The sequence below is a fragment of the Talpa europaea genome (assembly GCF_964194135.1).
Source record: "Talpa europaea genome assembly, chromosome: 10".
Taxonomy (NCBI): Eukaryota; Metazoa; Chordata; class Mammalia; order Eulipotyphla; family Talpidae; genus Talpa; species Talpa europaea.
Window position 1 is genome coordinate 79,853,756 of NC_140077.1, and position 243,308 is coordinate 80,097,063.

The 243,308-nt window shown below is 36.0% G+C and overlaps 6 protein-coding genes across 6 annotated transcripts; 3 read left to right on the forward strand and 3 right to left on the reverse strand.

The window, feature by feature from the left end:
- Positions 1-4,731: 4,731 nt before the first annotated feature.
- Positions 4,732-28,526, forward strand: LOC311178816 (coagulation factor XIII B chain-like; the record flags this gene model as incomplete). The annotated part of the gene is given in 9 exon segments (XM_084245547.1): positions 4,732-4,804; positions 9,803-10,018; positions 12,965-13,144; positions 13,236-13,418; positions 21,238-21,420; positions 24,834-24,938; positions 24,941-25,033; positions 25,702-25,884; positions 28,309-28,526. Coding segments are annotated over 9 exon segments (1,434 nt in total).
- Positions 28,527-37,941: 9,415 nt separating this feature from the next.
- Positions 37,942-58,786, reverse strand: LOC311178817 (complement factor H-like; the record flags this gene model as incomplete). The annotated part of the gene is made up of 14 exons (XM_084245548.1): positions 37,942-38,000; positions 40,234-40,416; positions 41,823-41,996; positions 43,014-43,190; positions 43,806-43,979; positions 44,577-44,786; positions 45,264-45,452; positions 47,910-48,086; positions 49,100-49,279; positions 49,380-49,562; positions 50,172-50,348; positions 54,507-54,683; positions 56,314-56,433; positions 58,543-58,786. The coding sequence occupies 14 exons, from the start codon at positions 58,784-58,786 to the stop codon at positions 37,942-37,944; spliced, it is 2,424 nt and encodes an 807-aa protein (XP_084101674.1).
- Positions 58,787-60,319: 1,533 nt separating this feature from the next.
- LOC311178818 (coagulation factor XIII B chain-like) lies at positions 60,320-78,490 on the forward strand (the record flags this gene model as incomplete). The annotated part of the gene is given in 9 exon segments (XM_084245549.1): positions 60,320-60,422; positions 63,357-63,536; positions 63,634-63,810; positions 71,985-72,167; positions 75,583-75,690; positions 75,693-75,782; positions 76,450-76,632; positions 78,273-78,304; positions 78,308-78,490. Coding segments are annotated over 9 exon segments (1,239 nt in total), but the record flags the coding sequence as incomplete, so codon positions are not given.
- Positions 78,491-81,263: 2,773 nt separating this feature from the next.
- Positions 81,264-129,854, reverse strand: LOC311178819 (complement factor H-like; the record flags this gene model as incomplete). Its single annotated transcript, XM_084245550.1, has 19 exons — positions 81,264-81,765; positions 87,825-87,954; positions 90,435-90,617; positions 92,046-92,219; positions 93,235-93,411; positions 94,040-94,213; positions 94,813-95,022; positions 95,497-95,682; positions 98,145-98,321; positions 99,333-99,512; positions 99,612-99,794; positions 100,544-100,720; positions 105,187-105,363; positions 115,051-115,176; positions 117,097-117,525; positions 118,132-118,308; positions 118,727-118,921; positions 124,732-124,893; positions 129,725-129,854. 19 exons carry the CDS (start codon positions 129,852-129,854, stop codon positions 81,264-81,266), a joined length of 3,849 nt encoding a protein of 1,282 aa, XP_084101676.1.
- A 1,419-nt stretch (positions 129,855-131,273) lies between these two features.
- LOC311178820 (coagulation factor XIII B chain-like) lies at positions 131,274-183,700 on the forward strand (the record flags this gene model as incomplete). The annotated part of the gene is given in 10 exon segments (XM_084245551.1): positions 131,274-131,351; positions 139,708-139,945; positions 139,948-139,962; positions 176,448-176,627; positions 176,716-176,901; positions 177,593-177,775; positions 180,922-180,944; positions 180,948-181,122; positions 181,788-181,970; positions 183,591-183,700. Coding segments are annotated over 10 exon segments (1,371 nt in total).
- Positions 183,701-196,240: 12,540 nt separating this feature from the next.
- CFH (complement factor H) lies at positions 196,241-242,209 on the reverse strand (the record flags this gene model as incomplete). Its single annotated transcript, XM_084245552.1, has 22 exons — positions 196,241-196,314; positions 196,687-196,869; positions 198,297-198,470; positions 199,491-199,667; positions 200,294-200,467; positions 200,985-201,194; positions 201,668-201,856; positions 204,322-204,498; positions 205,508-205,687; positions 205,787-205,969; positions 206,697-206,873; positions 211,315-211,491; positions 213,083-213,265; positions 216,252-216,376; positions 216,841-217,039; positions 221,964-222,137; positions 224,233-224,403; positions 226,607-226,798; positions 229,056-229,132; positions 231,768-231,873; positions 232,194-232,379; positions 242,152-242,209. The coding sequence occupies 22 exons, from the start codon at positions 242,207-242,209 to the stop codon at positions 196,241-196,243; spliced, it is 3,546 nt and encodes a 1,181-aa protein (XP_084101678.1).
- Positions 242,210-243,308: the final 1,099 nt, after the last annotated feature.

Consider the following 243,308-nt stretch of genomic DNA (forward strand, 5'->3'; position numbering starts at 1 on the left):
AAAATCAAGAGCATATGTTTTTTTTTTTTTTTTTTTTTTTGGCTCCTAGCATTCATCGCTTAGCCTTATTTTTGTCAGAGAAGCCTTAAGTGTACACTCTTTTTTGTCTCCATCTTTTGAAAGATTTATGAACACAATTTTAAAGATGTTTACTTACTGAGGCATGGCAGTGCTGGCTCCCATCCTTCTGGTTTGCAAGTAATTGTACCCCAAAATTGTTGTGAAGGGGTCACAAAATTTTCATCACAGCCATAGTAGTAATAACGTCCTATGGATACTGGAAAGTATGGTCTATAATATGCTTCATTATGTAGATGTCCATGTTTAATTTCTGGAAAATTACAGGGCTTCACTTGCAATAAGAAAAAAGAAACATAAATCATGTTTTACCCAAATAAAAAATTAGAAATTGTTTTCTCTATGAATTTTCTTATTTGCATAATTACACTTATTGCATTGGGACTGTAGGTCAAAAGTGTTCAAAATGATTGAGGTGAATGTGGAGGCCCTTGGTGGTAATGATAAAATTATGTTTGTATGTCTTATGATGTATAAACTCATATAAAATCTCTTCGGGAAGAACTCTGTACAGAACTTTTTAATGTAATCTCCGTAAGAGCATATATAGTAGTGTTGTTTGATTGAATAAGCACCTTGGTTGGGAAATGAAGATACTGATTTTATCACTCATTATATTTATTTCCTTAATTAACTTTTAATTGAATTGATATTTGAATACCCCTATCTGGCTTTGCCACTGTAGTACACCCACCACCAAATCACTAAAATAGTCCATTGAGCTCCCTTCCCTCTATCTTCACTTCCCCCCAGCCCTCTCCTACCGTTGCTCCCCCCATGAATGTTTCCATTTTATAGTCAGCTTTCAAGGGTTAGTTTTTAAGGTTGTCTTTACCTGACCCTTGATTTAGTTACTATTATTCCACATATTAGTGACACCATCCTGTATTTATCTTTCTCGTATTGACTTATTTTACGAAGCACTATCCCTTCTAGTTCTATCTATATTGTCGCAAATGGCATGAGTTTAACTGTTTTGATCACTGAGTAATATTCCATTGTGTGTACACATATATACATGTATATATATGTATTTATAAACCATATCTCCTTGATTCAGTCATCTGTTTTTTGGGCACTTAGTTTGATTCCATAATTTGGCAATGGTAAATAGTGCTGCAATAAACACGAGTGCATGTTTCCTTTTGAAGTAGTGTGTTTGAATTTTTTTCAGTAGATACCTCAACGTGGAATTACTGGGCGGTATAACAGATCCATTTTTAATGTTTTGACACACTCCCACACTGCTTTCCATAACGGCTGGACTGGTCTGCATTCCCAGCACCAGTGCAAGAGAGTTCCCTTTTCTACACATTCTCACCAGCACTGTTTCGATATTTTCAATTTGGGTCCTACTCACAGGTGCAAGATGGTATCTCACTGTGGTCTTGAATTGCATAGAGAACCATCAAGATGCCACAGAATAAAACGAATCAAAACAATCAGTTTAGCAAAGTGGCAGGGTATAAAATGAACACACAAAAATCAGTTGCCCTCCTATATACAAACAATGAGATAGAGAAGTTAAGAAAGTGACCCTATTTACAATCATAACAAAAAAAATTAAATACCTAGGGGTAACCTAACACAAGAGCTAAAAGATTTATACAAAGAAAACTCTTATACATTGTTAAAAGAAATAGAAGACGCAAAGAAATGGAAAAATATTCCCTGCTCATGGATTTGAAGAATCAATAGTGTCAAAATGGTCATCCTACCCAAAGCAATATACAGATTCAGTGCAATCCCAATGAAAATATTAATAACATTGTTCAAATAACTGGAAGAAACACTACTGAAATTCATATGGAATTACAAAGACCCTGAATAACAGAAGCAATTCTGACAAAAAAGAAATAATGGAGTTATCATATTTATAGAGTTCAATATATATTATTAAACCATAATAATTAAAACAGTCTAGTACTAAACAAGAAGCAGACACACAGACCAATGGGATAGAATTGAGAGCCCTGAAATAAACCCCACCGCCATATGGGCAGTTAATCTGTGATGATGGAGCCAAGAACATGCACTCGTTTTATCTTCATTTCCATTCCCATTAGAATCAGATCCCTGAATTTTTTCCCCTGGATCAAGTCAATATAGGGAGATAGTGAGGTCTTGCTTGATCAACATTCATTATTTTTCTATTTATCAAAAACAATTTTAAAATACAGAAAAGCATATTTTCCATTGATCACATCATAGAGAAAAATACTATTATTCATACTTCAAAGCAGCTATTGCGGGAAGTTTTGCTATAGTTAACCAGAGAAAAGGACATGAAATATTTCTTATTAAGCATATCGTTAAGATTTTCATAGGCATTGACTACTTAAAAATTTAATTGGAGATGAGGTATTTTTAATGTCATAAATATTTGTAAAGAGGTACAATACCTATCATTTTGAGTATTTGCTATATATTGAATAATTTGTATTGTATATTTAAGTGATGTACTGTATGAACAACTTTACATGTATTTTCAGAAATATTTGCCTTTTCATGGTATGATTTATTTATACTTCAGCAATTTTAATATCAGTGTAGTGTTAGTGTTTCTATGAAAGATGTTATGAGAAACTATACAATGCATTAGAAATGTTTCCACACATAGACACAAAGTGCTCCCTATCATCTTCATTCCTTAAATTCACTTCTCTATTTTTTTTTTGTTTGAATCAAGAAAATTTTCAGGTAATTTCTACCTACTTTTCATCTGGATTATAAACTTTGAATCCTTGCATATACTGATGCCTTTCTTTAACAAAGATTTGTTTATGATGCTGTTTTTGTATATAGATTTTTGGCTAGTGGTCCATAACTCTCATTCTTGATACTTTTCCTCACTTTTTGAAACTTCAAGTGTTGAGATTAAAATGTTCACTTAGTCTCATTCCTTTTGAGTAACATTCGAATTTTTTTTTGCCTCGCTTTTTTGAGATTGAGGTTATTTTCTCTTCATCCTCAATTTACCAATATTTATCTTGGCCATGTTTAAATATTTGGATTTACAGGAACCTATTCTTAAGGAACTCAATAAAATTTGCATGAAACTGTGAAGGAGGTATTTGAACTCTGGAGGTCTGATTTCAGAACAAGTAAGGCTACCCACTTCCAGTGGTGATTCATAGGATATGAATAAAATAAAGAAGACCCCTGAGATTTCTTTTAAAAGGTGCAGGAAGGGGCCATCATTTAAAGTATTATCATTGCAAAATGAATCACTGCTATTTTTCTCTTTCTTTTGGTACATTCAAATCTTTATTCCTCTAGTGAGATCAGCCCTGAGGCAAATATAGCATTTCATATGTGGTCAGAATAACACTGAGCTTAGCAAGATTTAAAACAGCCACATTCTCCCTAGGCTTGTGGTCTCATTAGCAGTTCTGGAGCTCCATCAATGTTTTAACTCAATTTGATCACAAAATTGATTAAAATATTTACTAGATTTTGAAGCTGTTTCTAGTACTTGTGTAATTGATTCCTCAAATGCAAGCCCAGGATCTTATGGTTACCACTGCTAAATGTCATATTGCTAGATTCAGCCTTAAACTCAAGATTCTATTTGAATGATGAATCTGTCCTACTGAAGATTCACTATCATCACCTCCTGTAACATTTTGTTTGTATGGCATTTCCTCTAAACTCTAAAACTGTTTGGTGACACAAATGAATAATAGAGTTGGTCTGAGAACATCGTCCTGCATCTGAGAACAACATCAGTTTATTTAATTTTTATTCTAAACTATGTGATCAACCATCTGACTTGTCAATTTCCCAACTAAAATGCAAGAACTTCATCAGTTCCTTGTGGAATAATTTGGCTGAGATGGAAATACCACTGGGCTCATCTACCATTTTCATAAATTAACAATAAATCATAAATATTTATTTTATATTTTTTAGCTCATTGAAGTCTTATTTCATGCTGATATCAGTTTTCTTTTTGAGGGAACTTGTGCTTTGAAAATTCCTTTTGGACTTTAACTCTGGAATTAACTTTGAAGTCATTAACCTGTTATATGTAGCATCACATTTTCCGTCATGGGATATCCATTTTAATTGTGGTGCAACTTCACAACAAACTGTGTAATATAAAGATAAGGAATATGATTGCAGAGGTGGAAAATATTTGAAAAAAGACAAGGGAAGCATACCCCCAAATCAAATATTCTGTCAAATTATATGGATTTTGTTGAAAATGATAGTTTTAGGAAATTTTGCAACCTCTTCAGCACTCTTTCTTCAAAAAAATGGAGCTTAATTCCCCTCCTCTGTTTGTGTCTAGACTTAGTGAGTCACTTTTAAAGAACAAATATGCTGGGGCCTCCCTAGTGGCACAGGGGTTAACTCTTAGCGCAATCAATCTAGCATCAGCCACTGTGGCATGAGTTCCATCCCTGGCCAGGGAGCTAACCCACATGGCACAGCAGATCTTTCCTGTCTTGCCAGCTGCTCCCCTCAGCAACGTATTTCAGTAGATCTGCCTGTTTTGCTCCCTACTCTGTCTCTGGTGAGTCCTGTTACTTCCCACATCTCTGGCCTACACCTCAGTTCTTGTTTACATAAATAAATAAAAATTAATCTTTGAAAAAAAGAAAGAACAAATATGACTGAACCACCAATGTGTGTCCAGGTATAGATGGTATGGAGGCTTCCTACTCTGAGATCACTAGGTCTGGAGAGTCAGTGCCCTTTAAGCAACCTGTGGAGAGTCCAGGTGGGCAAGTACTGATGATTTCTTTTATGTCATGTAACCTCCAGAGCAGGCCCTAGGCTGGGCTGACTCTAGCCTAGCTAACATCCTGACTGCAAGACGGAGACTGATTCAGAGCTAGCCTGCTCAGCCACTCCCAAATTCCTGAACTTTAGAAGCTCAGAGATGATAATGGTTTATCTTTTTAAGTCAATAGGCTTTGGAAAAAAATTGTTATATAGCAGTAAATAACAAGTGTCTAGATTGTAGATGCTACTACTATTACCTGGTGTTTAGCTCAGATATTAGAATTGTATTAGTTTGAGAACTATGTATTTATATACATATATTTAACATTGACTAGCCAAAAAAATAAAAAGATTTACATTTATAAAGTATTTTTGATCCTATATAGAATTGGTTACTTTGAAAATCAAAGAAGCTTCTTGTTATATATACAATATGACAAATATTTTGATTAATTGTATCCACATTTCTGTGCTTAATTGAATTAAGATGTAAATCAGGCTATGAATGGAACCCACAGTTACACCTTGGAGCAGGTACCCGCCTGTAACAGTGCATTTTACTTTATTTTCCCAGGTTGCATGATAAAAGCCAACTTTACATTCATATGTGATTTCATCTTCAGTTCTGTATTTGGTCTTTACAGGTTTGTAGACAGCATTTGGAATATAAGGCTTATTAAATGTTACTCCTGAAAAAAAAATGTGTGGATAATGTAGGAATGACTACCCATTAAAATAACCAAGTACATGAAAACAAGAGAGTGGGTATTATTTTTCTTTCCGATCACAGCACAAAATGGGAATAAAATGAGCATAACATCATATTCTTTTTTTCTTTTCTTTTACTCCATTGTTCATTTTGAAACAATATTTGTTTCCCACTCCCCCATCAGGTGTAGTCCCCCATAGACTTTCCTCCACCAGTCCACCCGTGCACCATCAGCACAGTCCCCTGTGCTCCTCCCTCCCTCCCTCTGAACATCATATTCTCACTGTATCACTCATATCCCCACATATCTCTCATCTAATATATTTATGTCCCCTGGACTCTTGATTTCTCCAAAGTCATCACCTATTTCATGATACTCCACTTGGGGCCTATGAGTTCAGTGTATATTATGTTAGCATTCTTTCCACTTTAAGCTTCTTGGCTTCTGAAGTTCTCATGTAGATTTTTATAAATATTCTGATTTTTTTCCTTCCAGACTCTTGGTAGGATTGCTTGTCCCTGGCAAATTGAAGTAGGCATGCCATAGACCCAGTGAAATTGCTATCTCCACTCTCCCATCTGTTAGTTATTCTTCAGTCTACTGCTAACTGGCTTCTAATATCTACTCTGTGTTGGCACTGCTCTGACTAAAGACCCCCAGTTTCCAAATCCCCAAATTCCTTGTATTTGATATATTGCAGTGACTGGTGTCTATTATGGGCTTCTTCATTATGTGTTGTACTGGACAGATAAAACCCTCTGTCATCTTCAACATTGTTGGCCACTGGCTTTTTCAAGTTCTCCTGTGCCTTACATGCTATAATAAAATGATTATATAACAGCATTCATTTCAGTTATTTCTGTCCAGGAGGAAGTTAGAGGTAACCACGTGGCCATCATTAGAAGATTGGATAAGTAAAACATATGCACACTATGCAGTCCTTAAACAACAGCAAACTAGATTCAGCAACATGGAGCTGAATAGCGATAAGGCAGTAAAATCTCTGGTCATCTTTCATCTATGAAAAACATGTAAATGAGACATAATTAACAGAAGGGTTTAAATATTTAAAAAAATATCAAATGCACATCCCAGTTTGGTTTAGGGGAACATAATCCAGAATCCCCTTTATCAGGGATAAAGTGGTAAATATATACGTAAAGGAAAAGTAGCACCCTTCATAGGCCAATCCTCTGACGTGACAAGTACAATTGACTTCATTGTTGCCCAAGACACCCAGTAGGGGTGGGCAAAAGCATATGAGATCATAGCCTCTGTCTTTAAGCAACTGAATATTTTTGTGGACCAAACTTACAACCATATAATTAGAAAATTAAGTTGATTATTTCAGTGTCTTCATGAGATACAATAATTATATCAGGTGGTTTCCCCCTATTTAGATAGAAAAAGAAAACCAAAAAAACTATGTAAATATTACCTTATTGTATAATTAGATGCATTAAATAAAGTGAATTCATGTATCTCACTTTCATCACTTCAATTATAGCTTATCTTTTTTTTTTTTCAGTAGAAAATTTGTAGTAAACTGTCAGCTAAAAGTCAAGTATAATCTGGAGGATATTTTTTTTGAACAAATTCCCGAAGGTGTCTATTTTTCCAAGTAATTTTGCTTTGTTTCCGACATCTATGGACATTTCATAACCTGACTGGTTTCTTGTCCCTATAAATTAATAATGCTCATCACTGTCCTCCCATACTCATCAACTGTCTGCCTCATGTTCACAGTAACTCACACTCGAGGCTGTGTGGTTATGAATATTTTTTTAAGAGTCCGCAGGTTTTGGTTTGTCTGGACAGTCCTGCTTAAATGTGTTGGACACATATTTATTAATAGAGCCTCCTTTCACTCCCAAAGTGTCCTCATTTGCGTAGTCAATTATATAGTCCTCCTACTTATTACAACTTCATGACTTCAATCAATGAATAAAGCATTAGGATAAAAATCAAATTTTTTTTTGACAGTTGATAATCTTGCTGAAAATTTACAGTTACTTCTTATTTTTCAAATTTTCCACTTTAAGTTCTTACTTTATGTAAACAGAATTAAAATTGCACAACTTTTTCGTGCTAGGAGTGGCTTCCAGTGAGCAATTGGAATTAAGGTTAACGCATTAATTCCAAAGAACACCTGCGCCCGTATGTTTATAGCAGCATTATTTACAATAGCTAAGCTTTGGAAACAACCCAAATGCCCAAAAATAGATGACTGGATCAAGAAGATGTGATACATATACGTAATGGAATATTACTCAGCATTCAAAAAAGATAAACACATGCAATTTGCAGCAATATGGCTGGAGCTGGAAGGGATCATGCTCAGCGAAATAAGCCAGAGAGAAAATGAAAAATACCAGATGGTCTCACTCATAGCAGGAATCTAGAAAACCTAAATAAGGGACCAGGAAAAAGAATAGCTACAAGAAAGAAAAAATCAAAATCAACAAACAACTATGAACAGAGACACACGGGAGGGGGGGAGCGGGGGGGGGGGGAAGGGGGCGAGGCGGGCGGGGAAAGTAGGGATGGGGTCAAAATAAGGTGGTTGCAATTGCATGTGGAATGTAAAAATAAAATTTAAAAAACAATGAAGATTAACATATAACTTCTAAATGATCATACCCTTAAGGTATTTAGATACTGTTCTTCTATCCCCCCAAATCTAGATATGCAAAGGGTGTATTGTCGTATGTTACTAGAAGAATACTTTGCTAGTTTTGCCCAAAGGGAAATATCTAAGTATTAAAATTATAAGAAATATTTTTTAGTAAAATTGATGTTCCCAACTGAAAGCATATATTAAAAATCCAAATTCAATTAATTTTAGGATTTCCTTTATATTTTTTAGATAATAAATAAGAGAATTATTTTTACCTTCTGCATTGAGTTCTCCTGATATGATTAACAAGATGATAAAAGCCAAGTCTTTTGACCTCATCTTCAATGGCATGCTTAATAAAGACTAACAATTTTAAAGCAGTAGGGGTTCCTCATTAATTACAGAACACTTCTCTTGAATAAAAAGTTAATTATTTACAACCTCTGTCTAAGTCTCTTTGTCACAAGCTGTATATTTCATTCAAAATATTTTTGAATAGTTTTAATTTAACAAAACTATGTTAACTTACAATATTGATCATGCCAGAGGTAAATAGGAATTGATAACCCATAAGGGCAGAAGCATAATAATTAACTCAAACTACATGAAAGGAGTAACATTTTAACTCTAATTTTCAATTGTAAGTCCATAGAGTAAAGTTCACTTGTGGTCATTGATTTCTTTACCACTATTGATCAAATGAAATGATGAACTTGGGAACATGAGATAATGGATAACTGTTGTTAAAATAAGACCAGGTCCATTAAATCAAACCTCTTGATTCTGACAACAGGATGGTGGTTACCAAAAGGGAAGGAGATGGGGGAAAATGAATAAAGGGGGCTCAACTGTATGGTGGTGGAGATTTTTGATGGGTTTACAATGTAGCATATACAGACGTCACATTACAATGTTGTACACCTGAAAACTATATAATGATATGAACCAATATCATATATACATATGTTTAGATATATATGTATATGGTGCTGTGTAGGTTGTACAAATTAAAGAGGACAACGAGCTTAAATGTCTCGAGTAATGACAGGATATCAGTAGTTATGTCTAACATTTAGTAGGTGCTCACTTGGAAGACAACCTACTCCCACTCAATAAACTTCTTTTCATATATAAACCCATAAAATTGTCATTCTAACTATGTTGCATTTTACATAGTTCTTTTTTGCTTCTGGTTTTAATTATGTAGGTAGCAGGCTTTCATCATTTAAAGCTCTTAAAGAGCCAAATTCCTTTTAGTTCAGATAATGCAATAAGACTAATGTTATTTAATTACTATACAAATTAACATACTTTTCTTGTTCATAACAAAATATGGTAAATCTATCAATTTTATTGTTTATAAAAAAGCAAATAAGTAGTAGATGAATATTGTTCTAGTAGGAAGAATAACACCTCTTTGTTTTCCCATTTTAGAGTTAAGATGCTCCTTTTTTTTTTTTGGTTTATTTATTTATTTATACAATCACTGGGTACAGTCAGAAGTGCAGGAGGGTGAGAGAATTCACCAGAGCCATAGGGGGGAGCAGAAGAAGCAGACTGAGGAAGTACACTGCTGAGGGGAGCAGCAGGCGGCAGGAGAGGTCTGCGCTCCATGTCGGATCCTCGCCCTGTGGCCGAGGATCAAACCGGCCATGGTTGCGGGCAGCTTTGCAACCCAGCGCTCAACCGCGGTGCCACTGGGGAGGCCCAAGATGCTCTTCTTTAAGACTAATAGAAAATGGTTATTTTCATCCTATTAAGGAAACCTATGAAGAAGGAGATGTAGTTCAATTTTTCTGCCATGAAAATTATTATGTAATTGCATCAGATTTAATTCAGTGCTATAACTTTGGTTGGTACCCAGAATATCCTGTAGGTGAAGGTAAATTTTAAAATTTCTGAGACATAGAAAGAGATACCATGTTTTAATCTCTTTGAACTTAGAAAATGTCTGTGGTGATATCTAATTCCTGTCTTCAGTACTATCTTTTAAAATAAATAACTATTTTCTTTTATATCAGTGCTTTTTTCAGTAATATATCTTTTAAACTTATTTTTAAACTTTTTACATGAAATTTAAAACTCATTGTAATGAATAACTTTTTAATTGGAGATTAATAGATTCAGCTATCTGCCAGCTATCTGCCAGCTTTGTTGAGGTGCTATCTTATTTGGTCATACATTTTCCTTTTCCCTTTTTTTTTAAAGATTAATTTTATTTATACACGAGCCAGATGCATGGGAGGGTGAGAGGATTCACCAGAGACAGAGTGGGGAACAGAACATGCAGAATGATGAAACACACTGCTGAGAGGAACAGCTGGAGAGACAAGAGAGGTCTGCTCGCCTGGCCATACATTTTCTAATGAGAACGTAGTCTCCAAAATAATGGGGTAGAGAGCAGAAAATGCAGCTCAATATGAATGAAAATGAATCAAAATGCAAAGCAAGTTTATCTAATTAGAGCTATCCTAAAATGCAATGGCTATTTATGGTCAAGTTTCTTCTTCTGCAATTTTTAAGATTACCTCTTCGAAGACATCAGTTTAACAGTCATTCAAACATACCACAGTGTAATATGAAGGGGAACTTAGTGTAGCTATTAGACAGATGTTAAAAAATTAATTGGGGCAAGGGGTTCAGCAAGGGGCGCAAGGGGTTCAGCACTATGAAGCTATCCACAGCTACTGCAGCACGAGTTTGATCCCAGGACAGAGAGTTACCCACATGGCGCAGCAGACCTCTCCTGTCTTGCGCACTGCTCCACTTAGCAGTGAATTTCAGTCAGTGTGTCAGTGTGCCTGTTCTGTTCCCTCCTTTATCTCTAGTGAATCGTCTCACCCCCGCATTTCTGGTCTGTACACCAGTTCTTGTATGCATAAATAAATAAATCTTTAAAAAAATAATTGGTAACTATGTGACATAAATACATATATACTGTGATAAAGTTAGATGCAAAGTGTATGAACAAAGATTGATGTTCTAATTGGTATGGTGAGAGATAGCATTTACAGAGGTGATGGTTAATATGTGAACTGAGCCTGAAAAGAGAAATAGAAATTTAAAAATTGGAAGGGTTGGGAGTGGTAAAGGACTTGATAGCTTCTATTGTCTACGGCCATACCACCCTGAACGCACCCAATCTCATCTCTGTATGATAATTCATGTCATTATAGATAGAAGGGAGAAGGACAGCAAGGTCGAACTTGAAAGAGAGTGGGGAGATTTGAAATAGGTGCTAGGAGGAATAAGAACAGGAATTGGACGAAGAACATGAATGGGAGTGCCCAAAACTATCCCAATTCATTAAATGCACCAAACAATAACTTTGTTTTTAAATTTTCTGTTGTGCTCGATAGTTTTGTTCTAACTGAAGAGAGGAAGATTGTTAGCTTAGAGTCTGTAGCATGTTATTTAAAACATCTGTGGAAGACCTACTTAACTTCTATTTTGTTCCCATCCCCACTCAGATTAGTCAGCATGCCAATGACTTGCTATTTTCTCCAGTAAACAGTCACCAGGTGTAGGACAGGCAGTGTAGTAAGCTGAATAAAGTTCCTCTCTGCCATCCCTTCCCTCTAGCAAAGATAGCCATATCCTTATCCTTGGAATGAGCCTATTTGGCAAAAGGGACTTTTCAGATGTGATTAACTGAAGGATTTTGAAGTAGAAATACTACCTGGGAAAATCCTGATGAATAATCACAAGTGTCCTTATAGAAGGGAGATTTGATGATAGAAGCAAGAGACTGGAGTAGTAGGAGAAACGGCCATGTGCAAGCAATGCAGGCAGCTTCCAGAAGTTTGACAAGGCAGCGTAGCTGATTCTCTCATCAAACTCCAGGACTGCAGCATCCCTAATACCTTGGCTTTAGCCCCAGTGAAACTATTCTGGACATTGGCTTCCAGAGATGCCAGAATAAATTTGTGCTGTTTTAAACCAATAAATTATGGTAATTTTTCATACCAGTAAAGGAAAACTAACATAGTCAATGTTGTAGCTAAAGAGCAGTAGATTTTAATTCAGATTGACATCCATTCAAGAGCAGATCCTCCAATTACTAATTTACTTCATATGTTTTAGTTCATTTATAATATGGGAGACATGCATGATAGTCCCCACTTAATAGTTATTTTAGGAATAAAGGAGATATGCATGTAAAGTGTTTGCTATTTCTGTTTTTTGTTGGAGCATAGCGATATTACTAAATGTTTAGAGCTTAAAATGAGACATTTTACAGTAGGAACAGGAACTCCTGTTCCTGTGAGTCAGGATTCTGGACCATAGCAGCAATGGGTCCTTTGTATTTGTGTCTATTAAAATTACAGTCTAGGTGTTGGCTGGGACTGCAGCCTTATCTGAAGCTCAACTGGGGACCAAATCTGCTTCCAAACTCTCTGGTTGTAGGTAGCATTCAGAGCTTTGCAGATTGCTGAATGGAAGAGCCCCCTGCCCTTTGTCACATGGTTTTCCCTGTTTGGAAGCACACATGGGGAAGTTGTCTTCTTTTTAAAATCAGCAGTGAGAAAGAGTCACTCAGTATGAATGGGGTTACAATATTTTGTTGCATAACCACACTCAGATAATCACATATATCTCATAACCTTTGCTGCATCCTATTGGTTAAATGCATATGGCCGTCTCTGCTCCTGGAGATATTTACCACCTGAGACGGTGAACCTAAGTTGCGGGGTACCAAGGAGGTGACCCCGCAGTCTGACTGCCATACTTCCTGTGCCACTTGGCATGATGAACATGCTAATTAAACCTTACTTTCCATTTGGGGGTAATTTTATGACCAAATATACTGGATTTCTCTTTTCATTAGGAAGAAGAAGTCGATGTCCTCCTCCCCTTCTGCCTCTAAACTCCAAGATTCAGAAGTATTCAACAATTTATCGTCATGGAGAAATAGTTCGTGTAGAATGTGAACTTAATTTTGAGATACAAGGATCAGAAGAAATACGTTGTGAGAATGGAAAATGGACAGATCCTCCAAAATGTGTTGGTTAGCAATGCCTCAGATAAGCTTTCCCTCAAATCAGATCTGCCGGTATTGATAACTACTCTCTTCTTTTTAAATTGTCCCTTTCCTGAAGAAACAGAGAATATAGCTTGTGAAGAAACACCCTTCATTAGGAATGGGGCAGCAAACCTAAACTCTAAGATTTACTACAGTGGGGATAAAGTGACATATGGATGTGAACGTGGCTATTATCTCCGTGGATCAAAAGAAATCACTTGTACATGTGGAAAATGGACACTTGCCCCTCAGTGTGTTGGTGTGTTGCTGCATTTGACATCAATAGCTTATCCCGTTGTGTAAAAATTTCCTTTATCCACATTTAATCTATAGAGTGGTGACTGTTTAGAAGATTTAGGAACACGTCGAAACTATACCTACTTTGTTGTATTTTCTGTGTCTTTGGAGCCATCTATAGAATGTAAGCCTATAAAAATAATTAGGAAACAAAAAACCGAAGGGCACAACCAGGTTGTGCCACCCTGCCTGAGTACTGTCTTCCTATCATCCTTCTCACTGCTGGATCAGATCCCGGAGAGCACTCCATAAATGTGCTTACCTGGGATATTTGTTGTGTAACAAAGAAGCTATTAAGGTTGTTAAGAAATTAGCAGAGTTAGATAAAGACTTTTAAAAGACAGAAAAGCATGGAACATTTAATCCAAAGATTGAGATCCAAGATGAAAGGGAATGAGAATGAAAAGTGTAAAAGTGGATAGTGACAAAAGAGAGTTTCAGGACTGAGTAAAATCTTTTTTTTTTTTTTTTTGTAGTTTTTACATTGGGTACTTTATTTTATTTTTATTTTTTTATAATAAATTTTATTTTTATTTTCCCCAAACAATTGCAACCCCCCCATTCTGACCCCAATCCCTCCCCTCCCGCACCCCAACCCCCACAAAGTGTCTCTGGTTCATAGTTTTTTGTTGATTTTGATTTTCACTTTCTTATAGTTATTCATTTTCCTGGTCCCTTATTTAAGTATTCTAGATTCCTGCTATGAGTGAGACCATCCGGTATTTTTCTTTTTCTTTCTGGCTTATTTCACTGATCATGATCCCTTCCAGCGCCATCCATGTTGCTGCAAATTGCATGTGTTTATCTTTTTTGAATGCTGAGTAATATTCCATGGGGTATATGTACCACATCTTCTTGATCCAGTCATCTATTTTTTGGCATTTTGGCTGTTTCCAAAGCTTAGCTATTGTAAACAGTGCTGCTATAAACATAGGTGTGCAGGTGCTCTTGGAATTGATGTTTCTGTGCCCTTTGGGTAAATACCTAGGAGTGGAATTGCTGGATCATATGGAAGCTCTATGTTTAGTAGGTCAAGAAATCTCCACACAGCTCTCCATAGTGGTTGGACCAGTTTGCACTCCCACCGACAGTGCTGGAGAGTTCCTTTTTCTCCACAACCTCGCCAACATTTGTTCTTGCTAGTTTTTTTAATATTTGCCATTCTCACTGGTGTAAGATGGTATCTCATGGTAGTTTTGATTTGCATTTCCCTGATTACAAGTGATGTTGAACACTTTTTCATATGCCTGTTGGCCATTTGCATTTCCTCTTCAGAGAAGTTTCTTTTTAGCTCTTCTGCCCATTTTTTTACTGGGTTATTTTCTTTGTTGTTGTTGAGTCTCATCAGCTCTTTGCAGATTTTTGTGATCAGTCCTTTATGATTAGTGTTGGGTGCAAAAATGTTCTCCCAGTCAGTGGGGTTTCTCTTTGTTTTTGTTATTGTCTCTTTTGCTGTGCAGAAGCTCTTTAATTTGATGTAGTCCCAGCTGTTTATCTTTGCCTTCACTATCACTGCTTTGGGTGATGTATCTGTAATGATGTCTTTGATGTGCAAATCACATATTGTTTCGCCTATATTTCCTTCTATATATTTTATGGTTTCAGGTCTTATGTCTAGTTCTTTAATCCATTTTGAGTTGATTTTTGTGTATGGTTTGAGGTAGTGGTCAAGCTTCATTCTTTTGCATGTAGCAACCCAGTTTTCCCAGCACCATTTATTGAACAAACTTTCTTTGCTCCAATGCATAGTCTTTGCTCCTTTGTCAAAGACTAGTTGACCATAAATCTGTGGGTTTATATCTGGATTTTCTATTCGATTCCATTTGTCTGTATGTCTGTTCTTGTTCCAATACCATGCAGTTTTGATGATTATGGCTTTGTAGTATAGCCTGAAATCTGGGAGTGTGATGCCTCCATTCCCTTCTTTCTTTTTCAGGAGAGCTTTGGCAATTCGGGGTTTTTTGTGATTCCATAAGAATTTCATCAATAATTGTTCTATTTCTTTGAAGAATGACATTGAAATTTTTATTGGAATAGCATTGAATCTGTATATTGCTTTTGGTAGGATGGCCATTTTAATAATGTTTATTCTTCCAATCCATGAGCAGGGGATGTCTTTCCATTTCTTTGTGTCTTCGCTATTTCTTTTAACAGTGTTTTATAGTTTTCTTTGTATAGGTCCTTTACCTCTTTTGTTAGATTGATTCCCAAATATTTGATTTTTTTGTTTCGATAATAAAAGGGATGGTTTTTTTTTATTTATTCTTCTTCAGATTTATTGTTTGTGTATAGGAAGGCTACTGACTTTTGCGTGTGGATTTTGTATCCTGACACTTTACTGAACTGATTGATGAGTTGAATTAGTTTTTCTGTGGAGTTTTTGGGGTTCTCTATGTATTTTATCATATCATCTGCAAATAGTGATAGTTTGACTTCTTCTTTTCCTATTTGGATTCCTTGGATGTCTTTCTCTTGTCTTATTGCTCTGTCTAGGACTTCCAGTATTATATTGAAAAGCAGTGGTGAGAGTGGGCATCCTTGTCTTGTTCCAGATCTTAATGGAATTGCTTTCAGCTTTTCACCATTGAGAATGATACTGGCTGTGGGCTTCTCATAGATGGCCTTTATAATGTTGAGGTATGTTCCTTGTATCCCAAGAATTTCAAGGGCTTTTATCATGAATGGGTGTTGCACTTTGTCGAAAGCTTTCTCATCATCTATTGATATTATCATATGGTTTTTATATTTCTTTTTGTTGATGTGTTGGATAACGTTGATTGATTTTTGGATGTTAAACCATCCTTGTGTCCCTGGAATGAATCCTATTTGGTCATGGTGAATTATCTTATGGATACATTGTTGGATTCTGTTAGCTAAAATTTTGTTGAGGATTTTTGCATCAGTGTTCATTAGGGAGATTGGCCTGTAGTTTTCTTTTTTTGTGTTGTCCTTATTCAGTTTTGGTATTAGTGTAATGTTGGCTTCATAGAACGTGTTTGGTATTGTCCCTTCCTTCTCAATTTTTTGGAAGAGTTTGTGAAGGATAGGCACCAATTCATCTCTGAATGTTTGGTAGAATTCGTTTGTAAATCCATCAGGTCCTGGGCTTTTGTTTTTGGGGAGGTTTTTGATTACCATTTCAATTTCGCTGCTTGTAATTGGTCTGTTTAGGTGTTCTATTTCTTCTTTATCTAGCTTTGGGTGATTGTACAGTTGTAGGAATTTGTCCATCTCCTCTAGATTGTTGAACTTGTTTCCATACAACTCTTCATAGTAGTTACTGATTATTCTTTTGATTTCTGCTGTGTCCGTTGTGATTTCTCCTCTTTCATTTCTGATCCTGTTTATTTGTGCTTTCTCCCTTTTTTCCTTTGTGAGCCTGGCTAGGGGTTTGTCTATTTTATTGATTTTTTTGAAGAACCAGCTCTTGGTTTCATTAATCTTTTGGATTGATTTTTTAGTTTCGATTTCATTTATTTCTGCTTTGGTTTTTATTATTTCTTTTCTTCTACTGGTTTTGGGGTTTTGTTGTTGTTCTTTTTCTAGATATTTGAGCTTCAAGATTAGGTTGATTCTTTGCGTTCTTTCTTGTTTCTTGATGTGAGCTTCTATTGCTATATATTTTCCTCTTATTACTGCTTTTGCTGTGTCCCATACATTTAGGATATTGGTGTCCTCCTTGTCATTCAATTCAAAGAATTTTTTAATTTCCTCTTTGATCTCCTCATTAGTCCAGTGGTCTTCCAGTAGTGTGGTTTTTAGTCTCCATGTGGTAGGAAAGTTCCTTGCCTTCTTTTTATGGTTTATTTCTAGTTTGATGCCTTCATGGTCAGAAAAGATGGTTGATATGATTTCAATCTTGGTGTATCTGTTGATGTTTGTCTTGTGCCCCAGTATCTGATCGATCATGTAGAATGATCCGTGTGCGCTTGAGAAAAATGTGTACTCTGTTTTTTGGGGGTTTAGTGTTCTATAGATGTCTGTTAAGCCCAAATGCTCTAGGTCCTTATTTAGAGCTTTAGTTTCTTTACTTATTTTTTGTCTTGTTGATCTATCCATTGTTGATAGTGGTGTGTTGAAGTCTCCCACTACGTATGTGTTTTCTCTGATGTCTGTTTTCAGAGATGACAACAGTTGTCTGATATATTTTGGTGCTCCTTCGTTTGGTGAGTATATGTTAATTAGTGTTATTTCTTCTTGAAGTATTGTCCCTTTGATCATAATGTAGTGACCGTTGGGATCCCTTTTTATTTTTTTGAGTTTGAAATCTGTTTTATCTGATATAAGTATAGCTGTTCCTGCTTTCTTTTTTGGTCCATTTGCTTGTAGGATTGTTTTCCATCCTTTAACTTTGAGTGTATTTTTATCTTTTGTAGCTAAATGTGTTTCCTGGAGACAGCAAAAGGTTGGGTTTTGTTTCTTAATCCAGGCTGCAACTCTGTGTCTTTTTATTGAAGAGTTTAGTCCATTTACATTTAGGGTTAATATTGATATGTTAGCATCTGTATTTGCCATTGTGTTTGTCTTTCCTTTGATTTTATTTATTCTGTTAATATCTTTTTTTTTTTCCTTGCCTTCTTTCATTGTTATTTGTCCTTCTGAGGTTCTGGCTTTAGGATTCCTTGTAGTATTTTTTGGAGTGGGGGTTTATTGGTAATGAAGTTCCATAGTTTCTGTTTGTCTGGGAAGGTCCTTATTCTTTCTTCATAGAGGAAGGAAAGCTTTGCGGGATAGAGTATTCTTGGTTGACATCTGTTTTCTTAGAGTCTGTTGACTATGTCCTTCCACTCTCTCCTTGCCCGTAGTGTTTCTTCAGAAAGTCTGATGTCAGCCTGATTGGTTTTCCTTTGAATGTTATCTGTTTCTTCCCTCTTGTCAGCTTCATTATTTTTTCCTTGTCCTGGATTCTTCGGAGCTTCACTATTATGTGTCTTGCTGTATTTTTCCTTTCGTCATGGAAGTTTGGTGTTCTTCTTACTTCTTGTATATCAATTTTCAGGTCCTTCTTCACATTTGGGAAGTTCTCTTCAATTATCTCCTGGAATATTTTCTCTGTTCCTACATCTCTCTCCTCTCCTTCTGGTATTCCTATAACTCTTATATTTCCTTTCCTCATGGTGTCCGATATTTCCACTTTTTTCTTCGTTCTTTTTCCTTCGTACTTCTCTTTCCTTTTCTGTTTTGGTTCTTTTTATTTCTGGGTCTTCAAGAGAACTTATTCGTTCTTCCATTTCATCTATTCTGCTTTCATTGCTTTTCCCAGAATTCTTTAGTTCTTCCATTAATTCTTTGATCTCCTGCATTTCTTTTACTTCCCTCTTTAAGGACTCAATTTCATTCTTCTGATCGTTGATTATTTTTCCCTTTTCATTGTTTTCCTTTATGAGTTCTGTCATTTTTTTAATCATGGCAATTTTAAATTCTCTTTCTGGAAGGCTCAGAAGTTCTTCCAAGTTACTGTCGTTGCAATCTGGGGGCCGGTTTTCTTTTTGTGGTGTGCTTCTTCCCTGAGGAGTTGCTTTGTTGCGTGTGGTTCTTCTACTCCCTACTGTCTGTTTTCTAATTTGCTGTATGCGTTGGGACACTGTGTTGCTGGGACTGGCCGGCATCTTGGGTGAGCTTCTCTGCTCCCCTCTGGCTCCTCCGGGAGCCATCTGTCAGTTTCAAGCTGTCTTTACTGAAGAAAGGTCCCTGTTCTAAAATGCCGATGTGGGGACACACTCCCCTGTGCTCCTGGTCTGCCCCGGCGGTGGGTTCCCTCTCCCCTTCTGGGCTTGGACTGCATGCCAGAGGTGTTCTGGTGTGGGCGAACTTCCCCGGCTCACCTCTGGCTCCTGAGGGAGCCTTCTGCAGGCAGTCTTTACTGAGGAAATGTCCCTGTTCTAAAATGGTGATGCGGGGCACACTCCCTGTGTGTCCAGTCTCAGGCACACTCTTCTGCACGCCTGGTCTGCCCCGGCTTTGGGTACTCGCTCCCCCTGTGGGCTCAGACTACTGGTCGACAGGGGCCCGGCGTGGGCTAACTTCCCAGCCGGCCACTGGCTCCTCCAGGAGCCTCTGCTGGTTTGAAGTCGCTATTTGGCGCCCGAGATCTCTCCTAGAGCCCTTGGGGAGCTGTTTTTTTTTTTTTCACACCGTGGGACAGGAAACAGAGTGGGAATGGTAGGGTAAACCTCAACGGCTTTGGGGTGCTGTGTCTGCCTTGTGCCCTACCATCGTGGAGAACCCACACCCCGAATTTTGTGCCCCGGATCTCAGTTCCAAAGCCCTCAGGTCCAGAACGCGGGCTGTAGCCCAGTTCAGTGTCCACAGAATGGCGTCTTTTGCACCCCGCTCCCGTGCCTGGGTGCCTGGTTCCTGGATACTCAGTGAGGGACTTTCACCTCAATGAGGGTCTTCGCGCGCGTCTCCCTGCAAGCCTAGGTCGAAGGCGTGGGGACCTGGGCAGCCGTGATCCCAATCAGCATTTGCTTTTCAACCAAGCTGCTTTTCCACGCGCGATCCCGATCCGGATCCGCGTTTGCTTTTCCAGTGCACTGTTTTTCTGAGCAAGCTTACAATGGCGGCCTGGGGCTGTGTGCTGGTACTGGCCTCCTCCAGGGGGGCGGGGTCTCTGTTTAATGGCGCCTGGAGCTCACCTCCTCACGAATCCTGCAGGGTTTTCCTCATCTCCTGTTCATGGGGTGTGGTGGCTGAAATAGTCCCTTTCCACTCACAGTCCCGCTTGCTGCGTAATTTGTTCTTATTGGTCATTTTGGTTTGTTTTTTCCCTTCCTCTCTGCCAGTGGGAGAGTGCCGACTCTGTGGGCTGGGAGCGGAGCAGGGTTCTGCGCTTTCCTCCCTTCTAGTCCTCTTTTATGGCAACTTTCTTCTTCGGGTAGTTTGCTGGAATCACCCATTTATCTTCCGTGTCCCAGTTCTCACTGGGACCTGCCACTTTCCCTCCCTATTAACTTTTTTTAATGGGAGAGCTTACTCGCAGCATCTCCTCGCCGCCATGTTGCTCCGCCCTCCCGAGTAAAATCTTTATGCTAAAGAGCACTGTTTCTGTTATAGAGCAACTTCCTGCTGTGGGTCCTCACCCGCGCGCTTTAAAGGGACTTCTGAATACTCTAGCACACACACACACAAAAGGTTAATAAAAGGTTTATTTAGAAGAGAAAAGAAAATAAGGAAAATGTACAACTCAGGGAAAAAATAGGGAAATAAAGTCTTTAATGCGTCCTACCCGATCTGACGACCTGGAAACCCAAAGTCACTCTCCGACCTGGCTGGACGCTGCGAGCTGGCGGAGAGCCAAAACGGCGTCCCCAAAGCCCACGTGTCTGCCTTTTGTATCCACCTGGCTGCTTAACCCCACCCTCAGGTCCCAGCCACCTTCCCTTTGGTGGTGATGGGATTTGGAGTTCCCAGTGTCTTTGGCTTTGACCTGGGGTGGGGGTGGAGTCCACAAAGCCTATATGGAATTTGCATTGGGACATCCTTTTCCCCCTAACAATTCTCTTTCTATCAATTTTAAGAACATCTACGTTCTAATTTGTTCACAATCAAGAAAAGTGTAAAATATAAAAATTTGCTCTTACAAAAAGTATTTGCTTTCCATTCTTCCCTAGTTTATTATTTTTTAAATATTTCATTTGAATCATTTCTCTCATTTCTGGTGAATTTAGGAATTGTCTGATATTATACAGTACAAATATTGAGGTATTATAGTGTAGGTGACAATATATGATTCTATTGTAATGAGTTCATGTAATTTTAAAATAACTTTTTTTCTATAGAAAACAATGAAAATTGTAATCCTCCACCTGCTGTAATAAATGGGGCTGTGGTTGATGGATTATTGCCAAGCTACATGTCAGGATCTTCAGTGGAATATAGATGCAACGAATATTACTTATTGAAGGGAGCAAAAATTTCTCATTGTGAACAAGGAAAATGGTCATCCCCACCTATTTGTTTAGGTAAGATACTATAAAAGTCTTTCCCAGCTTTTTGAGATGTAACTGACATGTAATATTGCTTTAAGGTGTCCCATGTAATGATTTGATTCATGCCTGTATAGCAAAATGTTCAACAAGATCAAGTTAGGAAACACATACTCTGCCTCACGTACTTACTAACATTTTTGCTGTTTTAATCGGGAGATTTAAAATCTACTCTTAGCAACTTTTAAGTAGAAAAATTAATATTGTTTATTGTATTTACCATGCTGTCCATATTAGGTCCTCAGGACTGATTCCTCTTATACCAAAATACATTGAATTTCTTTTGCCATTATGTTTGTGTTTTTATTTAATCTTAATTTTAATGTAATGTTTTATAGCATGGAAATGATAATTGTTTAAGAGATTTTTTTTTTTTTATCTTATGTATGCAAGACCTGAGGTGTAGGCCAGAGGTGCACGGGGTGGGGTGGTGGGGGAAGGAGATTGGTGAGAGGATTCACCAGAGACAGAGTAGGGAGCAGAACAGGCAGATTGACTGAAATACACTGTTGAGGGGAATAGCAGGGGAGATAGGAGAGGACTACTGCACCCTGTGGGTTATCACCCTGCCTCGGGGATTGAACTCATGCTGCAGTGGTTGCAAATAATTTCACTGTGCTGAGATTTAACTCCTTGCACCACCAGGAAGGCCCCAGAAATGATGACTTTTAAATGTCTTTTTTCTCCTCAAGTGTTTCTCCTTCTCATTTTTGTAAGCAGAAAACCCTTACTGTCCTAGAGCCAGGAATACATTGATTCTGAACACACCACTATTTTAAAAACTCTGATGAAATGTGAATACCAAAACTCTACCATTTTCAGTGTGCATTTCAGTGGTGGTAAACATATTCACATTCTCATTCATGACTGATTGATTTTGGTGTTGTCTTTCTTCTAAATGAAACTTCCCTTACTATCATCCTCAAAGTCTCTGTATTATTTGCAGAATGTCATTGGGAGAGAAGAATAATTAATTCTGTTCTGTCATTAGCATATTGTTGATCTCTTTCTTTAACACTGCTTCCTCATGTCATTATCACCTTTGAAAATCTTGTTGAGCAAATAAAAATAAACTTGTAGCTACTCAAAATATATTTTGGATTAAAGAATGATTGTAATAAACATTTAGTTTCAAGTGGAAAATTGCAGCAGCTGCCTAAATAACTGCCAAAATTGAGATAAATTTGAAAAAAATGACATTCACTTCAAACTTCAATCCCGTAGATTTACTTCATTTTTAACTTTGCTAGTAAGAGTTATATATAAAAGTAATGCCACTGATGATTATAGTTACAATGAACTTGTTACATCATAACTTTCAGAGAGGCAATGATATGATGAACATCTTATAAAAAGTCATTTAATTAAAATACTAGCCTTTTAAACTACAAAATCGTTCATTGTTATTTACCAAATAAGTGTATAGAAGAAACAACTAGAAGAAAACAGAAAATATCAGCAACCTTAAAAAAAATGCCTTAAATAAAAGACTCAGATAATGTCTCCTAACCTTTCTCACACACACACACACACACACACACACACACTCACTCACAAAACATGCTATTGTGAAATCCTACCCCTTTTTTTCACTTAAACTATATTATGAACATGATTTGCTATTCTTCAACAATATATATTTTAATGATTATATACTGTTACATAGTGAAGTATTACATGGTTAAATTTATCACTTTTTATGGATGTTTCATCTGTTTTCAAAATTTTATATTCCAAACAGTTCATTTAGTACCAATATTTGTACATTAAAAAAATTTTGTTTTTTAATGTTTAAAATCATTTATCTTTATTTCACTTTTTTCCCACATAGGCTGAATAGGAATTTATGGGTCAAATAGATCTGGAATTTTAATTATGTTTCTAAGTACCCATTTGTCCTCAGAGAGTTTATTCTGCTTTACATCACCATGTTCACTGAATTAAAGTAGTTTCCATAAACTTTGTCAATAAATATTTTAATATTCATATGTTATTAACAATTTCAATTATTTAACTTGTTTTAACTAATTACTAATCCATTGGGAATTTTTCCAGTTTTCTAATGGCTGCTTTTTTCAATGAACTGACTGGTTGCAATTCAGCCGTTTTTCCATACTCAGAATAAGAGTTGTATCTATATAAATTATTTTATCCCTTTAACAACCATGTATATTACAACTATTTCTTATGTTTCTTTTACTTTTATTGATAGTGTTTTTAAGCCCATAAGTTGAAGTTTTACATCTGAAGCTCTTTCAACATCTCCTTAGTGCTTTGTGTCTTACAGATCATTCTTAGACTACTGTTCCCATTCACATTCTGATAGATTTTCACATATTATTTTAATTGCTATCCTGTTTTTACAAATGTTTTTGATAATGTGATTGGTATTTTCACTGAGTAGAAGTACAGTCCTCTCTGAGGACAGAGACTGGATTGAAATTGTAATGGACGAGCTAGTAATGGGACAACCTCATAAAGAATACAGTTTGAAGAAATTGATCATTTTATATATGGAACAACTGTCTCAAGACTAGATGAGGTGGTAATGAACCAACTCAAATACTGACTGAAGACAATTCATTGTCATCAGGGTAGGAAGAGTTTTTCTTAATCACCTTTGCAACTAAATGTACTCTCACTACAAATGGCAAAAACAGAGTGATGAGGAACAGAATTTTCCAACTGTGAAATGTTCTTCCAGGCATTAGGAACCTTCTAATTTTCTTCTTCCTGGTCTTTCCTGCTTTCATTCTTCTACAGCCACTTACTCTTCTTATACCAAGTGTGCTATCACCTCAGCTCCCTCTGCCTGAAATGTCTTCTCTCAGATAACAACTTAGTTTAGTTCATGCCTTAACCTTCTTCTTGCGCAAACATCACTTCTTATTTAGGCTTATCCCAGCCACCTTCTTTAAAGGAACGACCTCATTCACCCCAGTCGTTTTGATAGCCTCTCCTCTCCACTGCTCACTTTCGTAATTCATCCTGTATGGCTTAAAGATGATCTCAGATTATAAAATCCATGTATTTATTGCTTACTATGTATGTTTCTTCTGATTGGAAGCTAAACTCTATGAAGTCAGAGATCTTCATTTTCTCTTTGGTGTAGCTCTCCCACAAATAGTCACACACTAAATACATGTTCTATTTTAAGGATTTTATTCTATAGGAAGGAAATCATGATCAACTTCAGTGGTTAATAGCCCTAAGTGATGTTTTCAATGTTTCAAATTATTTGATTTTAGTTAATGAAATCAAGAAGATAGGGACCTTTGAGGATAAATATCAAATATTAATTTTGAGCCCTGTCATAATTTTTCCTTTAAATATTATCTTTCATATTTGTGAAATAAACGAAGTATTTCAAGGAGCATTTTGTATTACAGAGCCATGTACTGTTAATGTGGATTACATGAGCAGAAATAACATAGAGATGAAATGGAAATATGAAGGAAAGATCTTACATGGAGATCTAATAGATTTTGTATGTAAACAGGATATGACTTAGCTCCATTAACTTCACTGGCTGAATTGTCTGTACAGTGTAATAGAGGGGAAGTAAAATATCCTTTCTGTTTTAGAAAAGGTAAAGCAATAATGTTTTCTTACAGTTTCTTACTTGATCAATGTGGTCTCTATGGTTGAAAGTAATGATTCTAAACAATTCATCTCCATCTTTTAATGCAAACAATCAGAACTCATTTGATAAATTTCCGTTCAGTATCCAAACTTAAATAAGATGACTATGCTTTGTCTGTCAATTTTCATAAGTCCACGTTATGAAGGGAGAGATCAAATACTTTTATAAATATCACCAGACTCTCAGAAGATAGACCACCCTATTGCCATTAATCAGCAATCCTGAAAAGCATTGCTCTTTGGGGTTTATTAGACAGCAGAGTCTCAGAAGAAGGCTTGAGGTAGATTGAGAAATATTGTTCCCTTCTTGTAGTATGAATACGTACAAAAAGCAAGTCTTCACGAGGGATGTCATATACTTTCACTTTCAACTAGATAGGAAAAATAAAATTATGACTTAATCTTTGGGTTGTTTATATACTTATGTATTATAATTTGAGATTATAATTTGCAATAATAAATTTTATGGTCTGCAGTTTACTGCAGAAATTTAAAAATATTTTAGAGTCATCTTAAAAATGCTTGTACATGAAATATTCTATTTCTGGAGCCATTGTACAAACACAGGATTTTTATTACAGCGGTTCATTGTATGCTTTCCAATTATTTTTGCAGAATCTAAAGGAATGTGTGCACCTCCTCCTCTTATTAGAAATGGAGTTATTATTAGTTCAACAGTAGGCACCTATGAAAACGGTTCTTTAATAGAATACAGATGTTTTGATCACCATTTTCTACAAGGGTCTAGGGAGTCCTATTGTTTAGATGGATTGTGGACTACACCACCTTCATGTTTAGGTATGCACTACTAAATATGTCTATATTAAAATACAATTGTATTTTTCACTTTCTATCCTCATTGAGCTGATATGAGACTAAGGTAATGCTTAATTAGCTATGTTTGTGTTATTAGTGTGCCTATTTATTCACTGCTTTGTATGGTTTCCTCTAGATCACAACTAACTATGACCCAGTTTGTTCTAATAAATACTCACTAAGGGGCCTCCAATTACAGATGACACTTTCTCTAAGTTTATTTTCATCAGGGTTCACCTGTCACCTTGCAGGGTTCTTCATTGGGAATTGGTTATAAACCAAGTTTCCTCCTTCTAACTGGTTTTGATATTACTGGGAGATCAAAGGGAAAGCCATGTGGAGTATAAAGTTCATTCTACACATCGATCTCCCTAGGATCTTGACACAGCAAGTCTTTGGCTAACTCAAGCTTCCGTGTTCTATCCTCAACCCATGAGATTTTCTAAAAATCTGCTTGTTACTGACCATTTTCTACCAGACTTTCAACATGTTCCCCAAGAGGAAAATGGCACAGAAATGTTATTAAGTTCATCTGAAGGAGCTTTTACCAGAACTTTGGATCTTAAGTTATAACTGTGCCGCGGACCAGCCCAGCAGTGGCGGGAGATCGAGACAATCTCAGGGTTGAATGAGAATGAGCAAAAGGTGATCGAAGGAATTAGGGCGAGGGACAAGAAAGAATGACACACAGACACACTCAAGGGAGAGTGAAAATCTGAGTGCACTTTATTGCAAACAATCTTCTCTTTTTATACATTTTTACAGTAATTGCTTCATTGTGTTTTGCACAGAATATGGTTAATCATTTATCAAGGCATACGTGCACATTGTGTCATATATCATTACATCTTGCTTATTATTTATCAAGAAATCAAGTATAAATCAAGAACATTTCATACTCTAATCTCCATACTGGAGGTTCATTCTAGAACATCTGAATTATGATTACATTGTTATTATTACTTTAGTATTATATTTTTCATATACTATTATTTATTCTTATACCTTTGTTTGGCTATATTGTTTACTAAGTAATAGAATCTGTTTCCATAGTTGCATTCCTTTACTATGATCCTTGTTACTGGCAATGAGTAACAACATATTTTGGTGGTGCCTTAACAACGCCCAGGCCTAATTATTCCAGTTATTCTTCATGGATGAAAAGGTGGGAACCAAATTCCCCTCGGGGACTGCGCCTGTCTTAGGTTGTCAGAACTCACTTTCTGATCTTACCCGTCATTGACTGTCCAGTCCAGCGCACAGGGGCAGGGGCTGATTATGCCAAGATAGCACAGCCACCCGATATTAATGCGAAATTGTGGCAATTGTTATATTGCTCTCAGGAGCCGCCACATAACTGTTTTTGGTATTTTTTCAATTGCTTGAAATAATTGTTTTTTGGCCTATTTTCATATTTTCAACTTCTCAGTAAAAGTATTAATCTGATATGGATCAGTTTGTCATAGTCAAGAGCAGAAGGTCATGGGTTAATTTCATTTACGTACTTTCATGAATCAATTTTTTAACTTGCTTTAATTAAAAATTCATGTTGTGTAGAACAATGAGATTCTAAATCATACTACTCATTAGGAAAACAATTTTGCAGTGACTAGGCAAATCCTATTAGACTCTTTCTACTAAAACCTGTCCATTTCTATTCTAGTAATTCAAATCTATAACATCTAACATAACATCTGATCCATTAGGCATTCAATAAATAGTTGAACAGAACTGAATGAATAAGTGTGTTAATGTATTCTAGTTATATGATTCTTATTTCTATTAGCAAGTCTGGATCATTTAACCTATTTTAGAATACACTTCTTGGTCTGGGCCATCCAGAAGGTAAATAAGAACACAAGCAACCCCATTTTCTGAAATAAGTTGACATTTTGAAAACATCATTGTTTTCTTCATGGAAGAAAGTCAAAGACGTTTGTTGGGTAACCTAAACTTAAGTTTTTATTTTGTTTGTTTTGTTTTGTTTCATGTTAATATATAACGGTACGGTTACAAATAATACATTCAATGCCTAGGATTTAAAATATCTGAATCAAATATTGATATTCCTTAATAACTGTAAATTTAAAGGAAGAGCATCGTTAAACTCTTTGAATACCATCAGGTCATAAAATTGGACTCAGTTTTAAGAATAGATTTTTCCTCCAGTTCCATAAATTATTAGTCATCAAACTATCAATCTAGTTTGTCTCATGGGCATTTTACTTGAAACTTTGGAGGAAGGAAAAAGGAAAAGAATGTTATTTCAATGATTGTTAGCTACACTCAATGCTCTAAAATAGAACCTTGTTTGTTTGCTACTAATGCCTGGGAATCCTGAGTAGGAAGTACAGCACTTGATGTTAGTGTTACGATGTGTCAAGAAAATTTTCTTTTTTCTTTCAGAGCCTTGCACACTATCTTTTGATGAAATGGAAAAGAATAATTTACTCTTGAAATGGAATTTTGACAATAGACCATCTATCTTCCATGGCGAGTATATTGAGTTTCGCTGTAGGAGAGATTCTTATATAGCTCAGACATCTACTATCGGATCTGAGCTTAGAGTGCAATGTGACAGAGGGCAGTTAAAATACCCAAGATGTATTCAAAGACAAAGGTAAAAAGAGGCTTGTTGCTACAATTATTATTTTGGTCAGATTCTTATTCAAAGGATTTATTATATTTTAAATTCCAGAAATCTTAGGTGCTACAACTCCTACTTTATAGGTCATTATAAAGGAAAGGGTTAATTTTCTTTAGTGTTTTTTAAACCAGGCAAGTGCCTAGAAGTATGAATTCAATAAGCTTTCTGAGTTGTCCAAAGTCTAAGCATTACTTGCTATTTGATATTTGTGACATTTTGATAAGGAATGAAATAAGAAAATTTATGAGGTTTTGAAATGACTTACTGAAGTGTTTCCTTTTCTTCGGATTGAAAATTAAATTCTCCTTGATAAACTGAAATAACCCTAATATTTTTTAGAAATATATTAAACTAATATAATGAAACAATGTAAATAATTTCATAGGATTGGAACTTTGAAAATTTTAAAGACAGACTATAAAAAGAAAATTATAATTTATGTATGTTCAATTAAGAATATTTAAAATACATATGCAGAAATACATGTATCATTTCGACTTTGCAAATGGTGAACTATATGAACTGCTTAAGGATAGATCTTTAGAAACTTGGAACACTCCAGAAAAAGTCATTAATAAGATGCACATTGGTGGGAAACCGTTTTATTATTTGTTGTGATAAAATAGGTAGAAAAATGTTATTTAAATGTTTCAGTGCATTTTGGATTTCTCTTTTCTAAGAGGAAAAGAAGGAAATATTAATACAAAGTATAAAAGATAGCGTTAGTATAATAAATGACATTGAATTGTTAAAAAGGAATTGGTTTTGTTTTGCCAAATATGGCTATTTGTTTAAACAATGACTAATTATATGAGATGCCAAAATACTAATATTGTAATAAATGCTTGAGTAGAAATGATGCTTATTTCACTTCTCTCCCTCTCTCGTCGTCTCCCATCAAGGATGCTGTCTTTTCAGGAACCAGTAAGGCCATGAGAATGAATAACAGAAAGAAGAATAGTATTTCAATAAATCATGAAATCCTTTATAAAATCTAATATTAGAAGAAAAAAGAGTGAGGTAAAAACCTATAACTTTGCTGGAAGATTTCAGTCTAATTGTAATGCCACTTTTCAGCTTGAAGCAGCAGTTATACGTTTAATCGCTATCACAGTTCATTCATAAGCAGTGTAATGACAATACCTATGTACAGGGATACCTGTTAGGATTGGTCGTTGTTACTAGAATAGCATTTTTTTTTTTTCTGTCTAGAAACTATTCAGTACATCTAACTCAAGATCTTATTTTTTCAGTATGATGACTTTCTTCAAATCTCCAAGTTATAATTATTTACTACGGGGTTATGAGATAACTTCTGTAAACGAAGTCACAAATTTTGGATTTAAATTTAAATTTGAGTCCGTGAATTAAATATTCACTCATCAAATGTTAAGCGTGCATGTTTTAGGGCTGTGCTTGAATATGTAGTTATTAATGAATTTTTTGTAGTAGTTTTCTACAGTGGATCCCATGAAATTGAAATCTGATTGAAATTAAATATTAATAGGAAAGTATTGATCCTTTTCACTCAACCACTCAATGCATTAATGAGTGATACAGAGCAGCTGCTGTATCCCAGGAGAAGGGTATGCAGGATACAGATATGAATCAAATTCACTCCGTATTTAAAGGAAATCCCAAAGGAAGGAACTCCTTAGTTTAGTAGAAGAGAGAAAGTACTAGCAGTAGCCAACTCAAAGACCTAGGGGAACAAGCACAGGTCTGGGATGTTGAGTGTGTCAGGGCCTGTGATATTCCTGGTGGCCTGATGATGGCACGCTCTGTTTAACCCGGACAGCTGCTGCTTTGCTCAGCGTGGATGATTGTCCTGTGAGATTGAGTCCAGTATTGCTGCATATTCTGCTTTGTTTCTTGTGAAATCTGACTTTTATATGTGGAGGAGAAACGAAATAATTTTGTGAAAAACGCGATTCATAAGCTGCCACCCTGGAAAGTGCCTGCACAAAGCAGAGCGGTGGCACAGCTGAGGCAGTGCTGAACTTTTTGGGGGTGTGTGGAGGAGGGAAGGGAGGGAGTGGAAAGCTTCCTAGAAATAGTAAGTCTGGGGTCTACCAGACCAGAGGAGACATTTCAAGTGGAAGGCACAACGCAGGCAACATCAGCTATTAAGCACAAACCGCACACTGCGTATTAAACTCACTTTTCGGGATAAGAGGAGAGGTGGGACTTGCCCTCGGGACTGTGGGGAGGGGGAGCAGCCGACCGTCCTCCCGGGTGTCGCGAGGAGCCGGGCCGGCGCCCGAGGGGCGGCGGGGTGTCGAGCGGGGGAGCGGCCGTGGCGACGCGGCGAGCGGGCCGCAGCCGCTGGGAGGTGAGCCCGGGGGAGGCGCGGCGGCGCGGAGGCCCCGGGGGAGGCGGCGTCCCCGCTGGTCCTGTCCCTCAGCCATTTCTGCCGGTCGCCGTTTCTCTGCTTCGGGGACGTGCGCCCGGGCGCCTCGCGGAGGCTGGGGCTGGCCCTGGCCAACCCGAAGGAGGAGGTGGCTGTGGTGAAGATCCGGCGCTTCCCGGCCCCCGACCGCAGCTTCAGTGTCTGGCGCCGCTTTTTCGTGCGGCAGGTGAGTCCCGGGCGGCGGGCGGGGCGCGGGCGGGGCGCCTGCGCCGCCCTTGGGAGGTCGCTCGGTGGTCTCTGCTGAGGGGCGAGCGCGGCTGGGCGGGGCGCCTCAGGTCACCAGCCCCCTGGAGAATAAGTGTCTGTGCCGCCGCGCTGACTCCATCGGTCCTTGTCTCCTGTGTCACGAAGGGCCAGGGTAGGCGACCGCCGGCGTTTGGTGGCGCAGCAAGTACGCGCGCACCTGCAGTACAGAAGCGCTTTCAAGACCCCTGTTCAGTGGGGAAGCGTTTCACAGCCTTCGGGTGCTGCGACGGCTCTTGCAGTTTTAAAGTAAAAGCATTAGAACGCTAACGCCTAGTTTTCAGATGGTCAGGAGTACTTTGGTTGGAGCAACTTTTTTTTTTTTTTTTAATTGCTTCCTGTCAAGTCATCGTAGTATATGCACTTTCGTGTTCACAAGCATCAGGGAAACGACTCCCTCTGAAGCGCATCAGGGTGATTCTGCTGAAAGACTTTGGGTTCTTTGTTTTTGCTAATGTTCACAGCAGAAACCAAGATGCTTCTTCCTTGTGTTCAGCCTGCATGTATGGGGTCAATGCACACATTAGCATGAGTGTTTTAATCCTTTGTTTTCTTTTCTGTCAGTCTCTATGGCGAACCTAATTTTATGCATGTGGTTTCAGTAACTTCCCCTGCAGTTTTTTTCTGCAGTGCATTGACCAGAGTAGCATTCCCACCCCTGTCACCAAAAAGCAGAGAACATGGGTTCTTGTTATGACTACTGTGGGTTTTCCACCGCGTAAAACCTCTGCACGTATGAAGATAGACCAACCATGAGTTGAGGGCTTGTGAGCAGTTAGCTGAGTAACTGCTTCACAAGGTAGGGAGAAGCAGCTCTGTTTTGATATCCATGAACTGGTGTGTAACCAATCTGCACAGCCACATTTCAGAACCTGCCCCACCCCTATAGTCTATGACTTGTTAGTTTTTAGAGAAAGAGATGTTTGTTTTCTATCTACCTAACACTTACTTCCTTGATAGTTGGAACTAATGGGCGTGTGTGTGTATGTGTGTGTGTGTGTGTATTTATTCAAATGTACTTTTTTTATAGGAGTGCAGGTTCCCTTTCCAATTGTGTTTTTGTGTCCTTGGGTAAATTCCAAGAAGTGAAATTGCGGGATCATATGGTAGATTCATTTTTAGTGTTTTGAGAAACCTCCACACAGCTTTCCACAGTCGCTGGACCAGTTTACATTCCCACCTGTGGTGTAAGAGGGTTCCTCCTTCTCCACATCCTCATGAGCATTTGTTTACAGTTTTTTAAATATGGGCCATTCTCACTGGTCAAGGTGGTATCTTATTGTGGTTTTGATTTGCATTTCCCTGATGACAGGTAACATTGAACATTTTTTCATATGCCTGCTCCCCATTTGTGTTTCTTCTTTGGAGCAGCATCTTTTTATCTCTTCTGCCCATTTTTCCATTGGGTTGTTTTCTTTGTTTTTGTTGAGTTGTGTAAGCTCTTTGTAGATCTTTGATATCCCTGGTAAAGTGTGCAGATATTTTCTCCATTCAGTCTTTGTTTTGGTTACTGTCTCAGAAGTTTTTTAGTTTGAGCTAGTCCCTGTTTATCTTCTCCTTCATTTTCCTTGCTTCTGGAAAAGCAACCTCACAGATGTTTCTGAGGTTTATATCGTGGAGTGTTTTGTCTGTGTCCCTTTCTATATATTTCACGATTTCAGGTTTTACATTCTCTTTCCATTTTGTGTTGATTTTTGTGTATGCTGTGAGAATGTAGTTTAGTTTCATTTCCAACATCATTTATTGAAGAGGCTTTCCTTGTTCTGTGTATCTTCTTTCTTCCTTTGATATAGATGAGTTGACCACAATTGTGGTTTTACTTATGGACTTTCATTGGTCTGTGTGTCTGTTTTGGTTCCAGTACCATGCTATTTTTATTATTATGACTTTGTCATAAAGTTTGAAATCTGGGCATGTAATACCAACATTCTTCCCTCTGTTATTCAGGAGATTATGGCTATTCAGTGTTTGTGTTTGTGATTCCACCTGAGTTTCAGCAGTATATACTCCATTTCTTTAAAGAATGACATTGAGATTTTTATTGGAATTGCATTTAATCTGAAAATTGTTTTTGATATGATGGCCATTTTGTTAATATTAGTTCTTCCGATCCATATGCTGGGAATATCTATTTCTTTGTGTCTCCTATTTCTTTTAACAGTGTTTTGAATTTTCCTTGTGTAGGTATTTCACTTTCTTTCTTAGGTTTATTCCCTGGTATTTAATTTGGGAGGAGTACATTTACAAATATGATGTTTTTCTTATTTTCTTACTCCTTTTGATTTATGTGCATTCATTTTGCAATCTGCTACTTTACTGAAATTTTCTAGTTCAGTAAATTTTTCTCCACATTTTTTAGGGTTCTCTCTCTATTATTGTATCATCTACAAATAATGATATTTTTACTTCTCCTTTTTCTGCTTGGATTCCTTTTATGTCTTTCTCTTGCCTAATTATTTTAGGTAGGACTTCAATATTACATTGAAAATCAGTGGTGAAAGTGAACTTCCTTGTCTTGTTCCAGATCCTAATGGGAAGTCTATTCAGTTTTTCACCATTAAGAATATTAGGTCTCTGGTGAATCCTTTCACCCTCCGCGCATCGGGCCTGTGCCCAGGTTCTTGTCTGAATAAATAAATCGATCTTAAAAAAAAAAAGAATGCTATTAGCTGTGGTTTTGTCATATATGGCTTTTATTATGTTAAGATCTTTTCCTTTTATTCCAAGTTTTTCAGGGCCTTCATCAAAAATTATGTTTATAAAATGCTTTCTCAGCATCTATTCATATGATCATGTGATTTTTCTTTTTCTTTTTGTTGATGTGGTGACTTATGTTAATTGATATTTAAATGTTGAACCATTCTTGTGTTCCTAGAATAAACCCCACTTGGTCATGGTGTATAATACTTTTGGTGAGTTTTTGGGTTTGTTTTGCTAAGGTTTTTTTTTTTTGTTTTTTTGCCAAGTTTTTTTTTTTTTTTTAAAGATTTATTTATTTATTTATATAAGCATTGGGTACAGTCAGAAGTGCCAGAGGGTGAGAGAATTTACCAGAGCCCAAGAGGGGAGCAGAACAGGCAGAAGGACCGAAGTGCACTGCTGAGGGGAGCAGTGGACTTGGCAGGAGAGGTCTGCGCTGCCAGTGGGACCCTCTCCAGCGGCCAGGGATCAAACTGTCGCTGCAGAGGCTGCGGGCAGCTGTTTTGCTAAGATTTTATGGAGAATTTTAGCATCTGTGTTCATAAGGGAGATTGGTTTGCAATTTTCTTCTTGTATGTTATCTTTAGTTTTGGTACCAATGTAATATTGGTTTCGTAAAATGTATTTGGTAGTATTCCTTCTTTCTTGATTCTTTGAAAGAATGTTTGTAGGATATGCATTAGTTCATCTTTGAACGTTTGGTAGAACTCACTTGTGAAACCATCTGATCCTGGGCCTTTGTTTTTTGGAAGGGTTTGATTGCTATTTCAATTTTGCTGCTTCTAATCGGTTTAGCTCTTCTAGTTCTTCTTTGTTCAGCTTTGGGTGACTGTATAGTTCTCAGAATTTGTCCTTCTCATCTAGATTGTTGAACCTGTTTGTGTAAGAATATTCATAGTAATCTCTATCTTCTGTGTCTGCTGTGTCTGTTGGTATTTCTCCTCTTTTATTTGTGATCCTATGTGTGAGTTTTGTCCTTCTTTGTGAGCCTAGCTAGAAGTTTATCTATTGTATTTTATTTTTTAAAGAACCAGCTTTTGGTTTCATTGATCATTTGAATTGTCTTTTTTATTTCTATTTCATTTCTGCTGTAACTTATATTATTTTCTTTCTTCTACTTTTTTTGTCGTTTTTTTTTTTTTTGGTTCTTGGAGGAGGAAGATTAGGTTCTTTCTTGTTTCTTGATGTGGGCTGTTAGGCTATATACCTTCCTCTTACTACTGTTTTGCTGTATCTTATGATTCTGGAAATGTATGTCTTCATTTGTCATTCATCTTAAGGTATTTTTAAATGTCTTCTTTGATTTCCTCATTTACCCAGTGGTCTTTCAGTAGCCTGTTGTTTAGTCCTCATGTGGTAAGGGAGCTCCTTGCTTTCTTTTCATAGTTGATTTCCAGATTGATGCCTTTCTTATGCGAAACGGTATGATTTCAGTCTTCATGCATTTTTTATTTTATTTGTGCCTCACTAAGTGGTTGATCCTGGAGAATGATTCATATGTACTTGAGAAACTTTGTATTAGGGTTTTTGAGGTGTGAAATGTCCTATAGGTGTCTGTTAAGCCCATGTGGTCTAGATCTTTACTTAGGGCTATGTGTTCTTGTTTATTTTTTGTCTAGTTGATCTGTCCATTGGTGAAAGCGGAGAGTTGAAGTCTCTTAACCACTATGTATTTACTCCAATGTCTGTTTTCAGAGATGATAGTAATTTTCTAATATTTGGATGTTCCCTCACTTGGTGAGTATATATTGATGTGTGTTATGTCTTCCTGGTGTATTGTACCCTTGGCATAGTGCCCATCTGTGTCTCTTGTCACCTTTTTTAGCTTGAAGTCTATTTTATCTGATATAAGTATGGTTGCCCCTGTCTGAGTTTTGGGCTCATTTGCTTGTAGAGTTGTTTTCCAACCCTTTACTTTCAATCTATGTTTATCTTTAAAGTTTAGGTGTGTTTCTGGGAGGCAGCAGAAGTTTGGATTCTGTTTTCTAATACCGCATGCTCTTTTATGTCTTTTATGATGATTTTACTCTGCTAACATTTAGGGTGATTATTGATACCGGAAGTCAGCCTGTATTGTCATTTTCTTCACCATTTTGTGATTCATTTCAATTCCTTGTTCAGTTCTTCTTGTTTGTTCCTCTCTTGCTTTAGGTTTTTAGGCTTCGTATACTATTTCTCATTGGGGGCTTCATGGTAGTGAATTTCTGAAGATTTTGTTTGTCTGAAATGTTCCTTATTTTTAACTCAAATAGAAAGGAGAAATTATAGGATTGGATATTCTCTTGGCTAGCATTTTCATCTTAAAATTTTTTAGAATAAGTCATTCCATTTCTCCTCTTGGATTAGTCTTGGATTCTTGGAAGCTTTACTAATATGTGTCTTGCTGTAGATTTCCTTTCATTATGATAATTTGGCTCCTTCTAACTTCCTGTATGCCTATAATCATTCCCTGCTCAAGTTTGGGAAGTTCTCTACAATTACTTCCTTAAATAGTTTCCCCTCTTCCTTGCCTCTCTCTTCTCCTTTTGGAATTCCTGACTCTTCTATTTTCTTTCCTCATGGAGTCAGATAATTTTCAAAATGTTTCTTTATTCTTTGTGTCTCTCTTTCCTTTTCTTCCTTGTTTCTTTTCAGATCTGTGTCTTCGGGAGTATTGACTCACTCTTCCATGTATTCTATCCTGTTTATTTTCATGGCTTTTTTTCTAGAATTTTTTAGCTCTTCCATTGATCTTTTACATCTTGCAGCTCCTTAATTTTCTTATTTAAAGTTTCAGTGTTTTCTTTTGTTCATTGATTATGTTTTTCAAAGTGTTCTTTTCCTTTTTTGTATTTTCTCACATATCTCTGATTTGTTTTTCTTTTTTTTTTTTTTTTAAGAGAGGCATGTTTTATTTATTTATTTATTTTATTTGTTTGTTTGTTTTGTTTATACATGCACTGGGTACAGTCAGAAGCGCGGGAGGGTGAGAGAATTCACCAGAGCCAGAGCGGGGAGCAGAGCAGGCAGAAGGACCGAAGTACACTGCTGAGGGGAGCAGCGGGCGGCAGGAGAGGTCTGCGCACCATGTGGGACCCTCCTCTGGTGGCCGGGGAGCAGCCGGGGATCGAACCGGCGCCGCAGAGGCCGCAGGCAGCTTCGCAACCCAGCGCTCAACCGCTGCGCCACCGGGGAGGCCCTCTCTGATTTGTTTTTCTGGGTTTTGTTTGTGTTGTTTGAGTTCTTTGACTTTTTCAATTATGACAGTTTTTCCCTTGGCCACTTGTATTTTTCTTTCTTCCCATTGCTTATTTTCATTTTTTGCTCTGCTATAGATGGAGCTTCTGTTGGCTGTGGAACTGCTTCTCCCTCTACTTCTGGGTGTTCACAATGGCTTACCATGAATTATAAAGGGCAGATGGGGCTTGTGGGTGGAACCTCTGGCTACCTTACCTGGCCATGGGTTGTCCAGGTGAGTGTCTGGGATGCTGGTGCCTATCAGTGTCTCTCTGGGCAAGCTGATGGCGGGATGTCCTGGGTGGTCGTGTGGCCTGTGACAACTTTGGTTTACTCTGTCTCAGGACTGGGTTTCACCAGACTGTGTGGGTTTTTGGCAGGGATGTTTTGGGAAGTCACAGGGGCCTTAGTAGGCTGGGGCTGGTGGAGTCCGCAGAAGTTGGCAAGACCTTTGTTGTTCTGGGTAGGGCTTGTTGTCTTGTGCTGGAGATTATGAGGTGTCCAGGCACTCTGGCCCCTCCCCAAGTTGCATCCCAACTCTCACCTGACCAAGCTGGGGCTGGCAGAGTCCCCCGGAAGTTTGCGGGTGTTCTTGTTTTTTTAGACCAGCCAGCTATTTATGATATTATATGGTTTCTCCTTCAAAACAAAATTTGTGTTTTTCACTGGAAAAAAAATAGACACAGTTTTCTTGTCATGTTAGGGTTTTGCATTTGACAAATTCTGCCAGGCTGTGGGATGTTGGTGTTAAAGTCGGAACTTTGAAATCAGACTGCCTGGATTTGAATTTTTAGCAGTATGATGTTGGCAAAATACATGAAGCTTATTGGGTCTTGATTATTTCATCTGTAAAACGTGCATCTAAATTATGGTACATGCTTCCTAATGATGAGAAGATAAATGAGTTAAATAGATACCTAAAACTATGCTTGGAATGTAAGATGTACTTTGAAAATTATCAGTAATGATAATGTGGAGTTTAGAGGAGTTTTGGGGGGGGAACAAAGAAATTAGTTGGTCATCTTAACATTTCTTTTTGAAAAAAGTCTTCAAAATACAAGGTCATTATATTTACAGTACAATTACTGTGCAAATTATTTTTTTTGTGCACAAAATGCTGTACAAATGTTAAAGAAGTAAAATATGCAAGTAATGTTGAGCCAGACAACTAAAATAAAGTGATGTGGAGACTATCTGTTCTTGCTTTCATGTACATTGAATATTTTCTGTCTTTTTTTTTTTAAGATTTATTTATTTATTTATACAAGCACTGGGTACATTCAGAAGCACGGGAGGGTGAGAAACTTCACCAGAGCAGAGCAGGGAGCAGAGCAGGCAGAAGGACCGAAGCACACTGCTGAGGGGAGCAGCAGGCGGCAGGAGAGGTCTGCATGCCATGTGTAACCCTTCTCCGGTGGCCGGGGAGCAGCGGGGGATCAAACTGGCACTGCAGAGACTGCGGGCAACTTTGCAACCCAGTGCTCAACAGCTGTGCCACCAGGGAGGCCCTGAATATTTTCTATTTTTAATTTATTTTTTTTATTTATACAAGCACTGGGTACAGTCAGAAGTTCAGGAGGGTGAGAGAAATCACCAGAGACAGAGTGGACAACAGAATAGGCAGTCTGACCAAATACATTGCTGAGGGGAGCAGCGGGGGGCAGGAAAGGTGTGAATGCCTTGGGGGACCCTTGCTGGCACCTAGGTATGGAACTAGTGCTGCAGAGGCTGTGGGCAACTTCCCAGCCCAGCACTCAAAGGCTGCACCACTGGGGAGGCCCTATTTGAATTATTTTGGTAATCTCCATACTGTTTTCCATAATGGCTTACCTAATTCCTTTTTATGAATATTTCAATTACACTGTGTGGTAGATAGGCATCTTGTAGAAGACTTTAATGTTTTTTATATTAATGTATTAAGAAATAAACCGAAGTAATAACTATTTACATCTTATAACTAACAAAGGTATGATTTAGTTTGGTTTTTACATATTTGTGAGCTAATATTATTTTGAATAATATTACAAGAATATTTTTATCATTTTGTCTGAAGTAGTCTCAGAAAGTCTCAGAAGTTATAAAGAAAACTTTGAGTAAATCAGGAGAGTGATGGATGGAAAAAAGCAGGCACTAAAGGAATTGAATTTCTGCCCACTAGTATTTTCAGAATAGGACACATATTTTGGTTTATCAAGTTTTAATATAATAATTGAAAGAAGCACTTCATTGATCTCTCAGATTATAATTTTATATCCATGTTACATTTAATACAAATTCTGGTTTATTAAAGAAAATGAATCAAACAATCCTTGAAAAAATAAGTAGAGAGTGGATAACTTGAGCAACATTAAGTTCAAAATTGTATTAATAATGAATAACTGTACATATTGTAAGTTTTGACTACACTTTATGCATTTTTTCTATACAAGTGGGATATATCAGTGTTCCTTTCTGACAAGTTTTTCGTAAGGAATCTTTTGTCACTGGACGATATCCATTTTTACACACAAATTCAACAGGTTCCCCTGACAGAGAATAAAATTTGTTAGCATCTATCCATCTCAACTTTATATGATGTTCCTCCATGGCTGTTGTTGATATTATACATGGCTCTAATGGGGAGAAAAAGAATGTAAAACATTTAGCGTACAAATATTTTCACAGGACTTTAGACTTTCAAGGACAATCTACATTGGTCCAAGAATTTTCAAAACTGTTTCCTAACCAAAACATAAGTTGTACCTAGTATTAAATTAATTTTTTAAATTATTAATTTAAGTAATATATAAATATAATTAATATTTAAATTCATGATTTAAATATTAAATGATAAATGATGTAAAAATAAAGCACTGTGTTTAATGTGTGATAATTAAATGTTATAATCCCAGATTTATAGTATCAATGATCATATTAAGAAGTTTGATTGAAGGAAATTGTTGCTGTTGTTGCTTGAAGGATGTTACAATGTCTGATTTCCTCACACATTATTTTGTAGCCAACGATTCAACAGAAAAGTAGTTTCTTCATCCATGAAAATTTTAGTTTAAAGAGTAAAACATCATATACATTACAGTGATTTTCCGAGTTTTCATCAGGATATTAAAATACTTACCTAGACATTCTGGTGGTTTTGACCATTGTCCATTGCGGCATATTACATTCTGGTTTCCATCAAGTTTATAGAAAGACTTGCATCGGTACTCAACTGATGTTTCTGGAGCATATACTGGTAATAGGGGTGAGGTAATATCTCCATTGTTTATAGGTGGAGGTGGCCCGCATTTTACTTTCGAGTCTAAAAAAATATATGATTTGCTGAAATTGACCTGTTAATCTCAGGTTATTTCAATAAATTCAACACGTTAAAAATGTATATGAAATCACATAAGACCCTGAATAGGCAAGTAGTCCTTACAAAACGATGAAGAAGAGAGGTCTCATAAGCCCAGATTTCAAACTACAGCATAAAACTACAGTAATAAAAACTATATGGTACTGGAATAAAAGTAGATACAAAGACCAATGGAGTAGAATTGAGAACCCAGAAATAAGCCCAAACTTTATTGTCAGTTAATCTGCACATGGAGCCAGGATACACTGGATAAAGGAAACTCTTTAACTAATGGTGTTGGAAAAACTGGACAGTCGCAGGGAGAAAAAGAATAACATCAACAAGGGCCTGATGCAAACTCTGCAAAGAACATATGGAACTAACCAAAAAGAAAGCAAGTAACCCAATAAAAAAATGGACAGAAAAGCTAAATAGACACTTCTCCAAAGAAGACACACAGATGGACAACAGACAGAAGAAAAATAAAACCTTATTATCACTTATTCTTAGAGAAACTCAAATCTAAACCACAATGCGTTACCACTTCACCCATATGGAAATGGTCCACATCAAAAAGACCAGAAACAGCAAGTGTTGGCAGGATGTAGAGAAAAAAGAACCAGTGTACATTGTTAGTTGGAATATAGACTGGCTCAGCTCCTAAGGAAAACAGAATGAAGTTTCTCAAAATATTAAAGATAGGTCTGTCATATGATCTAGCAATTACAAACCTTGGTATCTACGTAAGGAATGCAAAGACACTAATTCAAGGGACATATGCACTCCTAAGTTCACTGTAGCACTATTTACACTCGCCAACTCATGGAACAACCCTAGTGTCAAGGAGAAATGAGTGAGTTAAGAAGCTGTGGAATGTATTCACAATGGAATACTACTTACCTATATAAAAAGAAAGATGAACTCTTTCTGTCTGTGACAATGTGGATGTACCTGGTGGGGGTTATGCTAAGTGAAATAAACCAGAAGGAGAAAGACATATCAGATGGTTTCATTCTTATGTGGAATACAACATGAAGGGTCAAAGAAAACCAAACCAAAAATATACTCTAGAATTTAAACTAAATTACCATATTTATTTCTCAAAAATCACTAAGTGTCTTAATCCTTAAGATAGGGAATTTTCCATGATTCCAATAGTTTCAGTTTGTTCAAATCTTTCATAAAATAAACCATGTTGCTTCTTCAGTCAAAAAAAATTGGATTTAAAGTACCTTCACTTTATTTAATAAGAACAACTACATATATCTTATTATTATCCTTAGATGTCATACTTGGGATAAATATGTAGATATATTGAATATATCACCAAATACATTATCTAAAATCATGTATAAAATATGATACTTTACATTTGCACTCAGGTGGTTTTGTCCATGTTCCATTTAAACATATCACTTCCATATCCCCAAATATGTCGAAAGGTTTTTTGCATTCATAATGTACTCTCTCACCAGATGAGTACCTAGGCATCTTGTTTGGTATCACAGCATTTTCCACTCTGGGTGGATCTACACAGGAAACATCTGTAGAGGAAGAGAAAAGCATCTCCTAAGTAATGATTCATGTGAGTAGCAAATCAGTAAATGGGTTCCCAAATATATGTCAAAGGGGAATCAAAATAATCTGTCATGAAAAAATACTAATTTTAATGAATTTGCATGCAAAATTAAAGAAAGAGGGATAAAGCAATCTATTTTTTGGTAATGTTGACTCCCCTGTACCTTACCCTTAAATAGAAGATTCATAGACATTTTTGAATCAGTGAAAATGAGAGTTTTACTGGACATGTCCATGGGTTTAGTAAAGTAAATATTATAAATTATAAAAATTCAAGGTGACTTTACAATCCACAAGAAATTCATAAGAAAGAGATTAATTGACATCAATTAGTGAATATGGTTTGCAGCCATCCTGTTTATGAAGTGTAAATTTAGGTCCATCGAAAAGTATACATAGTAGACACTTCTTCAGTGAATATATCTAGAGCTGTAACACTTTGAAGACCATGGTTAAAGAAAGATGATTAATCCAGTGATCCCAATAGATGTGGAGAATAAAAGGGATGTAAATGTGTCATTTATGAAAACACTTTTTTTGAGTGAATTTTTTGCAAAATTTTAAATTACTTTAATGAGTGATGCACAATTCATCAGTGAGAGTCAAGGAATATGTTAGCTAGTAGGTTACATAGTATTTATGTTTGATTCTTAAACCAAAGTGTGCACAGAATCCCCTGGGAATTGCTCAAACAGTTTCAGGGTTGAATCCCCAGAGGTTTTGATTCAGCAGGTTGAGTGAGCTTGTGAATTTGCATTTCTAGCAATTTCCAGAAGATGCTGATGCTGCTATTCCAGAGACCAAACTAAGAATTATTGGGCTTTAGGATTAGCCACTGAGTATACAATTTCATCCCATTATGTTAGGCATAAACAATCTTTGATCTGGCCTAAAATATCCTATGTCTATTTCTAATGATGCTAGATGCAATTAAATTACTTAAGACACCTTAAGAAATTAATTTTTAAAAATTATTGTAGTACCTCTACATGTTGGCCTTCCTATCCATTTTCTCTTAATACACTGTACAGTATTGGAGCCGTCTATTTGGTGATATTTTGGACATATATAAGCCACTTTTTCTCCTGACCTATATGATTCCTTTTTCTGACCTATGAGTATGGCATCACCAAAGCTGGGTAAATTATAACAATCCGTTTCTGAAAGACAAAAAAGAAAGTAATAGGACCTTGCTTAGTAAATATTTAAAAATACATAATGGTCAATAAGTATATTCAGAATAGTTCTATCAAAGCAATAAATGCTCTACTATACTTTCTTATGCATGGTAGCAGGTTTGACTTGGTTTAGTGTAACAGTGTAACAAAGAAATGAAAGCCTAAGAGATACGGATACTTACATGCTTGAGACCATATTTCTTAAATTCTTTTTTTTTTTTGCCTGTAAGGCCATAATATTATGTATTTCTCTTTCTGTTTTGGTCAAAAACTGTTACTTTTGAGTTAGAGAAATATAAAACTATATAAGGTGATAACCAACAGTATATTGAATAATGACGAGATTGACGATCTGTTGTGATATAGGAAAGAAGGTGAGAAATCTCTGAGGATGTATATCAAAAGACATTGAAAGTGCTCACAAGATAATATGAAAATAAATTAAGTTGGTTCATGTCAAACTTTAATTTCTAGGCTGATTAATTTTATATTAGAACTAGAAAATATCCACAGATACTTTGTTAAAATATATAATAACTACTTAGTTTCACATTTGAACCATTTGATGATATGAATTAGAAAGAAGATATACTATACTTATGCATTCTGGTAGAGGGGACCATTTTCCTCCTAAACATGTTATAGTTGCAGGTCCATCAATCTCAAAGCCTTCGGTACACTTGTAGGTGACAATTTCTCCATATTGGTAATTGTCTCCCTTTAGATATAGAATACCATGGGAAATCAAACCTGGAGGTTTACAAGGAAGTCCTAAAAAGAAATGAAAGTATGATTACATGTTTCACTAACTCTGGGATTTAATTAAATGTGTGGATACAGGAGCTACCATGACATTACAGCAAAGGCACACAAATGCTTCCTAGAATCACTATCCTGGTTCAGCTGTCAACTTGAGCAAGAACTTGAATTTCAAATGTCAGTATATTATTTAAGAGATTTTCAATATTTCTCTATCCAATCATGTATAATAATAGAAACTAATCATCTTAAGGAAGTAGCATATATTCAAAGATATCAGAAAAGTCATTTTTAAGATGAATATAACATTTTTTTAACAACTTGATGACATCTCAAACATACAATGCTTATATAATAGGCAGGAACAAGAAATTGTATACTTATGTGATCAAGGAGGTTTAATGTCACAACACATTTTTAACATAAAATTGTTAGAATTTCAAGTGACCTATAATGAGTCATTGAAATGAACAATAATAGGATTGATTTGATTATAGAAAAAATTTTGGGTAAAATTAAAAAATGATATATAAATCTATGTATGATTGTCTAGTTTTGAATGAATTTTACTGAAAATGGAATTTTAATTTGGATATTGTCCTTCCTCACCTACACACTGAGGTAAAGGGCTCCATTTTCCCATGTGGCATGTTATTTCATCTTCTTCAGATTTCTTGAAACCATCATCACAAATGTAACTAAGTTTGGTGCCATGTGGATAAGTCTTGGATCCTAGTGTAACTTTCCTCTCTTCTGAAGGGTTAGAAAATTGAATGGTTCCATGTTCTATGTGAGGTAGTTGTGGACATGGCTTTTTTTCTGTATAAAGAACAGAGATCAAGGGTCAGTTACAAATATAATGCTTAAATTAAAAAATTCAAACATTTCTTTGAACTTTAAAATGGGGATAATTTTAACAAACTAAATTATTTAAACTGAAAAAAGCTGAAAATGGCAAGGATGTATATCTCCATAAAATCTGGGTTACTATCCACTTATATAATATGCTCCTTTGTTCTGGTCCTGTTATTATGAGGAGCAAACTATGCATAACTGAAAATTATATATGGTATATATATAGTTACCCAAAGTTTTTGTCTGGATTTATTACACTGAAGTAAAAGAATGCTGATTGACACATGAACCTTGATTGCAGTTTAGTCTTTCAATATGAAGTGGAAAGATATAAAGAGAAATATAAAGAGAAAGACCTCCACCTTGTTCACTTATACAAAATACAGGGGATTGTTAACGTCATCTGAAAAAAATCATAAAGCAAGGTAGGCAACAACTGACCAACACATTGTGGTATTGACTGCCATCTTCCATCTTTACACATAATTTCTTCTCCGCCCTGAATTAGATAGTTTTCTTCACAGAGAAGAGATATTCTTTCCCCATCCTGGTAATTCACTGTGGTTGTCATAGCTTCAGCATGGAGAATCTGAGGTGGAGGTGGGCAAAATTGCTTTGGTACTTCTACTTCTAAAATATGAAAATTATATTTCGTGATTAAAATCGTGTTAAAAATAATCAAAGAATAATTCAATAAATGAGAATAATAATATGTGCTCAATTAATAATGCTATGTTCTATGTTTAAATCAATTCTACTTTTCAGCTTGATAGCATTTCACTAAATCATATTTGGTTTATTTTCTCTGGTTTTCCTCCCAGTTTGTTTTGTTTTTTCCTTTGATCAATTTTACATAATTTGTATGAAACCTACTTGAATTATTTCTAACAATTAGGGCATTCTAACAGAGTTATTCATGTGGTGACAGGCACTAAATAAAGAATGAAATCAGGATCTTTTTCAGATATCCATAATTAGATATATTGGGATTGGATTAAAACCTTCACAGGATAGTCTACATTTGCAGAGGAAGAATTACATTTGTTAATGATCAATTAATATGATATATGTTATTGGCAAAAAAAATAAGATTTAGATATTCAGTGGTTATTTCACTAGTTTAAGCTATACCATTTAATATTCAGACTTCTCCTGGAGATACCATTTCCTAGTTTGCCTGAAATTTTAAGGGATTGTATATAAATGAAATGCACCTGGCTTAATGGATTAGCCAGCCTGGCTTTAGTTACATAACCCTCAGTTTATAAAAGAGCCCTTGTAAGCTTGTGTCTGAGCTCCTGTAAAACTGAGATCTAACTATGAGTAATATGTGAAAATACCTGTTCAACTAAGGAATATAATTTGGAAGTTTTTGCACCTGGTATGAATCCTGTCACACTGTATCTGTATTTGATGAAAGGGAAGTCATGTAAATCCTTTCAGTTGTCCAACCTTGTATATTTGAATGATTCAGGGAAATATTTGACTGACTAAAACACTTCATTCATGCTTTCTAATATTGTCAGATTTTCTATTTCTATCTAAGTCAAAAGCAATATTTAATTTTTGATCAAAAACATTTTTTCTTATTTCTGTTTTAAATATCTTTGCAGTTTTTTCCCAACTTATTCTCAAGGATTAATTTCCTTTTATTTCTCTTATTTAACCACTTTTTCCTGAACAGTCTTAATTTGCATTCACCTTTGATAGATTTGCTAAAGTTTGGTCTAACTACAGAGTTTCTCTAAAAGCCGCGTTATATTCTGCAAATCACCTTTTATCCTCTTTCTTAGCTTATCATAATAGATGCTTCAGTTATTCTTTCCTTCTTTGTCCTTTAGAAGTATGTTCTCTTCTATTAGATTGCAAGTGCTATGGCTTCATTTTGTTCTTTGCTATTATTTTATTTTTGCTTTTTATTTAGAGAGAGTGGTTTGAGGACATTGATCACATTAACTTTGCATGTTGGGAATTCTTTTATCACATGGGAAAGATCAATTGTTTTAAATTAATTGACTATATTAGAATAAGGTAATATAGACTTCATCAGTACAAGGAGAACCACAAAAAATAAAGACAATTTTTTTTAATTACAGAAAGTTTAATTCACAATGAAAATAATTATTATAACTGTGTATGCATCTAAAAATATGTCACAGTACATGAAACAAAGGTGGGCAGAACTAAAAAAAGAAAGAGAAGTATTCACAATTCTAGTAAGCAACACTGATAGCTTTTTTACTCTGACTAGTATAACAATTAGACAAAAAAAAATTTTGAAAACATGGATAAATTTGAAAAACACCATGAACCACTTTAACCTGATCTATCAATTAGAATATAACTATGTTTCTATGTGAAAAGGTACCCACCACAAAGATAGAAGATATATTGCACAATAAAAAACAAGTAAGTTTCAAAATACTAAAATCTTACACAAAACGTTCTATGACAACAGGATATGACCAAAATTGATAGAAATAGATAATACAAGCACAGTAGTGTGTAGTATAAAGAATTAAAAGCAATAATTTTCCAATAGCAATAAACATACCTACTGTCCAGATGTTCATTTAAAACCACCACATTTCTGGGTGGCTTACTATATATCTGATTGATGCACAAAATGTAATTAGTATTTAGAAACACCATTTTGGTTAGTTTCTAAACTGCCTTCTGGCCTAAAACTTATTTTTTTTAAAAAAGATTTATTTATTTATGCATACAAGAGCTGGAATGCAGTCCAGAAGTGTAGGTTGCAGGGTCAGGGAGAGAGGATTCACCAGAGACAGAGTGGGGAGCAGAACAGGTGGATCTACTGAAACACACTGCTGAGGGGAGCTGCAGGCTAGACAGGAGAGGTCTGCTGTGCCATGTGGGTCAGCTCCCTGGCCTTGGATTGAACTGGTGCTGCAGGGGCTGCCTGTAGTTTCATAGTGTGGAGCCTTAACCACTTGTGCTACCAGGGAGGCTCCTAATACTTATTTGTAACATAAAAAAATCCCGCTCATTTTCCTTTAAGATACTATTTTACAAGTTCAGGAGATACAGAATAAAAATTTAAGAACTTTATTAACAGGAGCTTACCAGTGCAGGATATTTTAGGATCCCATTTTCCATTTATGCAGGTGGCATATTGTTTTTCTGATTTTCCTTTGCAGTCATAACTTACGTTGTAATTATGATTAAATTCAGTCATTTTTGATAGATTTGGATCATTTGCAAATGGCCTTACTGGTTTACACTTCTCAAGTGCATCTGTTGCTATAAAATGAAAAATTTCCAGGAAAGATTAATTATAAGAACCAAAGCAACCACTCCAAAAAATAGCTATAGAACCAATACTATGATGAAATTAGAATATGTCTGTAAATTCCACCAACCAGGGTACTCCAGATCATATTGCAAGAGATGAGCTATTCTGTAGGAACATATATCCTAAACCTTGTCTTAGAAATTTTAGAGAAAATGTCCATCATTAAGACATTTGCATATTGGAGACTGGAAGAGTATAAGAGGTTCACTCTTTTGTATAGTTGCCATAGCAAATGGTCATCGCATGTTTAAAATTGTTCCCATATGTGAAATCTCTGCAGATGTTCACATTCACTTGTTTCTTGATTTCAAGCATCTCCATCCTTTATTCAATCTTAAACCATTAATATAAAATACTTATCTATAAAATCAAATATATATATGTATTTTCTCTATATGTAGAATCAAGTATATAATGTTGCTAGTTTAAGTATATTTTTTCAGGCAAGGGAATGTTATATAGCAAGGAAGTATATCTGATACATATAGTATAGAATGTGACTGTTTAAGCAGATATTTTGTCTGATCACCAAACCGAAACAGATACTTAAATCAGTAATTGGGGATTTAAATTCATGAACTGTTATCTATGTATACACTTAAAATGTGAAGCTATTGGGAGGTATGAAAGTGCAGACTAGAGGCAGATATAAAATAAGCACTGGGAGGAGAAAATTGGAGTAAGACCTATTATAGCTGAAAGGGGATTACCTTAAAGTAAATATGGGTAGATTAACTCTAGGAAAGAAAACTGGAGTCAGAAGAGAATATAGTTGAGGCGAGTGTTTTGGTCTAAATTAGAGTGAAAAGAGGAAAGTTTTCATGACTGATACTACGTTGGGTTATACAAATTTGAATTTATTATAATTTGAGAATATCTCCCTATTTCAATAATGTTGCAAATCGGCACTTTCAAGAGAATATTAAATTGATACATATTAATTTTAGGAGTGTATTCTTACCAATGCACTCAGGAAGTTGGCTCCACCTTCCATTAATGCAAGTGGCTGAGCTGTGACCAATCAGAGTAAATGCTTCTCTGCAACTGACCTGTACTGAATCTCCATGGTGATAGGGAGGGGCAGCATCTTCAACAAGGCCATTAGCAAGGTCAGGTATATCTCCACATGTGCTCATCTCCTCTGAAAATTTCACAAAAATGTTTATCATTAATATGTAATTTGTTATATATGAACACACGGAAAAAGTGTAGGCTATAGTTAATTTTTTTAATTGAATTACCAATACACTTAGGCAAGTTTGTCCATTCTCCATTAACACATTGAATTTTATTGGAACCCTTCATCTGAAATCTAGGATTGCAAACATATTCCACCACTTCATTGTGTTCATATTCTTCTTTCTGTGCTTCTTTAACTTGTCCATTCAGGAGTTGTGGAGGTTTCCAACATGATTTCACTGCCCCTACTGTAGAAATACTGTATAAGTAGTGGTTAAATTGCATATTTTACAGTTTAAAAAACCCAGCAAAATAGATTTTTTCTTTAATTTGTTTTCTAGTATATAACTTATTGTAACATTCTTAACCAATGAAAAAAGAAATGTTTACACCAGTTCATGTTTCCCACTTCTATTACTTTTACTGAACTAGCTTGTTGGAAGCATATTCAAGCCTGTAAAATATTTCCTAAATATTCTAAAGATGTTTACAAATGCATTAATAAATAGTTATGTAAATAATATTCCATGAACATTTTATCAGAACTTTCAAAAAACACCATCATTTGAGATTAACATTTGATCAACATAGTTTAAATTTGATTAAGCTGTTCATGTAATTTAATTGACTATAAGCTGCTTTAATAATATTTAAACACAATGAAATGAGGTATCAGGCATGCTATATGGAATATCCAATAATAGTGTTGGAATTTAGGTAATAAGAAAAATAACAAAACTAGTCCCTCTAGTGTCACCCACCTAGTCGGTGGAAGCCAAGAGAAAATCAAGAGAAGAAAAAATATCGATGGCCAAATTCTAATTCTTGGTTCAACAATTGTAATTAATATTTACCTTTACATGTTGGAAAATTAGGGGACCATCCAAAGTGGTAGCACTGAACTGAATCTGGTCCAACTCTGAAGCGGTCCAGTCTGCAGGAAAATTTTATCACATCTCCAATTTTATACTTGTTTTTGGAAGGCCGAACAGTTAAATAATCATCTAGTTTGGGAATTTTACATTCTGTTTCTGTAAGAAAAGGTGAAGTAATTTACTGAAACTATCACTGCCCAAATAAATCTTGTATATGTCATGAAGTGCCAGGTGCTGCATATATAGAGGCACATCAGATAAATCTTCCCTGTAAATTCATGTGGAATTCTGTATGAAATATTGAAATATTGAACATCAATATATGTGTCCTGCAAATTTGTTTGTAAGTTCAACTTGCTTATAATGTGTTGATTTTATAACTGTTATTTATAATATTTAGTGTTATATTTTGGTACTCTAAAGAATACAAGTATCTTGTCATATTAAAAGATGATGATACAGGCTTTAAAATGCACACAAATAGAAATTAGTATTTGTTTCATATTATTGGGGAACTGGAAAACACCAAAGCCATTGTCAATATAGTGAGAGAAACATTAAAAATCACTTCATTAAGTGAATAATCAAATAGAAATATGAACAGAACAAAACCATGATTAAACTGAAATATAAAACAAAATGCAGAAACATTGTGTTCAAGGATGCATAAGTATATTCATAGTGTCTGAATATTTACATAGTAACCATCTATTTTTACTATATGATAATTTATAGTATATTTTAATGAATTGCTTCTTTTCCTGATTGAGTTAGCAATTGGAAACTATCCCTATAATTTGTAAAATTTGCGCAATTTGTGATATTGCTAAGTGTTATCAAAAATCATTTTTATTTGGAATCCTATCTGGAGAATAAATGTATAAAATTATTATAAAAAGAATTGGTATTCAAAATTTAAAATCATGATAAAAGGAAAATTCATGCTATATAAGAGTCAACTATTGCACATACTTACAATATTAGAAGGTAAATGTTTTTTAAAATAATGACACAAATAAAACTCAATGCTTTTGCTTTAGGTTTGATGTTGAGTTTTGAAAATTAATTGAGAAATTCACACCTTGAATGAGAAGCAGTGGGATTTCTTTCCTAAAATTCTATCCTGTGTTGGGCAAAACAGTCCGTTTATTTGTTGTGTCTTTGTTTATACATTTTGTGCTCATTTTATGTGAATTTTATATCTTATCACATTACAAAAAACTTTGCCTTAACAACAGCAACAAAGAGATCTTAGCAGTTGGTGATTTTTCAACTGTTGTATTTATATAAAGATGTCTTAGGAAATGTAATTTAAAGGAGAAATTGAATGAGCATGCCCTCACTGGGCAATATTTATCTTTATTCAGCAGTAAAAATCCCAAATCCTAATACTAATATAGTAAGTCTTCACTTAAATATCTTCAATAGATGCTAGGGAACTGTGACTTTAAGCAAAACAATGTATAACAAAAGCAGGTTTTTGAATGATCTGATTTTGATTGCTGTCAGCAAGGATTGTGTTGTTCTCATTACCTAAGGAAGGACATTGAACAAAATGAGGTATTCAAAGACCTGCTATACTTGGAAATGTTAATATGAATTTTTTTAATCCAAGTTTATGTGCATTTAAAGGTTCAGTAGACATGGTATGACCTAAAGGGTTTTTGATAACAATTCCTTGGGAAAAGTTCTAAAAACAGGAATTCTGGAGCATATGCAATAAATTCAAGTATCAGTCTGTGTGCAATTTTCTGCTACATGGTTAAGGAAGTTGTTTTTAAAAACTACTAAACTCTTATGTCGTCATTCAACTTCTAGAGTCCCACATTGTGTTGGTGAATCCTACCAATGTGCCACATGATTATAAAAATATAAAAAAATTATAATTTTAGAAAAACAAATTTGTAATAGAAAGCCATAGTGAATACATTAATCCTCCAGCTTCAATATCCTCTCCATGTTTTCCTGGAATTGCATATTAGCAGTACCATGGAAATTATATGTTCATGATTTTGTATTCTTTCTTTAAAAAGGGCCCCTCAAATTTACAAAAGCTACTGTCTCCATAATGCATGATCTGCCCAGAAAAGAAAATCATGATTATCTTAAAAGCTTCCCTTTTACTTAGAATAAAGCCCAAACTCTTCTGAACCATTCCTTGGCTATACTTGCAAATGCCAACTACCTCCCTCTCCCACTGTCAGTCCAGACTTATGATCTTTGAATTTTTAAAATAGGTGAATTTTTTTTGCTGCCTCAGATGTTGCCTTTGTCCCTATTTCTATACCAAATGCTTTTCAAGCTTTCTTTGTATAGATATCTTCCTATATAAGACTGTCCTCTCAGTCCCTTCCCCTTCACCATTTAGTATGTTCTCATAACTCCCATCTTTTTCGTTTTTCATATTCCTTTTACCCCATAATTTCCTCTAGTAATATCCTGAACTTCCTCTTCTTTCGCTTAACCAAACTTCTTGAAAGCTATACCACATGTTAAATTTTCTTAGTAAACATTTCTCTTCAGAGGGGCTGTGTAGATTCTGCTCCTTTTTTTTTTAAGTTTTATTTTTTTGATCTGTCTTCTTCATGAAAACTGTTTCTGTTGTGGCTACTGTAGGACGTTAGGTAGTCAGAGCCAACAATTTTTTTAAAAACTGTTTTCTAACATGACATATCAACTGAATTAGAAATATTTACCACTTCAACTATCATAAGATGTAATTATATTACAATTTCTTGGGTTTTGTAAGGTAGGCATGATGGCAAGAACTTTATAATGGCAAAGGAGTGTAATAACCAAAGCAATCCTTTGAATTATTAGACTTCATGAATATTAAAATATTTTACAGATAAGAAGGCATGAATAAACTCCAGATAGTCTTGGTTGTTGCCCTAACTTGTATGCTTAGTTAAGTTCTGAATTGGACTTAGAACCCATCTAGGTTGATTCCACAGGCTTTACCATTCATTATTCAGTCTCTCATGATCATTTTCCATCTAAGATTTTCTCCTTTCCATATCTGTAACAACATTCTTTCTATCTTTTTTCCTCCTGATTCTCTGGATTCTCCTTTTTCTAACTATGTTGTCGCCATTTCTCTTTTGTCTCACATCTAAATTTTAGAATGATCTTTGATCTGTCATGAATTCTCCTCTTTCTTCATTCTGCATTACTTTTCCTATTTGATGTAATTGCTTATATGATGATAACCCCAAATATATATCTCCTGGCTACACCTATATATTCAATTCTGTAATTTAAGATCCAATTTAAAATGTCTGTGGGTAACTCAACCATAATGTACCCACAGCAAAAGTAGTGATGTTCCTCCCCAAATCTTTTCTCTTCTGCCAGCACCACCTTTCAGAAAGGCATGCCTATTTAACTATTTGCTTAAAAAAAAAGTTCAAAAAAAAATTGAACATACTTGGGAGTGCTGGGACTCTTACTCTTTCTTTCACTTAAGAGTTAGTAACATCTCCTATGTTTTCTAGCACCAAAATATATCCCAAATCTGTCCTTTGTTCTGTATTTCCTCAGCAACTACCTGTGCACTTTTTATCTCTTCTTACCATAAATGGACTCCAGAATCTTCCCTTGCCAAGCATAAGCACAGGGAAAAGGTATGTTCAAAAATACAAATTCCTATTTTAAACTCCTTTATGATGTTTTACTAATCATAGCATTAATACATATACTATATTCCCTTGCCATTATTCCATTGTATTCCACCCATTCTTAGCTTAAAAAATCCCTCACATGCTGAGTACAATTGGCTCACCCTGAAATTTCCCAGATATTGTTTGGTTTTCAAAGCTTTGCTCATGCAGTTCCCTTGATTTGGAACACTACATACACTCAATTTCCACAATTCAAACCCTGTTTCTAATTCCAGAAAAAAGGTGAATGGCAAACAAAGTAGATTTGTGGTATAGTCCACAGAACATGATAAAACCAGAAAATCAAGAGCTTCTCTCAGGACCTGCAGAAACTCAGAAGCAAAACAGCTGAGAAGTTGATAAGAAGCTATAATTTTGCTTGTGAGTGGCCAGTTTTATATAATTTGAAAGCTAGCATTTAGAATGACCTAGACAATTATACTATATTCATAAATCTATCATGTATATGGCCCATAGAAAACAACATTTTAACACACACTGTTAAAGAAAATTATCTTTGGACATCAAAAAAACCTCATTTATCAGTTAATAACAATCAGCAAGTGGCACCTTGATGTTAATCATTGTCACTAAAAAATGATTCTATCAATTTTACTAATTCTGAAAAAAGGAATACACCAAAAATTGCACTTACCATGGCATGTAGGTTTATCAGACCAACCATTGTCACAACATATTATGGAGCCGGTGGTGCCTCCATCTCTGTTCTCATATCCCTTGTCACATTCATATTCCACTTTGTCATTGAGTTTAAACCATCTGCTATCATTTTTGGGTCTGGCATGCTCGAATACTGGCATATCACATGATTCTAATGCATGATAGAATTGAATATTCCATTTCTGATATTATTTAATGGTCAATCTAATTGAGTAAACCCCATCCCAAAGAAAATGATGTTATCAAAGAGTATACTAATTATATAAAAATAAGCTATGTCAATGATAAATCACTATCCTAAAGCTTACCCACGGTGAAAAAAAAACAGTTTCTGCATTTAAATTCTCTGAAAAGTTTATGTTAAGAACATTTTTATCAATTATATTTCTGCCTTTATGCCATGAGAGAACTAATAGACCATTACAGATATATTGTTCTTATTATTACTAAACAGAATAGCCTTTTGTGAATGAAGATGTCAAACTTAGTAACAGTTGTGACAACTATACCAGCGAAAAATAGATTAATTGCAAAAAGATTAATTTTCAGTAATATGAGTAAATTGTTACACATTCTATAAAGCTGTTTACTGGAAAAATATTAACTTTAAGACATAAATCTGATTTAATATTCTCAAATATTTTCCTAATGTCTTTGTATTCTTCAGTAATTACCAAGATTAAATGTAGAGTTCTATTGTTCATAACTAGATATAAGAAAAATAATGTGTTTAAACATAGTTTCAATGTTCACTAAATGCTGCACTACAATAATATTAATAAAATATTTAATATTCCCAAATTTTATAATTTCTATAGACAGCTAGCTTAAAGCTGCTAAGAAATAAAGCAAAATTATACTAATTAGGTACATAGAGATATTTTCTGTTCCATAAAAAGAGTGTTGTAATGGATAATTAATCACAATTTAATATGAGATGAGTTTGAGCTAGGGGCAACTATATCACATATCTCTTTGACTAGGATCATAAAGCATAGAAATTGTCAAAAAATGGAAATGGAAGGAAAACAGGAGAAATTTGTGTCTTAAATATCCACTACATTGAAATGACTATATTAAATGTCACTTTTAAAATGTCATTGAATGACTTTGGGGTTAATAAAAGTGAGCAAGTTCTTAGAAAAATCTTAAATGTCTAGATAGTGGAAAAGGAGAACCTTTAAGCAGAATGTATTTTGGTGCTGTCTAGAAGTATTTCTCTTTCTCCTTAACTACATAAGTACAAGGAATTTATGAAAATTTTCTAGAGGATTTTCTAAAATGGGCCTACCCTATAATATCAAACTTCTACATTATACAAGTTATTTTATTCTAAGATCATGCATTGTGCACCCATATGTTCACATAAAAGTCTACATTTTATGTCTAAAAACAGAGACTCTCATATAAGAGTTGGATTACCTAGAAAAAAGGTACAGTAGGCACTGAAATCTCAGGTAGAATAATTGAGCTTACACCTGTATACATGAGTGCCCCTAATGATATTTTAAAGTGCAAAAAACTTGATCTGAAAAAGTAGATTGGCATGATACTCTTCTGTTAATTAATCTTAATTGGCCAAATGTTATGTATTTTTTCAGTTATTTTTATTTATCTTTTCAAATAGAGCCATACAGGCAACCCCACCCCAACTAATTGTTAAACTAAACTTTCTACAGTTTCATTTTGGTGATGAGCAATAACAATTAATTACTTACTAATGCATCTAGGTTGAGCTGACCATCCGCTTTTCAAACATTTAATTGATCCTGATATTTTACCATCTTCTGTTAAATATCCTGGTTTACACTTATATTGTGTTTCCTTATGTAAGGCATATGTAGTATCAGATTCAGAAATAAAACCATTCTCAATTTCTAAATCTCTTTTTGAGCATGTTTCTAAAAGGGATAAAGCATATGGAAAAGGTAAGAATATGTTCAAAAAACATTTTCATAATGGTTCAAATAGTATTACAACATAAAAATTAAGGAGTCATTCCTGTTCCAGTCCTTGTGTTTTTAAAAAATAAGCTGAATTTCCAAGATACAAAGCCAAGATATGTTATTCATTTCTTTTTGGGGCAAAGTAAATTTCAAATATTCAGAATCACTTCTAAGAAATTATACACAGGAGCACAAAAAGATTATCAGGCATCCAAAGGCAAAGTAATGAATCTAGATATACTCCTCATACATTATATGAAAGTTGACACAAAATTGATCATGTATGCAAAAGCAAAATATAAATGTCTAGAAGAAGGGATGAAATTGGTTTAGGCAAATAGGTTTTAATGGTCACCAAAAGCCTGGCTCCTCAGAAAAAATTTTAATACAGTGACTGGTATCAAAATTAAACTTTTGCTCTGTGAAAGACTAGTGAGAAAAATGAAAAGTAAAGCTACATTGGAGGCAAATATTTGCCAATCATATACCCAATTGAAAGCCTTATAGCCAGAATATATAAATTAGTTTCAAAAATACAGTAATAATGAAACAATTTATTAAAAGGGTAGGGAAAGATTTCCAGTCCTAAAAAAAAATATGTGAAACCCGAAAATAATGCTCAACAGTATTAGCTATTGAGCAATGAAATACCACAATGTACATGTTAACATGGCAATTGAAAGACACGAGAAACTGACTCTATCCAGTCTTAGCAAGGCTGAGGAATAGTTGGAGCACTTAGACATGACATGTGTGAATGAAACATGACGATCAACCAAGACAAGTTTATCCGTTTCTTGAAAATTAAATGCATACTTAGCATCCATCTAGCAATTCCAGACCTAGATAATTACCCATGAAAAATGAATTTGTGGTCCTGCCTGGTTGCCTACAGGTTTAGTCTCAGTGCTATCACAGCTGTGGCCTGAGTTTGATCCCCAGCCAGGGAACTAACCCACATATGGAGCAGCTGACTTCTGTCCTGCCCATTGCTCCCCTTAGCAGGGTATTTCAGTAAATACACCCATCCTGCTTCCCACTCTGTCTCTCTGGTGAATCCTCTAATACCCGGCACCTCTGGCCTACACCCCTGTTCTTCTACACAAAAATAAATTTAAAAATCTTTAAAAAAAAGAAGAAAAAATGAATTTGTGTTCATACAAAAACCTATATGTGAATATTTTTCAGCAGAAACATTCACAAATGCCCAAAATTGGAAACTACCCAAATGTTTTCAATGAGTGAATGTACTTACCAAGTGTGGTACACAATACAATGGAACAAAACTCAATAGTAAAAATAATTACGATTGGTATGTAACAACATGAATTGTACTGATTCAAAAGTAGACTAACCAGGGCCTCCGTAGTGGTGCAGTGGGTTGAGCGCAGTGCTGCGAAGCTGTCCACAGCCTCCTCAGCGCCGGTTGGATTCCCGGCCACCAGGGAGAATCCCACGTGGCGTGGCAGACCTGTCCTATCTGGTCCGCTGCTCTCCTAAGCAGTGCTTTCGGTCCATCTACCTGTTCTGCTCCCTGCTCCGTCTCTGGTGAATCAACCTCCCGCGACTCTGTCCTGTACCCCAGCTCTTGTATAAATAAATAATAAATGTGTAAAAAAAAAAAAAAAAAAAACTAGGCTAACCAGATAACACAGTGTGTATTAGACCTCCATCATTTGGAATCAAATGTAAAACTATTGTGTTCTTTTGGGGACATCTTATTTCATTAACACTTCATGTTTTTTTTTTTTTAAGTTTTTAATTAGTTTCCTTGTGTTTGAAGTAGTCACTTCCTCTAGTCTTTCTGACAAACATTGGCAGAGAAATACCTCTGTGAATAATGTTAAGGATTCAAAGACTTTTTATGGGAACTTGTTTATGGATACACCTGCTCATCATGTGTTACTCTCACTAGAAAGGGAATTCTTAAATTGCCTGCCTTTTCTCACTCTTGCAGAGTCAGTCTGACAGCTGACACTTTCCTGTTTGCTTATCCTGAAACCATGCTGAATGCTGAATCCTGTGTTTTGTTCCCATTCCTGAGTCAAGTTAGCTTTCTCTTACTCACTAGCCATCTGTAAGGACAACATTTTGACATGTGCACAGCGGCCTGCCCATAGTGTGGATTGGGTGAGGTGTGCAGAGAATTGGGGTGCCTGTGGAAGAGCAGGATCTGTAGTGCAGCTCCCCCATGGCTAGTGGACAGGCTTCCTAATAATGGAAGGTTGCCCGAGGTTGGTAGGAGTTCTGACCCTTTATGAATTCGGAGGCCTGGATGCTCTGTTCCAAGTTTCTCCCACCGCTTCATGCTACTGCTGATCTCTCTATTGTGGGCTATTGTGGATGTGGTAAGAAAGAAGGGGGCCTTGTTCTAAATGTCAGCACAGCCTAGGAAGCTGGACACTCACACATTTTTCCCCCCCACTGGAGAAAGCATGGACTGAGTGCATCCTCTTGGCTGTGCCTCTTTAGGGGAGTGGTGGGGTGATACAAGTTAAGTGAAACTGTTACTGTCATCCCCTCCAGTGCAGCCAATCTGGAACCAGTTTGTTCCAACAATGTGCTGAAACTTCTTTGCTAGAGTTCCAGATTCCCACAAAGATACTCTTCTTCACAGGTAATTGTCAAAAACAGTGCCTTTTGTGGAGAAGATGGTAGAAACTCCTTTACGTCCTTCTTGCTGATATCACTCTTTTTACAAGTTTTGTCCGTGGATCTTTTACTGTCTTCTTGACTCTGTCTATCAATAGCACATTAATTTTGCTGTGTACTTATCAAGAGATTGCTGTGTCGACTCATACACACTTGAAAAGAGTAAAACCAAATAGATCCATTGGCAAAACAGAAGTTAATTGAAACTTTTTGCTGCAGTTAAGATACACAAGTCTTGGGAAATCATCAACATACTGGGTTCATAAAGAAGACCCCTGAGATTTCCTTTAAAAGGTGCAGGAAGGGGCCATCATTTAAAGTATTATCATTGCAAAATGAATCACTGCTATTTTTCTCTTTCTTTTGGTACATTCAAATCTTTATCCCTCTAGTGAGATCAGCCCTGAGGCAAATACAGCATTTCATAAGTTGTCGGAATAACACTGAGCTTAGCAAGATTTAAAACAGCCTCATTCTCCCTCTAGGCTTGTGGTCTCATTAGCAGTTATGGGGCTCCATCAATGTTTTAACTCAATTTGATCACGAAATTGATTAAAATATTTACTAGATTTTGAAGCTGTTTCTAGTACTTGTGTAATTGATTCCTCAAATGCAAGCCCAGGATCTTATGGTTACCACTGCTAAATGTCATATTGCTAGATTCAGCCTTAAACTCAAGATTCTATTTGAATGATGAATCTGTCTTACTGAAGATTCACTATCATCACCTCCTGTAACACTTAGTTTGTATGGCATTTCCTCTAAACTCTAAAACTGTTTGGTGACACAAATGAATAATAGAGTTGGTCTGAGAACATCGTCCTGCATCTGAGAACAACATCAGTTTATTTAATTTTTATTCTAAACTATGTGATCAACCATCTGACTTGTCAATTTCCCAACTAAAATGCAAGAACTTCATCAGTTCCTTGTGGAATAATTTGGCTGAGATGGAAATACCACTGGGCTCATCTACCATTTTCATAAATTAACAATAAATCATAAATATTTATTTTATAATTGTTCAGACATTGAAGTCTTATTTCATGCTGATATCAGTTTTCTCTTTGAGGGAACTTGTGCTTTGAAAATTCCTTTTGGACTTTAACTCTGGAATTAACTTTGAAGTCATTAACCTGTTATATGTAGCATCACATTTTCCGTCATGGGATATCCATTTTAATTGTGGTGCAACGTCACAACAAACTGCCATGAAAATTATTATGTAAGTGGATCAGATTTAATTCAGTGCTATAACTTTGGTTGGTACCCAGAATATCCTGTAGGTGAAGGTAAATTTTAAAATTTCTGAGACATAGAAAGAGATACCATGTTTTAATCTCTTTGAACTTAGAAAATGTCTGTGGTGATATCTAATTCCTGTCTTCAGTACTATCTTTTAAAATAAATAACTATTTTCTTTTATATCAGTGTTTTTTCAGTAATATATCTTTTAAACTTATTTTTAAACTTTTTACATGAAATTTAAAACTCATTGTAATGAATAATTTTTAATTGGAGATTAATAGATTCAGCTATCTGCCAGCTATCTGCCAGCTTTGTTGAGGTGCTATCTTATTTGGTCATACATTTTCCTTTTCCCTTTTTTTTTAAAGATTAATTTTATTTATACATGAGCCAGATGCATGGGAGGGTGAGAGGATTCACCAGAGACAGAGTGGGGAACAGAACATGCAGAATGATGAAACACACTGCTGAGAGGAACAGCTGGAGAGACAAGAGAGGTCTGCTCGCCTGGCCATACATTTTCTAATGAGAACGTAGTCTCCAAAATAATGGGGTAGAGAGCAGAAAATGCAGCTCAATATGAATGAAAATGAATCAAAATGCAAAGCAAGTTTATCTAATTAGAGCTATCCTAAAATGCAATGGCTATTTATGGTCAAGTTTCTTCTTCTGCAATTTTTAAGATTACCTCTTCGAAGACATCAGTTTAACAGTCATTCAAACATACCACAGTGTAATATGAAGGGGAACTTAGTGTAGCTATTAGACAGATGTTAAAAAATTAATTGGGGCAAGGGGTTCAGCAAGGGGCGCAAGGGGTTCAGCACTATGAAGCTATCCACAGCTACTGCAGCACGAGTTTGATCCCAGGACAGAGAGTTACCCACATGGCGCAGCAGACCTCTCCTGTCTTGCGCACTGCTCCACTTAGCAGTGAATTTCAGTCAGTGTGCCTGTTCTGTTCCCTCCTTTATCTCTAGTGAATCGTCTCACCCCGCATTTCTGGTCTGTACACCAGTTCTTGTATGCATAAATAAATAAATCTTTAAAAAATAATTGGTAACTATGTGACATAAATACATATATACTGTGATAAAGTTAGGTGCAAAGTGTATGAACAAACATTGATGTTCTAATTGGTATGGTGAGAGATAGCATTTACAGAGGTGATGGTTAATATGTGAACTGAGCCTGAAAAGAGAAATAGAAATTTGAAAATTGGAAGGGTTGGGAGTGGTAAAGGACTTGATAGCTTCTATTGTCTACGGCCATACCACCCTGAACGCACCCAATCTCATCTCTGTATGATAATTCATGTCATTATAGATAGAAGGGAGAAGGACAGCAAGGTCGAACTTGAAAGAGAGTGGGGAGATTTGAAATAGGTGCTAGGAGGAATAAGAACAGGAATTGGACCAAGAACATGAATGGGAGTGCCCAAAACTATCCCAATTCATTAAATGCACCAAACAATAACTTTGTTTTTAAATTTTCTGTTGTGCTCGATAGTTTTGTTCTAACTGAAGAGAGGAAGATTGTTAGCTTAGAGTCTGTAGCATGTTATTTAAAAAATCTGTGGCAGACCTACTTAACTTCTATTTTGTTCCCATCCCCACTCAGATTAGTCAGCATGCCAATGACTTGCTATTTTCTCCAGTAAACAGTCACCAGGTGTAGGACAGGCAGTGTAGTAAGCTGAATAAAGTTCCTCTCTGCCATCCCTTCCCTCTAGCAAAGATAGCCATATCCTTATCCTTGGAATGAGCCTATTTGGCAAAAGGGACTTTTCAGATGTGATTAACTGAAGGATTTTGAAGTAGAAATACTACCTGGGAAAATCCTGATGAATAATCACAAGTGTCCTTATAGAAGGGAGATTTGATGATAGAAGCAAGAGACTGGAGTAGTAGGAGAAAGGGCCATGTGCAAGCAATGCAGGCAGCTTCCAGAAGTTTGACAAGGCAGCGTAGCTGATTCTCTCATCAAACTCCAGGACTGCAGCATCCCTGATACCTTGGCTTTAGCCCCAGTGAAACTATTCTGGACATTGGCTTCCAGAGATGCCAGAATAAATTTGTGCTGTTTTAAAACAATAAATTATGGTAATTTTTCATACCAGTAAAGGAAAACTAACATAGTCAATGTTGTAGCTAAAGAGCAGTAGATTTTAATTCAGATTGACATCCATTCAAGAGCAGATCCTCCAATTACTAATTTACTTCATATGTTTTAGTTCATTTATAATATGGGAGACATGCATGATAGTCCCCACTTAATAGTTATTTTAGGAATAAAGGAGATATGCATGTAAAGTGTTTGCTATTTCCGTTTTTTGTTGGAGCATAGCGATATTACTAAATGTTTAGAGCTTAAAATGAGACATTTTACAGTAGGAACAGGAACTCCTGTTCCTGTGAGTCAGGATTCTGGACCATAGCAGCAATGGGTCCTTTGTATTTGTGTCTATTAAAATTACAGTCTAGGTGTTGGCTGGGACTGCAGCCTTATCTGAAGCTCAACTGGGGACCAAATCTGCTTCCAAACTCTCTGGTTGTAGGTAGCATTCAGAGCTTTGCAGATTGCTGAATGGAAGGGCCCCCTACCCTTTGTCACATGGTTTTCCCTGTTTGGAAGCACACATGGGGAAGTTGTCTTCTTTTTAAAATCAGCAGTGAGAAAGAGTCACTCAGTATGAATGGGGTTACAATATTTTGTTGCATAACCACACTCAGATAATCACATATATCTCATAACCTTTGCTGCATCCTATTGGTTAAATGCATATGGCCGTCCCTGCTCCTGGAGATATTTACCACCTGAGACGGTGAACCTAAGTTGCGGGGTACCAAGGAGGTGACCCCGCAGTCTGACTGCCATACTTCCTGTGCCACTTGGCATGATGAACATGCTAATTAAACCTTACTTTCCATTTGGGGGTAATTTTATGACCAAATATACTGGATTTCTCTTTTCATTAGGAAGAAGAAGTCGATGTCCTCCTCCCCTTCTGCCTCTAAACTCCAAGATTCAGAAGTATTCAACAATTTATCGTCATGGAGAAATAGTTCGTGTAGAATGTGAACTTAATTTTGAGATACAAGGATCAGAAGAAATACGTTGTGAGAATGGAAAATGGACAGAACCTCCAAAATGTGTTGGTTAGCAATGCCTCAGATAAGCTTTCCCTCAAATGAGATCTGCCGGTATTGATAACTACTCTCTTCTTTTTAAATTGTCCCTTTCCTGAAGAAACAGAGAATATAGCTTGTGAAGAAACACCCTTCATTAGGAATGGGGCAGCAAACCTAAACTCTAAGATTTACTACAGTGGGGATAAAGTGACATATGGATGTGAACGTGGCTATTATCTCCGTGGATCAAAAGAAATCACTTGTACATGTGGAAAATGGACACTTGCCCCTCAGTGTGTTGGTGTGTTGCTGCATTTGACATCAATAGCTTATCCCGTTGTGTAAAAATTTCCTTTATCCACATTTAATCTATAGAGTGGTGACTGTTTAGAAGATTTAGGAACACGTCGAAACTATACCTACTTTGTTGTATTTTCTGTGTCTTTGGAGCCATCTATAGAATGTAAGCCTATAAAAATAATTAGGAAACAAAAAACCGAAGGGCACAACCAGGTTGTGCCACCCTGCCTGAGTACTGTCTTCCTATCATCCTTCTCACTGCTGGATCAGATCCCGGAGAGCACTCCATAAATGTGCTTACCTGGGATATTTGTTGTGTAACAAAGAAGCTATTAAGGTTGTTAAGAAATTAGCAGAGTTAGATAAAGACTTTTAAAAGACAGAAAAGCATGGAACATTTAATCCAAAGATTGAGATCCAAGATGAAAGGGAATGAGAATGAAAAGTGTAAAAGTGGATATTGACAAAAGAGAGTTTCAGGACTGAGTAAAATCTTTTTTTTTTTTTTTTTGTAGTTTTTACATTGGGTACTTTATTTTAATTTTATTTTTTTATAATAAATTTTATTTTTATATTCCCCAAACAATTGCAACCCCCCCATTCTGACCCCAATCCCTCCCCTCCCGCACCCCAACCCCCACAAAGTGTCTCTGGTTCATAGTTTTTTGTTGATTTTGATTTTCACTTTCTTATAGTTATTCATTTTCCTGGTCCCTTATTTAAGTATTCTAGATTCCTGCTATGAGTGAGACCATCCGGTATTTTTCTTTTTCTTTCTGGCTTATTTCACTGATCATGATCCCTTCCAGCGCCATCCATGTTGCTGCAAATTGCATGTGTTTATCTTTTTTGAATGCTGAGTAATATTCCATGGTGTATATGTACCACATCTTCTTGATCCAGTCATCTATTTTTTGGCATTTGGGCTGTTTCCAAAGCTTAGCTATTGTAAACAGTGCTGCTATAAACATAGGTGTGCAGGTGCCCTTGGAATTGATGTTTCTGTGTCCTTTGGGTAAATACCTAGGAGTGGAATTGCTGGATCATATGGAAGCTCTATGTTTAGTAGGTCAAGAAATATCCACACAGCTCTCCATAGTGGTTGGACCAGTATTTTTCTTTTTCTTTCTGGCTTATTTCACTGATCATGATCCCTTCCAGCGCCATCCATGTTGCTGCAAATTGCATGTGTTTATCTTTTTTGAATGCTGAGTAATATTCCATGGTGTATATGTACCACATCTTCTTGATCCAGTCATCTATTTTTTGGCATTTGGGCTGTTTCCAAAGCTTAGCTATTGTAAACAGTGCTGCTATAAACATAGGTGTGCAGGTGCTCTTGGAATTGATGTTTCTGTGTCCTTTGGGTAAATACCTAGGAGTGGAATTGCTGGATCATATGGAAGCTCTATGTTAAGTAGGTCAAGAAATCTCCACACAGCTCTCCATAGTGGTTGGACCAGTTTGCACTCCCACCGACAGTGCTGGAGAGTTCCTTTTTCTCCACACCCTCGCCAACATTTGTTCTTGCTAGTTTTTTTAATATTTGCCATTCTCACTGGTGTAAGATGATATCTCATGGTAGTTTTGATTTGCATTTCCCTGATTACAAGTGATGTTGAACACTTTTTCATATGCCTGTTGGCCATTTGCATTTCCTCTTCAGAGAAGTTTCTTTTTAGCTCTTCTGCCCATTTTTTTACTGGGTTATTTTCTTTGTTGTTGTTGAGTCTCATCAGCTCTTTGCAGATTTTTGTGATCAGTCCTTTATGATTAGTGTTGGGTGCAAAAATGTTCTCCCAGTTGGTGGGGTTTCTCTTTGTTTTTGTTATTGTCTCTTTTGCTGTGCAGAAGCTCTTTAATTTGATGTAGTCCCAGCTGTTTATCTTTGCCTTCACTATCACTGCTTTGGGTGATGTATCTGTAATGATGTCTTTGATGTGCAAATCACATATTGTTTCGCCTATATTTCCTTCTATATATTTTATGGTTTCAGGTCTTATGTCTAGTTCTTTGATCCATTTTGAGTTGATTTTTGTGTATGGTTTGAGGTAGTGGTCAAGCTTCATTCTTTTGCATGTAGCAACCCAGTTTTCCCAGCACCATTTATTGAACAAACTTTCTTTGCTCCAATGCATAGTCTTTGCTCCTTTGTCAAAGATTAGTTGACCATAAATCTGTGGGTTTATATCTGGATTTTCTATTCGATTCCATTTGTCTGTATGTCTGTTCTTGTTCCAATACCATGCAGTATTTTTGATTATGGCTTTGTAGTATTGCCTGAAATCTGGGAGTGTGATGCCTCCATTCCCTTCTTTCTTTTTCAGGAGAGATTTGGCAATTCGGGGTTTTTTGTGATTCCATAAGAATTTCATCAATAATTGTTCTATTTCTTTGAAGAATGACATTGAAATTTTTATTGGAATAGCATTGAATCTGTATATTGCTTTTGGTAGGATGGCCATTTTAATAATGTTTATTCTTCCAATCCATGAGCAGGGGATGTCTTTCCATTTCTTTGTGTCTTCGCTATTTCTTTTAACAGTGTTTTATAGTTTTCTTTGTATAGGTCCTTTACCTCTTTTGTTAGATTGATTCCCAAATATTTGATTTTTTTGTTTCGATAATAAAAGGGATGGTTTTTTTTTATTTATTCTTCTTCAGATTTATTGTTTGTGTATAGGAAGGCTACTGACTTTTGCGTGTTGATTTTGTATCCTGACACTTTACTGAAATGATTGATGAGTTGAATTAGTTTTTCTGTGGAGTTTTTGGGGTTCTCTATGTATTTTATCATATCATCTGCAAATAGTGATAGTTTGACTTCTTCTTTTCCTATTTGGATTCCGTGGATGTCTTTCTCTTGTCTTATTGCTCTGTCTAGGACTTCCAGTATCATATTGTAAAGCAGTGGTGAGAGTGGGCATCCTTGTCTTGTTCCAGATCTTAATGGAATTGCTTTCAGCTTTTCACCATTGAGAATGATACTGGCTGTGGGCTTCTCATAGATGGCCTTTATAATGTTGAGGTATGTTCCTTGTATCCCAAGAATTTCAAGGGCTTTTATCATGAATGGGTGTTGCACTTTGTCGAAAGCTTTCTCATCATCTATTGATATTATCATATGGTTTTTATATTTCTTTTTGTTGATGTGTTGGATAACGTTGATTGATTTTTGGATGTTAAACCATCCTTGTGTCCCTGGAATGAATCCTATTTGGTCATGGTGAATTATCTTATGGATACATTGTTGGATTCTGTTAGCTAAAATTTTGTTGAGGATTTTTGCATCAGTGTTCATTAGGGAGATTGGCCTGTAGTTTTCTTTTTTTGTGTTGTCCTTATTCAGTTTTGGTATTAGTGTAATGTTGGCTTCATAGAACGTGTTTGGTATTGTCTCTTCCTTCTCAATTTTTTGGAAGAGTTTGTGAAGGATAGGCACCAATTCATCTCTGAATGTTTGGTAGAATTCGTTTGTAAATCCATCAGGTCCTGGGCTTTTGTTTTTGGGGAGGTTTTTGATTACCATTTCAATTTCGCTGCTTGTAATTGGTCTGTTTAGGTGTTCTATTTCTTCTTTATCTAGCTTTGGGTGATTGTACAGTTGTAGGAATTTGTCCATCTCCTCTAGATTGTTGAACTTGTTTCCATACAACTCTTCACAGTAGTTACTGATTATTCTTTTGATTTCTGCTGTGTCCGTTGTGATTTCTCCTCTTTCATTTCTGATCCTGTTTAATTGTGCTTTCTCCCTTTTTTCCTTTGTGAGCCTGGCTAGGGGTTTGTCTATTTTATTGATTTTTTTGAAGAACCAGCTCTTGGTTTCATTAATCTTTTGGATTGATTTTTTAGTTTCAATTTCATTTATTTCTGCTTTGGTTTTTATTATTTCTTTTCTTCTACTGGTTTTGGGGTTTTGTTGTTGTTCTTTTTCTAGATATTTGAGCTTCAAGATTAGGTTGATTCTTTGCGTTCTTTCTTGTTTCTTGATGTGAGCTTCTATTGCTATATATTTTCCTCTTATTACTGCTTTTGCTGTGTCCCATACATTTAGGATATTGGTGTCCTCCTTGTCATTCAATTCAAAGAATTTTTTAATTTCCTCTTTGATCTCCTCATTAGTCCAGTTGTCTTCCAGTAGTGTGGTTTTTAGTCTCCATGTGTTAGGAAAGTTCCTTGCCTTCTTTTTATGGTTTATTTCTAGTTTGATGCCTTCATGGTCAGAAAAGATGGTTGATATGATTTCAATCTTGGTGTATCTGTTGATGTTTGTCTTGTGCCCCAGTATCTGATCGATCGTGTAGAATGATCCGTGTGCGCTTGAGAAAAGTGTGTACTCTGTTTTTTGTGGGTTTAGTGTTCTATAGATGTCTGTTAAGCCCAAATGCTCTAGGTCCTTATTTAGTGCTTTAGTTTCTTTACTTATTTTTTGTCTTGTTGATCTATCCATTGTTGATAGTGGTGTGTTGAAGTCTCCCACTACGTATGTGTTTTCTCTGATGTCTGTTTTCAGAGATGACAACAGTTGTCTGATATATTTTGGTGCTCCTTCGTTTGGTGAGTATATGTTAATTAGTGTTATTTCTTCTTGAAGTATTGTCCCTTTGATCATAATGTAGTGACCGTTGGGATCCCTTTTTATTTTTTTGAGTTTGAAATCTGTTTTATCTGATATAAGTATAGCTGTTCCTGCTTTCTTTTTTGGTCCATTTGCTTGTAGGATTGTTTTCCATCCTTTAACTTTGAGTGTATTTTTATCTTTTGTAGCTAAATGTGTTTCCTGGAGACAGCAAAAGGTTGGGTTTTGTTTCTTAATCCAGGCTGCAACTCTGTGTCTTTTTATTGAAAAGTTTAGTCCATTTACATTTAGGGTTAATATTGATATGTTAGCATCTGTATTTGCCATTGTGTTTGTCTTTCCTTTGATTTTATTTATTCTGTTAATATCTTTTTTTTTTTTCCTTGCCTTCTTTCATTGTTATTCGTCCCTCTGAGGTTCTGGCTTTAGGATTCCTTGTAGTATTTTTTGGAGTGGGGGTTTATTGGTAATGAAGTTCCATAGTTTCTGTTTGTCTGGGAAGGTCCTTATTCTTTCTTCATAGAGGAAGGAAAGCTTTGCCGGATAGAGTATTCTTGGTTGACATCTGTTTTCTTAGAGTCTGTTGACTATGTCCTTCCACTCTCTCCTTGCCCGTAGTGTTTCTTCAGAAAGTCTGATATCAGCCTGATTTGTTTTCCTTTGAATGTTATCTGTTTCTTCCCTCTTGTCAGCTTCATTATTTTTTCCTTGTCCTGGATTCTTGGGAGCTTCACTATTATGTGTCTTGCTGTATTTTTCCTTTCGTCATGGAAGTTTGGTGTTCTTCTTGCTTCTTTTATATCAGTTTTCAGGTCCTTCTTCACATTTGGGAAGTTCTCTTCAATTATCTCCTGGAATATTTTCTCTGTTCCTACATCTCTCCCCTCTCCTTCTGGTATTCCTATTACTCTTATATTTCCTTTCCTCATGGTGTCCGATATTTCCACTTTTTTCTTCGTTCTTTTTCCTTCGTACTTCTCTTTCCTTTTCTGTTTTGGTTCTTTTTATTTCTGTGTCTTCAAGAGAACTTATTCGTTCTTCCATTTCATCTATTCTGCTTTCATTGCTTTTCCCAGAATTCTTTAGTTCTTCCATTAATTCTTTGATCTCCTGCATTTCTTTTACTTCCCTCTTTAAGGACTCAATTTCATTCTTCTGATCGTTGATTATTTTTCCCTTATCATTGTTTTCCTTTATGAGTTCTGTCATTTTTTTAATCATGGCAATTTTAAATTCTCTTTCTGGAAGGCTCAGAAGTTCTTCCAAGTTACTGTCGTTGCAATCTGGGGGCCGGTTTTCTTTTTGTGGTGTGCTTCTTCCCTGAGGAGTTGCTTTGTTGCGTGTGGTTCTTCTACTCCCTACTGTCTGTTTTCTAATTTGCTGTATGCGTTGGGACACTGTGTTGCTGGGACTGGCCGGCATCTTGGGTGAGCTTCTCTGCTCCCCTCTGGCTCCTCCGGGAGCCATCTGTCAGTTTCAAGCTGTCTTTACTGAAGAAAGGTCCCTGTTCTAAAATGCCGATGTGGGGACACACTCCCCTGTGCTCCTGGTCTGCCCCGGCGGTGGGTTCCCTCTCCCCTTCTGGGCTTGGACTGCATGCCAGAGGTGTTCTGGTGTGGGCGAACTTCCCCGGCTCACCTCTGGCTCCTGAGGGAGCCTTCTGCAGGCAGTCTTTACTGAGGAAATGTCCCTGTTCTAAAATGGTGATGCGGGGCACACTCCCTGTGTGTCCAGTCTCAGGCACACTCTTCTGCACGCCTGGTCTGCCCCGGCTTTGGGTACTCGCTCCCCCTGTGGGCTCAGACTACTGGTCGACAGGGGCCCGGCGTGGGCTAACTTCCCAGCCGGCCACTGGCTCCTCCAGGAGCCTCTGCTGGTTTGAAGTCGCTATTTGGCGCCAGAGATCTCTCCTAGAGCCCTTGGGGAGCTGTTTTTTTTTTTTTTTCACACCGTGGGACAGGAAACAGAGTGGGAATGGTAGGGTAAACCTCAACGGCTTTGGGGTGCTGTGTCTGCCTTGTGCCCTACCATCGTGGAGAACCCACACCCCGAATTTTGTGCCCCGGATCTCAGTTCCAAAGCCCTCAGGTCCAGAACGCGGGCTGTAGCCCAGTTCAGTGGCCACAGAATGGCGTCTTTTGCACCCCGCTCCCGTGCCTGGGTGCCTGGTTCCTGGATACTCAGTGAGGGACTTTCACCTCAATGAGGGTCTTCGCGCGCGTCTCCCTGCAAGCCTAGGTCGAAGGCGTGGGGACCTGGGCAGCCGTGATCCCAATCAGCATTTGCTTTTCAACCAAGCTGCTTTTCCACGCGCGATCCCGATCTGGATCCGCGTTTGCTTTTCCAGTGCACTGTTTTTCTGAGCAAGCTTACAATGGCGGCCTGGGGCTGTGTGCTGGTACTGGCCTCCTCCTGGGGGGCGGGGTCTCTGTTTAATGGCGCCTGGAGCTCACCTCCTCACGAATCCTGCAGGGTTTTCCTCATCTCCTGTTCATGGGGTGTGGTGGCTGAAATAGTCCCTTTCCACTCACAGTCCCGCTTGCTGCGTAATTTGTTCTTATTGGTCATTTTGGTTTGTTTTTTCCCTTCCTCTCTGCCAGTGGGAGATTGCCGACTCTGTGGGCGGGGAGCGGAGCAGGGTTCTGCGCTTTCCTCCCTTCTAGTCCTCTTTTATGGCAACTTTCTTCTTCGGGTAGTTTGCTGGAATCACCCATTTATCTTCCGTGTCCCAGTTCTCACTGGGACCTGCCACTTTCCCTCCCTATTAACTTTTTTTAATGGGAGAGCTTACTCGCAGCATCTCCTCGCCGCCATGTTACTCCGCCCTCCCGAGTAAAATCTTTATGCTAAAGAGCACTGTTTCTGTTATAGAGCAACTTCCTGCTGTGGGTCCTCACCTGTGCGCTTTAAAGGGACTTCTGAATACTCTAGCACACACACACACAAAAGGTTAATAAAAGGTTTATTTAGAAGAGAAAAGAAAATAAGGAAAATGTACAACTCAGGGAAAAAATAGGGAAATAAAGTCTTTAATGCGTCCTACCCGATCTGACGACCTGGAAACCCAAAGTCACTCTCCGACCTGGCTGGACGCTGCGAGCTGGCGGAGAGCCAAAACGGCGTCCCCAAAGCCCACGTGTCTGCCTTTTGTATCCACCTGGCTGCTTATCCCCACCCTCAGGTCCCAGCCACCTTCCCTTTGGTGGTGATGGGATTTGGAGTTCCCAGTGTCTTTGGCTTTGACCTGGGGTGGGGGTGGAGTCCACAAAGCCTATATGGAAATTGCATTGGGACATCCTTTTCCCCCTAACAATTCTCTTTCTATCAATTTTAAGAACATCTACGTTCTAATTTGTTCACAATCAAGAAAAGTGTAAAATATAAAAATTTGCTCTTACAAAAAGTATTTGCTTTCCATTCTTCCCTAGTTTATTATTTTTTAAATATTTCATTTGAATCATTTCTCTCATTTCTGGTGAATTTAGGAATTGTCTGAAATTATACAGTACAAATATTGAGGTATTATAGTGTAGGTGACAATATATGATTCTATTGTAATGAGTTCATGTAATTTTAAAATAACTTTTTTTCTATAGAAAACAATGAAAATTGTAATCCTCCACCTGCTGTAATAAATGGGGCTGTGGTTGATGGATTATTGCCAAGCTACATGTCAGGATCTTCAGTGGAATATAGATGCAACGAATATTACTTATTGAAGGGAGCAAAAATTTCTCATTGTGAACAAGGAAAATGGTCATCCCCACCTATTTGTTTAGGTAAGATACTATAAAAGTCTTTCCCAGCTTTTTGAGATGTAACTGACATGTAATATTGCTTTAAGGTGTCCCATGTAATGATTTGATTCATGCCTGTATAGCAAAATGTTCAACAAGATCAAGTTAGGAAACACATACTCTGCCTCACGTACTTACTAACATTTTTGCTGTTTTAATCGGGAGATTTAAAATCTACTCTTAGCAACTTTTAAGTAGAAAAATTAATATTGTTTATTGTATTTACCATGCTGTCCATATTAGGTCCTCAGGACTGATTCCTCTTATACCAAAATACATTGAATTTCTTTTGCCATTATGTTTGTGTTTTTATTTAATCTTAATTTTAATGTAATGTTTTATAGCATGGAAATGATAATTGTTTAAGAGATTTATTTTTTTTTTATCTTATGTATGCAAGACCTGAGGTGTAGGCCAGAGGTGCACGGGGTGGGGTGGTGGGGGATGGAGATTGGTGAGAGGATTCACCAGAGACAGAGTAGGGAGCAGAACAGGCAGATTGACTGAAATACACTGTTGAGGGGAATAGCAGGGGAGATAGGAGAGGACTACTGCACCCTGTGGGTTATCACCCTGCCTCAGGGATTGAACTCATGCTGCAGTGGTTGCAAATAATTTCACCATGCTGATATTTAACTCCTTGCACCACCAGGAAGGCCCCAGAAATGATGACTTTTAAATGTCTTTTTTCTCCTCAAGTGTTTCTCCTTCTCATTTTTGTAAGCAGAAAACCCTTACTGTCCTAGAGCCAGGAATACATTGATTCTGAACACACCACTATTTTAAAAACTCTGATGAAATGTGAATACCAAAACTCTACCATTTTCAGTGTGCATTTCAGTGGTGGTAAACATATTCACATTCTCATTCATGACTGATTTTGGTGTTGTCTTTCTTCTAAATGAAACTTCCCTTACTATCATCCTCAAAGTCTCTGTATTATTTGCAGAATGTCATTGGGAGAGAAGAATAATTAATTCTGTTCTGTCATTAGCATATTGATCTCTTTCTTTAACACTGCTTCCTCATGTCATTATCACCTTTGAAAATCTTGTTGAGCAAATAAAAATATACTTGTAGCTACTCAAAATATATTTTGGATTAAAGAATGATTGTAATAAACATTTAGTTTCAAGTGGAAAATTGCAGCAGCTGCCTAAATAACTGCCAAAATTGAGATCAATTTGAAAAAAATGACATTCACTTCAAACTTCAATCCCGTAGATTTACTTCATTTTTATCTTTGCTAGTAAGAGTTATATATAAAAGTAATGCCACTGATGATTATAGTTACAATGAACTTGTTACATCATAACTTTCAGAGAGGCAATGATATGATGAACATCTTATAAAAAGTCATTTAATTAAAATACTAGCCTTTTAAACTACAAAATCGTTCATTGTTATTTACCAAATAAGTGTATAGAAGAAACAACTAGAAGAAAACAGAAAATATCAGCAACCTTAAAAAAAAATGCCTTAAATAAAAGACTCAGATAATGTCTCCTAACCTTTCTCACACACACACACACACACACACACACTCACAAAACATGCTATTGTGAAATCCTACCCCTTTTTTTCACTTAAACTATATTATGAACATGATTTGCTATTCTTCAACAATATATATTTTAATGATTATATACTGTTACATAGTGAAGTATTACATGGTTAAATTTATCACTTTTTATGGATGTTTCATCTGCTTTCAAAATTTTATATTCCAAACAGTTCATTTAGTACCAATATTTGTACATTTAAAAAAATTTTGTTTTTTAATGTTTAAAATCATTTATCTTTATTTCACTTTTTTCCCAGATAGGCTGAATAGGAATTTATGGGTCAAATAGATCTGGAATTTTAATTATGTTTCTAAGTACCCATTTGTCCTCAGAGAGTTTATTCTGCTTTACATCACCATGTTCACTGAATTAAAGTAGTTTCCATAAACTTTGTCGATAAATATTTTAATATTCATATGATATTAACAATTTCAATTATTTAACTTGTTTTAACTAATTACTAATCCATTGGGAATTTTTCCAGTTTTCTAATGGCTGCTTTTTTCAATGAACTGACTGGTTGCAGTTCAGCTGTTTTTCCATACTCAGAATAAGAGTTGTATCTATATAAATTATTTTATCCCTTTAACAACCATGTATATTACAACTATTTCTTATGTTTCTTTTACTTTTATTGATAGTGTTTTTAAGCCCATAAGTTGAAGTTTTACATCTGAAGCTCTTTCAACATCTCCTTAGTGCTTTGTGTCTTACAGATCATTCTTAGACTACTGTTCCCATTCACATTCTGATAGATTTTCACATATTATTTTAATTGCTATCCTGTTTTTACAAATGTTTTTGATAATGTGATTGGTATTTTCACTGAGTAGAAGTACAGTCCTCTCTGAGGACAGAGACTGGATTGAATTGTAATGGACGAGCTAGTAATGGGACAACCTCATAAAGAATACAGTTTGAAGAAATTGATCATTTTATATATGGAACAACTGTCTCAAGACTAGATGAGGTGGTAATGAACCAACTCAAATACTGACTGAAGACAATTCATTGTCATCAGGGTAGGAAGAGTTTTTCTTAATCACCTTTGCAACTAAATGTACTCTCACTACAAATGGCAAAAACAGAGTGATGAGGAACAGAATTTTCCAACTGTGAAATGTTCTTCCAGGCATTAGGAACCTTCTAATTTTCTTCTTCCTGGTCTTTCCTGCTTTCATTCTTCTACAGCCACTTACTCTTCTTATACCAAGTGTGCTATCACCTCAGCTCCCTCTGCCTGAAATGTCTTCTCTCAGATAACAACTTAGTTTAGTTCATGCCTTAACCTTCTTCTTCTTGCGCAAACATCACTTTTTATTTAGGCTTATCCCAGCCACCTTCTTTAAAGGAACAACCTCATTCACCCCAGTCCTTTTGATAGCCTCTCCTCTCCACTGCTCACTTTCGTAATTCATCCTGTATGGTTTAAAGATGATCTCAGATTATAAAATCCATGTATTTATTGCTTACTCTGTATGTTTCTTCTGATTGGAAGCTAAACTCCATGAAGTCAGAGATCTTCATTTTCTCTTTTGTGTGTAACAAGTGGTAGCTCTCCCACAAATAGTCACACACTAAATACATGTTCTATTTTAAGGTTTTTATTCTAGAGGAAGGAAATCATGATCAACTTCAGTGGTTAATAGCCCTAAGTGATGTTTTTAATGTTTCAAATTATTTGATTTTAGTTAATGAAATCAAGAAGATAGGGACCTTTGAGGATAAATATCAAATATTAATTTTGAGCCCTGTCATAATTTTTCCTTTAAATATTATCTTTCATATTTGTGAAATAAACGAAGTATTTCAAGGAGCATTTTGTATTACAGAGCCATGTACTGTTAATGTGGATTACATGAGCAGAAATAACATAGAGATGAAATGGAAATATGAAGGAAAGATCTTACATGGAGATCTAATAGATTTTGTATGTAAACAAGATATGACTTAGCTCCATTAACTTCACTGGCTGAATTGTCTGTACCGTGTAATAGAGGGGAAGTAAAATATCCTTTCTGTTTTAGAAAAGGTAAAGCAATAATGTTTTCTTACAGTTTCTTACTTGATCAATGTGGTCTCTATGTTTGAAAGTAATGATTCTAAACAATTCATCTCCATCTTTTAATGCAAACAATCAGAACTCATTTGATAAATTTCCGTTCAGTACCTAAACTTAAATAAGATGACTATGCTTTGTCTGTCAATTTTCATAAGTCCTCGTTATGAAGGGAGAGATCAACTACTTTTATAAATATCACCAGACTCTCAGAAGATAGATCACCCTATTGCCATTAATCAGCAATCCTGAAAAGCATTGCTCTTTGGGGTTTATTAGAGAGTAGAGTCTCAGAAGAAGGCTTGAGGTAGATTGAGAAATATTGTTCCCTTCTTGTAGTATGAATACGTACAGAAAGCAAGGCTTCACGAGGGATGTCATATACTTTCACTTTCAACTAGATAGGAAAAATAAAATCATGACTTAATCTTTGGGTTGTTTATATACTTATGTATTATAATTTGAGATTATAATTTGCAATAATAAATTTTAGGGTCTGCAGTTACTGCAGAAATTTAAAAATATTTTACAGTCGTCTTAAAAATGCTTGTACATGAAATATTCTATTTCTGGAGCCATTGTACAAACACAGGATTTTTATTACAGCGGTTCATTGTATGCTTTCCAATTATTTTTGCAGAATCTAAAGGAATGTGTGCACCTCCTCCTCTTATTAAAAAAGGAGTTATTATTAGTTCAACAGTAGGCACCTATGAAAACGGTTCTTTAATAGAATACCGATGTTTTGATCACCATTTTCTACAAGGGTCTAGGGAGTCCTATTGTTTAGATGGAATGTGGACTACACCACCTTCATGTTTAGGTATGCACTACTAAATATGTCTATATTAAAATACAATTTTATTTTTCACTTTCTATCCTCATTGAGCTGATATGAGACTAAGGTAATGCTTAATTAGCTCTGTTTGTGTTATTAGTGTGCCTATTTATTCACTGCTTTGTATGGTTTCCTCTAGATCACAACTAACTATGACCCAGTTTGTTCTAATAAATACTCACTAAGGGGCCTCCAATTACAGATGACACTTTCTCTAAGTTTATTTTCATCAAGGTTCACCTGTCACCTTGCAGGGTGCTTCATTGAGAATTGGTTATAAACCAAGTTTCCTCCTTCTAACTGGTTTTGATATTACTGGGAGATCAAAGGGAAAGCCATGTGGAGTATAAAGTTCATTCTACACATCGATCTCCCTAGGATCTTGACACAGCAAGTCTTTGGCTAACTCAAGCTTCCGTGTTCTATCCTCAACCCATGAGATTTTCTAAAAATCTGCTTGTTACTGACCATTTTCTACCAGACTTTCAACATGTTCCCCAAGAGGAAAATGGCACAGAAATGTTATTAAGTTCATCTGAAGGAGCTTTTACCAGAACTTTGGATCTTAAGTTATAACTGTTTTTGGTATTTTTCCAATTGCTTGAAATAATTGTTTTTTGGCCTATTTTCATATTTTCAACTTCTCAGTAAAAGTATTAATCTGATATGGATCAGTTTGTCATAGTCAAGAGCAGAAGGTCATGGGTTAATTTCATTTACATACTTTCATGAATCAATTTTTTAACTTGCTTTAATTAAAAATTCATGTTGTGTAGAACAATGAGATTCTAAATCATACTACTCATTAGGAAAACAATTTTGCAGTGACTAGGCAAATCCTATTAGACTCTTTCTACTAAAACCTGTCCATTTCTATTCTAGTAATTCAAATCTATAACATCTAACATAACATCTGATCCATTAGGCATTCAATAAATAGTTGAACAGAACTGAATGAATAAGTGTGTTAATGTATTCTAGTTATATGATTCTTATTTCTATTAGCAAGTCTGGATCATTTAACCTATTTTAGAATACACTTCTTGGTCTGGGCCATCCAGAAGGTAAATAAGAACACAAGCAACCCCATTTTCTGAAATAAGTTGACATTTTGAAAACATCATTGTTTTCTTCATGGAAGAAAGTCCAAGATGTTTGTTGGGTAACCTAAACTTAAGTTTTTATTTTGTTTGTTTTGTTTTGTTTCATTTTAATATATAACGGTACGGTTACAAATAATACATTCAATGCCTCGGATTTAAAATATCTGAATCAAATATTGATATTCCTTAATAACTGTAAATTTAAAGGAAGAGCATCGTTAAACTCTTTGAATACCATCAGATCATAAAATTGGACTCAGTTTTAAGAATAGATTTTTCCTCCAGTTTCATAAATTATTAGTCATCAAACTATCAATCTAGTTTGTCTCATGGGCATTTTAGTTGAAACTTTGGAGGAAGGAAAAAGGAAAAGAATGTTATTTCAATGATTGTTAGCTACACTCAATGCTCTAAAATAGAACCTTGTTTGTTTGCTACTAATGCCTGGGAATCCTGAGTAGGAAGTACAGCACTTGATGTTAGTGTTACGATGTGTCAAGAAAATTTTCTTTTTTCTTTCAGAGCCTTGCACACTATCTTTTGATGAAATGGAATAGAATAATTTACTCTTGAAATGGAATTTTGACAATAGACCATATATCTTCCATGGCGAGTATATTGAGTTTCGCTGTAGGAGAGATTCTTATATAGCTCAGACATCTACTATCGGTTCTGAACTTAGACTGCAATGTGACAGAGGGCAGTTAAAATACCCAAGATGTATTCAAAGACAAAGGTAAAAAGAGGCTTGTTGCGACAATTATTATTTTGGTCAGATTCTTATTCAAAGGATTTATTATATTTTAAATTCCAGAAATCTTAGGTGCTACAACTCCTACTTTATAGGTCATTATAAAGGAAAGGGTTAATTTTCTTTAGTGTTTTTTAAACCAGGCAAGTGCCTAGAAGTATGAATTCAATAAGCTTTCTGAGTTGTCCAAAGTCTAAGCATTACTTGCTATTTGATATTTGTGACATTTTGATAATGAATGAAATAAGAAAATTTATGAGGTTTTGAAATGACTTACTGAAGTGTTTCCTTTTCTTCGGATTGAAAATTAAATTCTCCTTGATAAACTGAAATAACCCTAATATTTTTTAGAAATATATTAAACTAATATAATGAAACAATGTAAATAATTTCATAGGATTGGAACTTTGAAAATTTTAAAGACAGACTATAAAAAGAAAATTATAATTTATGTATGTTCAATTAAGAATATTTAAAATACATATGCAGAAATACATGTATCATTTCGACTTTGTAAATGGTGAACTATATGAACTGCTTAAGGATAGATCTTTAGAAACTTGGAACACTCCAGAAAAAGTCATTAATAAGATGCACATTGGTGGGAAACCGTTTTATTATTTGTTGTGATAAAATAGGTAGAAAAATGTTATTTAAATGTTTCAGTGCATTTTGGATTTCTCTTTTCTAAGAGGAAAAGAAGGAAATATTAATACAAAGTATAAAAGATAGCGTTAGTATAATAAATGACATTGAATTGTTAAAAAGGAATTGGTTTTGTTTTGCCAAATATGGCTATTTGTTTAAACAATGACTAATTATATGAGATGCCAAAATACTAATATTGTAATAAATGCTTGAGTAGAAATGATGCTTATTTCACTTCTCTCCCTCTCTCGTCGTCTCCCATCAAGGATGCTGTCTTTTCAGGAACCAGTAAGGCCATGAGAATGAATAACAGAAAGAAGAATAGTATTTCAATAAATCATGAAATCCTTTATAAAATCTAATATTAGAAGAAAAAAGAGTGAGGTAAAAACCTATAACTTTGCTGGAAGATTTCAGTCTAATTGTTTATGTTGAACATTTTTCTTTATTTTAAAATAAAAGCCAGAATATGTGTTTCATTTCTAGTTTCAGTGATTTGACATGTAACTTACTGTATGTTCTCCTCCAGCTATAAAATTAATCTGTATGTTAAAATACTTGTTTCCTAATTTCCACTTACTGGACTACATTATCTTCACTACATGCAAAAAATTCATGTTTTTCTTTATCATCTTTTATCAATAAAGGTCTTTGTTACTTCTAATTCAGTACAGATGTCAACCTTGGAAAATAAACACACAAGATAAACTGTACATTATATGAAAGAGTTCATTTAATTAAAAATAGAAGATAGTACCCTTCATACTTATAAAATGTAGAGAACTTTAAAAAATGAACTGTAATATTAGCTGAAGGTTAGTGAGCAAATATTTCGTGAGGTAGTAATCCGTCCAGATGTTCAAATATTGCCCACAAATACAGTTTAAAAGTGCTAATTATTTAGGTTAAATAATTGTTGGGATCACTCAGATTATAAAATCTGAAATCAGTGAATACTGCAAGCATTGAAAAATGGCATTATCATTATTACCAAGATAAGTGGGTGTCCTCAAAGTGCCTCAATGCCACTTTTCAGCTTGAAGCAGCAGTTATACTTTTAATCGCTATCACAGTTCATTCATAAGCAGTGTAATGACACTACCTAGGTACAGGGATACCTGTTAGGATTGGTCGTTGTTACTAGAATAGCATTTTTTTTTTCTATCTAGAAACTATTCAGTACATCTAACTCAAGATCTTATTTTTTCAGTATGATGACTTTCTTCAAATCTCCAAGTTATAATTATTTACTACGGGGTTATGAGATAACTTCTGTAAACGAAGTCACAAATTTTGGATTTAAATTTAAATTTGAGTCCGTGAATTAAATATTCACTCATCAAATGTTAAGCGTGCATGTTTTAGGGCTGTGCTTGAATACGTAGTTATTAATGAATTTTTTGTAGTAGTTTTCTACAGTGGATCCCATGAAATGGAAATCTGATTGAAATTAAATATTAATAGGAAAATATTGATCCTTTTCACTCAACCACTCAATGCATTAATGAGTGATACAGAGCAGCTGCTGTATCCCAGGAGAAGGGTATGCAGGATACAGATATGAATCAAATTCACTCCGTATTTAAAGGAAATCCCAAAGGAAGGAACTCCTTAGTTTAGTAGAAGAGAGAAAGTACTAGCAGTAGCCAACTCAAAGACCTAGGGGAACAAGCACAGGTCTGGGATGTTGAGTGTATCAGGGCCAGTGATATTCCTGGTGGCCTGATGATGGCACGCTCTGTTTAACCTGGACAGCTGCTGCTTTGCTCAGCGTGGATGATTGTCCTGTGAGATTGAGTCCAGTATTGCTGCATATTCTGCTTTGTTTCTTGTGAAATCTGACTTTTATATGTGGAGGAGAAACGAAATAATTTTGTGAAAAATGCAGTTCATAAGCTGCCACCCTGGAAAGTGCCTGCACAAAGCAGAGCGGTGGCACAACTGAGGCAGCGCTGAACTTTTTGGGGGTGTGTGGAGGAGGGAAGGGAGGGAGTGGAAAGCTTCCTAGAAATAGTAAGTCTGGGGTCTACCAGACCAGAGGAGACATTTCAAGTGGAAGGCACAACGCAGGCAACATCAGCTATTAAGCACAAACCGCACACTGCGTATTAAACTCACTTTTCGGGATAAGAGGAGAGGTGGGTCTTGCCCTCGGGACTGTGGGGAGGGGGAGCAGCCGACCGTCCTCCCGGGTCTCGCGATGAGCCGGGCCGGCGCCCGAGGGGCGGCGGGGTGTCGAGCGGGGGAGCGGCCGTGGCGACGCGGCGAGCGGGCCGCAGCCGCTGGGAGGTGAGCCCGGGGGAGGCACGGAGGCCCCGGGGGAGGCGGCGTCCCCGCCGGTCCTGTCCCTCAGCCATTTCTGCCGGTCGCTGTTTCTCTGCTTCGGGGACGTGCGCCCGGGCGCCTCGCGGACTCTGGGGCTGGCCCTGGCCAACCCGAACGAGGAGGTGGCTGAGGTGAAGATCCGGCGCTTCCCGGCCCCCGACCGCGGCTTCAGGGTCTCGCGCCGCTTTTTCGTGCTGCAGGTGAGTCTGGGGCGGCGGGCGGGGCGCGGGCGGGGCGCCGGCACCGCCCTCGGGAGGTCGCTCCCGGGTCTCTGCTGAGGGGCGAGCGCGGCTGGGCGGGGAACCTCAGGTCACCAGCCCCCTGGAGAATAAGTGTCTGTGCCGCCGCGCTGACTCCATCAGTCCTTGTCTTCTGTGTCAGGAAGGGCCAGGGTAGGCGACCGCCGGCGTTTGGTGGCGCAGCAAGTACGCGCGCACCTGCAGGACAGAAGCGCTTTCAAGACCCCTGTTCAGTGGGGAAGCGTTTCACAGCCTTCGGGTGCTGCGATGGGCTCTTGCAGTTTTAAAGTAAAACCATTAAAAAGCTAACGCCTAGTTTTCAGATGATCAGGAGTACTTCGGTTGGAGCAACTTTTTTTTTTTTTAATTGCTTCCTGTCAAGTCATCATAATATATGCACTTTCGTGTTCACAAGCATCAGGGAAACGACTCCCTCTGAAGCGCGTCAGTGTGATTCTGCTGAAAGACTTTGGGTTCTTTGTTTTTGCTGATGTTCGCAGCAGAAACCAAGACGCTTCTTCCTTGTGTTCAGCCTGCATGTATGGGGTCAATGCACACATTAGCATGAGTGTTTTAATCCTTTGTTTTCTTTTCTGTCAGTCTCTATGGCGAACCTAATTTTATGCATGTGGTTTCAGTAACTTCCCCTGCAGTTTTTTCTGCAGTGCATTGACCAGAGTAGCATTCCCACCCCTGTCACCAAAAAGCTGAGAATTTGGGTTCTTATTGTGACTACTGTGGGTTTTCCACCGCGTAAAACCCCTGCACGTATGAAGATAGACCATGAGTTGAGGGCGTGTGAGCAGTTAGCTGAGTAACTGCTTCACAAGGTAGGGGGAAGCAGCTCTGGTTTGAGATCCATGAACTGGTGTGTAACCAATCTGCACAGCCACATTTCAGAACCTGCCCCACCCCTATAGTCTATGACTTGTTACTTTTTAGAGAAAGAGATGTTTGTTTTCTATCTAACACTTACTATTCCTTGATAGATGGAACTAATGGGCGTGTGTGTATTTATTCAAATGTACTTTTTTTTATAGGAGTGCAGGTTCCCTTTGCAATTAGTGTTTTTGTGTCCTTGGGTAAATTCCAAGAAGTGGAATTGCGGGATCATCTGGTAGATTCATTTTTAGTGTTTTGAGGAACCTCCACACAGCTTTCCATAGTCCCTGGACCAGTTTACATTCCCACCTGTGGTGTAAGAGGGTTCCTCCTTCTCCACATCCTCATGAGCATTTGTTTACAGTTTTTTAAATATGGGCCATTCTCACTGGTCAAGTTGGTATCTTATTGTGGTTTTGATTTGCATTTCCCTGATGACAGGTAACATTGAACATTTTTTCATATGCCTGCTCCCCATTTGTGTTTCTTCTTTGGAGCAGCATCTTTTTATCTCTTCTGCCCATTTTTCCATTGGGTTGTTTTCTTTGTTTTTGTTGAGTTGTGTAAGCTCTTTGTAGATCTTTGATATCCCTGGTAAAGTGTGCAGATATTTTCTCCATTCAGTCTTTGTTTTGTTTACTGTCTCAGAAGTTTTTTAGTTTGAGCTAGTCCCTGTTTATCTTCTCCTCCATTTTCCTTGCTTCTGGAAAAGCAACCTCACAGATGTTTCTGAGGTTTATATCGTGGAGTTTTTTGCCTGTGTCCCTTTCTATATATTTCACGATTTCAGGTTTTACATTCTCTTTCCATTTTGTGTTGATTTTTGTGTATGCTGTAAGAATGTAGTTTAGTTTCATTTCCAACATCATTTATTGAAGAGGCTTTCCTTGTTCCAGTGTATCTTCTTTCTTCCTTTGATATAGATGAGTTGACCACAATTGTGGTTTTACTTATGGACTTTCATTGGTCTGTGTGTCTGTTTTGGTTCCAGTGCCATGCTGTTTTTATTATTATGACTTTGTCATAAAGTTTGAAATCTGGGCATGTAATACCAACATTCTTCCCTCTGTTATTCAGGAGAGCTATGGCTATTCAGTGTTTGTGTTTGTGATTCCACCTGAATTTCAGCAGTATATAGTCCATTTCTTTAAAGAATAACATTGAGATTTTTATTGGAATTGCATTTAATCTGAAAATTGTTTTTGATATGATGGCCAATTTGTTAATATGAATTCTTCCAATCCATGTGCTGGGAATATCTATTTCTTCGTGTCTCCTACTTCTTTTAACAGTGTTTTGAATTTTCCTTGTGTAGGTATTTCACTTTCTTTGTTAGGTTTATTCCCTGATATTTAGTTTGGGGGGAGTACATTTACAAATATGATGTTTTTTCTTAATTTCTTACTCCTTCTGATTATGTGCATTCATTTTGCAATCTGCGACTTTACTGATTTTTTCTAGTTCAGTAAATTTTTCTCCACATTTTTTAGGGTTCTCTCTCTATTATATTGTATCTTCTACAAATAATGATAGTTTTACTTCTCCTTTTCCAGCTTGGATTCCTTTTATGTCTTTCTCTTGCCTGATTATTCTAGGTAGGACTTCAATATTACATTGAAAAGCAGTGGTGAAAGTGAACTTCCTTGTCTTGTTCCAGATACTAATGGGACGTCTATTCAGTTTTTCATCATTAAGAATATTAGGTCTCTGGGCATCCCCGGTGGCACAGCGGTGAGTGCTGGGTTGCGAAGCTGCCTGCAGCCTCTGTAGCTCTGGTTCTATCCCTGGCTGCTCCCAGGCCTAGGGAGGAGGGTCCTGCATGGCGCACAGACCTCTCCTGCTGCCCTCTACTCCCCTCAGCAGTGTACTTCAGTCCCTCTGCCTGCTCTGCTCCCCGCTCTGGCTCTGGTGAATTCTCTCACCCTCCCGCACTTCTGACTGTACCCAGTGCATGTATAAATAAATAAAATAAATAAATAAATAAAAAATCTTTAAAAAAAAAAAGAATATTAGGTCTCTGGTGAATACTTTCACCCTCCCGTGCATCAGGCCTGTGCCCCGGTTCTTGTCTGAATAAATAAATCGATCTTAAAAAAAAAGAATGCTATTAGCTGTGGGTTTGTCATATATGGCTTTTATATGTTAAGATCTGTTCCTTTTATTCCAAGTTTTTCAAGGGCCTTCATCATAAATTATGTTCATAAAATGCTTTCTCAGCATCTATTGATATGATCATGTGATTTTTCTTTTTCTTTTTGTTGATGTGGTGACTTATGTTAATTGGTATTTAAATGTTGAACCATTCTTGTGTTCCTAGACTAAACCCCACTTGGTCATGATGTATAATACTTTTGGTGAGTTGTTGGATTTGTTTTGCTAAGTTTTTTTTGTTTGTTTGTTTGCTAAGTTTTTTTTGTTTTAAGATTTATTTATTTATTTATATAAGCATTGGGTACAGTCAGAAGTGCCAGAGGGTGAGAGAATTTACCAGAGCCCAAGAGGGGAGCAGAACAGGCAGAAGGACCGAAGTGCACTGCTGAGGGGAGCAGTGGACTTGGCAGGAGAGGTCTGCGCTGCCAGTGGGACCCTCTCCAGCGGCCAGGGATCAAACTGGTGTTGCAGAGGCTGTGGGCAGCTGTTTTGCTAAGATTTTATGGAGAATTTTAGCATCTGTGTTCATAAGGGAGATTGGTTTGTAATTTTCTTCTTGTATGTTATCTTTAGTTTTGGTACCAGTGTAATATTGGTTTCATAAAATGTATTTGGTAGTATTCCTTCTTTCTTGATTCTTTGAAAGAATGTTTGTAGGTTGGGCATTAGTTCATCTTTGAATGTCTGGTAGAACTCACTTGTGAAACCATCTGATCCCGGGCCTTTGTTTTTTGGGAGGGTTTGATTGCTGTTTCAATTTCGCTGCTTCTAATCGGTTTAGCTCTTATAGTTCTTCTTTGTTCAGCTTTGGGTGACTGTATAGTTCTCAGAATTTGTCCTTCTTATCTAGATTGTTGAACTTGTTTGTGTAAAAATATTCACAGTAATCTCTATCTTCTGTGTCTGTTGTAATTTCTCCTCTTTTATTTGTGATCCTATTTGTGTGATTTTTTTCCTTCTTTGTGAGCCTAGCTAGAAGTTTATCTATTGTATTTTATTTTTTAAAGAACCAGCTTTTGGTTTCATTGATCATTTGAATTGTCTTTTTTATTTCTATTTCATTTCTGCTTTAACTTATTATATTATTTCCTTTCTTCTACTTTTTTTGTCGTTCTTTTTTTTAGTTCTTGGAGGAGGAAGATTAGGTTCTTTCTTGATTCTTTATGTGGGCTGTTAGGCTATATACCTTCCTCTTACTACTGTTTTGTTGTATCCTATTTTTCCTGAAATGTATGTCATCATTTGTCATTCATCTTAAGGTATTTTTAAATGTCTCTTTGATTTCCTCATTTACCCAGTGGTCTTTCAGTAGCCTGTTGTTTAGTCCTCATGTGGTAAGGGAGCTCCTTGCTTTCTTTTCATAGTCGATTTCCAGATTGATGCCTTTCTGATGAGAGAAGGTATGATTTCAGCCTTCATGCATTTTTTATTTTATCTTGTGCCCCAGTAACTGTTTGATACTGGAGAATGATTCATATGTACTTGAGAAACTTTGTATTAGGGTTTTGGGGGTGTGAAATATCCTATAGATGTCTGTTAAGCCCATGTGATCTAGATCTTTACTTAGGGCTATGTGTTCTTGTTTATTTTTTTTCTAGTTGATCTGTCCATTGGTGAAAGCGGAGAGTTGAAGTCTGTTAACCACATATGTATTTACTCCAATGTCTGTTTTCAGAGCTGATGGTAATTTTCTAATATTTGGATGTTCCCTCACTTGGTGAGTATATATTGATGTGTGTTATGTCTTCCTGGTGTATTGTACCCTTGGCATAGTGCCCATCAGTGTCCCTTGTCACCTTTTTTAGCTTGAAGTCTATTTTATCTGATATAAGTATGGTTGCCCCTGCCTGCTTTTTGGGCTCATTTGCTTGTAGAATTGTTTTCCAACCCTTTACTTTCGATCTAAGTTTATCTTTAAAATTTAGGTGTGTTTCTGGGAGGCAGCAGAAGTTTGGATTCTGTTTTCTAATGCCGCATGCTCTTTTATGTCTTTTACTGATGATTTTAGTCTGCTAACATTTAGGGTGATTATTGATACATGGAAGTCAGCCTGTATTGCCATTTTCTTCACCATTTTGTGATTCAATTCAATTCCTTGTTCAGTTCTTCTTGTTTGTTCCTGTCTTGCTTTAGGTTTTTAGGCTTCGTATACTATTTCTCAGTGGGGGCTTCATGGTAGTGAATTTCTGAAGATTTTGTTTGTCTGAAAAGTTCCTTATTTTTAACTCAAATAGTAAGGAGACATTATAGGATTGGATATTCTCTTGTCTAGCATTTTCATTTTAGAATTTTTTAGAATAAGTCATTCCATTTCTCCTCTTGGATTAGTCTTGGATTCTTGGAAGCTTTACTAATATGTGTCTTGCTGTAGATTTCCTTTCATTCGGTAATTTGGCTCCTTCTAACTTCCTGTATGCCTATAATCATTCCCTGCTCAAGTTTGGGAAGTTCTCTACAATTACTTCCTTAAATAGTTTCCCCTCTTCCTTGCCTCTCTCTTCTCCTTTTGGAATTCCTGACTCTTCTATATTCTTTCCTCATGGAATCAGATAATTTTCAAAATGTTTCTTTGTTCTTTGTGTCTCTCTTTCCTTTTCTTCCTTGTTTCTTTTCAGATCTGTGTCTTCGGGAGTATTGACTCACTCTTCCATGTATTCTATCCTGTTTATTCTCATGGCTTTTTTTCTAGAATTTTTTAGCTCTTCCATTGATCTTTTACATCCTGCAGCTCCTTAATTTTCTTATTTAAAGTTTCAGTTTTGTTCTTATGTTCATTGATTATGTTTTTTAAAAAGGTTCTTTTCCTTTTCTGTATTTTCTCACATATCTCTGATTTGTTTTTCTGAGTTTTGTTTGTGTTGTTTGAGTTCTTTGACTTTTTCAATTATGACAGTTTTTCCCTTGGCCACTTGTATTTTTCTTTCCTCCCATTGCTTATTTTCATTTTTGCTCTGCTATAGATGGAGCTTCTGTTTGCTGTGGAACTGCTTCTCCCTCTACTTCTGGGTGTTCACAATGGCTTACCGTGAATTATAAAGTGCAAATGGGGCTGGTGGGTGGAACCTCTGTCTACCTTACCTGGCCATGGGTTGTCCAGGTGAGTGTCTGGGATGCTGGTGCCTATCAGTGTCTCTCTGGGCAAGCTGATGGCGGGATGTCCTGGGTGGTCGTGTGACCTGTGACAACGTTGGTGTACTCTGTCTCAGGACTGGGTTTCAGCAATCTGTGTGGGTTTTTGGCAGGGATGTTTTGGGAAGTCACAGGGGCCTTGGTAGGCTGGGGCTGGTGGAGTCCGCAGAAGTTGGCAAGACCTCTGTTGTTCTGGGTAGGGCTTGTTGTCTTGTGCTGGAAATTATGAGGTGTCCGGGCTCTCTGGCCCCTCCCCAAGTGGCATCCCAACTCTCACCTGACCAAGCTGGGGCTGGCAGAGTCCCACAGAAGTTTGCGGGTGTTCTTCTTTTTTTTAGACCAGCCAGCTATTTATGATATTATATGGTTTCTCCTTCAAAACAAAATTTGTGTTTTTCACTGGAAAAACAATAGACACAGTTTTCTTGTCATGTTAGGGTTTTGCATTTGACAAATTCTGCCAGGCTTTGGGATGTTGGTGTTAAAGTCTGAACTTTGAAGTCAGACTGCCTGGATTTGAATTTTTAGCTGTATGATGTTGGCAAAATACATGAAGCTTATTGGGTCTTGATTATTTCATCTGTAAAACGTGCATCTAAATTATGGTACCTGCTTCCTAATGATGAGAAGATAAATGAGTTAACTAGATACCTATAACTATGCTTGGAATGTAAGATGTACTTTAAAAATTATCAGTAATGATAATGTGGAGTTTAGAGGTGTTTGGGGGGGAACAAAGAAATTAGTTGGTCATCTTAACATTTCTTTTTGAAAAAAGTCTTCAAAATACAAGGTCATTATATTTACAGTAGAATTACTGTGCAAATTATTTTTTTTTGTGCACAAGATGCTGTACAAATGTTAAAGAAGTAAAATATGCAAGTAACGTTGAGCCAGACAACTAAAATAAAGTGATGTGGAGACTATCTGTTCTTGCTTTCATGTACATTGAATATTTTCTGTCTTTTTTTTTAAGATTTATTTATTTATTTATACAAGCACTGGGTACTTTCAGAAGCATGGGAGGGTGAGAGAATTCACCAGAGCAGAACAGGGAGCAGAGCAGGCAGAAGGACTGAAGTACACTGCTGAGAGGAGCAGCGGGCGGCAGGAGAGGTCTGCATGCCATGTGGGACCCTTGCTAGTACCTGGGAATGGAACTAGTGCTGCAGAGGCTGCGGGCACCTTCGCAGCCCAGCGCTCAAACCCTGCGCCACCTGGGAGGTACTATTTTGAATTTTTTGAGTAATCTCCATAATGTTTTCCATAATGGCTTACCTAATTACTTTTTATGAATATTTCAATTACACTGTGTGGTAGATAGGCATCTTGTAGAAGACTTTAATGTGTTTTATATTAATGTATTAAGAAATAAACGAAAGTAATAACTATTTACATCTTATAACTAACAAAGGTATGGTTTAGTTTGGTTTTTACATATTTGTGAGCTAATATTATTTTGAATAAGGATACAAGAATATTTTTATCATTTCGTCTGAAATAGTCTCAGAAAGTCTCAGAAGTTATAAAGAAAATTTGAGTAAATCAGGAGAGTGATGGATGGAAAAAGCAGGCACTAAAGGAATTGAATTTCTGCCCACTAGTATTTTCAGAATAGGACACATATTTTGGTTTACCAAGTTTTAATGTAATAATCGAAAGCAGCACTTCATTGTCCTCTCAGATTATAATTGCATATCCATGTTACATTAAATACAAATTCTGGTTTATTAAAGAAAATGAATCAAACAATCCTTGAAACAATAAGTAGAGATTGGATAACTTGTGCAACATTATGTTCAAAATTGTATTAATAATGAATAACTGTACATATTGTAAGTTTTGACTACACTTTATGCATTTTTTATATACAAGTGGGATATATCAGTGTTCCTTTCTGACAGGTTTTTCGTAAGGAATCTTTTGTCACTGGACGATATCCATTTTTACACACAAAGTCAACAGGTTCCCCTGACAAAGAATAAAGTTTTTTAGCATCTATCCATCTCAACCTTATATGATGTTCCTCCATGGCTGTTGGTGATATTATACATGGCTCTAATGGGGAAGAAAAGAATGTAAAACATTTAGTGACAAATATTTTCACAGGACTTTAGACTTTCAAGGGCAATCTACATTGGTCCAAGAATTTTCGAAACTGTTTCCTAACCAAAACATCAGTTGTACCTAGTATTAAATTAATTATTTAAAATATTAATTTAAGTAATATATAAATTTAATTAATATTTAAATTAATGATTTAAATGTTAAACGATAAATGATGTAAAAATAAATCACTGTGTTTAATGCGTGATAATTAAATGTTATAATCCCAGATTTATAGTATCAATGATCATATTAAGAAGTTTGATTGAAGGAAATTGTTGCTGTTGTTGCTTGAAGAATGTTACAATATCTGATTTCCTCACACATTATTTTGTAGCCAACCATTCACAGAATAATAGTTTCTTCATCCATGAAAATTTTAGTTTAAAGAGTAAAACTTCATACACATTGCAGTGATTTTCTGAGTTTTCATCAGGATTTTAAAATACTTACCTAGACATTCTGGTGGTTTTGACCATTGTCCATTGCGGCATATTACATTGTGGTTTCCATCAAGTTTATAGAAAGACTTGCATCGGTACTCAACTGATGTTTCTGGAGCATATACTGGTAATAGGGGTGAGGTAATATCTCCATTGTTTATAGGTGGAGGCAGGCCACATTTTCCTTTCGAGTCTAAAAAAATATATGATTTGCTGAAATTGACCTGTTAATCTCAGGTTATTTCAATAAATTCAACAGGTTAAAAATGTATATGAAATCACATAAGACCCTGAATAGGCAAGTAGTCCTTACAAAACGATGAAGAAGAGAGGTCTCATAAGCCCAGATTTCAAACTACAGCATAAAACTACAGTAATAAAAACTATATGGTACTGGAATAAAAATAGATACAAACCAATGGACTAGAATTGAGAACCCAGAAATAAGCCCAAACTTTATTGTCAGTTAATCTGTACATGGAGCCAGGATACACTGGATAAAGGAAACTCTTTAACTAATGGTGTTGGAAAAACTGGACAGTCGCAGGGAGATAAAGAAAAACATCAACAAGGGGCTGATGCAAACTCTGCAAAGAACATATGCAACTAAACAAAAAGAAAGCAAATAACCCAATAAAAAAAATGGACAGAAAAGCTAAATAGACACTTCTCCAAAGAAGACACACAGATGGACAACAGACAGAAGAAAAATAAAACCTTATTATCACTTATTCTTAGAGAAACTCAAATCTAAACCACAATGAGATACCACTTCCCCCATATGGAAATGGTCCACATCAAAAAGACCAGAAACAGTAAGTGTTGGCAGGATGTAGAGAAAAAAGAACCAGTGTACATTGTTAGTTGGAATATAGACTGGCTCAGCTCCTAAGGAAAACAGAATAAAGTTTCTCAAAATATTAAAGATAGGTCTGTCATATGATCTAGCAATTACAAACCTTGGTATCTACGTAAGGAATGCAAAGACACTAATTCAAGGGACATATGCACTCCTAAGTTCACTGTAGCACTATTTACACTCGCCAATTCATGGAACAACCCTAGTGTCAAGGAGAAATGAGTGAGTTAAGAAGCTGTGCAATGTATTCACAATGGAATACTACTTAGCTATATAAAAAGAAAGATGAACTCTTTCTGTCTGTGACAATGTGGATGTACCTGGTGGGGGTTATGCTAAGTGAAATAAACCAGAAGGAGAAAGACATATCAGATGGTTTCATTCTTATGTAGAATACAAAATGAAGGGTCAAAGAAAACCAAACCAAAAATATACTCTAGAAATATTAAACTAAATTACCGTATTTATTTCTCAAAAATCACTAAGTGTCTTAATCCTTAAGATAGGGAATTTTCCATGATTCCAATAGTTTCAGTTTGTTCAGATCTTTCATAAAATAAACCATGTTGCTTCTTCAGTCAAAAAATTATTGGATTTTAAAGTACCTTCATTTTATTTGTGTTGAAACACTTTATTTAATAAGAACAACTACATATATCTTATTATTATCCTTAGATGTTATACATGAGATAAATATGTTGATATATTGAATATATCACCAAATACATTATCTAAAATCATGTATAAAATATGATACTCTACATTTGCACTCAGGTGGTTTTGTCCATGTTCCATTTAAACATATCACTTCCATATCCCCAAATATGTCGAAAGGTTTTTTGCATTCATACTGTACTCTCTCACCAGACGAGTACCTAGGCATCTTGTTTGGTATCACAGCATTTTCCACTCTGGGTGGATCTACACAGGAAACATCTGTAGAGGAAGAGAAAAGCATCTCCAAAGTAATGATTCATGTGAGTAGCAAATCAGTAAATGGGGTCACAACTATATGTCAAAGGGGATTCAAAATAAATAATCTGTCATGAAAAAATACTAATTTTAATAAATTTGCATGCAAAATTAAAGAAAGAAGGATAAAACAATCTATTTTTTGGTAACGTTGACTCCCCTGTACCTTACCCTTAAACAGAAGATTCATAGACATTTTTGAATCAGTGAAAATGAGAGTTTTACTGGACATGTCCATGGGTTTAGTAAAGTAAATATTATAAATTATAAAAATTCAAGGTGACTTTACAATCCACAAGAAATTCATAAGAAAGAGATTAATTGACATCAATTAATGAATATGGTTTGCAACCATCCTGTTTATGAAGTGTAATTATAGGTCCATCGAAAGTACACATGGTAGACACTTCTTCAGAGAATATATCTGGAGCTGTAACACTTTGAAGACCATGGTTAAAGAAAGATGATTAATCCAGTGATCCCAATAGATGTGGAGAAAAAAAGGGATGTAAATGTGTCATTTATGAAAACACTTTTTTGGAGTGTTTTTTTGCAAAATTTTAAATTACTTTAATGAGTGACGCGCAATTCATCAGTGAGAGTCAAGGAATATGTTAGCTAGTCGGTTACATACTATTTATGTTTGATTCTTAAACCAAAGTGTGCACAGAATCCCCTGGGAATTTTTCAAACAGTTTCAGGATTGAATCCCCAGAGGTTTTGATTCAGCAGGTTGAGTGAGCTTGTGAATTTGCATTTCTAGCAATTTCCAGAAGATGCTGATGCTGCTATTCCAGAGACCAAACTAAGAATTATTGGGCTTTAGGATTAGCCACTGAGTATACAATTTCATCCCATTATGTTAGGCATAAACAATCTTTGATCTGGCCTAAAATATCCTATGTCTATTTCTAATGATGCTAGATGCAATTAAATTACTTAAAACACACAAATTAATTTTTAAAAATTAATGTAGTACCTCTACATGTTGGCCTTCCTATCCATTTTCTCTTAATACACTGTACAGTATTGGAGCCATCTATTTGGTGATATTCTGGACATTTATAAGCCACTTTTTCTCCTGACCTATATGATTCCTTTTTCTGACCTATGAGTATGGCATCACCAAAGCTGGGTAAATTATAACAATCCGTTTCTGAAAGACAAAAAAGAAAGTAATAGGACCTTGCTTAGTAAATATTTAAAAATACAGAATGGTCAATAAGTATATTCAGAATAGTTCTATCAAAGCAATAAATGCTCTACTATACTTTCTTATGCATGGTAGCAGGTTTGACTTGGTTTAGTGTAACAGTGTAACAAAGAAATGAAAGCCTAACAGATATGGATACTTAGATGCTTGAGACCATATTTCTTAAATTCTTTTTTTTTTTTTGCCTGTACAGGCCATAATATTATGTATTTCACTTTCTGTTTTGGTCAAAATCTGTTACCTTTGAGTTAGAGAAATATCTTATAAAAGTATATATTTATAAGGTGATAACCAACAGTATATTGAATAATGACGAGATTGAGGAGCTGTTGTGATATAGGAAAGAAGGTGAGAAATCTCTGAGGATGTATATCAAAGGACATTGAAAGTGCTCACAAGATAATATGAAAATAAATTAAGTTGGTTCATGTCAAACTTTAATTACTAGGCCGATTAATTTTATACTAGAACTAGAAAATATCCACAGATACTTTGTTAAATTATATAATTACTACTTCGTTTCACATTTGAACCATTTGATGATATGAATTAGAAAGAAGATATACTATACTTATGCATTCTGGTAGAGGGGACCATTTTCCTCCTAAACATGTTATAGTTGCAGGTCCATCAATCCCAAAGCCTTCGGTACAATGGTAGGTGACAATTTCTCCATATTGGTAATTGTCTCCCTTTAGATATAGAATACCATGGGAAATCAAACCTGGAGGTTCACAAGGAAGTCCTAAAAAGAAATGAAAGTATGATTACATGTTTCACTAACGCTGGGATTTAATTTAATGAGTGGATACAGGAGCTACCATGACATTACAGCAAAGGCACACAAATGCTTTTCCTATAATCACTATCCTGGTTCAGCTGTCAACTTGAGCAAGAACTTGAATTTAAAATGTCAGTATATTATTTAAGAGATTTTCTGTATTTCTCTATCCAATCATGTATAATAATAGAAACTAATCATCTTAAGGAAATAGCATATATTCAAAGATATCAGAAAAGACATTTTAAGAAGAATATAACATTTTTTTAATAACTTGATGACATCTCAAACATACAATGGTTATATAAATAGGCAGGAACAAGAAATTGTATACTTATGTGATCAAGGAGGTTTAATGTCACAACACATTTTTAACATAAAATTGTTAGAATTTCAAGTGACCTATAATGAGTCATTGAAATGAACAATAATAGGATTGATTTGATTATAGAAAAAATTTTGGGTAAAATTAAAAAATGATATATAAATCTATGTATGATTGTCTAGTTTTGAATGAATTTTACTGAAAATGGAATTTTAATTTGGATATTGTCCTTCCTCACCTACACACTGAGGTAGAGGGCTCCATTTTCCCATGTGGCATGTTATTTCATCTTCTTCAGATTTCTTGAAACCATCATCACAAATGTAACTAAGTTTGGTGCCATGTGGATAAGTCTTGGGTCCTAGTGTAACTTTCCTTTCTTCTGAAGAGTTAGATAATTGAATGGTTCCATGTTCTATATGAGGTAGTTGTGGACATGGCTTTTTTTCTGTATAAAGAACAGAGATCAAGGGTCAATTACAAATATAATGCTTAAATTAAAAAATTCAAACATTCCTTTGAAATTTAAAATGGGGATAATTTTAACAAACTAAATTATTTAAACTGAAAAAAGCTGAAAATGGCAAGGATGTATATCTCCATAAAATCTGTGTTACTATCCACTTATATAATATACTCCTTTGTTCTGGTCCTGTTATTATGAGGAGCAAACTATGCAACTGGAAATTTTATATGGTATATACATAGTTACCCAAAGTTTTTATCTGGATTTATTACACTGAAATAAAAGAATGCTGATTGACACATGAACCTTGATTGCAGTTTAGTCTTTCAATATGAAGTGGAAAGATATAAAGAGAAATATAAAGAGAAAGACCTCCACCTTGTTCACTTATACAAAATACAGGGGATTGTTAACGTCATCTGAAAAAATCATAAAGCTTGGTAGGCAACAACTGACCAACACATTGTGGTATTGACTGCCATCTTCCATCTTTGCACATAATTTCTTCTCCGCCCTGAATTAGATAGTTTTCTTCACAGAGAAGAGATATTCTTTCCCCATCCTGGTAATTCACTGTGGTTGTCATAGCTTCAGCATGGCGAATCTGAGGTGGAGGTGGGCAAAATTGTTTTGGTACTTCTTCTAAAATATGAAAATTATATTTCTTGATTAAAAATCATGTTAAAAATAATCAAAGAATAATTCAATAAATGAGAATAATAATATGTGATCAACTAATAATGCTATGTTCTATGTTTAAATCAGTTCTACTTTTCAGCTTGATAGCATTTCACTAAATCATATTTGGTTTATTTTCTCTGGTTTTCCTCCCAGTTTGTTTTGTTTTTTCCTTTGATTCATTTTGCATAATTTGTGTGAAACCTACTGGAATTATTTCTAACAATTAGGACATTCTAACAGAGATATTCATTTGGTGACAGGCACTAAATAAAGAATGAAATCAGGATCTTTTTCAGATATCCATAATCAGATATATTGGGATTGGATTAAAACTTTAACAGGATAGTTTACAGATAAAGGTGATTAGCCAGAGGAAGAATTACATTTGTTAATGATCAATTAATATGATATATGTTATTGGCAAAAAAAATAAGATTTAGATATTCAGTGGTTAATTCAGTAGTTTAAGGTATGCCATTTAAATTTCAGACTTCTCCTGGAGATACCATTTCCTAGTTTGCCTGAAATTTTAAGGGATTGTATATAAATGAAATGCACCTGGCTTAATGGATTAGCCAGACTGGCTTTAGTTACATAACCCTCAGTTTATAAAAGAGCCCTTGTAAGCTTGTGTCTGAGCTCCTGTAAAACTGAGATCTATTTTTGAGTAATATGTGAAAATACCTGTTCAACTAAGGAATATAATTTGGAAGTTTTTGCACCTGGTCTGAATCCTGTCACACTGTATCTTTATTTGATGAAAGGGAAGTCATGTAAATCCTTTTAGTTGTCCAACCTTGTATATTCGAACGATTCAGGGAAATATTTGACTGACTAAAACACTTCATTCATGCTTTCTAATATTGTCAGATTTTCTATTTCTATCTAAGTCAAAAGCAATATTTAATTTTTGATCAAAAACATTTTTTCTTATTTCTGTTTTAGATATCTTTGCAGTTTTTTCCCAACTTATTCTCAAGGATTAATTTCTTTATATTTCTGTTATTTAACCACTTTTTCCTGAACAGTCTTAATTTGCATTCACGCTTGATAGATTTGCTAAAGTTTGGTCTAACTACAGAGTTTCTCTAAAAGCTGCATTATATTCTGCAAATCACCTTTTATCCTCTTTCTTAGCTTATCATAATAGATGCTTCAGTTATTCTTTCCTTGTTTGTCCTTTAGAAGTATGTTCTCTTCTATTAGATTGCAAGTGCTATGGCTTCATTTTGTTCTTTGCTATTATTTTTGCTCTTTATTTAGAGAGAGTGGTTTGAGGACATTGATCACATTAACTTTGCATGTTAGGAATTTTTTATCACATGGGAAAGATCAGTTGTTTTAAATTAATTGACTATATTATAATAAGGTAATATAGACTTCAGTACAAGGAGAACCACAAAAAATAAAGACCATTTTTTTAATTACAGAAAGGTTAATTCACAATGAAAAAATTATTGTAAGTGTGTATGCATCTAAGAATATGTCACAGACCAAGAAACAAAGCTGGGCAGATCTAAAAAAGGAAAGAGAAGTATTCACAAGTATTCACAATTCTACTAAGTAACACTGATAGCTTTTTTACTCTGACTGATATAACAATTAGACAAAAAAAATTTTTGAAAACATAGATAAATTTGAAAAACACCATGAACCACTTTAACCTGATCTATCAAGTAGAATATTACTATGTTTCTATGTGAAAAGGTACCCACCACAAAGATAGAAATCATGTTGCACAATAAAAAACAAGTTTCAAAATACTAAAATCTTACACAAATGTTCTATGACAACAGGATATGACCAAAATTAATAGAAATAGATTATACAAGCACAGTAGTGTGTAGTATAGAGAATTAAAAGCAATAATTTTCCAATAGCAGTAAACATACCTGTTATCCAGATGTTCATTTAAAACCACCTCATTTCTGGGTGGCTTACTATATATCTGATTGATGCATAAAATATAATTAGTATTTAGAAACACCATTTTGGGTAGTTTCTAAATTGCCTTCCAGCCTAAAACTTATTTTTTTTAAAAAGATTTATTTATTTATGCATACAAGAGCTGGGATGCAGTCCAGAAGTGGAGGTTGCGGAGTCGGGGTGAGAGGATTCACTAGAGACAGAGTGGGGAGCAGAACAGATGAATCTACTGAAATACACTGCTGAGGGCAGAAGCAGGCTAGACAGGAGACGTCTGCTGTGCCATGTGGGTCAGCTCCCTGGCCATGGATTGAACTGGTGCTGCAGGGGCTGCCTGTAGTTTCATAGTGCCGAGCCTTAACCACTTGTGCTACCAGGGAGGCTCCTAATACTTATTTGTAACATTGAAAAAACCTCTCATTTTCCTTTCAGATACTATTTTACAAGTTCAGGAGAAATAGAATAAAAATTTAAGAACTTTATTAACAGGAGCTTACCAATGCAGGATATTTTAGGATCCCATTTTCCATTTATGCAGGTGGCGTATTTTTTTCCTGATTTTCCTTTACAGTCGTAACTTGCGCGGTAGTTATGATTAAATTCAATCATATTTGATAGATTTGGATCATTTGCAAATGGCTTTTCTGGTTTACACTTCTCAAGTGCATCTGTTTCTATAAAATGAAAAAAATTCCAGGAAATGTTAATTATAAGAACCAAAGCAACTACTCCAAAAAATAGCTATAGAACCAATACTATAATGAAATTAGAATATGTCTATAAATTCCACCAACCAGGGTACTCCTGATCATATTGCAAGAGATGAGCTATTCTGTAGGAACATATATCCTATACCTTGTCTTAGAAATTTTAGAGAAAATATCCATAATTAAGGTATTTGCATATTGGAGACTGGAAGAGTATAAGAGGTTTACTCTTTTGTATAGTTGCCATAGCAAATGGTGATCACATATTTAAATTTGTTCCCAGTGTGAAATCTCTGCAGATGTTCACATTCGTTTCTTGATTTCAAGCATCTCTATCTTTAATTGAACCTTAAACCATTAATATAAAATAAATATCTATAAAATCAAATGTATGTATGTATTCTCTCTATATATAGAATCAAATATATTATGTTGCTAGTTTAAGTATATTTTTTCAGGCAAGGTAATGTTATATAGCAAGGAAGTAGATCTGATACATATAGTATAGGATGTGACTATTTAAGCAGATCTTTTGTCTGATCACCAAATGGAAACAGATACTTAAATCAGTAATTGGGGATTTAAATTCATGAATTGTTTTCTGTGTGTACACTTAAAATATGAAGCTATTGGGAAGTATGAAAGTGCAGGCTAGAGGCAGGTATTAAATAAGCACTGGGAGGAAAAAATTGGAGAAAGACCTATTATAGCTGAAAGGGGATTACCTTAAAGTAAATATGGGTAGATTAACTCTAGGAAAGAAAACTGGAGTCAGAAGAGAATATAGTTGAGGCGAGTGTTTTTGGTCTAAATTAGAGTGAAAAGAGGAAAGTTTTCATGACTGATATTACCTTGGGTTATACAAATTTGAATTCATTATAATTTGAGAATATCTCTCTATTTCAATAATGTTGCAAATCAGCATTTTCAAAGAGAATATTAAATTGATACATATTAATTTTAGGAGTGTATTCTTACCAATGCACTCAGGAAGTTGGCTCCACCTTCCATTAATGCAAGTGGCTGAGCTGTGACCAATCAGAGTAAATGCTTCTCTGCAACTGACCTGTACTGAATCTCCATGGTGATAGGGAGGGGCAGCATCTTCAACAAGGCCATTAGGAAGGTCAGGTATATCTCCACATGTGCTCTTCTCCTCTGAAAATTTCACAAAAATGTTTATCATTAAAATGTAATTTGTTATATATGAACACATGCAAAAAGTGTAGGCTATAGTTAATTTTTTTATTGAATTACCAATACACTTAGGCAAGTTTGTCCATTCTCCATTAACACATTGAATTTTATTGGAACCCTTCATCTGAAATCTAGGATTGCAAACATATTCCACCACTTCATTGTGTTTATATTCTTCTTTCTGTGCTTCTTTAACTTGTCCATTCAGGAGTTGTGGAGGTTTCCAACATGATTTCACTGTCCCTGCTGTAGAAATACTGTGTAAGGAGTGGTTAAATTGCATAGTTTACAGTTTAAAAAACCCAGCAAAATAGATTTTTTCTTCAATTTGTTTTCTATTATATAACTTATTGTAACATTCTTAACCAATGAAAAAAGAAATGTTTACACCAGATTCATGTTTCCCACTTCTATTACTTTTACTGAACTAGCTTGTTGGAAGCGAATTCAAGCCTGTAAAATATTTCCTAAATATTCTAAAGATGTTTACAAACACATTAATAAATAGTTATGTAAATAATATTCCATGAACATTTTGTCAAAACTTTCAAAAAACACCATAATTCGAGATTAACAGATTAACATAGTTTAAATTTGATTAAGCTGTTCATGTAATTTAATGTCAGTAATTTACAGTCATTTAATTGACTGTAAGCTGATTTAATAATATTTAAACAGTGAAATGAGGTATCAGCCATGCTGTATTGAATATCCAATAATAATGTTGGAATTTAGGTAATAGGAAAAATAACAAAAGTAGTCCCTCTACTGTCACCCACCTTATATCTACTATCTATAGTTACTTTTGCTACATATTTCAGAGCAATTAAAATTCTTAAATAAGGAAATCTGAAATATCTGCTACCCAATACATGTCCTCTGGTTTCAGCACTAGGTTATAGACCCAGTGGAAGCCAACAGAAATCAAGAGAAGAAAAAATATTGATAGCCCAATTCTAATTCTTGTTTCAAAAATTGTAATTAATATTTACCTTTACATGTTGGAAAATTAGGTGACCATCCAAAGTGGTAGCACTGAACTGAATCTGGTCCAACTCTGAAACGGTTCTGTCTGCAGAATAATTTCACCACATCTCCAATTTTATACTTGTTTTTGGAAGGCCGAACAGTTAAATAATCATCTAATTTGGGAATTTTACATTCTCTTTCTATAAGAAAAGGTGAAGTAATTTACTGAAACTATCACTGCCCAAATAAATCTTATGTATGTCATGAGGTGCCAGATGCTGCATATACAGAGGCGCATCAGATAAATCCTCCCTGTAAATTCATGTGAAATTCTGTATGAAATACTGAAATATTTCACATCAATATATGTGTCCTGTAAATTTATTTGTAAGTTCAATTTGCTTGTAATGTGTTGATTTTATAACTGATATTTATAATATTTAGTGTTATATTTTGGTACTCTAAAGTATACAAGTATCTTGTCATATTAAAAGATAGTGATAGAGGTTTAAAATTGCAAACAAATAGAAATTAGTATTTGTTTCATATTATTGGGGAACTGGAAAACACCAAAACCATTTCCTATATAGTTAGAGAAACATTAAAAATCACTTCATTAAGGGCCTCCCCGGTGGCGCAGCAGTAGAGCTCTGGGTTGTGAAGCTGCCCGCAGCCTCTGCAGCGCTGGTTCCATACCTGGCTGCTTCCCGGCCACCGGAGGAGGGTCCCACATGGCATGCAGACCTCTCCTGCCGCCCGCTGCTCCCCTCAGCAGTGTACTTTGGTCCTTCTGCCTGCTCTGCTCCCTGCTCTGGCTCTGGTGAATTCTCTCACCCTCCCGCGCTTTTGACTGTACCCAGTGCTTGTATATATAAATAAATAAATAAATCTTTAAAAAAAATCACTTCATTAAGTGAATAATCAAATAGAAATATAAACAGATCATACTGAAATATAAAACAAAATGAAGAAACATTGTATTCAAGGATGCATTTGTATATTCATAGTGTCCTGAATATTTACATAATAACCATCTATTTTAATATATGATAATTTATACTATATTTTAATAAATTGCTTCTTTTCCTGATTGAGTTAGGAATTGTGAAACTTTCCCTAAAATTTGTAAAATTAGTGCAATTTGTGATATTGCTAAGTGTTTATCAAAAATCATTTTTATTTGGAATCCTATCTGGAGAATAAATTTATAAAATTATTATAAAAAGAACTGGTATTCAAAATTTAGAATCATGCTAAAAAGAAAACTCATGCTATGTAAGAGTCAACTATTGGACATACTTATAATATTAGAAGGTAAATGTTTTTTAAAATAATGACACAAATAAAACTCAACGCATTTGCTTTAGGTTTGATGTTGAGTTTTGAAAATTAATTGAGATATTCACACCTTGAATGAGAAGCAGTGGGATTTCTTTCCTAAAATTCTATCCTGTGTTCTGCAAAACAGTGCCTTTATTTGTTGTGTCTTTGTTTATACATTTTGTGCTCATTTTATGTGAATTTTGTATCTTATCACATTGCAAAAAACTTTGCCTTAACAACAACAACAAAGAGATCTCAGCTGTTGGTGATTTTTCCACTGTTGTATTTATCTAAAGATGTCTTAGGGAATGTGATTAAAAGGAGAAATTGAATGAGCATTGTTTCCCTGAATGGGCAATATTTATCTTTATTCAGCAGTGAGAATCCCAAATCCTAACACTAATATAGTAAGTCTTCACTTAAATATCTTCAATAGCTGCTTGGGAACTGTGACTTTAAGCAAAACAATGTATAACCAAAGCAGGTTTTTGAATGATCTGCTTTTGATTCCTGTCAGCCAGAATTGTGTTGTTCTCATTAACTTTTTAAGGAAGGACATTGAACAAAATGATATATTCAAAGAGCTGCTATACTTGGAAGTGTTAATATGAATTTTTTTAATCCAAAGTTTATGTGCATTTTAGGTTCAATAGAAATGGTTTGACTTAAGGGGTTTTTGATAACAATTCCTGGGAAAAGTTCTAAAAACAGGAATTCCGGAGCATTTGCAATAAATTCAAGTATCAGTCTGTGTGCAATTTTCTGCTATACAGGAGGGAATATTCTGTGACAGCGACCATTAACATACTCAAAGCACCATTACCTCACTAGACTTCTGGCATAACAGTATTTGACTCGTTTGGACCACCAGTTTCTGAAACCCCACAAAGAGCACATCAAAAAGATGGCCCCAGTACCAGAGGAACAGTGTCCCAAGGCATACGGCAAATTAGAAAAAAGGCAGCAGGGAGAGGAAAAACTACATGCAAATAGCAACTCCTCAGGAAAAAGACACACCCCTAAAAGAAAACCACCCATGAAATTGCCTTCCAGAAAGAGAATTTAAAATTGCCATGATTAAAAAACTTACAGATGTCATAAAGGCAAACAATGATAAAGGAAAAATAATCAACGATCAGAAGAATGAACTTGAGTCCCTAAAGAGGGAAGTAAAAGAAATGCAGGAGATCAAAGAATTAATGGAGGCGCTAAAGAACTCTGGGAAAAGCAATGAAAGCAGAATAGATGAAATGGAAGAACGAATAAGTACTCTGAACACACAGAAATAAAAAGAACCAAAACAGAAAAGGAAAGAGAAGTACAAAGGAAAAAGACTGAAGAAAGACTTCGGGAACTATCTGACTCCATGAGGAAAGGAAATGTAAGAGTTATAGGAATCCCAGGAGAGAAGAGAGACATAGGAACAGAGAAAATATTCAAGGAAATAATTGAAGAGAACCTCCCAAACATGAAGTAGCTGAAAATAGACATACAAGAAGCAAGAAGAACACCAAACTTCCATGATGAAAGGAAAATTACAGCAAGACACATAATAGTAAAGCTCCCAAGAATCCAAGACAGGGAAAAAAGAATGAAGCTGACAAGAGGGAAGAAACACATAACATTCAAAAGAAAACCAATCAGACTGACATCAGACTTCTCTGAAGAAACACCACGGGCAAGGAGAGAGTGGAGGGACATAGTCAAGAGACTAAGAAAACAGATGGCAGCCAAGAATACTCTATCCCACAAAGCTTTCTTTCCTCTATGAAGAAAGAATAAGGACCTTCCCAGACAAACAGAAACTCTGGAATTTCATTACACAGATACAGCAATTCCAAAGGGCACCTGCACGCCTATGTTTATAGCAGCACTATTTACAATAGCTAAGCTATGGAAACAACCCAAATGCCCAAAAATAGATGACTGGATCAAGAAGATGTGGTACATATACACCATGGAAAATTACTCAGCATTCAAAAAGATAAATGATGCACTTTGCCGCAACATGGATGGAGCTAGAAGGATTCATGCTCAGCGAAATAAACCAGAAAGAAAACGAAAAATACCGGATGGTCTCACTCATAGCAGGAATTTAGAAAACCTAAATAAGAGACCAGCAAAAAGACTAATCAATACAAAGTAAAATTCAAAATCAACAAGCAACTATAAACCAGAGACACACTGCGGGGGCGGGGGGAGGGGGAGAAGGAGAGGCAGGGAAAGGAAGGACTAGAGTCAAAATAAGATGGAAGTGCAATTGTATGGGGAATATAACCAAAATGAAATGAAAATGCATACATTGTGCAAAGATGAAAAAAGATTAAGTATTATATAAAATAAAAGATTTAAAGAAAACCAAAAACCAAAAATACAAATTACTTTTTTAAACTCCTTTATGATTTTTTTTTAAAGATTTATTTATTTATTTATACAAGCACTGGGTACAGTCAGAAGCGCGGGAGGGTGAGAGAATTCACCAGAGCCAGAGCAGGGAACAGAACAGGCAGACCGACGAAATACACTGCTGAGGGGAGCTGCGGGCGGCAGGAGAGGTCTGTGCACCATGTGGGACCCTCGCCCTGTGGCCGGGGATCAAACCAGCGCTGCAGAGGCTGCAGGCAGCTTTGCAACCCAGGGCTCAACCACTGCACCACTGGGGAGGCCCCCCTTTATGATGTTTTACTAATCATAAAATTAATACATATACTATATGCCCTTGCCATTATTCCATTGTATTCCACCCATTCTTAGCTTAAAAATTCCCCCAAAATTTCCCCCACAGAGTGAGTAGTACAATCTGCTCACTCTGAAATTTCCGAAATATTATTTAGTTTTAAAGCTTTGCTCATACTGTTCCCTTGATTTGGAACACTACATACGCTCATTTCCCACAATTCAAACCCTGTTTCTAACCCTGGAAAACAGGTGAATGGCAAACAAAGTAGATTTGTGGTATAGTCCACAGAACATGAGAAAACCAGAAAATCAAGAACTCTACTCAGGACCTGCAGAAACTCAGGAACAAAAAGCTGAGAAGTTGGTAAGAAACTATAATTTTGCTAGTGAGTAGCTAGTTCTATATAATTTGAAAGCTCGCATTTAGAAAGACCAAGACAATTATACTGTATTCATAAATCTATCATGTATATGGCCCATAGAAAACATCATTTTAACACACACTGTTAAAGATAATTATCTTTGGACATCAAAACAACCTCATTTATCAGTTAATAACAATCAGCAAGTGACACCTTGATGTTAATCATTGTCCCTAAAAAATGACTCTAATTATCAATTTTACTAATTCTGAAAAAAGGAATACACCAAAAATAGCACTTACCATGGCATGTAGGTTTATCAGACCAACCATTGTCACCACATATTATGGAGCCAGTGGTGCCTCCATCTCTGTTCTCATATCCCTTGTCACATTCATATTCCACCTTGTCATTGAGTTTAAACCATCTGCTGTCGTTTTTGGGTCTGGCATGCTCGAATACTGGCATATCACACGATTCTAATGCATGATAGAATTGAATATTCCATTTCTAATATTATTTAATGGACAATCTAAGTGAGTCAATCCCATCCCAAGAGAAAATGATCTTATCACAGAGTATGCTAATATCAAGAGTGTACTGATTATATAAAAATAAGCTATGTCAATGATAAATCACTGTCCAAATGCTTACTCACAGTGAAAAAAGTTTCTACATTTAAATTATCTGAAAATTTTGTTTTAAGAACTTTTTTCTCAATTATTTTTCTGCCTTTATGCCATGAGAGAACAAAATAGACCATCACAGATAGATTGTTCTTATTATTACTAAACCAGAATAGCATTTTGTGAATGAAGATGTCAAACTTAGTAACAGTTGTGACAACTAGACCAGAGAAAAATAGATTAATTGCAAAAAGATTAACTTTCAATAATCTGAGTAAATTGTTAAACATTCTATAAAGCTGTTTACTCTGAAATATATTAACTTTAAGGCATAAATCAGATTTAATATCCTCAAATATTATCCTAATGACTTTGTATTCTTCTGTAATTATCAAGATTAAATATAAAGTTCTATTGGGCCTCCCCGGTGGCTCAGCCGGTTGAGCGCAGCTCTGTGAAACTGTCTGCAGCCTCTGCAGGACCAGTTCGATCACCAGCTGGTCGGGGAGATACCCACATGGCGTGGCAGACCTGTTCTGTCTTGTCCACTGCTCCTCTCAGAAGTGTAAAAAAATATATAGAGCGAGTTCTATTGCTCGTAACTAGATATAAGAAAAATAAAGTGTTTTTTTTTTTATAAATTTTATTGTTATATTCCCCATACAATTGCAGCCCCCCCATTCTGACCCCAATCCCTCCCCTCCCGCCCCCGCCCCCCTAAAAGTGTCTCTGGTTCATAGTTTTTTGTTGATTTTGATTTTCACTTTCTTATAGTTATTCATTTTCCTGGTCCCTTATTTAAGTTTTCTAGATTCCTGCTATGAGTGAGACCATCCGGTATTTTTCTTTTTCTTTTTGGCTTATTTCGCTGAGCATGATCCCTTCCAGCGCCATCCATGTTGCTGCAAATTGCATGTGTTTATCTTTTTTGAATGCTGAGTAATATTCCATGGTATATATGTACCACATCTTCTTGATCCAGTCATCTATCTTTGGGCATTTGGGTTGTTTCCAAAGCTTAGCTATTGTAAACAGTGCTGCTATAAACATAGGGGTGCAGGTGTTCTTTGGAATTGATGTTTCTGTGTCCTTTGGGTAAATACCTAGGAGTGGAATTGCTGGATCATATGGAAGCTCTATGTTTAGTAGGTCCAGAAATCTCCACACAGCTCTCTACAGTGGTTGGACCAGTTTGCACTCCCACCAACAGTGCAGAAGAGTTCCTTTTTCTCCACACCCTCGCCAGCATTTGTTGTTGCTAGTTTTTTTAATATGTGCCATTCTCACTGGTGTAAGATGGTATCTCATGGTAGTTTTGATTTGCATTTCCCTGATGGCAAGTGATGTTGAACATTTTTTCATATGCCTGTTGGCCATTTGCATTTCCTCTTCAGAGAAGTTTCTTTTTAGCTCTTCTGCCCATTTTTTGACTGAATTATTATCTTTGTTGTTGTTGAGTCTCATCAGCTCTTTGCAGATTTTTGTGATCAGTCCTTTATCATTAGTGTTGGGTGCAAAAATGTTCTCCCAGTTGGTGGGGTTTCTCTTTGTTTTTGTTATTGTCTCTTTTGCTGTGCAGAAGCTCTTTAATTTGATGTAGTCCCAGCTGTTTATCTTTGCCTTCACTATCACTGCTTTGGGTGATGTGTCTGTAAAGATGTCTTTGATGTGAAGATCACGTAGTGTTTTGCCTATATTTCCTTCTATATATTTTATGGTTTCAGGTCTTATGTCTAGTTCTTTAATCCATTTTGAGTTGACTTTTGTGTATGGTGTGAGGTAGTGGTCAAGCTTCATTCTTTTGCATGTAGTGACCCAGTTTTCCCAGCACCATTTATTGAACAAACTTTCTTTGCTCCAATGCATATTCTTTGCTCCTTTGTCAAAGATTAGTTGACCATAAATCTGTGGGTTTATTTCTGGATTTTCTATTCGATTCCACTGGTCTGTATGTCTGTTCTTGTTCCAATACCATGCAGTTTTGATGATTATGGCTTTGTAGTATAGTTTGAAGTCTGGGCGTGTGGTGCCTCCATTCCCTTCTTTTTTTTTCAGGAGAGCTTTGGCTATTCGGGGTTTTTTGTGATTCCATATGAATTTCATCAATAATTGTTCTATTTCTTTGAAGAATGACATTGAAATTTTGATTGGAATAGCATTGAATCTGTATATTGCTTTTGGAAGGATGGCCATTTTAATAATGTTTATTCTTCCAATCCACGAGCAGGGGATGTCTCTCCATTTCTTTGTGTCTTCTTCTATTTCTTTTAACAGTGTTTTATAGTTTTCTTTGTATAGGTCCTTTACCTCTTTTGTTAGATTTATTCCCAAATATTTGATTTTTTTTGTTTCAATAACAAAAGGGATGGTTTTTTTGAATTCTTCTTCTTCAGATTTATTGTTTGTGTATAGGAAGGCTACTGACTTTTGCATGTTGATTTTGTATCCTGCCACTTTACTGAACAGATTGATGAGTTGAATTAGCTTTTCTGTGGAGTTTTTGGGGTTCTCTATGTATAATATCATGTCGTCTGCAAATAGTGATAGTTTGACTTCTTCTTTTCCTATTTGGATTCCTTGGATGTCTTTCTCTTGTCTTATTGCCCTGGCTAGGACTTCCAGTATTATATTGAAAAGCAGTGGTGAAAGTGGACATCCTTGTCTTGTTCCAGATCTTAATGGAATTGCTTTCAGCTTTTCACCATTGAGAATGATACTGGCTGTGGGCTTCTCATAGATGGCCTTTATGATGTTGAGGTATGTTCCTTGTATCCCAAGAATTTCAAGGGCTTTTATCATGAATGGGTGTTGCACTTTGTCGAAAGCTTTCTCAGCATCTATTGATATTATCATATGGTTTTTATATTTCTTTTTGTTGATGTGTTGGATAACGTTGATTGATTTTCGGATGTTAAACCATCCTTGTGCCCCTGGAATGAATCCTACTTGGTCGTGGTGAATTATCTTATGGATATATTGTTGGATTCTGATGGCTAAAATTTTATTGAGGATTTTTGCATCAGTGTTCATTAGGGAGATTGGCCTGTAGTTTTCCTTTTTTGTGTTGTTCTTGTTCGGTTTTGGTATTAGTGTAATGTTGGCTTCATAGAACGTGTTTGGTATTGTCCCTTCCTTCTCAATTTTTTGGAAGAGTTTGTGAAGGATAGGCACTAATTCGTCTCTGAATGTTTGGTAGAATTCATTTGTAAATCCATCAGGTCCTGGGCTTTTGTTTTTGGGGAGGTTTTTGATTACCATTTCAATTTCGCTAATTGTAATTGGTCTGTTTAGGTGTTCTATTTCTTCTTTATCTAGCTTTGGGTGATTGAAGAGTTGTAGGAATTTGTCCATCTCCTCTAGATTATTAAACTTGTTTCCATATAACTGTTCATAGTAGTTACTGATTATTCTTTTGATTTCTGCTGTGTCCGTTGTGATTTCTCCTCTTTCATTGATGATCCTGTTTATTTGTGCTTTCTCCCTTTTTTCCTTTGTGAGCCTGGCTAGGGGTTTGTCTATTTTATTGATTTTTTGAAAGAACCAGCTCTTCGTTTCATTGATCTTTTGGATTGTTTTTTTAGTTTCAATTTCATTTATTTCTGCTTTTGTTTTTATTATTTCTTTTCTTCTACTGGTTTTGGGGTTTTTTTTGTTGTTCTTTTTCTAGATCTTTGAGCTTCGAGATTAGGTTGTTTCTTTGAGTTCTTTCTTGTTTCTTGATGTGAGCTTCTATTGCTATATATTTTCCTCTTATTACTGCTTTTGCTGCATCCCATACATTTAGGATATTGGTGTCCTCCTTGTCGTTCAATTCAAAAAATTTTTTAATTTCTTCTTTGATCTCCTCATTAGTCCAGTGGTCTTCCAGTAGTGTGGTTTTTAATCTCCATGACGTAGGAAAGTTCCTTGCCTTCTTTTTATGGTTTATTTCTAGTTTGATGCCTTCATGGTCAGAAAAGATGGTTGATATGATTTCAATCTTGGTGTATCTGTTGATGTTTGTCTTGTGCCCCAGTATGTGATCGATCCTGGAGAATGATCCGTGTGCATTTGAGAAAAATGTGTACTCCGTTTTTTTGGGGTTTAGTGTTCTATAGATGTCTGTTAAGCCCAATTGCTCTAGGTCCTTATTTAGAGCTTCGGTTTCTTTACTTATTTTTTGTCTTGTTGATCTATCCATTGTTGATAGTGGTGTGTTGAAGTCTCCCACTACGTATGTGTTTTCTCTGATGTCTGTTTTCAGAGAGGACAACAGTTGTCTGATATATTTTGGTGCTCCTTCGTTTGGTGAGTATATGTTAATGAGTGTTATTTCTTCTTGAAGTATTGTCCCCTTGATCATAATGTAGTGACCATTGGGGTCTCTTTTTATCTTTTTGAGTTTGAAATCTGTTTTATCTGATATAAGTATAGCTGTTCCTGCTTTCTTTTTTGGTCCATTTGCTTGTAGGATTGTTTTCCATCCTTTAACTTTGAGCCTATTTTTATCTTTTGTAGCTAAATGTGTTTCCTGGAGACAGCAAAAGGTTGGGTTTTGTTTCTTAATCCAGGCTGCAACTCTGTGTCTTTTTATTGAAGAGTTTAGTCCATTTACATTTAGAGTTAATATTGATATGTTAACATCTGTATTTGCCATTGTGTTTGTCTTTCCTTTGATTTTATTTATTTATTCTTTTAATAACTTTTTTTTTTTTTGGCCTTCTTTCATTGTTATTCGTCCCTCCTAGTTTCTGGCTTTAGGACTCCTTGTAGTATTTTTTGGAGTGGGGGTTTAGTTGCAATGAAATTCCGGAGTTTCTGTTTGTCTGGGAAGGTCCATATTCTTTCTTCAAAGAGGAAGGAGAGCTTTGCGGGATAGAGTATTCTTGGTTGGCATCTGTTTTCTTGGAGTCTGTTGACTATGTCCCTCCACTCTCTCCTTGCCCGTAGTGTTTCTTCGGAGAAGTCTGATGTCAGCCTGATTGGCTTTCCTTTGAATGTTATCTGTTTCTTCCCTCTTGCCAGCTTCATTATTTTTTCCTTGTCCTGGATTCTTGGGAGCTTTACTATTATGTGTCTTGCTGTATTTTTTCTTTCGTCGTGGAAGTTTGGTGTTCTTCTTGCTTCTTGTATATCAATTTTCAGCTCCTTCTTCACATTTGGGAAGTTCTCTTCAATTATCTCTTTGAATATTTTCTCTGTTCCTACTTCTCTCTCCTCTCCTTCTGGTATTCCTATAACTCTTATATTTCCTTTCCTCATGGAGTCAGATAGTTCCCGACGTCTTTCTTCATTCTTTTTCCTTCGTACTTCTCTTTCATTTTCTGTTTTGGTTCTTTTTATTTCTGTGTCTTCAAGAGCACTTATTCGTTCTTCCATTTCATCAATTCTGCTTTCATTGCTTTTCCCAGAATTCTTTAGTTCTTCCACTAATTCTTTGATCTCCTGCATTTCTTTTACTTCCCTCTTTAGGGACTCAATTTCATTCTTCTGATCGTTGATTATTTTTCCCTTATCATTGTTTTCTTTTATGACTTCTGTCAGTTTTTTAATCACGGCAATTTTAAATTCTCTTTCTGGAAGGCTCAGAAGTTCTTCCAAGTTACTGTCGTAGCAATCTGGGGGCTGGTTTTCTTTTTGTGGAGTGCTTTTTCTCTGGAGAGTTGCTAGGTTGCGTGTGGTTCTTCTCCTCCCTACTGTCTGTTTTCTAATTTGCCGTATGCGTTGGGACACTGTGTTGTTGGGACTGGCCGGCATCTTGGGTGGGCTTCTCTTCTCCCCTCTGGTTCCTCCAGGAGTCATCTGTCAGTTTCAAGCAGTCTTTATTGGAGAAAGGTCCCTGTCCTAAAATGTCGATGTGGGGACACACTCCCCTGTGCGCCTGGTCTGCCCCGGCGGAGGGTTCCTGCTCCCCCTCTGGGCTTGGACTGCAGGCCAGAGGGGGTCTGGCGTGGGCGAACTTCCCCCGCTCACCTCTGGCTCCTGAGGAAGCCTTCTGCAGGTAGTCTTTACTGAAGAAATGTCCCTGTTCTAAAATGGTGATGTGGGACACACTCCCTGCGCGTACGGTGTCAGGCACACTCTTCTGCGTGCCTGGTCTGCCCTGGCTGTGGGTGCTCGCTCTCCCTGTGGGCTCAGACTACTTGTTCGGAAGGGTCCGGGTGTGGGCTAACTCCCCAGCTGGCCACTAGCTCCTTCAGGGGCCTGTGCTGGCTACAAGTCGCTAGGTGGCGCCAAAGATCTCTCCTAGAGCCCTTGGGGAGCTGATTTTCCACCCCGTGGGACAGGGAGCAAAGCGGGGATGGTAGGGTACACCTCAACGGCTTTGGGGTGCTGTGTCTGCCTTGTGCCCCACCGTTGTGGGGAACCCACGCCCCTAATTTCGTGCCCCGGGTCTCAGTTCCAGGACGCGGGCTGTAGCCCAGTTCAGTGGCGCGGGAATGGCGCCTTTTGCACCGCTCCCGTGCCTGGGCGCCTGGTTCCTGCTTACTCAGGGAGGGACCTTCACCTCAGTGAGGACCTCTGCTCGTCTCCCCGCAAGCCTAGGTCGTCTCCCAAGCCTAGGTCGCAGGCGCGGGGACCTGGGCAGCCGCGATCCTGGTCTGCACTTGCTTTTCAAGCGCGCTGAGTGTGCCGCTATCTGCGCAAGCTTACTGGCAGCCTGGGCTGTGTGTTCGTCTCCCGGGGTCTTTGTTCTTCTCTAATGGTGCCCGGAGCCGTTCGCTCACCGCCCAAATCCTGCAGGGTTCGCCTCAGCTCCCGTTCAAGGGGTGTGGTGGCTGCAATAGTTCCTTTCCACTCACAGTCCCGCTTGCTGCGTCATTTGTTCTTGGTGGCCGTTTTGGTTTGTTGTTTTCCTCCTCTCTGTCGGTCGGAGAGTGCCGCCTCTGTGGGCGGGGGAGGGGAGCAGGGTTCTGCGCTTCCCTCCCTTCTAGTCCTCTTTTATGGCCACTTTCTTCTTCGGGTAGTTTGCTGGAGTCACCCGTTTATCTTCCGTGTCCCAGTTCTCACTGGGACCTGCCGCTTTTCCTCCCTATTAACTTTTTTTAATGGGAGATCTTACTCGCAGCGTCTCCTCGCCGCCATGTTGCTCCGCCCCTTTCTGAAGTGTTTAAACATAGTTTCAATGTTCACTATATGCTGCACTACAATAATATTAATAAAATATTTAATATTCCCCAATTTTATAATTTCTATAGGCAGTTAGCTTAAAGCTGTTAAAAAATAAAGCAAAATTATACTAATTAGGTAAATAGAGATATTTTCTGTTCCATAAAAAGAGTGTTATAATGGATAATTAATCACAATTTAATATGAGATGATTTTGAGCTAGGGGCAAATATATCACATATCTCTTTGACTAGAATCATAAAGCATAGAAATTGTCAAAAAATGGAAATGGAAGGAAAACAGGAGAAATGTGTGTCTTAAATATCCACTAAATTTAAATGACTATATTAAATGTCACTTTTAAAATGTCATTGAATGACTTTGGGATTAATGTAAGTGAGCAAGTTCTTAGAAAAATCTTCTTAAATGTCTAGATAGTGGAAAAGGAGAACCTTTAAGCAGAACGTATTTTGGTGCTGTCGAAGTATTTCTCCTCTGTAACTACATAACTACAAGGAATTTATGAAAATTTTCTAGAGGATTTTCTAAAATGGGCCTACCCTATAATATCAAACTTCTACATTATACAAGTTATTTTATTCTAAGATCATGCATTGTGCACCCATGAGTTCACATGAAAATCTACATTTTATGCCTAAAAACAGAGACTCTCATATAAAAGTTGGATTACCTAGAAAATAGTTACCGTAGGCACAGAAATCTCAGGTAGAATAATTGAGGTTACACCTGTATACACATGAGTGCCCCTAAGTAGTTTACAAATCATAGGATATTTTAAAGTGCAAAACACTTGACCTAAAAAGTGGATTGGTATTCTACTCTACAGTTAATTAATCTTAAATGGCAAAATGTTATCTATTTTTTCAGTTATTTTTATTTATCTTTTCAAATAGAGCCATACAGGCAACCCCACCCTGCTGCACCTCCCCCTGCAGTGACCTTTAGGGCTAACTGTCCCTAGGTCTGGCTGGGCAACCAGCGCGCAGGGGGAGAACAGCAAAACCCTACATACCTGCTGCACCTCCCACCGCAGTGATCTTTAGGAATGGCTTTCGCCATGGTCCCTAGATCCGGCTGGGCAACCAGCGTGTGGTGGGAGAACAGCCTGAAGCAGAAGTGCAGAGGAAGTTCCCTGAAAAGGCAGAAGCTTATCAAATGATAACAACCATGAAGAACCACTACAAGAATGCTAAAAATCTTATCCCTCTTCCTAGAACTACAAACTTTAATCCCTTATCTGTCTTTCTAAACTTCCTCCTTTCTTCTATAATGGTCATTGCTTGTTATGTAGATCACCTCCCTGATAGTGATAGACTGAGCCAGCAAGCAAGCTAATTTCTTTGATATTCATTCCTGTGCTTTTAGAAAACATATATATACTAGTCACAAACTTAAAGAAAATTACACTCAGATTTTCACTCTTGAAGTGTGTCTGTGTGTCATTTCTTTCGCCAACACCCTGACCACCCTATACTCTTCTCTCAACCCTAAGGTGGCCTCATCGTTTACTGCTGTGCTGGTTCGCGGCAGGTGGCGCCCAACGTGGGGCCCCGACATTTCATTTCATTGTGTCTTCCACCCAAAGAAGAGGTGAGTAACGAAGAGATCGTGTTGGGTAAGCTATCTCCCTTCTTGTGTGTGAGTGTGAATGTGATTCCCTTAAAATACCCTCTTTTAAACAGTCAGGGATAGGATCCTCACTGGAGCGTCCGGAGCTCGCTGATAAAGGATGATCAGTTTGAAATAGTGAGAAGTTTTTCTAAGAGTGAATGCTCGTGGTGCTGTGTGTGTGAGAGCGTATGATTACGGCTCCACGGCCTCGTGGCTATGGAGTCTGTGTGGGCTGCACCCGCGATTCCCGTGGAGGAACGTCATATGGCATAACGGTCATCTGCTCTTCGGAGTAGCCTGGTCCGGGACTTATACGGACAGACCTTAGCTAAGACGCCTCCGCAAGTTCCCGCGAGGGACACGGGCCGGACAGCACAGTTGAAAGAAATCTTTGCTTGAGTGAACAAAAGCACCATGAGACCAAAAGCAAAAATCTTTTTCTATCTATATTAAAAAATATGATTAAAACACGAGGTATTAAAGAAAATAAGAAAGCTCTACTGTAACTTTATAAATTTATATTACGGGTATGCCCGTGGTTTCCAGAAGAAGGTAGTTTGTCACTGGAAACTTGGAAGAAAGTAGGAAAAGAAGTGAAAGAGTTTTATGCCCTTCATGGACCATCTCAGGTTCCGAGACAGGTTTTATCCTTGTGGGTACAAATTAGAGATTTGTTGATTGATGCCAAATAGTTAAGTTAAACTAAACTTACTACAGTATCATTTCGGTGATGAGCAATAACAATTAATTACTTACTAATGCATCTAGGTTGAGCTGACCATCCGTTTTTCGTACATTTAATTGATCCTGACATTTTACCATCTTCTGTTAAATATCCTGGTTTACACTTATATTGTAAGTGTAATGCCTTATGTAAGGCATATGTAGTATCAGGTTCAGAAATAAAACCATTCTCAATTTCTAAATCTCGTTTTGAGCATGTTTCTAAAAGGGATAAAGCATATGGAAAAGGTAAGAATATGTTCAAAAAACATTTTCATAATGGTTCAAATAGTATTACAACATAAAATTAAGGAGTCATTCCTGTTCAAGTCCTTGTGTTTTTAAAACATAAGGTGAATTACCAAGATACAAAGCCAAGATATGTTATTCATTTCTTTTTGGGGCAAAGTAAATTTCAAATATTCAGAATCACTCCTAAGAAATTATACACAGGAACACAAAAAGATTATCAGGCATCCAAAGGCAAAGTAATGAATCTAGATATACTCCTCATACATTATATGAAAATTGACACAAAATTGATCATGTATACAAAAGCAAAATATAAACGTCTAGAAGAATGGATGAAATTGGTTTAGGCAAAAAGGTTTTAATGGTCACCAAAAGCCTGGCTCCTCAGAGAAAATTTTAATACAGTGACTGCTATCAAAATTAAACACTTTTGCTCTGTGAAAGACTAGTGAGAAAAATGAAAAGTAAAGCTATGTTGGAGTCAAATATTTGCCAATCATATACCCAATTGAAAGCCTATAGCCAGAATATATAAATTAGTTTCAAAAATACAGTAATAATGAAACAATTTAGTGAAGGAGTAGTGAAAGATTTCCAGTCCTGAAAAAAAATATGTGTAACCAGAAAGTAATGCTCAACAGCATTAGCTATCGAGCAATGAAAGACACGAGAAACTGTCTATATCCAGTCTTAGCAGGGCTGAGGAATAGTTGGAGCACTTAGACATGGCATGTGTGAATGAAACATGACGATCAATCAGGACAAGTTTATCCGTTTCTTGTAAATTAAATATATACTTAGCATCCATCTAGCAATTCCAGACCGAGATAATTAATTACCCATGAAAAATGAAAATGTGGTCCTGCCTGGTTGCCTGCAGGTTAAGTCTCAGTGCTATCACAGCTGTGGCCTGAGTTTGATCCCCAGCCAGGGAACTAACCCACATATGGAGCAGCTGACTTCTGTCCTGCCCATTGCTCCCCTTAGCAGTGTATTTCAGTAAAAACACCCATCCTGCTTCCCATTCTGTCTCTCTGGTGAATCCTCTAATACCCCGGCACCTCTGGTCTACACTGCTGTTCTTCTACACAAAAATAAATTTAAAAATCTTTAAAAAAAAAGAAGAAAAAATGAATTGGTGTTCATACAAAAACCTATATGTGAATATTTTTTAGCAGTAACATTCACAAATGCCCCAAATTGGAAACTACCCAAATGTTTTCAATGAGTGAATGTACTAACCAAGTGTGGTACACAATACAATGGAACAAAACTCAGTAGTAAAAATAATTACAATTGGTATGTAACAACATGAACTATACAGATTCAAAAGTAGACTAACCAGGGCCTCCCTAGTGGTGCAGCGGGTTGAGCGCAGTGCTGCGAAGCTGTCTGCAGCCTCCTCAGCGCCGGTTCAATTCCCGGCCAGCCAGGGAGAATCCCACGTGGCGTGGCAGACCTGTCCTATCTGGCCCGCTGCTCCCTTCAGCAGTGCTTTCGGTCCATCTACCTGTTCTGCTCCCCACTCTGTTTCTGGTGAATCACCCTCCCGCGACTCTGTCCTGTACCCCAGCTCTTGTATAAATAAATAATAAATGTTTTAAGAAAAAAAGCCAAAATAAACTAGACTAACCAGATAACATAGTGTGTGTTAGACCTCCATCATTTGGGATCAAATGTAAAACTATTGTTTCTTTGGGGGACATATTTCCTTAACACTTCATGTTTTTTCTTTAAGTTTTTAATTAGTTTCCTTGTGTTTGAAGTAGTCACTTCCTCTAGTCTTTACTGACCAACATTGGCAGAGAAATACCTTTGTGAAAACTGTTAAGGATTCAAAGACTTTTTCTGGGACCCTGTTTATGGATATACCTGTTCATCATGTGTTACTCTCATTAGGAAGGGAATTCTTAAATTGCCTGCCTTTTGTCACTCTTGCAGAGTCAGTCTGGCAGCTGACACTTTCCTGTTCGCTTGTCCTGAAACCATGCTGATTGCTGAAGCCTGTGTTTTGTTCCCATTCCTGAGTCAAGTTAGCTTTCTTGTACTCACTAGCCATCTGTAAAGACAACATTTTGACATGTGCACAGCGGCCTGCCCATGGTGTGGGTTGGGGCGAGGTGTGCAGAGAATCGGGGTGCCTGTGTGTGAGCAGGATCTGTAGCACAGCTCCCCCATGGCTATTGGACAGGCTTCCTAGTAAAGGAAGGTTGCCCGAGGTTGGTAGGAGTTCTGTCCCTGTATGAATTCGGAGGCCTGGATGTTCTGTTCCAAGTTTATCTCGCCACTTTGTGCTACTGCTGATCTCTCTATTGTGGGCTGTTGTGGATGTGGTGAGAAAGAAGGGGGCCTTTTTCTAAATGTCAAACACAGCCTAGGAAGCTGGACACTCACACATTTTTTTTCTTTTCCCCACTGGAGGAACCATGGACTGAGTGCATCCTCTTGGCTGTGCCTCTTTAGGGGAGAGGTGGGGTGATACAAATTAAGTGAAACTGTTACTGTCATCCCCTCCAGTGCAGCCAATCTGGAACCAGTTTGTTGTAACAATGTGCTGAAACTTCTTTGCTAGAGTTCCAGATTCCCACAAAGATACTCTTCTCCACAGGTTTTTGTCAAAAACAGTGCCTTTTGTGGAGAAGATGGTAGAAACTCCTTTACGTCCTTCTTGCTGATATCACTCTCTTTTTACAAGTTTTGTCCGTGGATCTTTTACTGTCTTCTTGACTCTGTCTGTCAATAGCACATTAATTTTGCTGTGTACTTATCAAGAGATTGCTGTGTCAACTCATACACACTTGAAAAGAGTAAAACCAAATAGATCCATTGGCAAAACAGAAGTTAATTGAAACTTTTTGCTGCAGTTAAGATACACAAGTCTTGGGAAATCATCAACATACTGGGTTCTTAGACACCTGTACTTACTGACTTTAATGCATCTGGAAGGAGGGGACCAGTTATTCTCTGTACATGTCATTGTATTCTGCTCATCCTCAAGACTGTAGCCAGGAAGGCATTCAACATGTACAGATTCACCCTGTAAATACCATCTTGGTCTCAATGGATAGTTTCCATTTTCCAAATAATTGAAAATACACTTTCCTAAGGATCACAAAAAAGATAAATGAAAATGAAGAGGCCCATATGTTTGATTAAAGTAGAAAACTAAAAATATATTTACAATGCCTAATTGACAATACAGTAACTTAAGAAACCCATTAATGCTTCTGCCAAATGTTTGTTTAAAAAGATTAATTCAATATATGAAGTTATTTATCTTGTTTTTTAATTGCTAAAATGAATGTGAATTATGTAGATATTTATATAAAATCCCTAGTTTTATTTCTCATGTAATTTTCATGAATAGCTTCTCTTAAAATCAAGGACATATGTTGTTTTTTTTGGCTCCTAGCATTCATCTCTTAGCCTTATTTTTGTCAAAGAAGCCTTAAGTGTACACTCTTGTTTGTCTCCATCTTTTGAAAGATTTATGAACACAATTTTAAAGATGTTTACTTACTGAGGCATGGCAGTGCTGGCTCCCATCCTTCTGGTTTGCAAGTAATTGTACCCCAAAATTGTTGTGAAGGGGTCACAAAATTTTCATCACAGCCATAGTAGTAATAACGTCCTATGGATACTGGAAAGTATGGTCTATAATATGCTTCATTATGTAGATGTCCATGTTTAATTTCTGGAAAATTACAGGGCTTCACTTGCAATAAGAAAAAAAAAACATAAATCATGTTTTACCCAGATAAAAAATTAGAAATTGTTTTCTCTATGAATTTTCTTATTTGCATAATTACACTTATTGATTGGGACTGTAAGTCAAAAGTTTTCAAAATGATTGAGGTGAAATTGGAGGCCCTTGGTGGTAATGATAAAATTATGTGTGTATGTCTTATGATGTATAAACTTATATAAAATATGTACAGAACTTTTTAATGTAATCTCTGTAAGAGCATATATAGTAGTGTTGTTTGATTAAATAAGCACCTTGGTTGGGAAATGAAGATACTGATTTTATCACTCATTATATTTATTTTATTAATTAACTTTTAATTAAATTGATACTTGAATACCCCTATCTGGCATTGCCACTGTAGTACACCCACCACCAAATCACTAAAATAGTCCATTGAGCTCCCTTCCCTCTATCTTCTCTTCCCCCCAGCCCTTCCCCACCATTGCTCCCCCCATGAATGTTTCTGTTTTATAGTCAGCTTTCAAGAGTTAGTTTTTAAGTTGTGTTTACCTGACCCTTGATTTAGTTACTATTATTCCACATATTAGTGACACCATCCGTATTTATTTTTCTCGTATTAACTTATTTCACTAAGCATTATCCCTTCTAGTTCTATCCATATTGCCGCAAATGGCATGCGTTTAACTGTTTTGATCACTGAGTAATATTCCATTGTGTGTACACATATATACATGTATATATATATGTATTTATAAACCATATCTTCTTCATTCAGTCATCTGTTTTTGGGCACTTAGTTTGTTTCCATAATTTGGCTATGGTAAATAGTGCTGCAATAAACACGAGTGCATGTTTCCTTTTGAAGTAGTGCGTTTGAATTTTTTTCAGTAGTTACCTGAAAGTGGAATTACTGGGCGCTGTAACCGATCCATTTTTAATGTTTTGAGACATTCCCACACTGCTTTCCCTAAGGGCTGGATCGGTCTGCATTCCCAGCACCAGTGCAAGAGAGTTCCCTTTTCTATACTTTCTCACCAGCACTTGTTTCCATATTTTCAACGTGGGTCCTACTCACAGGTGCAAGATGGTATCTCACTGTGGTCTTGAATTGCATAGAGAACCATCAAGATGCCACAGAATAAAACTAATAAAAACAATCAGTTTAGCAAAGTGGCAGGGTATAAAATCAACACACAAAAATCAGTTGCCCTCCTATATACAAACAATGAGATAGAGAAGTTAAGAAAGTGACCCTATTTACAATCATAACAAAAAAAAATTAAATACCTAGGAGTAACCTAACACAAGAGCTAAAAGATTTATACAAAGAAACTCTTATACATTGTTAAAAGAAATAGAAGACCCAAAGAAATGGAAAAATATTCCCTGCTCATGGATTTGAAGAATCAATAGTGTCAAAATGGTCATCCTACCCAAAGCAATATACAGATTCAGTGCAATCCCAATGAAAATATTAATAACATTGTTCAAATAACTGGAAGAAACACTACTGAAATTCATATGGAATTACCAAGACCATGAATAACAGAAGCAATTCTGACAAAAAAGAAAGAATGGAGTTATCATATTTCCAGATTTCAATATATATTATTAAACCATAATAATTAAAACAGTCTAGTACTAAACCAAAAACAGACACACAGACCAATGGGATAGAATTGAGAGCCCTGAAATAAACCCCACCCCCATATGGGCAGTTAATGTGTGATGAAGGAGCCAAGAACATGCACTCGTTTTATCTTCATTTCCATTCCCATTAGAATCAGATCCCTGACTTTTTTCCCCTGGATCAAGTCAATATAGGGAGATAGTGAGGTCTTGCTTGATCAACATTCATTATTTTTCTATTTATCAAAAACAATTTTAAAATACAGAAAAGCATATTTTCCATTGATCACATCATAGAGAAAAATACTATTATTCATACTTCAAAGCAGCTATTGCAGGAAGTTTTGCTATAGTTAACCAGAGAAAAGGACATGAAATATTTCTTATTAAGCATATCGTTAAGATTTTCATAGGCATTTCTAAATACTTAAAAATTTAATTGGAGATGAGGTATTTTTAATATCATAAATATTTGTAAAGAGGTACAATACCTATCATTTTGAGTATTTGCTATATATTGAATAATTTGTAGTGTATATTTAAGTGATGTACTGTATGAACAACTTTACATATATTTTCAGAAATATTTGCCTTTTCATGGTATGATTTATTTATACTTCCGCAATTTTAATATCAGTGTAGTGTTAGTGTTTCTATGAAAGATGTTATGAGAAACTATACAACGCATTAGAAATGTTTCCACACATATACACAAAGTGCTCCCTATCTTCTTCATTCCTTAAATTCACTTCTCTATTTTTTTGTTTGAATCAAGAAAATTTTCAGGTAGTTTCTACCTACTTTTCATCTGGATTATAAACTTTGAATCCTTGCATATACTGATGCCTTTCTTTAACAAAGATTTGTTTATGATGCTGTTTTTGTATATAGATTTTTGGCCAGTGGTCCATAACTCTCATTCTTGATACTTTTCCTCACTTTTTGAAACTTCAGGTGTTGAGATTAAAATGTTCACTTAGTCTCATTCCTTTTGAATAACATTCTAATTTTTTTGCCTCACTTTTTTGAGATTGAGGTTATTTTCTCTTCATCCTCAATTTTACCAATATTTATCTTGGCCATGTTTAAATATTTGGATTTAGAGAAACCAATTCTTAAAGAACTCAATAAAATTTGCATGAAACAGTGAAGGAGGAATTTGAACTCTGGAGGTCTGATTTCAGAACAAGTATGGCTACCCACTTCCAGTGGTGATTCATAGGATATGAATAAAATAAAGTGGACCCCTGAGATTTCTTTTAAAAGGTGCAGGAAGGGGCCATCATTTAAAGTATTATCATTGCAAAATGAATCACTGCTATTTTTATCTTTCTTTTGGTACATTCAAATCTTTATCCCTCTAGTGAGATCAGCCCTGAGGCAAATACAGCATTTCATAAGTGGTCAGAATAACACTGAGCTTAGCAAGATTTAAAACAGCCTCATTCTCCCTCTAGGCTTGTGGTCTCAGTAGCAGTTATGTGGCTCCATCAATGTTTTAACTCAAACTGATCCCGAAATTGATTAAAATATTTACTAGATTTTAAAGCTGTTTCTAGTACTTGTGTAATTGGTTCCTCAAATGCAAGCCCAGGATCTTATGGTTACCACTGCTAAATGTCATATTGCTAGATTCAGCCTTAAACTCAAGATTCTATTTGAATGATGAATCTGTCCTACTGAAGATTCACTATCATCACCTCCTGTATCATTTAGTTTGTATGGCATTTCCTCTAAACTCTAAAACTGTTTGGTGACACAAATGAATAATAGAGTTGGTCTGAGAACATTGTCCTGCATCTGAGAACAACATCAGTTTATTTAATTTTTATTCTAAACTATGTGATCAACCATCTGACTTGTCAATTTCCCAACTAAAATGCAAGAACTTCATCAGTTCCTTGTGGAATAATTTGGCTGAGATGGAAATACCACTGGGCTCATCTACCATTTTCATAAATTAACAATAAATCATAAATATTTATTTTATAATTGTTAGCACATTGAAGTCTTATTTCATGCTGATATCAGTTTTCTCTTTGAGGGAACTTATGCTTTGAAAACTCCTTTTGGACTTAACACTAGAATTAACTTTGAAGTCATTAACCTATTATATGTAGCATCACATCTTCCATCATGGAATATCCATTTTAATTGTGGTGCATATTCACAACAAACTGTGAAATATAAAGATAAGGAATATGATTGCAGAGGTGGAAAATATTTGAAAAAAGACAAAGGGAGCATATCCCCAAATCAAATATTCTGTCAAATTATATGGATTTTGCTGAAAATGATTGTTTTAGGAAATTGTACAACCTCTTCAGCACTCATTCTTCAAAAAAATGGTGCTTAATTCCCCTCCTCTGTGTGAGTCTGGACTTAGTGAGTCACTTTTAAAGAACAAATATGCTGGGGCCTCCCTAGTGGCACAGGGCTTAAGTCTTAGCGCAATCAATCTAGCATCAGGCACTGTGGCATGAGTTCCATCCCTGGCCAGGGAGCTAACCCACATGGCACAGCAGACCTTTCCTATCTCGCCAGCTGCTCTCCTCAGCAGCGTATTTCAGTAGATCTGCCTGTTCTGCTCCCAACTCTGTCTCTGGTGAATCCTGTTACTTCCCGCACCTCTGACCTACACCTCAGTTCTTGTTTGCATAAATAAATAAAAATTAATCTTTGAAAAAAAAAAAAAAGAACAAATATGACTGAACCACCAATGTGTGTGCAGGTATAGAAGGTATGGAGGCTTCCTACTCTCAGATCACTAGGTCTGGAGAGTCAGTGCCCTTTAAGCAACCTGTGGAGAGTCCAGGTGGGCAAGTACTGATGATTTCTCTTTTGTCATGTAATCTCCAGAGCAGGCCCTAGGCTGGGCTGACTGCAGTCTATCTAACATCCTGACTGCAAGACTGAGACTGATTCAGAGCTAGCCTGCTCAGCCACTCCCAAATTCCCGACCTTTACAAGCTCAGAGATGATAATGGTTTATGTTTTTAAGTCAATATGCTTTGGAAAAAAATTGTTATAGAGCAGTAAATAACAAGTGTCTAGATTGTAGATGCTACTACTATTACCTAGTGTTTAGCTCAGATATTAGAATTGTATTAGTTTGAGAACTATGTATTTATATACATATATTTAACATTGACTAGCCAAAAAAATAAAAAGATTTACATTTATAAAGTATTTTTGATCCTATATAGAATTGGTTACTTTGAAAATCAAAGAAGCTTCTTGTTATATATACAATATGACAAATATTTTGATTAATTGTATCCACATTTCTGTGCTTAATTGAATTAAGAAGTAAATCAGGCTATGAATGGAACCCACAGTTACACCTTGGAGCAGGTACCCAACCTGTAACAGTGCATTTTACTTTATTTCCCCGGGTTGCATGCTAAAAGCCATCTTTACATTCATATGAGATTTCATCTTCAGTTCTGTATTTGGTCTTTACAGGTTTGTAGACAGCATTTGGAATATAAGGCTTATTACATGTTACTTCTGAAAAAAAAAATGTGTGGATAATGTAGGAATGACTACCCATTAAAATAACCAAGTACATGAAAACAAAGAGAGTGGGTATTATTTTTCTTTCCGATCACAGCACAAAATGGGAATAAAATAAGCATAACATCATATTCTTTCTTTCTTTTCTTTTACACCATTCTTCATTTTGAAACAATATTTGTTTCCCACTCCCCCATCACGTGTAGTCCCCCATAGACTTTCCTTCACCAGTCCACCCGTGCACCATCAGCACAGTCCCCTGTGCTCCTCCCTCCCTCCCTCTGAACATCATATTCTCACTGTATCACTCATATCCTCACATATCTCTCATCTAATGTATTTATGTCCCCTGGACTCTTGATTTCTCCAATGTCATCACATATTTCATGATACTCCACTTGGGGCCTATGAGTTCAGTGTATATTATGTTAGCATTCTTTCTACTTTAAGCTTCTTGGCTTCTGAAGTTCTCATGTAGATTTTTATAAATATTCTGAATTTTTTCCTTCCAGACTCTTGGTAGGATTGCTTGTCTCTGGCCAACTGAAGTAGGCATGCCATAGACCAAGTGAAATTGCTATCTCCAGTCTCCCATCTGTTAGTTATTCTTCAGTCTATTGCTAACTGGCTTCTAATATCTACTCTGTGTTGGCACTGCTCTGACTAAAGACCCCCAGTTTCCAAATCCCCAAATTCCTTGTATTTGATATATTGCAGTGACTGGTGTCTATTATGGGCTTCTTCATTATGTGTTGTACTGGACACATAAAACCCTCTGTCATCTTCAACATTGTTGGCCACTGGCTTTTTCAAGTTCTCCTGTGCCTTACATGCTATAATAAAATGATTATATAACAGCATTCATTTCAGTTATTTCTGTCCAGGAGGGAGTGAGAGGTAACCATGTGGCCATCATTAGAAGATTGGATAAGTAAAACATATGCACACTATGCAGTCCTTAAACAACAACAAACTAGATTCAGCAACATGGAGCTGAACAGCGATAAGGCAGTAAAATCTGTGGTCATCTTTCATCTATGAAAAACATGTAAGTGAGACATAATTAACAGAAGTGTTTAAATATTTAACAATATATCAAATGCACATCCCAGTTTGGTTTAGGGGAACATAATCCAGAATCCCCTTTATCAGGGATAAAGTGGTAAATATATACATAAAGGAAAAGTAGCACCCTTTATAGGCCAATCCTCTGATGTGACAAGTACAATTGACTTCACCGTTGCCCAAGACACCCCGTAGGGGTGGGCAAAAGCATATGAGATCATAGCCTCTGTCTTTAAGCAACTGAATATTTTTGTGGACCAAACTTACAACCATATAATTAGAAAATTAGGTTGATTATTTCAGTGTCTTCATGAGATACAATAATTATATCAGGTGGTTTCCCCCTATTTAGATAGAAAAAGAAAACCAAAAAAACTATGTAAATATTACCTTATTGTATAATTAGATGCATTAAATAAAGTGAATTCATGTATCTCACTTTCATCACTTTAATTATAGCTTATCCTTTTTTTTTTCAGTAGAAAATTTGTAGTAAAGTGTCAGCTAAAAGTCAAGTATAATCTGGAGGATATTTTCTTTGAACAAATTCCCGAAGGTGTCTATTTTTCCAAGTAATTTTGCTTTGTTTCCGACATCTATGGACATTTCATAGCCTGACTGGTTTCTTGTTCCTATAAACTAATAATGCTCATCACTGTCCTCCCATACTCATCAACTGTCTGCCTCATGTTCACAGTAACTCACACTCGAGGCTGTGTGGTTATGAATATTTTTTTTTATAGAGTCCGCAGGTTTTGGTTTGTCTGGACAGTCCTGTTTAAATGTGTTGGCCACATATTTATTAATAGAGCCTCCTTTCACTCCCAAAGTGTCCTCATTTGCGTAGTCAATTATATAGTCCTCCTACTTATTACAACTTCATGACTTCAATCAACGAATAAAGCATTAGGATAAAAATCAATTTTTTTTTTGACAGTTGATAATCTTGCTGAAAATTTACAGTTACTTCTTATTTTTCAAATTTTCCACTTTAAGTTCTTACTTTATGTAAACAGAATTAAAATTGCACAACCTTGTAGTGCTAGGAGTGGCTTCCAGTGAGCAATTGGAATTAAGGTTAATGCATTAATTCCAAAGAACACCTGCACCCCTATGTTTATAGAAGCATTATTTACAATAGCTAAGCTTTGGAAACAACCCAAATGCCCAAAAATTGATGACTGGATCAAGAAGATGTGATACATATACAACATGGAATATTACTCAGCATTCAAAAAAGATAAACACATGCAATTTGCAGCAATATGGCTGGAGCTGGAAGGGATCATGCTCAGCGAAATAAGTTAGAGAGAAAATGAAAAATACCAGATGGTCTCACTCATAGCAAGAATCTAGAAAACCTAAATAAGGGACCAGGAAAAAGAATAGCTACAAGAAAGAAAAAATCAAAATCAACAAACAACTATGAACCAGAGACATGGGGGGGGGGGTGGGCGGGGGAAGGGGGCAAGGCTGGTGGGGAAAGTAGGGATGGGGTCAAAATAAGGTGGTTGCAATTGCATGTGGAATATAAAAATAAAATTTAAAAAACAATGAAGATTAACATTTAACTTCTAAATGATCATACCCTTAAGGTATTTAGATACTGTTCTTTTATCCCCCCAAATCTAGATATGCAAAGGGTGTATTGTCTTATGTTACTAGAAGAATACTTTGCTAGTTTTGCCCAAAGGGAAATATCTAAGTATTAAAATTATAAGAAATATTTTTTAGTAAAATTGATGTTCCCAACTGAAAGCATATATTAAAAACCCAAATTCAATTAATTTTAGGATTTCCTTTATATTTTTTAGATAATAAATAAGAGTGAGAATTATTTTTACCTTCTGCATTGAGTTCTCCTGATATGATTAACAAGATGATAAAAGCCAAGTCTTTTGACCTCATCTTCAATGGCATGCTTAATAAAGACTAACAATTTTAAAGCACTAGGGGTTCCTCATTAATTACACAACAGTTATCTTGAAGAAAAAGTTAATTATTTACAACATCGGTCTAAGTCTCTTTGTCACAAGCTGTATATTTCATTCAAAATATTTTTGAATAGTATTAACTTAACAAAACTATGTTAACTTACAATATTGATCATGCCAGAGGTAAATAGGAAATTGATAATCCAAAAGGGCAGAAGCATAATAATTAACTCAAACTACATGAAAGGAGTAACATTTTAACTCTAATTTTCAATTGTAAGTCCATAGAGTAAAGTTCACTTGTGGTCATTGATTTCTTTACCACTATTGATCAAATGAAAAGATGAACTTGGGAACATGAGATAATGGATAACTGTTGTTAAAATAAGACCAGGTCCATTAAATCAAACCTCTTGATTCTGACAACAGGATGGTGGTTACCAGAAAGGAAGGAGATGGGGGAAAATGAATAAAGGGGGATCAACTGTATGGTGGTGGAGATTTTTGATGGGTTTCAATGTAGCATATACAGATGTCACATTACAATGTTGTACACCTGAAAACTATATAATGATATGAACCAATATCATATATACATATATTTAGATATATATGTATATGGTGTTGAGTTGGTTGTACAAATTAAAGAGGACAACGAGCTTAAATGTCTCAAGTAATGACAGGATATTAGTAGTTATGTCTACCATTTAGTAGGTGCTCACTTGGAAGACAACCTACTCCCACTCAATAAACTTCTTTTCATATATAAACCCATAAAATTGTCATTCTAACTATGTTGCATTTTACATAGTTCTTTTTTGCTTCTGTTTTTTTTTTTTTTTTTTTTATAGAGGCATGTTTATTTATTTATTTGTTTGTTTTGTTTATACAAGCACTGGGCACAGTCAGAAGCGCGGGAGGGCAAAAGAACTCACCAGAGCCAGAGCGGGGAGCAGAGCAGGCAGAAGGACTGAAGCACACTGCTGAGGGGAGCAGTGGGCGGCAGGAGAGGTCTGCGCGCCATGTGGGACCCTCCTCCGGTGGCCGGGGAGCAGCCGGGGATCGAACCGGCGCCGCAGAGGCCGCGGGCAGCTTCGCAACCCAGCGCTCCACCGCTGCGCCACCGGGGAGGCCCTGCTTCTGGTTTTAATTACGTAGGTAGCAGGCTTTCATCATTTAAAGCTGTTAAAGAGCCAAATTCCTTTTAGCTCAGAATGAAATAAGACTAATGTTATTTAATTACTATGCAAATTAACATACTTTTCTTGTTCTTAACAAAATATTGTAAATCTATCAATTTTATTGTTTATACAGCAAATAAGTAGTAGATGGATATTGGTCTAGTAGGAAGAATAACACCTCTTTGTTTGTTTTCCAATTTTAGAGTTAAGATGCTCTTTTTTTTTAAGATTTATTTATTTATTTATACAAGCACTGGGTAAAGTCAGAAGTGCAGGAGGGTGAGAGAATTCACCAGAGTCAGAGTGGGGAGCAGAAGAATCAGACTGACGAAGTACACTGCTGAGGGGAGCAGCTGGCGGCAGGAGAGGTCTGGGCACCATGTTCAACCCTCGCCTGGTGGCCGGGGATCGAACCGGCTGTGGTTGCGGGCAGCTTCGCAACCCAGCGCTCAACCGCTGTGCCACTGGGGAGGCCCAAGATGCTCTTCTTTAAGACTAATAGAAAATGGTTATTTTCATCCTATTAAGGAAACCTATGAAGAAGGAGATGTAGTTCAATTTTTCTGCCATGAAAATTATTATCTAAGTGGATCAGATTTAATTCAGTGCTATAACTTTGGTTGGTACCCAGAATCTCCTGTAGGTGAAGATAATTTTTAAAATTTCTGAGATATAAAAAGGGAGACCATTTTTTAATCTCTATGAACTTTAAAAAAGGTCTGTGGTGATATCTAATTCTTGTCTTCAGTACTGTCTTTTAAAATAAATAACTATTTTCTTTTAAATCAGTGCTATTTTCAGTAATATATCTTTTAAACTTATTTTTAAATTTCTTACATGAAATTTAAAACTCATTGTAATGAATAACTTTTTAATTGGAGATTAATAGATTCAGCTATCCCTATCTGCCAGCTTTGTTGAGGTGTTATCTTATTTGGTCATACATTTTCCTTTTTCTTTTTTTTAAAGATTAATTTTATTTATACAAGAGCCAGATGCATGGGAGGGTGAGAGGATCCACCAGAGACAGAGCGGGGAACAGAACATGCAGAATGACGAAACACACTGCTGAGGGGAACAGCTGGCGAGACAAGAGAGGTCTGCTCGCTGCCTGGCCATACATTTTCTAATGTGAGAACATAGTCTCCAAAATAATGGGGTAGAGAGCAGAAAATGCAGCTCAATATGAATGAAAATGAGTCAAAATGCAAAGCAAGTTTATCTAATTAGAGCTATCCTAAAATGCAATGGCTATTTCTGTTCAAGTTTCTTCTTCTGCAGTTGTTAAGATTACCTCTTTGAAGACATCGGTTTAAGAGTCATTCAAACATACCACAATGTAATATGAAGGGGATCTTAGTGTAGCTATTAAACAGATGTTAAAAAATTAATTGGGACCTCCAGGGTGGCGCAAGGGGTTCAGCAATATGAAGCTATCCACAGCTACTGCAGCACGAATTTGATCCCAGGACAACCATTGTTACCACATATTATGGAGCCAGTGGTGCCTACATCTCTGTTCTCATATCCCTTGTCACATTCACATTCCACCTTGTCATTGAGTTTAAACCATCTGCTGTCGTTTTTGGGTCTGGCATGCTCGAATACTGGCATATCACATGATTCTAATGCATGATAGAATTGAATATTCCATTTCTAATATTATTTAATGGACAATCTAAGTGAGTCAATCCCATCCCAAGAGAAAATGATGTTATCACAGAGTATGCTAATATCAAAGAGTGTACTGATTATATAAAAATAAGCTATGCCAATGATAAATCACTCTTCAAATGCTTACCCACAGTAAAAAAAAAAAGTTTCTACATTTAAATTTTCTGAAAAGTTTGTTTTATGAACATTTTTCTCAATTATATTTTGTTCTGCCTTTATGCCATGAGAGAACAAAATAGACCATCACAGATAGATTGTTCTTATTATTACTAAACCAGAATAGCATTTTGTGAATGAAGATGTCAAACTTAGTAACAGTTGTGACAACTAGACCAGCGAAAAATAGATTAATTGCAAAAAGATTAACTTTCAATAATCTGAGTAAATTGTTAAACATTCTATAAAGCTGCTTACTTTGAAATATATTAACTTTAAGGCATAAATCGGATTTAATATCCTCAAATATTATCCTAATGTCTTTGTATTCTTCTGTAATTATCAAGATTAAATATAAAGTTCTATTGGGCCTCCCCGGTGGCTCAGCCGGTTGAATGCAGCTCTGTGAACCTGTCTGCAGCCTCTGCAGTGCCTGTTCGATCACCAGCCGGTCGGGGAGATACCCACATGGCATGGCAGACCTGATCTGTCTTGTCCATTGCTCCCTTCAGAAGTGTAAAAAGTTATATAGAGAGAGTTCTATTGCTCATAACTAGATATAAGAAAAATAAAGTGTTTAAACATAGTTTCAGTGTTCACTAAATGCTGCACTACAATAATATTAATAAAATACTTAATATTCTCCAATTTTATAATTTCTATAGGCAGCTAGCTTAAAGCTGTTGAGAAATAAAGCAAAATTATACTAATTAGGTAAATAGAGATATTTTCTGTTCCATAAAAAGAGTGTTATAATGGATAATTAATCACAATTTAATATGAGATGATTTTGAGCTAGGTGCAACTATATCACCTATATCTCTTTGACTAGAATCATAAAGCATAGAAAATGTCAAAAAATGGAAATGGAAGGAAAACAGGAGAAATGTGTGTCTTAAATATCCACTACATTTAAGTGACTATATTAAATGTCACTTTTAAAATGTCATTGAATGACTTTGGGGTTAATAAAAGTGAGCAAGATCTTAAAAAATCTTAAATGTCTAGATAGTGGAAAAGGAGAACCTTTAAGCAGAACATATTTTGGTGCTGTCTAGAAGTATTTCTCCATCTCCGTAACTACATAACTACAAGGAATTTATGAAAATTTTCTAGAGGATTTTCTAATGTGGGCCTACCCTATAATATCAAACTTCTACATTATACAAGTTACTTTATTCTAAGATCATGCATTGTGCACCCATGCGTTCACATAAAAATCTACATTTTATGCCTAAAAACAGAGACTCTCATATAAAAGTTGGATTACCTAGAAAAAAGGTACCGTAGGCACAGAAATCTCAGGTAGAATAATTAAACTTACACCTGTATACACATGAGTGCCCCTAAGTAGTTTTCAAATCATAGGATATTTTAAAGTGCAAAACACTTGACCTAAAAAGTGGATTGGTATTCTACACTACTGATAATTAATCTTAAATGGCAAAATGTTATGTATTTTTTCAGTTATTTTTATTTATCTTTTCAAATAGAGCCATACAGGCAACCCCACCCCAAATAGTTAAGTTAAACTAAACTTTCTACAGTATCATTTCGGTGATGAGCAATAACAATTAATTACTTACTAATGCATCTAGGTTGAGCTGACCGTCTGTTTTTCATACATTTAATTGATCCTGACATTTTACCATCTTCTGTTAAATATCCTGGTTTACACTTATATTGTGTTTCCTTATGTAAGGCATATGTAGTATCAGGTTCAGAAATAAAACCATTCCAAATTTCTAAATCTCGTTTTGAGCATGTTTATAAAAGGGATAAAACATATGGAAAAGGTAAGAATATGTTCAAAAAAACATTTTCATAATGGTTCAAATAGTATTACAACATAAAAATTAAGAAGTCATTCCTGTTCAAGTCCTTGTGTTTTTAAAAATAAGCTGAATTACCAAGATACAAAGCCAAGATATGTTATTCATTTCTTTTTGGGGCAAAGTAAATTTCAAATATTCAGAATCACTCCTAAGAAATTATACACAGGAGCACAAAAAGATTAACAGGCATCCAAAGGCAAAGTAATGAATCTAGATATACTCCTCATACATTATATGAAAATTGACACAAAATTGATCATGTATACAAAAGCAAAATATAAACGTCTAGAAGAATGGATGAAATTGGTTTAGGCAAAAAGGTTTTAATGGTCACCAAAAGCCTGGCTCCTCAGAGAAAATTTCAATACAGTGACTGCTATCAAAATTAAACACTTTTGCTCTGTGAAAGACTAGTGAGAAAAATGAAAAGTAAAGCTATGTTGGAGTCAAATATTTGCCAATCATATACCCAATTGAAAGCCTATAGCCAGAATATATAAATTAGTTTCAAAAATACAGTAATAATGAAACAATTTAGTGAAGGAGTAGTGAAAGATTTCCAGTCCTGAAAAAAAATGTGTGTAACCAGAAAATAATGCTCAACAGCATTAGCTATTGAGCAATGAAAGACACGAAAAACTGACTATATCCAGTCTTAGCAGGGCTGAGGAATAGTAGGACAACTTAGACATGGCATGTGTGAATGAAACATGACGATCAACCAAGACAAGTTTATCTGTTTCTTGTAATTTAAATGCATACTTAGCATCCATCTAGCAATTCCAGACCTAGATAATTACCCATGAAAAATGAATTTGTGGTCTTGCCTGGTTGCCTACAAGTTAAGTCTCAGTGCTATCACAGCTGTGGCCTGAGTTTGATCCCCAGCCAGGGAACTAACCCACATATGGAACAGCTGACTTCTGTCCTGCCCTTTGCTCCCCTTAGCAGTGTATTTCAGTAAATACACCCATCCTGCTTCCCACTCTGTCTCTCTGGTGAATCCTCTAATACCCCGGCACCTCTGGTCTACACTGCTGTTCTTCTACACAAAAATAAATTTAAAAATCTTTAAAAAAAAAGAAGAAAAAATGAATTGGTGTTCATACAAAAACCTATATGTGAATATTTTTTAGCAGTAACATTCACAAATGCCCCAAATTGGAAACTACCCAAATGTTTTCAATGAGTGAATGTACTAACCAAGTGTGGTACACAATACAATGGAACAAAACTCAGTAGTAAAAATAATTACAATTGGTATGTAACAACATGAACTATACAGATTCAAAAGTAGACTAACCAGGGCCTCCCTAGTGGTGCAGCGGGTTGAGCGCAGTGCTGCGAAGCTGTCTGCAGCCTCCTCAGCGCCGGTTCAATTCCCGGCCGGCCAGGGAGAATCCCACGTGGCGTGGCAGACCTGTCCTATCTGGCCCGCTGCTCCCTTCAGCAGTGCTTTCGGTCCATCTACCTGTTCTGCTCCCCACTCTGTTTCTGGTGAATCACCCTCCCGCGACTCTGTCCTGTACCCCAGCTCTTGTATAAATAAATAATAAATGTTTTAAGAAAAAAAGCCAAAATAAACTAGACTAACCAGATAACATAGTGTGTGTTAGACCTCCATCACTTGGGATCAAATGTAAAACTATTGTTTCTTTGGGGGACATATTTCCTTAACACTTCATGTTTTTTCTTTAAGTTTTTAATTAGTTTCCTTGTGTTTGAAGTAGTCACTTCCTCTAGTTTTTACTGACCAACATTGTCAGAGAAATACCTCTGTGAAAACTGTTAAGGATTCAAAGACTTTTTCTGGGACCCTGTTTATGGATATACCTGTTCATCATGTGTTACTCTCACTAGGAAGGGAATTCTTAAATTGCTGCCTTTTCTCACTCTTGCAGAGTCAGTCTGGCAGCTGACACTTTCCTGTTCGCTTGTCCTGAAACCATGCTGAATGCTGAAGCCTGTGTTTTGTTCCCATTCCTGAGTCAAGTTAGCTTTCTTGTACTCACTAGCCATCTGTAAAGACAACATTTTGACATGTGCACAGCGGCCTGCCCATGGTGTGGGTTGGGGCGAGGTGTGCAGAGAATCGGGGTGCCTGTGTGTGAGCAGGATCTGTAGCACAGCTCCCCCATGGCTATTGGACAGGCTTCCTAGTAAAGGAAGGTTGCCCGAGGTTGGTAGGAGTTCTGTCCCTTTATGAATTCGGAGGCCTGGATGCTCTGTTCCAAGTTTCGCTCACCGCTTTGTGCTACTGCTGATCTCTCTATTGTGGGCTGTTGTGGATGTGGTGAGAAAGAAGGGGGCTTTTTTCTAAATGTCAAGCACAGCCTAGGAAGCTGGACACACACACATTTTTTTTCTTTTCCCCACTGGGAAACCATGGACTGAGTGCATCCTCTTGGCTGTGCCTCTTTAGGGGAGGAATGGGGTGATACAAGTTAAGTGAAACTGTTACTGTCATCCCCTCCAGTGCAGCCAATCTGGAACCAGTTTGTTGTAACAATGTGCTGAAACTTCTTTGCTAGAGTTCCAGATTCCCACAAAGATACTCTTCTTCACAGGTAATTGTCAAAAACAGTGCCTTTTGTGGAGAAGATGGTAGAAACTCCTTTACGTCCTTCTTGCTGATATCACTCTCTTTTTACAAGTTTTGTCCGTGGATCTTTTACTGTCTTCTTGACTCTGTCTATCAATAGCACATTAATTTTGCTATGTACTTATCAAGAGATTGCTCTGTCGACTCATACACACTTGAAAAGAGTAAAACCAAATAGATCCATTGGCAAAACAGAAGTTAATTGAAACTTTTTGCTGCAGTTAAGATACACAAGTCTTGGGAAATCATCAACATACTCGGTTCTTAGACACCTGTACTTACTGACTTTAATGCATCTGGAAGGAGGGGACCAGTTATTCTCTGTACATGTCATTGTATTCTGCTCATCCTCAAGACTGTAGCCAGGAAGGCATTCAACACGTACAGATTCACCCTGTAAATACCATCTTGGTCTCAATGGATAGTTTCCATTTTCCAAATAATTGAAAATACATTTTCCTCAGGATCGCAAAAAAGATAAATGAAAATGAAGAGGCCCATATGTTTGATTAAAGTAGAAAACTAAAAATATATTTACAATGCCTAATTGACAATACAGTAACTTAAGAAACCCATTAATGCTTCTGCCAAATGTTTGTTTAAAAAGATTAATTCAATATATGAAGTTATTTATCTTGTTTTTTAATTGCTAAAATGAATGTGAATTATGTAGATATTTATATAAAATCCCTAGTTTTATTTCTCATGTAATTTTCATGAATAGCTTCTCTTAAAATCAAGGACATATGTTGTTTTTTTTGGCTCCTAGCATTTATCTCTTAGCCTTATTTTTGTCAGAGAAGCCTTAAGTGTACTCTCTTTTTTGTCTCCATCTTTTGAAAGATTTATGAACACAATTTTAAAGATGTTTACTTACTGAGGCATGGTAGTGCTGGCTCCCATCCTTCTGGTTTGCAAGTAATTGTACCCCAAAATTGTTGTGAAGGGGTCACAAAATTTTCATCACAGCTATAGTAGTAATAATGTCCTATGGATAGTGGAAAGTATGGTCTATAATGCTTCATTATGTAGATGTCCGTGTTTAATTTCTGGAAAATTACAGGGCTTCACTTGCAATAAGAAAAAAAAAACATAAATCATGTTTTACCCAAATAAAAAATTAGAAATTGTTTTCTCTATGAATTTTCTTATTTGAATAATTACAGTTATTGCATTGGGACTGTAGGTCAAAAGTGTTCAAAATGATTGAGGTGAATGTGGAGGCCCTTGGTAGTAATGATAAAATTATGTGTGTATGTCTTATGATGTATAAACTTATATAAAATCTCTCCAGGAAGAACTCTGTACAGAACTTTTTAATGTAATATCCGTAAGAGCATAGATAGTAGTGTTGTTTGATTAAATAAGCACCTTGGTTGGGAAATGAAGATACTGATTTTATCACTCATTATATTTATTTTATTAATTAACTTTTAATTAAATTGATACTTGAATACCCCTATCTGGCATTGCCACTGTAGTACACCCACCACCAAATCACTAAAATAGTCCATTGAGCTCCCTTCCCTCTATCTTCTCTTCCCCCCAGCCCTTCCCCACCATTGCTCCCCCCATGAATGTTTCTGTTTTATAGTCAGCTTTCAAGAGTTAGTTTTTAAGTTGTGTTTACCTGACCCTTGATTTAGTTACTATTATTCCACATATTAGTGACACCATCCGTATTTATTTTTCTCGTATTAACTTATTTCACTAAGCATTATCCCTTCTAGTTCTATCCATATTGCCGCAAATGGCATGCGTTTAACTGTTTTGATCACTGAGTAATATTCCATTGTGTGTACACATATATACATGTATATATATATGTATTTATAAACCATATCTTCTTCATTCAGTCATCTGTTTTTGGGCACTTCGTTTGTTTCCATAATTTGGCTATGGTAAATAGTGCTGCAATAAACACGAGTGCATTTTTCCTTTTGAAGTAGTGCGTTTGAAATTTTTTCAGTAGTTACCTGAAAGTGGAATTACTGGGCGGTGTAACCGATCCATTTTTAATGTTTTGAGACATTCCCACACTGCTTTCCATAAGGGCTGGATCGGTCTGCATTCCCAGCACCAGTGCAAGAGTGTTCCCTTTTCTACACTTTCTCACCAGCACTTGTTTCGGTATTTTCAACGTGGGTCCTACTCACAGGTGCAAGATGGTATCTCACTGTGGTCTTGAATTGCATAGAGAACCATCAAGATGGCACAGAATAAAACGAATCAAAACAATCAGTTTAGCAAAGTGGCAGGGTATAAAATGAACACACAAAAATCAGTTGCCCTCCTATATACAAACAATGAGATAGAGAAGTTAAGAAAATGACCCTATTTACAATCATAACAAAAAAAATTAAATACCTAGGAGTAACCTAACACAAGAGCTAAAAGATTTATACAAAGAAAACTCTTATACATTGTTAAAAGAAATAGAAGACCCAAAGAAATGGAAAAATATTTCCTGCTCATGGATTTGAAGAAACAATAGTGTCAAAATGGTCATCCTACCCAAAGCAATATATAGATTCAGTGCAATCCCAATGAAAATATTAATAACATTGTTCAAATAACTGGAAGAAACACTACTGAAATTCATATGGAATTACCAAGACCATGAATAACAGAAGCAATTCTGAAAAAAAAGAAAGAATGGAGTTATCATATTTCCAGATTTCAATATATATTATTAAACCATAATAATTAAAGCAGTGTAGTACTAAACCAAAAGCAGACACACAGACCAATGGGATAGAATTGAGAGCCCTGAAATAAACCCCACCCCCATATGGGCAGTTAATGTGTGATGAAGGAGCCAAGAACATGCACTCGTTTTATCTTCATTTCCATTCCCATTAGAATCAGATCCCTGACTTTTTTCCCCTGGATCAAGTCAATATAGGGAGATAGTGAGGTCTTGCTTGATCAACATTCATTATTTTTCTATTTATCAAGAACAATTTTAAAATACGGAAAAGCATATTTTCCATAGATCACATCATAGAGAAAAATACTATTATTCATACTTCAAAGCAGCTATTGCGGGAAGTTTTGCTATAGTTAACCAGAGAAAAGGACATGAAATATTTCTTATTAAGCATATCGTTAAGATTTTCATAGGCATTGACTAAATACTTAAAAATTTAATTGGAGATGAGGTATTTTTAATGTCATAAATATTTGTAAAGAGGTACAATACCTATCATTTTGAGTATTTGCTATATATTGAATAATTTGTAGTGTATATTTAAGTGATGTACTGTATGAACAACTTTACACAACTTAGTAGTGCTCGGAGTGGCTTCCAGTGAGCAATTGGAATTAAGGTTAACACATTAATTCCAATGAACACCTGCACCCCTATGTTTATAGCAGCATTGTTTACAATAGCTAAGCTTTGGAAACAACCCAAATGCCTAAAAATAGATGACTGGATCAAGAAGATGTGGTACATATACACCATGGAATATTACTCAGCATTCAAAAAAGATAAACACATGCAATTTGCAGCAATATGGCTGGAGTTGGAAGGGATCATGCTCAGCGAAATAAGCCAGAGAGAAAATGAAAAATAATGGATGGTCTCACTCATAGCAAGACTCTAGAAAATCTAAATAAGGGACCAGGAAAAAGAATCGCTGTAAGAAAGAAAAAATCAAAATCAGCAAACAACTATGACCCAGAGACACAATGAGGGGGTGGGCAGGGAAAGTAGGAATGGGGTCAAAATAAGGGGGTTGCAATTGTTTGTGGAATATAAAAATAAAATTGAAAAAAAAAATAAAGATTAACATATGACTTCTAAATGATCATACCCTTAAGGTATTTAGATACTGTTCTTTTATCCCCCCCAAATCCAGATATGCAAAAGATGATAAAAGCCAAGATGATAAAAGCCAAGTCTTTTGACCTCATCTTCAGTGGTATGCTTAATAAAGATTAACAATTTTAAAGCACTAGGGGTTCCTCATTAATTACACAACACTTCTCTTGAAGAAAAAGTTAATTATTTACAACATCTGTCTAAGTCTCTTTGTCACAAGCTGTATATTTCATTCAAAATATTTTTGAATAGTATTAACTTAACAAAACTATGTTAACTTACAATATTGATCATGCCAGAGGTAAATAGGAAATTGATAACCCAAAAGGGCAAAAGCATAATAATTAACTCAAACTACATGAAAGGAGTAACATTTTAACTCTAATTTTCAATTGTAAGTCCATAGAGTAAAGTTCACTTGTAGTCATTGATTTCTTTACCACTATTGATCAAATGAAAAGATGAACTTGGGAACATGAGATAATGGATAACTGTTGTTAAAATAAGACCAGGTCCATTTAATCAAACCTCTTGATTCTGACAACAGGACGGTGGTTACCAGAAGGGAAGGAGATGGGGGAAAATGAATAAAGGGGGGTCAACTGTATGGTGGTGGTCGTTTTTGATGGGTTTACAATGTAGCATATACAGATGTCACATTACAATGTTGTACACCTGAAAACTATATAATGATATGAACCAATATCATATATACATATATTTAGATATATATGTATATGGTGCTGTGTAGGTTGTACAAATTAAAGAGGACAACGAGCTTAAATGTCTCGAGTAATGACAGGATATTAGTAGTTATGTCTACCATTTAGTAGGTGCTCACTTGGAAGACAACCTACTCCCACTCAATAAACTTCTTTTCATATATAAACCCATAAAATTGTCATTCTAACTATGTTGCATTTTACATAGTTCTTTTTTGCTTCTGGTTTTAATTATGTAGGTAGCAATCTTTCATCATTTAAAGCTGTTAAAGAGCCAAATTCCTTTTAGCTCAAATAATGAAATAAGACTAATGTTATTTAATTACTATACAAATTAACACACTTTTCTTGTCCATAACAAAATATGGTAAATCTATCAATTTTATTGTTTATACAGCAAATAAGTAGTAGATGAATATTGTTCTAGTAGGAAGAATAGCACCTCTTTGTTTTCCCATTTTAGAGTTAAGATGCTCTTTTTTTTTTTGGTTTATTTATTTATTTATACAAGCAGTGGGTACAGTCAGAAGTGCAGGAGGGTGAGAGAATTCACCAGAGCCAGAGTGGGGAGCAGAAGAAGCAGACTGAGGAAGTACACTGCTGAGGGGAGCAGCTGGCGGCAGAGAGGTCTGCGAGCCATGTCGGACCCTAGCCCGGTGGCCAGGGATCAAACCGGCCGCGGTTGCGGGCAGCTTTGCAACCCAGCACTCAACCGCTGTGCCATTGGGGAGGCCCAAGATGCTCTACTTTAAGACTAATAGAAAATGGTTATTTTCATCCTATTAAGGAAACCTATGAAGAAGGAGATGTAGTTCAGTTTTTCTGCCATGAAAATTATTATCTAAGTGGATCAGATTTAATTCAGTGCTATAACTTTGGTTGGTACTCAGAATTCATGTAGGTGAAGGTAATTTTTAAAACTTCTGAGACATAGAAAAAGATACCATGTTTCAATCTCTTTGAACTTTAAAAAATGTCTGTGGTGATATCTAATTCTTGTCTTCAGTACTGTCTTTTAAAATAAATAACTATTTTCTTTTAAATCAGTGCTATTTTCAGTAATATATCTTTTAAACTTATTTTTAAATTTCTTACATGAAATTTAAAACTCATTGTAATGAATAACTTTTTAATTGGAGATTAATAGATTCAGCTATCCCTATCTGCCAGCTTTGTTGAGGTGCTATCTTATTTGGTCATACATTTTCTTTTTCTTTTTTTTTAAAGATTAATTTTATTTATACAAGAGCCAGATGCATGGGAGGGTGAGAGGATTCACCTGAGACAGAGCAGGGAACAGAACATGCAGAATGACGAAACACACTGCTGAGGGGAACAGCTGGCGAGACAAGAGAGGTCTGCTCGCTGCCTGGTCATACATTTTCTAATGTGAGAACATAGTCTCCAAAATAATTGGGTAGAGAGCAGAAAATGCAGCTCAATATGAATGAAAATGAATCAAAATGCAAAGCAAGTTTATCTAATTAGAGCTATCCTAAAATGCAATGGCTATTTCTGGTCAAGTTTCTTCTTCTGCAGTTGTTAAGATTACCTCTTCGAAGACATCAGTTTAAGAGTCATTCAAACATACCACAATGTAATATGAAGGGGATCTTAGTGTAGCTATAAACTGATGTTAAAAAATTAATTGGGGCAAGGGGTTCAGCAAGGGGCCCAAGGGGTTCAGCACTATGAAACTATCCACAGCTACTGCAGCACGAGTTTGATCCCAGGACAGAGAGGTGACCCACATGGCGCAGCAGACCTCTCCTGTCTTGGGCACTGCTCTCCTTAGCAGTGGTCTGTACATCAGTTCTTGTATGCATAAATATATAAATCTTTAAAAAAATAATTGGTAACTATGTGACATAAATACATATATACTGTGATAAAGTTATGTGCAAAGTGTATGAACAAAGATTGATGTTCTAATTGGTATGGTGAGAGATAGCATTTACAGAGGTGATGGTTAATATGTGAACTGAGCCTGAAAAGAGAAATAGAAATTTGAAAATTGGAAGGGTTGGGAGTGGTAAAGGACTTGATAGATTCTATTGTCTACGGCCATACCACCCTGAACGCGCCTGATCTCATCTCTGTATGATAATTCATGTCATTATTGATAGAAGGGAGAAGGACAGCAAGGTCGAACTTGAAAGAGAGTGGTGGAGATTTGAAATAGGTGCTAGGAGGAATAAGAACAGGAATTGGACCAAGAACATGAATGGGAGTGCCCAAAACTATCCCAATTCATTAAATGCACCAAACAATAACTTTGTTTTCAAATTTTCAGTTGTGCTCGATAGTTTTGTTCTAACTGAAGAGAGGAAGATTGTTAGCTTAGAGTCTGTAGCATGTTATTTAAAAAAATCTATGGCAGATCTACTTAACTTCTATTTTGTTCCCATCCCCACTCAGATTGTCAGCATGCCAATGACTTGCTATTTTCTCCAGTAGACAGTCACCAGGTGTAGGACAGGCAGTGTAGTAAGCTGAGTAATGTTCCTCTCTGTCATCACTTTCCCCTAGCAAAGATAGCCATATCCTTATCCTTGGAATGAGCCTATTTGGCAAAAGGGACTTTTCAGATGTGATTAACTGAAGGATTTTGAGGTAGAAATACTACCTGGGAAAATCCTGATGAATAATCACAAGTGTCCTTATAGAAGGGAGATTTGATGATAGAAGCAAGAGACTGGAGTAGTAGGAGAAAGGGCCGTGTGCAAGGAATGCAGGCAGCTTCCTGAAGTTGGACAAGGCAGAGTAGCTGATTCTCTCATCAAGCTCCAGGACTGCAGCATCCCTGATACCTTGGCTTTAGCCCCAGTGAAACTATTCTGGACATTGGCTTCCAGAGATGCCAGAATGAATTTATGCTGTTTTAAAGCAATAAATTACGGTAATTTGTCATACCAGTAAAGGAAATCTAACATAGTCAATGTTGTACAATAGCTAAAGAGCAGTAGATTTTAATTCAGATTGACATCCATTCAAGAGCAGATCCTCCACTTACTAATTTACTTCATATGTTTTAGTTCATTTATAATATGGGAGACATGCATGATAGTCCCCACTTAATAGTTATTTTAGGAATAAAGGAGATATGTATGTAAAGTGTTTGCTATTTCCGTTTTAGTTGGAGCATAGCGATGTTTCTAAATGTTTAGAGCTTAAAATGAGACATTTTACAGTTGGAACAGGAACTCCTGTTCCTGTGAGTCAGGATTCTGGACCATAGCAGCAATGGGTCCTTTGTATTTGTGTCTATTAAAACTACAGTCTAGGTGTTGGCTGGGACTGCAGCCTCATCAGAAGCTCAACTGGGGACCAAATCTCCTTCCAAACTCTCTGGTTGTAGGTAGCATTCAGAGCTTTGCAGATTGCTGAATGGAAGGGCCCCCTGCCCTTTGTCACATGGTTTTCCCTGTTTGGAAGCACACATGGGGAAGTTTTCTTCTTTTTAATATCCAGCAGTGAGAAAGAGTCTCTCAGTATGAATGGGGTTACAATATTTTGTTGCATAACCACACTCAGATAATCACATATATCTCATAACCTTTGCTGCATCCTATTGGTTAAATGCATATAGCCATCCCTGCTCCTGGAGATATTTACCACCTGAGACAGTGAATCTAAGTTGCAAGGGAACAAGGAGGTGACCCCGCAGTCTGACTGCCATACTTCCTGTGCCACTTGGCATGATGAACATGCTAATTAAACCTTACTTTCCATTTGCGGTAATTTTATGACCAAATATGCTGGATTTCTCTTTTCATTAGGAAGAAGAAGTCGATGTCCTCCTCCCGCTCTGCCTCTAAACTCCAAGATTCAGACGTATTCAACAACTTATTGTCATGGAGAAATAGTTCATGTAGAATGTGAACTTAATTTTGAGATACAAGGATCAGAAGAAATACGTTGTGAGTATGGAAAATGGACAGAACCTCCAAAATGCGTCGGTTAGCAATGCCTCAAACAAGCTTTCCCTGTTTTAATCAGGAGATTTAAAATCTACTCTTAGCAACTTTTAAGTAGAAAAATTAATATTGTTTATTGTATTCACCATGCTGTCCATATTGGGTCCTCAGGACTGATTCCTCTTATACCAAAATACATTGAATTTCTTTTGCCATTATGTTCGTGTTTTTATTTAATCTTAATTTTAATGTAATGTTTTATAGCATGGAAATGATGATTGTTTAAAAGATTAATTTTTTTAACTTATGTATGCAAGTCCTGAGGTGTAGGCCAGAGGTGCATGGGGTGGGGTGAGGGGGATGGAGATTGGTGAGAGGATTCACCAGAGACAGAGTAGGGAGCAGAACAGGCAGATTGACTGAAATACACTGTTGAGGGGAATAGCGGGGGAGATAGTTGAGGACTGCTGCACCCTGTGGGTTATCACCCTGCCTCAGGGATTGAACTCATGCTGCAGTGGTTGCAAATAGTTTCATAGTGCTGAGATTTAACTCCTTGCACCACCAGGAAGGCCCCAGAAATGATGACTTTTAAATGTCTTTTTTCTCCTCAAGTGTTTCTCCTTCTCATTTTTGTAAGCAGAAAACCCTTACTGTCCTAGAGCCAGGACTACATTGATTCTGAACACACCACTATTTTAAAAACTCTGATGAAATGTGAATACCAAAACTCTACCATTTTCAGTGTGCATTTCAGTGGTGGTAAGCATATTCACATTCTCATTCATGACTGATTAATTTTGGTGTTGTCTTTCTTCTAAATGAAACTTCCCTTACTATCATCCTCAAAGTCTCTGTATGATTTGCAGAATGTCATTGGGAGAGAAGAATAATTAATTCTATTCTGTCATTAGCATATTGTTGATCTCTTTCTTTAACACTGCTTCCTCATGTCATTATCACCTTTGAAAATCTTGTTGAGCAGATAAAAATATACTTGTAGCTACTCAAAATATATTTTGGATTAAAGAATGATTGTAATAAACATTTAGTTTCAAGTGGAGAATTGCAGCAGCTGCCTAATTAACTGCCAAAATTGAGATAAATTTGAAAAAAATGACATTCACCTCAAACTTCAATCCCGTAGATTTACTTCATTTTTAACTTTGCTAGTAAGAGTTCTATTTAAAAGTAATGCCACTGATGATTATAGTTACAATGAACTTGTTACATCATAACTTTCAGAGAGACAATGATATGATGAACATCTTATAAAAAGTCATTTAATTAAAATATTAGCCTTTTAAACTACAAAATCGGTCATTGTTATTTACCAAATAATATTAATAAGTGTATAGAAGCAATAATTAGAAGAAAACACAAAATATCAGCAACCTTAAAAAAAAATGCCTTAAATAAAAGACTCAGATAATGGTCTCCTACCCTTTCTCTCTCTCACACACACACACACACACACACACACACTCACTCACAAAACATGCTATTGTGAAATCCTACCCATTTTTTTCACTTAAACTATATTATGAACACGATTTACTATTCTTCAACAATATATATTTTAATGATTATATACTATTACATAGTGAAGTATTACATGGTTAAATTTATCACTTTTTATGGATGTTTAGTCTGCATTCAAAATTTTATATTCCAAACAGTTCATTTAGTACCAATATTTGTACATTTAAAAAAAAAATTTGTTTTTTAATGTTTAAAATCATTTATCTTTATTTCACTTTTTTCCCCAGATTGGCTGAATAGGAATTTATGGGTCAAATAGATCTGGAATTTTAATTATGCTTCTAACTACCCTTTTGCCTCAGAGAGTTTATTCTGCTTTATATCACCATGTTCACTGAATTAAAGTAGTTTCCCTAAACTTTGTCAATAACTATTTTAATATTCATATGTTATTAACAATTTCAATTATTTAACTTGTTTTAACTAATTACTAATCCATTGGGAATTTTTCCAGTTTTCTAATGGCTGCTTTTTTCAATGAACTGACTGGTTGCAATTCAGCCTTTTTTCCATACTCAGAATAAGAGTTTTATCTATATTAATTATTTTATCCCTTTAACAATCATGTATATTACAACTATTTCTTATGTTTTTTTTTACTTTTATTGATAGTGTTTTTAAGCCCATAAGTTGAAGTTTTACATCTGAAGCTCTTTCAACATCTCCTTAGTGCTTTGTGTCTTACAGATCATTCTTAGACTACTGTTCCCATTCACATTCTGATAGATTTTCACGTATTATTTTAATTGCTATCCTGTTTTTACAAATGTTTTTGATAATGTGATTGGTATTTTCACAGAGTAGAAATAAAGTCCTCTCTGAGGACAGAGACTGGATTGAAATTGTAATGGACGAGCTAGTAATGGGACAACCTCATAAAGAATACAGTTTGAAGAAATTGATCATTTTATATATGGAACAACTGTCTCAAGACTAGATGAGGTGGTAATGAACCAACACAAATACTGACTGAAAAGAATTCATTGTCATCAGGGTAAGAAGAGTTTTTCTTATTCACCTTTGCAACTGAAAGTACTCTCACTACAAATGGCAAAAACAGAGTGATGAGGAGCAGAATTTTCCAACTGTGAAATGTTCTTCCAGGCATTAGGAACCTTCTAATTTTCTTCTTCCTGGTCTTTCCTGCTTTCATTCTTCTACAGCCACTTACTCTTCTTATACCAAGTGTGCTATCACCTCAGCTCCCTCTGCCTGAAATGTCTTCTCTCAGATAACAACTTAGTTTAGTTCATGCCTTAGCCTTCTTCTTCTTGCGCAAACATCACTTCTTATTTAGGCTTATCCCAGCCACCTTCTTTAAAGGAACGACCTCATTCACCCCAGTCCTTTTGATAGCCTGTCCTCTCCACTGCTCACTTTCCTAATTCATCCTGTATGGTTTAAAGATGATCTCAGATTATAAAATCCATGTATTTATTGCTTACTATGTATTTTTCTTCTAACTTGAAGATAAACTCCATGAAGTCAGAGATCTTCATTTTCTCTTTGGTGTGTAACAAGTGGTAGTTCTCCCACAAATAGTCACACACTAAATACATGTTCTATTTTAAGGATTTTATTCTATAGGAAGGAAATCATGATCAACTTTAGTGGTTAATAGCCCTAAGTGATGTTTTCAATGTTTCAAATTATTTGATTTTAGTTAATGAAATAAAGAAGATAGGGACCTTTGAGGATAAATATCAAATATCAAATATTAATTTTGAGCCCTTTCATAATTTTCCTTTAAATATTATCTCTTTCAAATTTGTGAAATGAACAAAGGATTTAAAGGAGCATTTTGTTTTACAGAGCCATGTACTGTTAATGTGGATTACATGAGCAGAAATATCATAGAGATGAAATGGAATATGAAGGAAAGATCTTTCATGGAGATCTAATAGATTTTGTATGTAAACAAGGATATGACTTAGCTCCATCAACTTCAATGGCTGAATTGTCTGTACAGTGTAATAGATGGGAAGTAAAACATCCTTTCTGTTATAGAAAAGGTAAAGCAATAATGTTTTCTTACAGTTTCTTACTTGATAAATGTGGTCTCTATGGTTGAAAGTTCTAAACAATTCATCTCCATCTTTTAATGCAAACAATCAGAAATCGTTTGATAAATTTCCGTTCAGTACCTAAACTTAAATAATATGACTATGCTGATGTCTGTCAATTTTAATAAGTCCACGTTATGAAGGGGGAGATCAAATACTTTTATAAATATCACCAGACTCTCAGAAGATTGATCACCCTATTGCCATTAATCAACAATCCTGAAAAGCATTGCTCTTTGGGATTTATTAGAGAGCAGAGTCTCAGAAGAAGGCTTGAGGTAGATTGAGAAATATTGTTCCCTTCTTGTAGTATGAATACGTACAGAAAGCAAGGCTTCACGAGGGATGTCATATACTTTCACTTTCAACTAGATAGGAAAAAATAAAATCATGACTTAATCTTTGGATGGTTTATGTACTTATGTATTGTAATTTGAGATTATAATGTGCAGTAATAAATTTTATGGTCTGCAGTTACTGCAGAAATTTAAAAAAATTTAGGGTTGTCTTAAAAATGCTTGTGCATGAAATATTCTATTTCTGGAGCCATTGTACAAACACCGGATTTTTATTACAGCAGTTCATTGTATGCTTTCCAATTATTTTTGCAGAATCTAAAGGAATGTGTGCACCTTCTCCTCTTATTAGAAATGGAGTTATTATTAGTTCAACAGTAGGCACCTATGAAAACAGTTCTTCAATAGAATACAGATGTTTTGATCACCATTTTCTACAAGGGTCTACGGAGTCCTATTGTTTAGATGGATTGTGGTCTACACCACCTTCATGTTTAGTTATGTACTACTAAATATGTCTATATTAAAATACAATTGTATTTTTCACTTTCTATCCTCATTGAGCTGATATGAGACTAAGGTAATGCTTAATTAGCTATGTTTGTGTTATTAGTGTGCCTATTTATTCACTGCTTTGTATGGTTTCCTCTAGATCACAACTCACTATGGCCCAGTTTGCTCTAATAAATACTCACTAAGGGGCCTCCATTACAGATGAAAATTTCTCTAAGTTTATTTTCTTCAGGATTCACCTGTCACCTTGCAGGGTTCTTCATTGGGAATTGGTTATAAAACAATTTTCCTCCTTCTAACTGGTTTTGATATTACTGAGAGATCAAAGGGAAAGCCACGTGGAGTATAAAGTTCATTCTACACATCGATCTCCCTAGGATCTTGACACATCAAGTCTTTGGCTAACTCAGGCTTCCATGTTCTATCCTCAACCCATGAGATTTTCCAAAAATCTGCTTGTTACTGACCATTTTCTACCAGACTTTCAACATGTTCCCCAAGAGGAAAATGGCACAGAAATGTTATTAAGTTCATCAGAAGGAGCTTTTACCTGAACTTTGGATCTTAAGTTATAACTGTTTTTGGTATTTTTCCAATTGCTTGAAATAATTGTTTTTTGGCCTATTTTCATATTTTCTAGTTCTCAGTAAAAGTATTAATCTCATATGGATTAGTTTGTCATAGTCAAGAGCAGAAGGTCATGGATTAATTTCATTTACGTACTTTCATGAATCAATTTTTTAACTCGCTTTAATTAAAAATTCATGTTTTGTAGAACAATGAGATTCTAAATCATACTACTCATTAGGAAAACAATTTTGCAGTGACTAGGCAAATCCTATTAGACTCTTTCTACTAAAACCTGTCCATTTCTATTCTAGTAATTCAAATCTATAACATCTAACATAACATCTGATCCATTAGGCATTCAATAAATAGTTGAATAGAACTGAATGAATAAGTGTGTTAATGTATTCTAGTTATATGATTCTTATTGCTATTAGCAAGTCTGGATCATTTAACCTATTTTAGAATACACTTCTTGGTCTGGGCCATCCAGAAGGTAAATAAGAACACAAGAAACCCCATTTTCTGAAATAAGTTGACATTTTGAAAACATCATTGTTTTCTTCATGGAAGAAAGTCAAAGACGTTTGTTGGATAACTTAAACTTAAATTTTTGTTTTGTTTGTTTTGTTTTGTTTTATTTTAATATATAACGGTACGATTACAAATAACACATTCAATTCCTAGGATTTAAAATATCTTAATCAAATCTTGATATTCCTTAATAACTGTAAATTTAAAGGAAGAGCATCGTTAAACTCTTTGAATACCATCAGGTCATAAAATTGGACTCAGTTTTAAGAATAGATTTTTCCTCCAGTTCCATAAAATATTAGTCATCAAACTATCAATCTAGTTTGTCTATGGGCATTTTACTTGAAACTTTAGAGGAAGGAAAAAGGAAAAGAATATTAGCTACACTCAATGCTCTAAAATAGAACCTTGTTTGTTTGCTACTAATGCCTGGGAATCCTGAGTAGGAAGTACAGCACTTGATGTTAGTGTTACGATGTGTCAAGAAAATTTTCTTTTTTCTTTCAGAGCCTTGCACATTATCTTTTGATGAAACGGAAAAGAATAATTTACTCTTGAAATGGAATTTTGACAATAGACCATCTATCTTCCATGGCGAGTATATTGAGTTTCGCTGTAGAAGAGATTCTTATATAGCTCAGACATCTACTATCGGATCTGAACTTAGAGTGCAATGTGACAGAGGGCAGTTAAAATACCCAAGATGTACTCAAAGACAAAGGTAAAAAGAGGCTTGTTGCTACAATTATTATTTTGGTCAGATTCTTATTCAAAGGATTTATTATATTTTAAATTCCAGAAACCTTAGGTGCTACAACTCCTACTTTATAGGTCATTATAAAGGAAAGGGTTAATTTTCTTTAGTGTTTTTTAAGCCAGGCAACTGCCTAGAAGTATGAATTCAATAAGATTTCTGAGTTGTCCAAAGTCTAAGCATTACTTGCTATTTGATATTTGTGACATTTTGATAATTAATGAAATAAGAAAATTTATAAGGTTTTGAAATGACTTACTGAAGTGTTTCCTTTTCTTTGGATTGAAAATTAAATTCTCCTTGATAAACTAAATAACCCTAATATTTTTTAGAAAATATATTAAATTAATATAATGAAACAATGTAAATAATTTCATAGGATTGGAACTTTGAAACTTTTAAAGACAGACTATAAAAAGAAAATTATAATTTATGTATGTTCAATTAAGACTATTTAAAATACATATGCAGAAATACATGTATCATTTCGACTTTGTAAATGGTGATCTATATGAACTGCTTAAGGATAGATCTTTAGAAACTTGGAACACTCCAGAAAAAGTCATTAATAAGATGCATATTGGTGGGAAACCATTTTATTATTTGTTGTGATTAAATAGGTAGAAAAATGTTATTTAAAGGTTGCAGAGCATTTTGGATTTCACTTTTCTAAGAGGAAAAGAAGGAAATATTAATACAAAGTATAAAAGATAGCGTTAGTATAATAAATGACATTGAATTTTTAAGAAGGAATTGGTTTTGTTTTGCCAAATATGGCTATTTGTTTAAACAATGACTAATGATATGAGATGCCAAAATACTAATATTGTAATAAATGCTTGAGTGTAAATGATGCTTATTTCACTTCTCTCCCTCTCTCGTTGTCTCCCATCAAGGATGCTGTCTTTTCAGGAACCAGTAAGGCCATGAGAATGAATAACAGAAAGAAGAATAGTATTTCAATAAATCATGAAATCCTTTATAAAATCTAATATTAGAAGAAAAAAGAGTGAGGTAAAATCCTTTAAGTTTGCTGGAAGATTTCAGTATAATTGTTTATGTTGAACATTTTTCTTTATTTTTAATATTTTTTAATATATATTTTTTAATTTTCTAGAGGCATGTCTTATTTATTTATTTATTTATTTATTTATTTATTATTTGTTTGTTTGTTTGTTTGGTTTATACATGCACTGGGTACAGTCAGAAGTGCGGGAGGGTGAGAGGATTCACCAGAGCCAGAGCAGGGAGCAGAGCAGGATGAAGGACCAAAGTACACTGCTAAGGGGAACAGCAGGCAGCAGGAGAGGTCTGCGCACACCATGTGGGACCCTCCTCTGGTGGCCGGGGAGCAGCCAGGGATCGAACCGGCGCCACAAAGGCCGCGGGCAGCTTCGCAACCCAGCGCTCAACCGCTGTGCCACCGGGGAGGCCCCATTTTTCTTTATTTTAAAATAAAAGCCAGAATATGTATTTCATTTCTAGTTTCAATGATTTGACATGTAACTTACTGTATGTTCTCCTCCAGCTATAAAATTAATCTGTACGTTAAAATACTTGTTTCCTAATTTCCACTTACTGGACTACATTATCTTCACTTCATGCAAAAAATTCATGTTTGTCTTTATCATCTTTTATCAATAAAGGTCTCTGTTACTTCTAATTCAGTACAGATGTCAACCTTGGAAAATAAACACACAAGATAAACTGTACATTATATGAAAGAGTTCATTTAATTAAAAATAGAAGATAGTACCCTTCATACTTATAAAATGTAGAGAACTTTAAAAAATGAACTGTAATATTAGCTGAAGGTTAGTGAGCAAATATTTCGTGAGGTAGTAATCTGTCCAGATGTTCAAATATTGCCCACAAATACAGTTTAAAAGTGCTAATTATTTAGGTTAAATAATTGTTGGGATCACGCAGATTATAAAATCTGAAATCAGTGAATACTGCAATCATTGAAAAATGGCATTATCATTGTTACCAAGGTAAGTGGGTGACTTCAAAGTGCCACAATGCCACTTTTCAGCTTGAAGCAGCAGTTATACTTTTAATCGCTATCACAGTTCATTCATAAGCAGTGTAATGACACTACCTATGTACAGGGATACCTGTTAGGATTGGTCGTTGTTACTAGAATAGCATTTTTTTTTTCTATCTAGAAACTATTCAGTACATCTAACTCAAGATCTTATTTTTTCAGTATGATGACTTTCTTCAAATCTCCAAGTTATAATTATTTACTACGGGGTTATGAGATAACTTCTGTAAACGAAGTCACAAATTTAGGATTTAAATTTAAATTTGAGTCCGTGGATCAAATATTCACTCATCAAATGTTAAGCGTGCATGTTTTAGGGCTGTGCTTGAATACGTAGTTATTAATTAATTTTTTGTAGTAGTTTTCTACAGTGGATCCCATGAAATTGAAATCTGATTGAAATTAAATATTAATAGGAAAGTATTGATCCTTTTCACTCAACCACTCAATGCATTAATGAGTGATACAGAGCAGCTGCTGTATCCCAGGAGAAGGGTAATGCAGGATACAGATATGAATCAAATTCACTCAGTATTTAAAGGAAATCCCAAAGGAAGGAACTCCTTAGTTTAGTAGGAGAGAAAGTACTAGCAGTAGCCAACTCAAAGACCTAGGGGAACAAGCACAAGTCTGGGATGTTGAGTGTGTCAGGGCCTGTGATATTCCTGGTGGCCTGATGATGGCACGCTCTGTTTAACCCGGACAGCTGCTGCTTTGCTCAGCGTGGATGATTGTCCTGTGAGATTGAGTCCAGTATTGCTGCATATTCTGCTTTGTTTCTTGTGAAATCTGACTTTTATACGTGGAGGAGAAACGAAATAATTTTGAGAAAAACGCAGTTCATAAGCTGCCACCCTGGAAAGTGCCTGCACAAAGCAGAGCGGTGGCACAACTGAGGCAGCGCTGAACTTTTTGGGGGTGTGTGGAGGAGGGAAGGGAGGGAGTGGAAAGCTTCCTAGAAATAGTAAGTCTGGGGTCTACCGGACCGGAGAAGACATTTCAAGTGGAAGGCACAACGCAGGCAACATCAGCTATTAAGCACAAACCGCACACTGCGTATTAAACTCAACTTTCGGGATAAGAGACTTGCCCTCGGGACTGTGGGGAGGGGGAGCAGCCGAGCGTCCTCCCGGGTCTCGGGAGGAGCCGGGCCGGCGCCCGAGGGGCGGCGGGGTGTCGAGCGGGGGAGCGGCCGTGGCGACGCGGCGAGCGGGCCGCAGCCGCTGGGAGGTGAGCCCGGGGGAGGCGAGGCGGCGCGGCGGTCCCGGGGGAGGCGGCGTCCCCGCCGGTCCTGTCCCTCAGCCATTTCTGCCGGTCGCCGTTTCTCTGCTTCGGGGATGTGCGCCCGGGCGCCTCGCGGACGCTGGGGCTGGCCCTGGCCAACCCGAACGCGGAGGTGGCTGAGGTGAAGATCCGGCGCTTCCCGGCCCCCGACCGGGGCTTCAATGTCTTGCGCCGGTTTTTCGTGCTGCAGGTGAGTCTGGGGCGGCGGGCGGGGCGCCGGCACCGCCCTTGGGAGGTCGCTCCCGGGTCTCTGCTGAGGGGCGAGCGCGGCTGGGCGGGGAACCTCAGGTCACCAGCCCCCTGGAGAATAAGTGTCTGTGCCGCCGCGCTGACTCCATCAGTCCTTGTCTTCTGTGTCAGGAAGGGCCAGGGTAGGCGACCGCCGGCGTTTGGTGGCGCAGCAAGTACGCGCGCACCTGCAGGACAGAAGCGCTTTCAAGACCCCTGTTCAGTGGGGAAGCGTTTCACAGCCTTCGGGTGCTGCGATGGGCTCTTGCAGTTTTAAAGTAAAAGTATTAAAACGCGAACGCCTAGTTTTCAGATGGTCAGGAGTACTTCGGTTGGAGCAACTTTTTTTTTTTTTAATTGCTTCCTGTCAAGTCATCATAATATATGCACTTTCGTGTTCACAAGCATCAGGGAAAAGACTCCCTCTGAAGCGCGTCAGTGTGATTCTGCTGAAAGACTTTGGGTTCTTTGTTTTTGCTAATGTTCACAGCAGAAACCAAGACGCTTCTTCCTTGTGTTCAGCCTGCATGTATGGGGTCAATGCACACATTAGCATGAGTGTTTTAATCCTTTGCTTTCTTTTCTGTCAGTCTCAATGGCGAACCTAATTTTATGCATGTGGTTTCAGTAACTTCCCCTGCAGTTTTTTCTGCAGTGCATTGACCAGAGTAGCATTCCCACCCCTGTCACCAAAAAGCTGAGAATTTGGGTTCTTATTGTGACTACTGTGGGTTTTCCACCGCGTAAAACCTCTGCACGTATGAAGATAGACCATGAGTTGAGGGCGTGTGAGCAGTTAGCTGAGTAACTGCTTCACAAGGTAGGGGGAAGCAGCTCTGGTTTGAGATCCATGAACTGGTGTGTAACCAATCTGCACAGCCACATTTCAGAACCTGCCCCACCCCTATAGTCTATGACTTGCTGCTTTTTAGAGAAAGAGATGTTTGTTTTCTACCTAACACTTACTTATTCCTTGATAGATGGAACTAACAGGCATGTGTGTGTGTGTGTGTGTGTTTGTGTGTATTTATTCAAATGTACTTTTTTTTTTTATAGGAGTGCAGGTTCCCTTTGCAATTAGTGTTTTTGTGTCCTTGGGTAAATTCCAAGAAGTGGAATTGCGGGATCATCTGGTAGATTCATTTTTAGTGTTTTGAGGAACCTCCACACAGCTTTCCACAGTCGCTGGACCAGTTTACATTCCCACCTGTGGTGTAAGAGGGTTCCTCCTTCTCCACATCCTCATGAGCATTTGTTTACAGTTTTTTAAATATGGGCCATTCTCACTGGTCAAGTTGGTATCTTATTGTGGTTTTGATTTGCATTTCCCTGATGACAGGTAACACTGAACGTTTTTTCATATGCCTGCTCCCCATTTGTGTTTCTTCTTTGGAGCAGCATCTTTTTATCTCTTCTGCCCATTTTTTCACTGGGTTGTTTTCTTTGTTTTTGTTGAGTTGTGTAAGCTCTTTGTAGATCTTTGATATCCCTTGTGGAGTGTGCAGATATCTTCTCGATTCAGTCTTTTTTTGGTTACTGTCTCAGAAGTTTTTTAGTTTGAGTTATTCCCTGTTTATCTTCTCCTTCATTTTCCTTGCTTCTGGAATAGCAACCTCACAGATGTTTCTGTGGTTTGTATCGTGGAGTGTTTTGCCTGTGTCCCTTTCTATATATTTTATGATTTCAGGTTTTACATCTCTTTCCATTTTGTGTTGATTTTTGTGTATGGTGTGAGAATGTAGGCTAGTTTCATTTCCAACATCATTTATTGAAGAGGCTTTCCTTGTTCCAGTGTGTTTCTTTCTTCCTTTGATATAGATTAGTTGACCACAATTGTGTTTTTACTTGTGGACTTTCATTGGTCTGTGTGTCTGTTTGGTTCCAGTGCCATGCTGTTTTTATTATTGACTTTATCATAAAGTTTGAAATCTGGGCATGTAATACCAACATTCTTCCCTCTGTTATTCAGGAGAGCTATGGCTATTCAGTGTTTGTGTTTGTGATTCCACCTGAATTTCAGCAGTATATAGTCCATTTCTTTAAAGAATAACATTGAGATTTTTATTGGAATTGCATTTAATCTGAAAATTGTTTTTGATATGATGGCCATTTTTTAATATGAATTCTTCCAATCCATGTGCTGGGAATATCTATTTCTTTGTGTCTCCTATTTCTTTTAACAGTGTTTTGAATTTTCCTTGCATAATGCATAGGTATTTCACGTTCTTTGTTAGGTTTATTCCCTGGTATTTAATTTGGGGGGAGTACATTTACAAACATGATGTTTTTCTTAATTTCTTACTCCTTCTGATTTGTGTGCATTCATTTTGCAATCTGCTACTTTACTGAAATTTTCTAGTTCAGTAAATTTTTCTCCAAAATTTTTAGGGTCTCTATATTATTGTATCATCTAAAAAGAATGATAGTTTTACTTCTCCTTTTCCAGCTTGGATTCCTTTTATGTCTTTCTCTTGCCTGATTATTCTAGGTAGGACTTCAATATTACATTGAAAAGCAGTGGTGAAAGTGAACTTCCTTGTCTTGTTCCAGATCCTAATGGGAAGTCTATTCAGTTTTCACCATTAAGAATATTAGGTCTCTGGTGAATCCTCTCTCCCTCCTGCGCATCTGGCCTGTGCCCCAGTTCTTGTCTGAATAAATATATCGATCTTCAAAAAAAAGAATGCTATTAGCTGTGGTTTTGTCATATATGGCTTTTATTATGTTAAGATCTTTTCCTTTTATTCCAAGTTTTTCAAGGGCCTTCATCATAAATTATGTTTATAAAATGCTTTCTCAGCATCTATTGATATGATCATGTGATTTTTGTTTTTCTTTTTCTGGTGTGGTGACTTATGTTAATTTATATTTAAATGTTGAACCATTCTTGTGTTCCTAGAATAAACCCCACTTGGTCATGGTGTATAATACTTTTGATGAGTTGTTGGATTTGTTTTGCTAAGTTTGTTTTTGTTTGCTAAGTTTTTTTTTTTAAGATTTATTTATTTATTTATATTATATATATATATATATATATATATATATATATATACGCTCAGGGTTGCAGTGTACTTGGCAGGATAGTCCTGAGCCGCCATGCGGGACCCTCTCCAGTGGCCAGGGATCAAACTGGTGCTGCAGAGGCTGCGGGCAGCTGTTTTGCTAAGATTTTATGGAGAATTTTAGCATCTGTGTTCATAAGGGAGATTGGTTTGTAATTTTCTTCTTGTATGTTATCTTTAGTTTTGGTACCAGTGTAATATTGGTTTCGTAAAATGTATTTGGTAGTATTCCTTCTTTCTTGATTCTTGAAAGAATTTTTGTAGGATGGGCATTAGTTCATCTTTGAACGTTTGGTAGAACTCACTTGTGAAACCATCTGATCCTGGGCCTTTGTTTTTTGGGAGGGTTTGATTGCTGTTTCAATTTCGCTGCTTCTAATCGGTTTAGTTCTTCCAGTTCTTCTTTGTTCAGCTTTGGGTGACTGTATAGTTCTCAGAATTTGTCCTTCTCATCTAGATTGTTGAACTTGTTTGTGTAAAAATATTCATAGTAATCTCTATCTTCTGTGTCTGCTGTGTCTGTTGGAATTTCTCCTCTTTTATTTGTGATCCTATTTGTGTGAGTTTTGTCCTTCTTTGTGAGCCTAGCTAGAAGTTTATTGTATTTTATTTTTTAAAGAACCAGCTTTTGGTTTCATTGATAATTTGAATTGTCTTTTTTATTTCTATTTCATTTCTGCTTTAACTTTTATTATTTCCTTTCTTCTACCTTTTTTGTCATTCTTTTTTTAGTTCTTGGAGGAGGAAGTTTAGGTTCTTTCTTGTTTCTTGATGTGGGCTGTTTGGCAGATACCTTCCTCTTACTACTGTTTTGCTGTATCCTATGATTCTGGAAATGTGTGTCCTCATTTGTCATTCATCTTAAGGTATTCTTAAATGTCTTCTTTGATTTCCTCATTTTCCCAGTGGTCTTTTAGTTGCCTGTTGTTTAGTCTTCATGTGGTAAGGGAGCTCCTTGCTTTCTTTTCATAGTTGATTTCCAGATTGATGCCTTCTGATGAGAGAAGGTACGATTTCAGTCTTCATGCATTTTTTATTTTATCTTGTGCCCCAGTAAGTGGTTGATCCTGGAGAATGATTCATATGTACCTGAGAAACTTTGTATTAGGGTTTTGGGTTTGTGAAATGTCCTATAGATGTCTGTTAGGCCCATGTGATCTAGATCTTTACTTAGGGCTAATGTGTTCTTGTTTATTTTTTGTCTAGTTGATCTGCCCATTGGTGAAAGCGGAGAGTTGAAGTCTCTTACCTCATATGTATTTACTCCACTGTCTGTTTTCAGAGATGATGGTAATTTTCTAATATTTGGATGTTCCCTCACTCGGTGAGTATATATTGATGTGTGTTATGTCTTCCTGGTGTATTGTACCCTTGGCATAGTGGCCATCTCTGCCTCTTGTCACCGTTTTTAACTTAAAGTCTATTTTATCTGATATAAGTATGGTTGCCCCTGCCTGCTTTTTGGGCTTATTTGCTTATAGAATTGTTTTCCAACCTTTAACTTTTTTTTTTTTTTAAGATTTATTTATTTATCTATACAAGCACTGGGTACAGTCAGAAGCGCGGAAGGGTGAGAGAATTCACCAGAGCCACAGCGGGGAGCAGAGCAGGCACATTGACGAAGTACACTGCTGAGGGGAGCAGCGGGCGGCAGGAGAGGTCTGCACGCTATGTGGGACCCTCCTCTGGTGGCCAGGGAGCAGCGGGGGATCGAACCAGCACTGCAGAGGCTGCGGGCAGCTTCGCAAACCAGTGCTCAACCGCTGCGCCACCAGGGAGGCCCCCAACTTTTACTTTCAATCTATGTTTCTCTTTAAAATTTAGGTGTGTTTCCTGGAGGCAGCAAAAGTTTGGATTCTGTTTTCTAATACAGCATGCTATTTTATCTCTTTTACTGATGAGTTTAGTGTTAACATTTAGCGTGATTATTGATACATGGAAGTCAGCCTGTATTGCCATTTTCTTCACCATTTTGTGATTCAATTCAATTCCTTGTTCAGTTCTTCTTGTTCATTCCTCTCTTGCTTTTGGTTTTAAGGCTTTGTATAATATTTCTCAGTGGGGGCTTCGTGGTAGTGAATTTCTGAAGATTTTGTTTGTTTGAGAAGTTCCTATTTTTAACTCATATAGAAAGGAGAAATTTATAGGATTGGGTATTCTCTTGGCTAGCATTTTCATCTTAGAATTTTTTAGAATAAGTCATTCCATTCTCCTCTTGGATTAGTCTTGGATTTTTGGAAGCTTTACTAATATGTGTCTTGCTGTAGATTTCCTTTCATTATGATAATTTGGCTCCTTCTAACTTCCTGAATGCCTGTTATCATTTATCATTCCCTGCTTCAAGTTTGGGAAGTTCTCTACAATTACTTCCTTGAATAGTTTTCCACCTCTCTTGCCTCTCTCTTCTCCTTTTGGAATTCATGACTCTTCTATTTTCTTTCCTCATGGAGTCAGATAATTTTCAAAATGTTTCTTTATTCATTGTGTCTCTCTTTCCTTTTCTTCCTTGTTTCTTTTCAGATCTGTGTCTTTGGGTGTATTGATTCACTCTTCTATGTCATCTATCCTATCTTTTTTCATGTTTTTTTTCTAGAATTCTTTAGCTCTTCCATTGATCTTTCAACATCCTGCAGCTCCTTAATTTTCTTATTTAAAGTTTCAGTTTTGTTATTTTGTTCATTGATTATGTTTTTCAAAGTGTTCTTTTCCTTTTCTGTGTCTTCTCATATATCTCTGATTTGTTTTTCTGAGTTTTGTTTGTGTTGTTTGAGTTCTTTGACTTTTTCAATTATGACAGTTTTTCCCTTGGCCACTTGTATTTTTCTTTCCTCCCATTGTTTATTTTCATTTTTCTCTGCTATAGATGGGGCTTCTGTTGGCTGTGGAACTGCCTCTCCCTCTACTTCTGGGTGTTCACGATGACTTACCATGGATTATAAGGGCAAATGGGGCTGGTGGGTGGAACCTCTGGCTACCTTACCTGGCCATGGGTTGTCCAGGTGAGTGTCTGGGATGCTGGTGCCTATAAGTGTCTCTCTGGGCAAGCTGATGGCGGGATGTCCTGGGTGGTCGTGTGACCTGTGATAACTTTGGTGTACTCTGTCTCAGGACCTGGGTTTCACCAGTCTGTGTGGGTTTTTGGCAGGGATGTTTTGGGAAGTCACAGGGGCCTTAGTAGGCTGGGGCTGGTGGAGTCCGCAGAAGTTGGCAAGACCTCTGTTGTTCTGGGTAGGGCTTGTTGTCTTGTGCTGGAGATTATGAGGTGTCTGGGCACTCTGGCTCCTCCCCAATTTACATCCCAACTCTCACCTGACCAATCTGGGGCTAGCAGAGTCCCGTGGAAGTTTGCGGGTGTTCTTGTTTTTTTAGACCAGCCAGCTGTTTATGATATTATATGGTTTCTCCTTCAAAACAAAATTTGTGTTTTTCCCCGGAAAAACAATAGACACAGTTTTCTTGTCATGTTAGGGTTTTGCATTTGACAAATTCTGCCAGGCTGTGGGATGTTGGTGTTAAAGTCTGAACTTTGAATTCAGACTGCCTGGATTTGAATTTTTAGCTGTATGATGTTGGCAAAATACATAAATCTTATGGGTGTTGATTATTTCATCTGCAAAACGTGCATCTAAATTATGGTACCTGCTTCCTAGTGATGTGAATATAAATGAGTTAAATAAGATACCTAAAACTATGCTTGGAATATAAGATGTACTTTGAAAATATCAGTAATGATGATGTGGACTTTACAGGAGTTTGGGGGGGAACAAAGAAATTAGTTGGTCATCTTAACATTTCTTTTTGAAAAAAATCTTCAAAATACAAGGTCATTATATTTACAGTAGAATTCCTGTGCAAATTATTTTTTTGATTCACAAAATGCTGTACAAATGTTAAAGAAGTAAAATATGCAAGTAACATTGAAAAAGTCAGACAACTAAAATAATGTGATGTGGAGACTATCTGTTCTTGCTTTCATGTACATTGAATATTTTCTATTTTTAATTTTTTGAGTAATCTCCATACTGTTGTCCATAATGGCTTAACTAATTCCTTTTTATGAATTTTTAAATTACACTGTGTGGTAGATAGGCATTTTATAGAAGATTTTAATGATTTTTATATTAATGTATTAAGAAGTAAAAGTAATAACTATTTACATCCTATAACTAACAAAGGTATGAGTTAGTTTGGTTTTTACATATTTGTGAGCTAATATTATTATGAATAAGGATACAAGAATGTTTTTATCATTTCCTCTGAAATAGTCTTAGAAAATCAGAAGTTATAGAGAAAACTTTGAGTAAATCAGGAGAGTGATGGATGGAAAAAACAGGCAGTAAAGTAATTGAATTTCTGCCTACTAGTATTTTCAGAATAGGACACATATTTTGGTTTACCAAATTTTAATGTAAAACTGAAAGAAGCACTTCATTGATCTCTCAAATTATAATTGCATATCCATGTTACATTTAATACAAATTCTGTTTTATTAAAGAAAATGAGTCAAACAATACTTGAACAATAAGTTGAGAATTGGAGAACTTGAACAACATTAAGTTGAAAATTGTATTAATAATGATAACTGTACATATTGTAAGTTTTGACTACACTATGCATTTTTTATATACAAGTGGGATAAATCAGCGTTCCTTTCTGACAGGTTTTTCATTATGATTCATATGTCTTTGGACAATATCCATATTTACACACAAATTCAACAGATTCCCCTGCCTGAGAATAGTTTGTCCCTATGTGACCATTTTAACCTTATATTATGTTCCTCCATGGCGGTTGGTGATATTATACATGGATCTAATGGGGAGAAAAAGAATGTAAAACATTTAGTGTACAAATATTTTCACAGGACTTTAGACTTTCAAGGGCAATCTACGTTGGTCCAAGAATTTTTGAAACTGTTTCCTAACCAACACTTAATCATCAATTATACCAAGTATTAAATTAATTATTTAAATTATTAAAATAAGTAATATTTAAATTGTTAATTTAAATAATTTTAAATGATAAATGATGTAAAAAAGCACTATGTTTGATGTAGTTAATTAAATGTTATAATCCCAGATTTATAGTATCAATGATCATATTAAGAAGTTTGATTGAAGGAAATTGTTGCTGTTGTTGCTTGAAGGATGTTACAATGTCAGATTTCCTCACACATTATTTTGTAGCCAAACATTCAACAGAATAGTAGTTTCTTCATCCATGAAAACTTTAGTTTAAAGAATAGAACATCACACACACTCAGTGAATTTCCTAGTTTTCATCAGGATATTAAAGTACTTACCTAGACATTCTGGTGGTAGCACTATTTACAATCGTCATCTCATGGAACAACCCTAGTGTCAAGGAGAAATGAGTGAGTTAAGAAGCTGTGGTATATATTCACAATGGAATACTACTTAACTATATAAAAAAAGATTAACTCTTTCTATCTGTGACAATGTGGATGTACCTGGTGGGGGTTATGCTAAGTAAGTAAACCAGAAGGAGAAAGACAAATATCAGATGGATTCATTCTTATGTGGAATAAAAAATGAAGGATCAAAGAAAACCAAACCAAAAATATACTATAGAAATATTAAACTAGGTCCTCCCCGGTGGTGCAGTGGTTGAGCGCTGGGTTGCAGGGCTGCCCGCGGCCTCTGCGGCGCGGGTTCGATCCCTGGCTGCTCCCCAGCCACTGGAGGAGAGTCCCACATGGCGCGCAGACCTCTCCTGCCGCCCTCAGCTCCCCTCAGCAGTGTACTTGAGTCCTTCTGCCTGCTCTGCTCCCCACTCTGGCTCTGGTGAATTCTCTCACCCTCCCGTGCTTCTGACTGTACCCAGTGCATGTATAAACAAAACAAACAAACAAATAAAATAAATAAATAAAACATGCCTCTATAAAAAAAAGAAATATTAAACTAAATTAGCATATTTATTTGTCAAAAATCAAAAGTATCTTAATCCTTAAGATAGGGAATTTTCCATGCTTCCAATCATTTCAGTGTGTTCAAATCTTTCTTTCTTTTTTAAATATTTATTTGTTTGTTTGTTTGTTTGTTTATTTTTTAATTTATACAAGTACTGGGTACAGTTAGAAGCACAAGAAGGTGAGAGAATTCACCAGAGCCAGAGCGGAGAGCAGAACAGGTAGACTGACAAAATACACTGCTGAGGGTAGCATCGGGTTGTGGCAGGAGAGGTCTGGGTGCCATGTGGGACATTCGCCCTGTGGCCAGGGATTGAGCCGGTGCTGCTGCGCACCTGGGAGGCCCTGTTCAAATCTTTCATAAAATAAACCATGTTGCTTATTCAGTCAAAAATAATTGGATTTTAAGTACCTTCATTTTATTTGTGTTGAAACACTTTATTTAGTAAGAACAATTACATGTATCTTATTATTATCCTTAGCTATCATAATTGGGATAAATATTTTGATATATTGAATATATCACCAAATGCATTATCTAAAATCATGTATAAAATATGATACTGTACATTTGCACTCAGGTGGTTTTGTCTATGTTCCATTTAAACATGTCACTTCCATATCTCCAAATAAGTGGAAAGGCTTTTTGCATTCTCTCACCTGATGAGTACCTAGGCATCTTGTCTGATATCACAGCATTTTCCACTCGGGGTGGATCTACACAGGAAACATCTGTCGAGGAAGACAAAAGCATCTCCAAAGTAATGATTCATGTGAGTAGCAAATCAGTAAATGGGGTCCCAACTATATTTCAAAGGGGATTCAAAATAAATAATCTGTCATGAAAAAATGGTAATTTTAATAAATTTTCATGCAATATTAAAGAAAGAGGGATAAAGCAATCTATTTTTTGATAATGTTGACTCCCCTGTACCTTACCCTTAAATAGAAGATTCATAGACATTTTTGAATCAGTGAAAATGAGAGTTTTACTGGACATGTCCATGGGTTTAGTAAAGTAAATATTATAAATTATAAAAATTCAAGGTGACTTTACAATCCACAAGAAATTCATAAGAAAGAGATTAATTGACATCAATTAATGAATATGGTTTGCAGCCGTCCTGTTTATGAAGTGTAATTTTAGGTCCATCGAAAAGTACACGTGGTAGACACTTCTTCAGAGAATATATCTAGAGCTGTAACACTTTGAAGACCATGGTTAAAGAAAGATGATTAATCCAGTGATCCCAATAGATGTGGAGAAAAAAAGGGATGTAAATGTGTCATTTATGAAAACACTTTTTTGGAGTGTTTTTTTGCAAAATTTTAAATTAATGAGTGACGCGCAATTCATCAGTGAGAGTCAAGGAATATGTTAGCTAGTCGGTTACATAGTATTTATGTTTGATTCTTAAACCAAAGTGTGCACAGAATCCCTTGGGAATTGTTCAAACAGTTTCAGGGTTGAATCCCTAGAGGTTTTGATTCAGCAGGTTGAGTGAGCTTGTGAATTTGCATTTCTAGCAATTTCCAGAAGATGCTGATGCTGCTATTCCAGGGACCAAACTAAGAATTATTGGGCTTTAGGATTAGCCACTGAGTATACAATTTCATCTCATTATGTTAGGCATAAACAATCTTGATCTGACCTAAAATATCCTATGTCTATTTCTAATGATGCTAGATGCAATTAAATTACTTAAGTCACCTTAACAAATTAATTTTTAAAAAATATTGTAGTACCTCTACATGTTGGCCTTCCTATCCATTTTCTCTTAATACACAGTACAGTATTGGAGCCATCTATTTGGTGATATTTTGGACATTTATAAGCCACCTTTTCTCCTGAACTCTATGATTCCTTTCTCTGGCCTATGAGTATGGCATCATCAAAACTGGGTAAATTATAAAATCCGTTTCTGAAAGACAAAAAATAAAGTAATAGGACCTTGCTTAGTAAATATTTAAAAATACATAATGGTCAATAAGTATATTCAGAATAGTTCTATCAAATCAATAAATGCTCTACTATACTTTCTTATGCATGTAGCAGGTTTGACTTGGTTTAGTGTAACAGTGTAACAAAGAAATGAAAGCCTAAGAGATATGGATACTTAAAATGCTTGAGACCATATTTCTTAAATTCTTTTTTTTTTTTTTGCCTGTACTGGCCATAATGTTATGTATTTCTCTTTCTGTTTTGGTCAAAATCTGTTACCTTTGAGTTAGAGAAATATCTTATAAAACTATATATATATATAAGGTGATAACCAACAGCATATTGAATAATGACGAGATTGAGGAGCTGTTGTGATCTAGGAAAGAAGGTGAGAAGTCTCTGAGGATGTATATCAAAGGACATTGAAAGTGCTCACAAGTTAATATGAAAATAAATTAAGTTGGTTCATGTCAAACTTTAATTACTAGGCTGATTAATTTTATACTAGAACTAGAAAATATCCACAGATACTTTGTTAAATTATATAATTACTACTTCGTTTCACATTTGAACCATTTGATGATATGAATTAGAAAGAAGATATACTATACTTATACATTCTGGTAGAGGGGACCATTTTCCTCCTAAACATGTTATAGTTGCAGGTCCATCAATCCCAAAGCCTTCGGTACAATTGTAGGTGACAATTTCTCCATATTGGTAATTGTCTCCCTTTAGATATAGAATACCATGGGAAATCAAACCTGGAGGTTCACAAGGAAGTCCTAAAAAGAAATGAAAGTATGATTACATGTTTCACTAACTCTGGGATTTAATTTAATGTGTGGATACAGGAGCTACCATGACATTACAGCAAAGGCACACAAATGCTTCCTAGAATCACTATCCTGGTTCAGCTGTCAACTTGAGCAAGAACTTGTATTTAAAATGTCAATATATTTATTTAAGAGTTTTTCAATGTTTCTCTATCCAATCCTGTATAATAATAGACACTAATCATCTTAAGGAAGTAGCATATATTCAAAGATATCAGAAAAGACATTTTAAGAAGAATATAAAATTTTTTTAAAAACTTGATGGCAACTCAAACATACAATGCTTATATAAATAGGCAGGTACAAGAAATTGTATATGTACGTGATCAAGGAGGTTTAATGTCACAACACAGTTTATTTATTTTTATTTTTTCTAAATTGTTTTATTTTTAAGAACACTTATTAAGATATAAATGAGCAATTTTTTTTAAAGATTTATTTGTTTATTTATACAAGCACCGGGTACAGTCAGAAGCACTGGAGGGTGAGAGAATTCACCAGAGCCAGAGCGGGGAACAGAAAAGACAGACCGATGAAGTACACTGCTGAGGGGAGCATCAGGCAGCAGGAGAAGTCTGCGCGCCATGTGGGAACCTTGCCAGTGGCCGGGGATCAAACCGGTGCTGCAGAGGCTGCAGGTAGCTTCGCAACCCAGCGCTCAACCGCTGTGCCACCAGGGAGGCCCTGTCACAACACAGTTTAAACATAAAATTGTTAGAATTTCAAGTGACCTATAATGAGTCATTGAAATGAACAATAATAAGATTGATTTGATTATAGAAAAAATTTTGGGTAAAATTAAAAAATGATATATAAATCTATGTGCGATTGTCTAGTTTTGAATGAATTTTACTGAAAATGGAATTTTAGTTTGGATATTGTCCTTCCTCACCTACACACTGAGGTAGAGGGCTCCATTTTCCCATGTGGCATGTTATTTCATCTTCTTCATATTTCTTGAAACCATGGTCACAAATGTAACTAAGTTTGGTGCCATGTGCATAAGTCTTGGATCCTAATGTAACTTTCCTTTCTTCTGAAGAGTTAGACAATTGAATGTTTCCATGTTCTATATGAGGTAGTTGTGGACATGGCTTTTTTTCTATATAAAGAACAGAGATCAAGGGTCAATTACAAATATAATGCTTAAATTAAAAAATTCAAACATTACTTTGAACTTTAAAATAGGGATAATTTTAACAAACTAAATTACTTAAAAGCTGAAAAAAGCTGAAAATGGCAAAGATGTATATCTCCATAAAATCTGTGTTACTATCCACTTATATAATATGCTCCTTTGTTCTGGTCCTGTTATTATAAAGAGCAAACTATGCATAACTGGAAATTTTATATGGTATGTACATAGTTACCCAAAGTTTTTGTCTGGATTCATTACACTGAAGTAAAAGAATGCTGACTGACACATGAACCTTGATTGCAGTTTAGTCTTTCAATATGAACTGGAAAGATATAAAGAGAAATATAAAGACAAAGACCTCCACCTTGTTCACTTATACAAAATACAGGGAGTTGTTAACATCATCTGAAAACATCATAAAGCAAGGTAGGCAACAACTGACCAACACATTGTGGTATTGACTGCCATCTTCCATCTTTACACACAATTTCTTCTCCGCCCTGAATTAGATAGTTTTCTTCACAGAGAAGAGATATTCTTTCCCCATCCTGGTAATTCACTGTGGTTGTCATAGCTTCAGCATGGAGAATCTGAGGTGGAGGTGGGCAAAATTGTTTTGGTACTTCTAAAAATATGAAAATTATATTTCTTGATTAAAATCATATGTTAAAAATAATCAAAGAATAATTCAATAATTGAGAATAATAATATGTGCTCAACTGATAATGCTATTCTATGTTTAAATCAGTTCTACTTTTCAGCTTGATAACACTTCACTAAATCATATTTGGTTTATTTTCTCATGGTTTTCCTCCCAGTTTGTTTTGTTTTTTCCTTTGATCAATTTTGCATAATTTGTGTGAAACCTACTTGAATTATTTCTAACAATTAGGACATTCTAACAGAGTTATTCATGTGGTGACAGGCACTAAATAAAGAATGAAATCAGGATCTTTTTTCAGATATCCATAATTAGATATATTGGGATTGGATTAAAACCTTCACAGGATAGTCTACAGATAAAGATGATTAGCCAGAGGAAGAATTACATTTGTTAATGATCAATTAATATGATATATGTTATTGGCAAAAAAAATAAGGTTTAGATATTCAGTGGTTAATTCAGTAGTTTAAGGTATGCCATTTAAAATTCAGACTTCTCCTGGAGATACCATTTCCTAGTTTGCCTGAACTTTTAAGGGATTGTATATAAATGAAATGCACCTGGCTTAATGGATTAGCCAGCCTGGCTTTAGTTACATAACCCTCAGTTTATAAAAGAGCCCTTGTAAACTTGTGTCTGAGCTCCCGTAAAACTGAGATCTATTTTTGAGTAATATGTGAAAATACCTGTTCAACTAAGGAATATAATTTGGAAGTTTTTGCACCTGGTCTGAATCCTGTCACACTGTATCTTTATTTGATGAAAGGGAAGTCATGTAAATCCTTTCAGTTGTCCAACCTTGTATATTCGAATGATTCAGGGAAATATTTGACTGACTAAAACACTTCATTCATGCTTTCTAATATTGTCAGATTTTCTATTTCTATCTAAGTCAAAAGCAATATTTAATTTTTGATCAAAAACATTTTTTCTTATTTCTGTTTTAAATATCTTTTCAGTTTTTTCCCAACTTATTCTCAAGGATTAATTTCCTTTTATTTCTGTTATTTAACCACTTTTTCCTGAACAGTCTTAATTTGCATTCACTCTTGATAGATTTCCTAAAGTTTGGTCTAACTACAGAGTTTATCTAAAAGCTGCATTATATTCTGCAAATCACCTGTTTATCCTCTTTCTTAGCTTATCATAATAGATGCTTCAGTTATTCTTTCCTTCTTTGTCCTTTAGAAGTATGTTCTCTTCTATTAGATTGCAAGTGCTATGGCTTCATTTTGTTCTTTGCTATTATATTATTTTTGCTTTTTATTTAGAGAGTGGTTGAGGACATTGATCACATTAAGTTTGCATGTTGGGAATTCTTTTATCACATGGGAAAGATCAGTTGTTTTAAATTAATTGACTATATTATAATAAGGTAATATAGACTTCAGTACAAGGAGAACCACATAAAATAAAGACAATTTATTTTAATTACAGAAAGGTTAATTCACAATGAAAAAAAATTATTATAACTGTGTAAGCATCTAAAAATATGTCACAGTACATGAAACAAAGCTGGGCAGAACTAAAAAAAGAAAGAGAAATATTCACAATTCTAGTAAGCAACACTGATAGATTTTTTACTCTGACTGGCATAACAATTAGACAAAAAAAATTTTTGAAAACATGGATAAATTTGAAAAACACCATGAACCACTTTAACCTGATCTATCAATTAGAATATAACTATGTTTCTATGTGAAAAGGTACCAACCACAAAGATAGAAGATATGTTGCACAATAAAAAACAAGTAAGTTTCAAAATACTAAAATCTTACACAAAATGTTCTATGACAACAGGATATGACCAAAATTGATAGAAATAGATAATACAAGCACAGTAGTGTGTAGTATAAAGAATTAAAAGCAATAATTTTCCAATAGCAATAAACATACCTACTGTCCAGATGTTCATTTAAAACCACCACATTTCTGGGTGGCTTACTATATATCTGATTGATGCACAAAATGTAATTAGTATTTAGAAACACCATTTTGGTTAGTTTCTAATCTGCCTTCCGGCCTAAAACTTATTTTTTTTAAAGATTCATTTATTTATGCATACAAGAGCTGGAATGCAGTCCAGAAGTGTAGGTTGCAGGGTCGGGGAGAGAGGATTCACCAGAGACAGAGTGGGGAGCAGAACAGGTGGATCTACTGAAACACACTGCTGAGGGGAGCCGCAGGCTAGACAGAAAAGGTCTGCTGTGCTATGTGGGTCAGCTCCCTGGCCATGGATTGAACTGGTGCTGCAGGGGCTGCCTGTAGTTTCATAGTGCCGAGCCTTAACCACTTGTGCTACCAGGGAGGCTCCTAATACTTATTTGTAACATAAAAAAATCCTGCTCATTTTCCTTTAAGATACTATTATACAAGTTCAGGAGATACAGAATAAAAATTTAAGAACTTTATTAACAGGAGCTTACCAGTGCAGGATATTTTAGGATCCCATTTTCCATTTATGCAGGTGGCATATTGTTTTTCTGATTTTCCTTTGCAGTCGTAACTTACGTTGTAATTATGATTAAATTCAGTCATTTTTGATAGATTTGGATCATTTGCAAATGGCCTTACTGGTTTACACTTCTCAAGTGCATCTGTTGCTATAAAATGAAAAATTTCCAGGAAAGATTAATTATAAGAACCAAAGCAACTACTCCAAAAAATAGCTATAGAACCAATACTATGATGAAATTAGAATATGTCTGTAAATTCCACCAACCAGGGTACTCCAGATCATATTGCAAGAGATGAGCTATTCTGTAGGAACATATATCCTATACCTTGTCTTAGAAATTTTAGAGAAAATATCCATCATTAAGACATTTGCATATTGGAGACTGGAAGAGTATAAGAGGTTCACTCTTTTGTATAGTTGCCATAGCAAATGGTCATCGCATGTTTAAATTTGTTCCCATATGTGAAATCTCTGCAGATGTTCACATTCACTTGTTTCTTGATTTCAAGCATCTCAATCTTTAATTCAATCTTAAGCCATTAATATAAAATAATTATCTATAAAATCAAATATATATATGTATTTTCTCTATATATAGAATCAAGTATATAATGTTGCTAGTTTAAGTATATTTTTTTAGGCAAGGGAATGTTATATAGCAAGGAAGTATATCTAATCCATATAGTATAGGATGTGACTATTTAAGCAGATATTTTGTCTGATCACCAAACAGAAACAGATACTTAAATCAGTAATTGGGGATTTAAATTCATGAACTGTTATCTATGTATACACTTAAAATGTGAAGCTATTGGGAGGTATGAAAGTGCAGACTAGAGGCAGATATAAAATAAGCACTGGGAGGAGAAAATTGGAGTAAGACCTATTATAGCTGAAAGGGGATTATCTTAAAGTAAATATGGGTAGATTAACAAGAGAAAAGAAAACTGGAGTCAGAAGAGAATATAGTTGAGGCGAGTGTTTTGGTCTAAATTAGAGTGAAAAGAGGAAAGTTTTCATGACTCATATTACCTTGGGTTATACAAATTTGAATTCATTATAATTTGAGAATATCTCCCTATTTCAATAATGTTGCAAATCGGCATTTTCAAAGAGATTATCAAATTGATACATATTATTTTAGGAGTGTATTCTTACCAATGCACTCAGGAAGTTGGCTCCACCCTCCATTAATGCAAGTGGCTGAGCTGTGACCAATCAGAGTAAATGCTTCTCTGCAACTGACCTGTACTGAATCTCCATGGTGATAGGGAGGGGCAGCATCTTCAACAAGGCCATTAGGAAGGTCAGGTATATCTCCACATGTGCTCTTCTCTGAAAATTTCACAAAAATGTTCATCATTAAAATGTAATTTGTTATATATGAACACATGCAAAAAGTGTAGGCTATAGTTAATTTTTTTTTATTGAATTACCAATACACTTAGGCAAGTTTGTCCATTCTCCATTAACACATTGAATTTTATTGGAACCCTTCATCTGAAATCTAGGATTGCAAACATATTCCACCACTTCATTGTGTTCATATTCTTCTTTCTGTGCTTCTTTAACTTGTCCATTCAGGAGTTGTGGAGGTTTCCAACATGATTTCACTGTCCCTACTGTAGAAATACTGTGTAAGTGGTGGTTAAATTGCATATTTTACAGTTTAAAAAACCCAGCAAAAAAGATTTTTTCTTTAATTTGTTTTCTATTATATAACTTACTGTAACATTCTTAACCAATGAAAAAAGAAATGTTTACACCAGATTCATGTTTCCCACTTCTATTACTTTTACTGAACTAGCTTGTTGGAAGCGTATTCAAGCCTGTAAAATATTTCAAAAATATTCTAAAGATGTTTACAAATGCATTAATAAATAGTTATGTAAATAATATTCCATGAACATTTTATCAGAACTTTCAAAAAACACCATCATTTGAGATTAACATTTGATCAACATAGTTTAAATTTGATTAAGCTGTTCATGTAATTTAATTGACTATAAGCTGCTTTAATAATATTTAAACATAATGAAATGAAGTGTCAGCCATGCTATATGGAATATCCAATAATAACGTTGGAATTTAGGTAATAGGAAAAATAACACAAGTAGTCCCTCTAGTGTCACCCACCTAGTGGGTGGAAGCCAAGAGAAAATCAAGAGAAGAAAAAACATCGATGGCCAAATTCTAATTCTTGTTTCAACTATTGTAACTAATATTTACCTTTACATGTTGGAAAATTAGGTGACCATCCAAAGTGGTAGCACTGAACTGAATCTGGTCCAACTCTGAAACGGTCCAGTCTGCAGGATAATTTTATCACATCTCCAATTTTATACTTGTTTTTGGAAGGCCGAATGGTTAAATAATCATCTAGTTTGGGAATTTTACATTCTGTTTCTATAAGAAAATGTGAAGTAATTTACTGAAACTATCACTGCCCAAATAAATCTTGTATATGTCATGAAGTGCCAGGTGCTACATATACAGAGGCGCATCAGATAAATCCTCCCTGTAAATTCATGTGGAATTCTGCATGAAATATTGAAATATTTCACATCAATATATGTGTCCTGCAAATTTATTTGTAAGTTCAGATTGCTTATAATGTGTTGATTTTATAACTGATATTTATAATATTTAGTGTTATATTTTGGTACTCTAAAGAATACAAGGATCTTGTCATACTAAAAGATGATGATACAGGTTTTAAATTACACACAAATAGGTATTAGTATTTGTTTCATATTATTGGCTTCTGGAAAACACCAAAGCCATTCTCAATATAGTGAGAGAAACATTAAAAATCACTTCATTAAGTGAATAATCAAATAGAAATATGAACAGAACAAAACCATGATCATACTGAAATATAAAACAAAATGAAGAAACATTGTGTTCAAGGATGCATAAGTATATTCATAATGTCCTGAATATTTACATAATAACCATCCATTTTTACTATATGATAATTTATACTATATTTTAATAAATTGCTTCTTTTCCTGATTGAGTTAGGAATAGTAAAACTATCCCTACAATTTGTAAAATTTGTGCAATTTGTGATATTGCTAAGTGTTATCAAAAATCATTTTTTTTGGAATCCTATCTGGAGAATAAATTTATAAAATTATTATAAAAAGAACTGGTATTCAAAATTTAGAATCATGCTAAAAAGAAAATTCATGCTATGTAAGAGTCACCTATTGGACATACTTATAATATTAGAAGGTAAATTTTTTTTAAAAGATTTATTTATTTATTTATTTAGGCAAGCACTGGGTACATGTTTTTTAAAATAATGACACAAATAAAACTCAACGCATTTGCTTTAGGTTTGATGTTGAGTTTTGAAAATTAATTGAGAAATTCACACCTTGAATGAGAAGCACTGGGATTTCTTTCCTAAAATTCTATCCTGTATTCTGCAAAACAGTGCTTTTATTTGTTGTGTCTTTGTTTATACATTATGTGCTCATTTTATGTGAATTTTATATCTTATCACATTGCAACAAACTTTGCCTTAACAACAGCAACAAAGAGATCTCAGCTGTTGGTGATTTTTCAACTGTTGTATTTTTATAAAGATGTCTTAGGAAATGTAATTTAAAGGAGAAATTGAATGAGCATGCTCTCAATGGGCAATATTTATCTTTATTCAGCAGTGAAAATCCCAAATCCTAACACTAATATAATAAGTCTTCACTTAAAAATCTTCAATAGCTGCTTGGGAACTGTGACTTTAAGCAAAACAATGTATAACCAAAGCAGGTTTTTGAATGATCTGATTTTGATTGCTGTCAGTAAGGATTATGTTGTTCTCATTAACTTTATAAGGAAAGACATTGAACAAAATGATGTATTCAAAGACCTGCTATACTTGGAAATGTTAATATGAATTTTTTTAATCCAAAGTTTATGTGCATTTAAAGGTTCAGTAGACATGGTATGACTTAAGGGGATTTTGATAACAATTCCTTGGGAAAAGTTCTAAAAACAGGAATTCTGGAGCATTTGCAATAAATTCAAGTATCAGTCTGTGTGCAATTTTCTGCTACATGGTTAAGGAAGTTGTTTTTAAAAGTTACTAAACTCTTATGTCATCATTGAACTTCTGGAGTCCCACATTGTGATGTTGAATCCTACCAATGTGCCACATGATTATAAAAATATAAAAAATATATAATTTTAGAAAAACTTAAATTTGTAATAGAAAGCCATAGTGGATACATTAATCACACCAACTTCAATATCCTCTCCATATTTTCCTTGAATTGCATATCAGCAGTAGCATGGAAATTATATTTTCATGATTTTGTATTCTTTCTTTAAAAAGAGCCCCTCAAATTTACAAATGCTACTGTCTTCATAATGCATGATCTGCCCAGAAAAGAAAATCATGATTATTTTAAAACCTTCCCTTTTACTTAGAATAAAGCCCAAAATCTTCTGAACCATTCCTTGCCTACACTTGCAATGCCAACTTACCTTCCCCTCCCACTGTCAGTCCAGACTTATGATCTTTGAATTTTTAAAATAGGTGAATTTTTTTTTTGCTCCTTTGTCCCTATTTCTATACCAAACGCTTTTCAAGCTTTCTTTGTATAGATATCTTCCTGTGTAAGACAGTCCTCTCAATCCCTTCCCCTTCACCATTCAGTATGTTCTCATGACTCCCATCTTTTTCATGTTTCATATTCCTTTTACCCTATAATTTCCTCTAGTAATATCCTGAACTTCCTGTTCTTTTGCTTAACCAAACTTCTTGAAAGCTATACCACATGTTAAATTTTCTTAGTAATCATCTTTCCTCAGAGGGACTGTGTAGATTCTGCTCCTTTTTTTAAAATATTTATTTTCTCTGTCTTCTTCATCAAACTGTTTATGTTGTGGCTATTGTAGGACGTTAGGTAGTCAGAGCCGACAATTTTTTTAAAAAACTGTTTTCTAAAATGACATATCAACTGAATTAGAAATATTTACCACTTCAACTATCATAAGATGCAATTTGATTACAATTTCTTGGGTTTTGTAAGTAGGCATGATGGCAAGAACTTTATAATGGCAATGCAGTGTAATAACCAAAGCAATCTTTTGAGTTATTAGAGACCTCATGAATATTAAAATATTTTACAGGTAAGAAGGCATGAATAAACTCCAGATAGTCTTGGTTGTTGCCCTAACTTGTATGCTTAGTTAAGTTCTGAATTGGACTTGGAACCCATCTAGGTTGATTCCACGGGCTTTACCATTATTCAATCTATCATGATCATTTTCCATCAATCATTTTCTTCTTTCCATATCTGTAACAACATTCTTTCTATGTTTTTCCTCCTGATTCTCTGGGTTCTCCTTTTTCTAACTATGTTGTCGCCATTTCTCTTTTGTCTCACATCTAAATGTTAGAATGATCTTCGATCTGTCATGATTTCTCTTCTTTCTTCATTCTACATTACCTTCCTATCTGATGTAATTGCTTTTTTGATGATAACCCCAAATATATATCTCCTGGCTACACCTGTATATTCAACTCTGTCGTTTAAGATTCAATTTAAAATGTCTGTGGGTAACTCAACCATAATGTGCCCACAGCAAACGTTGTGATGTTCCTCCCCAAATCTTTTCTCTCCTGCCAGCACCACCTTACAGAAAGGCATGCCTGTTTAACTACTTGCTTAAAAAAAAGTTCAAAAAAATATTTGAACCTACATGGGAGTGCTGTGCCTCTTACTCTTTCTTTCACTTAATATTTAATAACATTTCCTATGTTTTCTAGCACCAAAATATATCCCAAATCTGTCCTCTGTTCTGTATTTCCTCAGCCACCACTCTGTGCACTTTCTATCTCTTCTTACCATAAATGGACTCCAGAATCTTCTCTTGCCAAGCACAAGCACAGGGAAAAGTTTCGTTCAAAAATACAAATTCCAAGAAGGCTCCTGGTGGAGCCAGAGCTGAGCTTCTGGCCAGGAGTCTGAGCCCAGAGCGGGAGAGGCACCCAAGGCCAGGGCAGACAAGGTGCCCAGGGGAGTGCATCTCCTCATTTTCATTTTAGAACAGGGACCTTTCTTCAATAAAGACTGCTTGAGGAGAGGGGCGGAGCAACATGTAGGTGAGGAGACGCTGCGAGTGAGATCTCCCATGGGGCGTTTGCAATTGTATGGGGGAATATAAAAATAAAATTTATTATTTAAAAAAAAATAAAAAAAGAAAGTTAATAGGGAGGAAAAGCGGCAGGTCCCAGTGAGAACTGGGACACGGAAGATAAACGGACGACTCCAGCAAACTACCTGAAGAAGAAAGTTGCCATAAAAGAGGACTAGAAGGGAGGAAAGCTCAGAACCCTGCTCCCGTCCCCCACCCACAGAGTCTGCACTCTCTGACCAACAGAAAGGAGGAAAAAAACAAACTAAAACGACCAACAAGAACAAACTATGCATCAAGCGGGACTGTGAATGGAAAGGGACTATTTCAGCCACCACACCCCGTGAACTGGAGCTGTGGAGAACCCTGCAGGATTCGCTGCAGAGGTGAGCGAAGGGCTCCAGGTGCCATTAGAGAACAACAGAGACCCCCAGAGACCCGCACACATCCCGAGCTAGCCAGTAAGCTTGCATGGAAAAGCGGCGCACTTGAAAAGCAAACGTGGATCGCGGCTGCCCAGGTCCCCACACCTGCGACCTAGGCTTGTGGGGAGACACACCAGGGCCCTCACTGAGGTGAAAGTCCCTCACTGAGTAATCAGGAACCAGGCGCTTAGGCACAGGAGCAGGGTGCAAAAGGCGCCATTTCTGCGGTCACTGAACTGGGCTACAGCCCGCGTCCTGGACCTGAGGGCTTTGGAACTGAGACCCGGGGCACGAAATTCGGGGCGTGGATCCTCCACGTCGGTGGGGAACAGGGCAGGCACAGCACCCCAAAGCCGTTGAGGTTTGCCCTACCATTCCCACTCTGTTCCCTGTCTCACGGGGTGAAAAAGGCAGCCCCCCAAGGACAATAGGAGAGATCTCTGGCGCCACCTAGCGACCAGAGGAAAAAAGTCACTAACACCCCATAGAACAGAAAAGACTGCTTGAAACCGGCAGAAGGCTCCTGGAGGAGCCCGTGGCCAGCTGGGAAGTTAGCCCACCACAAGCTCTTTCAGACCAGCAGTCTGACCCCACAGGGGGAGCGGGCACCCATGGCTGGGACAGACCAGGCGCGGAGAAGAGTGTGCCTGAGACCGGACGCGCAGGGAGTGCGTCCCACATCACCATTTTAGAATAGGGACGTTTCTTCAGTAAAGACTGCCTGCAGAAGTCTCCCTCAGGAGCCAGAGGTGAGCGGGGAAGCTCACCCATGCCAGGTGAAAATACAATTGTATCAGATAATCACATATATCTCATAACCTTTGCTGAATCCTATTGGTTAAATGCATATGGCCGTCCCTGCTCCTGGAGATATTTACCACCTGAGACAGTGAATCTAAGTTGCGGGGGACCAAGGAGGTGACCCCGCAGTCTGTCTGCCATACTTCCTGTGCCACTTGGCATGATGAACGTGCTAATTAAACCGTACTTTCCATTTGGGGGTAATTTTATGACCAAATATGCTGGATTTCTCTTTTCATTAGGAAGAAGAAGTCGATGTCCTCCTCCCCCTCTGCCTCTAAACTCCAAGATTCAGACGTATTCAACAACTTATCGTCATGGAGAAATTGTTCGTGTAGAATGTGAACTTAATTTTGAGATACAAGGATCAGAAGAAATACGTTGTGAGAATGGAAAATGGACAGAACCTCCAAAATGCGTTGGTTAGCAATGCCTCAAATAAGCTTTCCCTCAAATGAGATCTGCCGGTATTGATAACTACTCTCTTCTTTTTAAATTGTCCCTTTCCAGAAGAAACGGAGAAGATAGCTTGTGAAGAACCACCCTTCCTTAGGAATGGGGCAGCAAACCTAAACTCTAAGATTTACTACAGTGGGGATAAAGTGACATATGGATGTGAACGTGGCTATTATCTCCGTGGATCAGAAGAAATCACTTGTAGACATGGAAAATGGACACTTGCCCCTGAGTGTGTGGGTGTGTTGCTGTATTTGACATCAATAGCTTAGCCGTTGTGTAAAAATTTCCTTTATTCTTATATAATCCATAGCGTGGTGACTGTTTAGAAGATTTAGGAACACGTCGACACTATACCTACTTTGTTATATTTTCTGTGTCTTTGGAGCCATCTATAGAATGTAAGCCTATAAAAATAATTAGGAAACAAAAAAACCGAAGGGCACAACCAGGGTGTGCCACCCTGCCTGAGTACTGTCTTCCTGTCATCCTTCTCACTGCTGGATCAGATCCCGGAGAGCGCATGGAATATTTAATCCAAAGGTTGAGACCCAAGATGAAAGGGAATGAGAAGGAAAAGTGTAAAAGTGGATAGTGACAAAAGACAGTTTCAGGACTGACTAAAATCTTTATGCTAAAGAGCACTGTTTCTCTTTCTATCAATTTTAAGAACATCTACGTTCTAATTTGATCACAATCAAGAAAAGCGTAAAATATAAAAATTTGCTCTTACAAAAAGTATTTGCTTTCCATTCTTCCCTAGTTTATTATTTTTAAAATATTTCATTTGAATCATTTCTTTCATTTCTGGTGAATTTAGGAATTGTCTGAAATTATACAGTACACATATTGAGGTATTATAGTGTAGGTGATAATATATGATTCTATTGTTATGAGTTCATGTAATTATATAATAACTTTTTTTCTATAGAAAACAATGAAAATTGTAATCCTCCACCTGCTGTAATAAATGGGGCTGTGGTTGATGGATTATTGCCAAGCTACATGTCAGGATCTTCAGTGGAATATAGATGCAACGAATATTACTTATTGAATGGAGCAAAAATTTCTCATTGTGAACAAGGAAAATGGTCATCCCCACCTATTTGTTTAGGTAAGATACTATAAAAGTCTTTTCCAGCTTTTTGAGATGTAACTAACATGTAACATTGCTTTAAGGTGTCCCATGTAATGATTTGATTCGTGCATATATAGCAAAATGATCAACAAGATAAAGTTGGGAAACACATACTCTACCTCACGTACTTAATAACTTTTGTGCTGTTTTAATCAGGAGATTTAAAATCTACTCTTAGCAACTTTTAAGTAGAAAAATTAATATTGTTTATTGTATTCACCATGCTGTACATATTAGGTCCTTAGGACTGATTCCTCTTTTTTTTTTTTTTTAATAGAGTCATTTCTTTTTTATTTATTTTATTTATTTATTTGTTTGTTTCTTTTTGTTTATACATGCACTGCGTACAGTCAGAAGTGCGGGAGGGTGAGAGAATTCACCAGAGCCAGAGCGGGGAGCAGAGCAGGCAGAAGAACCAAAGTACACGGCTGAGGGGAGCAGTGGGCGGCAGGGGAGGTCTGAGCACCATGTGGGACCCTCCTCAGGTGGCCAGGGAGCAGCCTGGATGGAACCGGCACCACAGAGGCCGCAGGAAGCTTCGCAACCCAGAGCTCAACTGCTCCGCCACCGGGGAGGCCCAGGACTGATTCCTCTTATACCAAAATACATTGAATTTCTTTTGCCATTGTGTTTGTGTTTGTATTTAATCTTAATTTTAATGTAATGTTTTATAGCATGGAAATGATGATTGTTTAAAAGATTTATTTTTTTTATCTTATGTATGCAAGACCTGAGGTGTAGGCCAGAGGTGCAGGGGGTGGCTTGGGGGGGGTGGAGATTGGTGAGAGGATTCACCAGAGACAGAGTAGGGAGCAGAACAGGCAGATTGACTAAAATACACTATTGAGGGGAATAGCGGGGGAGATAGGAGAGGACTGCTGCACCCTGTGGGTTATCACCCTGCCTCAGGGATTGAACTCATGCTGCAGTGGTTGCAAATAGTTTCACCGTGCTGAGATTTAACTCCTTGCACCACCAGGAAGGCCCCAGAAATGATGATTTTAAATGTCTTTTTTCTCCTCAAGTGTTTCTCCTTCTCATTTTTGTAAGCAGAAAACCCTTACTGTCTTAGAGCCAGGACTACATTGATTCTGAACACACCACTATTTTAAAAACTCTGATGACATGTGAATAACAAAACTTTTCCATTTTAACCATTTTCAGTGTGCATTTCAGTGGTGGTAAGCATATTCACATTCTCATTCATGACTGATTGATTTTGGTGTTGTCTTTCTTCTAAATGAAACTTCCCTTACTATCATCCTCAAAGTCTCTGTATGATTTGCAGAATTTCATTGGGAGAGAAGAATAATTAATTCTATTCTGTCATTAGCATGTTGTTGATCTCTTTCTTTAACACTGCTGCCTCATGTCATTATCACCTTTGAAAATCTTGTTGAGCAAATAAAAATATTCTTGTAGCTACTCAAAATATATTTTGGATTAAAGAATGATAGTAAGAAACATTTAGTACATTTAAAAAATTTTGTTTTTTAATGTTTAAAATCATTTATCTTTATTTCACTTTTTTTCCCCAGATTGGCTGAATAGGAATTTATGGGTCAAAGAGATTTGGAATTTTAATTATGTTGCTAAGTACCCATTTGTCCTCAGAGAGTTTATTCTGCTTTACATCACCATGTTCACTGAATTAAAGTAGTTTCCCTAAACTTTGTCAATAAATATTTTAATATTCATATGTTATTAACAATTTCAATTATTTAACTTGTTTTAACTAATTACTAATCCATTGGGAATTTTTCCAGTTTTCTAATGGCTGCTTTTTTCAATGAACTGACTGGTTGCAATTCAGCCATTTTTCCATACTCAGAATAAGAGTTTTATCTATATAAATTATTTTATCCCTTTAACAATCATGTATATTACAACTATTTCTTATGTTCGTTTTACTTTTATTGATAGTGTTTTTAAGCTCATAAGTTGAAGTTTTACATCTGAAGCTCTTTCAACATCTCCTTAGTGCTTTGTGTCTTATAGATCATTCTTAGACTACTGTTCCCATTCACATTCTGATAGATTTTCACATATTATTTTAATTGCTATCCTGTTTCTACAAATGTTTTTGATAATGTGATTGGTATTTTCACTGAGTAGAAGTACAGTCCTCTCTGAGGACAGAGATTGGATTGAAATTGTAATGGACGAGCTAATAATGGGACAACCTCATAAAGAATACAATTTGAAGAAATTGATCATTTTATATATGGAACAACTGTCTCAAGACTAGATGAGGTGGTAATGAACCAACTCAAATACTGACTGAAGACAATTCATTGTCATCAGGGTAGGAAGAGTTTTTCTTATTCACCTTTGCAACTGAAAGTACTCTCACTACAAATGGCAAAAAACAGAGTGATGAGGAGCAGAATTTTCCAACTGTGAAATGTTCTTCCAGGCATTAGGAACCTTCTAATTTTCTTCTTCCTGGTCTTTCCTGCTTTCATTCTTCTACAGCCACTTACTCTTCTTATACCAAGTGTGCTATCACCTCAGCTCCCTCTGCCTGAAATGTCTTCTCTCAGATAACAACTTAGTTTAGTTCATGCCTTAACCTTCTCTTCTTTTGCAAACATCACTTCTTATTTAGGCTTATCCCAGCCACCTTCTTTAAAGGAACGACCTCATTCACCCCAGTCGTTTTGATAGCCTCTCCTCTCCACTGCTCACTTTCCTAATTCATCCTGTATGGTTTAAAGATGATCTCAGATTATAAAATCCATGTATTTATTGCTTACTATGTATGTTTCTTCTAATTGGAAGCTAAACTCCATGAAGTCAGAGATCTTCATTTTCTCTTTGGTGTGTAACAAGTGGTAGTTCTCCCACAAATAGTCACACACTAAATACATGTTGTATTTTAAGGATTTTATTCTATAGGAAGGAAATCATGATCAACTTCAGTGGTTAATAGCCATAATTGATGTTTTTAATGTTTCAAATTATTTGATTTTAGTTAATGAAATAACGAAGATAGGGACCTTTGAAGATATATATCAAATATCAAATATTAATTTTGAGCCGTCATAATTTTTCCTTTAAATATTATCTCTTTCAAATTTGTGAAATGAACAAAGGACTTAAAGGAGCATTTTGTTTTACAGAGCCATGTACTGTTAATGTGGATTAGATGAGCAGAAATAACATAGAGATGAAATGGAAATATGAAGGAAAGATCTTACATGCAGATCTAATAGATTTTGTATGTAAACAAGGATATGACTTAGCTCCATCAACTTCACTGGCTGAATTGTCTGTACAGTGTAATAGAGGGGAAGTAAAATACCCTTTCTGTTTTAGAAAAGGTAAAGCAATGTTTTCTCACAGTTTCTTACTTGATCAATGTGGTCTCTCTGGTTGAAAGTAATGATTCTAAACCATTCATCTCCATCTTTTAATGCAAACAATCAGAAATCGTTTGATAAATTTCCGTTCAGTACTTAAACTTAAATAAGATGACTATGCTGATGTCTGTCAATTTTCATAAGTCCATGTTATGAAGGGAGAGATCAAATGCTTTTATAAATATCACCAGACTCTCAGAAGATTGATCACCCTATTGCCATTAATCAACAATTCTGAAAAGCATTGCTCTTTGGGGTTTATTAGAGAGCAGAGTCTCAGAAGAAGGCTTGAGGTAGATTGAGAAATATTGTTCCCTTCTTGTAGTATGAATACGTACAGAAAGCAAGGCTTCACGAGGGATGTCATATACTTTCACTTTCAACTAGATAGCAAAAATAAAATCATGACTTAATCTTTGGGTAGTTTATGTACTTATGTATTATAATTTGAGATTATAATTTGCAATAATAAATTTTATGGTCTACAGTTACTGCAGAAATTTAAAAATATTTTAGGGTTGTCTTAAAAATGCTTGTGCATGAAATATTCTATTTCTGGAGCCATTGTACAAACACAGGATTTTTATTACATCAGTTCATTGTAGGCTTTCCAATTATTTTTGCAGAATCTAAAGGAATGTGTGCACCTCCTCCTCTTATTAGAAATGGAGTTATTATTAGTTCAACAGTAGGCACCTATGAAAACAGTTCTTCAATAGAATACAGATGTTTTGATCACCTTTTTCTACAAGGGGCTAGGGAGTCCTATTGTTTAGATGGATTGTGGACTACACCACCTTCATGTTTAGGTATGCACTACTAAATATGTCTATATTAAAATACAATTGTATTTTTCACTTTCTATCCTCATTGAGCTGATATGAGACTAAGGTAATGCTTAATTAGCTATGTTTGTGTTATTAGTGTGCCTATTTATTCACTGCTTTGTATGGTTTCCTCTAGATCATAACTCACCATGGCCCAGTTTGCTCTAATAAATACTCACTAAGGGGCCTCCATTACAGATGACACTTTCTCTAAGTTTATTTTCTTCAGGGTTCACCTGTCACCTTGCAGGGTTCTTCATTGGGAATTGGTTATAAACCAATTTTCCTCCTTCTAACTGGTTTTGATATTACTGGGAGATCAAAGGGAAAGCCACGTGGAGTATAAAGTTCATTCTACACATCGATCTCCCTAGGATCTTGACACATCAAGTCTTTAGCTAACTCAAGCTTCCATGTTCTATCCTCAACCCATGAGATTTTCCAAAAATCTGCTTGTTACTGACCATTTTCTACCAGACTTTCAACATGTTCCCCAAGAGGAAAATGGCACAGAAATGTTATTAAGTTCATCAGAAGGAGCTTTTACCAGAACTTTGGATCTTAAGTTATAACTGTTTTTGGTATTTTTCCAATTGCTTGAAATAATTGTTTTTTGGCCTATTTTCCTATTTTCTAGTTCTCAGTAAAAGTATTAATCTGATATGGATTAGTTTGTCATAGTCAAGAGCAGAAGGTCATGGGTTAATTTCATTTACGTACTTTCATGAATCAATTTTTAACTTGCTTTAATTAAAAATTCATGTTTTGTAGAACAATGAGATTCTAAATCATACTACTCTTAGGAAATCTATTTTGCAGTTATTAGGAAAATCCTATTAGAAGCTTTCTACTAAAACCTGTCCATTTCTATTCTAGTAATTCAACTCTATAACATCTAACATAACATCTGATCCATTAGGCATTCAATAAATAGTTGAACAGAACTGAATGAATAAGTGTGTTAATGTATTCTAGTTATATGATTCTTATTTCTATTAGCAAGTCTGGATCATTTAACCTATTTTAGAATACACTTCTTTGTCTGGGCCATCCAGAAGGTAAATAAGAACACAAGCAACCCCATTTTCTGAAATAAGTTGACATTTTGAAAACATTGTTTTCTTCATGGAAAAAAGTCAGAGAAGTTTGTTGGGTAACCTAAACTTAAGTTTTTGTTTTGTTTTGTTTTAATATATAACGGTATGGTTACAAATAATACATTCAATGCCTAGGATTTAAAATATCTTAATCAAATCTTGATATTCCTTAATAACTGTAAATTCAAAGGAAGAGCATCGTTAAACTCTTTGAATACCATCAGGTCATAAAATTGGACTCAGTTTTAAGAATAGATTTTTTCCTCCAGTTCCATAAAATATTAGTCCTCAAACTATCAATCTAGTTTGTCCCATGGGCATTTTACTTGAAACTTTGGAGGAAGGAAAAGGAAAAAGAATAATATTGCAATGATTGTTAGCTACACTCAATGCTCTAAAATAGAAACTTGTTTGTTTGCTACTAATGCCTGGGAACCTGAGTAGGAAGTACAGCACTTGATGTTAGTGTTATGATGTGTCAAGAAAATTTTCTTCTTTCTTTGAGAGCCTTGCACACTATCTTTTGATGAAATGGAAAAGAATAATTTACTCTTGAAATGGAATTTTGACAATAGACCATATATCTTCCATGGCGAGTATATATATATTTTTTAAATAATACCTTTTATTTTTATATACCCCATACAATTGCAACCCCCCCATTTTGACCCCAATCCCTCTCCTCCCACCCCTCACCCTTCAAAAAGTGTCTCTGGTTCATAGTTTTGTGTTGATTTTGATTTTCACTTTCTCATAGTTATTCATTCTCCTGGTCCCTTATTTGAGTTTTCTAGATTCCTGCTATGAGTGAGACCATACGGTATTTTTCTTTTTTTTTTTTTTTTGGCTTATTTCACTGAGCATGATCCCTTCCAGCGCCATCCATGGTGCTGCAAATTGCATGTGTTTATCTTTTTTGAATGCTGAGTAATATTCCATGGTGTATATGTACCACATCTTCTTGATCCAGTCATCTATTTTTGGGCATTTGGGCTGTTTCCAAGGCTTAGCTATTGTAAACAGTGCTGCTATGAACATAGGTGTGCAGGTGCTCTTTGGAATTGATGTTTCTGTGTCCTTTGGGTAAATACCTAGGAGTGGAATTGCTGGATCATATGGAAGCTCTATGTTTAGTAGGTCCAGAAATCTCCACACAGCTCTCCATAGTGGTTGGACCAGTTTGCACTCCCACCAACAGTGCAGGAGAGTTCCTTTTTCTCCACAACCTCGCCAACATTTGTTGTTACTATTTTTTTTAATATGTGCCATTCTCACTGGTGTAAGATGGTATCTCATGGTAGTTTTGATTTGCATTTCCCTGATTACAAGTGATGTTGAACATTTTTTCATATGCCTGTTGGCCATTTGCATTTCCTCTTCAGAGAAGTTTCTTTTTAGCTCTTCTGCCCATTTTTTGAGTGGGTTATTTTCTGTGTTGTTGTTGAGTCTCATCAGCTCTTTGTAGATTTTTGTGATCAGTCCTTTATCATTAGTGTTGGGTGCAAAAATGTTCTCCCAGTCAGTGGGCATTCTCTTTGTTTTTGTTATTGTCTCTTTTGCTGTGCAGAAGCTCTTTAATTTGATGTAGTCCCAGCTGTTTACCTTTGCCTTCACTATCACTGCTTTGGGTGATGTATCTGTAAATATGTTTTTGATGTGCAAATCACGTAGCTTTTCACCTATATTTCCTTCTATGTATTTTATGGTTTCAGGTCTTATGTCTAGTTCTTTAACCCATTTTGAGTTGATTTTTGTGTATGGTGTGAGGTAGTGGTCAAGCTTCATTCTTTTGCATGTAGCGACCCAGTTTTCCCAGCACCATTTATTGAACAAACTTTCTTTGCTCCACTGCATAGTCTTTGCTCATTTTTCAAAGATTAGTTGACCATAAATCTTTGGGTTTATTTCTGGATTTTCTACTAGATTCCATTGGTCTGTATGTCCGTTCTTGTTCCAATACCATGCAGTTTTGATGATTATGGCTTTGTAGTATAGTTTGAAGTCTGGGAGTGTGATGCCTCCATTCCCTTCTTCTTTTTCAGGAGAGCTTTGGCAATTCGGGGTTTTTTGTGATTCCATATGAATTTCATCAATAATTGTTCTATTTCTTTGAAGAATGACATTGAAATTTTGATTGGAATAGCATTGAATCTGTATATTGCGTTTGGTAGGATGGCCATTTTAATAATGTTTATTCTTCCAATCCATGATCAGGGGATGTCTTTCCATTTTTGTGTCTTCTTCTATTTCTTTTAACAGTGTTTTATAGTTTTCTTTGTATAGGTCCTTTACCTCTTTTGTTAGATTTATTCCCAAATATTTGATTTTTTCTGTTTCAAAAATAATAGGGATGGTTTTTTTTTATTTCTTCTTCTTCAGATTTATTGTTTGTGTATAGGAAGGCTACTGACTTTTGCGTGTTGCTTTTGTATCCTGCCACTTTACTGAATTGATTGATGAGTTGAATTAGTTTTTCTGTGGAGTTTTTGGGGTTCTCTATGTATATTATCATATCATCTGCAAATAGTGATCGTTTGACTTCTTCTTTTCCTATTTGGATTCCTTGGATGTCTTTCTCTTGTCTTATTGCCCTGGCTAGGACTTCCAGTATTATATTGAAAAGCAATGGTGAGAGTGGACATCCTTGTCTTGTTCCAGATCTTAATGGAATTGCTTTCAGCTTTTTACCATTGAGAATGATACTGGCTGTTGGCTTCTCATAGATGGCCTTTATGAAGTTGAGGTATGTTCCTTGTATCCCAAGAATTTCAAGGGCTTTTATCATGAATGGGTGTTGCACTTTGTCGAAAGCTTTCTCAGCATCTATTGATAGGATCATATGGTTTTTATATTTCTTTTTGTTGATGTGTTGGATAACGTTGATTGATTTTCGGATGTTAAACCATCCTGTGTCCCTGGAATGAATCCTACTTGGTCGTGGTGTATTTTCTTATGGATACATTGTTGGATTCTGATAGCTGCAATTTTGTTGAGGATTTTTGCATCAGTGTTCATTAGGGAGATTGGCCTGTAGTTTTCCTTTTTTGTGTTGTCCTTGTTCGGTTTTGGTATTAGTGTAATGTTGGCTTCATAGAACGTGTTTGGTATTGTCTCTTCCTTCTCAATTTTTTGGAAGAGTTTATGAAGGTTAGGCACCAAGTCCTCTCTGAATGTTTGGTAGAATTCGTTTGTAAATCCATCAGGTCCTGGGCTTTTGTTTTTGGGGAGGTTTTTGATTACCATTTCAATTTCGCTGCTTGTAATTGGTCTGTTTAGGTGTTCTATTTCTTCTTTATCTATGTTTGGGTTATTGTAGAGTTGTAGGAATTTGTCCATCTCCTCTAGATTGTTGAACTTGTTTCCGTACAACCCTTCACAGTTGTTACTGATTATTCTTTTTATTTCTGCTGTGTCCGTTGTGATTTCTCCTCTTTCATTTCTGATCCTGTTTATTTGTCTTTCTCCCTTTTTTCCTTTGTGAGCCTAGCTAGGGGTTTGTCTATTTTATTGATTTTTTCGAAGAACCAGCTCTTGGTTTCATTAATGTTTTGGATTGTTTTTTTAGTTTCAATTTCATTTATTTCTGCTTTGGTTTTTATTATTTCTTTTCTTCTACTGGTTTTGGGGTTTTTTTGTTGTTTTTTTCCTAGATCTTTGAGCTTCGAGATTAGGTTGTTTCCTTGAGTTCTTTCTTGTTTCTTGATGTGAGCTTCTATTGCTATATATTTTCCTCTTATTACTGCTTTTGCTGTGTCCCATACATTTAGGATATTGGTGTCCTCCTTGTCATTCAATTCGCAGAATTTTTTAATTTCCTCTTTGATCTCCTCATTAGTCCAGTGGTCTTCCAGTAGTGTGGTTTTTAGTCTCCATGAGGTAGGAAATTTCCTTGCCTTCTTTTTATGGTTTATTTCTAGTTTGATGCCTTCATGGTCAGAAAAGATGGTTGGTATGATTTCAATCTTGGTGTATCTGTTGATGTTTGTCTTGTGCCCCAGTATGTGATCGATCCTGGAGAATGATCCATGTGCGCTTGAGAAAAATATGTACTCCTTTTTTGGGGGGTTTAGTGTTCTATAGATGTCTGTTAAGCCCAAATGCTCTAGGTCCTTATTTAGAGCTTTAGTTTCTTTACTTATTTTTGTCTTGCTGATCTATCCATTGTTGATAGTGGTGTGTTGAAGTCTCCCACTACGTATGTGTTTTTTCTGATGTCTGTTTTCAGAGATGACAACAGTTGTCTGATATATTTTTGTGCTCCTTCGTTTCGTGAGTATATGTTAATTAGTGTTATTTCTTCTTGAAGTATTGTCCCTTTGATCATAATGTAGTGACCGTTGGGATCCCTTTTTATTTTTTTGAGTTTGAAATCTGTTTTATCTGATATAAGTATAGCTGTTCCTGCTTTCTTTTTTGGTCCATTTGCTTGTAGGATTGTTTTCCATCCTTTAACTTTGAGTCTATTTTTATCTTTTGTAGCTAAATGTGTTTCCTGGAGATAGCAAAAGGTTGGGTTTTGTTTCTTAATCCAGGCTGCAACTCTGTGTCTTTTTATTGAAGAGTTTAGTCCATTTACATTTAGGGTTACTATTGATATGTTAGCATTTATATTTGCCATTGTGTTTGACTTTCCTTTGATTTTATTTATTCTTTTAATATCTTTTTTGTTTTTCCTTGCCTTCTTTCGTTGTTATTCGTCCCTCTGAGGTTCTGGCTTTAGGATTCCTTGTAGTATATTTTGGAGTGGGGTTTTATTGGTAATGAAGTTCCATAGTTTCTGTTTGTCTGGGAAGGTCCTTATTCTTTCTTCATAGAGGAAGGAAAGCTTTGTGGGATAGAGTATTTTTGGTTGACATCTGTTTTCTTGGAGTCTGTTGACTATGTCCTTCCACTCTCTCCTTGCCCATAGTGTTTCTTCAGAGAAGTCTGATGTCAGCCTGATTGGTTTTCCTTTGAATGTTATTTGTTTCTTCCCTCTTGTCAGCTTCATTATTTTTTCCTTGTCCTGGATTTTTGGGAGCTTCACTTTTATGTGTCTTGCTGTATTTTTCCTTTCGTCATGGAAGTTTGGTGTTCTTCTTGCTTCTTGTATATCACTTTTCCGCTCCTTCTTCACATTTGGGAAGTTCTCTTCAATTATCTCTTTGAATATTTTCTCTGTTCCTACATCTCTCTCCTCTCCTTCTTGTATTCCTATAACTCTTATATTTCCTTTCCTCTCGGTGTCCGATAGTTCCCGAAGTCTTTCTTCGTTCTTTTTCCTTCGTACTGCTCTTTCCTTTTCTGTTTTGGTTCTTTTTATTTCTGTGTCTTCAAGAGAACTTATTCATTCTTCCATTTCATCTATTCTGCTTTCATTGCTTTTCCCAGAATTCTTTAGTTCTTCCATTAATTCTTTGATCTCCTGCATTTCTTTTACTTCCCTCTTTAGGGACTCAATTTCATTCTTCTGATTGTTGATTATTTTTCCCTTTTCATTGTTTTCCTTTATGAGTTCTGTCATTTTTTTAATCATGGCAATTTTAAATTTTCTTTCTGGAAGGCTCAGAATTCTTCCAAGTTACTGTCGTTGCAATCCGGGGGCTGGTTTTCTTTTTGTGGTGTGCTTCTTCCCTGAGGAGTTGCTATGTTGCGTGTGGTTCTTCTACTCACTACTGTCTGTTTTCTAATTTGCCGTATGCGTTGGGACACTGTGTTGCTGGGACTGGCCGGCATCTTGAGTAAGCTTCTCTGCTCCCCTTTGGCTCTTCCGGGAGCCATCTGTCAGTTTCAAGCAGATTTACTGGAGAAAGGTCCCTGTTCAAAAATGCCGATGTGGGGACACACTCCCCTGTGCTCCTGGTCTGCCCCGGAGGTGGGTTCCCTCTCCCCCTCTGGGCTTGGACTGCAGGCCAGAGGTGTTCTGGTGTGGGCGAACTTCCCCGGCTCACCTCTGGCTCCTGAGGGAGCCTTCTGCAGGCAGTCTTTATTGAAGAAATGTCCCTGTTCTAAAATTGCGATGCGGGACACACTCCCTGCGTGTCCAGTCTCAGGCACACTCTTCTGCGCGCCTGGTCTGCCCCGGCTTTGGGTACTCGCTCTCCCTGTGGGCTCAGACTACTGGTCGGCAGGGGCCCGGTGTGGGCTAACTTCCCAGTTGGCCACTGGCTCTCCTCCAGGAGCCTCTGCTGGTTTCAAGTCGCTAGGTGGCGCCAGAGATCTCTCCTAGAGCCCTTGGGGAGCTGTTTTTTTTTTTTTTTTTCACCCCGTGGGACAGGAAACAGAGCGGGAATGGTAGGATAAACCTCAACGGCTTTGGGGTGCTGTGTCTGCCTTGTGCTCCACCATCGTGGAGAACCCACGCCCCGAATTTTGTGCTCCGGATCTCAGTTCCAAAGCCCTCAGGTCCAGGACGCGGGCTGTAGCCCAGTTCAGTGTCCACAGAATGGCGTCTTTTGCACCCCGCTCCCATGCCTGGGTGCCTGGTTCCTGGATACTCATTGAGGGGCTTTCACCTCAGTGAAGGTCTTCGCGCGCGTCTCCCTGCAAGCCTAGGTCGCAGGCGCAGGGACCTGGGCAGCCGTGATCCCAATCTGCGTTTGCTTTTCAACCGCGCTGCTTTTCCGTGCTATCCCTATCCCGATCCGCGTTTGCTTTTCCAGCATGCCGCTTTTCGGGCACAAGCTTACCACGTGGCCCGGGGCTGTGTGCCGGTCCTGGCCTTCTCCTGGGGGGCGGGGTCTCTGTTTAATGGCGCCTGGAGCTTACCTCCATGGCGAATCCTGCAGGGTTATCTGCAGCTCCCGTTCACGGGGTGTGGTGGCTGAAATAGTTCCTTTCCACTCACAGTCCTGCTTGCTGCGTAGTTTGTTCTTGTTGGTCCTTTTAGTGTGTTTTTTTCCTCCTCTCTGCAGGTCGGAGAGTGCCTACTTTGTGGGTGGGGGAGGAGACCAGGTTTCTGTGCTTTCCTCCCTTCTAGTCCTCTTTTTGGCAACTTTCTTCTTCGGGTAGTTTGCTGGAGTCACCCGTTTATCTTCCGTGTCCCAGTTCTCACTGGGACCTGCCGCTTTTCCTCCCTATTAACTTTTTTTAATGGGAGATCTTACTCGCAGCGTCTCCTCTCCGCCATGTTGCTCCGCCCTCTCTCTCTCTTGTTTCTTCATGTGAGCTTCTATTGCTATATATTTTCCTCTATTACTGCTTTTGCTGCATCCCATACATTTAGGATATTGGTGTCCTCCTTGTCATTCAATTCACAGAATTTTTTAATTTCTTCTTTGATCTCCTCATTAGTCCAGTGGTCTTCCAGTAGTGTAGTTTTTAATCTCCATGAGGTAGGAAAGTTCCTTGCCTTCTTTTTATGGTTTATTTCTAGTTTGATGCCTTCATGGTCAGAAAAGATGGTTGGTATGATTTCAATCTTGGTGTATCTGTTGATGTTTGTCTTGTGCCCTAGTATGTGATCGATCCTGGAGAATGATCCGTGTGCGCTTGAGAAAAATGTGTACTCCGTTTTTTGGGGGTTTAGTGTTCTATAGATGTCTGTTAAGCCCAAATGCTCTAGGTCCTTATTTAGAGCTTTAATTTCTTTGCTTATTTTTTGTCTTGTTGATCTATCCATTGTTGATAGTGGTGTGTTGAAGTCTCCCACTACGTATGTGTTTTTTCTGATGTCTGTTTTCAGAGATGACAACAGTTGTCTGATATATTTTGGTGCTCCTTCGTTTGGTGAGTATATGTTAATGAGTATTATTTCTTCTTGAAGTATTGTCCCCTTGATCATAATGTAGTGACCGTTGGGGTCTCTTTTTATTTTATTGATTTTGAAATCTGTTTTATCTGATATAAGTATAGCTGTTCCTGCTTTCTTTTTTGGTCCATTTGCTTGTAGGATTGTTTTCCAACCTTTAAATTTGAGTCTATTTTTATCTTTTGTAGCTAAATGTCTTTCCTGGAGACAGCAAAAGGCTGGGTTTTGTTTCTTAATCCAGACTGCAACTCTGAGTCTTTTAATTGAAGAGTTTAGTCCATTTACATTTAGAGTTAATATTGATATGTTAGCATCTGTATTTGCCATTGTTTGTCTTTCCTTTGATTTTATTTATTTATTCTTTTAATAACTTTTTTTTTTTTTGGCCTTCTTTCATTGTTATTCGTCCCTCTGAGGTTCTGGCTTTAGGATTCCTTGTAGTATTTTTTGGAGTGGGGGTTTAGTCGTAATGAAATTCCAAAGTTTCTGTTTGTCTGGGAAGGTCCTTATTCTTTCTCATAGAGGAAGGAGAGCTTTGCGGGATAGAGTATTCTTGGTTGGCATCTGTTTTCTTGGAGTCTGTTGACTATGTGCCTCCACTCTCTCCTTGCCCGTAGGGTTTCTTCAGAGAAGTCTGATGTCAGTCTGATTGGTTTTCCTTTGAATGTTATCTGTTTCTTCCCTCTTGTCAGCTTCATTATTTTTTCCTTGTCCTGGATTCTTGGGAGCTTCACTATTATGTGTCTTGCTGCATTTTTCCTTTCATCGTGGAAGTTTGGTGTTCTTGCTTCTTGTATATCAATTTTCAGCTCCTTCTTCACATTTGGGAAGTTCTCTTCAATTATCTCTTTGAATATTTTCTCTGTTCCTACATCTCTCTCCTCTCCTTCTTGTATTCCTATAACTCTTACATTTCCTTTCCTCATGGAGTCAGATAGTTCCTGAAGTCTTTCTTCGTTCTTTTTCCTTCGTACTTCTCTTTCCTTTTCTGTTTTGGTTCTTTTTATTTCTGTGTCTTCAAGAGTACTTATTCATTCCTCCATTTCATCTATTCTGCTTTCATTGCTTTTCCCAGAGTTCTTTAGTTCCTCCATTAATTCTTTGATCTCCTGTGTTTCTTTTGCTTCCCTCTTTAGGGACTCATTTTCATTCTTCTGTCCATTGTTTTCCCTCTTAGGGTCTCAATTTCCTTCTTCTGATCATTGTTTTCTTTTATGAGTTCTGTCATTTTTTTAATCATGGCAATTTATATTCTCTTTCTAGAAGGCTCAGAAGTTCTTCCAAGTTACTGTCGTTGCAATCTGGGAGGTGGTTTTCTTGAGTTGTTAGGTTGCGTGTGGTTTCTACTCCCTACTGTCTGTTTTCTAATTTGTCGTATGCATTGGGACACTGTGTTGCTGGGACTGGCCGGCATCTTGGGTAAGCTTCTCCGCTCCCTTCTGGCTCCTCCAGGGGCCATCTGTCTGTTTCAAGCAGACTTTACTGAAGAAAGGTCCCTGTTCTAAAATACCGATGTGGGGACACACTCCCCTGTGTGCTTGGTCTGCCCTGGTGGTGGGTTCCCGCTCCCCCTCTGGGTTTGGACTGCAGGCCAAAAGGGGCCTGGCGTGGGCGAGCTTCCCGGCTCACCTCTGGCTCCTGAGGGAGCCTTCTGCAGGCAGTGTTTACTGAAGAAATGTCCCTGTTCTAAAATGGCGATGCGGGGTGCACTCCCTGCGCGTCTGGTCTCAGGCACACTCTTCTGCGTGCCCGGTCTGCTCAGGCCGTGGGTGCTGGCTCTCCCTGTGGCTCAGACTACTGGTCGGAAGGGCCCTGGCGTGGGCTAACTTCCCAGCTGGCCACTGGCTCCTCCAGGAGCCTTCTGCTCGATTCAAGTCGCTAGGTGGCGCCAGAGATCTCTCCTAGAGCCCTTGGGGAGCTGATTTTTCCACCCAGCGGGACAGGGAACAGGGCGGGAATGGTAGGGTAAACCTCAACAGCTTTGGGGTGCTGTGTCTTCTTGTGCCCCACCGACGTGGAGAACCCACGCCCCAAATTTTGTGCCCTGGGTCTCAGTTCCAAAGCCCTCAGTTCTAGGACGCGGGCTGTAGCCCAGTTCAGTGGCGCAGGAATGGCGCCTTTTGAATCCCGCTCCCATGCCTGGGCGCCTGGTTCCTGCTCACTCAGTGAGGGCCTCCGCGCATCTCCCCGCAAGCCTAGGTCGCAGGCGCTGGGGACCTGGGCAGCTGTGATCCAGATTCGCATTTGCTTTTCAACAGCACTGCTTTTCCGCGCGATCCCGATTCCGATCCCCGCCGCTTTTCCGTGCAATCCCATCCCGATCCGTGTTTGCTTTTCCAGCGTGCTCCACTTTTCTGCGCAAGCTTACTGGGCGGCCCGGGGCTGTGTGCTGGTGCTGGTCTCCTCCTGGGGGGGGGGGGGCTCTCTTGAATGGCGCCTGGAGCTCACCTCCACAGCGAATCCTGCAGGATTCTCCATAGCTCCCGTTCACGGGGTGTGGTGGCTGAAATAGTTCCTTTCCACTCACACACAGTCCCACTTGCTGCGTAGTTTTTTCTTGTCATTCATTTTAGTTTGGTTTTTTTTTTTTTTTTCCTCCTCTCTGCTGGTCGGAGAGTGCCAACTTTGTGGACGGGGGAGGGGAGCAGGGTTCTGTGCTTTCCTCCCTTCTGGTCCTCTTTAATGGCAACTTTCTTCTTTGGGCAGTTTGCTGGAGTCACCCGTTTATCTTCCATGTCCCACTTCTCACTGGGACCTGCCGCTTTTCCTCCCTATTAACTTTTTTTAATGGGAGATCTAACTCGCAGTGTCTCCTCGCCGCCATGTTGCTCCGCCCCTACTAATTGATATATAAATGTTGAACCATTCTTGTGTTCTTAGAATAAACCCCACTTGGTCATGGTGTATAATACTTTTGATGAGTTGTTGGATTTGTTTTGCTAAGTTTTTTTTTTTGTTTGCTAAGTTTGTTTTTTTTTTTTTAAAGATTTATTTATTTATATAAGCACTGGGTACAGTCAGAAGTGCCAGAGGGTGAGAGAATTTACCAGAGCCCAAGAGGGGAGCAGAACAGGCAGAAGGAGCAAAGTGCACTGCTCAGGGGAGCAGTGGACTTGGCAGGAGAGGTCTGCCCTGCCATGTGGGACCCTCTCCAGCAGCCAGGGATCAAACTGGCGCTGCAGAGGCTGCGGGCAGCTGTTTTGCTAAGATTTTATGGAGAATTTTAGCATCTGTGTTCATAAGGGAGATTGGTTTGTAATTTTCTTCTTGTATGTTATCTTAAGTTTTGGTACCAGTGTAATATTGGTTTCGTAAAATGTATTTGGTAGTATTCGTTCTTTATTGATTCTTTGAAATAATTTTTGTAGGATGGCCATTAGTCGTGTGGCCTGTGACAACTTTGGTGTACTCTGTCTCAGGACTGCGTTTCAGCAGTCTGTGTGGGTTTTTGGCAGGAATCTTGTGGGAAGTCACAGGGGCCTTGGTAGGCTGGGGCTGGTGGAGTCCGTAGAAGTTGGCAAGACCTCTGTTGTTCTGGGTAGGGCATGTTGTCTTGTGCTGGAGATCATGAGGTGTCCAGGCACGCTGGCCCCTCCCCAAGTTGCATCCCAACTCTCACCTGACCAAGCTGGGCCTGGCAGAGTCCCCCGGAAGTTTGCGGGTGTTCTTGTTTTTTTAGACCAGCCAGCTATTTATGATATTATATGGTTTCTCCTTCAAAACAAAATTTGTGTTTTTCACTGGAAAAACAATAGACACAGTTTTCTTGTCATGTTAGGGTTTTGCATTTGACAAATTCTGCCAGGCTGTGGGATGTTGGTGTTAAAGTCTGAACTTTGAAGTCAGACTGCCTGGATTTGAATTTTTTAGCTGTATGATGTTGGCAAAATACATGAAGCTTATTGGGTCTTGATTATTTCATCTGTAAAATGTGCATCTAAATTATGGTACCTGCTTCCTAATGATGTGAAGATAAATGAGTTAAATAAGATACCTAAAACTATGCTTGGAATGTAAGATGTACTTTGAAAATTATCAGTAATGATAATGTGGAGTTTAGAGGAGTTTGGTAGGGAACAAAGAAATTTAGTTGGTCACTAGAGCCAGAGCAGGGAGCAGAGCAGGCAGAAGGACCGCGGCAGGAGAGGTCTGCATGCCATGTGGGACCCTCCTCTGGTGGCCAGGGAGCAGCCGGGGATCAAACTGGTGCTGCAGAGGCTGCGGGCAGTTTCGCAACCCAGCGCTCAATTGCTGCGTCACCAGGGAGGCCCTGAATATTTTCTTTTTTTAATTTTTTTTTTTTAATTATACGAGCACTGGGTACAGTCAGAAGTGCAGGAGGGTGAGAGAAATCACCAGAGACAGAGGGGACAACAGAATAGGCAGACTGATGAAATACACTGCTGAGGGGACCAGCGGGGGGCAGGAGAGGTGTGAGTGCCATGTGGGACCCTTGCTGGCACCTGAGGATGTAACTAGTGCTGCAAAGGCTGCGGGCAGCTTCGCAGCCCAGCGCTCAAAGGCTAAGCCACCGGGGAGGCCCTATTTTTAATTTTTTGAGTAATCTCCATACTGTTTTCCATAATGGCTTACCTAATTTCTTTTTATGAATATTTCAATTACACTCTGTGGTAGATAGTCTTGTAGAAGACTTTAATGATTTTTATATTAATGTATTAAGAAATAAACCAAAGTAATAACTATTTACATCTTATAACTAACAAAGGTATGGTTTAGTTTGGTTTTTACATATTTGTGAGCTAATATTATTTTGAATAAGGATACAAGAATGTTTTTATCATTTCGTCTGAAATAGTCTCAGAAAGTCTCAGAAGTTATAAAGAAAACTTTGAGTAAATCAGGAGAGTGATGGATGGAAAAAGCAGGCACTAAAGGAATTGAATTTCTGCCCACTAGTATTTTCAGAATAGGACACATATTTTGGTTTACCAAGTTTTAATGTAATAATTGAAAGAAGCACTTCATTGATCTCTCAGATTATAATTGCATATCCATGTTACATTAAATACAAATTCTGGTTTATTAAAGAAAATGAATCAAACAATCCTTGAAACAATAAGTAGAGATTGGATAATTTGAGCAACATTAAGTTCAAAATTGTATTAATAATGAATAACTGTACATATTGTAAGTTTTGACTACACTTTATGCATTTTTTATATACAAGTGGGATATATCAGTGTTCCTTTCTGACAGGTTTTTCGTAAGGATTCTTTTGTCTCTGGACGATATCCATTTTTACACACAAATTCAACAGGTTCCCCTGACTGAGAATAAAGTTTTTTAGCATCTATCCATCTCAACCTTATATGATGTTCCTCCATGGCTGTTGGTGATATTATGCATGGCTCTAATGGGGAGAAAAAGAATGTAAAACATTTAGTGACAAATATTTTCACAGGACTTTAGACTTTCAAGGGCAATCTACATTGGTCCAAGAATTTTCGAAACTGTTTCCTAACCAAAACATCAGTTGTACCTAGTATTAAATTAATTATTTAAATTATTAATTTAAGTAATATATAAATTTAATTAATATTTAAATTAATGATTTAAATGTTAAATGATAAATGATGTAAAAATAAAGCACTGTGTTTAATGTGTGATAATTAAATGTTATAATCCCAGATTTATAGTATCAATGATCATATTAAGAAGTTTGATTGAAGGAAATTGTTGCTGTTGTTGCTTGAAGGATGTTACAATGTCTGATTTCCTCACACATTATTTTGTAGCCAACCATTCACAGAATAATAGTTTCTTCATCCATGAAAATTTTAGTTTAAAGAGTAAAACAACATACACATTAGAGTGATTTTCCGAGTTTTCATCAGGATTTTAAAATACTTACCTAGACATTCTGGTGGTTTTGACCATTCTCCATTGCGGCATATTACATTCTGGTTTCCATCAAGTTTATAGAAAGACTTGCATCGGTACTCAACTGATGTTTCTGGAGCATATACTGGTAATAGGAGTGAGGTAATATCTCCATTGTTTATAGGTGGAGGCGGGCCACATTTTCCTTTCGAGTCTAAAAAAATATATGATTTGCTGAAATTGACCTGTTAATCTCAGGTTATTTCAATAAATTCAACAGGTTAAAAATGTATATGAAATCACATAAGACCCTAAATAGGCAAGTAGTCCTTACAAAACGATGAAGAAGAGAGGTCTCATAAGACCAGATTTCAAACTACAGCATAAAACTACAGTGATAAAAACTATATGGTACTGGAATAAAAGTAGATACAAAGACCAATGGAATAGAATTGAGAACCCAGAAATAAGCCCAAACTTTATTGTCAGTTAATCTGTACATGGAGCCAGGATACACTGGATAAAGGAAACTCTTTAACTAATGGTGTTGGAAAAACTGGACAGTCGCAGGGAGATAAAGAAAAACATCAACAAGGGGCTGATGCAAACTCTGCAAAGAACATATGCAACTAAACAAAAAGAAAGCAAATAACCCAATAAAAAAAATGGACAGAAAAGCTAAATAGACACTTCTCCAAAGAAGACACACAGATGGACAACAGACAGAAGAAAAATAAAACCTTATTATCACTTATTCTTAGAGAAACTCAAATCTAAACCACAATGAGATACCACTTCACCCATATAGAAATGGTCCACATCAAAAAGACCAGAAACAGCAAGTGTTGGTAGGATGTAGAGAAAAAAGAACCAGTGTACATTGTTAGTTGGAATATAGACTGTCTCAGCTCCTAAGGAAAACAGAATGAAGTTTCTCAAAATTAAAGTTGGGTCTGTCATATGATCTAGCAATTACAAACCTTGGTATCTACGTAAGGAATGCAAAGACACTAATTCAAGGGACATATGCACTCCTAAGTTCATTGTAGCACTATTTACACTCGCCAACTCATGGAACAACCCTAGTGTCAAGGAGAAATGAGTGAGTTAAGAAGCTGTGGAATGTATTCACAATGGAATACTACTTAGCTATATAAAAAGAAAGATGAACTCTTTCTGTTTGTGACAATGTGGATGTACCTGGTGGGGGTTATGCTAAGTGAAATAAACCAGAAGGAGAAAGAAATATCAGATGGTTTCATTCTCTTGTGGAATACAAAATGAAGGGTCAAAGAAAACAAAACCAAAAATATACTCTAGAAATATTAAACTAAGTTACCATATTTATTTATCAAAAATCACTAAGTGTCTTAATCCTTAAGATAGGGAATTTTCCATGATTCCAATAGTTTCAGTTTGTTCAAATCTTTCATAAAATAAACTATGTTGCTTCTTCAGTCAAAAAATAATTGGATTTTAAAGTACCTTCATTTTATTTGTGTTGAAACACATATTTAATAAGAACAACTACATATATCTTATTATTATCCTTAGATGTCATACTTGGGATAAATATGTTGATATATTGACTATATCACCAAATACATTATCTAAAATCATGTATAAAATATGATACTCTACATTTGCACTCAGGTGGTTTTGTCCATGTTCCATTTAAACATATCACTTCCATATCCCCAAATATGTCGAAAGGTTTTTTGCATTCATACTGTACTCTCTCACCAGATGAGTACCTAGGCATCTTGTTTGGTATCACAGCATTTTCCACTCTGGGTGGATCTACACAGGAAACATCTGTAGAGGAAGAGAAAAGCATCTCCAAAGTAATGATTCATGTGAGTAGCAAATCAGTAAATGGGGTCCCAACTATATGTCAAAGGGGAATCAAAATAAATAATCTGTCATGAAAAAATACTAATTTTAATAAATTTGCGTGCAAAATTAAAGAAAGAAGGATAAAGCAATCTATTTTTTGGTAACGTTGACTCCCCTGTACCTTACCCTTAAATAGAAGATACATAGACATTTTTGAATCAGTGAAAATGAGAGTTTTACTGGACATGTCCATGGGTTTAGTAAAGTAAATATTATAAATTATAAAAATTCAAGGTGACTTTACAATCCACAAGAAATTCATAAGAAAGAGATTAATTGACATCAATTAATGAATATGGTTTGCAACCATCCTGTTTATGAAGTGTAATTAAAGGTCCATCGAAAAGTACACGTGGTAGACACTTCTTCACAGAATATATCTGGAGCTGTAACACTTTGAAGACCATGGTTAAGGAAAGATGATTAATCCAGTGATCCCAATTGATGTGGAGAAAAAAAGGGATGTAAATGTGTCATTTATGAAAACACTTTTTTGGAGTGTTTTTTTGCAAAATTTTAAATTACTTTAATGAGTGACTCGCAATTCATCAGTGAGAGTCAAGGAATATGTTAGCTAGTAGGTTACATAGTATTTATGTTTGATTCTTAAACCAAAGTGTGCACAGAATCCCCTGGGAATTGTTCAAACAGTTTCAGGGTTGAATCCCCAGAGGTTTTGATTCAGCAGGTTGAGTGAGCTTGTGAATTTGCATTTCTAGCAATTTCCAGAAGATGCTGATGCTGCTATTCCAGAGACCAAACTAAGAATTATTGGGCTTTAGCATTAGCCACTGAGTATACAATTTTATCCCATTTTGTTAGGCATAAACAATCTTTGATCTGGCCTAAAATATCCTATGTCTATTTCTAATGATGCTAGATGCAATTAAATTACTTAAAACACCTTAACAAATTAATTTTTAAAAATTATTGTAGTACCTCTACATGTTGGCCTTCCTATCCATTTTCTCTTAATACACTGTACAGTATTGGAGCCATCTATTTGGTGATATTCTGGACATTTATAAGCCACTTTTTCTCCTGACCTATATGATTCCTTTTTCTGACCTATGAGTATGGCATCACCAAAGCTGGGTAAATTATAACAATCCGTTTCTGAAAGACAAAAAAGAAAGTAATAGGACCTTGCTTAGTAAATATTTAAAAATACATAATGGTCAATAAGTATATTCAGAATAGTTCTATCAAAGCAATAAATGCTCTACTATACTTTCTTATGCATGGTAGCAGGTTTGACTTGGTTTAGTGTAACAGTGTAACAAAGAAATGAAAGCCTAAGAGATATGGATACTTACATGCTTGAGACCATATTTCTTAAATTCTTTTTTTTTTTTGCCTGTACAGGCCATAATATTATGTATTTCTCTTTCTGTTTTGGTCAAAATCTGTTACCTTTGAGTTAGAGAAATATCTTATAAAACTATATATTTATAAGGTGATAACCAACAGTATATTGAATAATGACGAGATTGAGGAGCTGTTGTGATATTGGAAAGAAGTGAGAAATCTCTGAGGATGTATATCAAAGGACATTGAAAGTGCTCACAAGATAATATGAAAATAAATTAAGTTGGTTCATGTCACACTTTAATTACTAGGCCGATTAATTTTATACTAGAACTAGAAAATATCCACAGATACTTTGTTAAAATATATAATTACTACTTAGTTTCACATTTGAACCATTTGATGATATGAATTAGAAAGAAGATATACTATACTTATGCATTCTGGTAGAGGGGACCATTTTCCTCCTAAACATGTTATAGTTGCAGGTCCATCAATCCCAAAGCCTTCGGTACAATGGTAGGTGACAATTTCTCCATATTGGTAATTGTCTCCCTTTAGATATAGAATACCATGGGAAATCAAACCTGGAGGTTCACAAGGAAGTCCTAAAAAGAAATGAAAGTATGATCACATGTTACACTAACTCTGGGATTTAATTTAATGTGTGGATACAGGAGCTACCATGACATCAAAGCAAATGCACACAAATGCTTCCTAGAATCGCTATTCTGGTTCAGCTGTCAACTTGAGCAAGAACTTGAATTTAAAATGTCAGTATATTATTTAAGAGATTTTCAATATTTCTCTATCCAATCATGTATAATAATAGAAACTAATCATCTTAAGGAAGTAGCATATATTCAAAGATATCAGAAAAGACATTTTTAAGAAGAATATAACATTTTTTTAACAACTTGATGACATCTCAAACATGCATAAAATTGTTAGAATTTCAAGTGACCTATAATGAGTCATTGAAATGAACAATAATAGGATTGATTTGATTATAGAAAAAATTTTGGGTAAAATTAAAAAATGATATATAAATCTATGTATGATTGTCTAGTTTGGAATGAATTTTACTGAAAATGGAATTTTAATTTGGATATTGTCCTTCCTCACCTACACACTGAGGTTGAGGGCTCCATTTTCCCATGTGGCATGTTATTTCATCTTCTTCAGATTTCTTGAAACCATCATCACAAATGTAACTAAGTTTGGTGCCATGTGGATAAGTCTTGGATCCTAGTGTAACTTTCCTTTCTTCTGTAGAGTTAGACAATTGAATGGTTCCATGTTCTATATGAGGTAGTTGTGGACATGGCTTTTTTTCTGTATAAAGAACAGAGATCAAGGGTCAATTACAAATATAATGCTTAAATTAAAAAATTCAAACATTACATTGAACTTTAACATGGGGATAATTTTAACAAACTAAATTATTTAAACTGAAAAAAGCTGAAAATGGCAAGGATGTATATCTCCATAAAATCTGTGTTACTATCCACTTATATAATATGCTCCTTTGTTCTGGTCCTGTTATTATGAGGAGCAAACTATGCAACTGGAAATTTTATATGGTATATACATAGTTACCCAAATTTTTTGTCTGGATTTATTACACTGAAGTAAAAGAATGCTGACTGACACATGAACCTTGATTGCATTTAGTCTTTCAATATGAAGTGGAAAGATATAAAGAGAAATATAAAGACAAAGACCTCCACCTTGTTCACTTATACAAAATACAGGGGATTGTCAACGTCATCTGAAAAAATCATAAAGCATGGTAGGCAACAACTGACCAACACATTGTGGTATTGACTGCCATCTTCCATCTTTACACATAATTTCTTCTCCGCCCTGAATTAGATAGTTTTCTTCACAGAGAAGAGATATTCTTTCCCCATCCTGGTAATTCACTGTGGTTGTCATAGCTTCAGCATGGAGAATCTGAGGTGGAGGTGGGCAAAATTGTTTTGGTACTTCTACTTCTAAAATATGAAAATTATATTTCTTGATTAAAAATCATGTTAAAAATAATCAAAGAATAATTCAATAAATGAGAATAATAATATGTGATCAACTAATAATGCTATGTTCTATGTTTAAATCAGTTCTGCTTTTCAGCTTGATAGCATTTCACTAAATCATATTTGGTTTATTTTCTCTGGTTTTCCTCCCAGTTTGTTTTGTTTTTTCCTTTGATCAATTTTGCATAATTTGTGTGAAACCTACTTGAATTATTTCTAACAATTAGGACATTCTAACAGAGTTATTCACTTGGTGACAGGCACTAAATAATGAAATCAGGATCTCTTTCAGATATCCATAATCAGATATATTGGGATTGGATTAAAACCTTCACAGGATAGTCTACAGATAAAGGTGATTAGCCAGAGGAAGAATTACATTTGTTAATGATCAATTAATATGATATATGTTATTGGCAAAAAAAATAAGATTTAGATATTCAGTGGTTAATTCAGTAGTTTAAGGTATGCCATTTAAAATTCAGACTTCTCCTGGAGATACCATTTCCTAGTTTGCCTGAAATTTTAAGGGATTTTATATAAATGAAATGCACCTGGCTTAATGGATTAGCCAGCCTGGCTTTAGTTACATAACCCTCAGTTTATATAAGAGCCCTTGTAAACTTGTGTCTAAGCTCCCGTAAAACTGAGATCTATTTTTGAGTAATATGTGAAAATACCTGTTCAACTAAGGAATATAATTTGGAAGTTTTTGCACCTGGTCTGAATCCTGTAACACTGTATCTTTATTTGATGAAAGGGAAGTCATGTAAATCCTTTCAGTTGTCCAACCTTGTATATTCGAATGATTCAGGGAAATATTTGACTGACTAAAACACTTCATTCATGCTTTCTAATATTGTCAGATTTTCTATTTCTATCTAAGTCAAAAGCAATATTTAATTTTTGATTAAAAACATTTTTTCTTATTTCTGTTTTAAATATCTTTGCAGTTTTTTCCCAACTTATTCTCAAGGATTATTTTTCCTTTTATTTCTGTTATTTAACCACTTTTTCCTGAACAGTATTAATTTGCATTCACGCTTGATAGATTTGCTAAAGTTTGGTCTAACTACAGAGTTTCTCTAAAAGCTGCATTATATTCTGCAAATCACCTGTTTATCCTCTTCCTTAGCTTATCATAATAGATGCTTCAGTTATTCTTTCTTTCTTTGTCCTTTAGAAGTATGTTCTCTTCTATTAGATTGCAAGTGCTATGGCTTCATTTTGTTCTTTGCTATTATTTTTGCTCTTTATTTAGAGAGAGTGGTTTGAGGACATTGATCACATTAACTTTGCATGTTGGGAATTCTTTTATCACATGGGAAAGATCAATTGTTTTAAATTAATTGACTATATTATAATAAGGTAATATAGACTTCAGTACAAGGAGAACCACAAAAAATAAAGACAATTTATTTTAATTACAGAAAGGTTAATTCACAATGAAAATAATTATTAGAAGTGTGTATGCATCTAAGAATATGTCACAGTACATGAAACAAAGCTGGGCAGAACTAAAAAAGGAAAGAGAAGTATTCACAAGTATTCACAATTCTATTAAGCAACACTGATAGCTATTTTACTCTGACTGGTATAACAATTAGACAAAAAAAAATTTTGAAAACATAGATAAATTGGAAAAACACCATGAACCACTTTAACCTGATCTATCAAGTAGAATATTACTATGTTTCTATGTGAAAAGGTACCCACCACAAAGATAGAAATCATGTTGCACAATAAAAAACAAGTTTCAAAATACTAAAATCTTACACAAATGTTCTATGACAACAGGATATGACCAAAAATTAATAGAAATAGATTATACAAGCACAGTAGTGTGTAGTATAAAGAATTAAAAGCAATAATTTTCCAATAGCAGTAAACATTCCTGTTATCCAGATGTTCATTTAAAACCACCACATTTCTGGGTGGCTTACTATATATCTGATTGATGCACAAAATATAATTAGTATTTAGAAACACCATTTTGGGTAGTTTCTAAACTGCCTTCCAGCCTAAAACTTATTTTTTTAAAAAAAAGATTTATTTATTTATGCATACAAGAGCTGGAATGCAGTCCAGAAGTGGCGGTTGCGGAGTCAGGGGGAGAGGATTCACTAGAGACAGAGTGGGGAGCAGAACAGATGAATCTACTGAAATACACTGCTGAGGGCAGCAGCAGGCTAGACAGGAGAGGTCTGCTGTGCCATGTGGGTCAGCTCCCTGGCCATGGATCGAACTGGTGCTGCAGGGGCTGCCTGTAGTTTCATAGTGCCAAGACTTAACCGCTTGTGCTACCAGGGAGGCTCCTAATACTTATTTGTAACATTAAAAAACCTCTCATTTTCCTTTAAGATACTATTTTACAAGTTCAGGAGAAATAGAATAAAAATTTAAGAACTTTATTAACAGGAGCTTACCAGTGCAGTTTATTTTAGGATCCCATTTTCCATTTATGCAGGTGGCATATTTTTTTCCTGATTTTCCTTTGCAGTTGTAACTTACGTTGTAATTATGATTAAATTCAGTCATATTTGATAGATTTGGATCATTTGAAAATGGCTTTTCTGGTTTACACTTCTCAAGTGCATCTGTTTCTATAAAATGAAAAAAATTCCAGGAAAGGTTAATTATAAGACCAAAGCAACTACTCCAAAAAATAGCTATAGAACCAATACTATAATGAAATTAGAATATGTCTATAAATTCCACCAACCAGGGTACTCCTGATCATTGCAAGAGATGAGCTATTCTGTAGGAACATATTTCCTATACCTTGTCTTAGAAATTTTAGAGAAAATATCCATCATTAAGGTATTTGCGTATTGGAGACTGGAAGAGTATAAGAGGTTTACTCTTTTGTATAGTTGCCATAGCAAATGGTGATCACATGTTGAAATTTGTTCCCAGTGTGAAATCTCTGCAGATGTTCACATTCGTTTCTTGATTTCAAGCATCTCTATCTTTAATTGAACCTTAAAGCATTAATATAAAATAAGTATCTATAAAATCAAATGTATGTATTCTCTCTCTATATATATATGGAATCAAACATATAATGTTGCTAGTTTAAGTATATTTTTTCAGGCAAGGTAATGTTATATAGCAAGGAAGTAGATCTGATACATGTAGTATAGGATGTGACTATTTAAGCAGATCTTTTGTCTGATCACCAAACAGAAACAGATACTTAAATCAGTAATTGGGGATTTAAATTCATGAATTGTTTTCTGTGTGTACACTTAAAATATGAAGCTATTGGGAAGTATGAAAGTGCAGGCTAGAGGCAGGTATTAAATAAGCACTGGGAGGAGAAAATTGGAGTAAGACCTATTATAGCTGAAAGGGGATTATCTTAAAGTAAATATGGGTAGATTAACAAGAGAAAAGAAAACTGGAGTCAGAAGAGAATATAGTTGAGGCGAGTGTTTTGGTCTAAATTAGAGTGAAAAGAGGAAAGTTTTCATGACTCATATTACCTTGGGTTATACAAATTTGAATTCATTATAATTTGAGAATATCTCCCTATTTCAATAATGTTGCAAATCGGCATTTTCAAAGAGAATATTAAATTGATACATATTAATTTTAGGAGTGTATTCTTACCAATGCACTCAGGAAGTTGGCTCCACCTTCCATTAATGCAAGTGGCTGAGCTGTGACCAATCAAAGTAAATGCTTCTCTGCAACTGACCTGTACTGAATCTCCATGGTGATAGGGAGGGGAAGCATCTTCAACAAGGCCATTAGCAAGGTCAGGTATATCTCCACATGTGCTCTTCTCCTCTGAAAATTTCACAAAAATGTTTATCATTAAAATGTAATTTGTTATATATGAACACATGCAAAAAGTGTAGGCTATAGTTAATTTTTTTATTGAATTACCAATACACTTAGGCAAGTTTGTCCATTCTCCATTAACACATTGAATTTTATTGGAACCCTTCATCTGAAATCTAGGATTGCAAACATATTCCACCACTTCATTGTGTTCATATTCTTCTTTCTGTGCTTCTTTAACTTGTCCATTCAGGAGTTGTGGAGGTTTCCAACATGATTTCACTGTCCCTGCTGTAGAAATACTGTGTAAGGAGTGGTTAAATTGCATATTTTACAGTTTAAAAAACCCAGCAAAATAGATTTTTTCTTCAATTTGTTTTCTATTATATAACTTATTGTAACATTCTTAACCAATGAAAAAAGAAATGTTTACACCAGATTCATGTTTCCCACTTCTATTACTTTTACTGAACTAGCTTGTTGGAAGCGTATTCAAGCCTGTAAAATATTTCCTAAATATTCTAAAGATGTTTACAAACACATTAATAAATAGTTATGTAAATAATATTCCATGAACATTTTGTCAAAACTTTCAAAAAACACCATCATTTGAGATTAACAGATTAACATAGCTTAAATTTGATTAAGCTGTTCATGTAATTTAATTGACTGTAAGCTGATTTAATAATATTTAAACACAGTGAAGTGAGGTATCAGCCATGCTGTATTGAATATCCAATAATAATGTTGGAATTCAGGTAATAGGAAAAATAACAAAAGTAGTCCCTCTAGTGTCACCCACCTTATATCTAGTATCTATAGATACTTTTGCTACATATTTCAGAGCAATTAAAATTCTTAAATAAGGAAATCTGAAATATCTGCTACCCAATACATGTCCTCTGGTTTCAGCACTAGGTTATAGACCCAGTGGCAGCCAACAGAAATCAAGAGAAGAAAAAATATTGATAGCCAAATTCTAATTCTTGTTTCAAAAATTGTAATTAATATTTACCTTTACATGTTGGAAAATTAGGGGACCATCCAAAGTGGTAGCACTGAACTGAATCTGGTCCAACTCTGAAACGTTTCTGTCTGCAGAATAATTTCACCACATCTCCAATTTTATACTTGTTTTTGGAAGGCCGAACAGTTAAATAATCATCTAGTTTGGGAATTTTACATTCTCTTTCTATAAGAAAAGGTGAAGTAATTTACTGAAACTATCACTGCCCAAATAAATCTTATGTATGTCATGAGGTGCCAGGTGCTGCATATACAGAGGCGCATCAGATAAATCCTCCTTGTAAATTCATGTGAAATTCTCTATGAAATACTGAAATATTGCACAACAATATATGTGTCCTGTAAATTTATTTGTAAGTTCAATTTGCTTATAATGTGTTGATTTTATAACTGATATTTATTTAGTGTTATATTTTGTTACTGTAAAGAATACAAGTATCTTGTCATATTAAAAGATAATGATAGAGGTTTAAAATTGAACACAAATAGAAATTAGTATTTGTTTCATATTATTGGGGAACTGGAAAACACCCAAACCATTTCCTATATAGTTAGAGAAACATTAAAAATCACTTCATTAAGGGCCTCCCCGGTGGCACAGCGGTTGAACGCTGGGTTGTGAAGCTGCCCGCAGCCTCTGCAGCGGCGGTTCCATCCCTGGCTGCTCCCCGGCCACCAGAGGAGGGTCCCACATGGCATGCAGACCTCTCCTGCCGCCCACTGCTCCCCTCAGCAGTGTACTTCGGTCCTTATGCCTGCTCTGCTCCCTGCTCTGGCTCTGGTGAATTCTCTCACCCTCCCGCGCTTTTGACTGTACCCAGTGCTTGTATGTATAAATAAATAAATAAATCTTTTAAAAAAATCACTTCATTAAGTGAATAATCAAATAGAAATATAAACAGATCATACTGAAATATAAAACAAAATGAAGAAACATTGTGTTCAAGGATGCATTTGTATATTCATAGTATCCTGAATATTTACATAATAACCATCAATTTTTAATATATGATAATTTATACTATATTTTAATAAATTGCTTCTTTTCCTGATTGAGTTAGGAATTGTGAAACTTTCCCTAAAATTTGTAAAACTTGTGCAATTTGTGATATTGCTAAGTGTTTATCAAAAGTCATTTTTATTTGGAATCCTATCTGGAGAATAAATTTATAAATTTATTATAAAAAGAACTGGTATTCAAAATTTAGAATCATGCTAAAAAGAAAATTCATGCCATGTAAGAGTCAACTATTGGACATACTTATAATATTAGAAGGTAAATGTTTTTTAAAATAATGACACAAATCAAACTCAATGCATTTGCTTTAGGTTTGATGTTGAGTTTTGAAAATTAATTGAGATATTCACACCTTGAATGAGAAGCAGTGGGATTTCTTTCCTAAAATTCTATCCTGTGTTCTGCAAAACAGTGCCTTATTTGTTGTGTCTTTGTTTATACATTTTGTGCTCATTTTATGTGAATTTTGTATCTTATCACATTGCAAAAAACTTTGCCTTAACAACAGCAACAAAGAGATCTCAGCTGTTGGTGATTTTTTCAACTGTTGTATTTATCTAAATATGTCTTAGGGAATGTGATTTTAGGAGAAATTGAATGAACATTGTTTCCCTGAATGGGCAATATTTATCTTTATTCAGCAGTGAAAATCCCAAATCCTAACACTAATATAGTAAGTCTTCACTTAAATATCTTCAATAGCTGCTTGGGAACTGTGACTTTAAGCAAAACAATGTATAACCAAAGCAGGTTTTTGAATGATCTGCTTTTGGTTCCTGTCAGCCAGAATTGTGTTGTTCTCATTAACTTTTTAAGGAAGGACATTGAACAAAATGATGTATTCAAACAGCTGCTATACTTGGAAATGTTAATATGAATTTTTTTTAATCCAAAGTTTATGTGCATTTAAAGGTTCAATAGACATGGTTTGACTTAAGGGGTTTATGATAACAATTCCTTGGGAAAAGTTCTAAAAACAGGAATCCTGGAGCATTTGCAATAAATTCAAGTATCAGTCCGTGTGCAATTTTCTGCTACAGGGTTAAGGAAGTTGTTTTTAAAAATTACTAAACTCTTATGTCGCCATTCAACTTCTGGAGTCCCATATTGTGTTGGTGAATCCTACCAATGTGCCACATGATTATAAAAATATAAAATATATATAATTTTAGACAAACTTATATTTGTAATAGAAAGCCATAGTGGACACATTAATCACTCCAGCTTCAATATCCTCTCCATGTTTTCCTGGAATTGCAATATTAGCAGTAACATGGAAATTATATGTTCATGATTTTGTATTCTTTCTTTAAAAAGGGCACCTCAAATATACAAAAGCTTCTGTGTTCATAATGTATGATCTGCCCAGAAAAGAAAATCATGATTATCTTAAAAGCTTCCCTTTTACTTAGAACAAAGCCCAACCTCAACTGAACCATTCCTTGCCTACACTTGCAAAGCCAACTTACCGCCCTCTCCCAAGTCAATCCAGACTCCAGGCTTATGATCTTTGAATTTTTAAAATAGGTGAATTTTTTTTGCTGCCTCAGATGTTGCCTTTGTCCCTATTTCTATACCAAATGCTTTTCAAGCTTTCTTTGTATAGATATCTTCCTATATAAGACAGTGCTCTCAATCCCTTCCCCTTTACCATTCAGTATGTTCTCATGACTCATCTTTTTTTTGTTTTTCATATTCCTTTCACCACATAATTTCTTCTAGTAATAACCTGAACTTTCTGTTCTTTCGCTTAACCAAACTTCTTGAAAGCTATATACCACATGTTAAATTTTCTTAGTAATGAGTTTTCTTCAGAGGGACAGTGTAGATTCTGCTCTTTTTTTTTTTAAAATTTTTATTTATTTGCTTTGTCTTCATCTTCAAAACTGTTTCTGTTGTGGCTACTCTAGGTAGTCAGAACCAACAATTTTTTTAAAAACTGTTTTCTAACATGACATATCAACTGAATTAGAAATATTTACCACTTCAACTATCATAAGATGTAAATAGATTACAATTTCTTGGGTTTTGTAAGGTAGGCATGATGGCAAGAACTTTATAATGGCAATGCAGTGTAATAACCAAAGCAATCCTTTGAATTATTAGAGACTTCATGAATATTAAAATATTTTACAGATAAGAAGGCATGAATAAACTCCAGATAGTCTTGGTTGTTGCCCTAACTTGTATAATTAGTTAAGATCTGAATTGAACTTAGAACCCATCTAGGTTGATTCCACAGGCTTTACCATTATTCAGTCTATCATGATCATTTTCCTTCAATCATTTTCTCCTTTCCATATCTGTAACAACATTCTTTCTATCTTTTTTCCTCCTGATTCTCTGGGTTCTCCTTTTTCTAACTATGTTGTTGCCATTTCTCTTTTGTCTCACATCTAAATGTTAGAATGATCTTTGATCTGTCATGCGTTCTCCTCTTTCTTCATTTTGCATTACTTTTCCTATTTGATGTAATTGCTTATATGATGATAACCCCAAATATATATCTCCGGGCTACACCTGTATATTCAACTCTGTCGTTTAAGATGTCTGTGGGTAATTCAACCATAATGTGCCCACAGCATAGGTTGTGATGTTCCTCCCCAAATCTTTTCTCTTTTGCCAGCACCACCTTTCAGAAAGGCATGCCTATTTAACTACTTGCTTAAAAAAAAGTTCAAAAAAAATTGAACATACTTGGAAGTGCTGTGCCTCTTACTCTTTCTTTCACTTAATATTTAATAACATTTCCTATGTTTTCTATCACGAAAATATATCCCAAATCTGTCCTTTATTCTATATTTCCTCAGCCACTACCCTATGCACTTTTTATCTCTTCTTACCATAAATGGACTCCAGAATCTTCTCTTGCCAAGCACAAGCACAGGGAAAAGGTACGTTCAAAAATACAAATTCCTATTTTAAACTCCTTTATGATGTTTTACTAACCATAACATTAATACATATACTATATTCCCTTGCCATTATTCCATTGTATTCCACCCATTATTAGCTTAAAAATTCCCCCACACGCTGAGTAGAATTGGCTCACCCTGAAATTTCCCAGATATTGTTTGGTTTTCAAAGCTTTGCTCATACAGTTCCCTTGATTTGGAACACTACATATGCTCAATTCCCACAATTCAAACCCTGTTTCTAATCCCAGAAAAAAGGTGAATGGCAAACAAAGTAGATTTGTGGTATAGTCCACAGAACATGATAAAACCAGAAAATGAAGAGCTTCTCTCAGGACCTGCAGAAACTCAGGAGCAAAACAGCTGAGACGTTGATAAGAAGCTATAATTTTGCTTGTGAGTGGCCAGTTTTATATAATTTGAAAGCTAGCATTTAGAATGACCTAGACAATTATACTATATTCATAAATCCATCATGTATATGGCCCATAGAAAACATCATTTTAACACACACTGTTAAAGATAATTATCTTTGGACATCAAAACAACCTCATTTATCAGTTAATAACAATCAGCAAGTGACACCTTGATGTTAATCATTGTCCCTAAAAAATGACTCTAATTATCAATTTTACTAATTCTGAAAAAAGGAATACACCAAAAATAGCACTTACCATGGCATGTAGGTTTATCAGACCAACCATTGTCACCACATATTATGGAGCCAGTGGTGCCTCCATCTCTGTTCTCATATCCCTTGTCACATTCATATTCCACTTTGTCATTGAGTTTAAACCATCTGCTATCGTTTTTGGGTCTGGCATGCTCAAATACTGGCATATCACATGATTCTAATGCATGATAGAATTGAATATTCCATTTCTAATATTATTTAATGGACAATCTAATTGAGTAAATCCCATCCCAAGAGAAAATGATGTTATCAAAGAGTATGCTAATATCAAAGAGTATACTAATTATATAAAAATAAGCTATGTCAATGATAAATCACTGTCCTAAAGCTTACCCACAGTGAAAAAAAACAGTCTCTACATTTAAATTCTCTGAAAAGTTTATTTTAAGAACATTTTTCTCAATTATATTTCTGCCTTTATGCCACGAGAGAACAAAATAGACCATTACAGATATGTTGTTCTTAATATTACTAAACCAGAATAGCATTTTGTGAATGAAGATGTCAAACTTAGTAATAGTTGTGACAACTATACCAGCGAAAAATAGATTAATTGCAAAAAGATTAATTTTCAGTAATATGAGTAAATTGTTAAACATTCTATAAGATGTTTACTGGAAAAATATTAACCTTAAGGCATAAATCTGATTTAATATTCTCAAATATTTTCCTAATATCTTTGTATTCTTCAGTACTTATCAAGATTAAATGTAGAGTTCTATTGTTCGTAACTAGATATAAGAAAAATAAAGTATTTAAATATAGTTTCAATGTTCACTAAATGCTGCACTACAATAATATTAATAAAATATTTAATATTCCCCAATTTTATAATTTCTATAGACAGCTAGCTTAAAGCTGCTAAGAAATAAAGCAAAATTATACTAATTAGGTAAATAGAGATATTTTATGTTCCATAAAAATAGTGTTATAATGGATAATTAATAACAATTTAATATGAGATGAGTTTGAGCTAGGGGCAACTATATCACATATCTCTTTGACTAGGATCATAAAGCATAGAAATTGTCAAAAAATGGAAATGGAAGGAAAACAGGAGAAATGTGTGTCTTAAATATCCACTACAGTAAAGTGACTATATTAAATATCACTTTTAAAATGTCATTGAATGAATTTGGGGTTAATAAAAGTGAGCAAGTTCTTAGAAAAATCTTCTTAAATGGCTAGATAGTGGAAAAGGAGAACCTTTAAGCAGAACGTATTTTGGTGCTGTCTAGAAGTATTTCTCTTTCACCATAACTACATAACTACAAGGAATTTATGAAAATTTTCTAGAGGATTTTTTAAATGGGCCTACCCTATAATATCAAACTTCTACATTATACAAGTTATTTTATTCTAAGATCATGCATTGTGCACCCATATGTTCACATAAAAGTCTACATTTTATGTCTAAAAACAGAGACTCTCATATAAAAGTTGGATTACCTAGAAAAAAGGTACAGTAGGACAGAAATCTCAGGTAGAATAATTGAGCTTACACCTGTATACACATGAGTGCACCTAAGGATATTTTAAAGTGCAAAAAACTTGACCTAAAAAAGTGGATTGGCATTATACTCTTCTGTTAATTAATCTTAAATGGCAAAATGTTATGTATTTTTTCAGTTATTTTTATTTATCTTTTCAAATAGAGCTATACAGGCAACCCCACCCCAAATAGTTAAATTAAACTAAACTTTCTACAGTATCATTTTGGTGATGAGCAATAACAATTAATTACTTACTAATGCATCTAGGTTGAGCTGACCATCCGCTTTTCAAACATTTAATTGATCCTGACAATTTACCATCTTCTGTTAAATATCCTGGTTTACACTTATATTGTGTTTCCTTATGTAAGGCATATGTAGTATCAGATTCAGAAATAAAACCATTCTCAATTTCTATATCTCGTTTTGAGCATGTTTCTAAAAGGGATAAAGCATATGGAAAAGGTAAGAATATGTTCAAAAAACATTTTCATAATGGTTCAAATAGTATTACAATATAAAAATTAAGAAGTCATTCCTGTTCAAGTCCTTGTGTTTTTAAAAAATAAGCTGAATTACCAAGATACAAAGCCAAGATATGTTATTCATTTCTTTTTGGGGCAAAGTAAATTTCAAATATTCAGAATCACTTCTAAGAAATTATACACAGGAGCACAAAAAGATTATCAGGCATCCAAAGGCAAAGTAATGAATCTAGACATACTCCTCATATATTATATGAAAATTGACACAAAATTGATCATGTAGGCAAAAGCAAAATATAAACGTCTAAAAGAATGGATGAAATTGGTTTAGGCAAAAAGGTTTTAATGGTCACCAAAAGCCTGGCTCCTCAGAGAAAATTTTAATACAGTGACTGCTATCAAAATTAAACACTTTTGCTCTATGAAAGACTAGTGAGAAAAATGAAAAGTAAAGCTACGTTGGAGGCAAATATTTGCCAATCGTATACCCAATTGAAAGCCTTATAGCCAGAATATATAAATTAGTTTCAAAAATACAGTAATAATGAAACAATTTAGTAAAAGAGTAGGGAAAGATTTCCAGTCCTAAAAAAAAAAAATATGTGTAACCAGAAAATAATGCTCAACAGCATTAGCTATTGAGCAATGAAATACCACAATGTACATGTTAACATAGCAATTGAAAGACACAAGAAACTGACTATATCCAGTCTTAGCAAGGCTGAGGAATAGTTGGAGTACTTAGCACATGACATGTGTGAATGAAACATGACGATCAACCAAGACAAGTTTATCCGTTTCTTGTAAATTAAATATATACTTAGCATCCATCTAACAATTCCAGACCTAGATAATTACCCATGAAAAATGAATTTGTGGTCCTGCCTGGGTGCCTACAGGTTAAGTCTCAGTGTTATCACAGCTGTGGCCTGAGTTTGATCCCCAGCCAGGGAACTAACCCACATATGGAGCAGCTGACTTCTGTCCTGCCCATTGCTCCCCTTAGCAGTGTATTTCAGTAAATACACCCATCCTGCTTCCCACTCTGTCTCTCTGGTGAATCCTCTAATACCCCGGCACCTCTGGTCTACACTGCTGTTCTTCTACACAAAAATAAATTTAAAAATCTTTAAAAAAAAGAAGAAAAAATGAATTTGTGTTCATACAAAACCCTATATGTGAATATTTTTCAGCAGAAACATTCACAAATGCCCCAAATTGGAAACTACCCAAATGTTTTCAATGAGTGAATGTACTAACCAAGTGTGGTACACAACACAATGGAACAAAACTCAATAGTAAAAATAATTACGATAATTACGATTGGTATGTAACAACATGAATTACAGATTCAAAAGTAGACTAACCAGGGCCTCTAGTGGTGCAGCGGGTTGAGCACAGTGCTGCGAAGCTGTCCACAGCCTCCTCAGCACTGGTTTGATTCCCGGCCAGCCAGGGAGAATCCCACATGGCATGGCAGACCTGTCCTGTCTGACCCGCTGCTCCCCTCAGCAGTGCTTTCGGTCCATCTACCTGTTCTGCTCCCCGCTCCATCTCTGGGGAATCACCCTCCCGCGACTCTGTCCTGTACCCCAGCTCTTGTATAAATAAATAATAAATGTTTAAAAAAAAAAAAAAACTAGACTAACTGGATAACACAGTGTGTGTTAGACCTCCATCATTTGGGATCAAATGTAAAACTATTGTGTTCTTTTAGGGACATCTTATTTCCTTAACACTTCATTTTTTTTTTTAAGTTTTTAATTAGTTTCCTTGTGTTTGAAGTAGTCACTTCCTCTAGTCTTTACTGACCAACATTGGCAGAGAAATACCTCTGTGAATAATGTTAAGGATTCTAAGACTTTTTCTTGGACCTTGTTTATGAATACACCTGCTCATCATGTATTACTCTCACTAGAAAGGGAATTCTTAAATTGCCTGCCTTTTCTCACTCTTGCAGAGTCAGTCTGGCAGCTGACACTTTCCTGTTCGCTTGTCCTGAAACCATGCTGAATGCTGAAGCCTGTGTTTTGTTCCCATCCTGAGTCAAGTTAGCTTTCTTATACTCACTAGCCATCTCTAAAGACAACATTTTGACATGTGCACAGCGGCCTGCCCATGGTGTGGGTTGGGTGAGGTGTGCAGAGAATTGGGGTGCCTGTGGGTGAGCAGGATCTGTAGTGCAACTCCCGCATGACTAGTGGACAGGCATCCTAATAAAGGAAGGTTGCCCGAGGTTGGTAGGAGTTCTGTTTCTTTATGAATTCGGAGGCCTGGATGCTCTGTTCCAAGTTTCTCCCACCCCTTTCTGCAACTGCTGATCTCTCTATTGTGGGCTATTGTGGATGTGGTGAGAAAGAAGGGGGCCCTTTTCTAAATGTCAAGCACAGCCTTGAAGCTGGACACTCACACATTTTTTTTCCCCCCACTGGAGAAACCATGGACTGAGTGCATCCTCTTGGCTGTGCCTCTTTAGGGGAGGGGTGGAGTGATACAAATTAACTGAAACTGTTACTGTCATCCCCTCCAGTGCATCCAATCTGGAACCAGTTTGTTTCAACAATGTGCTGAAACTTCTTTGCTTAGAGTTCCAGATTCCCACAAAGATACTCTTCTTCACAGGTAATTGTCAAAAACAGTGCCTTTTGTGGAGAAGATGGTAGAAACTCCTATACGTCCTTCTTGCTAATATCACTCGCTTTTTACAAGTTTTGTCCGTGGATCTTTTACTGTCTTCTTGACTCTGTCTATCAATAGCACATTAATTTTGCTGTGTCCTTATCAAGAGATTGCTGTGTCGACTCATACACACTTGAAAAAAGTAAAACCAAATAGATCCATTGGCAAAACAGAAGTTAATTGAAACTTTTTGCTGCAGTTAAGATACACAAGTCTTGGGAAATCATCAACATACTGGGTTCTTAGACACCTGTACTTACTGACTTTAATGCATCTGGAAGGAGGGGACCAGTCATTCTCTGTACATGTCATTGTATTCTGCTCATCCTCAAGACTGTAGCCAGGAAGGCATTCAACACGTACAGATTCACCCTGTAAATACGATCTTGGTCTCAATGGATAGTTTCCATTTTCCAAATAATTGAAAATACATTTTCCTAAGGATCACAAAAAAGATAAATGGAAATAAAGAGGCCCACATGTTTGATTAAAGTAGAAAACTAAAAATATATTTACAATGCCTAATTGACAATACAGTAACTTAAAAAACCCACGAATGCTTCTGCCAAATATTTGTTTAAAAGATTAATTCAATATATGAAGTTATTTATCTTGTTTTTTAATTGCTAAAATGAATGTGAATTATGTAGATATTTATAGAAAATCCCTAGTTTTATTTCTCATGTAATTTTCACGAATAGCTTCTCTTAAAATCAAGGACCTATTTTGGTTTTTTTTGGCTCCTAGCATTCATCTCTTAGCCTTATTTTTGTCAGAGAAGACTTTAGTGTACTCTTTTTTGTCTCCATCTTTTGAAAGATTTATGAACACAATTTTAAAGATGTTTACTTACTGAGGCATGGCAGTGCTGGCTCCCATCCTTCTGGTTTGCAAGTAATTGTACCCCAAAATTGTTGTGAAGGGGTCACAAAATTTTCATCACAGCTATAGTAGTAATAACGTCCTATGGATACTGGAAAGTATGGTCTATAATATTCTTCATATTGTAGCTGTCCATGTTTAATTTCTGGAAAATTACAGGGCTTCACTTGCAATAAGAAAAAAAAATATAAATCATGTTTTACCCAAATAAACTGTAGGTCAAAAGTGTTCAAACTGATTGAGGTGAATGTGGAGGCCCTTGGTGGTAATGATAAAATTATGTGTGTATGTCTTATGATGTATAAACTTATATAAAATCTCTCCAGGAAGAACTCTGTACAGAACTTTTTAATGTAATCTCCGTAAGAGCATAGATAGTAGTGTTGTTTGATTAAATAAGCACCTTGGTTGGGAAATGAAGATACTGATTTTTATCACTCATTATATTTATTTTATTAATTAACTTTTAATTGAATTGATATTTGAATCCTCTATCTGGCATTGCCACTGTAGTACACCCACCACCAAATCACTAAAATAGTCCATTGTGCTCCCTTCCCTCTATCTTCACTTCCCCCCAGCCCTCCCCCACCTTTGCTCCCCCCATGAATGTTTCCGTTTTGTAGTCAGCTTTCAAGGGTTAGTTTTTAAGGTTGTCTTTACCTGACCCTTGATTTAGTTACTATTATTCCACATATTAGTGACACCATCCCGTATTTATCTTTCTCGTATTGACTTATTTCACTAAGCATTATCCCTTCTAGTTCTATCCATATTGCCGCAAATGGCATGAGTTTAACTGTTTTGATCACTGAGTAATATTCCATTGTGTGTACACATATATACATGTATATATATGTATTTATAAACCATATCTTCTTGATTCAGTCATCTGTTTTTGGGCACTTAGTTTGTTTCCATAATTTGGCTATGGTAAATAGTGCTGCAATAAACACGAGTGCATGTTTCCTTTTGAATTAGTGCGTTTGAATTTTTTTCAGTAGATGCCTCAAAGTGGAATTACTGGGCAGTATACCAGATCCATTTTTAATGTTTTGAGATACTTCCACACTGCTTTCCATAAGGGCTGGACCGGTCTGCATTCCCAGCACCAGTGCAAGAGTATTCCCTTTTCTACACATTCTCACCAGCACTTGTTTCGGTATTTTCAACGTGGGTCCTACTCACAGGTGCAAGATGGTATCTCATGTGGTCTTGAATTGCATAGAAAACCATCAAGATGCCACAGAATAAAACGAATCAAAACAATCAAAGTTTAGCAAAGTGGCAGGGTATAAAATCAACACACAAAAATCATTTGCCCTCCTATATACAAACAATGAGATAGAGAAGTTAAGAAAGTGACCCTATTTACAATCATAACAAAAAAAAATTAAATACCTAGAAGTAACCTAACACAACAGCTAAAAGATTTATACAAAGAAAACTCTTATACATTGTTAAAAGAAATAGAAGACCCAAAGAAATGGAAAAATATTCCCTGCTCCTGGATTTGAAGAATCAATAGTGTCAAAATGGTCATCCTACCCAAAGCAATATACAGATTCAGTGCAATCCCAATAAAAATATTAATGACATTGTTCAAATAACTGGAAGAAACACTACTGAAATTCATATGGAATTACAAAGACCCTGAATAACAGAAGCAATTCTGACATAAAAGAAAGAATGGAGTTCTCATATTTCCAGACTTCAAGTTATATTATAAAACCATAATAATTAAAACAGTCTAGTACTAAAACAAAAACAGACACACAGACCAATGGGATAGAATTGATTGCCCTGAAATAAACCTGACCCTATATGGGCAGTTAATCTGTGATGAAGGAGCCAAGAACATGCACTCATTTTATCTTCATTTCCATTCCCATTAGAATCAGATCCCTGACTTTTTTCCCCTGGGATCAAGTCAATATAGGGAGATAGTGAGGTCTTTCTTGATCAACATTCATTATATTTCTATTTATCAAAAACAATTTTAAAATACAGAAAAGCATATTTTCCATTGATCACATCATAGAGAAAAATACTATTATTCATACTTCAAAGCAGCTATTGCGGGAAGTTTTGCTATAGTTAACCAGAGAAACGGACATGAAATATTTCTTATTAAACATATCATTAAGATTTTCATAGGCATTGACTAAATATTTATAAATTTAATTGGATATGAGGTATTTAATGTCATAAATATTTGTAAAGAGGTACAATACCTATCATTTTGAGTATTTGCTATATATTGAATAATGTGTATTGTATATTTAAGTGATGTACTGTATGAACAACTTTACATATATTTTCAGAAATATTTGCCTTTTCGTGGTATGATTTATTTATACTTCAGCAATTTTAATATCAGTGTAGTGTTAGTGTTTATATGAAAGGTGTTATGAGAAACTATACAACGCATTAAAAATGTTTCCACACATAGACACAAAGTGCTCCCTATCATCTTCATTCCTTAAATTCACTTCTCTATTTTTTTTGTTTGAATCAAGAAAATTTTCAGGTAGTTTCTACATACATTTCATCTGGATTATAAACTTTGAATCCTTGCATATACTGATGCCTTTCTTTAACAAAGATTTGTTTATGATGATGTTTTTGCATATGGATTTTTGGCCAGTGGTCCATAACTCTCATTCTTGATACTTTTGCTCACTTTTTGAAACTTCAAGTGTTGAGATTAAAATGTTCATTTCTTTTGGGTAACATTCTAATTTTTTTTTTGCCTTACTTTTTAGAGATTTAGGGTATTTTCCTCTTCATCCTCAATTTTACCAATATTTATCTTGGTCATGTTTAAATATTTGGATTTACAGAAACCGATTGTCAAAGAACTCAATAAAATTTGCATGAAACTGTGAAGGAGGAATTTGAACTCTGGAGGTCTGATTTCAGAACAAGTATGGCTACCCACTTCCAGTGGTGATTCATAGGATATGAATAAAATAAAGTCGAACACTGAGATTTCTTTTAAAAGATGCACGAAGGGGCCATCATTTAAAGTATTATCATTGCAAAATGAATCACTGCTATTTTTCTCTCTTTTGGCACATTCAAATCTTTATCCTTCTAGTGAGATCAGCCCTGAGGCAAATACAGCATTTCATAAGGGGTAGGAATAACACTGAGCTTAGCAAGATTTAAAACAGCCTCATTCTCCCTCTAGGCTTGTGGTCTCATTAGCAGTTATGGGGCTCCATCAATGTTTTAACTCAATTTGATCACGAAATTGATTAAAATATTTACTAGATTTTGTAGCTGTTTCTAGTACTTGTGTAATTGGTTCCTCAAATGCAAGCCCAGGATCTTATGGTTACCACTGCTAAATGTCATATTGCTAGATTCAGCCTTAAACTCAAGATTCTATTTGAATGATGAATCTGTCCTACTGAAGATTCACTATCATCACCTCCTGTATCATTTAGTTTGTATGGCATTTCCTCTAAACTCTAAAACTGTTTGGTGACACAAATGAATAATAGAGTTGGTCTGAGAACATTGTCCTGCATCTGAGAACAACATCAGTTTATTTAATTTTTTTTCTAAACTATGTGATAAACCATCTGACTTGTCAATTTCCCAACTAAAATGTAAGAACTTCATCAGTTCCTTGTGGAATAATTTGGCTGAGATGGAAATACCACTGGGCTCATCTACCATTTTCATAAATTAACAATAAATCATAAATATTTTATAATTGTTAGCACATTGAAGTCTTATTTCATGCTGATATCAGTTTTCTTTTTGAGGGAACTTATGGTTTGAAAATTCCTTTTGGACTTTAACTCTGGAATTAACTTTGAAGTCATCAACCTATTATATGTAGCATCACATTTTCCATCATGGAATATCCATTTTAATGTGGTGCATCTTCACAACAAACTGTGAAATATAAAGATAAGGAATATGATTGCAGAGGTGGAAAATATTTGAAAAAAGACAAGGGAAGCATACCCCCAAATCAAATATTCTGTCAAATTATATGAATTTTGCTGAAAATGATAGTTTTAGGAAATTGTACAACCTCTTCAGCACTCATTCTTCAAAAAAATGGAGCTTAATTCCCCTCCTCTGTGTGTGTCTGGACTTAGTGAGACACTTTTAAAGAACAAATACGCTGGGGCCTCCCTAGTGGCACAGGGGTTAAGTCTTAGCACAATCAATCTAGCATCAGCCACTGTGGCATGAGTTCCATCCCTGGCCAGGGAGCTAACCCACATGGCACAGCAGACCTTTCCTGTCTCGCCAGCTGCTCCCGTCAGCAGCGTATTTCAGTATATCTGCCTGTTCTGCTCCCTACTCTGTCTCTGGTGAATCCTGTTACTTCCCGCACCTCTGGCCTACACCTCAGTTCTTGTTTGCATAAATAAATAAAAATGAATCTTTGAAAAAAAAAAAAGAACAAATATGACTGAACCACCAATGTGTGTCTGGGCATAGATGGTATGGAGGCTTCCTACTCTCAGATCACTAGGTCTGGAGAGTCAGTTGCCCTTTAAGCAACCTGTGGAGAGTCCAGGTGGGCAAGTACTGATGATTTCTGTCAAGTCATGTAAATGAGCTCTCCTGGAAGCAGGTCCTCCAGAGCAGGCCCTAGGCTGGGCTGACTGCAGCCTAGCTAACATCCTGACTGCAAGACGGAGACTGATTCAGAGCTAGCCTGCTCAGCCACTCCCAAATTCCCGACCTTTAGAAGCTCAGAGATGATAATGGTTTATGTTTTTATGTCAATATGCTTTGGAAAAAAATTATTATATAGCAATAAATGACAGGTGTCTAGATTGTAGATGCTACTACTATTACCTAGTGTTTAGCTCAGGTATTAGAATTATATTAGTTCGAGAAATATGTATCTATATACTTATATTTAACATTGACTAGCCAAAAAAATAAAAAGATTTACATTTATAAAGTATTTTTGATCCTATATAGAATTGGTTACTTTGAAAAAAAAAGAAGCTTCTTGTTATATATACAATATGACAAATATTTTGATTAATTGTATCCACATTTCTGTGCTTAATTGAATTAAGAAGTAAATCAGGCTATGAATGGGAACTTACAGCTACACCTTGGAGCAGGTACCCAGCCTGTAACAGTGCATTTTACTTTATTTCCCCGGGTTGCATGATAAAAGCCATCTTTACATTCATATGTGATTTCATCTTCAGTTCTGTATTTGGTCTTTACAGGTTTGTAGACAGCATTTGGAATATAAGGCTTATTACATGTTACTTCTGAAAAGAAAAAAAAAAAAAACATGTGTGGATAATGTAGGAATGGCTACCCATTAAAATAACCAAGTACATGAAAACAAAGAAAGTGGGTATTATTTTTCTTTCCGATCACAGCACAAAATGGGAATAAAATGAGCATAGTATCATATTCTTCTTTTCTTTTCTTTTACACCATTGTTCATTTTGAAACAATATTTGTTTCCCACCTCCCCATCAGGTGTAGTCCCCCATAGACTTTGCTTCACCAGTCCACCCGTGCACCATCAGCACAGTCCCCTGTGCTCCTCCCTCCATCCCTCTGAACATCATATTCTCACTGGATCACTCATATCCCCCCATATCTCTCATCTAATGTATTTATGTCCCCTGGACTCTTGATTTCTCCAAAGTCATCACCTATTTCATGATACTCCACTTGGGGCTATGAGTTCAGTGTATATTACATTAGCATTCTTTCCACTTTAAGCTTCTTGGCTTCTGAAGTTCTCATGTAGATTTTTATAAATACTCTGAATTTTTTCCTTTCAGACTCTTGGTAGAATCGCTTGTCCCTGGCCAATTGAAGTAGGCATGCCATAGGCCCAGTGAAATTGCTATCTCCACTCTCCCATCTGTTAGTTATTCTTCAGTTTACTGCTAACTGGCTTCTAATATCTACTGTGTTGGCACTGCTCTGACTAAAGACCCCCAGTTTCCAAATCCCCAAATTCCTTGTATTTGATATATTGCAGTAACTGGTGTCTATTATGGGCTTCTTCATTATGTGTTGTACTGGACAGATAAAAACCCTCTGTCATCTTCAACAGTGTTGGCCACTGGCTTTTCAAGTTCTCCTGTGCCTTACATTCTTATGTTCTCCTCATTATTACCTTTGTCTGAACAATGCTATTTTATTTATAGCTGCTCCTCCTCCTTTGCTTTTCTTAATTTTTAGACACTGCCTGCTTCTAAGATCTTAGCTCCTACCTTTTTCCTGCTTATTGCCCTACAACCAACACAATAGCCTCTTTTTGGTCTTCACACATGCCATACTTATTCTGAAGTGTGGATTCCTGTTTCCTGAAGCTTGTTTCCTCCAGAATGTCTTATTGCCGTTCATCACCAATTCACTTGTGAATGAAAATTTGTGCTTTACAGATGTTTCCACATGAGGATTTGTTTTATTGTTTTTCTTCTCACATTCTCTGTGACTCAAGACATGTCTATGATTAAAAAGCTGCTGCTATGCTAATAACTTCTTTAGTGAATCCAATACACATATCCAGCTTCAGCTTCACACTGGAAAGGTCCATGTATATAATTGAAAGGCATACCAAACTTATTATGTGTAATACTAAATTGTCACTCTTCTTTCAACAGAAAGAGGTTAATACCAGAGGGCTGTGTTTTTGCTTTCTCTGCTCAGGTACCACAGCAGGACTCTACACACCATCAGCCTAACACTGATCTAATATCTAAAGTTTGAAATTTTTCCTTCTAAAATGAGGTAGACTAATTAGAACACAATATTCCAGGCATAATTTTTGCTGAGCAATGAAGACAATTCAGATGAATTTTTTGATTCTGTATAATACCTTTTCCTTATGCTAAAAAGTTAGTTTGGTTTTTTAGTGTCATGATCACCACTGATTCATATCAGACTTGTGGTTAGTGAAATATTTTTCTTCCACTTAATTTCCTTGTCAACTGAGGGTTTCCTCTTCTGGAATTAATATAATCTACTCTTGTGGGCTTTGGAAGAACAATTTAATTATTTGAGAAGTATATATACCTGGGATTAGAAAGCCTGCTATATTGCTAGTTCTGCCATACACTTGGTTTTTGACCATAAACCAACTGAGCTAATAAAAACTTCTTGTCTTTTTTTATGCCCATTGAGAGAGAGAGAGAGAGAGAACATGCATCATACCAATTGATCTCAAAATGGACCTTGCACAAATGCAATTTTAAGATATATTGTGTTTGTAATAGTTGATTACTATAAACATTAATACTCCATTGTGCAAAAATAAACTGATTAGCTAAAATGATTATATGGATTAAAATAATTGATAAAGTATATAACCAAAGAAATAGAAAAGATATATAGTGCTACCTTCACATGAGGGTGGCGGAATCCATCCAGATCCCCTGCATACAGCATCTCCTTTTTCACTGTATTCAAAACCTCTATTACATTTATATTGAAGTCGTTCATTTTCCTTATAAAATTTCTTCTGAGAAATAGCATATCCATTTGAAATATCTGGTAACTCACAGGTAATTTCTAAATAGATGAGATTAAATTAAAAATGTTTGTTAAATTCTAAAGGGCTTGTCCAACATAGATTTTTTTTAAATTTTTTTATAAAGGCATGTTTTATTTATTTATTTGTTTGTTTGTTTGTTTTGTTTATACATGCACTGGGTACAGTCAGAAGTGCAGGAGGGTGAGAGAATTCACCAGAGCCAGAGCGGGGAGCAGAGCAGGCAGAAGGACCGAAGTACACTGCTGAGGGGAGCAGCAGGCGGCAGGAGAGGTCTGTGCGCCATGTGGGATCCTCCTCCGGTGGCTAGGGAGCAGCCGGGGATAGAACCAGCGCCACGGAGTCCGCGGGCAGCTTCACAACCCAGCGCGAAACCGCTGCGCCACCGGGGAGGCCCAAGACACAGATTTTGATTCCATTAGACAAGTGAGGCAACCAAGCAAAAATTCTATTTTGGTTTCAATGCTTGATGAACAATATATCTGTTATTCTTAACATTTTCTTTGTTAAGAATATCTGTTCATTTTCTAAGAAAAGTTAAAATGTTGATGAAAATTATGTTATTGTTTTTTTCTGGCTTGAGGATAATTTTTCCTCTTAAAATAAATAGTGGTCAGTAACATTCATCAGCTGCATATATAAAATTGAATGTAGATACAAGCTTATTGTGATGAATATATCACTTGAGTATCCTGCAAAAAATTACGTATCTTGCATTCTTTGATGATAGTGTAATTTGTCACAAAACACTTAGTCAAAAAATTAATTTGTTACATTTCCATTACATTTCTGGAAAGCAACTGACCAGCTTCTGTGGCCTATCTATCCAAGTTTTCTGACAAACATTTTACCCAAAGATCATAGAAACAATGATTAATTACCCATGCCCTACTTTTCCACCATTCTAATCCGCTTTCCTATTGGTAATGAGTGACACTTTCCTTGTCACTACATTGCTCCATTTATAATCCTTGATTCCGGATTCAGTCTGAATAAAAGCCAATTTCTCCTGGTGTATGTAGCACCTCAGAACCCCATGCTGGACTGTTGTCAATCTTTCCCAAACGTATCCCCTACTTGTATTTTGTAGGCAGTGCCTGAGAACAATGGAAATAGGGGTGCTTCCCACTCAATGAAACCTCCCTGAATTTGCACCTTCCTTTTATGAGCTTCTCCAATTCACATGCTTTTTCCTCTCAACATCTTCTAAAAAATTCTCATTTTTCCTGTGTAATTCATCTTATGTGTCACTCATTTCCAAAAGCTTTCACTAAACACATAAGTGTAGTTGTATGAAGTATATCCCTTTCATGAATGTCCAGCATACATAATATTTGATATAATCAATATGAATGTATTTATCATTACTGACTCAAAGACATTATTTTGTTAGAAAGAGTTCTGAAGAGGAATGCTTTCTGCACCTCATTGTAGTAAAGATTAAGTATAAATAATATGGAGATTTTTAGAAAACATTAAAAAATAAATATGGCAGAAATGGCAAAGTATGGTGCATTTAAATAAATTGACCATAATGCTTCATTATAAAAGCCAGTATCATCAGATTTGTCATGATGCACAGGTCAGCAGTATTACAGCTTAAAAAAATCTTGACTTACAGATCAATATGCTATAAAACATCAATAAAAGTCAAAGATTGATGTAATGGATTCAATTCAATTCATGCTAAACTCTTAGTGCAAATGTATAAGTCACTTTCCATCTGTGTTTTTCAAAATCAGAAAGTCATATAACACATCAAAATAGAAATAAATGATACATTTTTCTACTTTCAGATTTAAAAAAAAGAGGCCAAAAAATAAAACCTAGAGCAAAAATGCTTAATGTGCTATTTTAGACAAAAGAGCTGAGCACAACTTGATTATTGTTAATAACATGGATATTCGTGTCAGATAACCTAGAATTCAATCCTCTACCATTTATGTAGTCATGATTTTGGACATGTGATTGAACTTATTTGCAACATGTTTCCTCAATTATAAATTAGAGGTGAAAGCAGAAAGTGAATCATAAAGTCATTTTGAAGGTAAAGTGAGAGTACACATGTAAGGAACTTAGATCAAATGTTGGGAAATTGTATGTGCTTAATAAATGAGCACAATTATTCATATTCTTTAGAATGCATGGTGGTTTGAAATACATGTTTTCATGTTAAAGACTTAAATTCTTCCAACAATCAAAGGAACAGAAAATGTATCTTACCCACACATTTTGGGATTCCACTCCAGGTACCATTTGCAGAGCAATGTATTTCTTTAGGTGCCTCAAGCTTGAAACCTGTATTGCACTCAATCCGAACCACATGTCCAAAGGTATATTCCTGGAGGTCTGATTCTAATGCACCACTGATAATTCTCCCATTCTTTGGTTCTGTCACTGGTAAACACTTAACAACTGAACAAATAAAGAAACATAACTTCTAATAGAATCTGAAAACTCTGTTGTATTAAATATGCACATGTACATATATGTATGACATAACAAGATTGGAGAAAATTACTTAAATTTTTTTATTTTTTTAAAGATTTATTTGTTTATGTGTATAAGAACTGGTGTAGAGGCCAGAGGTGTAGGGGGTGAGAGGATTCACCAGAGACAGAGTGGGGAACAGAACAGGCAGGTTGACTGAAATACACTGCTGAGGGGAGCAAAGGGTGAGAAAGCAGAGGTCTGCTGCTCCATGTGGGTCAGCTACTGGCCAGGGATCAAATGCATGCTGCAGTGGCTGCAAATAGGTTCATAGTGCTGGGTTTAACCCGTTGCACCACCAGGGAGGCCGGAATTATTATTACTTTTAAAGATTTATTTATTTATTTGTTTATTTATTTATACACGAACCGGGGTACAGGCCAGATGTGAGGCAGAGATAGCAGGGAACAGAACAGGCAGACTGACGAAATACAATGCTGAGGAGAGCAGCGAGCGAGGCAGGAGAGGTCTGCTGGCCATGTGGGTTGCTCTGAGGCAGGCAGGGATCGAACCGGCACTGCAGAGGCTGTGGACAGTCTCACAGCGCTGCGCTCAACCACCTGTGCCACCAGGGGAGGCCCCCCCAATTTTTTTTTAATAGAGGCATGTTTATTTATTTGTTTATTTGTTTGTTTTGTTTACACATGCACTGGGTACAGCCAGAAGCGCGGGAGGGTGAGGGAATTCACCAGAGCCAGAGCGGGGAGCAGAGCAGGCAGAAGGACCGAAGTACACTGCTGAGGGGAGCAGCGGGCGGCAGGAGAGGTCTGCGCGCCATGTGGGACCCTCCTCTGGTGGCCGGGGAGCAGCCGGGGATCGAACCGGCGCCGCAGAGGCCGCGGGCAGGTTCGCAACCCAGCGCTCAACCGCTGCGCCACCGGGGAGGCCCCCAAATTATTTTTATAGCTTTTTATATAGCTTTTTGTCATAGATAAATGAGTAAAAAATAATTAAGTTCAACTAATTCTTTTTTATGGGAGTGGACAAAAATATTACTACTTTGAATAACAGTTTATATTGTTGTATTATCAATGTTAAATAATTGAGCAATATAAAGCCTGGAATAATTAACTTTCCATTTAAGTCCCAGAATAATGTAATACTGTATTCCTAAAAGATATAAAACAAACTTTCTGATTATATATACTTTAATTGAAACAGTCCTTAATCTTCCCTCCTTTTCCATATGAGTGCTCAAGATAATTTGAGTTTTTCTTTTAATTTGATTTAATATTTCCCAGTACCTCCTACATTATGGTAATTCAAAATTTATTTTATAGTGGGATGATGCAGAATGCTTATTAAAATGGAAATTCTGTGGCCATCTCTCTTCCCTGTCACCTCAGATATGTTGATTGAGTAGGTCTTTATAACCAAAAATTACAGTTTTTAGCAAACACAAGTAATTCCAGTGTAGGTGGTCCTAAAACATTTATCTCCTCCTCTTGTTTGCATGAATGAAATATCTTTCTTTTCACCTTAGACATCAGACATCAGATTTTTGATAACACATTACTTCTTATGCCCCTTTCCCTACCTGCTTTTCTCCCTGTTTCTCTTCTGCATACACTTCCCCTTCTCCTTCTTCTATTGTCCTTTTCTCTTCTTTTTTCCTCTCTCTCCCTCCTCCTCTCTCTTCCCCTCTATTTACTCCTCACTGGAACTAGGAAAGATTATTCAGATTAACATTTTTATTTTCATGATAACTGGAGACTGGGATTACATCCTCAGTCTTTGGAAACAGGATTGGCTTTTGCTCATTCTCACTGTTTGCTTTATGGATCAGTAAGAAAGGGCGGAGCACTCTCCTAGTTCCTGCCTTTTTTCAGAAAGACTAGGACCACATGAAAGCCTCTCTTTGTAGGCAAGCAAGGATACATATCTAAAACATGTTCTCCATTTCAGATGTTGCCAAAGATCCCCGCATTTGTGAGGTTATTGGCTGAATGCCTCTTCTTAATAATGCTGAAATTCAGATCTTAATGTATATAATGATATTTGCAGTATATCTATTTGTTAGAATTCAGAAGAAATGAAAAAGTAATTTTACATTTCATATCCTTTAATATTTTGAATATTATATCAGATGACACTGTATTCATATTTGCTTATTCAAACCAAAATAATATAGTAATACAAATTAAGCTATTTTAATATACTTATAAATCAATTTTACACCTACTTTCACATAGAGGAATATTGTTGGTCCATCCATCTGTCTCACATTCACGGTAATTAATCTCACCTAGCAGCTGATACCTGAAAATAAAAAATAACAGAGTGGTGAGTTAATGAGTGTTTACATACAGCTTTGAATTCAATACCATTCTGAATGCACAAAATTCCCATTTCAGGGAAAACGAACACTGTATGTATTTTCTTTCTCTTGATTTTTCTTTTTTGCTCTTTTTTCTTGCTTTTTAAAAAAAGATTGATTTATTTATTTATACAAGCACTGGGTACAGTCAGAAGCACAGGAGGGTAAGAGAATTCACCAGAGCCAGAGCGGGGAACAGAACAGGCAGACTGATGAAATACACTGCTGAGGGGAGCAGTGGGTGCTGCAGAAGAGGTCTGTGTGCCATGTAGGGCCCCTCGCCTGTGGCCAGGGATCTAACCGATCTAACCAGCACTGCAGAGGCTGTGGGGAGCTTCACAGCCCCCTGCTCCACCAGGGGAGGCCCTTTTTTTTTCTTTCTTAAGCTCTTTTTCTCTTAATGACCTTTAAGCCCTTAGGTCCATACACTTGAAATAATCACAATTCTTGATTCAGAAAACATATTTTATGCACAATACATTTCTGTTTTGTCCCTGAATCAGTTAAATAGCTATACTTAACAATCTAAAAAAAACCATGAAATATCAAAAACAAAAGCTAAAAACATGAGAGTAACAGCTAATCATAAGTTACCTTCCTCCAATACTTTTCTCCCCACATTCCTACCCTCCATGAGTGGGATATCCTGGACTCTTTGGGCTTTGCTTTGCTTCTTGTGTGTTTTATTTTCAATTCTTGTCTTTACCGCCTATCTCCATTCCAGTGATTCTTTCTAGAGTGCAGTCAACCAGTCATGTTTGCTTTTGTAACCCATTCAAAATGGAATTTATCTAATTATAGGGGGAGTTGGGAAAAGAGACTGTCCATAAATATGTTGGGGGTTGGGAAAAATAATGGCTTATGTCACAGCAACCCAGCCAGGCACAATATCAGAAAAAAATCCTTTTGCAGAATGCCTCCTTAAAACTATCTGCCAGTAGATAATGAAACTAACTATCCATTTTGAATATCCTCAGAAGTGGCTAGTATTCAGTAGAGAGAAGGTAAGGAAGGATGAGGAATCATGAATGCAGGCTGAATGGGTTTAGACAACCAACTTGATTATTATTTTCCACAAATGGGTAATAGATTTATAGTCTCTCAGATAAAACAATCCCTCAATAAACATTTTAAATAGCATAAAATGCTCAGTTTTCTGACCTTATATATTTCAAGAGCTTTCATTTCACTGAAAAATATCTTAATCTGTTAAGAGGCCCAAACTGAGTAACAGAGATAGTGACTGGTCTAGAAAACCTACAGCAGTTTACCCATAGTTTGCACAACACAGAGGCAAAGATGATTTGGGAAGAGCCAAATTCAGAGTCAAGTTTATTGCTGATTTCTTTACCAAATTATAAATTTTATTTAATAGTGAGATTTAAAGAATCTACTAGAAGTTTGTGAGTTTTGATCCCTTTGTCAAGGGTGGAACTCAAAGGGACCAGAATATCCTGGATTGAAGGAACTTTTCCAGAGGTGAAGAGAACAAATGGGAATGTTTAGGCCTAGGTGTTCTTAATCTGTTTGACCATGTGTTATAAGATCAGCAGTAATGACTGAAGGTTGGGCTAAAAATGTCTTTGAGGGCCCTCCCAGTGGCACAGCGGTTGAGCGCTGGGTTGCGAAGCTGCCCGCAGCCTCTGCAGCGCCAGTTCAATTCCCGGCCGCCGGCGAGGGTCCCACAGAGCGCGCAGACCTCTCCTGCTGCCCGCTGCTGCCCTCAGCAGTGTACTTCCTCAGTCTGCCTGTTCTGCTCTCTGCTCTGGCTCTGGTGAATTCTCTCACCCTCCCTTGCTTCTGACTGTACCCAGTGCTTGTATAAATAAATAAATTAAAAAAAAAAAGATTAAAAAAAAAGTCTTTGAAAAATTCCCTTACATAGTGATAAAGGAGTGACTAAATTCATAAGAACTAATATCTAATGGGTGTCTACAATATTCCAGAAACTCTTCTAAGGCTTTCTAGTGTGACCTCACTTGAAATAATAGGGGAGAACAATGATGAGGTAAAACAGTGTTAAGATTAGCCATGAAAACTCAATGGGTGCTAGAGAACGCAGTTAAAGACCATGAAAATAGTATCATTTTTGGTTAATGTGATAAGAATAGTTTTCAGATCATGGAACCTTAAAGACTAGTCATTATTATTTCAGTATATTTTAAAGTTTTGCTTCTCCTAAGTTTTTACAGTCTTTATCAAAATAAGTACTATGCATCTAATTTTGTTACCATCCCCATTGTCCTGACAGTGAACTCCCATAATGCTCTGTACATGATAGAATGTGGTGAAGACTTGTTGAAGTGAACCCTTATTTGTAATGCATACTATTTCCCCATCTTCTTTAGCCACATTATCAAAATAATTTTAATTCATTTTACTTTTTCAATTTTGAGAAGATATGATATCCAAATACAATCATTTACTTCATAGATTAATTTTTCAGATTACTTGTGTTATAAAAATTCTCAAGATAAATATAGGAATCTGAAAAATATAAATGAGTACCATTGCTATTTCTCATCACAAATAAGAAATTATCTCACTTACAGTTCCCCTTTGATTTTGACTACATACCCCTCATTACAGGTATAAACAACTTTTGCACCATATTCAAACTTATTTCCTAATGCAAGTTGGAAAGAACCAAAGGGAGTATCTCCAGGATGTCCACAGGGCCTTTCTAAAATGAAAAATATAAAATGTTAGTGGGTAACACAGAGAAACACATTTCAAGGACCATGATATTTGATATTATATTAGAAGACAGAATTGAAAATTTAAAAAAGGTGAAAATGAAGTTACTATTTTATAAATGAACTTACCTGCGATTTTTTTTTTTGAATTTTGGAAGATTGCAGGCTCTTTTTAGGAATAATGATGGTGTATTGTTTTGTATTTCAATCCCCACAGTGATATAATTTGGCTTGTTACATTTATCAGACCCCTCAGTATTTTCAAACCTAAAAGGTCTCACAAATTTTATCAGCATGAATCACTTACTTCGGCATATTCTAGATGGATAAAGAGGCTCCCAGTTTCCCTTCTTGCAGACCATTGTAATAGTTCCAAGAGTTCTGTATCCAGGGCGGCATTTGTATGTAGCCTGAGTGCCTTCTTTATATGATTGCTCAGGCCATGAGCCTGACAAAATTTTTCTTTCTTTTTTTGGAGGTGGTTCTTCACAATCTAAGAATAATAAAAACAAAACAGGTACTTAAAAGTGGCTACTTAAATACACAGGGCATTTAAGTTAGTTTTGCTTTTGTAAATACCTTTATAGTTACTGACCCATTCAAATCTCTCTCTTTCTTTTGCTCTCTTTCTCATAGAAAAACTTAACCTCACAGAAATTGACTCTACACAAATCTGTAAGAATAACTTTCCAGAGAAATAGTCATAATTTATTATATTATTATTAACTGCTTCACAGCATTTTACTATTCATTCATTAATTTGGAATATATTTATTGGGTGCCGTTCTGAGTACTAAAAGGAAAATGTAACAGAAGAAAATTTCCATTTAGTAAGGAAGTTATCTAATAAATCACCAGTGATGTATAATATGCATTAAGGTATAGCACACTTTTATTTTTCTAAATAGAACTCATTTTATTTAGATAAATTCTTCTTAGAAACTCAATTTAGGGAAAAAGAGCACTATAAGATTAGGCAAAAACTACATGAGGAGATTCCAAAATGGAGACAATGGGATAAAACAGAATTAAACTTCTATTGCAAAGTGAAAAAAAAAAAAAGACAAATTGTGTGTGTGTGTGTTGAAAAGGATTAGAAATTGTAAATTGTGGCAACAAAGCATATTAAGTAAATTAGACCAAAGTGAGAAGGGTCAGTTTTGGGCAAACATATTGTCTTTCACCACTTTTTGCCTGGTTGTGTTTGCCAGGTCTAAGTATAGGTTGAAGATAAATAAGACTTTGCCCAAATAGAGAAAATGTTGATGAGGGAAGAAGGGGCTTTTGGAGATGTGTTTGACATGAAAAATTCAGAAACTTTGCAGAACGAGGGTGATGTCCTGAAGCCTATGATGTTTATTAAAGCTGAAATTTAATTCCCTATAGTCTAATGGGAAAAGTTCCAAAAAAGAAAAGGAGCCTTGTTTCAAATACACAACTGGTGTTTTTTTTTTTTTTTAAGATTTATTTATTTATGATTACAAGAACTGGGGTACAGGCCAGAGGGCTGGGCAGTGAGAGGATCCCCCAGAGACAGAGTGGGGAACAGAACAGGCAGATAGCCCGCAGTACACTGCTGAGGGGAGCAGTGGGCGATCCAGGAGAGGTCTGCCGCGCCATGTGTGTAGCTCCCAGACCTGGGATTGAACTTGCGCTGCAGAGGCTGCAGACAGCTTCATAGCACTGCTCTCTACCCCTTGCGCCACCAGGAGGGCCCCCGCACAACTGGTGTTTTATCAAGACATGTCATATTTGAAAGTCACCCAGAGTAAGATTTCAGAGCAGAGATTAATAAACACCAGAATAGAAAGATAAATTCTTATCATCTTTTGGAATAAAGGACGTAGAGAGAAGACAATCTCTTGATAAATAGCTCAAAAAGTTCTACACCTTGAGACTTTTGAAACCAGAAATGGATTGCCAAACTAAAAGTTCAATCCAGGTTCACTGAATTCAATTCCTGACTGGATCAAGAAATTAGAAACACTTTTGTCAGGGATGCTTAAGTTTATATTATTTACTTATCACCACACATACTTATTTTTGTATTGATAATCTCCTTTCTTTAGTTGGTTTTATGATAAACTTTTAACATTCTATTCTAGAATTTCATTTAAAAGGCAAGTGTAAAATATAATTGAGTGGAATAACTCCTTAGAGAATATCCATCCATTAAGGCTACATTTCAACTTCCCATAGAACATAAAACTGTACATGAAACTGAATTTATGTAATAGTATTTGTGCACTAATTTTCTTTTGAAGTTGTTTTGCAAATTTTTAGAACATTTATGTTAGGGAATTTTATGATTTCACATTAGTTTTGAATTTTATAAACTATGTAAACACACCATTTGTCCACTAGAGGGGGTGCTAATACCATATCATAAACAACCCAATTTATCTGCCACCCTCCTAAATCCCTCAAGTCAGAGTTTTTGGTTTTGGTTTTTTTTCAAGAAAGTAAATAAAAGTTTATTTAAAGGAAGAAAACAAGGAAGCCAAGTTTTTGGTTTTAAATATTAAATTCATGCTCATGCTTTTACATGGAATTTTTCTTTTCCATTACAAACTATCATGTGTTTTTCTTTTTCAAAATTGAAATCCATATTATGGAGTTCAGGTTATTGGAGGGAAGATTAGTTAAATTTCAAATGTAGATGTCAACATTGTGAGAGGAGAACTGGTGTTAACATTTCAGTAAACTTAGTTTCGATCTGCTAAACTAATGAAAGAATAATAGTTTTCTTATCAATTAGTCTATTTGATTTAAATTATATTTATTAAAGTAATGCATCTACCAAGAGAGCAATCCACTCAGAAAAAAAGAAAAATTCATCCCATTGTCACCCTTCCTTCATTTTCCCATATTTCAATTGCAGTCTTCAAAATTTGAGTTCTGATTATATTCATCTGTGACCTTGACTTTGAAACAGCTTCCCAACTAGACTCCAAGCCTCTACTCTTCCATGCAACATGTGTGGTTTTTGCAAATTTGGTTATACCATTGCTGTGATCAAAATTTTTCTGACTTCCATTTGTTTAAAAGACATCCCAAACTCTTCCCATGACCTTGGAACCCCCTGTGGCCATTCTCTCTGCTCTTGTAACCTCTTCCATCTGCTCATAGAGCTAAAGCCAACTGGTTTGCTTGTTTATATTTCGTTGACAATTGAAAATGTATTCTCCCTGCCGCCACTACTGCAGGTCTTTTGCACATACTGTTTTCGCCTTCTTGAACACTTTTACCTCAAACTTTTGATGACTGGCATATCTTTCAAGCTCTATTCAAATGTTATCTCCTCCAAATGATTTACTTAACCTCTATTCTCAAAGACCAGCCAGTCTTAGTCTCCATGCTCCACTGCCCCACATCTGTTATTTTCCCTCAGTTCCTACTTTACATTCTTTACAACATAGTTCCTCATTCATGATCATTTTGCATTCACTAGGATTTCATCAAACCTCCATCAAAATGTAGACTCCCTGAAAGTAAGGATCATCTCTGCCCTGTTTTTTAAACTGGGGGATTTTCATTAACATCCAGATCCTCTAACTCAAATATAGATTCTGCCTACTTTTGTTCTCATGTTACTAAACATATTGAGTGCACGTTTGTCTCGTTATCCAGAAGTAGAGCATTTCTATGAAATCTGTCATAAATCAAAATTGCTGAAAGGGAAGAATTGCCATTAATTTATATGGAAAAAGTTTTGTGTTCCCAGACACAAGGAATAACTTACAGCATCATACCCAAAACACAGGAAATCTAAAATACCACTAACATAGAGTAAAAGCAGGAATGCTGTAGTAGAGTCTATATAAAGTAGTTTCCGGGGAATATGCTTGGTGGAGCCACTGTAGTTGTTCAGGGTGCTGCCTCTAGAACAGCTTTGCAAAATAAATGCTGCACATGATTTTCACTTTTTTTTTGCCTTTTATCATAAAAATGAGCTCTTGTTTGCATTTCTTTAGGTTAGCAAAAGCAGGTACTAAAGTAAGTCATAAAAGCTAACTGTCATAGCTCAAACCTTTAAAAAGCAGGGAAAAACTGATTTATCAATTCATGTGATAACAAAATATTTTAAGTAATGATTTACTATGTTTTGTATTACAATAATTAGGTCTTATGACCTGACTTTTATTTGCCTGAAATGACAAACAACTAACTTTTCAAGTTCAGTTAAACCACATTCTCAATCATTTCTAATTACACAAAATGTGTTAGTTCAAGTTAGACTGTTGTCAAATATATACAACAAACACATTTGCTTTAATTAAATTGTCATTTGAAGAAATAGGATGGAGGGGGGAATATTAAATATTAATAATAGGCAGCATTAAAATATTTTCAAAAGTACAAAGAGTTTTTTGAGATAGGGTTTATTTTAAAATTGTATTGTTTTTGAACAGACATCTCATTTTCTCAAATTTTAAGTTAATGGGTAAACTAAGCTCTCCTATATCTAAGTACATACCTAGGTTTAAACAATAAGTACTTCATCATATGTGTTTATATAAAATTTTAAATGCCAATCAATCTTTTTTGACAAAAACTACTTGGATGAATTTTTTCACTCACTTGATTTGATTTTCTGATTTAAAAATATTCAGTCCATGAATAAGGAGAATGAATAGATTTGGCTTTTAGTAGGAATAGGAATCATTTTGCTTTAATTTTAGGGACATTCTTAAAATTTAAAAGAATTATCTTTGAGAAATTTAACATTGAAAAACAGCATGAAAATAATTCTAGATCTTCTAGTTTTAAATTTATAATGACATTTAGAATAGTTTTAAAGGTGCTTCTAGCTTAAAAATATTTTACAAAACGAAAATGGGGGGATAAGTGATAGATGTAATATTGGATGGGATAATATGTTTATCATAATTAGTAATGAAACAAGTTACTATTAAGATACAACTTAGATATTCCATTAAAATCAAGTTTCTTGAAATTTGTATTGTTTAAGTAATACCTAACATAACATGGTTCAAGTCAAAATGCTAGCTTCTTAAAATAAATTGTTCATATATAGAAAAACCTTTCATAAATTTTTACAGATTATTATAAAAAAGGAGCTTTGTCATAAGTGACATTAAAATGAAGACCCTGAAATGATTTAGCATTTAAATAAATATCATTTGAATCTTAAGAATAGGCATTAAAAGAGAAAGGGAAGGAAAATGCATACAACACCCAGTTTTACCTGCAGTACTGGCAGAAATTAAATTGATGGAATAATCAAAACTATGGGAGATGATTTCAGTCCTCCAATTCTATTTTTGTATATTTTTTTATTTTTTAAAAAGATTTATTTTATTTATGTATACAAGAGCTGGTGTACAGGCCAGAGGTGTTGGGTAGGGGGTGAGAGGATTCACCAGAGACAGAGCTGGGAACAGAACAGGCAGATTGACCAAAGTACACTGCTGAGGGGAACAGCAGGCGAGATAGGAGAGGTCTGCTGCGCCATGTGGGCTGCTCCCTGGCTGGCTGGGTATTGAACTCGTGCTGCAGAGGCTGCAGACAGCTTCATAGGTTGCATCTTAACCCCTTGCAACACCAGGGAAGCCCCAGTCCACCAATTCTATAGAACATCCTTCCAGTAAACACTCCAATGTTTCCTCAGTCTTGAATGTCTTCCTGGTCATTCTCACCTAGCTAACTCCTATTGAACCTTCAAAACCTACTCAAGATGCTATATCAATGCTGACATTTTCTCTCTTGAATCCACCTCTCACAAACAAACTCCTCCACTCTTAACCCCCTCCATCCTTTTATCCCATTTGGGGACATGTCTTCTCTAAATGATCCTATAGTCTCTTGTTTATCTGCACCATGATACTTTATATAGGTTAAAATAAATTGATAGAATGTAATCATTCATTCCTTTTGTTTTCCCCTCTAAGTGACCGTTTTTAGAAAGTTTGTCACCATGTCAAATTTAACTGCACTCACAATATGATAATTATGTGAATGAACAATTGAACAAATGCACACATATGAAAGTATCTGGGAGCCTTTCCAGTATATCTGCAGATTATGGACAATCTGTGGAAAGGCATAGTAGATGGTAGTATATGTAAAAGAATAAGAAAGCATGGGAACACAGATTGAGTGCATTTGAAGATCTGCTGCATGAGCCTAAGAAAGTCTAACATCCCTAATTCTGTTGTATATCTTGTCTGTGTCTTAAGTTTGAATTTATGTTATGCTTTTTGGAGACAGAATCATTCCCACTTAGGCCCATAAAAACTTGAGGGGACCTTTGAAGGGGCATTCCTATAATCACTTTTCTATCTATTACATTTCTGGCTAACAAGGTTTATGAGAAACTTGGCTCTCTCCGTTAAAAATGTCAAAACAAATAAAAATGCTCTGTCAAATCTTTTTTTCCCCTTTTATTCTTTTCCATTTTTTTTTCTGGTATATTGCTTTCTGAGTTATCTTTATAAATTTTCCTGATAATTTTAAATTAAAATGTAATACTTTTTTTCTATTAAATTGTATCCTTTTTATGCACTATGTTCTGAGACTTGCTAAAGTTGTTAAGAGGAAATAGATAAAATGCACAGTAGTTAAGTGAGCATGGGATAGATTGGTTGGCAGAAACTAGTTAGGTGAAGGACTGTGGAGGGTGTGGGAGGGAGGAGGCATAGCTGGGATGAAGGAAAAGTGGCAGTGGCAAGTGCTGACAAGCAATCAGGGACTGAGCAGATGAAAAAAAGATCAATTTAGACTTTGGCTCAAACCTTAGCAATCGAAGGTCAAAAGCAAAGGTCTTTACTAGCCTGCCTTTCAATTTATATTTGGGAACTTCTAGTTAGGAATAACTTTGGCAATACTTAAAGTAATTCCGTTTAAAATTATATGCAGTAAAAACATTGCAAATTCCCAGAATTAGCCAAACTTCATTAGTGATCTAGCTTTCACACACCTCTTCTCGGTGCCATTCCTGTGGGCATTTTCTCTATCCCTCCTCATGACACTCTGTACAGCCACCAGATATCTCCCACCTGGGAATACCTCATCTTCCAGAATTGCAGAGCTCTGTTCTTATTCACTTCAACATCCATTTCTACCTCCTCCCACAAAAATTGTTGACAATAAATTAGCAAGCTATAACAATTCACAGTAAATTGCAGTGAATACTACTATGAATTTAACTGTCCCAAAGCATATATTCAGGGTAGTTCTCAAATTTATGGTAATATTAATGTAAACCATTTTAAAAGGAGAGATGTTACCCTATTGTATAACTGTAATTCACACATACTGGTCAATATTATCTATTGACCATATCTATATCTAATATCAATATATCATGCTATTATCTCTGAAAACGTGGGACTTTGGGGGGTGGTGGAGAGGAATTTAAAACAGACTTTAGTATTATAAGCCACTATCACAAGTTTTTCTGGATTAAACAACTATTGATAATATTCAGAGATATCCTTACAAAAATAATTTTATCAATGTATAATTAATTTGCGTATTTATGGTGTCAATTTTTCTGTATTGGGATTAACTAGAATTTGAAGCCATCTTGTAATTGAAACAATATAATATATAAAAATATAAATTCTTCTCTTTGAAGGCATAGAATCTTTCAATACTTGTTCTATGCTGTATTTCAGTTTCTGAAAGAACTTTTTTTGCCCATTAATCCTCCAGATCAAGAAAACATATGTCTCCCATATAACATAGCCAATGTGTACTTGGACATGTTTCAGTGTTGTTTTAATTTATTTACTTTCTTCCTTCTGGAATTTCTGGGTTGTGTCCTAATTGCAAAGGGTATGCAATTTTTACACCCTAAATCTAAGAGGGCTACATGAAAATACTTGTCATAATACATTCCAGAAAACAGAAATTGCATGGCATGACTGAGTAACTGCTATTCTTAATTTCCTCCTGTATACCTGAGCAGATTCTTAGCAGCCTGTGGTAGCAACTCCAGCTGTGACCTTTCACAGCAAGCAAACAAATAATGTTCTTAATACTACTAGGAATATAGATACAGACAACCCACACTGCATTCAGAAAGACACTACTAGATCTCCAACACAGAAAAAGGAAATAAAGTATAAAGTTCAGTTTTATAAATTCTTGCTTTTGACTGTTATTCCTCTTTAGTATTGAAAGGTATTTTTTAAGGAATCTTCACTCTTAATGGCAAAGCAATTTATGAAGTGCTATAATGTTGTGCTTAGTTGAGTAAAGCAGATTATGATAGTATTCAAACTGTCTTTTCCAATCTAGCATACAGTTCTCAATTTGGTATCTCAATGTAGTATTCCATGTTTATTTCATGGTGAGAAGTTAACAAAGGCAAATGCTGAAGTGTATTTGCATATTTTTAATGGTCAAGGCTACTATGTTGAGTAATATTTCTCTTAGGCATAGTAGATAATGGAATTGATTTACATTTCAAACTAAATTAGTTTCAGAACAATTTGGGAGACAAGGAATACAATAGCAGTTCTATGTTCACTGAAAATTCAGATAATTTTTCTCTACTAGTTTGTGCATTGTGTGCTTTTGTGAAAATTATGAGACTAATCTGAGTGTTGTTTTAAATACAAAAGTTGTACTTCATCTGTTAGAAAGTAGCCAGATTTTTCGTCATTCTTACTATAATATTTTCAGTTCACCAGCAGAAAGGGTATTACATTTACATACACTGATGGAATATACAAGGCAAATGAATCAGCTGCAATCAATTACATAAGATTAAATCACTGTTGTTTAATTTCTATCACTTATACTTTATAGCACCCAATTTTAATATTTCAGTTTCTACTTTGTAATCACTTAGACTGCTTGATTAAACTTCACATCAATTCTTGGTTTTTAAATATGAGCCAAAAATGAAACAAGTCTTTAGAACATGTACCTGATAAATGATATCTACATAAAAAGTTAGTCAACAATATGTAAATAGTGAAAAACTAAAAGCATAACTATTAGAGAAATAACTTACGCAAAGAAAAAAATCTTTGCTGTGATGGAAACATTAGCATTGTTTGAAAACTCTTTGCCAAACAATAAGCAATAATATTTTACCTTTAAATACTAATTATCATGTTTATATACACAGGACAAGTATTGTAGATCTAGTTTTAAAAGTGATCGAATATAAGGTGCATTAACTGAAAATCAAGCAACAGCATATTAGAAAATTTATCTGAAAAAGGGCTTTATCTTTCAAAAAGTATTAGACACCTTTAATTAAACCTAAAGAAATTACTAAAGGAATTAACTAAAAAAAAAAAAAGACATTGCCTTTATTTTCTAGATTAAAGGATCCATAAGGACAGAGGTTTTGAACCATTTGCTAAAGCTCCTCAATGTTTCCATGCTGCTATGGAGTAAGAAGCATTCAGTCAAAATCTTTTGAGTTAGTGAAAGGTTTGGGGATTTATGAATGGTTTATGAATTTATGAATGTAGTTCACTTGGTTTTAAATATCAATCAAATATCTACTGCCTATCAGAACTATTAAATTTCTTCCAAGAAGAAACTTTTTAATCTATGGAGAAATAGTGATAGATTTAAACTTAATTATGAATTCAGAAATTGTATTATTGATATCAGAAAAAACTCCTACACTGATATTCACTATACTTAAAGACTGCTCTTCCAGAGTATCTTATATACAGCCACAGAAAAAAAAGTCCTATTGAAAGGCCATTGATGTTACAAAGACTGTGTGTTCAACATTTTCAAATTTACATATTTTAATTCTAATGATGTAAGTAATGTTCATCTACAAAACTTTTAAGATCATGACAATGTCAGTTGTAAATGATAAATTAGTTTATCCTTAGGAAGAGCTAACATCCTGATTTGAAATAAATATCATAATATTTAAGGTTTTTATTGTCAAATTTAAGTTCTGGGTCTATATATTTCCACATACTTAATACTTTCACATAAAGCACTATGGCAAAAATGCTAGACAATAAATGTAAATTAATTTTATGACAATTGCAAAAGAAGTGACTATGGCTGTGCACTTTCCAAAAATATTTATTAATACAGTTTTTGAAATTTTACATTAAGTTTATGATGAATAATCATTCAAATAAACTACTGATTTTTTAAAACTTAATGTCAAAAGCCACTTACCTGTTAAGCTACAGAATTAAATCATATTTAAGCTACAGTAATTATATTTTTGACCACATTTTTATTACCTCTGTGAGAATCATATTTACAAGTATTTCATAATATAGAAAAAAATTTCTTTTTGCTCTTACCTTGTGCTATACAACCAGTCCATAACATAAACCACACAATCGTCACTGGAAATTTCATTTTTTGAATCTTTTTAGGTGCACATTTAATAGCCGTCACTGTCCACACTACATCAGGTTCTCCTCTGCTAAAAATAAGGATCAGTGCAGTAAAGTACTTGCCCCAAAGGAAGCTGAAACAGCTTAGGCATTAAGGGGATTACTAGATGCTCCGCCCATCTGCAAACTTTTGCAAAATAAAAGAAATCAACCACAAGCTCTAGCAGTGCCAGCCTTAGAACTGGATTCTTTCTGCATTCCTACAGAATGCTAATACTGTGGCTTGCCCTTGATTTGTTTTTATAAACCCAAGCATGTTCTTCTTTGGAATATGCTCAGATTCTTGGAATGTACAAAGCAGTAACTAGTGATAGCTTCTGAGTTTCATAAATCCTGTAATTACTCAGACTCCATTCTGGTCACTTGTGTGCAAAGCACAGATAAAATAATAGAAACTGTTTTAAAAATCATTTACAGAACTTGAGATTAGGCAATGCTTACACAATCAAGACCTAGACAACATGTAAACTTTGCCAAGAATGCAGTGCTGGCTGATTTGGGGGAGCCTGCATTTCCCACAATCCATGAAGTCAGTTTTCTAAAGAATTGTTATATATGTGTGTGGATTAAAGTGTTCACTCTGAGGCACAAATGAGTTTAATAATTCTAAAATCAAGACATTGAAATGCTGAATTTTTTTTTTTTTACAGATTTTTAAAATTTTATTTATGCATACAAGAACTGGGGTGTAGGCCAGAGGTGCAGGGGTTGGGGGTGAGAGGATTCACCAGAGACAGTGTGGGGAGCAGAACAGGCAGATCTACTGAAATATACTGCTGAGGGGAGAAGCGGGCAAGACAGAAGAGCTCTGCTGCACCATGTGGTGTAGCTCCCTGGACAGGGAACAAACTTATGCTGTGCCACAGTGGCTGGTGGTATCTTGATTTTGCTGAGAATTTAACCCCTGCGCCACCAGGGAGGCCCCAAAATACTAATTTAAAAAAATATATTGAAATAGAAAGGGAAAATAAGTAAATGATTTACTGACTATTGAGAAGTGTAAAATACTCATGCATCTGGCACCAAAATCAAGAAACTGAATAGTATTGATACTTTCTCTT